Here is a 288,358-nt window from a genome sequence, read left to right on the forward strand (position 1 = left end):
TATCGCATTATTTAATTTATTAATTATTATTTAAATAAATTATTAATTAAATATTTTAAGTTAATTTTTTGTCGGTTTACTAATATGATTTAAAAAATCTTATGTGGACATCATATGACTTCCTTGTACACCTCCTATTAAACTGCATATACACATTTTTAAAATTACATAAAATGCTATTTCACTCGCTAATAACTTCTGATTTTTTTTCAACTTTTTTTTACTGTTATTATTGAATTATATTTATTGTAAATTATTTTTACGTTCAAAGTTAATAATTATTAATAAATCGATATATTAAAATAAAAATAGTTAAAAAAAGGAAAATGAAAAAGAAAAAAGGAAGAAAATGTTGCAAACAAAGAAAGAATAGAAAGATTATGAGAAGATGATAAATATAAAGAGGAAGAAAACGTTAAGACCAAGAAAAGAATAAAAAGATTAAGAGAGGATGATGAATATAAAGAGAGAGAAAATTTGAAAACTAGAGAACATGTACACAAATTAAGATCAGAAGAATTATATCAAACCAAAGAGCGATTAAATGATTGGCAACAATAACAAATTAACGAAATGATGATCAACTCCGACTTGGGTAGAACATTGTCCGGTAATGATCTAGAAGATAAGAATTTTTTGCAATTTATTAAAGATCGGGCTTGTATGCCTCAGTGTATTTGTTGTTCTTGGGAGGGTCTATTTTTCAGTCACTCCATAGTTAACTTTAAAGTAGATAAAATTAACCAGAAATTCCAGAATAATAAAATAAAACAGAAATTAATCTAGAAAATCCAAATATAATATGATACTAAGTTATAATTTTCAATTAATATTAAATAATCTGATTTTTCACCAAATCTATTACATATACAAATACGTAATGCCTATTAAATTACATATAAACATATTTAAATGTATATAAAATTTTATTTCTCTAACAATTTCTGATTTTTTTTAAATTGTTTTTATTGAATAATTATTCTTTGTAAAAAAAATTTGCAATGATGGGTTAATAATTATTAATAAATCAATTAAATTAAAAAAAAAAATTAGAAAAAAGAAAGGAGATGATTCGAACCGACGTGCCTTCACTTGTAAGATCCAAATATTTCATTAATTAAAATTTTATTTGGCTATAACTCTGGAACCGATGAAAATAAGTACCACTTTGATATATCGTTGAAAAGCTCCAAGGAGAGATTATTACTTCAGTTAAGAAAAAGTCCAAAATCCAATTTTTTTGAATTTTGGGCTTTTTTGGACACTTTTGTTCAGTCGATTGCAATCAAAAGGGGAGGTGCACAATTAGATGTTACAACAGTCCTAAAACCGAAATTTCAACGTATTATGGCTAATTGTTTTTGAGTTATACGAGATACATACGTACAGACTTCACGCTGAAACTAGTCACAATGGATTCAGGGATGGTCAAAATGGATATTTCCGTTGAAATCTGAAAACCGAAATTTTTTGCGATCGCAATACTTCATTTACTTCGTAAAAGGAAGTAAAAAGAATCAAATAGACTGTTTTATATCGTTTAATTTATTTTTCTATTTGATTTATAAATGTAGGGATAGATAAAAAAGAAAAATATTGTAATGTATTCAGTGATATAATAAATTGTATTAACTGATCGAATATAAATTAATTTTCTATAATACAATAAAAAGAAGATATGTTTAATTAAAATTCATTTAATAGTATATTTTAGTTAATGTTTCAACAGTAAATACATAAAACCTATTCTAAACGTGTAATATTTAATATGTTAAATTTAATTCAGGAGTCAAAAAATAATATAATCCCTTCTATCCTTCCATTAAGTTCCAAACCTCATAAAAATTTACTTCGATTAAGAGTGCCGCTTTCTTACAAGATTTTTTGGGTCGTTTGTTATAAAGAAGTATTAAGGAGATACCGATGATTTTCAAATAATATTTCCGAACAAATATTTCAGAATGTGAGTATTATATACGAGTTCCATATATTATTTTACCGAAAAAAATTGAAATACAAGACATTAATTAGCTACCGAGATGATGCTTTTATATTTACAATGTTTTACCATGTCCCGGTTATATGGTTATACTGTTCAGCAATAGAATACTATATAGAGTACTCGAATCTGTTCAAATTTTTCCATTTCGGGGTTTTTTCAATCTTGATGTTTTATGACTCCTCTTATCAAAAAATATAATTTTACCATTGAAAAAATCAGAAAGGATGTACATTAGTCCGTGTTTTTTTTTCCAGACAGGATGGACCAACCCACCGGATTGGTCTAGTGGTGAACGCGTCTTCGCAAATCAGCTAATTTCGAAGTCGATCGTTCCATCGTTCAAGTCCTAGTAAAGGCAGTTAGTTACTTTTATACGGATTTGAATACTAGATCGAAATATACCGGTGTTCTTTGGTGATCGGGTTTCAATTAACCATACATCTCAGAAATGATCGACCTGAGACTGTACAAAACTACACTTCATTTACACTCATTCATAACATCCTCATTCATCCTCTAAATTAATACCTGACGGTGATTTCCGGAGGCTAAACAGGAAAAAAGACAGGATGGACAGATTTAGATGAAGTTTGGCACGATGTTTTTTTTATATGCAGTATTGATGGCGTTGAAGTTTTGTCACAATTGGAGCAGGGAGATACTGATCTTTCACGTCCCTTAACTCCTAATTTTAATAAAAGGGTGCGTAAATTTTTTTACATAATTTAATGCCTTTTAGGTAGCTAAGATACTTTCTGATGGGGTTCGGTCTTATTCGGATTCCTATGAAAGGGTCGGGGTAAAAAACATTTTTTTTTCTCTTTTTTTGTCACGTCTGGTCTCAATTTCTCACGGTCTTGTACTAATTAGACGAATCCGTTACAGTATTATAGAATTTCGTTTTTTTTCGTTAGTTATCGTTACGGTCGATATCTTTTGATTCGATTAACCGATCTTCGTGAAATTTGTACGATGAATTCTGAATACTTGATGATTGAGTTGATGATATTTAATTTTGGTTGTAATAGAGTTGAGGCAGCGGTAGATACAGTCACCTCTCAAATTTAAGTCGCGTTGAATAATTTTGTTTGATAATTCTTTGCTTGATCGTTTACAAACGTTAATGTTCCACCTAATTTTCCTTTTAAGCAGGATTCAGTTGAGAGTGAAATCCTCGGTAGCTACAAAACTTTTCTGCCTTTTTTAAATATGTTAGCTATACTTTAAATAATACCACGATATAATAAGTTTTTCCGTTGTTTGGCGGCTTCTTTTTCCCTATTATCTGTTTGTTAGTTATTGCAAATCTTCCTTTTTTTTCAATATAACGCAATGAAAACTCATATGTTATGAGATGAAATGATTATAATAGACGTCGTCAATTTCAAACCAAGAAATCTCTTTAAAGAGATTTTTGTACTTATTAACTGTAATTTGGAGGACCTACAATTACTAGCAAATGATTTCTTGTTTTTATACAGAGCTTTCTTATTTTGAAGCCTAAACCGGGTTTTTAAACGTGATTCAGCCACTTTTCTATTTATTTGTCAAAAAGAACCTTCCTACAGATACCAGGATGTTACATCTCAATTTAACTGAGATTCGGCTTCTTTTTCTTTCAAATTCGACGATACCAGTCGCTAAAAAGGTTTAATTGTTGCAGAATAATTAGTTTTTAAGGAAGCATTTTATTATTACTTAAATGACATATTTTTCTTTAAACAAGTTAAAAAGAATTTATTATCTTATAATAGGAACACTTTTATTTTTTACGTTTCGATTAAAAAAGTTAATCGTAAGTCGTAGTTAACTTCTGAAGGTATCTGTTAAGTTAATCTGTTATAAGAGCTTCCGTAATTTGTTTTAAAAAATCAGATTTTTCTTCTTTCTAAATCCATGTTAGTAAAATCCATTCAGTTTTGCAGATTTTAAATCGGCACAGAAATACTATAAAACGTACCTTATTGAATGCATCTAAGAGACAACACTTTTTTTTTTGTAAATCAGTTTACAGGCCAGTATAGCTTGTTCCGGTGACATCTTTTTCCCCAGTCGACCAAAGTCGTTTCTTCCTCTCGTTGCATAATAAGTCTGTAACGGTAGACCGTGCGGAGACGTTCGAAAAACGTAATAACATTCTTAAAAATTGCCATTTCCGGTTTAAGATAATTTTAAGAAAGTCTGCCGTAAATTTTACACATCTTTTGACTGTTCTAGATCAGGGAATCGATTAAAAAAGAGCCCTTTGTTAAGTTTGACGGTCGAACTTACCAAATTGGTTAATTTTTAGTTTTCGAAAACCTACCTAATTCCTTAGAATCAGATTGTGTTTTTTTTTTAAGAAAACGGAACTTTAAGAATTTCTGAAAACTGTGTTTAAGGAGCGGTTTCTAATAACATAAAATCGACCCTGGTAGAACTCTAAAAATAAGTTTGTTTAATAAAAATTTTAGCTTTTGGTGAAACAAAAATTCGATTATTTTATAAGATATTTATTTAATTTTAACATATATTCTATTTACCAAATACTCTGTACATAAAAAAAAGTTTTAGATTTTGGATACGTTGTTCAGAATATTCTTTTCTGTATTGCGTTTCGTATAAAACTAATTCCGATTAGCTCATCTCATTTTTCGGATTCTCCGGGAAACACTAAAATATGACTGAACCGATTTTAAAAAAACTTGTTGATTTGAATTTGATAATCAAGATTGAAGTCTAAATTAAAATATTCACACTAAGGTTTACATCTCTTATAGAATGCACTTTTTTAAATGAAAAGAAAATTATACTGAAGGACAGCAAACTTTTTTTGAAAGCTTAATAACTGAAAAATTTGTATAAATCCTTTAAATAAATATTAATAAAGGTAGATCTGATCCTCTGCTGGAAAAAACTGTTTTGTGTAGTAGGATGGATTTTACACAAATTTCTCAATATAATCAATTTTTGAAATATCTTTTATTTATTTTGGTCTGAGGGTAGATTCTGTTTTAGTAAGTGACCGTACATAGTAAATAGTATTTGAAATTAATAATTTGTTTATATGATCTAAAACTTTGTGTGCCGTAGTGATAATTGATTCTGTCAATTTAGTTGAAATTCACATATACAAGGATAACTTAGAGATACAACCTCCATACACACATACATGAGAAATAAGTTTGTCGGTTTGAACTCGCATAGTATAAACAGTATCTGAACTCACCCTTTCATTTGTTCGCTTTGTAAGGGATGATCTCTGTTTAATTGAGTGAATAACCCTCTTTATTTCACTCCAGTAAATATAATCTTAAAAAAGAGGTAATTTTGTATGTTTTGTGAGTATTCACCGGTACATAAGCGCGCTTATGTTCGTAATCATGTGGAAAAATATAAAGAAAAATCTGTTAGAATATTATATTTATACATTTTACTTCCGTAGGCTTTTTCCATTTACTTAAATTTATCGTTAATTTATTTACAGTAATAATTTCATTTTTTGTTTTAAAATTCAACTTGTAAAAGCATTTAAATTAAAATAAGTCTTTTGGTAAACCCTGAAGAAATGATGAACAATTTTGTTAATATTTAGTAATTCAGGCAACCGATAATAAGAATTATCTTCTTTCAATCTCTATATTTGGCGTTTCTCCGGTTGTGATTTTTTGCTTAGAAGATAAATTCAAAAGAGAAAAGAGAATTCGCATAAATTATTTTTAAGCTAAATTTAATTTTTACTTTCCCGTCTAGATAGCGCTGTAGCAGAGCAGTTGTTCTAGAAGGGAAAGTGTTGTAATCGGTCTGATTTGGGCATAAGCGGTCTTATCCGGATTTTGACGTTTTAACACCTAAAAAACGGAAGGAAATTTTCCGGCTGTTAATGTTCGTATGTACGTGTATATTCGGTGTCGCCCTCTAAATCGCCTTATATCTCAAGAACTACTACACCGACTTTGACCAAACTTGGTCACATTACTTCTATATATGGGGTATTAAATTTTCCACTTAAAAGGTCAAGAGGGGTTGAGGCTGTAGAGTAAGGTCACCCTCAGTATCTCGAGATTTCGCCTAATTAAGGTCATATTTTTGTTAGTCTCGTTTGTTAACGACTGAAACATAACAATATTTACAAAAAAAGGTTTTACAAAATCGCACCCCCCCAAAAAAAAAAAATGCTGCTGTATTCGTCTAATATGTTTGACGTCATAGGTGAGTGGTAGAATTAAATAAATTAATAATATTTAAAGCGTTAAAAAGTAAATCGGTCTGGCCGGGTCTCAAAGTCAATTGCCCGGTCGACTCCATACCTGGTGCGTTAAGCCTCGCGGCTACACCAGTCTGCCTACTGTGCAAGCGAAATTTGTTTTATGTAAGTTATGAAATTACATTACTTTAGTTGGTGCCGATAGTCACCGCTAGTACCGATACACCCGGGCGAATTAAATACGGCACGCGCGGGCGCTTTAATTAGAATCATTGAATTAAATAAGCGAAAAAAAATTATGTTTAAATAAAATGATAAATATTTTAAATTAAGTTATGTGTGTAAACCGTGTATCAGAAATATTCCACAGTTGTAGTTGTGTTGTCAGCTTTTTTGTTTTTTTATGTTTTTATTTGTTTGCCTATATTCTTGCTAAGGTAAATCATTTTTAATTTTAGAAGAGGTCGAACGACTGCTAAAATTTTAAAATGTAGTTCTCTTGAAAGTTGTCGATATGTTTGTTTTGTATAAAATTGTTCATCTTCTTTTACTGCGTTATCTTTCTTACGTGTTCTTTCCGGTGTCAGGATCTTCCTAAAACCTTTCTGTTCAAAGCCAGCCTCCTTAAATTCGATAGTGTCTCTTACAGTGGATCATGGTTTTATTATCCCCTTTCCACTTGTCGGTCTACTCTTTAATCTTCTAAAATCCTTTGTTTCTAAAGTCCTTTTGTATAATTACTACAATATACTATCATTTATTTTATCGCATAAGGTATGTACTACCACCATATATCATATCATTTTCTTTTTTTTTGCTTTATCCTTGCCGCTTCAATATACTCTTTGATGTGCCCTGCGTTATACTAATATTTTACGCTTAATTATTTTTTGTTTTCCTACTCGTTGCACTAGGTTACTGTTTCAAAATTAGTACTCGGTACAGACATTTCATTTTTGTAACGGTTACGCGGTTTTCATTGTTGCTTGTTCACGATCCGCCTTCCACAAAGAGCTCTGACTCTCGTGCACTAAACGGCTAGCAAAACGATAGATGATGTACTTTGAATACTAGATCGTGAATACCGGTGTTCTTTGGTGGTTGGGTTACAGTTAAGCACACATTTCAGGAACGGTCGACCTGAGACTGTACAAGACTACACTTCATTTACTCAAATATGTCATCCTCTGCAGTAATACCTGATGATGATTCACGGAGGCTAAACAGGAAAAAAACTATAGATGACGTAACGGATGACGTTAACCGTCGCTGTTCATATGGAACGTAACATTTCTCGATTCCTTGACAACAATGAATTTCAAGTAGACAAGAACTAAGCGCATTATTTTACGAAAAAGATATACGATGCTTGTACGAAATGAAGTGAAATGAAAAGTAGAAAATGAAGCGTACGAGGAGAAGGAGAAGTGGTTATTTTTGATGGAATAAAGACATCTAAGATTATCATCATCTTCGCTAGATATCTAATTTAGTTTGTAATCCGTATGGAAATAATTTGCGTGTTTATGTTTTATTATTTTGACGTTTGATCTGAATACTTCCTATCTGTTTATTGGAACATTAATAAAGACTAATCACCATCACTGGAAATTTACTCCTAAACTATCAAGTGATTTTACTTCTCGCATTTTGCTCTTCCGTTTTGTTCTAAAATTTTCTTTTTCGGGTATTATAAAGATCGCCCTAACATTTAATTATACCACTCTTTCTTTGAGTATATTTGCCTGCTGTATTCACTAAACGCAGATCTTTGTCGCTGAACCGTTATCATTTCATATATCATTGATAGTATTAAGATAAACCTCAAATGCCGTTACCTTATTCTTAGCTTTCTCTTACATTATCTTGAGTATAATCCATGATGCGGAGGAGGCTTAGATTTTATTGATTCCATTCAAGATTCGTTGTAATAAAAAAAGGTAAAAAAATCACATCGTTTATTTTTATTACACATTTATATCACTTCTTGTGCATATTTCAAATGATTTTAACAATATTATTTCATTTTTTTCACGATTTTATACTACTCCGTATTCGTTTGTTTGATACCGTATCGAATACAGATTCGAATACGAAATTTAAAAAAAAATTATTCCCCATAAAATATTCTCTTTTTTAATTTCTTTGAGCAGTAAATTATAAGGGAAAACGAACTACACACCCCGACATTGTGGATCCTCGTTTGAAATTCGCAAAAAGAGTTTGGTACAAAATTTAATATTTATAAATTTACGGTAATAATTTGATTTTCTCTTCCTTCTTTACATCCGTTAAATTTTAAAGACGATTCTAATAAAACATGTTTTACATGATTAACTATAGGAAAGAATAATTCTTTTAAATAAGCCATCTACCAATTTTTATTTTTGGTTGGATTTGATAATAAAACCGGGTTTGATTATTTTTTTTTTACGTATCATACGCATCAGAAGTTTGAGTTTAGACAGATATGAGGATGTTTGCTGCCGCTCTTAACATTCAAATGGTATGTAAATGTAGTAAAAAAGTACAATTTATAAAACGGGTGAAAAATTAAAACTTTTCAAATGTAAATGTAATAAACTTTTTAAATTGTAAAAATGTATAAACATTTTTGTAATTAGAAATTACAAAATAAACCTTTTGAGTGCTCTGTAATCCTGCTAAGGAACTCTGGTTGGGGCTATTTGACAAACTGCGCGTAATTGTCAGGATACAAAATTACAACGGCCGCTGTCATTAGCCGTTATACAAAGCTCAAGCAGCATTATAAAGTTACACTGACGTCTACAGTTTCTAACTGGATTAGTCACCTTTCTACACATTTTTCTGGATAAGAAACTGTGTATGTGATAAAATTAATTAAACAAAAAACATTAACTTATTAGAATTCTTTATAAATATCACCGATTACCCCGTTTTATATTTATTTCAATAAATAAAACGTGTATTATTGTTTATATTTGTATCGATTCGGTCGGTGAATTCTGAAACCGAGATCGATTCGTGGCATAAATTGTGGCGTTATTTTCTAAAATATAAACTAGAATACGGTTTCATTTATCAGTTCGTGTAAAAATGTTTTTATTCGACTTTTTTTTTAAGCCTTGTATTTACAAATTTATTCCTTTATGCTGATAAATAATTATTTAAATTTTACCTTTGTTTTAATAAACAGAATATAATAAAAAAGATATTATCCTTGGTAATTTTATAATTAAAATTTTATAGCATAAAGCGGTTAGTAATTTTACCCTACGAGTAAAAACAAATAGTACAAATTTTAGTAATCGTAAAGGGCGAACTATTTTAAAAGGAATATTAAAAACGAAGAAAAAAATATAAACGAGTGTCCTTGAGCGATTTGTCACGAAACAACAGAAAATTAATGTTTTGAATAAATGAATAATTTAACGCAATAGCCTTGGTTGTAACCAAATTTTATTATTTCTCAGAATTGACTGCCCTTGTTTTGTATTTGTGATGAATTCAGATTATTCTTGCCTTTCATCTAATAATCCACTTATCACGCTACTTATTTAAGTCATAAAGTTATTGTTTTCCCAGTTTAAGTATAATACATAATTATTTAATTTTGAGTGTATCGTTTTATACAGAGATTAGGGAATATTTTGGAAAAGCATTTAAAAAAATCCTTTATATCCTTTTATTTCTGAAAGAAACTTTTATTTGATTTTATTAGTTTTTAGGATTAAAAATATCTAAAAAAACAATTTTTCCTTCCCATTTCAATTCTATTTACTCAATCGATAAAATATAAGAAACCATTAAGATAAGATAGATTTGTTTTCTAATCGTCGTAGGTTTAAACCAGGCAGAACTTCCAAATCGCCTGAATTTTACATTTTTTCGGTAAATGAAAACAGATTTCTGGGGTTTCGGAGATTATGTTTAATAATAAAATTATTTCGCGGTAATAATTAGAAATTAGAAATATTTTACAATGCTTTCTAATTAATTATTGAAAATTGGGAAAAATTTTATAACAATGTAAAAACCTTATACCTGCATTTTCTGGAAAATAGATTTTCTTTCGTAAATTTTGCTGAGACCTTTTATAAACTGCCGATAGAATAATAATTTATCATTGATATGCAATTACAAAATAAAATAACTTGGACCACCCGATCGGCGAAATCAAATTAGAAAATATTTCAACTTAGGTTTCTTCAATATAATCGCCGAATAGCTTCGACGGCGCGTGGTAATTAATAACCTTATGGTCGCCATGAGAAGGACTGTTGTCGTCGAATGGCTTCGACGGCTCGTAATTCATAACCTTGTGGTGGGCCTGAAAAGGGTCGTTTTTTCCGTTAGCTCTGAGAAGAACTGTTGGGTCTGGAAGCTGGTCTCCAGCGAAGTCGGGGAGTTATGGCTCGTCATTGAACACAAACCGGGCTTTTCCTCAGCGGCAGTTGGGTCCCCAGTACAGCGTGGCAGTGGTAGCACACAGAGCCTCGCAGTGTCGGGTCGGCGTCGGTCGTCCTTCGCCGGCGCGGCCAAAATGGCCCTCCCCGAGGGATCACAGGCTGGGCCGGTTCCTGGCGGTTGAGGCGGCCAGGGAACTTTGTCTTCTTCCATCTTCTTCTTGGTCTTCTTCAGGTGGTGGTCGACGATGAATTGAAAATTCACTCTCGTTCACGCTCTTTCATTGGAGCCTGACAGTGGTGGGGCCGCAGCGCCGCTATGGTGGGAGAACTGCGCGGTCATCTGCACGGCGGGAATGATGCTTGTACCAGCGCGAACGTATACTGTGTGCCAGTTCACATCTGAGTTGCTACCGTGTTCGTCCGCCGACATTAAATTAGGCATATATGTGGTATATATTTTTTTGGAAATTTAGATCTTTTTTAAATGGCGAAAAATTTAATTAAATTGTACGTAAGAATTTTTCTTTGTTACGAAAGAGCGGGCATCAACAGCTACGATCATTAGCCTGAAGAAAATCGTTAGCGTTTTAAGAAATGCCGTGCCTGACCGGGATTCGAACCCTGGATCTTCACACGAAATGCTGAGACGCTCCCTTCTCGGCCAAGGAGGTCGGCACTTACTATTGTTTCCATTAAATAAGAGGAAAAAGTAAATGCATTTTATAGGCTCTAAAATAAAAAGGTGATAAATGATTGATTTCATCGTGATTTTATAAATAATATGAAAGCGCATTCCTATTGGAAAACAGAATTAAAAAACAAAAAAAAAATTTCAATTAAGTTTGTCTTTTCTTAAATCTCATGTCAATTTTAATGAAACATTTTTTTATTAAAAAAAAAAAATATAGAATACAACTAATCAGAATAGATTTTCAACGATTTTACATTGTTTATTGTTTACAGCTAGAAAAAGAATCTTTTTCAAGACGTACACATTTCTTCTCCCACACCAACCGATGCAGAAATCGAATGTTAACCCTTTTTTTAAATAGGTATTAAAAAAATTAACAGATGAAGATTGCCTATATAGAAAATAAACCGATCGACGAAATTCAGGAAATTATAAAGCATGATGTTTGACATATTTATGAGATCACGCCAACCAGCCATTCAATGATAAAAACCTAAAGGACAGATACGTCGATTCAGATTTATTTTCTCAGGAGTTTCATAGGAACTTACATTAATAATAATGCAGTTGTTTTTAAATCTGTTTGAAGGAATCAAAATTGATGTTGAAAAAGTAATCGTGCAGTGTTTAGAAAGGTTTTATTAAAAATCCGAAAAAATTAATACGCAAAAAAAATCGCGAACATGCAATTTTCTTTATTCAGAGTTGTTTGATTTTGCTTTGCAAACAATTTTTTTAAAAATAAAATATTATATAATATTTTGATAAATATCTTATTCAAAAGTAATTTTTATGCGTGATTTTATTGCAATCAAAATTTTATGTTTACCTTTTACCAGGTGATCGGATTGAAAATTCAAATAACTCGATTTCAAGATGCAATTGTTTATTTAATCCCTTTTAAAATATTTCCATAGTATATGTTTTATTATACTAAAAATTAGAGAAGCCACCTTAATAGAATAAGCTTTCGATTGTTTTTTGGTAAGTACCGAGAACGAAGGAAAGTATTTTTACGATCTTATTACGGAATTACAGTCGCATTTTGCGAAATAGAGAATTATAACAGATTTTTTTGTTGAAAAGTAGTGATTTGTTGAAATTAAATAATCAAAGGATTTAGGAAATTTTCATTCTGGAAATTATTATTTTTATGAGATAAAACGAATCGGCAATCAGAACCGCAAAGCCAGGTATCACGATTTAGATTTGTGCTTTCAGATTGCAGATAAATACGCGTGGCATCAATGCTTTCTTAATTTTTTAGAATGAATTTTATAGGGCAGGCAGAAATAAATTCCATATTTGAAAAATATTCCTGTGTAATCTGTGATAAGGATATCGAGACGGGTTCGCTATCTTTACTTCGCTGCGATCCTGCCATTTTTAGTTATCATCATGGGTCGAATGGGTGAGCATCGTTGCTTCGTTGCTGAAGCATTTTTTTTTATAATCAATGAATCTGTTATCGTGACGCAGAGAGCATACCGCATACGCTTCGGTCTCGGTAAACATATCGCTGTTCCGGATAAAAATAGATTTTTCGACCGATTGGTAATCTTCGTGCAACCGGATCGACATTGAAAAGGAGATCACCCGATAGACTTCGAAATGTTACATCGAAAAATGTGCAATCGGAATTTCTAATGAGAGTGCAAGAAGAATTTTTCATAGAGACCTTCAAATGCACACCTATAAAATGGTGGTGATACAAAAATTAATCGAGCGAAATGGATAGATCGTAAAACGTTGTATGAAAATTTTCAGCAGATCCCCAGCTGCTGTTCTGTTTAGTGAGGAAGCATATTTTTATTTCTCTGCTAGCGTCAACAAACAAAGTGTTCATTATTGGGCCGAGAGTAATCCTCCGAAACCGCACCGAAAACCAGAGCACATTCTTCGCATAAGTGAGCAGTAGGTCAAAATGGCATTTTAGGGCCGTATTTGTTTTTTTAGGAAAACGGTGTTGCAACTACTGTAAACTCAAACCGATATAGAGAAGACCTTTTTACGGCCTACGGAAATCCAGAAGATGCGTGGTTTCAGCAGGATGAAGCCACAAATCACATCTATCGGTGTCCGCTCGCAAAAAAATTACATACCAAATTGAAGAGTTTGCAGGTGTTTTTTTAGTAATTCGCGGACTAATTACCTAAAAAGTTCAGACAATACTCTAAACTCACAGTTGTACGGTAAGCAGTGTTCGGTTTTCTTAGTTGTGTGTATTAGTATTACCGTTAAAAAATGAGTAATAATGCATTTAAAGTTATAAAACTATGTAATAAATACAAAGAAGTTCACGGACTATTAAAATTTTTCTGCGGACCACCCTTGAGAAACAGTGATCTAAAGGACGTTATACAGCTAGAAATCGCTGGGATATTTTTAGCGATGTACGAAGAGAAGACGAGTACTGTATAACTTCCAAGAAGGTTTTCCAAGGCGCTACGGTGTAGCGCCGATGACGGTCGAGATTTAAGAGACAAAATTTTTAAAACGATTATATGCGCTTCTCAATAACAGAATGATTTCCGTTTACCTATTAATTTTTTAATTTTTTTAATCATCAAAATATGGGATTTACTTCTGCCCCACTCTCTATTACAGGACGGTTAGGAAAGATTTTTAAATGCTTGTCACAAAGATGAAATGCATCAATGAATATGCCCACATCGCGACCGCGTTATTACATTTGCGTATATTGTTTTCGCGTTACAACAAACGTTAATATTTTAAAATTGATAACTATTAAAAATTTCAATAACTAGTATAATTTTTGTTAATAACTGATTTTAAACAAACTGTTATGCATAATTTTTTCAATCTAAAAAAAGCTATTCACATTTAAAAACAACATCCGAGTGTTTTCAATGTCGGAACATTTATTATTTTATTGTTTTTCTTTTCCATCGAATTAATTTTAGAAATTAACTTTCATCAGTGGCGACGAATTCTAATACAGTTCAATGAAATCCCGTGTTAACTATTAGTGCTGGTTTTATTTGTTTGTTTCGGTTTTTTTTTTAAGTGAAACTGTTTGCTCAGTTAAGCATCACCCTTCGTTAACGTATCATTTCACATACCTTAAGCTAATCCCTCTTTCAATGTACAGTGACAAAGAAACACATTTGTAGTTAATAACCGTTGCTCGTAATATGCGTACCAAGTATGCTACAACATATTTTAGGGTTAAAAAGTCAATTATATCTCATATTACTGATCATCAATGCCAAACGTTTAACTCGATAAAAGTAAATACTTTTACAAAGAAGATGATGGAATTAAAATAAATATAAAAGTAATTTTTAATGCGGTCTGTAAGTATATATCATGCTTACAAAATGATTCTAATCTAAATACAAGATGAAGATCTGTAAATTTGTATTGTAATTAAAAAGAAGAAGCATAGCAGTCCAACGATTTTAAAGTAGTACCACACCCATTTTACAGTGACCATTTGATAATTGATTTCAAGTTCTGCAACTTCCATTCTTCAACTTTCATTCTTTTTTTATACTTTTGCCCCGTTTTTGTTATTTTCTTCAGCTTTTCAATATACTTTTACATTTTCTGAACGATGTACAAAAAATATTCTAGCCGATTTTTTACTTTTTTCAATTCATGATGCATCTTAATTTAATGTCTTAAGACGTCTTAGAGAGGGAACTTTGTAAATCGATTCGAAAGATTGTACAACTACTTCGGTTTACATTTCCAACCACCATTTTTCCAAAGCTGCGGTCTCTTGCGGCGAACAGCATCTCTTACCCGATGAAGAATAGTTATGCAGTAATTTTAACGGCAGTCAGCCGTTAAGGAAAATACTCGTGATGAACCGTACCTTGATAATCAAAAACGACTGAAAGCATGACCTTCATGCCGTCGTGAAAAATCATCACAACAGTGCTACAGCTCATATGTCACAACTTTCCCGGAGATTCTTGGCAAATCACACGATCGAACTACTTGAGCGGATTTCTTATTCGCTAAACATGGCTCGCTGTGATTTTTGGGTCTTTCTTTAGCTTAAAATTTCACTTAATCGAAAGAGATTAGAAGACGGAGAAGAGATCTAACGAAATTCGAAAAAAGGACTTACGATGCTCGCTAAGAATGACCGAAAAATGCTTCCAACAATGGAAACATCCTGGGAAAAGTATGTTACATCAGAAGGGCCGACTTCGATGGGAACGAGTCGCTAAATTAAATAAGTTAAGTATTTTTTTGTTTTATGAGCCAACGCCGAACATATTTTTTTATCACATTTCGTTTACGAGTGTTTTTCTTTTACCGATTTCATTTTAGCTTACATAAAAGCATCCCTTCTTGTTTCAAATTAATCTACAATTATTTTCTCGTTATGATATCAATTTAATGTAGAATAATACCGTAATTTAATCTGTTTAAAATTTTGAACGCATTAAAAAAACAATTTATTATTTTTTCTCATTACCGTTTTCATTTTACTTGTGGTGCTTGCATAACGTTTTCTACCGATCGCGAAAGGGTATATATGATTTGTGATTGTTGCCAAATTATTATTCCTATTTTAGCATTGATGTTCCAACATATTTATTCTATTAATAGATATGCCTTGATGATTTATTAAAAATATTCATCCACGCTTATCTGACGAATTTTAACTCAAGAGATCATCTGTGCTGTTAAAATCGACTATCTATAGGTTTAAGAAATAATATTTGTTTACGCATTAAATTTGTAATAGTTTAATCTGTTTAACCTTCTTTCGTATAAAATCTAAACAGCTTATAATTTTTTAATGAAATTTTCTGAATTAAATTTCTCGTTAGCAATAATCGGTGGAGTTACGAGCTCCTCTTTTATAGGTTTAGAGTTAATCCTCCGGACGATTTTCAGGATATGGCTAATGTTATATTTTACATGAAAATTATACTCGCACGCTTACTAATACTACGACGATACGACAGTCTATTTATATGTCCATCCACAACTATCGGTATACGACAAACAGAATGTTTAGCAAGGATGTATACCGTTAGATACATTACAGTATGTATCTAATATTCTAGTTTCATCCTGTAGCCCGACCCTTATTCAGCGTCAACACACCTGCCCCCTCCGTGCCCGACCCTGTAGTCCACGTGACGCGGGTGCACATGATTGCGGCATTGTCTGCTCATCAGCACACATTGAGCCCTCTGCCGACCGCGGATAAATTAATTTGCTCACACAACTCGGTTGCATCCTCTGTCCTTTAGCCTAGTGTACGACCGAGGCCGCAATTCCACATCGAGTTACCTGTAACATGTGCAACTGTAATCCTGTAACACTTCTCTTACCGAGTTTAGTTCCGATTTATATATAAGTTACGTTATCGCTGAAATTTCCTGGAATTTAGATAAAGTTCATATCAGGCTTCTTCGAGTAATAAAGTTGAAAGTTATAATTAGCCCTTACCACCGACTTACTTAATTTTTCGATAAAAATATCGTAGGTTTTTTCTAACTGGTAAATATTAAAATGATCACGTAAATTTAATACAGTAGTAAGAAAATATACTTTTAAGTTACCGTGGAACGTCGATTATCCGAATCGACTTGAAAGTCCGAATCCGGATAGTTGGGAAATTAGAAAAGGTGTATCACACGTACTGGACATACCACTTTAATGTTTAAGGGGTATCGTACTTACTAAAAAGACAAAAATATAAAAAAATTAACGTATTAACGTAAAATTAATAAGATAATCAGAACGTAGTAGAACGTAATAAAAAAGCAAATACAGTAATAAGTTATAAAAAATCTAGCGAAAAGAAGTTTACTCTTAAAAGAATCAGAATTTACAAAAATAATGTGAAAGAAATTAAAATTTACTATCCTGCTGTTTTATAAAAGAAAGAGTTCTTTAAAAATCCTTATTTAAAAAAACGTATATGAAAAACATTGAAAAAATGTATTGAAGAGAAACTGAGTTAAGTTACTGTGCGTTATAAAAATGATAATTTCTTAAAAATTATGAAAGATAGAAAAATTACAATACTTTTAACAGAATAAAACAGTCTTACCTTTTAAAACTTACCTTTTGAAAACTATTTCTTCTAGTATATACTCGCTCTAATGTTGATCTTCGTAATCGTTTTAAAAAAAACATTTGTGTAGAATCGCATTCTTTTTGTCGCTCCAACCAGTCCGTTGCGATAAACAGCGTTTTAGTATTATGATCCTGAATGCAAGCCATTCCATTACATCATTATATTGTTCGTGCTTGAAAATTAATGTATTTCCATCAACCTTTTCACAGGTTAATTTTATAATTAGTATAACAAACGCCTAAATTTTAGGTATGTTTTTTTGATATACGAGTCGTATATATTTTTTAATAAAATAATGCAAATGTAAGCAGTCCGGATAGTTGGGCATCCAGAAAATCGGCGTCCCACTGCATCATAAAAGATTTCTCACCCCTCTAATAAATTTAGCATGAGATTCTTGTTTTGAGATTATTTCCCCTATTATTGGAGCGACTGTTTTACGTCAATTTGTCTACGGTCACTACCGTTATGGTATCTAGCAAACATAAGAAAGTAATTAAAAGTATCTAAATTACAGTATACAATATATATGTATATTAAAACGGTTTAAGTAGTGCAAATGATAATGAATAACATGTAATATTAAAATTAATGCAGTTATAAAATTAAAGGGGAAGAGAAAAGGAGAATAATCGGTTAGATTTTCCTGACTACTCTCTATCCCCTTATTGGAGAATTTCATTATACTTTACTTTGCTTCGTTTTATTTTACTTTGTCTCACGAAGAAACAAAGAAACTTTCAGGACACGTTCAACCGGTGAAATTAATTTAAACCTTCATATAAACATAGATCTGGAAACGATTTGTTTTCGAGTTACGGCTAGCGAAAGATTTCGGATTTCAACTCTTCTAATAAAAAGAAGCCCTACTGTAATTTTTGGGACCCAAGTTAAGTAGTAAAGTAGGTAGGGGGTTTCTTATGCAATTTGAGCTGGGAATAAAATAGCTGGGAGCTGAGGATAAAATAGGTCTCAGGACTGTAACTCTGGTACTTTTTAAAATATCTAACTTTAAACACAAAATTCGGTGTCGAAAAACAAGTTTTCTTTAGGTTTGTAATACAATAGCTCTTTAAATGACTAATAAATGCGGTAGATTTAATAAAAAAATTTGTAGTGAATCTAGTTCTGAGAAAATTAATCTAAACACAGCTAATAAAAAATAATTAAAAACTTTTATAGATCGGTTTTTTTTATAAGCAAAATAGATAGAAAATCGTGTTATTCTTTCTGTAATTTCAAATCTATCTTCAGCTAATTCATTTTGAAAAATTACCTTTTATTACTTCAAGAACGTCATCCGCAACTTTACTTAACACACAGTCTTTTCTTTTCTTTCTTTTTTCCTGTTTAGCCTCCGGTAACTACCGTTTAGATAATTCTTCAGAGGATGAATGAGGACGATATGTATGAGTGTAAATGAAGTGCAGTCTTGTACATTCTCAGTTCGACCATTCCTGAGATGTGTGGTTGATTGAAACCCAACCATCAAAGAACACCGGTATCCACGTTCTAGTATTCAAATCCATGTAAAAATATCTGGCTTTACTAGGACTTGAACGCTGTAACGTTCGACTTCCAAATCAGCTGATTTGGGAAGACGCGTTAACCACTAGACCAACCCGGTGGGTTACTTAACACACAGTCTAGATTGAAATTAGGTTTGCAGTAAAATCGCAATTTAATTTTATTTTAATCAACAGTTCAGAGGTCGAGGTAATTTCCTTTAGTTTCTTGTTAAAAGATAAGATATCGTGAAAAGAAATGTATGTACTCTTAGCGATATTTTTCTGTTATTATGTATTTATTTAAGGTTGTAGTTGTGCTGACATAAGTCGGTAATAACACCCCAAAAATTACATAGCCATGTTAAAAAATTACAAGTATTATATACCAATCTTACTAAGAAAAATTAAGAATGAAGCGATTTCCCGTTGGTCTCTTAACCGACCCTTTCGCGCCAGTATTTAAAGCCTAGCAACAGTCGATCGATATTCAGCGAATAAGTAAGAACCTTTTACTCTATTCATTATAAATAGTTACCGTATACGGAATGCCAATACTCTCGGAGGAAGTAATTATAACCGGTGCCGATTTATACGAGTGTCACAGCCGGAAAAATAGATAGTGTAAACAACAAATGAATTCTTACCTTTCTGTTGCAGCTTCTTAATCTGCTGACAAAACTTTGATAAATAAATTTGCACAATAAGTATGTAATATTAAGCTGGATTTATACACGCAGTACTTTGTGCGAACTGTACCGCTACAGAGTCGTGACTGTTTCAAATGAAAAATGGTCTAACGATATAACCCATTTGAAATCCTTAGATAGGCTGTTTCAATTTACATGTAGGACTGTACGTATACTGGGCTCAGATCGTACGCTCTTTGACTGCTTCGAAGAGGATTTATCAAGATCATGACAGACGACGTCCGACACAATCGGCGCAAAAAAAGAAAAATTTATATAATAAATTGGGAAGTTTATTTTTAAATGAAAGGGAAACTAATGAAGATTTAAACAAATTAATAATAAGAAAATTAAAATACAATTGATCATTTTCAGATTTGTAACGCTTCCTTTGCTTGCACTAGAACCTATTTTTAGCGCATCAACTTGCCGTGGAACCTTTCCTGGTCCTTCAAAATAATCTCTGAATTTTCTACGAACTTTCACGGCTTCTGTGGTACCGCGGCCTCGGACATTTGGAACGGAAGTAATGGAAGAAGGTCAGATTCGAATAATCGTATTCGTGAAGGAAATTATGTAGAACCCAAGCAGCAGCGAGTGTAAGTTTTTCCGCGTTTTCATGCTTCATCTGAAAACGCCCGTAGAATACTCGGAATCTTTGCACCGATCGGCCAAAAACATTTTCTAAGGTACGCCGGGCTCTTGATAGGCGATTATTAAATATTTTTTGATTTTCATTATTCTGTGAAGTAGCTATTGAGCAAGGTCGCAGTAAATATTTCTTAAGAGAGAAACGTTTGATTCCCACCGGCACAATAGGCAATGGATCTGAAGTTCTCGGTGGTGGTTTTGGTGGAGGTATAGGCAACGGCTCTTGTTAGAGATGCTGAACTAGATTCGGGGTTCTCAGAATACCGCAATTGCTAGATTTCCCGTACCCTTCTACATCCACCACTAGAAACTTCTAATTCGCACCAACTGTAGCCAACAATACTATTGAAAATGAACCTTTGTAATTAAAATACAGGGAACCGCTATTTGGAGGTATTTGTAAACTTTTTTGTATTAAATTTAAAAAATCGACAAAGCTCAATAATAAGCCTAATCTCACTTCTAGTGAAATGCACCGCCGCCATTTAGCGTTTTATTTCGTAAGCTCAGGTCTTAATAATTCCACTAAAAATTCAAATTTATGAACACTCATTCGAAAATAGTTTATGAATCGAATCAATTTATTAAATATTGTATGGGACTCTCCTTACTCTTTTCTAGCCTTGTATAAATTACGAACCCGATAGTTTATCCTTTTTTTTTTGTTTTCTTGCGTTGTTCTTCTTGTACGAGCTCATACGAGCAGTAGGCAATAATTACGTCCTGTTCGTCTCGATCCGTGACAATACGTTTTTGTCTACAAACGAGAGACTAATAATGAGCTAAAAGAAAATCAGGATGGAAGGAATATGCACACCGTTTTAACAATAGTAATAGGAGTTTGGTACGAGCACTGTACCATATGTGTAACACCGTCGAAGTGCTGTTACGACACGTTAGCTGTACAGTACGCACAGTACTACATGTGTAAATCTATCTACCTTTACTATTTACCGAGCTTAATTATAAAATTAAAACAAATATCATTTCCGCTATCTTTTCAGTATTTAGTGCTCTTTTTAATTGTTTTATTATAATTCTACCTACCGTTTTATGAGAAATATGAATATAGTTAAAAACGATAAATCAGGGTGACTAAAATGTATATAACAATGCCGGATGAAACAAAGTAAAGTATAATGAAATTCTCCAATAAGGGGATAGAGAGTAGTCAGGAAAATCTAACCGATGATTCTCCTTTTCTCTTCCCCTTTAACTTTATAACTGTATTAATTTTAATATTACTTGTTATTCATTATCATTTGTACTACTTAAACCGTTTTAATTATCTCTCTGTAGCTTTTCTTACATTAGAATAGCGTCCGAAATTAATTACTAAACCGAATGAATATAAATCACATTTTGCGGTTTTAAGGAATCTTTCTCTTTTCTCCCTTTTCCCGGTGCGGATGAGAAAGGGACATAAGAAGGGAATATTTTGTCCCTACTTTGTTCATTTTACCCTCTTCTCTCGGCTATACCGTTTTACTTTACTTTTCACCCTTCTCTTTGGTAAATGAGACTTATTATATCTCAAAGCTGCTTACGTCGCATCCATATTCTTATTTCTCCTCTTGACATGTCTATTAATTACAAAATATTATTCTTAAAGTCGATTTAAAAAAGAAAAATATACATATAAATAATGTCTATTCTTTTTTTCTTGTTTGCTTATTAATTTTCATGTTTTATTATAGCAGCATGTTACAAAATTAGGTAATTATACGTTATCGAGGAGTCACTCCGTTTTTTCGTTCAGTATGTCATTTAAATGCTTCCATAAATTGCATTAAATTGTTTTCAGACCCTTATTTTGTCATTCGATCGATGGCGGATCCGTCGATAAAATTTACGGACGATCAGAATACGATGAAAAATCATCTGGAAGGATAAATGTTTGTGAAAAATAACACGAAAATAAGGCGAAGCACTATTTAGTTCCTTATTCAGCGGATCTCCAACGGCGGAAGAATTTCACGGACCTTTCAGAATTTTTTCGCGCGTTTCTTTAAAATAATCTTCAACAGAATGAAACTAGATAAAGGGATTTCGTTTCCACTTAATATTCAAAAAATAACCGATAAACAGTATATTGTAATTTTGTAGCGTATGAAAAATACTATGTCTAACTGGGATTCAAATCCGGGTCACCGGATGAAAGACCGAGACGCTACCACTCCTCTGCGAAGATTGCCACTATTAATATACATTTGTTCGTTCATCATTAATATTTCCATTTTCCGAAGAGTTAGAAAGCTAAGATTCGGTATTTTTATTTCTAAAAGGACTTAGGAGAAATAAGAAAAAAAATCTGTTTAATAAATACTCTTTTAAATATAAAAAAGGAACTCCTAAGCTTAAAAATTCATTATTTGGCCGTGCGAAGAGCGGACACTTCAGCCTATTTACTATAACTTTCACCAATTTCTCGGTTCTTTTCTTACATTTTGTTAAGCTTGCTTTGTTTCTACAGAATTATGAAAAAAATTATTCTGCTGATCTCATTGTAGCCTAAAGATGCTTTCCACAGTGCAGTACGAAAGGGTACGCGTAAATGAAAATCACAGCGTGTGAATTCTTAGAATAGGTGGTTAGTGAAGAGACGAGGAACCTTACTAGTAACAAATTGGGACTTAGTCGCCGTAAATTTTCACTATCGATTTCTCTATCGTACAGATGAACTTCTTATACTTTTATACTTTTATAATTTAATATTATTCTTAAATTTATGAAATAAATTAATACCGAACATAATTTTTGATTTTTGGGTTCGATTTTTGATTTTTTTTCTGCGAAAAAAAATTATTTACGATAAAAAATAAACGACGAGGATGGGATTCGAACCCACGCGTGCAGAGCACATTGGATTAGCAGTCCAACGCCTTAACCACTCGGCCACCTCGTCCTTACATCTTTGCATGAAAACTGTAAAATTTGTTTATGGAGACTAGTTTATTTTCTACTTATCAGGATGGATATTTGGGTTATTTATCAAGAAAAAATTTATTAAATAAACAAAAAATATGTTTCTGTATACTATATTATATATTTTTATATGTAATATATTTTATATATAGATTTTTACGTCATATAAATAAAAATATTTGTTTAATATAGAAACTATTACAATAAAAATACTGTATTTTTTAATCTTTTTTTTTTGTTTTATTCTGATATCTTAATTACGCTATGCAATTAAAGGGAAAGATGATATTAGCAAAAAAAGGTTAAGTCGAAATCACATTTGTTAGTTATTTATTCATTATGCTGCTTAGTTATTATTCCATAGGACTTATTTTATACTATTATGAACGAACTTTATTTCAAGATTCGATTAAAAAAATAATATCAAAAAATAATTTTTCTTAAATAATAAGCAAAACATTTTTAAAAAGTTGACGAGAATGTTAATGAACTTTCATTAACTTACATTTACGTAGAACTAAATACTTAATCCGACGAGTAATAAAAATAAGATATCTTTGAAGGTAAAATTATGTTTACCGGTAAAATAAGTTCAAGTCCTAGTAAAGGCTTGAATACTATGGATTTTACTACTAGATCGTGGATACCGGTGTTCTTTGACGGTTGGGTTTCAATTAACCGCCATATCAGGAGTGATCGACGTGAGACTGTACAAGGCTACACTCATACATATCATCCTCAATCGTCATCTGAAGAAATACCTGAACGGTGGTTCCAGGAGGCTAAAAAGGAAAAAGAAAGAAAAAGTATCGCCACACCCACGCGATTGAAATACGGTATCCCGCACGGTTTAGTTAGAATCATTGAATTAAATAAACAAAAATATTATATTTAAATAAAATTATAAATATCATAAATATCTTAAATTAAGTTGTGTGTGTGTGTGTGCCGTACATTAGAAAATACCGCGTGACGGGAAATTCCTACAATTGTGTTGTCAGCTTTTTTTTTAATTTAAATAAATCTGGTTACTTTAAAAAAATTACAGATTTTTTTTTAAAGTGTATATTAACAATTAAAACCTGCATTGTTACGTTAAAAAAGAAAGATAAGTTAAAATAAATAAAATAATAAAAAAATATTAAGCGGTAATGCAGTAAGATAATAAACGGTGATCTTTTTTTAACATTTTAATTATAAATTATTAAATTAATCTAAATAAAACAAAAAGTAAAGAAAATGAAGATAAATTGTAAGGAAATAATAATTAAAGAACCGAACTAAGACGACGGGTTTTATGTAGAACTTTAAGCAGTAGATTTTAATTAAGAATCTTGAAATGTATATGCTATTTAGAGATTTTTAATAGGGTTCGTTCGGTCGAGTAAACGAACTCTTTTTAAGGGTGGTTGAATACATCTCAAGAAAAAGGGGTGAACCGTTCCTAATAAGAAAGAACGGGCTGCAAACGCCCCATCGAATTTAAACACGAGGGTACAGCGGCCAAAGTCGTCGTAATCATTACTGTTACCGCCGTCGCGTCGATTATGCAGGCTGCAAACAGTGAGACGCTGTTAGAAACCAATACTTTCAACACAGTGTGCACGATAACACTACGGCCGCTGACTTGGCAACTTACTTTTCACTCTTCTTCCAGTCTTTATAGCACTCTCAGTCTCTCTCCCTTTTATGCTTACTTCCGAATGTGTAAAATTAAATAAATAATTCTAGAATAAAACGGGGAACTCTTGAGTGTTTCTGAAAATATTATATTATTTTTCTCTTAAATATAAACATTTATTATGGGTATCGTAAAAATTCTTTATAAATTTTAAATAGAGCTATTGAATATTAATGAACCTTTTTTTTTACTATAACAGAGGTTCAATAAAAAAAATCTAAGCGGTACTATTCATTTTTTACGTAAAAATAAATTACCTGGAGATACACTGGGAATAATTCTTAACTGTTACTGAAAGAGAAGGCTTGTTCGCTTATAATTTTTGTTTCTTTATTTCTATTCTCTAGAATATTTATTAAATCACTGCCAGTAAATAATCCGAAAAGAAACACTTCTAGAATACTTATTAAAAATGTTAAATAAAAAACATTTCTTCTAAAGAAAGATCGAGCCAGTATCTAAAATTTAATAATTTGTTCCTGATCAAAGTTGACTCAAAACGGTGAAAAGCCCTTTCATTGCTGTCAATGTTTTTTTGTTTTTTCTTTTTTATAAAATTACCTTTAAAAACAGAATAACAAAACCGAATTTTAAAACCGCACAAAAAAAAAGGGTAAAAAGTAGATAAAAAATAAAAAATCACGTGCCGAGTTTTTGACAAACACCTAAGCAGTCTAAAAAGAAAAAAACATTTTCGGATGGATGAATGTATTTACACATTGTTTTTACTATCTGTATATCCACTGGGTTTCTCTAAATATCTTCAGACCGGTTGAACTGACTTTTTTAAAACTTTTCAAAAGAAAGCTTAAATTTTAAATCCTAGGCCATTTAACTCGTTAAAATTTTATACAAATTTTGATGGTGAACATTTTTGAACTTTTCATTATCGGCCGGTAACTTAACCGGTTTAGAAAAAAACTTTCATAGCAAAAAATGTAGCGATTATGTAATAAATATTTAATTTTTTTTTATTTTAATAACAGCTTTTTTTTTGCCCACCGGGCTGGTCTATTTGTTTACTCGTTGTGGCGAATCGATTGTTTTACAGCTGATTTTCGAAGTCGAAGGATCTGAAGTTCAAATCTTAGTAAATTTTGTCGCTTATATACGGATTTGAATGGTAGACAGTGAATACCGGTGTACTTCGGTGGTCGGGGCTGGATTAACCGCGTGCCTCAGGAACGGTCGGCCCGACTCTATATAATACACCTTATTTACACGTCATACATAACATCCTCATCTCGTTGGGTCGTGGTGGGGGGGGGGGACGGTTGCTAATTGTTCGCTAGTTAAACGGATCGAGACTTACGCATTAGGAAAAAATAATAATTTTAAATAAACAGCCGCAAGGGAAACTCTAGAAATCATCGGAGAAAACCGTTTTCGAAATTAATTTTTAAACCTGAATGTTTTTTTCTACATTGGATGTAATAGAGTTTAAACGCCTTAACATTTTTATGCGTATTTTTAAAATAAATATCAGAAAAGGACTTTTTTTTTTAAATTGCCATCAGGATCTAAATGAAAATAATTTAATCGCAATTAAGGTAAGTTAATCGTAATCACGACCAAGTTTCATTAAAATCGTTACATCATTTTGTTTTTGTATGTCTACAGACAACAGTTGTCTTTATAATTTACTTTATGATCTCTATAGACTTAAACAACGAATTGAAAAGTAATTGGCAAAAGTAATTGAATTCAAAAAAGTGAAAAGTAAGCGGCCGCTTAATTTTTTTTTAATGCAGAAGTATGAAATAAACATATTCTTGAAAAAATGTTAAAAAAATGTAATTTTTACATATTCATAGATTTTAATATTATTATGCAAATATAATACCGCATTGAAATATTATAATAGTATTTCATTTTCATCCCTTTTTACATAAATATATTCTTAACTCGTATAACTGCAAGTAATTTTTAATAATTATTCTACTAGACCGTACAGAACAATCTGTTACTATTTTTATTTTTTTAAACGTTTTGTTTTATTGTTTATTTAAAATATGACAAGATTTTAAATTAGAAGAAGGGATTAAAAAGCAACAACAGTAATTTACGTAGTACGTAGTTACTAACAGTAAGGGCAGTCTATTTCTCTTGAGGCTATAAACATGACAGAACAGTAGCCAGACCAATTAAGCAATGTTCATAAGCTAGAATATCTAGACTAATAATTATTACTGCTGAAATTTATCATTCCTCATGCTGAAATTTTAGAAAATAGCATATTTTATTATTTAAAAAAAAGAAAAAGTTTATAATATTCTGTTTGATTTTGTTATTATTTTTATTATTATTATTTTATTTAGAAATATCCAATGTAATTGTTTATCGTAAACGGTTAAAATTTATTATCATATGTTTTTTTATTGAGAATCTCCTCTCTTTTTCTTTCTCTGTCTTTTACCATTATATCATTCTCCCTAATTATAATTATAGCATATAATTATAATTGCAATGTATTCTAATAATCTGAACCGATTAAGCGTACTGATTTACATAAAAATAAAACAAATTGTATTACAGTTTTCAATATTGAGATTTTCCAGTGATTTGCTCATCGCTTATTTTGTACTGAATTTGACAAATTTAGTTTTACAAGGATTAAATCTAATTACAGAACGGATTTACAATTGTAGACGGTTTAGCCATCGAAAAAAGTAATTTTACACGTTATTAGCGCAATATAATGAACTACGTTTTCAGAGACATTTGAATATTTTTAATTGAAAACTGTCGTAAAGGTAAAATAAAATTTACCAAAAAAGTTTAATCTTCTTAGAAAGAAGTTATACCCGCTTTTCTAACTATTTGTTTCGGTAATTGTGCGGCTCTTGATTTTTTTACTCCGAGCCGGGACACGGACTAACAGTTTTTATCCGGCTCTGTTAAGGAGATACTAATTAAAGTATTGAGCAGGGTACAATTACTATTTCCGATACCTGGCAGCCGTCAACTGTATTTTCCGATTGCCTAATATGAATCTAAGACATATGGCGATAAACCAATCGGAAAACTTCGTAAAGCCACAAACGAGTTCAAACAACCGTTCGGTAGAACCGATGTAGAGGACTGCAAAACTTAAGTACAGAATGCAGTGTAGGAATAGAAAGAGACTGTTTAGGATCGGCACCCGCAGGCAAATAAGTAGAGTGACGTATTCTAAATGCAGTGATGTAAATGCTGCGGAGTCATCTGCAATGTGGCATCCTGAGAGAGGCCAAACCGATGACTGTTACGGTATCAAGTTAAATGATTTAAAAGACGACCTCCGGTAAAACCTATCAGGACTAGGAACGAAGGTGGTGGTGAGGCGAATGGGATCGTCAAAAGGCGAGTGTCTTTTCCTACAAGATCAGAATGTCGGGGAAGTTTTACTTCTTGTATATTAGAAAAACGAGCGAATATGTTTATAAAAGAAGTTGAAATGGAATATATCCGTTTTGATGACAGAAAAAGGGTTTCTGAGGATTTAGTGTCTAAAAAATTAAAATTATATGAAAAAAGTTTAAATTATTCTACCGATTAAAATAATGAAAATTCCATATTTTAATTCAAAACTTACTTCCTGAAATCAGTAAAAAGGATATAAATTAGAAACTTTCCGAAACTACAGAAGTATTCTAATAACATTAAGATAATTTTGCAAATAAAAAGAAAACGAGAGTCTTGTTCCCGAAAGATTATATAATAAAGTGAAATACGTGATCTCAAAATGACAAAAATAAAACATGCAATCCAATGGTGATTGTGTGTGTTGCTGTGGTACTCTTTAGCCGTTACAACGCTTTTATTGACGGTATTCCATTATTATTATTATTGTTATTATTATTATTATTCACTGTTATTACTAAGCTAAGTAACACCGCGCCTCTGTCACTTAATTTCTACGGGCGTCCTACCTTAGATTCTTATCTATGCGAATACTTGTGGCGCCATCGAAATGAAACCCAAATAGCCACTTATTTGATACGGTATTAGAAGATATAAAGCGGTTCTGGCCATTAGATTAAGTAAATTTACGGGTGTTTTGTGTTTGTAGAAAATTTTTATTTTTTTTTGTTTTATAAATCTGTGTTGAAAATTCAACACATCACGTTGAAAATTCAACATCAGGAAATCATGTTGTTTGTGGCGTATTTAAATTATATAATCTACAAAATAGATTTAACAACTAATTTTGGAACATGTTTATTTCATCGCTTCTTCTTCTTCTCGAATCGGCCACCTGAGAATTACAATATATATCACTTTATTTGACTTCCTTTCTTTCCGATATTTCTTCATGCTTTTGCTTTCTCTCTTCGCTCCATCTGTAATCGTATTTCTTTTTCGGATTTTCCTGGAAACTCTTGTTTTCTCTAAAATAATATTTCTAAATTTATTTCTAGCCAGGTATTTTTATTTTTCTCATTATAGACGAAGTTGAAAACTCTTTTAGTCGCTTTTTGCTTCCTTTCTGAAAATATGTCCAAACATCAGTCTTCTTTTTCTCATAACATCTGAAATTCTGTCATTAAATTTATAAATCTCTTCATTTTTTCTAATCATCTATACGACCCTAACATTTTTCGAAATATCTTTCTCTCTTTCTTGTCTTTTTTTTCCTGTTTAGCCACCGGTAACTACCATTTAGATAAGACTTCAGAGGATGAATGAGGATGATATGTATGAGTGTAAATGAAGTGTAGTCTTGTACATTCTCAGTTCGACCATTCTTGAGATGTGTGGTTAATTGAAACCTAACCACCACCAAAGAACACCGGTATCCACGATCTAGTATTCAAATTCGTATAAAAATAACTGGCTTCACTAGGACTTGAACGCTGGAACTCTCGCCTTCCAAATCAGCTGATTTGGGAAGACGCGTTCACCACTAGACCAACCCGGTGGGTTCTTTCTTTCTTGTCTGGCTCTATCTTATTCGTACGTAAGCATTCAGGTCTAATAACCGTATTGTAATGCCTAATTTTTGTTTTTCTGGGAATTAATTTTTTTTGTGTAAATGCTTTGTTAAGCGATACGCAAGATCCGTTTTACTGGCGCTAACTTTATTCGATTCTTTATCTAAAAAGTTAAGTTTAATTATTTCACCAAGATGTTTAAATTTATTCGCTTTATTAATTTTTCCGCATTCGGTATTTAAAATCTTCGTAGTATTTTTAATATTTGTCGTAATTCAGTTTTTTTGAATAGAAATTTGTAAACCTGTTTGTTTTCTAACATTTGTAAAAGGTTAATTAGAATCTGCAGTTTTAACATCGGAGGATAAATCTGCCCGATAATCTGCAAAAGTCGAACAATTTATTTTGAGATTCTTACCCTTATTTCCTAGTTTCAAATTTCCTAACTAAAATTTCCATCTGTTTGTTCCATTCCCTAGTTACTTTTCCAAAATTATATGAAACAGTAACTGCGATAGACTATCACCTTGCCTCGCACCTGTTTTGATTTCAGAAAATTCTTAGCTCAGTCCTTTAAATTTTATTTTTGAGAAAGTATTTGTAAGAACTTCTTTTACTAAATTCAACTTTTTATTGTCTAGTCAAAATTCTTGTAAGGTGTTGAATAATGTTTTTCTATCTATTGAATCGTAAGCTTTTTTAAAATCCGCAAAAGTTATTATAATATTTTTACTCCTTTTGCAGTAATTTCGAAAAATTGTTTTTAAACTAAAGATTTGCTCCGAAAAGACCTTCTCTTTCTGAAACCTCCTTCGGATTCTCCGATTTGGGATTCCATAATAGTTAAAAGTTTGCTTGAGAAAATCTGTATGAGTTACAGGTAATAATGAGATGCATCTGTAGTTACTTACGTCTTTTTTATATCAGAAGGTGTATGAGAGCACTTTTCCAATCATCAGGAACACTTTTATAAGCTTTTAATGGTTGTTTCATCTGACATTTCAGCGACGATTGAATCTTTACCGGACGATTTATTATTTGTTAAACTTTTAATTAATTTAAATCTGGTGGATTTGAATCTGAGAATTTTTTGATGTTTATTTCAGTTTCAGTTTATTTCAGTTAATCCCACCCTACTAAACGTGTGTCCCGTGCGTGCGTCCCCCTTAGCTTAGCACCGAAATGTATCGTTACTACCGAAAAATCCCGATTCAGTAGCACATGCCTAGCGGTGGTCAGGTGTGTATATTTTTTTTATACTTATTCTCTTCATCGCAAATCAGCTGATTTAGAAGTCGAGAGTTCTAAGATTCAAATCCTAGCGATAGATAAATTCGTTTATTAGTAATATGAAACCGAAAACTTCTGGCGGAAGGCTTAACGCAAAAGCCCCGATTTTTCTTGAAAAATTTCATTACTAATATGTTTCAAACGAACACGCGATGTTTATATTATTTTAAAGCGTACATATTTGTTTCTCATATAAATTTATCTTATAAATTCTACGTCACGCCTAATCGTATTTGTAATTTATTAAATCATTTTTTTTTTTTATTTTACTACGGAAGCGAGTTACGGATTACGCAAGGTCGTGCGTAGTATTTACCGAATATAAATGTATATATACGGCTAATGTCTTTTTTGATATCTGGTCAGTTATATCGGCCAAAGCTCTATATATATATATATATATATATATATATATATATATACACAGACGTAATACGGTTTATATATCATCAATATTCACCGGTCGTATGAACTCTGTCGTACACGGTAGTATATATTATATACATTACCCATAAACGTCAGGTATAAGCTCCTTAATACCGTCTCATCTGTTGTCTATATATTAATTTTAAGCAATTAACCTTGTTTAATAGGCTTAGATGAAACTTTCATTATTATGTTGCTTTATGTATGTATGTACTATATAGTGTAAGCATACATAAAACAGTTATTGCGGTTTATTACAATTTTACCATAGACATAACTTAAAATTTATCATGTTACTGGAACTATGTTACAATATGTATGTATATTTTACACTTAGAGGTGTATATTTATGTTGGCAAATGTGTTAGTACAATATTAGTACGCGTAACAAAATTAGTTTAAACGTTACTTGTCATACGTATTATAAACGATATTGTTCTTTGACTTTAATCGTTGTAGTGACATCTATCTTCTATACAATTATGACATCGTCGAATAATTATTCCCCTTTTTTCCTATTCAACTAAATACAAAGCTAAAATATAAAACCCTAAAGCTTTTATAAAACAATATAAAAATATTTTATATAAAATATCCGACGTAAAATTACCTTTTGAATTTGCATCGTGGATTATATTAACGGGATAGCTAAAGGTCAATTTTCCCGATTAAACAAAAAGACGATTTTTATTTATTAGACGAGTACGTTTAATATACTTTAGAGGAATCATCGTTCTAAGCGTCCTCCTGTCTGTGTAAATTTGTTGCAGCGTTCAATCAGTCATCTTGTCCGTAAACGTTCTATCCCGTTTTATAAAAAAATAACCTTATGAGCTTTTAATAGAGAGCTTGAGGCGGTTCAGATTGTTTATATTTGAAGAAAAATATTATACCTTTGAAGATTCCCGGTTACGAAAAATCGCCGGGTATGTGCGTAAGCGTTAATTTATTTATTCGTCGGAAAATTTTTGATCGATGAGGAGGGGTTCTATCTTGCTGCTAAATAAACGTCCGACGTCAAATACAGGATATTTTAACTCTTGGAAGTAACATTTTATAAAAATTGAAGATAGGAAATGTTAGTTTAGTTAAGACATCCGTCAAAGAATTAAGGTACCGAATACTATGATTTGTTTCCGTAACATTTTTCCATAATTACCGGAAAACTTGCTTCGATTAATTAACACAAGTACGGTGCTTTACTGGAAGATTAAATTTTGCCGCAACTTAAGAAATGAGGATCTGCTTCACAACGTATAATAAATTCCTTAAAAAATTTCATCGCTCAGTTAAAATCATCTTCGTGAAACGCACGAGGTAATCTCGGCTGATAATATTTAAACTTCGATTCCATTAGAATTTAAAAATTTTTTTCTAACTGCTTCCAGCCGAAGTTTGTGGGCTCGTTACTAATGTCTTACGAGAAATTCTTTTGCGTTCTAAAATACAACTAGTTCTAAGCCTATGCGATCACGGAAGAAACCTCCAACGCTTCTATATTTTTTAATTTTACGTTCGGTTTAAGCAAATTATGACGGAATAAAGAAGAATATTAGGAAATCACGCGCGGAATTCTTCACGAACGCCGGCAGTATCCTATTATTATTTTCTCCCAAGCAGTGAAGTGTATAAGCTCGTAAACTCTTTTTATATTTTTACTCCATTATTTTCTGTTTTTGTAGATTAAAAAAAAAACCGATAACCAAGTTGTTATACTTTGTTGGTATTTATTCTTTTACACTGGAAAAATAATGATAATAAAAAAAATTCTTAATTTAAAAAATCGATAATCTCTTTTTTAAAATCGATTTTTGGGAAAGCAGGAGAATTTTGAGGAAATTTCTTTTAAATGGTAAGATAATCATGTTCGTATGAGCTTAATACAAAGCGTTTGCAGAATTTTCAGAAAATTGACTCCAAAGAAACTATCTACCCCATCCCTTTCAGTTACGTATTTAAAACTTTTACCAACGAATCGCCACATATACACCAGACTTTGTACCAAATATATCAACATCGGTTTATCCAGTCAAAAGGTATTCAGCTTCAAACACGCCAACATACGTACGTACGAATATTACCCCCTACGGTTTTTTTTCATTTTTGGGGTCCTTGGGTCATAAAACGTTGGGAAATGCAAAAAAACCGTACTCCATTTTTTGACCGATTACCATAGTTTCCCTCTTGCAGTACAGCTCTATAGCTATGATGCCAGGAAAGTAAAATGAACTGAACAACGGTTTAATAGTAATTATATCAGTTTATTACTACAAACTAAAAAACTCAGAATTAACCACCTGTTACAGGATGTTAGAGAATTTAAATCTGATGCAGGAGAAATTATCTTTTAAATTACTATATATATAAATATAGTACTTGTTAATAATATATTAGCGTCTTTTATAATATTTTACTTAAAGAAAATAATTGAATCCTACTTTCAAGAGTAATGCGATTCCGTTATACGTAACTTAATAAAAATTTGACAATAGATCGTTTTAGATATTAGTTTTTCTTTCTAAATTTACTTCGTATATTTTTTATAAAAGTTATTTTGACACTTTATAGCTGTAAAATAAGAATTTACTTAATTCAGACCGGCAATAAATAACATCATATGTAGAGTAATTCATAATGATATACTCAACTTCGAAACTGTATTCCAAATTAAAAACTAATGACAATAATGTGAAGTAAATTACATCTGATAAAACAGCAGTTTACAGATACAATTCATAAACGTTCGATACGGCCCCCGCGTACGGTTTGTATATGGTTTGATATATACGGTTTGGAAATGTGCCGCTGCACGGCACATATCTAAATTGTAGCTGAACTCATCCTGGATAGCTTACGATACTGAGTTCACTACATCTGCGATACGGTTTTGTAAGTCGGCCAGATTTGTCGGTAGAGGCGGTATATAAATTTCATCTTTCACACAACCCCCGCAAGAAAAAGGTTACATGGCGTGAGACTGGGTGATCTTGGAAGCTAGGTCTTAACTCCCGACGCGTCCTATCCGACGTTGAGGTAGAGATAAATTCAGATAGCGTCAAGTTGCCTACGGGGCCGAGCTCCTATCGAAAAATGAAGTCCTGTAATTTTTCATTTATTTGAGAAAAAGCCAGTTTTCCGGCACGTCTCGATACATTATCCCGGTAACCGTGTGTTTCGTAAAATAAAATGGTGCGTAAACCTTTGTTTGCGATAGACCGCAAAACACGTTAACCTTGGGAGTCTCTCTCATGATGCGGTGTCGTGGGGATTTTGCAGATCTCGTATGCGAATATCGTGTCCGTTCGCTTTTCAACCGAGATGAAACGTCGTTGCGTCGCTAAAAATTAAACGCGGAAGAAAAGTGTCATCCTCCATGCCTTCACGCACGTCCTACGGCGATGATATTCAAAACTTTCGGACCTACTTTTTCGACTGCTACGTAGATCGGTCGGTACAATGTATAGTTGATGAAACTATAGAGTTACTAAATTGAGTCCGTCGTTTAGAATCGCCCCTGCACTGTTGATAACGCGAGTAAGCGATAAAATCCGTTTCTCTTATATTTGGAGTAGGTGTAAACAAACGCTCTATACGGTTGTTGATGTACTGTACCCTTAAGATCACTAAAAATTATTAATAATGCGATACAGTCAACATTATTAAGTTACACATATAACATTAATATTGTTTATGCTAATAACATATTGTAGCAAATGGTAATCGTGAAATTCGTTGTTACGGCAGTCTGCGTATACTATTCAATTAAAAACCATGATTTTTTTTTAATTGACTTATAATATGCTTATGTATTACTCGCTTATATATTATAGTAAATAATATGCATTACGTATACTATTTACATAATACTCGTAATATACTATATACACATTATTATTTTACCCTAAATTTTCGATTTAAAATAAAGACGCTCCATTGTACGAAGTATAATGAATCTACCTGGCTCTTAAAACAGAAAGAAAAAATCGTAAAAACTATAAACTCGCCGTGATGAAAATGAAAAATAAAACAATACAGACTTACTGAATTACTCGCTAAATTAATAAGTTTAATAACACTAAATATGTTTATTTATTCAATTAGCTTTTTTATTGGGAAACTCAATAAAAAAAAAATTAGGTTCACTCATATTTTTTAGGCAGAAATTACATCTTATTTTACTCTGCTTAACATTTGTTAAGTTTGAAATAATATCGCCAAACACTTATTATGTTCTTATGGCTGAACAAATAATCCTACAGTATTTAAAACACGTTATTAATTATCTTTTCGATTTCGTGGGGATTAATTACACTTCTCAGGAGTGGTTGACCTGAGAGTGTACAAGACCACACTTCATTCACATTCGTACATATCATCGTCATTTATCCGCTTAAGTAATACCTTACGGCGATTCCGCAGGCTAAACAGAAAAAGAGAGTTCCTGGAGAGAGTTATTCATCGAGCACAAAAATAAAGCGGTCTGGATTTTACGAATAAGATATTATTAGTTTCTTCTAAGTTCACCCCGTACATCGTACGGATAAGAGTGGATATATACAAATCAAAAGAATTTGAGAACCCTTTAGAACCACTTTCGGTGTAGAAAATCCTGGTATAAGAATTAATTTAGTTTTTTCTTTCATTAAAAAAAAATCCGTCGATAAAGGTTTACGGTCATCCCCAGCAGTGGGCTAGATAATTTCTTTGGGGTCAATTTTATCAAAATTTTGCTCACATAACCTCACTTTATATTAAGTTCAGTATTTAGGTACGTGCTTATTTTGCCGTTAAAAAAATGTTTTCTCCCTTATTCTCTCCTTCCCCAAAAGTCGACAAAGCTATCTTTTTATTTATCGCGTATATTTTTAACCGATTTTTTTTTAATGTCTTCCTAAGCATAGTAGTGCAAGCGGCTCCAAAATAAATATTTTGGGGGCAATATTGAGAATGGAGAAGCAGAAAGAAGTAAAAAAAGTTGATTTTTTTTGATTTTATAACTTTGTTCACGCTTAATTATTTTTCCTTACATATAAGAATAAATAATCGATGACAGGTTCTTGTTACCTTTTATTAGTTATGCGCAAATGTCTTTTTATCCTTGACCCACCAACGCTAAAAGGAACATTCATTTAAAAGACTGTTCCGTTAAACAGAACAGTCGATTCCATTTAACGGAATTCGTTAAATGATTATTAACGTTTAACGGAACGACGTGGTCGGTTAAAAGACAACTTTACTTTTATTAGTAAATGTATAAAATCTATTAAGGTTTTTGCGTCTTTTTCTTTCATTTTAGGCAGTAAAGTAAAACTTGTAATTATTCCTTTATGAAAAATTAATGAAAACCTTTTTCTATTCCCTCACAAACTTGAAGTTACTCGAGAACCGATCATAAATTTAGCGTAATTCTTACCTGACATTTACGCTGGATTTTTTTTACTTTTACTAACGCGGGTAAAATTATTTAGCTATGAATCAACAGTTCTCCTCAACTTGAATTTCTTCATCGATTCCTTCTCAAATATCATTTTCACTTTATCGATTGTCCTTCTTACATCCTTTGATCTGATTGACCGTCTGTCCCGCATCTACGTGTTAGTCCTCTTCTCTTTACTTTCTACTTCAACAATTTTCTCGCCGTTCATGTTTTAATTCATCTTTCTTTATGACCTCAAAGATTGATGAAAAAGAAATATATATCAAGTAATTTTACGTAATCCACATATATTTTCTATACCGTCAATCCTATAATCTTTAAAAAATTCACGCTGTTTTTTCTTACCTTTGTTTTTTTTTAATATTTGATCCCGTTTTAATGTAATACTTTCTTGTATCTTGAATACAAATAATGTAAATTTAATTCGGCTTACTCTGGCCCATTGTACGTTATTGTTTTACTTTTAAGTAATAATTAAGAGCAGTTGATGGTTGTAAAAGGATTTTCTACCTATCGACATCGAGTAAGATTCCATTATTGGATTCCATTATTACCTATCGTCATAATTTAGAAAAGACTGGATTTGAATCCCGGTCAAACTATAACAATAACAATTTACAATAACGTTATCGCTATTACAATTTTACACATCATATTACCTCGTGTAAATTTAATTTTTTAAATATAAGTATAAAGATACTAGCATCCTCATCGCGCTACATGATTACTTGCGTTTCCCGTCGCAACATCAAAGAGGATATTTAGCCAATCAAAGCTCGCTTCGCTTGCTCTTCCAGTTTAGCCAGAGGATGTACCCGTTAGACCCCGCTGTGTATATTAAACTCCCGCTCGTGAAAATAATAATGATAAATAAAAATTAAAGCCTCTTCAATTAATAAAAATTATCGGTGTATTGTAATTTCTTCAAAGAACCAGATTGATCCGTACAGTACTCAATGACTAGATTTTAGACTTCCCGTCGCAGCTTCGCTAGCGAAATATATAATCAAAATTGCAAACGTAAGTTACCATCCAATGTTATCAAATTTCATAAATATTGATTCGATAGCGGCAGCGTAAATCGGTAAAATTTTATTAAAGAATTTAGTTTTTTAACTCTTACAATATTGAAATACAAAAAACCCGAAAATTGATTTTAGTTATTTATCTGAAGAGTATTTCTAACCTCAAATCTACTGAATATCTCGTTTAGTATTATTGGAAATTGGAAAGATTTGCAATCATTTTTCAAAGATTTTTTTAATTTTCTTCACCCCCGTTCAAGGTCGAATTTCGAAAAATCGAGAAATTTATCTTTATATATCCACATGAAGATTACATACGCTGAAAATCAAGCTGACATCTTATTTGTTACCGTTTACTGTCTCTCCATTTTAACCCTTTAAACTAGGAATTTCAAAAAAATCCTTTCTTAGTGCGGCACTTAAACTGTAAGAATGAAAGTGTACGCAAATCTTCATCGATTTACCTTCATTAGTTTTAGCAGGACGTTGCTTATGAATCACTCACGACATGGTTCGCCCGACGCGGATTCGCCCGTGCTATATGATAACTTGCGATTCCCGACGCGGTCAATTTTTTTATTTTATTTTATGTTTTTCACTCAAATAACTGGAAGCAGGTGCAGCCACTCGTGTCGTATACACAGAAACAGTGGCTGTGTCGATTGATCCGCCGAGCCGTATGCCATTGCACTACTTAAAATTTCGAAATTCAAAAACGACGAAAATTATTTTAAAATATTTACCATTTGCAAGTCATATGTCGTTTAGTATAGTCGCAAACGGGAAAAATTTTCAATCGGCGTTCAAGATCCAATTTCGAAAAAATTAAAAATTTAGTTTTTAGATATTTACATGAAAATTACGCACACCAAAAATTAAATCTATATATTCATTTCTTACCGATAAACTAAAAAGAAAACAGCGTTTAAAAAAAAAATCAAAATCCATTTTAACCCTTTAAATTCGGAATTTCAAAAAATCCTTCCTTAGTGCGCATTAAAACCGTGCGAAGAACATGTTTACAAATTTTTATCAGTTTATCTTCAGTAGTTTCTGCTGGGCGTTGATGAATCAGTCAGTCAGTCAGGACAAGTTGCTTTACATCAATAAAGCAACTTGGGGTTTATAGCTTTATATATATATTTCTTCTGTGCGTGTGTATGTCACTGAATTCCTCCTAAACGGCTGGACTGATTTTGATGAAATTTTTTGTGTGATTAAGTTGATTCGAGAATGATTCACAATTTGATCCGATCGAAAATGTTCATTTAATTAATTTATTTATTTATGTGTTGTTGTTGATCTTGCGTTGGTTAAGATTCACAATTAAATCCAGTAGACAGCGCTGCGATCGCGTTTTAGATTTGTTTTTAAATTTTTGGCATATCAGTCAGAACCGGTAGTTGTTGGTGCGATCGGGTTCTAGGAAATTTTTTTTATTTTGTTGCTTTTTCGCATATCAGTTACTTGCGTCGCAGCTTAATGTTGTTATTACATTAAAATTCGTATTTTTATTCTGTGTTTAGAGAGTAGTTTGAATTAAATCCGACAGGTAGTGCTGTTCTGATAATTGGATTCTGACTTTTATAAAGTGAAAGGTTAAATTTAGTGAAGTTCCTAATGTTCATTGTTATTAAGGTTTTATGAAAATTTCAGTTATGTTCATTTAATTTGTATGTATACTCAAATCTAGCAATAGCGAAGCATTACCGAGTCTGCTAGAATTGCGCGCTTATTGAAAATATTATTTATTTAAATAACGTTTTAAAGTGTAATTAAAAAATATACATTGTGCAAATTTGTAAGATGCTATATTAACGTGAGTATTTTACATGATTTTTCATGAATTTTAATGATGTATACACCTGCATTCAATAACAATCTACTTAACCTACAAATTTAAATTGTCAGTTCTCATTTAATTCTATGCAACTTATGAAGTATTGAACGGCTCTTTGAAAATAAAAATTTCAGTTTGTAAAATAAATTATAACATTTATTAAAATAAAATATAATTTACGTATAATGATTATAGTTTAAAGTATATTTAAAAAATTGAAGTTTTAATTTTTGTAGCTGATTAATTTTATAAAAGATTTTTCTAAAATTGTTTTTAATTTAAAATTATCTAAAATTCGGTAAAATAGATGTTAAAATAAAGAATGAGAAAAATGAGAAAAATTTATACTAAAATTTTAACAGCGTTGCTTTTTTTTACAGTTCTTTAATTTTTTATTAATTGATTAATTAAGCTATCACATGGTTATGAAACTTCAAAATTATTAAATTTTTAAAAAAATGCAGGAGATACTTTTTTAAAATGATCTTAAGAGAAAATTAGAAGTAACGTGGATGAAAATTAAGGCACTTACATATTAACGCCACCGCAGCTACAGCTTTATTTAAAAACAAAGTTGTCAATCGGATTTCGGTGGAAAATGAACAGTCTCTTTATTAATTTTAATAAATGGTTATTTATATTTATTTATTTTATAAATATAATTTAACCAAACTTAACCTACGCTCGCTAACCTTGACTAATTAATATCGTAATTTTTTGAGTATTTATTTAATCAATTCAGTAATTATTGCAATTATTTATTATTTAAATAATCAAAACACTCCTGTTAATTAGTCAAGGTTAGCGAGTGAAGCGAGCGTAGGTAAAGTTTGGTTAAATTATATTTATAAAATAATAATAATGAGACTGTTTTCAATCTATGTTAAACTCTATATCGGCCCATTTTCCACTGAAATCCGATTAACTACTTTGTAATAAAGCTGTAGCTGCGGTGGCGTTAATACGTAAGTACCAAAATTTATTAATTACACTAATTATTAATTTTACGACGTATCGATTTTCGTCAGATATCTCAATATTTAGTGAAAATAAATATTAACCATATTACTCATAATTAATCAATAAACCCATTACAATAATACAACAATCACAAACTGATAATAGTCATACTAATAATCATATTAATGAAATTTCGTCCACATTCCTTCTAATTTTAACTTAAATAGTTACTTATATTTATGTGTTGTGCATTTATTACAGAACAATGCCAGGTCAGGACAACGTCTGTCGGGTCCGCTAGTATATATATAAAATTAGATATTATAACTTTGTCGGTTTTAATAATCTTAGGAGACAATATAAATTTAATCATTAAACGAAACGTGTCGCATTATATCTTTTTTATTTTGACATACTAATTTACTATTACTTTCTTTAAAAAAGTATGCAACCGATTCTAATTGTATCCCGCCTAGAAATCTTCATCACAGAAATATCTTTGAAGTTAAACGAAAATTAAAAACAACATCGCTTCATAATTATGGAGATTACATACGGTAAAGTTATTGTCTAGTGCGTAGTATATATGTGAATAAAACCGTGTGATGAAAGCTAAATAAAAAGAACAAATATAATAATAAAGATAATCTAAGCGTTTCTTTTATGTTACCGTACTAGTGATGATATTCATGCAGAAATACCGGATGAAAAGGGTTGAATGAAAATCCGGACATATGGTTGATAGTAGGGAAACGGTGATGAGATGGATGTACAGTAAGTGGAAGGGCGGAGGATAATACGGTCGTCTTATGAATAGATAATACATAAATGGTAAATGCTCCCTACTCCTTCTTCAAAGTCCACTTACCTTGCTATTCATCTGAAAATATAACCACTTCAACCGACGCGACGTGAACTGTTCATAAAAGTAAGTGTTTTTTTTTCATTCGTTTGTTTATACATAAATAAATAAAAACTAGGTTTTTTCCTTTTATGATAATTCAGTTATTTACTTGATGTACCTTTTTATATAAATAGAGTTACAGTTCTACTGAATGTTGTATATAAATATGAAATGTTTGTGTGTGTGTGTGTGTGTGTGTGTGTGTGTGTGTGTGTGTGTGTGTGTGTGTGTTTTCTTCTTAAGCTTATTACGATAGTTTAGTGTTACAAGATGTTTTTAATGTTTTTAACTTTTGGATACATAACATAAATTGACATTTTTTTATGACGTCTTCAACAGAATTTTGTTTAATCAAATGTTTATTAAGCGCACGTTTAATATACATTGAAAATGAAGTCTTCGACGATAGTAATGAAAAAACACGTAAAATAAATTCTTTTATACTAAATACGGTTAAAATTTCCTGCGGTGGATAATAATAATATTTATAAAAATACGGCAAAGAATCGCATAACTTTTCCTAGCGAAGCCGGAAAAACTATGCGACTACCGTGGTCTTCGCCCTGGACAGACCAGTACTTAATACTACATCGTGGATACCGGTGTTCTTTGGTGGTTGGGTTTTAATTAACCACACATCTCAGGAATGGTCAAACTGAGAATGTACAAGACTACACTTCATTCACACTCATACATATCATCCTCATTCATCCTCTGAAGAATTATCTAAAACGGTAGTTACCGAAGGCTAAACAGGAAAAAGAAAGAAAAGAAAAGACCAGTACTTAGGAGGAAAATTAAGTGGAACGTTATAGTATGCGAATACACAAGTGAAGAATTAAGTAAAAATAAAATTATTACGCAAAATAACTTTTTGAGCGAAATTGTTACGGAACCCACGGTGACCGTATCTCTCTACCCGCTTGATAAATCGTAATAATACTTAAAGGCATCGTATTTGGAGGTCTTCGAATCGAATTTTATAAATATCGATTTATTCAGTCTGAAGACACAAAACGAAATGAAAAATAACGAAAACAAAAAAAAAATTAGGCTTATTATCAGTTAATCCTGAATGAAAACGCCCAAACGTGTGTAATGAAGTCATTACGTACGTTTATGTAATCGCTAATACAAAGTAATTAGCAAAAGAACTTTCAATATAGGAACGACAATAAAATAACATGTTTTGACCCTACCTCTTTATAGGGGTTTGAATAACTCTAAATATCATTAGAAGTATCTTACCTACCTAACGGGTATTAAATTATGTAAAAAAATAAAACTTTACCTTCTGTGTAAAACTTTGAGTTGAGAGACCCATAATATCTATCTACCGCCCTCCTTGAATGACAGTGACCAAATTTTTTTTTTTGTTTAACCTCCAGGACCACCATTAGATATTGCTTCAGAGGAGGATGAGATGAACGATTTGTAGCGTGTGTGAAAATGCCACGCCTGACCGGGATTCAAACCCGAAAGAATGAATGGCGCTACCACTCGCGCCGCGGATGCCGACCAAAATTAAACGGAATAAATGTTCCATATGCAACAAAAATTTCGTCCAAATCTGTCCGTCCAGTTTCGAAAAAAATAGGCCACTACACATACATACAGTGATCGGTACAGTACGTTCATGCATCCTGAAATTTTTCAATGCTAAAAAATGTTTTTTTTATTTTTTTTTTACTTTTTTTTTGTTAGCGAGGGTCAAGAAACATCAAGATCTGGAAAAAACGCGATGCGCAAAATTTGACCTTATTAGTTTTTTTTTTTTTTTTGTATTTCTTTACTATTAAAGTATTTTTATATTAATATTAAAATTATCAACACTTTTGACGTTAACTATTTTTGCGTGTAAGCTAGCTTGAATACATAAGTGGAAAACAGTCTATTCTGTTTGTAAGTATTAGGATTATGTTTTAAATTATGAACATTTCCGATGGTCGGTAAGTTTCCAAAAGGTTTAGAGATCCGTTGAAAAATTTCATTTGAAATTTTATTTTTATTTTTATCGAGGAATGGTATTTCCTTCTCCTGGGTAAAAAGAACGCTCATTAGATTTTACTTGAACGAAACAAATAAAATGTTTAACAGTTGAATTTTCTATTATTGTTGTACTTTGGTCATTAGGGTTCAATTAACGGCAGTATCTTACTGATGGTAAACTTGAGATTTAATAGCGAATCGTTATATTCTAAACTGTAATTCGAGGTTATTTTATATAAAAAAATATAAAATACTAAATTATATTAATATTATTATATTTCGTTGGTCGATATAAAAACGATATTTTAATCTTTTAATAAATATATATATCTCGAATAATCAGAGGTTCTACTGTTTGTAAGTTAATTAACATATATTTATCCTAAACTTTATTATATGTGTAAGACAAACGGAACACCTAATTTGCTACGGCTGGATTAGATAATCGAAATCGGTTATTTAGCGTGACATAGCGTGAATAATTCAATGAGAGACACTTAGTGGTCGCTTGTCTTTGTTGTTAGTGACAGCGGCAGGCTACAGCCTGTCACCACCACTGTGACAGGTAATATATACATATAACACACACCACTCACACACACGCGCGCACGCACAAAGAAATTTCACGCGCGCGATAGAAAGAGAGAAAGAGGTGAGAGAGAGAGAGAGAGAGAGAGAGAGAGAGTGTGAATATATACACATATCCAGGGTATTTGGTCTAACAATATCCGTAATATCGAAAATACGGAAAATCTTTTCTACATACAATAATTAATTGGTAGTAAAGAAATTTAGTTGCTAAATTTGTTCTTAATTATCCAATGTTTTACGACTTTTTCTTGTTTAGCTCGGTATTTACTTTAGATATCACGATTCGAGTTAAAAATATGAATTGTAAATATAGGTGTGAGTAAATATATAGCTATGGTCATATTGTTAAAAATATTTGAACGATTATTTACTTTGGTTAATGGATACATGTGAATAAGACATTTAACCGCTGTAGCTTTCATGTATGGTGCGCTTGTGTTTGTAAATAAAACAGGATGTGATGTAATTATTTGTATTCATCGATTGACTGACTGATTGGTGTCTGCATTTCCTGGAATAGATTAAATATTTTTTTTTATAGTTTAAATATGAATATTTGTAGAAAAGAAAAAACTTATTAAGATATTCAAGTATTGAAGGCGTTACAAGCAGTACGCTTGGCACGCTATGTCTTTGCCGATGAATTCGAACGGGAATCAATATTCCAGGAAGAGTATTTTATATTTCAACCGGTTTTCTACTTACCAGTCCAATTTTCTATTTTATTATTTTTAATTGTAAAAAACTGTAGATCAGCTATAAGAAAATTATCCTTATTGACTGTTTTATAATTTAACTTCTCTTTAAGATTGTGTGAAATGCAAAAAAAATCTAAAAATTTCCTAAATATATTCCTAAATTTTAAGTTATGCGTTTGTGTTTAAGAAATGTGAAACTTTGCTAAAATGAATAGTCACTTATTCTTAAAAAATAACAGATCACACAACGGAACTAGTTTCGTATAATTCAACACGATACTTCACTTTACGAAATAGGAGCTTTATATTCTTTAGTTGCCATTTTTAAAAATTACTGAACCGTCCGAAACATTTACTCTAAACACAATTAAAAGATTTTATTTGACTGAATTATATTATTCTGTTGATGCATGTATTCCCTTTGCATGTATTAGGGATCTTTCTGGATATATACGGAGTGTTTTATAACTTATGATGGCCTACCCTATCTCTTGGACAGAAATCGAGCACTTATTCAAAATTTAAGGTGTGCCCAACACAGAGCCTTAATTGTATGCACTAGTGTTTTAAAACAACCTCCTACGAGGCTACCACCGTATTGGGAAAGGCTCTCCCAATCGATTTAGTGATGAAAGTTCGGGCAGTCATGTGGAAATTGCGAAGAGGCCGGGAGGCCGAGGTATTTGGGATGCGGTTTCGAGCCCGGCCAGTACCGAAGTGGAACGGTGACCGCAATGCACCGGTTCTAAATTTCGAACAGTTGCCCATCTCCCGTCTGCAGAAGAGGCTGCAGAGCCTCGCGATGGAAGCATGGCAGCTGGAATGGGACACCACGACTAAGGGAAGATCCTTGTTTTAGTTTATACAGGATCTGGGGGATGGTATGCCTCGAGCTCGTTTTTAAGGACAACGAGTGCCCGGGTGCTCACAAATCACGCTAACTTGAACCAATATCTGTTTTGGTTCCGCCTGACAGCTGATGAGCTGTGCATCTCCGGGGAGGTCCAGTCAAATGAACACCTGATGTTTGACTGCCCTGCTCTTGGGGTGGCCAGATACCGGACCATCCAGGAACTTAGAGGTCAAGGGAAAAATTGGCTACTTACAAGCGGCGAGTCAATGTGGGAAGAGTTGCATTGTCGGACCGTGTGGGAATTCCTAAATGCGGTTGCTTTGTTCATCCGGCATCCGTAGTTTGCTTAAGGGAATGACTCTTACCGCATTACCATTGGAAGCTAACCCTGAGTATGGCTGAGAACCAACCAGTTATTATGGCTCCAAGGGCTATAAAATGGTGGACAGGTACTTGGTGGCGTTCAGCGACCTAGGTGTGGCAGCGAATTGCTGCCTAGACGAAATATATTTTATTATGGATGTCATATATATTTTTAGTAATTGACGGGATGCGCCTACCCATTTTACCAAATATGACAAGTAAGCGGTTGGGACACGTAAGCCGATGGTGTATGGCAAATCGACTAATTTAGGTCATCTAACAAGAGGATCGCAACCTCATTAGTTGGCGACCAGTGTCCTAAGTAGCTCCTAGAGCTTACTTAACAGCGTAAGCGGACTAAGCGCGGTGCCACACACCGAGTTGGCTTCCTTGATGTAGGTGCCATGTTAAAATAATTCGACTTCGTCACCTACTTGTATATATATATATATATATATATATACACAGAAATATAATATATAGCCAAAATAACGGCTACCCGTGACTTCGCACACGTTCTTGACGTGTAACTTGAGCCCTTCAATTCTTGTTTGTTTGATATTCAATTTTACAGCTCGGGATGCTGCATGAAGTTCAGATTGATGATTGTTTTGTAGCTTATATGTTTGTCTGTAAAAAAAAGAGAAAAGTAAAAAAAAGATTAATCAAAATCGGTGCAGACGTATTTGAGTAATTGAGTAACAAACTTACCGATTTTATACCAAACGTTTAGTACGATGTAGTATTTGTACCAAATTTCAACATTTTTGGCGACTGACTACTTTTCAAGATTTGAGACAAAAACATTTTAGAAATAATGTTGAATTCCCTATCCTTAATCTGGTTAAATTTGGATTAACTTAATAAAGTAATTTCTTCATACTTAAGCCTGGTTTTCTACAACTATGTAAAAAAATAAATATTCAAAATGACTCCTCCCGCTTTAGTAATCTGACCAAACTTTCATGCCATCAGTGTCTAGTATATAGACATTTTTTGAGATATTTTCGAAGAATTTATGTCGAGCTAGTGGGGAGATATTAATCAAAATACATTCCAACAAACGTACGTACGTACATACACATCTTTTGAAAATTTCTATACGCATTTTTATGTTTCTACTTTTACAAAAGAGATTTTGAAATTTAACATTTGCAAAAAAGAAATATTTTTATTAAATTAATTTCTTAGGTAAACTGTAAAAAAAATCCAAATTTCATATTAAAACGATCCTAAATTTAGAAACAATTAAATTTCGACATCCAAAACTTTGGCCGATTATTATACTTTCCTTTTACAGCTACGCTGCCGTAGAAACAATAAAACTATATATCCGGGAAAATAAAAATAAACAAAAACTTGAGGTTTCTGCCTCCAGTTTAATGTGTCCATATAATTTTCATTAATACCTTCTGAATTGTGAATTAGTTTTATTTTTTATTTTTGATATTTAGTACCTAAATATAGTGTTTATATTTAAGTAATTGATTGTGTATTTCATGATTTAACTCCGATCGAGGTTTTACCGTGGTTTTTCTTAATCAATCCACGCAAATGCTGAAGCAATTTTTTTTTTTGATCTGTGGAGTATTGCGCTTACTCATTCCTGAGGTCATCTATATAATGTATACTAGCCGGTCCGTGTAGCCAGAACCTGGATTTTCGGACCTCAGGTCAGCCCAGGCAAACCCGGAGCCAACTCAGGGGCTCTTTGGGGCTTCCCGGGGTGAAGGGACTTACCCCATGGCTGCAGAGCTTGCCATTCCCAATTTTCCAGGGGGGACCGGCGCCTTGGACACCCGAAGACCGGCGCCCTGAACCTGCTTCGGTCGCTATTTCTATCTATCCAGAGTGTTCCACCCCCTGCTCACCCGCACCGTACGATAATCTCATGGTTATGAGAATAATACTGATAAATAATAATTATAGTATTCAGGCTTTATAGAAATCTGGAAAAGAAACTAAAATTGCAAAAAGTAGAATTGTAGTAACTACGGTAACTAAAGTACCCGCACCTTTGACGACGAAAAATTCATAACTTATTTCTTTGCCGTGGTGGCTCAAATATATTGAAGTAAAGGTATTAATATATTTTTCCTCGATGAATATCTTTAAATTCAAAACTTATTGAGAGATTTCGCTCCTCCTTGGGAGCGAAGAAATAATAAATATTTTTAATATCTTAAACTTCAAAGGAGCTAGGGCCTCGGTCGATGGCTTAACACAAACGTATCCTGCAAATTTGAATGTAATCGGTTAGCTCTCGCATGATGCGATAACAAATAAACAGATCAACTCTCTATGTATATACTTCTGTGAATAACCGTGATCTCTTAGATCGAGAGTGTATCTGATATATGCAGGAGTTCCTTCAATCGACTTGCAAATACTCCATTTGAATTTTGAAAATCGGACGATTATTTGCAGAGTTATTATAAGAGCACCCCATTCCACCTCCCAAAATAGCACCCCAGGGGCACTCCATTTGTTACCGGTTGATCATAATGATCGGTCAAGCCTCCCGTGAGGTAATCGCATACCTCACTAATTTAGCCTCACATGCTCCCACGGGAAGATCATTATTGTTAAAAAGAAGTTTTTAAATTTATTTAATATTATTTTATTTAACGCAAATTTTGTTGTATTATTTTTTTGTAATATTATTAATTCCATCGATTCGAATCGTTTAGTTCAAACCCAGCTCACACGGTGATAGAGACTCACAGTTCAGTCATTGAAGTTTGTGCTTCAACAGGAAAATTTCCAGTACTTCATATACATATGTATGTGTACATTACAAATATTTTTTTTTTCGAGATGAAACATACCTTCTCAGTTATGGCAAGAAACACGGGTAAAAAATTTGGTTGCGGTTGATAAAAATTTTTTTTTTTTTTTTTGTTTATCCCGAATAAACCAAAATCGATATGGATATATCGATTTTTAGAATTAAAAAAAAAAATTGTTCTTGTTTATAACTGCTATAAATATCGATTATCATAGTCCAGTAGGGGTAATTTTTTTCTTAAAACAGTTCTGGTTATTGACCGTTAGAAAAAAAATTAATTTTTAGCATTCTTTTAAAGTAAAAATGTACCTGTTATAGAACTGCTGAAAATGCAGTGAAAGTAATACTTTTATTTTTCCTTTATTATTAATTTACTAATTTCTTTTAGTTATTCTGATATTCGACCTTATTAACTTATATATTTCTGAGCGTATTTTCATTACGACGATAAGAATTTTTTGAATATAGAGTAACGCGTGAACGTTTATATAGACCGTTATGCAAATATGCCGGCGCAAGAATAAAATATGCTACGGTGTATTGTATTAAATTTCATTTCCTTCGAACGATTACGTCAGAAATGCGAATCGATAAAAAGAATTTAAGGGCCGGTAATAAAAATCGATTGTACCGGTATGAATGGTTCAGGACACTCCATAGCACATATTTCGAGAATGATGTTTCAATATGACCGTAAAAATAAAGGTGGAAAGGGAGCCCGACATCGGTAGTATGAGTTAATACGGAAAAGGGGAACGGTAGGAGGGGAAAAAATGCCATCGGACGCGGTACCGTGATGTAGTTTACGCCAGGAAATTGTAGTTGTGGGTATGCGATATGGCTGCTGCTTCCTGAACGTTATCGCCCGAGCGAGTTGGATGGACAATGTCCGCCTTTAACATTAACACATACTACCCCTCATTTTATCATTGTACCACCACTTCCCACTTAAATTTCACTATTCAACCCCCTCCCCTCTTTTCCCTTATCGTAATACATGAATTTCATTTATTTATACCTTCATATTGCTCAGTTATTACTCTTTCAGTTTAGTTCTTTTAATAGATCGTAAAACTATTGGAAACATCCATTGCAAGAATCGTGTCTACGTACTAAAAGTATTTAATATATCGTGACGGGGGGTGAGAGGGAATTTAATGTTACTTGTCGTAAATAACATAAATTGATGAAACAACGAAGCGTTCATCTTTTTTTTACCGTCAGATACTATTTAACAAAAAAATATGATGATTGAATGTATTATAAATTATTTCGTTTTTGTTTTATTCCTGATTTTTCTTTTACTTCCGTAGAGAAAAAAATTACTGTTTTATTCATTATTATTTTAATTTGAAACTGAATTTATTATACATCTTACTAAGTTTTTAGATTTTCACATTTTTTAGTCAAAGGCAACATAACGTAAAAAAAATTTGAATAATAAATAAATAAAAATTGCCCAAATAGAAATGGTATAACCGATTTAAAATTACTCCTACAAAGGTTGTTGCAACTTAAAATAGTAACTACCAAAAGCTGTTTATTTTTTATTATTTTTTTTTTTAATAGGTCATAAATGCTAAGAAGAATTATTGAATTATGCGATAATAAAATTATTAAATTTAGTTTAAAACTTTTTTTTAAATATTTAAAAAGATATTTAAAACAAATTATTTTATACTAGCGTCCCCGTCACGACTTCACCCGCTCTGTATGGTTATTTGTATTTCCGGTCAATTTTTTTTTATGTTTTACGTCGCTCGTATCGAACATCAGTAACAAATCCAGCGGCTCTGCTGGTTGAGCCACCGTCGCACCCTTAAAAATCAAAATTAAAAAAAAAACTGAAAATGGATTTTAGATATTTATCTGAAGAATATTTCTAAGCCAAAATTTACCGAATACCTCGTTTAGCATAGTCGAAAATGGTGAAAATTAGCAATCGATATTCAAATGGTATTTATCTTTCTTCACACCCTTTCTAGTGCGAATTTCGAAAAGACTAGAAATTGGTTTTTAAATATTGCATGAAGATTATACGCATCAAAAATTGTCTATATCTTCATTTGATACAGAGAAATTAAAAAAATAGTAAATTTCATTGAATTTCAAAAAATCTTTTCTTAGTGTGCACTTACACCGTAAGAAGAACCCGTATACAAATTTTTATCGATTTATCTTCAATAGTATATGGTAGCAGTTGATTACGATTGACTCCCCGCATGTTATTTTATATATTTATATATAAATATTTATTTATTTATTAAGAAATTTAAAAGAATTTTCAAAGATTTTTGGAAATGATTAAATCGCTAACGTTGACTGAATTGTTATCATTACATATTATTACTAAAATTTAAATCGTTTCATTACGTTCATCTAAGATAGAGATGAGAAATGACGGGTAATTACACTGCCGATTTGCTTTTTTAAAATAAAAAGTATTAATATATGTTTTCGTTTATACGTTTATTCATGAAGAAATGGAAAAAAATTTCACGGGTTGTTCTAAGAGTGAAATAAAGAAAATTTTCGTGTAAATATAGGCCAAAAAGAAACATTTCTTTTTCGAGTTATATCTTGCGAAAAATTTCATTGTGCTATCTTGCGCTAAAATGAAGCCGTACTGAAATTCTTGAAACTAAAATTAATAAGTAAATATGCCGAATAGCACAAGCTAAACGAGCCTGCAGTAAGAAATATAATTTGTTTACATCAGAAATTAATTTAAATGTCAGGAAAAGATTTTTGAAAGTGTATGTTTGGAGTGTCGCTTTATATGGAAGTGAAACTTGGACGATCGGAGTATCTGAGAAGAAAAGATTAGAAGCTTTTGAAATGCGGTGCTATAGGAGAATGTTAAAAATCAGATGGGTGGATAAAGTGACAAATGAAGAGGTATTGCGGCAAATAGATGAAGAAAGAAGCATTTGGAAAAATATAGTTAAAAGAAGAGACAGACTTATAGGCCACATACTAAGGCATGGAATAGTCCCTTTAATATTGGAAGGACAGGTAGAAGGGAAAATTTGTGTTGGCAGGCCACGTTTGGAATATGTAAAACAAATTGTTAGGGATGTAGGATGTAGAGGGTATACTGAAATGAAACGACTAGCACTAGATAGGGAATCTTGGAGAGCTGCATCAAACCAGTCAAATGACTGAAGACAAAAAAAAAAGGAAATATGACGATTTCATACGGTTTTTGACCTTAAAAATTGAATAACAGGTCCCGTAACTGTAACCCGGAATTATTGGAAAAACGTTTGTAAAACAAAAAAAAACCTTTTTTATGTAAGTTCATATATATTAACTTCGTAAAAATTGTCAATAAAACAAATTAAATTTTGTACAGAATTTAATTCTGAGAATATGTATATTATTAAGATTAATTGAATATGACGAAAAGTTTAGAAATTCGATTTTTATTAAAAACAAAACAAGTCGAAACGCGGCAGAAATAATTAAACCGAAAAGAGTAATTTCTGTATTGGAAAATTCTAGAAATAAAATCAATTATTAAAAATACACAATAAGAAAAATTAAATAAAATGATATTTTGAAATCATTATTTAAATTTCATTATTACTTTAAAAATATTAAGAAATAGGGTTTTTTAATATAAAGATTCCGTAACTTGTACCTCCTGAAGTTTTTGAGAAAATTTCTGTGAAACCGAAGTACTGTAGTCCGGAATAATTCGGATATTATGTTTAAGTACAACGGAACAGGGAAAGCAGACCGATTAGTTGACCTCTTAAGTCACCTATGGACCGGAATGTGTGAGCCATTTCTTTTGTAAAGGAACAAAAATTATTAAAAAAAAAGAATTAGTGACAAGAATTTTCAACGCAGTTGAAATTGTATGAAACAACTTTCATACGTTAAGAAATTCCAAGGGATTTTAAATTGAGAGAAATATTGCATAATCGGTGAAGGAAATTTTGAACGATTTTTATAATTCTTTGTAATATGTTTTTTTTTTTTTGCCTTTATTAAAAATTATATATCTTAACTCTTCTTCACGTTCGATAAAAAAGATTACGAAAAATTAAATTTTCTACAAATTTTTTTGCAAAATTTTATTCGTTTATCGGGAATTAATCGATAAATTTGTGTTTTTCGATACGAATTTTTTTACGGTTTAAAATAATTTTCTCAGAAATTACAATAAATACAATTTTGAGACCCTTTTTATTCAATTTTTCAGGTCAAAAACCAAATAAATGCTTCCATTTACCTTTAAATTTATATTTCAAGAATTCCAATATAATGTGATACTCCCTTACGGAAGAAATAAAGGGGATTTTTTTCCAAATTTGTAAGTTGAAAGGAAGATTTTACAGATTTGTGTTTATATAGATTTTTTTTTAATATTACATTAATAACATACGGAAAATTTTCAGTTTCTTTTAACAGTAGTAAAAGAGAAACATTTTACAGTATATTATAATTATCTTAATCCCCCCCCCCCTTTTTGACTTCCTTTGAATATTTTTATAAATTCTTTGGAAAGAACTGTTTTTAATAAATTAATTAGTCATAGTTAGAATTTTAAAACTGTAGAAATATTTGCTCTCTATTTTATCGAAATAAAATGAAAGAACTGTTTTTAATAAATTAATTAGTCATAGTTAGAATTTTAAAACTGTAGAAATATTTGCTCTCTATTTTATCGAAATAAAATGAATTATTCTGCCACTATTACAATCTGTTGATAAATAATGGAACTATTATGGATTTGTATTAAAACGTGATTTCGGTTCAATTCTCTCCAATCTGCTTCATGTCAAAATTCAAAACACCTCCTATTGCCTTTACTTCATCTCTTTTTTATTATCGACCGTATTTTACATAATCGACCGTATAATAAATTATCGACCGTACTGTAGCGTTCTCCAGACATAATACATTCAAGACGCTTCTTTATTTATTAATCGCATTTTACTTCCTAATAACTGTTCCTTTCTATTTTTTCTCCTTTTTTCCTCCGCCCCCCGAAGCCGGATCCGCAACTAAACATAAACTGGGCTCCGAGGGGTGCCAAAGCCTCTAACTACCTTGTTGGGAACAAAGTTCCCGCCAGTTAGCCGGGACTCGGTCTTTTAGGCGCCATGGCCCTAATGAAGGGACCCTAAAGGATTCCCCCACCGGGACTAGGTCTTACTTACCTCCCAACGGTACTGCAAGGGAGTCCCCACCCGATTATCGTAAGCGGCAGACCAAAGCCTCTCGCCCCCTCACGGATGGAGCTGTCCCTCAGACATCATGATTTTCCTACGAAGAAGCAGTTCCAGATGCCGATGGAGCCATCTTACATCCCCGACACTCGGGCGCATGACCATGTGACTTGCAGGATAAGCACCTAGGGTCCTACTGGCAGTCCTTGCGTAAATGGCCAGCCATACCACATGTAATACAGTGGTCGCTTCTATCTGACCGAGAACAGAACTTGGCCCCGTGGCTTTGATTCCAACATCTGAAGCAAAGATCGTCTGATGCACGCCGCACCGCTCGACAGGCCACCCATCCAATCCGAACTCGCCCATCAGACAGTAGTTTGTCCGCCAGAATTAGTGGCACAACCAGTGTAACCCGCCGCATTGACAGGACGTCAATGTGCCCGACTCACCTATTGCCTTGCGAAGCTGCCGAAGAAACTCGTCCTGTGACGCTAGGACATCCTCGTCCTTAACCAGGACGTTCTTCTGCCGCCCCTACCACCTAGGGCCGTAGTAGCTCCCTCCACCTTTTCGGCCATATCCTTGATGAGTTGGTCCGCCTTGCCGCTGTCCGCCCGAACCCGAGGTGGAGGTCCTCCCCTTGGTCCTGCCGGACGGAGAGGACTTCGATTTCGGCTGGTGAAACTGCCCCTTTCACCGAGCGGAGAAGATCTGGAAAGGTCCGCCCTCCGCCTTGACCACAAATGTAGTAGTCGGAGAACCCGCAGATCGTTTCTTACCTGCCAGCATCGATGATGGTGATGCCCGTACGTGTCAGATGAACGAGAAGGTGTTTCTCCATCCTTCTCCCTGCGTACTCCACGGACCGCCGTAAGAGTTGTCTGACCCGCCCTTGTGGACCAAAGAAGCACACTCGCTGATCTTATCCTTTCCCTAACACCCGTGGAGGCCTTTTCCGCCGAATATAGGGAACTCCAACTGGCCCGAGACTTCTTCTTTCCCTCAGAGGCCGGAGGAGAACCACACAGTCGACGCTTCCCTCCATGCTTAATCTACCCCTGTCCATCATCTTGGTCGTCACCCGACTCTGTCGGGAGAGATGGAAAATCTATTCCGTAGTCCCTAGCGACAAACCAGACGAGCTTACAACTCCTCTTCTAGCGTCGCACCGGAGCCTCTCCAATTTTCTTCGACTTACTTCTAGAAAGCAAGCGATCGGCACGCCGAATCTCCGCTATAACTATCTGTTTAATACTCTCACTACCACTACTGTCAGAACCTGCTTCCCGGTGACCCCAGACCCTTCCTGCCTGCAGGATCTACGATCCGTAACAAAATAAAGTCCCTCCTCATCGATCGGGACGTCGCCCTGAACCTGCCATATCAATTAATTATTATTCAAATATATATCAAGTAATATATACAGGTTATAAAAAAAAATAATTTAAGTAAAATTATACTCATAAAATTCGACTTAACAGACCACATAAGCCGAAAATAAACAAAGATTTAAACTGTTTTTGATAAAATAAATATTAACGAAGCAAACAGTACTTGGTTGTAAATAAAAACCAATAAAAACAAAACAAGAAAAAAACTGTAACAAACAACAGAAAAACGAAAAACAACTAAGTAACTACACAAAACCCTAATAAAAACTTCAAAATACGGAGCGCAAGAAAACACGTGCGAACGTATTCACAGCTGATCTGCCACCTGTTCCTTTCTATTAAATGTTTCTTTCTTAACCGCTGCAGTTCTTGTTTTTATTTCGGTTCATGTTGATGTCTATTTTTAATACGGTACCTTTATTTGTTTTACTTTTTCGATTCTTCCTTCTTTTTAATAAACGTTCAATAACTTATAGTTCATAAATATTATTTATTTCAGTTGGCAATTTCTTCTCGAATCCATAAACTCTTTTGTTTTTGTTATAAAATAGAATTTTACTTTTTTATAAGTCTATTGTATAAAAAAACATAATATTTCTTAATAACATAAATATTTCTTAAAATTTAGTGATACTGACTTAACTGGAGTTTTCTTGTACGCGTATGCATATCCTACGAAACATTCGGGCTTAACTCTTCTCTGGTATGTACTTTTTGATTTAAAGTACCTATCGTTATCGTAAAAAAAAATTTTAATATAATTAATATAAATTGTATTATTATTGATATATGTCCATAAATTTAAACGTCGAAGTACATAACTGAATTATACCGAAAGTAACTTTGTTTTATGAACATTAACGATTTTATTTATTAATTTAATAAGCAATTAAAATACAATTAGTCGGATTTATTAGTATATTAATCACAGTGTATAGAATATATAAGGATAATTTCAAAATTTAACGTAAGAGGGGTGAATTGTGATACACGTTGAGTAAGGAGTAACTAGGGTGGAAAGGGGTGTTTTACGGTTGTTTTGTGTAGTATGTGTAATCCATACATATACATATATATATATATGTGTGTGTGTGTACGCGCGCGCGCTTCGGAGAGCCTAAAGACTTAAATCCTAGCTATTAGGACAGTTGGCATTATGCAGGGTTATGTATCGCCATCCTGAACCGCGTCTGCAGTAGCATCTACCCATCCGATCTCCATCCCCACCCTCCACAAGCCAACAAAGCGTTCGACCAAACCTTGCTCACTACTCGTAGCAAATCTCTTGTACGAGCTCGACCCTCTCTATTCTATATCAGAGGTCCCTTATTACAGTGGTTTGCACCTGGGTCGTACAATAAGGGGTTGTACGTTATCCTCTACGTAATATCTATACGTAGTCTACTACAAGAAGGTTATTATTATCCACATTTCCCACCTCCCGCATAATAAAACTTTAAAAAAAGGATATTTCCATTTTTTTTTTTTTTTGTTTAATAAGCAATATCAACTAAAATGAATAAAAGAACTCTTATTTAATTTCAAAAACAATTTTTTTTATTTCTTCAAAATTCTTCCGTTTAAATGCTAATTAGTTTGCAGTAGCGTGAAATTATGATAACAATATTATATAACCTCTTTATTTTCTGTTATCTTGAATTCGCAGTTTCTTTTCTGTTAACTTTGACTCGACTGCCTTCTATGAATCGATCTTATCTTAAATAAAACAAACGAACTTTCAAAATTGTTTTTATGGACTGGCTTTACTGATGTAGTCTTATTTTACAAATATTATTAATATAAAATTAAATAATATTTACAAATAGTTTTTTTTTATATTCTCTTAAGAAGTCTCTTTATTTAAATACAATTTAATGAATATCTATTATTTTTACTTCTTTGTACGTACACGGAAGATTTGTAATCGTGAAAAAATGTCGGATTTCAGAATTACACGGAAATATCCATTTTGACCATACCTGAATCCATTTTGACTAGTTTCGGCGTGATGTCTGTACATGCAGTATGTATCTCGTGTAACTCAAAAACGTTTAGTCGTAGAATATTGAAATTTTGAATTTAGGACTGTAACACCTAGTTGTGCATCTTTCCTTTTAATGCAATCAACTGGCCAAAAGTGTCCAAAAAAGCCCAAAATCCAAAAAATTAGATTTTTGATTTTTTTTTTTAGCCCTCATTGAGAGCATTTCCACATTATATCATAACTGGAACTTATTTTTATAAAGAAAATAAAGAAAAAATATTTATAAAGAAAAGTTGGGGGTTTCAGAGTTATACCCCAATAACATTTTAATTAATAAAATATTTTGATCTTGCAAAGGGGAGGCACATCGATTTGAATGGGACTTCTTATTCTTTTCTTTTTTTTTATCTTTTTTTTAAATTTAAATATATTGATTTTTTAATAATTATTAACCTCTTAATGTAAAAAAAATTACAATAAATAATAATTCAATAAAAACAAGAAAAAAAATGTAATAAAAAATATATGTAATTTAATAGGACTGCAAGGAAGTTATGTGGTTGTCCACATCAGATTTTTAAGTTAATGATTACTACATCAAAAAATTTAAAAAGGACGGATTAACTGTTCAGTGAATTATATAAAACGTATTTGTTTTTTAAAATATAAAAAAAGCTTTAATTATTAAATTTCAAACAACTCTAAAAAATAATTTTTCTGTTATCTTCATCGCTTTATGAATAGACTCGATTGAGGTTCGCTTTCCTGCTTCTCCTGCGTCGGCTTGTGCTTTCCCTACGAACCACCTATAAAAACAAATACAATAATGTAAGGAGAAAAAATTTATCCAAAAATATTACAATGAAATTGTAAACCGTACGGTATCAGTCTCGTAGATATCATTTCTTCCGCTCAAAAAACAAAACTCTCTATAATATAAATAAAAGTGTTTTTAACAAAATGACACTATATTTCTATCATCAAAATCTGTTATTAATTTAGAATATTGTTTAAGTAAAATACATGTTAAATATATGAAATAGACAGTAGGTGTACAATAAAAGATAATAAACAATGTTTAACCGTTCCATATAATGAGCAAAAAGTAGAAAAATCTATTACAAAACTCTTCTTACCGGCGGATTTCGTTTATTAAACAACGAATAATTGTAAGAATTGTATTATTTCTGTAAGTGTGATACGTATTACATATAAATAAAATCGGGCCGGTAAGAGTTTTGTAACAAATTTTTCTGCTTATTACACAAAGTTCTAAATTAATAACAAATTTTGATAATAGAAATGTAGCGTCTTACCTTTTTTGATATCAGTATCATTTTGTTTTTTTTTCTTCTACTCTCCCCGACCGGATATCCAATTAAGTATACTCAGTCGGGGAGAGTGTCCTTTTACTCAAAGGAGGCGTCCCCCACCCGCCGGCTGTACGTCCGGCACGGCAGATTGGCCTCCCCGGTCTCGGATCTTTTGTTTTACATTTCCTGCCTCTAATTCCCCACTTTAGAGCCAAGGTCCGGCTATGCCGTCCCCCAGCCCCTCAGCAGGGAACCGGGACTCGGTCTTTACGCCTTTGGCCTCTAATCGACAGCGCCGACCCCACGAAGAGCCTAGGCTCCCGCAGGGACGACCCCGCCGACAGGGACTTGGTCTTTTATTTTAACCCAAACTCAAACTCCCCTGGAGTTCACCCCCTTCTCAGGTACCCGCACACCAAGGCATACGGGCCCTCCATGGAGTGACTGTCCGCCCTACCCTACTGTTTATACTCCCATTCTTCTGTCTTCATCCTCTTTGTTATCTTTCATTTTGTTATCTGCGAAACTCTTACCGTACGGTTTACAATTTCATTGTAATTTTTTCTGGATATCACTGCGTTTTGTTAGATTATTCATTTATTTATTTTTTTATGAATTACTGATTATCTTATGGATTTACTATTAAAATTTATTGCCTTTCTAGAACAAACAAATATACTTTTTTTAATTTTTTGGCCAATTTTTTTGTTGATAGTCATTTACATTCACTTCATACCATATTTTTACTTTTTTAATAAAACTCGTATAATAATGACCTTCAGGAATCGAAGATCCGTGATGTAATATTTTACTTATTACTTTGTAAGTGTAACCCTCGATTTTTATTGTATCCGTGGACACACTTTTTATATATTATTAAATTAACTTTTATTTATTTCTCCATCAATTAGTTCAAATAGTTCTAATTGTTCAAAATCATTCTAGTTGCATGTTATTACAAATTTATTTACTTTAAAATTTAAAGGTCTTTCGATCAGTTGACACAGCTCCTTTCGGATGCACCCGGCTCCTGGCGGCTGCCCTCAACTCCGGACGCTCACACAGCTCCTGACGGTTCCTCGGCTCCGCACTACATTCATTCAGTCTTCTTCCAGTAGCCTTCATGGACTCAACGTAACATTACATATACGGTTCGATCAAATTGCATATAAAGTTACAAAAAGTAATACTAACTGTAGAATAAAAATTTTACCAATCGAATTTATTTCTATTTTATGTAACAAATCTTTCTTTGTTGCCGCATTTGCAAAACTTTCCTACTATTCGTGTTTTATTAGCAGCTATAATCTCTTGTAAACTAATAATTTTATTTTTATTTTTAATGAAGTGATGGGAATTAAAAAAAATTGTTTCATCTGAAGATGAAACAATACTATAGATGAAACAATATTGTTTCAATAGATGAAACAATACAATAAGTACTGAAGTACTTTCATTTACATAAGAGCATTTACTATTAAAACAAGTTTAAGCATATTTTCTTACACTATCTTTCTTACAAGTTTTTTTACACTATCTAGTAGTATCGAATATTTCTACCTAGCGGCGCGATTCGTAAGCTGACCTTTTTGAGGAAAAAGAGATATATTCGAGTCCCGCGGTTCATCAAATGGAAAAAGAAAACGTTGTCTAACAAAATTCGAGGTGTTCTTTAAAAGTATTCTTTATTAAAAATCTAATTGGACTGAAATATAATGTTTTCATGATTATGTTTTTATTTTCTTTCCAATTTTCATTTTCACACGTTTAGAACTGTAAACATAATTCATTGACTACGCCGTGCCGTCCAGTTCTGTGGATACTTACCGGCGAAGTTCTAACGAACTTCGTGATTAGTAAAGTTTATTTTTAATTATGCTCTTTCCAGATATTAAATTTTGATTTCTCAGGAATCGTTCGCGCTACAACTCGATCTTTGAGAAAGCGGAATATGAAAGAAACCTTTTGTTTTAGTCTCGTCTGTAAACAGATGTTATTGCAAAACAAATCGGTAAAACGTCGGATAAACAAATGTTATGTAACGCTAACTACCGAAGCCTTCGTCCTCTACAGATTACGACTTAAAAGTAACATTTTGGAACATTAAAGTATGTAAATATGCAAGTAAAGAATCGTGTAAAAACGTTATTCTACCGTTTCAGCAATATCCTAACTTCCAGAAACCGTACTAATTAATTGACTTTCCACATCCTTGACCTTGTAACCGACATTAATCGGCATTAAAGACGCGTGTTCAGAAGTGATTGTTGAAAATTTCGTATAAAAATCGGTAAATCCGATTGAAGATATGAAGCAAAACGTTAACTGACGAAAATAGTGCAAAGGTTAGGCTTATTTCCTCGTACCAAAATGAAATCGATTAAATATATAACGGAATTATTTGATTAATACAAGAATGTGATCGAATCGAGAGACGACAAAAAATAAGAAAGAAATTTTCCCCTACTCTTTTGTGGGTGTATAAACGAGGTCAAGCACCGTCAGTAAGTATCTTTGGGTATCTAGGTGGCATTAAATTATCTGAAAACTACGGGAACCGTAAGGTTCCCGGGAGATTACAGACTCTCTATCTCCCCGATCGTGACCGAAATTAAATGACACCGATCGCTCCTATACAGAAATCATCGTGCCAAATATCATCCAAATCGTTCCATCCAGTCTGGAAATACCGAGCAAAAATATTCCAGAAGAATGCATCCTTCTGGAATTTTTCGATCCTAAATTTTTTTAGTTACAGGAGATCATGAGACGTCACGATCTGCAAAAACCCTGACTTGCAAATTTTCACTCGATCAGTATACTTTCTGTTAGATTATGATGAATACAGCTGTGCAGTATAATTTTATAACCAGGAAGTAAAAAGGTATTTCATTCTGAACAAGTAATAAATAAATTTTTCATTTAAATAGTTATTTTGGAAAACATCGTAAGAATAAAAAAAAAATCGTTTTAAATAACAGACAAGCCTAAATAAGATAAAAATTTGTACCCGATTTGGTAAAATATGATTTTGTAAAAAGGGAAAAAATAGAATGAAACTTGCCTGTTCTTTACCTGGACAGCGCCAAAATTGCATACGTAACAAAATTATTAAACGTTTGTTTATTAATAATAATAAATTAAAAATCTAAAATAAATAGTATTTAAGTAGGTGATTTTGTCGATCTCAATGCGGATTGGTAGCGTCTCGGTCTTTCATCCGGAAGTCTTGAGTTCGAATCCCAGTCAAGCAAAGCGTTTTTCTACGCTACAAAGTTCCATTTCCGTATACTTATGAATCACGGCATGACTGCCACATAAGGCGATATCTCAGGCCAAAAAAGTGCTTTGTTCTTTTTTTTAAATATTACATACAAACTTAATTTTTTTGAGTGAAATTTTTACGAATGTAACAATTTAAATCGTTTATAGACACGTAAATTTTTTTATTCTACTCGATACATAATAATATATTGTACAAGATTATGTCGATAGGAGTAGAAATGCTAATACGTGGGTAAAACATAGGAACTCCCGGCGTTAACCTACATCAATTTAGGAAAACCGTAATAAAACCTTGAGCAGAGTATCATCGCAAACTACAGAATTAATTATATATAAAAATTTGATTTATTAAACATCAAATAACGTTGAGGTAAAGTAAGATTTAGAGTAATTCACGATTAAGAAAGCATTAATAAAGATTATTGTAGCGGTCATTTCAGCAAAAAAACTATTATAAAAAAATAAAATGAATACTTCTGTACGGTTTGTTGATGACTTTTTCACGGGAGTTAAAGAGGCCCCGTAGTTACACGCGGTGAGTTAATGCATACGGATTATTTTATTACGTAATATCGGCACGTATTTGTAAGTAAAAGATCATATTCTTTACAGATTAAATATGGTTTTATAAGATTTATTTATTTAAAAAGATTTTTCTTTTATCTTCATTTATCTTTAAAGTTTTCATTTATTTTTGAAAATTTTTTAATCGAGGATAAATTTGACCTAAGCAAAATCGTTAGAATGAAGGATAGATTAAACTTGCTTTGAAGGATAAAATCGTTGAAATTTAAAAATAATAATTTAAACTGAGATCCTTATCTCATTCAAATAAAAAAGGAATAAATAAATAAGGAGCGATAAAAACCCCTCTAAAATTAATTTCTTTCTATTAAAGCTTGAGGAAATTTTGTTTCGTCAAAATCAGTGGTATTTTTTTATTAAAATTATTCAAAATCGATAGTTTACAGAAATTAAATAATTTACTTCATGCTTAAATTAAATAATATTTTCAATTCATTGATAATCACGTCAGCACCTAACGGCTATTATGTGAAACTTACCGTTTTTTACGTCCTCATCGACGAGAAAAGAATATGTAATAAATACGTTTCCTTGAAGAATCATTAATTAAATTAAAGTTTTCAAACTATATGGAAATTTGAATCTCCAGTTTTTGGTTTAAAAAGTAAACGCTTAAAAAGCGTTTACTTTTAAAGCGTTTCAAAGCGGTGTGTTTTTCTTACTTACCCTTTTCATTGTTATTTACAGCAAAATTTTGGTGCTTAGTGATTTTAAAATCGTTCTAACTGATATTCTACACAAAAGATAGAAAGAAAAAACGTAGATCACGACGTGAATTAAACTCGATTTAAAATGGTAACAGATTTCTCTTAATTCTCAGGTTCACTTATTTCTACGTATTTATTGAAGATAAAGATATAACGCTAAAATCCATCCAGAACGCAAAATATTGCTAGGATTTTTTTAAATCTTCTCACAAAACTATTAGAGATTTTAACTGTTACGGTTTAGAATGATTTTTGAGTTTTATGTTTTCCGCAGACGTTTTATGGCTGTACACTAAATTGAATTTATTTATCGATCGATCAAATCCATTGATTATAATGGATCATTGAAAACCTTTTCATCGAAATAAGAACTATGCGATTTTAAAATCTCTTCTTACTTTTTAATATTCCAACCTACGAACTGTTAAATTATTTTAATTATATATTTTTTTAACCCTTAAGGTGAAAATAATTTCTTCAGGCTAGAAACTATATCGTTCAGATAGGGAGTACATTTTTAAATGTTAAGAAACTTATTTTAAATACTGTTTGTTTGTTTTCTCCAACCGATTTTCCAGTTGATGCCGTGTAAGTGTGTGTGTTAATAAGCAAATGCAATTACCGCTACTGGCTTTGCCAGGCCTGAAGTAGTTTCAGACGTAGGTTTATTATATTTTATTTAGCAGCATTTTAAAATATATTAAATCTGATTATTTTAACACGGAATTAAGCTTTAGTTAATTTACGAAATAAATATATATAAAGCGTTGTTTTTAAAACATTTTCTTACGTAATCTTCTACTTTTTCATTGAGGATGAATTAAATTTTACGTTCTATTTGATGCAAGAAAAGTTAACTAACATCGTCGCTAGGTTTTTTCAGTATTTTTTCTATTTCCGTTAAAGAAATATAAGAATCAAAATTCACCTAAAGACTTCAAATATCGACACTTAGATATTAGAAATAAAGAGCGCGAACTTTTTAATTAACAGGTTTTTTAAATTTCTGTGTTTTTAACTTTAGATGAATTTTTTATTATAGATTATCGATTCTTAATAAAGTAAATGCGCAAAGTATTTATTTATGTACATTTGAAGTTATTATAATTTGTATGTTTTAAGATTTAAAACATACAAATTATATGAACCCTTTGATGAATATGAACCAACCCTCCTTCTTATACTGTCTGTACATTTTTCCATTCTTTAAGAAAAAAATATTGGTGACTGATGTTATTGCCGCCCGCTGGGCTTCTCTGAAAATTAGAGATGGCAGTGTGGCGGTAGCGGTGAAGTGCTGCCGCTGCAGATACGTGCTTTAAAATATTCATCGATTCTTCTTCTCCACCGCCCTTCATTCTTCATCTATAACCGTTCATACTCGTATTTTTACTGCTAATCTTATCCAGTCCTACTTTATCGCTTTTCTTCCCCTCTTTAATTGATTTGCTTTAGCGTTTTTTTTCTGTATGTTTATTTCGAAGAAGCTCGATTCAAACGGATTTATTTTTTAAATTTATATGCATAGTAATGGCTTAGATTGACAAAATACAGGGAAAATATATAGAGTAGAATTATTTCTAAATAATTGTTAATAAAACCGCTTCTTTATACTTCTTTTAACGTATTCTGTCGTCTCTTGTTGGAAATTATAATTTAATTTTGCTGACACTGGATTAAATTGACAACATAAAAGCACGCACTAACAGATTAAAAACTCCGCGAAATTTTTTTGCCTTGAGTGTTTCTATATGTGCGTATCGGGTGACAGAAATGTAATTTATATCCCCTCTAACATTTTTTATAATTTAGATAACCGGATACCGTTTGCGGCATTCTTCCTTGACAGACAGGCTACTTCAACGATTTTTTACTCTATGATTTTCGGGCAGCAGAAGGTGAAAGGCTACTCAAAAATATCAAAGAGACCGATAGTCATTTCTTATATCAAGAGCTCGGTAAGGGGAGAAAAATGATATAGTTAAAACAAAATTCTGGCCCGATCCAAACTGGCGGCCATTAATGTGTTTGTTTCAGATAGTTATTGCGGTTGTATGTTCCCATTTAATTTTTTTGTTATTTGAGGTGCTCTGATTCTCTCTTTGGAAATCTTAACCGATAAGAGATGCTAACTCAGTAAGCCGCGATTTAGAGAATTAGCCCATGATGGGGTGGCAGGAGCTCAAAGATTTTAAATGGGACATATGAACATGCTATAGATTTGCCAGACAATTAAATCGATATAAAAAAGATAAAATTCTGCGTATTTAAACCAAAATGGTAACAAAAAATGACATGTAAATTAGAAATTGAAAAAATCAGTTATTAAAAATTTTCAAATACTTGTTTTTTTTTTCAAAAATCAGTCGTGAATTTAAATATAATTGAATACAAGTGAGAAACGCAGGGAGCCAAATTAATGAGTACGGGGGGTTTGGAATAGGTTCAAATTTCAACCTCGAAAGATCTTCGGGGGTTGCACGCGTCAAGAGGAACAATGCGAAGAGAAATTTTTTCAGAGGATTGACTTTTGAATCTTTTTTATTGTGGAAATTGAATTATCGGCTCCGTAGATTGTCGAACACGATACACATATCTCCTAAGGTGTTTTATCGTCTTTAAGAATCTCATAGAATTTACTGTCAGTCACTTACATGCGTTTAGAATTCTAAAAAAATTACAGTGAATTTTTTCAGACGATTGTGTTTGTTTCGAATTTTTTATTGCCGATTTGCTCTGCTGTTTTTCTTTTGGGACATAATGACACATCCGGTTTCGTCTACCGTCACCGAATTGAAAAGGTAGTTATTTCCCTTGTCACTAAAACTTTTAGAAGCTGTTCGCAACATTCTTTCGTTGTGGTGTTCCTTTCTGTGAGCTTGCGTGGCATCGACCTCGAACAAATCTTACGATGGACCGATTATAAAATAAAGTGTTTTACTATTTCTTTATAGTAAAATCTATCTATATAGGTGTCATTGCGTTGTTACGCGATGCGATGGTCGTTTTGAATCTATTCATCGACCTCCTTTTTGTGGTTCTCATCGATCACAGAAGCCGGTCGACCACTGCGAGTTTCATCCTCAGTAATCTCTTTACCGGCTTCTAATGCAGAAAGTTTTATTCCGTGCCCACTCAAAATACTTCGATCAGCAGCTAATGAACGTTACTTTTTCCGCCGAAAAAAATCAATCGCTACTCTTTGTTTTAGATGCGTTGACACGGTACACTCGACTCTATAAGAATGGTGACAGACAAAAACGGATGGAAGTGATTCAACAAGTGCGAAATGTTTGTAGCAGGAGAATGCGACTACAAGATGTCAGTTTTGTGTCTCTTTGCGTGACATTTTGTTCTTCCGTTACGTTCCAGTATGTGTCGCCTCTCGTTTATTAAACACTTAGATACATAGTTACATTTAAGCCTCCCCTCATACTAGTTATAGCATTCCTTTCTGTTTTATTTTCACATAAACTTTTATGTTTTTGATAACAACCATTACTTTTTTTCTTAGCGTATATAATTTTTAATCTTTTCCGAACTCTACTCGTTCATCCTACTATTAAGCCCTCTAAAATTATTTTCATTAATCCTTTCTCTTCTCTTCATCTGTCCCATCCAGTAGCTTACCTATTCTGAATTGTTTTAATTAATATTCTATTATTTCATTCTATTCATTCTTCTCATTAGTAATTTATTTTCAGTTTTTTGTCTATTTAATCTTCTCCACTAACCCTTCATTTCATACATTTCTAGCTATTATTTGTTCCTTTTTCTAGCATCCACGTTTTTTATCCGTTCAGATGTTTATTCCAAGCCTCATACTTCACAAGAAGAACTCTTTAACTTCATCTTACTGTATCTATGACTGTATTATTTCTCGTAATAATAACTGAAACACTTTGTTAGAGCTTGTTATTTTTGTTTTTGCTTTCTGAATCCTCTGTTAACACGAAACAAAGTAACATTTTCCTTCTTTTGTGTTTTGTGACATTTTTTGGCTTATTGTCTTCATTATCCTCATTACTTTTATTTTCTTAACATCCATTTTTGTTCTTTATTTTTTCGTAATATTTTCTAATTTTGAAATATATGTTGAATATCCTTTACTTCAACTCTTCAAAATGCCGATCATCTATGAACTTTGTATAGTCTGTTTTCCTCCTTCCTATACTGATTATTTCCTTCTTCTTCTTCTTGAGCCTTTTTTAAAACTTTAAAATACGCGTGAAAAACAAGTCGATAGCAAGCAGCACTCTTGGATTTACTCACATTCCTAGGTCAAATCGTTCAGTTTGTGCTTCATTTATTTTCATTATCGTTTTAGGTTTATTAACTGAAATTCTTGGAGCTTAAATTGAAACGGTTAATTAATTAAGTACTTTATTAAATTTTACGGTTACGATTTTGAGGTGAATAATTGAATAAAACTGATTTCAGATAAGATTAATGTAAAACACAAAAAAAAAACGATGTCCAAGAACAATTTTATCCATGTTTTTTCCCGTAGTATATATTTCTAAATTAGGCTTGAGATAAGTGGACTATAATAGTATTTTTTTTTTTCTGCGCTTATATTTTAAATTAGTATTAAAGGGACTGCAAAAAAAAATTATTTTATTCTATGAGAAATACTTACGAACGTAATGTATATCTAGTCTATGACATTAGTTATAAAAATATTGTAGTATCGCACGCCCATTCACCCTCCACTCACGTTGATAAGAGAAGAGTATAGAGGATGATATAATAGGAGTTACCTTGTATAATACAGTAGGAGAAAATTTATGGGCGCAGATAAAGTTACTCCATTCTAGTCTGTCATCAGTTGTCACTAAAAATTGATATATGCTAAAGCGGGAACTATATGCTGGTTGCTGGTTTATATTTGAAAATCTCTTTTATTTTTATAATATAAGATAATTATATAAAATATTATATATATATATATATATATATATATATATCGAATAATTTTTATAAATGGTTATTGTTAATTTAAATATAACGTTTAAGAAAAAGTTAGGAATTTCTGTTTATTTATCTTATAAATGAGTCGTCATTTAATAGCTGATTTTGATCATTTAATTTTAAATAAATATAATGTAAATCAAAGCAATCTGTAATAAGAACTTTCGTAACGATCGTATGATATATCTAGAGTGTACGTTGTTATTATTTAAAGGGTGAGATATGAAAACGGTATAAATTCATGCACGGGTAGTAACACTGCGGTCACGGTTAAGGACAGCTAAGGGCGGGTCAGTTAATAATTGAGAAAATGTTATTCGGCAACAGCTGCCAGCAACTTGACCGCTTGATTTCCATCTTGGTCGGTATACCGATGCTTCTTCCCGCACGTTTCAACCGCTTCGCTTACAAATTTCACCGTTTCCCCTCTTTTACCTTTACGCGTTAGTTACATCGTTTCTCTTCAATTTCAGTAATAATTCCGTTTACGTTTCGTTTTAAGGTGTTTACACTATGACCTGACCTTAGTTAATATAGCGTACCGTTTTAATTAGAGGCCCTTTAAATAGATTATGTTTTCCGGGAAATTACGAGAAATTTTTAATATTTTATCCGCTGTACAGTCGATAATAATTTTAAAATTGTAAATATTATGAAACCTTCCGATAGCTGAAACCTTAATGATTTATCTGTTTAAGTTCCCGCTGCTGAAAAATGTCAGCTCTAATGAGGTTTTGATGTAATATAGATGAATTCAAAAAAAGTACGTTAAACATAAAAAACTACAGCTGTAAGAAAATTATTCGATATGAAGAGATCTCTGTTGTCATCGTTTATATTACGTAATATTTATTTTATTTTAATTTTAAAAGATATCGACTTCAGTTTGATAAAAATACATTTAAAAAGAAAAGAGTTGAAGATGAGTAGATTAGAAACAATTTAAATTCAGATTACTTTTGTGTTGCTTTTAAAGGGACCTCTTTTTTCAAGTAAAGAAAGTTGATTTTTAGTTTAATGATTTTTATCTTTCTCTGGAGATTTTAAAAATATTCTATTCAACTATATTTTAAAAAAGAAATTTTTTAAAACGGATTTTAATTTTTTTAAATTCCTTTAATGAATATAGGCTACCATCTGTAGGAAATTTTTGTACTAGATTATTAATATTTTTGTGGAAAGGGGAAGGTATGTAACGTCTATTATCTTTATATAATCAGTTTTATTTTCGATTAAAACATGTCAGTAAATTACATCAAAATATTCTTAATTAGATTAAAAGGAATACGTAGCTTATATCTCGTACAGTACTTATATACTTTTCATTAGTTTACGTCATTTCAAGAAAATGCGAAAAATACCACCTTTGTTATGACTGTTGTCATATATGATATGTTTTCACCGTTAGATAACGGTTTAATTAACAATTTGAGACTTCACCTTCAAATATATACAGATTGTCCCAGGAAGAAACAGAAATATCACAGGATATGATCTACAGGTGAAAATAAATAGAAAGGTTCATATAAAATTATCTGAAAACGCTTCGTTTTCGAGTTAAAGCTGGCGAAAAATTTCGCCCTGATCTTTGCTCCAGTGCTCTAATATTAAACTGAATATTGATATTGAATATTGAATTGGTTTTATACTGAAGTTATTGGAGCTTAAATTGATAACGATTAATGAGCTTATCAAATTTTACGGTTACATACGATTTTGAACTTAATTATTAAACAAGACCGGTTTCAGAACTTTATCTCTATTAATCTTACAGAAGATTATTGTAAAACGCAAAAGATTGATATCCAAAAAACAATTTTTTAGGTTTTATATACGATAACTTTGTTAAATACCAGTAAATAGTAAAATATTTAAAGAATTTTATAGGGAATTTAATTTGAGGAAATCTATGTAACGCCAACAGAAAACAGAGTTTCTTTTTTTGTGAACCGTAGGGAGAGGAAAAAGCTCTGCCAGCTGCCGTCAGCCCCGCACTGACGGCAGTGCGGGGCTCCCACCCGCTAAAAGTCCTTCCCCTCTTGTCATGCAGTGGCTGGATTTAAACCGTATGGTATGTATACAGCCCCTGCATGAACACCCACGCACTCTACTCTCCGAATCTAGATGACCGGAAGGCATCCCTAGGGGGCGATCGACGAGCGACGACTCCGAAGAGCCCCCGCCGCTAGCCCCAGAAACTGGCGCCCCTTGATCACCCGTCATCAAACTCCAAGTCTCTATCGATCCGCATCTCCTCTGCCTGTCGTCGCCTCTCCTCATTGGCCTTCTCTTCTATCACTGTTGCGATTGTAGTCGAGACGCATTCCCATTTATCGATACTGCTGAGCATCACCTCGATTATATTGTCGGCTCCCTCCACATCCTGATCCTCGAGCGCTACTCTTAATTCGCGCCATCTAGGGGAAAAGAACATCACATGCTCTGCTGTATCCAGCCCGCCGCAATCATTACAGCGGCTTGTATTGAACCTGCCCATCCTGTACAAATAGTCTCCCGGAAACAACCGTGTCGAGACAGGAACCGGGTGAATTCGTAGCTTGTAATACCATATTTTCGCTCCACCCAGTTCCTTACATCGCTTATGAGCCTGTAGATCCATCTTACTTTGTCCGAATCCTGCCATCTGTCACGCCAAGCTATGTAGAGACCGTCTGTTTCTGTGCCGTCCGGCCACAATTCAAGCTCTCATTTGCTCTTGTAAGTCTATCGGCGGCACCCCAGCAATAACCGATGCGGCTTCGGCGCTGATCGTTCAATACCCCGCGATGATACGTATATTTAACCTACGTTGTTGAATAACCAAATGCCTGAGAGCGTTGTTCTCGACAACGCTCTCATCCGTACAGGAACTCCATATAACACTACCGAAGAGAGAACACTGGCTGACTGTCCTCTTCCCCGTCTGAGGATCGTCCTTATTCCCCCTGATTTTGCTGAGCGCCTGCACCACATTTTCGCCCTTCCTCGTCGCCTTCTCAATATGTATAGTAAAGAACCGGTAGAAGATTTTGAGAAATTTGGCTTTTATTAAAACAAAACAGATCGAAACGTATAATACAACTGTAAACAAAAAGAATCATTTTGATTTTGAATTATATCTAGTAACAAAATCGATTATTAAAAATAAATAAAAAGATAATTTAACAGCATTTATTAATTTAACAAAGTAATTTAATTGTGCACTTGTTAATAAAATATTAAGAAACGAAAATTCTTTTACTAGCGTTTCTGGATATCTTCGTTCATACGTAATTTTTCTTTATTTTCACATGTAGATTATGTCTTGAAATTCTTTCCGTTTTTTTCATGAGATACCTGTATTTTACATAAGTATACTTATATATATATATATATATATATATATATATATATACATATGCAAATTATGAAAAATCGGAAAGAATAATATAAGAATGCTTTAAATAATCGCACTGCATGTAGGGAAAGAAGTAAATGAACAAGTTTAAAAAAGAATGTATATACAGAGTGTTTCTAAAATTGTCTGTACTGCTCCACGATAAGTAAAACCCGATTCGTCGGAAAATAGAACATTAAGAAAAACATTTTGATCTATCGGTACATTTTCCACCGCCCATCGACAAAATAATACTCTTAATTAAGTGAAGTACGGATGGAATTTTAGGCGTTTTAATATTCTCAGAATATTGGTTTTTGATATTCCGGAATGGCGCGAAATTCTTCATGAACTAGTATTAGGATCTACAATGACCGCCGCAGCCGCCGCTATTTCATTGTTTTCTGCTGTCACAGTACTTTGACGGTTCTTATTTTTGGCCCCCGGCACTTCCAGTATCACTAAACAGTTTTACAGTTTTGCACACAGAAGAACGACTTGAAGTATATCTACCGGGGAATCGTAGAGCATACATTTCGGTGATATTCCCCATAAAGCAAAATTACCTCGGTTTTTTCTCTAATTGTAAATCGTTCCATAATTTCCAATGAATAAAAATTTAATATTTATTAATAGTTTGCGAGTAACAAAGTAATAAAAAATTTGATTGAAGACACTGATAATACGTAGATAATACTTAGACAAATGTCATTTGCAACTTGAACTTCACTATTAGGCTATTTTAAAAAGTTCGCTGGTGTTTACACGATTAACCTCTTTTTATTTTTCTTCTTTTTCTTCATTATTGTAAGCGCTGATTATTTTTTTATTTAAAACTTAATTTTTTTAATTGAAAATTTCATATCAGTTGGATGTAACTCGTCAGCTGGGCCATACTTAATGAAACTAAAAATAGAAATTTATAGACCTACAGCATTTTTGAACATGAATAACTAAAAAACTATCAATTTTAATAAAAACGGTCTTAAATAATTTTTTTTTGCAAAAAATTCGATTCTGCAATAAAAATATAGGTTCCTATTTAAAAAAAATTAAGTTGATCTTAACGTGACTTTTATTTGACCTTACAACCTTAGGACAACATAGGTTGTGAACGTATTTCCTTCTTGAAATGGAAAAACTTTAATAGGAAACATTTTTTCTAAAATGTGTATTTTTTGAGATATAGATGTGTCTCAATTTAAATGGATCAGCTGGTATACATACATATATATATATATATTGTGTGTGCGCGCGCGAGAGAGAGAGAGCGCGCGATGCGTGCGTTCTCCTGCGTGTGTACACAACACGAATGAAAAAAAATGAAATTTGGGAAATGTTATTGTAGGGTTGCCGTATTTTGTTAAAATTCTCTTTGTGAATGTTATAAACACACGTATACATTTATATATTTTCTGAAAATTCAAATATTTTGTTATCGTAGTTAATACCGCTGTTAACTAATCTTAATACGATACAGTAAAGAAAAACACCACACACAGTTATACGAGTATAAATATTTAATAAACTGAGTTTATCAAATATTTACATAAACGTGTTTGGTGTTTTTTTTACTATATCATATATATATATATATATATATATATATATATGTATATCGTTAAATGAGAGAATTAAAACACGACAATATTGTGATATATTGCTGAGTTTTAATTGTCTCGAAACTGAGATAAATCTATATAATAATAATATATGGAGAACGTTTCCCGCCTTAACTCCTAGGGGCTTTATCAAGTGCAACGTATATATACGGTGCTTCTCCATATACAAATTCCTTTTCCTATATTGGAATTGTTAAAGCTCCAATAATTACAGCTGTTAGAATAATCAAATCAGATATCCCACCCCCTCTTTATTGTTCTGACAATTTCAATTTATAAAAAAATATTTTAGTGTGACCATTGAATCCATCCATGTATGTATTGAATTCCATACTTCTAGAACTTTCTACAATTTTAAGGAAAACCTTGAGCATCATTTTTCAATTATATCCTTTTTATTTATTTATTTTTTTTTTTGGTTAGTCATTTTCGAAATAAACAAAGATATATTTAAAAGTATCGTCGAGTTTTACTTGTATTCTTTATCCAACCGAGGAGGTTTTTATAATTTTTACATATTTGCGCGTGCGCGTGCACGCACACACACGACTTGTATGTGTGTGATGTGTTAAATAAATTATACGTATTTATCTTTTATATATTTTTTAAGAACGGAGTACAAAAAAATAACAGAAATAACAATTTCCCACAACTCATACTTGAACATAACTCTGTTATACTAAGATATTGTAATTTTTACATAATATAAAACTAAATAAGCAGAAAAAACCCCGCTTACAAAACAACTCATTAAAATATCATTAAGAATAATATTTATGAAGACAAAGAAAAAGAAAACGAAAACAAATAAACATAGCGTTTTATGCATTCTTACTATTATACGAAAGTGGGCGTACTTTCAGTCTTCTTGTTACAAAGTTGACGTTGTTTTAAAAGACAGTAATGAGATGCTGACAGTTAAAAAACATCCCTGTCTTAAGTACAACGACCACCTCGGTCGCATTTAGTGTAGGCCTTTAGTAAGTACTTAGTAGACTGTGTTAAAGCACAACAAGTGGTATAAGTTTATTGCTAATGAGAAAAGGAATCTAATTAATGTAACGTAGGTGTAATTTAAGTAACAATAAACAGAATTATACCAGGTGTCACAAATAGTATGCAGCTCATTATAATTTTTTTTTTGCATAAATTTGCAAAAAGTTAAAAACAACGTTAGTTAGTTAGTTAAAAACAGATAAATATAAATGTTTCTAATACTAAAAAAAAGATATAGGCTATTAAATAATAAATATATTATTCTGATCGGTACATAATAATGCATCGATCACTCCTAGTCGTAAATTATATATACGTATAGTAATACATAGGATTACGTTTAAAATCCTAGGATTACAGACGAGGATTGTACACGTCAGGAATAAGTATACATGTTTATGATAATGATGAAATAAAAAGGAACTTTCCCCTGCACGTACGTAAATAAATCAAGAGAAACTATAATACAGCCTACATCACAAAAAAAAATACAATTACTCATTTAAATATATAAGCATGTAAAATAATGTTAAAATAAAAACATGTGCTTAGTATCTATTAAATATAAAATAATAACTACAAAACAATTCATAAATCAAAAGTCGTTAATGAAAATTATTGATTTTTTTCGATTAGAAGAAAGATTAAATTTTTTTAGAATTAGATTAGAAATTCTTTAGAATTTAACTTACTTAGAATTAAATTAATTCTTCATTTTATGTCTGGTCTTTTGCTTTCTCTAGGAGTCTACCGTTTTTTATAAATTTTCTTAATTGAACTCGATCTTGTACTGTGTTTTTGTTTATGTTTAATTTTTTATTTTTTATCGACTCCGAGAACCATATATAAGTTTAGTTTTTGCTGCATTAAATCTTTCAAAGATTTGTTTTGTAAGTCTTTGTGGATCCATTCAGTACAAGCGGCCGTAAAACTGTAACCTTCTTTTTCTTATTTTGTTGTAGATTTTATCTACGTTTCTGAAAATTTAGTTTTCGCTTTTGACTTTGCGGATTCCTTTTTTAAAGTTTATGCCATAAATGTTTCTTAATATTATGTTTTTAAAAATTTCTTTATCTGAAAATATTTGGAGGCATTCGGCTGCACGTAGGGGTTCGGGTAAAACCAGTGTGCTGTACTGTTATAAAATAGTGATTTATTTTTATTGTACATGTTTCTTGTTAACTTAAACGCGAGATTAATTTTCTTGACCCTTTCCCTCATCGCTTCTTTTTTTTTAAACTTTAGGGGTTATGATTTCACCGAGGTATTAAATTTTGGAACATTTTTGATTAATTGATTTTTGTCTATTTTGATTTTGGTTTTTTAATTTTCTTTATCGTTTGTGAGCCGTTGCGTTTTTTCAAAGATCTGTAATCCTATTTTATTTGCGCGTTCGTTTAATTTGTTTTATTGTAGTTTGTGCTTCTTGATTATTTTTATCGAAGATGGCAATATTATCTCCAAATGCTGGCAGTAATTTGTTTATTTTAGGTCCTTTGTTTGTAATAAATAGGGTATTTGCGATGTCTAGTTTCTCAAGTTCTTTGGTCCATTCTCTGATCACTTTTCCAGTGCACAATTGAACAAGTTCGAGGACAGTCCATCTTCCTGACTCGCTCCTGTTTTGATTTAAAAAGGGACGGAAAGTTCGCCCAAGAACTGAACTTTGGATCTTGTGTTCGTTAGAGTTTGTTGGATTATGCTTATTGTTTTCGCGTCTATTTTGAATTCTTCGAACGGTTTAAAGAGGGACTCGCGGTGTATGGAGTCGTATAATTTTCTAAAGTCGACGAAAACAGTTACTGTTTTGGGGTTTCCTATTTTCTGATATTGATATTAAATTTCGGATCTATCTTAGATAGTGATTTCGGATCTATTTTATCTCAGATAGTTTCGAAAGTGGCCTGCAGTATATAACCTACTTATTGGTCTTATACAGAAATCAGATCGTTCAAGGATAGAATTATTCTTAAATTTCATTTTTCTACGTATAACTATTGAAAACTTATGTAAAAGTATCCGTTCTTTGTTAGCACTCTCTACATTTATAAATTAATAAATAAATAAATATATATATATATATATACACACACGTAAAATCATCATCAATTATAAAATATTATATTAGATAATGATCTAACCATATTATCGCTTATATTACCTAATAGTCTGGTCGTCCTTTAAATGGAAACACGAAAACGCATCGATTTTTACAAAATTCTTTGTAGCAACTACATAAAATGTAGTTGCTACAAAGAATTTTGGATGTTTGAAATAATGGATTTTGTCACCTTATGGTTTTAGTTTTTGTTTAAAAATATAGATCTATTATGTTCCAAAAATAAAACACCCCTCAAATTACACAACATGGTACTCTTTCATCTAAAAATACAATTTTTTACAATTATTTCATTATTTTTATTTCTTTTAGATCACGAGAATTACATTTTTCTGTATTAAAGAACAAGAAAAAAAATTGAATAGCTTACTAGAATTTTATATTAGTTATGCCTACACGTTTTATATAAAATTGTGCGTGCGAGAGAGAGGGAGAGAATAGAGCGCATTTGTTCGTATTGTATAAAGAGATAGGACAGTTAGATTGAGTGAGAAGAAATGAGAAGGAAAATACTGAAGTGTGAGCTCTATGGAAAAGGGTTTCAAACATACTCCGCCCATTCGACTATGCCACCGCAGATCTCATGGTACCCGTATGTAAAACGGGTTTCATATTTGCATTGTGGATGTTGTCTCTACTCTCTCGTAATCTCTCTCTTACTCCTCTGATGTCCCTGATGCATTCACTTCAGTTTACATTTCTCTCCCCCCCCCCCGCATTTCCTATTACATTTCCAATACCCGATTCCAAATGACCCTTTACCTCCATTTATTTTCATAAACTATGTATCCGTGTTTTAAATATTTACTGGTATCATATCGCTGCTAAATGTTGAAGCGCATCAGAAGAAGTAACGAACGGTACTGTTTTACTGCCGGGGGAGGAATTCAGTTTAAAAATAAATAAGATATAACATAGGTAATGGAGCAAAACAGTAAGAATAGCGATTATCGGTAAATATTTTTATCAAAAGATGTAAATGATTACATAAGGCCGACTAGATAGTAATAAAAATAAAAGCTTTTTTATTTCAGAATTATTTATCCATTTTGACGCTGATAAACAGATCGATAGATATTTTATGTATAAAATAATTCTGCTAGAATAAAACATATACGAGTACTTTATTTAAATTAAAAAAAAAAAAAAATACTCTAGTAGAATAATATTCTACATAGTGTAGAATTTATATACGAGACAAAATAGTTTTTTAAAATATTAAGTACACTCACCGATCGACATATCATCAATAATAATGTATATTCATATATCGTGATTTATCATCAAAATTCATTTAATCTTCTGAAACAAAAAACGAGATGAATTTTTTAAATGCTTTGGTTTACATGGCAAACACATTGCTATTTAGCGTGGAATTTTATCAAAGAGATACGATTTTTATTAAAGATATATTTTAAAACTTTTATCGTTTTTACAAAAGGATCAATAATACAAATAATTTTTTTGTTCTGTTTTGTACGTACGAGTAATAATACATTATATAATTAATTGCATTATATAGATCGGGTCAATATAAGATAAATTTTATACTTAAAAACATAAATTATAAAATAAAAAATAGATATAATTAAAGTTCATATTAATTTTTTAAACGTAAACGCATAAATTAATGTTAATATATGAAGACATTAAATATAATTCGCAAATTAGTAAACAACTAATTCATAATTCGGAAGACGTTAGTAAAAATTATATTGAACACATTAAACGAATTTATATACTATTGAACGTGATTCAAAAAAAAAAAAGTTTATTAGTACAGAGTGATTCAAAGAAACGGGAAATTAAATAACGTTAATGAAAAAAACTTTTTTTTTTTTTAGAAAATTAATTTTATTTCATGTAAGTGTACAAATGTTGCCATTTTAGGATACATACATTTTAATTTATTTTTTAAAGATGACATTTTCCAGGTGAGCTCCTCTTCTACGTAAACATTCACGAAGTCTCTTCGTTAAATTGTTCGTGGTTTGATATAACATCTCAACTGGAATTTCCGCAATTGCTTCTCGGATCTTTGCCTTCAGTTCTTCCGTTGTAGCAGGTCTACTGTGGAACACTTTGCTTGTAAGGTGACCCCACAAAAAGTAATCGCAAGCTGAGAGATCAGGCGATCTTGGAGGCCATCTAATGTTACCGTTTCGTGAAATGACACGTTGTCCAAACAATCGGCGTACAGCTGTGTACAGTATGTGACGTTGCTCCGTCTTGTTGAAACCAGGCTGCATTAAGAATCGGTGGAAACCACTTTTGTTGTTCCACAAAAAAGGTTTCAAGCTCGGCTACGTAACGAGCCGACGTCACTGTAATCGCAAGACCGTTGTCATCCTCAAAAAAATAAGGGCCTATAACGCCGTAAGATGACATAGCATACCACACGATCACTTTCTGGCTGTGCAACGGACGCTGGTGTAGCTGCGTAGGATTTTATTGTGCCCAGTATCTGAAATTTTGCTTGTTAACAAATCCACTGAGGTGGAAATGCGCTTCGTCTGACATCCACAATTCGTGAACAAACTCTTCGTTATCATTTATCTTCTGAAACATTACATTACAGAATTGTGCTCGCACAACTGCATCGTTCGATTTCAGTTCCTGGACGATCTGCAACTTGTACGGATGGAATTGAATTGTTAGTGATCCTTCACTAACATTCTTCAAACACTTGAACTATGCGATTGTAAAGATGCTGAGAGACGACGGATTGACCGATGTGGACTTCGTGTGACAGCATTTTGTAAAGCTTGAACATTCTGTGGTGTACGGACGGTTCGCTCACGGCCTGGAGGTTTCTTTTTCATTGCCGACCCGGTTTCCTCAAAATTAGATATCCATGTTTTAATTGCATGTGCTGATGGAACACGGTCGTGCCGTCCCAGATTAAAATGACGGCGAAATTCTCTACGCGCTCCCTCCACACTGTCATTGTCTTTGTAAAACACTTTGATAGCAAATGCACGTTGCGCACCACTCCAAGGATCCATGACAACTAAATGGCAGGTTAGGTTAGAGAGGCTAAGCCACCGGGTTGGTCTAGTGGTGAACGCGTCTTCCCAAATCAGCTGATTTGGAAGTCGAGAGTTCCAGCGTTCCAGTCCTAGTAAAGCCAGCTATTTTTACACGGGTTTGAATACTGGATCGTGGATACCGGTGTTCTTTGGTGGTTGGGTTTCAATTAACCACACATCTCAGGTATGGTCGAACTGAGAATGTACAAGACTACACTTCATTTACACTCGTACACATCATCCTCATTCATCCTCTGAAGTATTATCTAAACGGTAGTTACCGGAGGCTAAACAGGAAAAAGAAAGAAAGAAAGGTTAGAGAGGCTGGCGCCACTTATCAAGTGGTACCAATCGCCCACGGCTACCAACACAACTTTCAAAATTTCCCGTTTCTTTGAATCACTCTGTATTACTTAAATTCATCGGTAAAGTAATAGTGCTTCTCGAAAAGAAAACCGTTTAACTATACTGTAAATAAATCGACGGGAAGATTTTTCAAACGGTTCCGTAATTTATTAAAAATGGCAACGAAAGTTTTTGAATACGCGCATTTATAAATATAAACGCGAGGATAAGACGTCATAATTAACTTTCTAAATGGCGGTCTACACGATTCTACGTATGAACGCCGGATAATGACCTAACAATTCGTTTTTGTATCTCAAAAATTCGTTCTAATTTTTTTGAGGGAGCTTCAAGACCGGACATACACTTTTTTTCACCTTACCCCCCACAATAATCCACAAAAAAGCAAAGCACAGCTCATGGGTTGTCTGCTCAAACGGGCCTCCCCGTCCGCCGGCCATAAGTCAAGCGGACATTATACTTTACACGGGGATATAAGTTAAGTAATAAATATTTTTAAATGAAAATAAACTAAGCGTTTTAATTTCAAAGCGAAGCAGTACGGTTTGATTCTATTACAGACGAAATCGATTCGATCATCCCGTTGGAGCTTTTCATCTGATAAAACATCCAGAAATTTTGGTTTACGGGCGACTTAAATTCTAAAATTACCGATAATGAGAAATCTATTCACGATATCAATGATGTTAATCGACGTATTAAAAGCGTAAAAAAGGAACTGATAAAAAAAGGTTTATTAAGAATACGCGTATCTCATTTTGGAGTAATAGACAAGAAGGATCCGATGAAGCAAAACCGAACGCTTCTTGAATAGCAGTAACGTAAAAATATTTTTAAAAATCACAACTAATCGCTATCGTAATTACATCTAGGAATACGGCTTCGGCTTCTATCCTCAAAAATCCTAAAGATAAAATTAAACCGATAAAAAGCATCTCCAAGCGAGCATATATAAATTAATTTGTGGTAACAATTTCAATTTTAAATGCTAACAAAATAATAAAAGCAATTGAAATTATAAAGTACGTGTATTTGAAGAATGTTAAGTACAATAGACCATATAAAGCAACCGTAGGCCGCATTCCTTCGTCGTAAAATATGCTTATTACAAACCAAAATTTAAAAGAAAATATTTTAAAACTCTACGAAAGGACTTACTCGACATAAATTCTTTGAAAACGGCTAAATATATCCAAATTAAATACGGAATTAATGGCACTAGACTGTGGATAAAATTAAAAACGGGGAAAAGGTAGTTTAGCCGTTTTGAATTTTTGTATAATGATGGCATAAAATTGAATTTCAGTACGACGAACGTACTCGTTAAGTTATTTAAATTTCCCAAACTTTAGTCGATCGGATTTAGGGTGGAGAATTATTCAACATTATTTCTAAACAATTTTTACCTTATCTCGAAAACCCATCGGACAAACAGTTGAAATTTTGCCCAAACATTTAGCTATACATATCCCAGCTTCGGTTTCGACTGATTTTCGACTGCATCGGATGCGGGGGCATCTACCCATCCGTTTTTTTTTTTTGTTTAACAGTAAACTTGAATATTATTGCCCCAAATCGGGGTAATTTATTGAAGTAAATAATTATTCCGATAAATAAACATTTAAACACCAATATATAAGCGGGCCGAACGTGTACTGTACTTAAAATATCAATTCTTTAAACTTTAATCTTCAAGATTGAAATTCTTCTATATCTGGTATTACTTTAGAGGTTACGGGAACATTTTCGAAAAATGAGATCCCGTGGGATCGAAATTAAGAATTTAACATTCTTATTACAATTTCCGATAATGTTTTACAATTCAAGACTTATTAAAAGCGTTATGAGTTAGCTATCAAAGAAGGAGAAGTCAATAGGATTCGATATATTTTTTTCTGAATAAAATTTATTTTTTAATTATACTATAAATTTTGATATAAAAACGTCATACGGTTAAGGGCATCAACCAAAAATTTTTTACGAATAATTTCAATTTTTTTTTCTCAACTATACTTTTATTAGTGTATAATTTTCAAGGTAAAAATTTTATTTTTCAAGGGGGTTAGATGAAACTCAAACAAATTGTTTTACTGAAACAACGTTGTTTTACTCAAACAAATTGTTTTTCCACACGTTTGTGGAAAAATTTTGATTTTTCCACAAACGAACTATAAATATTGCGTAATTAAGTCATTTTATTTAAAAACCAAATAGTGTATTTGAAATAAAAATCTGTCTAGGAAAAAGCCAGGAAAGTTTCGCTACCCTTAGCCAGGTGTTGTTTTTTTAATATTACAAACTTGGAAATGTATTTAAGCAAGTAAATTTTAAGTAAGAAAATGAAAAGAAAAAAAATTAATTTTTTGAAAATGTAACGCGACTTAATCCCGGTACTCGCTAATTTAAAAGCTAATATGATGATGAAGCTCTACATCAACACGGAGGTTAATTTTTAAAATATTCTCACACGTTAGATCCTTTCATGATGTTACATATTTTAAGGTACTTTTAAATCCCTGCCTATAACAAGTTAATAAAAGATATTACAATTTTCTTAGTTCGATATAAATTTGATCAATGTACAACAATCTTTTGCTACAGATATTAAAAAAACTTTAAACATAAATAAATAATTTTTTCTTATAATAAAAATGTAAAACATCACCGATTAAATACGACTGAATAATAAATAAAAAGATTTTTCTTTGCTGTTTTATTGCCCGATAACAAAAACTCCTTCGATTAAATCATTATTTTACAGAATGAATGTATTCAAATATTGCGTTTTTCACGTCATTTAGATTCATGAAAAAAAAGAATCCGAATTAAATAGCCCATCATCAAATTCTGTGCGCTCGACTGTACTTAATGCATACGATTTAATATTTTTACATACACACGTACGTATTTGAAAATTAAATGCACATAGAGGTTAAATTAGCAACTATTCAAATACGCACGTTATAATGTTACATTGAAACATAATAATAGCAGTTACAGGTTAAATGATACGAGTAAATGACATGTTAATTATTTCATTCTCCATACATACAGGTAATATTTCGATAGCCGTTCACTATTAACATTGACTTCACAAAATCATGTGTTTTCTGTCGTCTAAATAATATAATTAACCTAATTTAACGGATATGTTTTTGAAAAGATTTATAAAGTTTTTTTTTTAATTAAATCGAAAAAAATTATGATTTTTTTTTTTAAAGAGCCGATAAAATATAATTATTTTCTGGATACATTTATTTTTAGAGAACGCTTTCTTCAGAAGGTTTGGAAAAAAAAGGATACATACTGTCTGAAATTATTCTGAAGAAATGACTTCCTCAAGGGGACCACCCTGGTCGCCTTGGTCAAAGAGGTCAAAAGGAAAATTGGCCACTCACAAGCGGCGAGTCAATGTGACGAGAGCTGCATTGTCGGACTGTGTGGGACTTCCTTGATGCGGTTGCTTTGTTCAACCGATATCAGTAGTTTACCTAAGGGAAAAGACTCCTACCGCGCTGCTGTAGGAAGCTAACCGAGAGATTTGGCTGGCTACCAGCCAGATTAAGGCTCCAAGCGCTTTAATGGTGGACAGTACTTGCTGGCATTCAGCGGCCTAGGCCTGGCAGCGAATTGCTTTCTTTGACGAGATAAATTTAATTATTGATAATCATAAGTTTTAATAGTGAATCCATCAGTTGTATGCACTGCTGTTTTTAAAATAACCTCCTACGGGGTTACCACTGTATTGGGAAAGGCTCTTCCGATGGATTTAGTGGTGAAAGTTCGGGCGGCCATGAGGAAATTGTGAATAGGCAGGGAAGCCGAGGTATTTGGAATGCGGTTTTAAGCCGGGCCTGTACCGGAGCGTACCGGATTGTACTTGATCTCAATGCACCGGTTCTAAATTTCGAACAGTTGCCCATCTCTCTCCTGTGGAGGAGGGTTTACAACCTCTCGATGGAAGCAGGGGAGCAAGAATGACACGCCACGACTAAGGGAAGGTACTTGTATAGATTTATACAGGATCTGGGGGGATGGTATGCCTCTCCTTCGTTTTTAAGGGTAACGGAACCCCGAGTGCTCTCCAACCGTGTAAATTTAAACCAATATTTGTGTGGTTAATTTAATTGAGCGTCGGTGAAATAAAACCCTAATTTTTTGTAGTTTTTAGACTGCATTTATTGATTTCTTCTGAAATTTTGCACGGTAACTATTGATTACGGGTCGCTTCATTTAATTTCGGTTACAACTGATCAAGGTGCTGGAAGACACGATCATGGGTCCCGATCTCAAAATGTTACGAATAGGGTAAAACAATTTTTAACCGCATACTTTAAATAATTCTTTAATCGCATACTTATATACTTAAAGTTCTACTTAATTATCTTCCTGTTGAGGGTGAAACCTTCAGTAGCCGGTCAGTTATTTTTTATTAATGTTTTGGAAGTAAATTCCGTTGAAAATTTGTCATCGATGAGGAAATAACTTTCAAATTACAACTAAACTCGCAGGTTAACTTAAAATTTATATTAAGTTAAAAAGAGACTGTCACAAATGGAGAACAGAATCCCCTCGAGTCAAAACTACATTTACGTTTGTTTGCAATCTGATGGAGATATCATTATTTTTGTCGATGATTAATTCATAACATATGCTCGAAACTTGTCCACGGGATTGCGGAATTTGGAATTTTGTAGCGTATCAAAAATTCAACGCCTGACCAGGATTCGAATCGGGGACTGTCCAGGTGAAAGGCTGAGAAGCCACTGTCCGCCAGTGGTCAAACCTCTGCTGACCTAAATAAATAATATTATTATTTATCAAGAATGTTTTTCTGTAAGTTATTATATTAAATATATACATAATAAATATACTTTAAATGGAATTATTTTAAATAAAAAAAATATATTTTCTATATAAAGCTGTTATAATAATACTTAAATTAACCTGTTCTTCTAATTAGCAATAAAAGATAATAAAGAAAGGAAAAAGTTTCAAAAAAGAACGAGTACTACACAAAAATAATTAAGTAATTTGAAACTTCTTTTAGCCCAAAGGTATTTCCTTATTCAATATTTTACGGTATATATTTTTTAAATACGTTAATTTAAAATAAATTACATAAAAATCTTACCAAATTCTTTATTTTTAGTTTTTAATTTTTAATTTAAAACTGTTACAACGTGGTGTACAAAAAAGAAATTAGTTTAAAATTAAAAAAGAGATTATTATATATTTTTTAAAAACTCATAAATACATACATATATCGCGCGCGCGCGCACACACACACACACACACACACACGGACACACAACAATACCAGCGACAAAGAAATTTCAATTGCGGATACGAATTTCCATTAGAGATCACGCATTTAAGATGAGAACATATGATCCGCATTCTTGTGGTTTTAACAAAATTTTATAAAGACTAACAAGTTTTAAATCTGTTAAAAATTAAAAAAAACACGACTGCCAGAGATAAAACTTAAAAAAAAATTAGGACGTCTGGCCACTGTAGATCATTACACTAGAGTGTAATGTAGAAGTGCGGAGCCCACAAATTTCGTACTATTGTCATTAGATCCGTGAAGGCTTTATGCCAATACGAGTTAAAATATTTAACTTGATTAAAATGCACACGTACTATAAACATCCCGTTGCCTATAGCTTGGAAATGAAATGTTCGACGTATTGACTTAACTGCGTTATTTGTATATAGCATAATTTTTTTTCTAATTTATTTATACACATATATATTTATATAGCCTACGAAACTCCCGGTAACATAAGGATTCCAACACAAGAAGATAATTTTAAATAGGTTCAGCCTTTCAGCTGCTGCGGTGGAACAAATATACATACACCCTAAATATATTACACTCCTGATTTTTATTATTACACTCAAATTATAACATTCACACACTTAACATTAAAACTGACATTACACTCCTTCTTTTGAACAGTCGCGTAAAAAGTGTAAATGATTGTGAATAAAAATGTCTCAAAAGAAAATTTTCTATCCAAAAATGAAAAAAAAAAAACACGAGGTTTCCGTTTGAAATAATGAAGTTAGGAGTCAATCAGGAAAAAGGGCGAAGATTTCAAAAATGGAAATACTGTATTTTTAAGTAAGGAAAATCATGGAAAAATTCTCCACTTAAATTTCTCACAAAACGTTTTAGTTTTGAGACCCCAACGGTCTTGAGTTGATCGCTCTGTATATACAAATTATACAAACATTCACATACCTATATACGTAAGGAATTTTTTATCGCGTTGTTTATTTTTGGATAAAGAAGAGTCCAAAATTTCAACAAAAAAAATATACAAAAAAAATTAGTAAATGTAATTTTAAAGTTAAAATTACTTGCCCTGTTTTATTTACTTACGTTGCAAAATGTAACAGACGGAAAAATAATATACTTATACTTGATGTTGGCGTAATTTGATGATGTTTCGTCGTAAAATTAATGAGGATTGTTTAATTCACGTAGAATCAAAACAAATAAATAAATAATACAAAATAAAATGACAGGTTATTTTATTATTTCGATGATCGGTATAATAAATGTAAAAGTACGATAAGATCAGAAAACAATTGTAAAAGAAAAGAAGTGCGGATAAGAATAAATAATATTATAGTACGAGAAGAATATTTCATCTTATAATTCTTTTTCCTCTTCGTCTTGTTCTCTATCTTACAGCTTCCATTCCTTTTCTTCTGATTAATATTTATAGAAGCGGTAAAAACCTGCGAGGTCGAATAATGCTAATCTGTAGCTAATAACAGAGGTTTTCGTTTTATTCATCTATTTTCTCTCTCTAGCTTTTACCCTTTCGTTTATCCTTTTATTCTATTCTTAAAAAAACGAGCTTCAATTCAGAAATCAAACCTTTTTTATCCGCCTTCGACTAACACCCTCGCACTGTTTCGTTTTCTTTTGCTTCTATTCTTTTGTAATTTCTATTATTATTATCATTATTATTGTCGCCTCTTTAAATTGTTTATTTACTTTATGTTTAGCCTTAAGGTATTAAAATCGTAATAATGTAATAATTTAGTTTGTCATCGTTATTTATTCAAATAATATGTCCTACCTAAAATTTATTCGTTGTGAATCGTTAAGTCGTTTATGAATATAATCGATAAATTATACTGATTTATCGTATTTTATTTATTATGTAATTAATATTACACAATAATCACATTATTTTTTTTCTCTTTTAAATCTTGATTTATTTTTATCTTTATATTGAATATTTAATGGTGCGTTAAAATAATAAATTTTTTATGAGTTTAAACAAACGTAGGTTATTGAAAATATTTATAATAATGTAATATACATGTTATAAATATTTACCAGCCACACATAATAACAGTCCATTTAATTACTTACAACAAATAATAATTAATCTTACTGCAAACTCTAAAAAAAAAAAACAGGAAATTATAATTACACTGCCCAACAATGCCCACCTGAAACTCATAAAATTTTCACGAAAAAAATTGTTTAAATGCAAAGATAATAATTTTCGAATTCCTCTGAGCTCAATAGGTCTCCCATCGACAGGCTTTATCAAAATATTTAATCAAAAATTTAAAACTGGAACAAATAGAGTTCAAATGATTGCACTTAACGGTAGTCAGCCGATTTCAGTTAAAATCGAGCAGATAGAATACGGTCAGAAAATGTTTTTCTAATTAACAACGGGTAAATTGTCATTTCCTACATAGCACTGTATCTGCATCGAGGAACCCGTTTGGGTGTGATTATGCTACTGGTATTCTTTTTGGTTACTTAGATACTTACTTATTTGGATACTGATTGAAAATCGTTGAATTATGGATAAATCGTCTAATAAAGGATTTACCGAGCAATAACACTGCCCAACAATGAAAATGTTTCAAGCTCAAAAATAGCTTATTCTTATGTATTTCTACCTGCTGAATTTAAAAATTACCATTAGAATGACCGATTAGTTTTTGGTTTGGTGATACAATGACATGTCATATTTACCTGATCTACACTTTAGTTCGGGAATAATTTTGTTTTTTGAGTTGTCACACCTGTTAAATGACAAAATACAACGTTCTCCAGCTGTTTTTAGGTTATAAACATTAATACTGTTGCTGTGACTGTGAGGTTCATGTTGTTTGTGTAGAATTTGTGGTTTTCGAGTGCTTTTGAAGTGAAAAATTTGTTAAATCAAAATGCCACGAAAATGTGTAAATTCAGTGAATAAATTGCGTTACATTTGTGTTGAAATAATAATCTCGTCACAGAAATGCAATCTGACACCTCTTGTGAAGACTTTGCATTATTTTGGTATGAAGGTAGAGGACCAGAGTAGTACGAAAATATGGATACTACGTCATCAGCCAATCAGAGAGTAGTATCTGATCACGTGACACCTACCACGCTCACGTCCGGTCCCCATCCTGTTGGCCACATCCACTTCCAACCCCCACCCATGGCCACGACCACTTCCGACCCTCACCAGCAGCGAAACCCGCTTCCGCAAAGATGGCGAATTTTTGCCCCACCAATTACAGCCCCCAAACACTCCTACCAAGATGGAAGCGGCTGCGCCCTAATCCCCACCACGATGGCGGCGGCTGCGGCAAGATGGCGGCAGTCGGACGAAGCTGGCCGTTAATGGTACAGCAAACTGGTTCTCAATACTTCATATAAATTTCCAATTTCAAGAGGTGATAAATATATTAAAATTACGCTATTGACACAACGTAGATTGTGATGGAATAACCTTTCCATCCTGTAACACTTCTGCTAAAGAGACTTCTATATATATACAAATACACTTTTCAACTGAATGTAATATATGATAAGAATAATTGATTTTATCTAAAACCGCAACATCTTGTCGATAAAAATTTGGTAATATCTATATTATTAATATTTAGTAATATCTGTAGCTTATCTTTTAGTCTGATACATATCTTTTACAATCTATCAAGTCCCAGTCAATAAAATGCAGAAGATTTTATAAAAATTTGTTGCTCAGTTCGTGAGATAAATAAGAAATATTGAATCATTCTTGATCTGTCATTGATACTTGATTCTAAACGATTATAAAAGATCGGTTCTCAAAACATCATATGAAGTCGCATTGTTGAGAGGTGTTAAATATCTTAAAATTATTCTATTGACGCAACGTAGATTATGATAAAAAAATTCTCCATTCTGAAGGCTTCTTCTGCTAAAGAGACTTCTACATATACATATATATATACTTTTTAGCTTAACGTACTATATTATAAAAACGCAACATCCTGTCGGTAAAAATTAATTAACGTTCGTTAAAACCACAACGTCTTGTCAATAAAAATTAAATAACAATCATTAAAATAAACACAAGAAAAAACAATCAGCTGATACTGACGTATAAATAAAATTAAAATAGAACTAATACCCACTACACTTTGGTCAGTGGATTTAAACGCTAATGACGTATTTATTTTGTACGAGGTAGAGTGTGACAATAAAGAGAATATAAAACCTAATATATTTCAAACCTAATGAAATCACTTTCTATATTGAAACATTAAAACAAATAACAATCTTCAACAACCATCACGTCGACGTCCGCGTTGTCATCAGATTTTTATAATAAATTACAATTTAACTATAATAAATCTGGGCAACGATATAAAAATTTTGAGCCGGGTTTTTGTTTCTTAGAAGTATTAGTATGTTAGATACCTTTTAATAGTGTTACGAATTTTGTTAAAATTTTTATTTTTTTTGTTATCCGAGAAGGAGCCTTTTACACTCCGAGAGGAGTGTAAAATTTTTTATTTTTATTTTTGTGTTATATGTACATATAATTGTTATTTTTAAATATTATTTATTTTAAATTCTTTTAACTGTCATAGTAGGTTTAATTAATTTTTTAGTATGTTAGCTGTGATAGTCGTATATTTGTGTTTAATATTTTAGTTAAAGTTTTATTTTTGTTTTTAATAATTTAATTTAAATTTTAGTTTTGCTTTTAAATTTCTAGCTTGTTTTTTTAAATTTGTTATTGTTAGATTTTATTTTTTTTTTTTTTGTTGTAATTTTTTTGTTTTCCGGGCGATGATAACTTATAAATGTGTTTCATCCCAAAAAAAATTTCCTACTCCACCCCAAAATTATGAGCTTAAAGTAGAAAATAAAAACAGTGTGCAAGAAGAAGAACCCAACAAGCCTTCCACATCCCATGACTCTGATTTTGACGAAAAAGATGATAAACCGCACACTGGCTGATTCAGACGGAATTGAGTGATCTCATTCCAAACCTAGATTTGTCGAAGGAAAAGGCAGAACTTCTAGGGTCAAGCAATGAAATCTTCTCCAAAGTGATACAGACTTCTCTTACAATACAGACATCATCATAGGAATCTGCTTTCATTTTTTGAGAAGAAAAACAATGTTGTTGTTTGCTGCGACGTTAACGGCTTGATGAAATGTTTGAATTTGAATCATGATCCAACTGATTGGAGGCTATTCATATACTCCTCCATGCTTAATTTGAAAGCTGTATTTCTGCACAATAGCAACCGTCTGTCTTCCTTCTATTCCTGTTGGTCGTGCAGTTTACATGAAGGAGACTTAAGCAAACATGGCAATACTCCTAGACTGACATCAAATATGTCAATCAAATATGCTGAACACAACTAGAAAATCTGTGGCGATCTAAAGGTCATCGCTGTATCTTAAGGGTACACTAAATACTGCTGCAAAAATACCATCAATTCAGATGCAACATGGCACTTAAAATCCATTTTCTCCACCCACACCTACACTTTTTCACTCCTAGTTGTAGAGTTATTAATGATGAACACAAAGAAAGATTCCATCAGGATATTTCTGTAATGGAACAAAGACATCAGAGCTGTTGGAATGATGCAATCCTTGCGGATTACTGCAGGTCTGTGTGTAGGGATGCTCCAGAACTCACTTACAAGAGGAAAGCCAAAAGGCAAAAACAACGATCTCATGAAGCCACCAGATGATTCTCTTTAGTCCCAACCAACTGCCAGGTATTCTGCCATGAATTAAGAACTCTTAGAATGTAACTGTCATTAAAAAAGGTCAAATGAACTTTCTATGTTATTGTATATGTAATTAAAATGTATCGTTTTCTCTTAATCTGTTAAAATAAATTACTTCCACCTATTGTGTCACAGAAACTAGAGCTAATAAAAATGTCTCTTTGTCATATTTATTTTTCTTTTTTAAAATTAGTAAGATTTGACTTAAAAAAAAATCTTAATTGTGCAGTGTTTTTTGTTAAGAAGAAAAGCTTGATAATGAGTCAAAAAATTTGCTATGAATACCCAATTTTTCACAGCGTACGTGTTTTGTCGTATTTGAAGCTTAACTTTTGACTGGATAAACCGATTTTGATGAAATCTGACACAGAGTCTCTTGTATACGGGACAATTTTTTGATAAAGCTTTACTGGTTTTGTTGGTATGAGGATAGTATTTCTGGTGTTTCAAAACTCAGTAAAGTAGCAATCCGAGTGCACAGTCTAATTGAAGTTAGATACAGGAAGAGTTTTTATGTTAAACCTTCGGTGTTAGTGGATGACACGGGATCGCAATTCCGCGAATCTGTTAATTTGATAGTTAAGAGTTGTAAGTTATAGTAAGTGGTTTGCTTGGCATTTCTCCCGCCACCACCCCATTCGGTCACCCTAAAGCAATAAGACCAAATGTCTGTGCCAGAAACTGCTACTAAGCCTCGAAACAGTTTAGCGACCAGTCCCCTTAATAGCTCCTAGAGCTTACCTAACAGCGTAAACGGACTAAGCGCGGTGCCATACACCACCGGCTCACGTGTCCCAATCGTTCACTTGTCATATATTAACTAAAATGGGTAGGCGCACGCCGTCAATTACTAAAAATATATATGACATCCATAATAGAATTTATTTCATCTAGGCAGAAATTCGCTGCCACCCCTAGGTCGCTGAATGGCAGCAAGTACCTGTCCACCATTTTATAGCCCTGGAGCCATAATAATTTATAGTAGGTTGTGGTGGTCAGAAGAGTTCATACGAAGACAATAGTTGGTCATGTAAATACTTTGATGGGGATGTCTACGAGTCATTTCCATCGGTAGCATTCTGAGACAGGCCAAATTGATGACCGTATTGTGTTAAGAAGTTTAGAGGGTATAAAAGACGACCTCCAGTAAAGCCTATCAGGGCTAGGACCATCCGGTCCTAGCCCTGATACCCGCCCGGTATGGGACCGGGATCTTCACAAGGCGGGTATCTTTCCCTACGGTGGTCAGGATGGTAAATGGTTGGGGGTCAATATCTTAGGGAGTGTGGAATAGATACTTTCTTTGGGATCAATCTTCTCAAAATTTTACAAACATAACTCAATTTTATATTAAGCTCAGTACTTTTTTTGTGTTTGTTTTGTGTCTTGATGAGTCTGAGGAACCCCATTTACGAGCGGAGTGGAGTGTTGGACTCGCTAACAGGTTTTTGCTACACGCCTATCTTACCGTTTAAAAAAATTCCCCCGAATTTTCCTCTTTCCCAAAAATGGAAAAAATCTTTTTATTTGGTATCTATTTTTAACCGACTTTTTTATCTCGTAGTGGTGCAAACCACCAAAAAAAACACTTTGGGGGGGAAATATTGGGGGTTCGGGAGCCAATCAAATTTTTAAAAATATATATTTTTTTTAATTTTTAAAACTTTTAATTTAAACTTTTAATATTAATAACATGTAATAAAATTTTGTAAATTCACCTTCACCCCCAAAAAGACATATCGGTACCTTTTTTTGATTGTTCCTTTCTGAGTAGAATTTTGTTCAGTTCATTTAACATAGTAAACGTAACCCAGCGGATTGGTCTATTGGTGAACGCGTCTTCCCAAATCAACTGATTTGGAAGTCGAGAGTTCCAGCGTTCAAATCCTAGTAAAGTCAGTTATTCTTACACGGATTTGAATACTAAATCGTGGATACCGGTGCTCTTTGGTGGTTGGGTTTCAATTAACCACACATCTCAGGAATGGTCGAACTGAGACTGTACAAGACTACACTGCATTTACACTCACACATATCATCCTCATTCATCCTCTGAAGTATTTTCTTAACGGTAACTACCGAAGGCTAAACAGGAAAGAGAAAGAAACATAATAAACTTAGACAAATCAAAAGGTTTCTTGGGAGTCTGTTTTGGGGGTAGGTGGAGCAGTAAAACGAAAAAAATTGTAAATTTTCAATTTTTAAACTTTTTTAATGTATAATTATTTTTTCACTAAATAAAAATAAATAATCGATACCAGGAAAGTATAACAACTTTTTTTGAGGTTTTTTTTTGTATAATCTGACATTAAGGATATATCCATAAAGACTAAAGATTGTTAAAGGAGTTTGCATATCGACCTTAGATTTAAATGTTAGGGATTGTATGCTAATATGAGCTAAAGTTTGTATGTACGTTGCAAGAAAAATATATCTTTTTAAAAATAATTCAACTTTGCATCACTTTTTTCTTTTCTTCTGAGGATTATACTTTAAATCAATATTTTATATAGGTTGAAATTTGTAACGGTTTTATGGTATATATTGTCCAAAAGTTCGGTTTATTTATTTGTTTACCCAATATACTATTTAATTTTTTTAGGTGTTTATTATTATTATTATTACTATAAGCTAAGAATTTTATATATTTATAGGTTAAAATTCAGAAAAAAATTTTTAATTGACCTGAAGATTTTTTTAAATTCTTCAATTTCGGTCATTATAAAAAAAAAATAATAATTCTGCATGTTATTTAAACTAATCTTCACAATAACGTATATAATCAAATAGAATCTGGCGCTTAGTTGCTGTTACGGTTCTTAATACTAAAGCTGCCCATAGGCAGCGCTGAGTGTCTGATTTTAAACCAAACAGTTGCACAACGAAAAAGCAAATAAAACAAGTTATAGCTCTTTTAAGTGTATGTTTATTAAGTCTTTTTGAAGCGCTTTAAAAAACGGTAAGCTTGTTATCCTTAAATATAAGAAATCACCGTTTTTTACGTATAAAAAAAGTTGCAGGCCCGATAACAAAACAACATTCTTCTGGGTACGCTTTTATTTATTTTTCAACACAGTTACCATTAAGGTTTATATACTTAGCCCATCGATCTACAAGCTCGCTTATGCCGGTTCGGTAAGTCGATTTATCTAACTCCTTAAAATAATCATCTACGGCGGCAATAACTTCATTATTGGTCGAAAATCTCTTCCTTCGAAGCCATTTTTTAGATTAGGAAACAAGCGATAACCACTGGGACCGAAGGTGAATGTGGAGGGTTTTGGATCAATTTTAACTTTATTTCGTTGATTTTTGCTATAGCAATGACTGAAGTGCAAGTTGGAGCATTGTCTTGATGAAAAACCACTTTTTTCAATTGCGGTCGGTTTTCCTTAATTTCATCGCTTGAGATTCTACAATAGGGTTGCATAATATTCGCCATCTATTGTTTCACCCTTTTAAAAATAATCGATGAAAATTATTCTTGTACATCCCAAAAGACAGTCTCTGTAACTTTGTTAAAGGATAAAATCGTTTTGGCTTTTTTTGGCGTAGGTTGACCTTTTTTTGCTCGGGAGTGACGAACCGAAGTTTCATAAACCGTAAAAAATAAACGTAAAAATTCCCCGCATTGCGCCGAAAGAGCTCGTGGCAATCGCTTGAAATGATTTTTTTCACCACTGTTTTTTGTTGGGCGGGAGCAAATGCGGCATCCCCCTAGGGCACAGTTTGTTTGTTCACAAATATTCGTGCAAAATATTGCATACGCATTCTGTTGACGTGCCTACAGAGTCTGCTAACTCGTTCAAAGTTACTCGTCGATCTGCCGATGCGATTATGCGCATTTTCTGTCATTTCTGGCGTAGTCACTTCAGAAGGGATTCCACTGTATGGTCATCGCTCTTCGACCCGTTTTAAACCGTGGAACCCAACTTTTAACTGTTATATTTGATGGAGAAGAGTCTCCCGACGTCGTATCAAGCTCTTCTTTAATTTTCTTCTCTCTTAGATCTTTCAGAAAGTATTTCATCGCTGTAAGGATTTCCAGTTTTCCCGTTTTCCAAAAAGCGCCTGACGGACTAAAAATACTATGTTAAGTGGTACGGCGATTCCGTCGTCGAGAAGTTAAGCGCACTAACGCCATCTCTGTGGGAGGCCCGGGACTTTTCAACCCACCCTATCACTGGGAGCATCCTCAAAAAGTCAGAATGAATTTTCAAGATTTGTATTTTTCAGATCGTTGTTTGGCGCCTCTAAGTAAGTATTGTGTAGGCTGATATTTAGAAAGTTAAAAATGTTAACTTATCCTTGTGTTTATGAACGCGTAATCTTTCTTAAAAAGGACAGTTACTCATTCTTAAAAAAAAGAAAAATTAATATCCGCCTCTATCAAACTAGAAAATAGAATTGTTTTCGTATAACTCAACATCGTACTTAGGTTTATAAGAAAGGGCCGAATTATACTTAAATAAGTTACCGAACCGTTTAAAAAATCTTCCCTTAAATTTATTTAAAATACAAATTAAAATATTTAAAAAATTCCTGAACTTTTTGCATCCCATTAAACGTATATATATGTATATATATATACAGTAAATATGACCTCAAAAAATGTTTATTAACGGCTTCTGAATTTTGTGTTTATATTTACTACGGTCAGTATTTACTTTAACGTTATTTCGTGTGCAGATATTTCATATAATACGGACTTAACGTATATTTTTTTATTTTATAATTAATTTTTTTTTTTTAAATATTTTACCACTATCTCCCTGGTTTCATCCAGAGAAATGCCTGAGAACTTAGTTTAATTTATCCATGTAGTCTCGTATCTATCCGTTTTAGACGTGATCTATATAAAGCATTATTATGTACAGATCAGAATAAAAAATTTATTTATTTCTTTTATAATCGCTCCGGTGTTTGTAGGACCAAAATGAATAGTCTCACTTATTGGCATCTTGTTACTTTTGTTTCCAATATCTTCTCATTTTGCTCGAGTGTACTCGCCCTTTGCCAGATCCATTCTGTTCTTATTCTTTTCTTCTGGAATCCTTAACGTGTTTTGACTTTTTTCTCGACGTTTTCTATGTGTTTTTTTTTGTGTTTGTATCGTCACTTACTTTAGATTTTCTTTGACTGTTTGAACCTTACTGTTGTTTCCTTCGTCAAAAATGACCTCGGTTAGGTTGTTTTCGTGTATTCTCGTCTAGCGCCTGTAAAAGGTAAACCTGTGTCCCCTAAGCGCACCGATAATTTGTCTATATTCGATAAAGTTCATCGTTTTTTCAAAGTTTTCTATCGTTTTCTGCTTTTCTTAATCCCAGTATTTTCCTTACACCTTTCCTTCTATATTTGTAAGTTTCTTTATTTTTTCCCGGTTCAAGGTTGTGCATTCGGCCGCGTGATACATCGAGTTTTACGCCGTTGCTTAACGCTTCAGTTTCCCCATTCTTGAAATTCGTTTCACGTTATTCTCTTATATACGAGTATATATATTTACTTCCGTACGCTCTTTTTGTGTTTTTTGTGTTTTGCTTTTATCGGCTTATCATCTAGCCGATCGGGCTTCTTCGAAGTAGTTGTCAGGCTGTATATTAGAAAGTAGGTGTTTTACCGTATATTATGCTAAGGTGTTTAGGTGTATTTTATTTATTTTTTAAACTAAATTTGAACACGGCTTCTTCAGTACTCCGGGTGAGTTGGAACGACCGATGTGACAATAGAATTATTCCTAAATAATGAATTATTTTACTAGACGAATGATTATTTTTATAATTCTATCTAAAAAATTTCTGTTGACATTTAATTTCCTTTTAATTTAATTTCCATTTAAGTATATTCTAGCCGTTTAATTTTTTTTAGACAGCCTGTAATAATTGTGTTTTCACGTTATTCGGATAATATTATAAAATAAATTTATTTTGTTTTGTCACATAGAATAATATAAAATGATTTATGATTATATCGAATTAGCATTATAATGTTCAATATTTCTGCTAAGTTAAATCGCATGTTATTTATTACAATGACAATCTGGTTTATCTACTTTTAATACTTCTTGAACATTGCATAATTTTATAATAAGTTAAAATATATGGATATAATTTAATACGGTCGATTTATCGGTTATATTACAGTACTGCGTAATATTTATTCGTACTTTTAAAATAAAATATATTACGGGAAACCTCTTACTTCTTCTATCTTTATGGTGGTCGCGTGATTAATAAATCTAAACCGTGTCATATCTTATTCCATACAATATAACAGTTTGTTTGCCATTTATTTACTTTAGTTATATATATATTAGAACGGAAATATTGTGGGCATACCACAGTGCAGTTTTTATGTATTATTCTGAAGTTATTTTAAATGTAAAAAATAAAATATAGAAATTCTTTCTCTGGTTGCATGCATTGACTATTGGCTACTAAGAGAAATTTTCTGTCTGTGTGTGCTCTTATGCTTGCAATAGGATTAATTTTTTATAATAATAATAATAATAATAATGTCCGCAAATACTTTCTTAATAAAAAGTCGTATAAGATTTAACTTAACGAGTCGAATCGTGTATACAGTACAGAGAACACACAAACAATATAGTATTTCAGAGGATCTCTTAAACGACGTATAACTTAATTCATTTCCTAAGATACCCCGGTTAAGAAAAGATACACGTTTAATAGATAAGAAGAGTGTTTTTTAAAATACCCGGTTCAAACCCCGGTTTTGGCTAATAACGTCTATATCGCGTAAAATAACTCGGCTAAAAGAGTTCTTTTTGTTTTTCTCGCTTCGACTCCAGCACTTACTGGAAAGAGATGCCCCTGCTAAGACGACCGACACGACGGACGTGTAACCGATCCCAGAGGGATATCGATGAACGTATTTGTATCGAAGAGGAGACCGAAGATTTATTTTTAGTTTGTTATGAGCCCTGACTCGTACTGATAGCCCCGTTATTAAATTAGGTGTTTATTTTTGGTTTTCCACGTAAGCCTGAAATCATTGAAGAACTAACGGAGGACATAGAAAAAAGTCAAATACATATTTCCCGTACTTAATGGTATAAGAAAAGCGAATCAATTAATAAGGAGTATTTTTATGTAAAAAAATTGAAATAGGTCGGTTTAAAAAATAAAAGAGAAAAATTAATTTCGGATGACATCTTATAGATTGTTGATGTCCACTTCTGTAAATGATGTGCTCTCATTATTTTTCACCGATTTTGTTGAATTTTCTTTTGTATGGATTATAAGGGTGAAAACTAAACGTTGAACAAATATGAAGTACCTCTCTTTATTAAACAGCTTCTTACAATTTGAAACCTTTTAACTAAAAAAAAGGTAAATTTTTTTTTTATTAAAAAAGATTACTGACAAGTTTAGAGATATATCTTTATATGATAAAATTTAAATAAAGTACTAAAAGTGTAATTTATAAAAATTCACATTCTGGCAGGATACATTTTAAGCGACAACTCTGACGATTATATTTACAGTTCATTACAAGTGAACGGCTTTCTTTTTACCATGCGGAATTTTCTTAAGTAAATTTTCTCTTATTAAAAGTATTTCTCGTGGAATTTTTTTCTGAATATTTTAGGTCCGGCTAAAGTAATTTCCTCGATATATTAAGGAAGAGTGAATTAAAATTTCACTTCATTTAAATAATCATTCCTTCAACTTTAATTAAATGAAGATTTGATTTGTTTAAAAACGCCATTAAATTTCTTTAACGTTGGTAAGAATGATTTCTGTTTTATGTAGTTTTTCTTTGTTGTGTATACGTATTTGTTAATGATAAAGAAAAATATTTCTATTGTTAAAAAATTAATGAATGTATGAAAAAATTAAAAATGTACGGTTAAAATTTCAAATAAATCGAGTGAAAAGGGGGTGAATTTGTACGAAGAGATTTGATGTACTAAAAAGTACTGAAATGCGATATATACGTATGTAAGCTTGTACGATTAAAGGTAAACTGTATTTGTATTCTTCATTCAGTGTGTATTTATATATTACATACTTTATAAAACGATCTCTTTAACGTTGAAAACACTATTATCTCTTTGAAACGAAACTGTTATTATATTCTTTCCCCTTTTTTCTTAAAAAAAAGTGTACTTCGTCTACGTAGAATATAAATTTAAAATAATGAAAATAGTAATATTTTTACATCAAAATAGCAAAAAGAAAGAACAGTAATATAAGATGTAAAAAATTTACTACCTTTAATAAAATTATTATTAAAGAAATAATTTATCCTCCTTAATGTTTTGTATAAAGTTTTCAGTTATACGCTGTTTTCTAGATTCAAATAACATCTATTTAAAAAAACGATATAATAAACACATTATTGCATATGAAACATAATAAACACAATCGTATGACTTTTTTTCTTTTTTGTTTAACCTCCGAGACCACCGTTTGGTATTGCTTCAGAGGATGAGATGAATGATTTGTAGCGTGTGTGAAAATGACATGTCTGACCGGGATTCAAACGGGGGACCTCCGGATGAAAGGCCGAGACGCTACCAGTTGCGCCACGGAGGCCGGCACAATCGTATGACTTTTCTTTTTTTTTTTTTTTATCTTATTAAACACCCCAAGTCAACCAGCCTCCGACCGTTAGGACATAGCATGGTCACCTTGCAGTGTCGTGGCAGCAGTCTCTGCCTCCTGCCGGAGGATCTCCCGCCGGGGTCCCCAAAGCCTCTTCGGGGTGAGCCAACCACCTCAATCGGGCAGCTAACACCCCCTCCTCAATGGGGCTACCCTCCCCGTCCCTATCCTACCTGTAGCCGGCACGCCTTCCGCGTTCCGCTACCTTTACATTCTGGTTGTGTTAACCATAACCATCAGCCTATTTCAATTGGCTGGTCCGACCACCCTTCAATCGTGCCCGGACCAGAACACAAAGACATATTTAAATACACAATATACAATTTATAAATACACTATAACAGTATGACATGTACCTGAGTTCCCAAAAGTGGAACCCTATCCCTTCCGCTAGTCAGTGGCAAAAATACACACAAACACAATATAAATCAATATTCACAATAATTAAGCACATACATTTCACACGATTCACTATAGCATTCACACTGATGTTACGGGGCTTAGCCCCGTATCCGGACGACTCCATACCACTAACTTGGCGCCGTTCAACTCCATGTGGTACTGCTATCCCCAATCCTTCTTACCATACATAACATTCACGCAGATAAAATAAATCAAAATAAATAAAAAAAAACAAAAAAAACTTAAAACTATCATCCTTGCGACGCCGACCATTTCTCCTCAGAGGCGTGCACGCAGCCGAGGGGGCTCCTCCTTGGCCTTTGTATCCATTATGGCGTGAGCCAGGTCCGCCATCTCTTGCCACTCCTGCCGGCTCTTGATCATCCGCCTGACCGCGTCGTCGGGTGAGAACGCCGCCACCCTTCTCCTTGCGGCGTCCCACCGGACACAGTCGAGCCAGGTGTGCTCGACCGTGTCCACTTCGTCGCAGTACCTGCACGCCGCTGATGTTCTGCGTTTAAACCTGTGCAGGTAACTGCCGAAATCTCCGTGACCCGTGAACAGCTGGGTGAGGGTGTAGTTCACCTCGCCATGCCGTCGCCCCACCCAAGCTCTCACGTCCGGGATCAGGCGTCTGGTCCATTGGCCTACCTGACTCGCCGCCCATCTCTCTTGCCAATGCTCCAAGATCTGTGCCCTCGCCTCTTCCTTGGACCCCACCGAACCGCATACACCGTTTTTCTACCAATAAGTCGATTGGTGGGGACCCCGCGACGACACAGATCGCGTCGTAGGAGACCGTTCTGTACGCACAGGTCGTGCGCAAGAGCAGCCTCCTATGAATTGACTCAAGCTTTGTCCGATACTTAGCCACCTTCATGGCCCTGCTCCACACCGGGGCGGTATAGAGCAGTACCGAGGTCACCGTCGTCGCGATGACCTTCCTCTTCTTCTCCGTCGGCCCTGCCGTATTCGTCATGAGACGGGAGATCGCTGCCAAGAGGCGTTCACCCTTCGCCACCGCTTCTTCCACATGGGGCCCGAATGAACAATCGTATGACTTATATTAAGATTACCGAACTATTTTAAAAATCACATTATGGAAAAATACAAAGAGTAAAACTCTTTAAATACCTCGGAGAAACTAAAGGATGAAACGGCCGAGGTAAAATAGCTCTAAGACATCGAACCGACAAAAGAATCGCCTCTCTTGATACAAAATTTACGAAAAAAACAATTTATCTCTATAAATCCAAAATTAAGGCATTTCAACAGGGTGATTCTAGAACATCTAGAAGGGACATCTAGAAGTTACGTTGTACGTATCAGAATATTAGATAATAATCAATACGGGCCTTTAAAAAAGAATTAAACAGATTTTTAAGAAAAATATTTGGTCCTATATAAAATAGGACTACACACTTAAAATACTTAAACTCCGTCTCCATAAAATGCTACTCTTTGACAGAAATCTAAAAAAATAATGCGTGGGAGTGATAATAGAATTTCTCCTTTTGTAGAAAAGAAACTAAAAATTTATAATATGATAAAGTTAACAAAGATTTAAACTAAGAGGAACAAAAATTCCTGACTTACAAGATCTGGAATTAATTAAGAAAAAGTTAAAAGAAATCTCGGATAGAAGGATATTGTACCAAGACGTTCCAAAATAAAAAATCGGTTTTAGACACCACATAAACTTCCTTGTGCGACTATTCAATTGCATATACACATTTTTTTTGTTTAAATGAAAAGTACGTAAGACTTTATTTCATTAATAACTTCTGATATTTTTTTACTTCCTTGCACAAAGTAAAGGAAATATTGCGATCACAAAAAATTCGGTTTTCAGATTTAAACTGAAATATCCATTTTGACCACCCTGAATCCATTTTGACTAGTTTTTATTTAATTTAAATGTTTTTATTTATTAATAATTATAAACCTCTGATTGTAAAAAAAAATTACGATAAATAATAATTCAATAATAACAATAAAAAAGATGAAATATTGTGTATATGTAATTTAATAGGCGTACAAGGAAGTCATGTGGGCTCACATGAGATTTTTTTTTATTGTTATTATTGAATTATTTATTGTAAACATATTTTTACAATCAGAGGTTAATAAGAACGGTCGACCTGAGACTGTACAAGACTACATTCATACATATCGTCCTCTGAAGTAATACCTTACGTTGGTTCCGGAGACTAGACAGAAAAAGATATTAAAATACCGTATCATGTTCCTTTCTTCTTTTTGATTTTCACGAGATAAACTATGTTTGTGCTTATGAACTACAGAACCGTGCATCAGTCAATAGAACTATTTTCTTGTAACTCAGCTGAATTATGCAGTACTGAATTATGCTTACACACCTAAATTATGTCTACGTTCTCATTTTTAATAAATTACTAACCGTTTCAAAATCTTCACACCAGTTTATTTTAAAAAACAATTATAAGATTTATTTTACGGAAATAATATTATTTCTTTATTAATGAATTTCTAATAACACTAAGTAAACCGATTTAAGAAACCTTGAATTTTTTGCTTCCCGTTCAACGTGAAATATAAAAAAACATGTGCACAAATAATTTCCAATCTAATCTCATCTAGGTTTTGCCACTATTTATAAAATACATATTATTATGTACCGACCAGAATAAATGATTTATCTATTAAATCGAAAAAACTATTTCTACCGTTAAAAATTATATCGTTCAGATTTTTGACATCCTTGAGATCACAAAAATAAAAATATCGGTTGAAAATAAATTTTTATGGATTTAAGCATTAAGTTATCGTCTTTTCTTTATTGTAATCTGGGTGACGGAAAGCCGGATATCGATTTTGATAGGGGTTTTCGATATTTGTATATATATATATGAAGTAATAGCGAGTTGGATGAGATACTTGAACGTATAATTTGCTTATCGTGAAACAATAAAATTGTTACAATTAAAAAAAAAAAGCAATCTAATTTCTACAAATTTTACTTCCACCGATCTTCGTGGAGGAGTGGTAGAGTCTCGTCCTTTCATCACGAGGTCCCGGGTTCGAAACCCGGTTAGGCGTGCCATTTATCGCACTCTACAAAATTCCACTTCCATATCCAACGCACAAACTTCAAGCTTATGCGGGGATGTCATTGAGCGATAAAATAACAGAAAATGTATTTATTCATTTATTGGTACCGATGACTATAGATAGTGTAACGCCTATAGTCATTCTAGTATTTTTTTTTTATGACGTTCAGAATTGTGCTGCTTATAAAAAATTGTAAATCTCACCCGGATTTGAATCCAAAATCTTCCCGATAAACCTCGTAGTGCTTCATTTACCGATTACAGTTATCTTTTTTTAAAGGAAGTTTAATAAGTTATAATATGCTTTTCAACTTTTATCATTTAGGTAGAAAATTAATTATATAACTATATATATACTGTATATTCTTACACGATGGTTATTCGATAATTAGACACAAAGTGGAGGTAAAACTGTCGCTAAGAATGTTATGACCGGAAAGCCGGTAACCCTCTGATGACTTTGATCAGCTCTTGGATTAAACTTTTTTTCTATAACTCAAAATTTCACTTGACGACGTCGAGTCCTATTAAAGTCAGCGAATTACTTGAAAGGCGCACAACGATCCGTTTTTTGCTTTCCGAAAGTGAACATTCACTTTTTAACGCGTAGAATTACCGTTAATGTTTATTCTCATACGATCAAACGATACGGATAAAGTTGTGTTAACCGCATAAAGTTTTACAAGCGGGTAGAAAAATTTAAAGGCGGTCGATCTTTAAATCTGCAGCCTGTAGGTCCAATTGAAAGGCGGTTGAAACTCGCATAGACTCTATCATCCGAGCAGACCGCGGATAACGGTTGATATTATAGCTGAAAAATTACAAGTAGTCGGTACAATTCTTAAACTTATCGCCGACAACCTTAAGTACCGGAAAACAAGCGTAAGATGGGTTCCAAGAGAGTCGACGGATTGCAGTAAGGAGATGAAACTTAGCGTATGCGCTGAGCTTAGGAAACGGTACTTAAAGAAAGGCGATGCTTTTTTGCGAAGAATTCCAACCTGTAATGAGACATAGTTTCATCGCTACAAACCAGAATCAAAAAGACAGAGCGTGGACCGCAAGCGCACGGGTTCATCTGTTAAGGAAATATTCCAAATCCGACTTTCAGCGAGAAAAATCTTGATGATAATCTTTTAGGATCTTTTAGGATGCAAAAGAGCCAGTTTTTGTCGATTTTCTAGAAATTCTACGAACGATAAACAACCAATACGACCAACTTATCGATAAAATGAGGCCGACAGTGTTGAAAACAAACGCCCTGGATCTCAGCGCGTTCTGTTTCACTAAACATCCGGCCTCGCACAGCTCTGATAATTCGAAAAACCGTCGAAAAATTGCATCGAATTGCAGCTCGCCTCACATACAGTCCTGACTTAGTCCCGTCGGATTTCCACTTGTACGGTTCATTTAAGGAGGCGCTACACGTTAAGAAGTTTAATATCGGTGACGACATCAAAGGAAATGTACTAAATCTGCTCCGACATAAAGATAAAAGATTTCTTCGCAACAGGCATAAATACTCTGATTTAGAGGTGGTACAATTGTATTAATATTGCTGGAGATAATGTTGAAAAGTGAAAAAATGACACATCGATTAAATAAACCGTTTTAGCTCGCTAGCAATCTGTGTCCTTAATTATTGAATAATCCTCGTGTAATATATATATATATATATATATATATATATATATATATATATATATACGCATACATAAAAAGGTTGAAATTTTATATATTGCGATTCGGTATGTTTTCATCAAAATTCCTTTATACCTCTTGGTAAAGCCTTTTGACAAACCGTTCAATTTTTAATTTTTTTTCTGATTTAAGAAGTCCGTCTTTAATCGTTTTATTATTTTTACTTTCCCGTCTATATAGCAGCTATAGCGAAGCTATAACTATACAGAAAAGAAATTACGGTGCTCGGTGAAAAAATTGGGCACATCCGGTTTTTACCGAATCTTGACGAATTGACCCCTAAGGATCACAGAAAACCGAAAAATGATATCGAGATTTTCGCGACAAAATGTGCGTACGTATATGTTGACGTGTAAATCGCCATATATCTCCAGAACTACTTGATCGGGTTTCACTAAAGTCTGTTAAAATGTATAGTAGGAGCATTGATGCTATTAAATTCTTTAAAAATAAAATAATACGGTCAAGATAATTTTTGAAATTTATTACTGGAGAAAATTAAAATATCAATAATACGTACGGAAATTCGAGAAAGTTCAGCCACATATGTGCCAGTTTTTCCTCTTTATTCACTAGAAGGGATTACGATGACAGTAGTAATAGTAACTAATAAATACTGAATTCAGCTTATCTTTAAATTTTTACTATTTGATTATAATAATATAATTTTAGTAATATTTCGTATAACACACTTACAATAAATTCGTCGGACTAATATTACATTTGTAGCTTCTAGATAAGCATATTAAGTTAGCTATTATATAAGTATTTATGTGAAAATAATTATAGCTTAAAACTTTTTTACAAAGTAGATTTATTTATTACATTATTTACATTCAAATTACAAAAAAATATATCAACGTTCTCGTTGATCTTTTAACTGTTAATTAACAATAATACATTATAGCAGTAAGATTTTTCTCTTCAGTCTACCCATATAATTACATTATTATACCGTTAAATCACACGTAATTACTCTTAACTTCGTTACAACACCTGATTATAATCTTTCTTATTCTACTGATTTCTACATTAATTTAGTGTATCGTCTATATTTTATTTTTATCTTTTCTATATTTATCATTTATTACTTCGATTTAACTATATTAGTAAAAACCTGTTATTTATGAACATTTTTTTTTCAAGCGCTGTCGATTAATGATTCGTATACATTGTATGTTTCCTTTAAAGCTACAATATTTATTATAAAATTAAAAAAAGGCGAATAAGAAAAACGAATAAAATATAATTTAATTTGTAACTTCTATTCGTATAATCATTGTTAAATTAATTTCTTCTTACTGTTATTATAACAGCTATTAATAATTTATAGTCAACGGAACGTACGTAGCAATGATCGTTTAATGTCGAATTAAAAAAAAAATCTAATTTATAATAATTAATTAAAAGTTATATTTCATTATTCGAACGTTCATCTGTCTTTTTTTGTAACTGCCCTCTTGTAAATTATTTGTTTGACCGCAAAATTTATAAAAATATAAAAATTACAAATTTAAAAAATAATAGGTTCTTTTTAATCGAATTCAAGAAGGAGGTGTTTCTCAATTCGACCCGTATTACTTAATTTTGTTTGTTTATCCGGGTGTAATTTTTCACAAAGCGTACCATATTTTCTAAACTATATAGAACGATCATGCGGCAGTCCTACATCATTAACGTGGAATTTGACCGTTAAAAAAAGTATTAATTTCGTAATCTGTACTAGTGTACTTATAATTCAACTATAATTTGGCGCCAAGATTCAAGGAAATTTCGAAGATTGCATCGAGGACGCGGTGATAAATGATTTTTCATTTTCAGTGCAATTTTTTAAAAAGCTTTTTAATTTTATTTTTTGGAGTCGGTACAATTTAAAAAAAAAATTAGTTTAGTTATTAAATTTTAGATGTTAAAAATTATTTTAATAGCCCTTTAAGTTATGAAGAAAAATAGTGTTCTATTTTTTTATAATAAAGTGGATTCAGAAATAACACGTCTCGTTCGGAGCACATATTTTTAACCAAAAATCAATAATCGACATAAAATGCCGAACTCTAAAAATATAGTTATAATATTTGACGATTTTAAAACCGTTTAGCTCTGTCGATAGAGAAACTTTAGACATAATAATTCGAGAATTTTGTATTTAATCAAAATAAATTAACCTAATACGTGAAATTCTCACAAACGTAATGCCGAAATTTAAATTCTTGGGAGAAAATTCTAAGCTCTTTGAAATAAAAACAGGCGTTAGGCAGGGTGATGGCTTACACCGCTTCACTTTAATTGTGTATTGGAAAAAATAATAAGAATTTGGAACGAGAAACTAAAAACAATATAAAATTTACTCGTAAAATTAGGAGAAGGAATTAATCTATCGAAGTAAATTGTCTGACATTTGCAGAAAATCTAACAGACGGGGCGACACAAATTAATATTTTAGAAGAAATGGATAGTAAAACAGGTTTAAGAATTTCTGTACAAAAAACTAAATTCACGTGCAGTATTAAGAGTGCACCAAGATTTTCGTTAACAAATATGAGTCGCAAGGAAAAGTTTAAAAAATTTAAATATGTAGGACAGACAATGTAAGAAAACGGATTAGAGACATCCTCTATAGACGATAAGATCCATAACATGCAAAGAGTGTACGGTATAAGTATATCTACCACAAAAAATTCAAAAAATAACGCATTATAACAGTGAGATTAAAACAGATGTTTATGTGCATCTTAATACTCATCAATTATAAATTAGATAAATCGTTAGAAGAATTATTAGGAAATTATTGTGTCTACTAAAAACCAGTGAATGCTGGAAATACGCGTATATTAAAAAGTAAAAAACATTTCTGTAACGATGAGATAAGGAAGATTAATTTTCATAGGGCTCTTATATAGATTGAATAACAATAGGTTACCGAAGATTTTTAAGTACCTTTGGGAAAAGAAGTTGACAAGCGGATGCAAAAATCAAAGAAAAAAAATTAGAAAGAAATAACGTAAAAGAGAACGAAATAATAATGCGAAGAAATGTGTGAAAAATAGAAGGATTCAAAGTCAGGAAAGATAAGAAAACTGGAATAAAGTGGTCCGAGGAAAAACCCATAACGAAAAGATGAAAGAATACTGAAAAAAAAGGAAACAAAGGAAAAGAAAATGAAATCCTTAGGCGGTCATAATAAGCAAAGAAAAAAAAAAGTTAAGCCAAAAAAGATAATATGTTTTTTAGAAGCGAGGAATAAATTTTGAAAAATAAGCTTAAAAAAATTTCCTTATGTAAAGTTTTCTTTAAATCTAACACCTCCCTTCAATAAAGGCTAAAACAAGAACGTAAAAATTTTCAAAAATCCTTTTTGGGGTTAAGGTCTGGGGTTTATAATTGTGGAAAACTGTAGACATATCTTGTTATATATGATGTATAAAACACCAAAAAAGAAATTTTTTAATTTTAAAATCGAAAAGAGATTGAGAAAAGGATAAAAAAACATATATATCGATTTTAAGAAGTGCGAATTGTTTCATCGAAAAAAGTTTTTTTTGGATTACTTATAAATGCAATGTTGGTAATAAATTTACCCAAGTAAAGTTTTCCTAAAGACTTCTGAAGAAAATCGAAATTGATTTTTTCGCAATATCTCCCACACCCTGAAGAATTCTGTAAAAAAATTAATATGATCAAATGCCTTATATATAGAAATAATTGAGCCAAATTTGAAGAGTCGGTTCGGTGAATTCTGAGATATAATGTCAAAAGCGGTGCGATATACATACAATACGTACGTGTTTTTTTTTGTCAAGATGAACTAGTTGAACCTTAGGACGTAAAGATTTGTCATAAACCCGATACCCCATTTTTGACACGATCTCTTACTCTCCCTTTATTGTAGCTATTCTAGCTACATTCGCAAGGGAAGTAAAAAGAGTAAGTTTATTTATATATATATATATTGTATATAATATACAATATATAATTGAACATGTTTTACTTTTGAAAAGGTATAAATTGCTCCTGGGTTTAAAACCTATCTATTTTTTTAACAATTGCTTGCTACACTAATCGCTTCCACATGTTAAAAAATAAAAAATAATACTGCTATTGTGATTTAATTAAAACAAATTAATATAACCAATATATTTTTTTATTACATTAATATATCGACTTAATTATCAACTGTTTTATCAGTTTATTAATAAATATGTAAAACTGAAATATAACGTAAATTGTAAACAATGATGTAATTGGTACTTTGTTGTGGTACTGTTATTCAATATAGTGATTGCATGTTCATGTAAAACAATATATAATAGTAGTATTGAATCAAGAACAACTATTAGTAGCTGAAGCAGTAATAGTTTACTATTGCTACTACTACTACTACTACTAATAATAATAATAATAATACTATTGCTGCTGCTGAATAATAACAGTTTCTACTGAAGCTGAAGCAAAGGGTTTAGCATTAACACAATAGACCACAGCCAGTATGTTGACTCAGCCACAATTAACCTACTAATTGTCGTATGACACAGGTACCCGATGAAATAGTCTAGTAATTGTACGCTATTGATGTATATTAAATCTACTTTACGTACACAGTTACCGTACCATCTATTTCTATAATATTTTTATTTTATTCGATTTCAATTACAAAAAATAAAAATAAATTCCTCAAAAGATATCGCGATTGAAAGTAAAACAAGTAAATATTAAATAGAAGAAAGATCTGATGTTCTAATGAAATTGGCGTTGCTGGATAACAGATGGGCTTTGTTTAGGGAGAGAATTGAACCCTCTATATCGTACCTATTCCACGTTACCGTTCAACCCTAAAATATATAAGGGTTGAATGTCCTCAAACAACAAATAAGGAGGATGTTATTTTAAAAAAAAAGAAAAGAAAAGAAACTCCCTCAATTAAATAAACAAGCCATCTGAATCATTATTTTTGTTATATTATTCCAATTCGTACTTTTATTATTATTATTGTCATCGTTTAAGAATCAATAATATTATAACAAAAGATAGATAAGTGTTTCGCTTATTGTTAGCCAATTCATTTAGGTTAGTTAATTTTGACGATAGGGTGTAGTGTGTTAGTTATAACATTTGTTAGACACTTGACAGGACTACACTAGCATTTCAAACGCTCAGTGCGTCACCTCTTTTTGTTCTTTTATGAATTATTAAATGTTCATTTATTAATAAGTGTGTCTGGTAAAATAGAAAAATGTTTTGATGGAAAATCTTTATCAGAGTTTACTTTGATAGTAATGCAATTTAATTTAATTTCTTTTTCGTTTCTAACGACTACGGATCGTGTTTGTGACCTTTCTTAGCATCCATCTTATTCATTTCCTCTGTGTACTTTTATATTCTCTTTAGCCTTTTACCTGAATTCTTCTGCCGGTACTCGTTTTTGTTTTGTTACAAAATTTTAAAGGGGAAACTGACTTATAGCCTATCTTGAACATAAATATAATATAAGGATATACATATATATATATATATATATTATCGTCATCATCTTCTGACGCCAAGGATTAAGTTACTGACCTGTTCCGCTCATCGTAATCTTGGCCTTCCGATGTTTTGCCTTCCTTTTGGAATGTAGTCCAATGCACGTTTAGGTAACCTTACATTCATATGCACTCTAATTTCCCATTTTCTGGAGATGATCTCTGTGCTGTTTAATTGTTTCGTTGACAGGGACGAAATCTCCCGGATTTCGTCCCTAATTCTGTGATTCCCGTATATGTCCGACCTAGTCATTTCTTTCACTATACTTAAAAATCTCATTTTAGCTGTCTGAACACGTTTTTCGTTTTTTGACTCCACGTTTCACTCCCGTAAAATAGAGCAGGCGATGCTAATGTTTTATAAAACGTCATAATGGCATCGATTCGAGTCGTTTTTTTAAAATCTCTTATAACTGTTCCACAAACTTGTTGAAATCTACGAATCTTATTATCAATATCATTAGTTTTTAAATAAATAATATCGCATCTAAGTAATTAAAATTTGTCACTTGTTCCAAAATCGTCGCCAAAAAAAAAACGACTTTAGTTTTCGTGTTGGAAACTTTACAGTTGTATTTTCCAGCTATCTTAGTAAATTTATAAATTAGCAACTGGAATTCGTCTTCTGATCCACCTAACGTAACCGAATCATAAGCAATCAAAAAGAAACTTATAAAACAATTATTACTAACATGCACACCCATTCTGTTGTTAACAAAGTTAATATACAAATTAAAAAGTATCGGCGACAAACTGCAGCCTATATATATATATATATATATATATATATATATATATATATATATATCTGTGTATGCGTTCCCACGCGCGCGCGCGTGTGTACTTGAAGACATTTTTTGTAACATTTTGAAATAGAAAAATTAAGAGAAAATAACCTTTTATCGATAAATTTTTGGTCGACACTATCCGCCATTACGTAACATAATCAAGAAAAATAAAACGTACCGTTATTTTCAAAATATCAAAATATTAATTTTTCATTTTAATAAAATTAATAAGGATTTTTTTCCGTTTAATCTAAGTTCGAATCCTGGCCCTCTCCCTCCTTTCCTCCTAGTATTTTTTAGTTCTCTCATTGGACTTCTAAGTAGATTTCATAAGAAGATTCCCATTTACCTGTAATGAGTACCGTGATTTGACTTCCGGATAATTTCAAAATATCATCGCGTTTTCCAGACCCCAAAACCACCGTCAGTTCAAAAGTTTATATCATACGTTTGCATATATCTATATACATATAGATTATGCACTTCTGTCACTTTCTTGAGAACAGGATAACTGCCGTAATTTTGCGCCAATCGCTTTCAAATTGATACATAAAATATAACGACCCAAAACTCGGTCGATTTTGTTAATGGGCAAGATCGGACCATGAGGGTGGAAATCGATTTTTTTTCGAAAAAACAAAATATCGCTACAACTTTCTTATTAAGAAAATATCGAATTCATTTAAAGTTCCTACTATTCTTTCAATAATAGCCTAAAACTTAGGTAAGTAAAGTTTTTTGATATCACCAACCGTTAGCCCAACGGATGGAAAAAATGGGGTTTCGAAAACAGAAAACTCGTTCCTCCCTTAGTAGGCACAGTATCGAATCACTTTAAGTGGTCGTTAGTCCTCCAAACATTACCTAAAACTTTTGTCTGAAACGATTATTGATATGACCAACCCTTAGGGCAAGGGATGACCAAACCTTTACTGGAATTATAAGAAGATCGGGCTTATCGTATGCTAATCATGTGAAACTTGCAACCGTTGTCGTATTGAGTAAATTTGAAGTTTTCGTTAAATTCAAGGTGGAAATCTTTTTTATCCCCTACTTAGCACCGGTGAAATCTACCTCCACCTTCCGGCGTGCCGAAAGAGATTTTTTTTACAATTTTCGGTTTTGAAGCTTCTTCTTCATACAAAACCCTCTTTACGGAGATTTCTTTTATTTTTTTATCGCTTAATCCTCGATTTTTTAAGTCCGGAATTTATATTCTATGTTTATTTGTCTTTTTTAACTTTATAATAATATACGCTTTTAGTTTTGTTTTTAGATAAAAAAGAAAGATTTCTATACCACTCAACCTTAAAGCATGACCCGTGAAAGTCGATCTCTTCTCATACATTATATTTGTTGTTTTTTTTGATAGTGCATTTTATGGGGCCGATTTCATTAAGGATGTCTATAAAAACTGTTTCAAGAATTCAGGGGATAATTCCCCCCCATCGAAATAAAGAAAAAACGTTTTATCAGTTTACGTATGAAAACGCTCAGTTTACTTGTTATACGCCGTTTTGCACTTTTAACATAAAAATGTTTTGTTAGGAACGGTTAATCGGATCGAACATAAATTTCGGATACTGCTAGTGAATTTAGAGGTTTACTTGTATAAAAATAATGAATCTGATCTCCGGTTCGATTTGAAAATGGCGTCAAAAATAAATGTTTTAATCGTTAATAGCTTGGCAGTCGCTGATCTATTTAAATGTTGTGTTATAGAAAAAATGTTAACAATTTTATGACAAACAAAATGACACCTTATTTGTCAAAATATGTTCCTAAATAAAAAATGTATGGCAAAACTTCTTGAAGTGAGCCGATGTAGAAGAAAAAACCGGTTTTCATTTCCTCCCGAATGAATTTGAATAACTGGAAATAAAAATAACTCTATCGTATGATAAATTATAATAATTTAATACGAAAATATAAAGTCTTTTCTTTATTTCGATGCGGGGAACCGTCTTCTGAATTTTTAAAACGGTTTTTATGAACACTCCGTATATGAAGTGTGTCGTCCTTTAACCAGGACTTTTTTAACCGAATATTTTCCTTAAAACCTGTTTTCTTTCTTTTGGATTTCTTTTTAAAACACCCGTATCGACCGTTATCAAACACCGTACAGAGCACAATCTTTCTGGACTAATCACTTTATCCGAATGCCATAACATTGCATTTATGGAAATAAATTTTTTGTCGCGTATGTTTTTCTTTGACGATAAGCCGATTCCGTTTTGTCCGCCTGATTGTTTTAAGGTTATTTTTTATCGGTCATCCTGTTCTTTTGTAGTTTCTCCTAGGAATTTAAACCGTTTTAATTTTCCTATTTTTCCATTTAAAATGTTTGGAACATCGCTAACCAATATATATTTTTTTTTAAATATATTTGTAGGCTTGTTCTATCTGTTCTTTCTTGTAATAGATTTATTTTTTATCATAATAGATCGGTCGGTTTTAGTCTGGTGTTCATACCTTGCTGGTTCTATGTAATGTTTTTTTTGTTTTTATTTATTTTCCCATTTACAATTTGATTTTAGTAGCAAAAACTATGTAAGTAAATGTATTAAAAAAAAAAAAAAAAATTATTTTATAAATTATACTAATGTAAAAATTATGATGAATTTACAAAAACAGTTAAAACTTAAAGTTTCATGCTATAAAAAATCAAAAAGCATGTGATTGCTCGCAAAAGTCGGTTTAACAGCAAAAATTTTAGAATTAACAAAAAAATCCGGTAAAGTCTTTCAACTCTTACTAAGAATTCTCCCTCTTCGAAGTACTGGTTAGGAGACGAATTAAGCGGAACAATAAAATATATAGGTATAAAAGTAAAGAATTATCTAAAAAAAATATTCTTTTAATAAGATTTTGAGAAGCTCACAGTGATCTTATATTCCCACCCTATCGTAATTTTTAACCAAAGTTAAATGTCATCGATGACATCCATATTGTAACGTCGTCGTACAGCATTTTATAAAAATCGGTTTATTCAATCTGAAGCTATCACGTAAAACGATAAATGAAGAATAAAGGCCAAATATTTAGCCCCGCTCTTATTGTACCCCGCTTATTTATCCACATGTACCCTGTATTTATATTTTACCGTTGTATTTACTCAGCTGGTAGCCGTTTATTGTACCACACTCTGGAATGAAACCTCCCGCATATGTAACAAGTTACATAGTAATGTAATGGAATCGTCTGATTAGTAAAAGAATTAACTTGAGTTAATAAACAAAAAAAAAAAAACATTTTTTTGCCCGCGCTACTTTACGAGGGTTTTAATAAGACGGAACGCCATCAGAAAGTATATCTGCGCTACCTAAGGTTTATTAAAATTATGTAAAAAAATTCAATTATGTAACATTTTGAGAAGGGGATTTATATGGGTATCTCCCTGCCCGTTATAGCCGACTAATCGCTTTCTATCAAAATTAAATACCATTAATACCTCGTATACAGAAATAATCAATGCCAAATTTCATCCGGATCGGTCCGTGCGGTCTGGAGATGTCGAGAAAGAAAACAGACGCACTAAGTAGATATTTATGTACGTACATTCTTCCGAAATTTTTAAATGCTAAAATTGTGTGTTTTCTTTATTAACGTGTGTCACGAAACGTCAAGATCTGAAAAACCTGACGTGCAAAATTTCATTCGATTAGCATACGTTTGCTTATGTAGTTTACTATAGTTAATAAACAGCCGGAAAAGTAAAAAAAAACCACTTAATTTCAACTACTCGTAATTAATTTTGCCAAATAATAGATTCAAGATCTAATTAAATTATTTTATTAAAAATATTTATTTAAATAAAATACTGACAATTAATATTACGTTTAATTAATATTCCGTTTGAAATAATAAATTAATGTTTCCGCAAAATTTTTATTCTGAATGACGAAATAGTAGCATTACAAAAGAAAAGAAACAAATACGTTGTTTCAGAAAATTATTTAAAAAATCACAACAGCTATTTCGGTATGCAAGTACCTTCCTCAGGTGTTATAAACAGAATAGTAAAGCTAAAAATACGTAAAATGAAAAAGTAAAACAAAACCTCTAAAGAGGTAAAATACACAAATATAAAGAGCAACAATAACAAGTACACACATGTATCGGTAAAACAAATTTAATTTTAAATATTATTAGTCGACTCAGAAAAAAGGGCGGTACATACAAAAAGATAAGAAGCCCATCTCACATCCATATGTTCAACAACGGCGAGCAATGCGAGTCTAATTAATTATTTAAAAGTAAATTACAGTTTTAACTTTTATTAATTTCCAATGAATATCGAAGGTTCGATTTCAAACCTTTGTTCTCAACATGAAGTACTTTGAATTTACCGATAGTATTTACTGTTAAATTTATTTTAACGATACATGTGTACACTTCCTATCGTACCTCTTAATCTTTGTATACCTTATATCTATGTTTAGGTTTTTGTATTTACTTTTTTCGTTGTACATACTTTTATTTTACTGTTCTGTTTGTAACACCTGTGGAAGGTACTGTGTAGGTGTGATTTTTTAAATAATTTTGAGAAAATAAAATATATATTTGTTAATTTTCTGTGGTTATGATGGATTTTCATCAAGTAACGGATTCATCCATCGATTAAATAGTAACATTTTTTGTATGACGTCTTCTGGTTGTAATAATTAAAAAAAAAAGTAATAAAGGATTTATTTAATCTAAAATATAACCTAAAATCAATAATTTTCCTTTTAGACAAATCGAATTCGGTATACCAAAATTATTATACAAATTTTTGGAAGAGTACCGTCTAGATTTATTACTCACAGTCTTGTAATAAAAATCAGTAAAATAATTTTAATGGACTATACAGAATTATATAGATATGAATAGTTACAGAATACAGCAAAAAGTCTTTGATATTATTTTTATTCAGAAAAAGTTTCAACGTATTAAAATTTTGAAAAAAAATTACGAACATTAAATTTCTTAATTTGTAAATCAAACTTTAAATTTCTATCGGGTGTAAATTCACGATTATGAGATATAAAGGTAGATTACGTATCGATTTGAAATTAAAAATCGATACGTAATCTGGCTTTTTACCTTCTTCATCACATATACTAAATTATCATAACGTGATAATGATGTAATGGGATCGGTCGACGAAGGGTAGAAGGACCTACAGATTGATCCCGGACTTCCAGAGATGGCCGCCAAACACGGGGAACTGAGATACGTGTTGACGCAGTTCCTTACCGGTCACGGGTGTTTTAAGGCATACGTTTGTAAAAACTGAGACTCCACGCACGGATCGGATTAATGCGAGAAGGAGGAATACGAAAAACACACGGTGTTCTTTTCAGAACGGTTTCTGCAGCATAGGGAAGTATGCCGGAGAGAATTCGGCACGCTTACCCCGTGGAGTATCATTAGACTACGCTGCGGACCATAAAAAGCACGTGAAAGAAATCCAGGTGGTCAGTCCCGTATGTTCTCCTTTCCTCTTTATTTTTAATATTAAGATGTTTATTAGTCTTTTCTATAAATACAAACAAGTTTATTATTATGTTCCTGGCACGGTTACCAGCTTTTTATATTTAGCTGTGTTTAATATATATTATTGCATTCGGTTATTCTTTAGATATGAAACTACACAGACACAAACAGTAACAGCTACAAACATTACACATAAAACCGGTAATCGTTAATAACGAATATACTCGAAATATCACTAATTGTCTTCTTAATTGACATCTGTGAATCAGTGTTACGATCTAATAAAAAGTTTAATTATGTGATTCAACACCAAGATTGCGGAATCCTCCTGAATTTCCCTTGAAGGCTGAACACAGCCTTGGGGCTGTGTTCATATCAAAGGAGGCCCGGAGAAATTAAGTGTAGGACTATCTGTTCATTTACGTGTAATATTAAAAATCTACCAAACTTTAACTATTATTTTAAGCTAATTCTGTCCGTTACTTTTCTGACGATCTGAATTCTATTTCTTTGATTTTTTTTTAGGGCGAAAAACGCTTGCGCGTTATCATCGCCCGGAATCTTTTTTTTTTTTTATATATAAAAAATAAAAGGATTTAAAACTATTCTAAAAGATGAATAAAACTTACGACTAATATCACAGATAAAAACTAATATAAAATCAAGAGTAAATAGAATTTTACAAAGTCCAAGATGGGTGTAAAGGGCCCATTCTTGGATAACTAAAAACCATAAAGGGTCTAATATAAAACTTAAAACTAGGTTAAAAACTAAAATAACAAAATTAAGTAAAACTTAAAACTAACACTAATTATATAATTAAAACTAGGTTAAAAATAAAAATTAAAAAGGAGAAATAAAACATAAAACTAACATTACTAAAATCTTACAACTAACATCACAGAGAGTCTTTAAAATATAAAAAAAATAACTATATAAAATTTAACAAATTCCGATAAGAAGTGTAAAAGGCTCCTAATCGGATAAAAAAATCAAAAACTCTGAAAAAAAGAAACTTATTTAAAAACTCTTCTAGCATTAAAAAATATACGCAACGATATTAAATTTTTTGCATTAACCCAGCACTTCGAAGAAATAAAAACAACCGGGTTAAAATTTCATTATCATTGCACAAGACACCACGGATGTTTCTGGGTAGATTAAATTTACGACGCAACGCCGCATAACATATGCAATCCACGAGTATATGGTGCACAGTCATGGGGCAGTTGCATCGTGCGCATAGGGGTGCTTGTCCTCTTATCATCAGGTAATCGTGTGTGATCCTCGTGTGTCCTATCCGCAATCGACAAAGGACTACTTCCTCACGCCGAGTTTTTCTGTATGAGGTGTCCCATGGTAGCACAGAATCTTTAATCTGTCTGAGTTTATTATCAGCGGTAGCCGTCCAGTCACCTTGCCACCTCGCTCTCAGTGATTGTTTTACACAATTAATAAAATCAGAGGTAGCAATTCGGTTGGTGAAAGGAGGCTGATTACATGCTTCTTTGGCAGCAGAATCTGCATGTTCATTACCTGGAATCCCTACGTGGCTAGGGACCCGGCAAAAACTTAATTCTGTGTTGCGATTATTCAACTCGGCGATTGCGTTATAAATTTCAATGACGATAGGATGTTTAGAATAAAAATTTTTTAAGGCATGGAGAGCACTACACGAGTCACTGCAAATAAGAATTTTTCTATATTTAGGGTTAATGATGTTTAGAGCCTTATTTATAGCGTATAGTTCAGCGGTAAACACACTCGTAATACCGGGGAGACCAAACATATAAGTTCTCTCATTGACAACAAAAGCACACCCAACTGTATCGTTTTGTTTCGATCCATCAGTGTATACAACCGCGTCTGGTTTCGTCTTGGAGAGAACACACTGAAACATCTGCTGAAAGACGATAGATGGTGTTGATTGTTTATTATATGTAGTCAGGTCAAAATTAAAATTTATGAGGTTTATTCTCCATGGAGGATATGAGCAAGGGTACATAGGAAAGAATGACATTTCTTTGATGTGAATGGAGGTAACAGAGTACATTAATTTGTCGCTTTTTATTACTTATCGAAATTCTTCTTATGAATTTGATGCAGATGAAACGTACGAGGTATAAACGAATGTACTCAGCGTTGCTTTCTTTAAGAGTAATAATGTACACTGTACAACTAGTCCTTTATGAAGAAGTATATCGCTTATAAGTCTGTATATTGATTCCACTGCGGTAGGCTTGGTACACTGATGCACAATAGAGTAGTGTTTCCGCTCAGGAAAGAAAAAAATTGGAAACGGCTGCATTTTTCCTCAATATAAGACTGGGAGGGTATTATTATTCTTGAAAATGGCTACGATTGTTGTTTTAGTTATGACTGATGACTCGTGTCAGGTTCCTGTTATCGTTACGGTTACGTCACTAAAATATATCCCTCCGAATTAAGTTTTTAGTTTTACTCTAATTTTTCTCTATTTATTTTATAAGTTTTATCTGTTATACTTACTTTTAGTTTTAAATTAAGTAACGATTCTCTTTTAAATAATTCTTCATTAACCTTTATAATTTATATTTTATCTATCCATTTAATATTTCAATCGATCGACACGAATTGAAAACTCGAATTATAAGACACTACTGTTAACATACAGCACGAATAGAAACGAGGAAATTTTTGGGCCGGTGAAAGAAAATAAGAATCGATAAATTATAGATGAAACAAAGAATTATTTAACGAACAGGATACTGTAGCTGCAGTAAACAGTAGAAGAATAGGATAGTTGTAGAATATCTTAAGAACAGAAGAATATGTATAAGTTAAATCTGTACTAACAAATCGGTTTGATTCGTCTACATTATTGTAAAGACGTAAAAAGAGGTTGTTTGATAAATTCAAAAAGTACATATATATATATATATGTGTACAGCTTTTTTTTTGAGGTTGAGGAATTCCATTTACGGGTGCCGAAGCAGTGTCGGATTCCCTAACAGGTTCCGTAAGGTGTTACAGAGAATGCGTATGTATTCCTGCGCACTACCGACTAGAAACACCACCCCTGGCGACCCCAACTCCTGGGAAACCGCTAATAAAGCATTACTTCAGGAGGGGGAGTAAGCGCCCCCACACACACATTCGGTCTTCACTAGCAAACATCATCCATACCAGACCACTAACGCACACACTGCAAACCACAACATCCAGAAAAATAGTCCACCTTACAGGTACACATATACATTCATACAATCAAGCCAACACAAGACAAGCGCATAACAATCACGAAGACACGGCCACAAGACATAACTTATCCAGCAAAGCACACTCAACAGATAATTAAATTTCCACAATCTCACCCAGAGTACACAAACATACACCCACCATCTAACACACACACAACTCAACTACTTATCAACTTATTACTTACCCACGACAGCTATAATTATTAAAAAAGTGAGCAACGCCCTCAGGCACCGGCAGCGGAGTGTCCACTATACTGGCCACGATTTGCTAGTCTAAGGAAGTAGATCTAATTTTGAAACATTTTTCATTTCAGATTTAAAATGTTTCTATTTTTTGTCCTTTCATTATTTAAGTTTGGTTGCCGCATAGTAAACTGTAGGAATGTTTTAAACAATTTAGTATTAATTTCTAAACCTTTATTTAGTTATAGGAAAATTATTTTTTCCCTAAAATCCCTTATTACTTATGTCAATCTTTTTTATTAAAAAAAAACCGGTCATTATATGTATTTTTTTTATTTTTGTTTTGTTTATGTATAACAGAAATGAAAGAGTTATGATAAATTTCTATCGAAGTAAACTGGAATCGCTTTCACAAAAATTTATTTAAAATCTAAAACCGCATAACCATTTCAATAAATAATCATCATCAATAGTTGATGATTGCGGAAAAAATATGTGCATCAAAGTATGTAAAAGAGTTAATAAAAAAATAAATTATTTTTAAAAAATAATAAATTTAAATAATTAAAGATTATAATCATATCAAATATAATAATAAAATAATATTATAATCATATCAATATCAAATAAATAATTCTTAAGAAACATTATAGAACGAGTATTTTTAGCAGGAATGTTAGATTAAGAGGGAAAGATAATAGAGCAACCAATAAAAAACAAGTGTTACCGTTTCAGGCTATTCAAATAGAAAGTATAAATTTACCTTAACAACATCTGAATTACTGGGACCCCCCCCCCCCCTAATCGCTTACTACAACTTAATACACGTCTCTTATATTGGTTGTAGATTAAAAAGAACATGAAGCTTAAACCAATCAAAGAGATATCTCCTTCCATGAACGAATTTTACGGGAGGGTACAACCGTTTAATGTTCTTACAATTAAAACATTCGCAGAAGTATTTTTAATAAATTTAAAATTCAAAACGGTTACTAGAAATTTACCAAGTAACACTGTTCAACAATAATGTTTCCGCTTCGCAATCGATAAAGTAAATATCATAACTGTGTAATTCCTGATTATTAGGTGCTTTTTTTTTAAATTATTGTTTTTAATAAACGAACTTTATGATCATTACAAGTTAATCATATTTATTCGTGGTTTTTTCGGAAGTAGAAATTCGTTAAAAAAAATTTATTTAAAAATTATTTCAAAAGAGTTCATTTACGAACGAATCGTATAAATAATAATTTGTTTCAATTTTTTTATTTAAAATTGTTTATTCTGTTCTGATATCGGCATTTCTGGATCCATTATCTTAAAAATTGAATAGTTACGTTTTTTTTAGCGATTTGTAATCCAGGTATAATTTATCAATAGATAATTATTTTGCACAAATCTCGGAAACAAATAAACGCACAATCAGAAGTAAGGATTTTTACGAATTAAATAATAAATTCGCTACACAAAAAAAAACTGTAATCTGTAATTAAAATAACCTATTATATAGTTTTTTTTCATATGTACATATCGCAGAAATATTTTTTAAAATACAGATTTAGGGATTGAAACAAGGAAAGGCAATTTTTTTTTAACATGGATTAATTAGTTTTTTGTTGACGTGATTTTACAATAAACTGTTGCTTTACTATAAACTGATAAAATGAAACTTTGAATGTTAATTTATAAAACGGGAAAAATTCGGTACTTTTTAAATGTATTGTTTTACCAAAGAGCTATATATGAGAAGCTGAACTGTATTAATAAATTTAGTTCATATTAAAGTTGATGTTAAGTAACACTGGCCCTAATCTATCCGTGGACGGTACCATTATTTAAATAATATTCTATTGACATCCTTTGCTAGATTAAATTCAAATAAGGGTATCCATTCCATAAAAAAACAATTAATTCTTCCTCTTTATGCCCAGAAAAAACTAGGAAAAATTATTAAAAAGATTAAAAGTTAAAGGTAATGTATTATTTTAAACAATTTCCGGGTCGGTTAATTTTTTTTTTTTTTTTTTGTTAAATATAAATCTTAAGTTATCGTAAATCTGCCTGGTATACACAGGCTGATAATTTTCTGCCTGTTCTATTGTTTATAATGATAGAAATTATCCTTAATACAGTTAGTATAAAAAATGAAACAGGCACATGCATAATTTTTGAGATCTACTTTAACAATCTCAGCTTTTTAGCTACCGATTTGGACAAATGAACTGTTATTTTGTTTAAAATAAAGACTTACTATGTTTTCTTATACAACGATTTTTTTTCGGACCTATTAACGATTAAAAAAATGAAATGTCCATCATTTTGGATTTTGGAAAAGTAAATTTGTCAAGATTATTTATTTTGTAGAGGATGTGTTTTGGTAAATTTACACCGGATTTTATTAAAGTATTTCAATGTTTTATTAGGAAATAAATTTTTATTTAAAAAACATCTCGGACAGAGGGAAAATTAAGCGAGATTAAGGCTTTGTTCGCAAGAACCTTTTTTATTTATTTTAGTGTCCTGTTTAGCCAACACCTCTGGATATGTATAAAATGTCCTGGATGTCCTGTATGAGGGTGTCTCGAAAAAAAATTTAAGACACGATATACAATTGAAAATAAAAAAAACCGTTCATATACACATCGGTCTGGAAAGGAATCCTTTTCCATTTATAGCTTACCAAACATTTCCCCCTGATTTCTCCTCCAAGCGAACAAGTAAAATAAAACTGTACTGAAATTCTTCGAACTTCAACTAAAACTAAACGATTAATAAATCTAAAAAATAAAGAAAAAGAAAAAGATTATAAGACTACCTTTTTTTAAAAAAGATGGAGGAACCCCATTTACGGGCGCCGAAGCAGTATCGGACTCGCTAACAGGTTCCGCAAGATGTTATTAATTGCGTATGTATTCCTACTACCGACTAAACCTCCACCCTTGGCAACACACCCCTCCTTTTATTTTTTAAACACCCCTAAGGCAACCGGTACTCGCCGTTAAACAGAACACAGTTACCTCGGAGTGTCTTGGCAGCAGTCTCTGCTCACCCTAGCTAGCCTCCTTCTGGGGCTTTCCCACTGGGGTCTCCTCAGCTTCATCGAGACACTCCGACTCCCTCATATCGGCTCCCAGCCGATATGCTCCCAGCATATCGGCTGGTGAGCCGATATGCCCCTCCGCTGAGGAGCTACCCTTCCTGTCACTACTGCACCGGCTCCAGATGTGCATTTCGAACTTCGCCTCGCGACTCATTCTTATCTTGAGAGTTCTCTATGCCATCATCGGCGAGTTCCGACCCATACACTCTTGAAAGTCAGTAGGCCAAAACACCCTAAGCTTAGAAACTGCCGCCCTGGCCCTAAACGTCACCACGTTTCGTCCCCCATTTTTTTAAATTTATTTATTTTTTTTAACAACACTCAGACTCCCGTTCGTACAATCCCCACGTCAGAGTACCCTCACCGAAGCACACACTGTTACTCCGCCCGCATTGCACCACGGGACCATCGTCATCCTTACCATTCACCAGGCTGCACGTCCACTCCTTCCCGGAAACCGAAACACAATCCAGTATCAATTACTCACACTAACCTTTATGCCAATCGCACTCGGCCCGACATTAAAGATTTGTTCTGCACAACTTCTTCCAGGTCTAATCCGCCTTGATATTCTCCGATTACTTTTTCTATTGTCGATTGTATTTTATTTAACAATATTTTGAACAAAACTTTATATGAGACTGACAACGGTGAAATTCCTCTGTAGTTGATGTTTGTTTTACTTCCTTTTTTGTGGAAGGGATGTATTCTACCATTTTTCCAATCTTCAAGAATGCTTTCTCTTTCTCAGATTTTTTTAATATTCTTTCCGGTTTTCCCTCAGTTCATCGCTTGTATATTTCAGCATTTCTGCAGCTACACTATCTTCTCCACACGTTTTATTAATTTTAAGTGATTTTATTATTTCATTTATTTTCTCTGCGAGAAGTTTGGGAGTTTCGATTATTTTTCTGGAAGTTAAAAGTTTACTTAGGGTCGGGGCAGATCATCAAATTTCAAAATATTAGATAATTGTATTAGATATTCTTCATTTTTCATTATTAGGTCCCCTTTCATTCTTAATGTAAGTACAAATCGGATTAAAGCTTGATAATTAAGATTTAAAAATTTGGTAAAAATCTCTTGTATTATCTTTAGCAAAATTTCTTCTAAAATTTTACATTGTTTTTATAATTTATTTTTTGATTTCTAGTGATTCTTCTCCTAGAATCATTTATTAGAGTCCGATGGATTTTAGGTAAACAATGCGGTTTTTTTTTTAATTCTTAATTATTAATTTTTTTTTTTTTTCTTTTTGGCTAGCGCTGCAAAAGTAGGGATGTTTAAATTATATTAATTATTCGACATGTTGTTTATCATTAATATTTTATAGTAACTATATATTGATTAATAACGTAATAAATTTACAAGGGATGTTGGCAAAGTTTATAAGTTTGTAAACAAATACTTTGTTGTTAATATGTTGTATATTATTTGGAAAAAAACGAACTGTATTAAGGTAGTATTTTACAATGGAAGTGCATTAAAATATATGTGTACACGGGTTACAATTATTTATCTCGCACTTCTTTAAGGTTATTCGCCAGTGTCTCAATATCAACCGACCATACTTCATGCCAACATGCGTGCCACGTTTGTATTTTACTCTTATGTCACGTGAATAAGAACAGAAACAGCCGTAACTGGTTGTGACTCGATGTTCGGATATTTAATATTCCCTCCTCCTCTCCTTTTTCCGGAACGTTGTGAAAGGTATTGATTTCAAACTTCCCCTCCCGGTCATCTCTTTCTTTATCTCTTTCACTCGTTCACTGCATTTTCCTCTTTATTTTTACTCGCCCTCTCTTTTAACCTCTACCTTCTTCCTCGTTCTCCATCACATTTTTACCTCGTTTTACTTCATTCTTACTTGTTACTAGTTACGACTTCAATCGTAAAACGATATAAATTTGCAGCTATTAGTTTACCCCAGCTGTAGCTCTTTAACGCCGTGAAAATGGATTTATCAGTTAATTATAGTATTACATTAATTGCAGAAGTAGTAATAGTAATAATAATAATAATAATGTAGTAACACAGATGTAGTGTAATATTTTTCAAGTCCCATAATACTTTGCTTTTACAATCCCTAAAGGGGACATCAAATTTGACAATGCTAATTAAAAACGTAATAGAAAAAATATATGTAGTCTGCAATTGTTAAACTTTAAACGATTTATAATCCGCGTAGTTCTACATTAATTAACAGGACTATACATTTATTACTAGTTTATATATATATCCCAATTGTTCACCTAGTAATAAATTCGTATTTTTTTTTTTTAAAGAAAAATTCCACGGTAAAAATACTCCGAACAAAATCTTTTAGGTGAAGTGATATATTTTAGGTGTTTTTTATCTGGAAGGTTTAGGATTCAAATCCCAGTTAGGCTTGATATATTTTTTTTATACCCTAAAAAGTAGTTCATTTCTTAACATAAACGTTTCGTTAATTCTGTAATGTTTCCCTTTACCCTGATATAATTGCCGGAATAAATAAATAAACAACATTTAATTTCTTGCACACGCGCGCGCACGTACAGAGAGAGAGAGGAAGAAGACGTAGAGAGAGAAAAATCCATGATTTGACCGTAGCGAAAACAGTTTCACAAGCTTATTTTTACGAGAAAAGTTTTATATAATCGATGTATAAAGTCGTATTTTGATCAAATCCTGACCAACATTTGAAAAACTAATCTTGTCGATGTTTTTTGTAAGTACTTCAAAGCAGCCGATTTATTTTTACAGATCCAGCCTTTTATTTGTATAGATATTGTATGTTTACGGGCAGAGATGTTTTACATGATGCCTTAGAAGTTTTATTCTACGCTTATCGAAAGAAAGGAAATTAAGTAACCGTAGTAATAAAAAAATAACTATCCGTTTTGTTGTAGCGCATCTATTTACTACTTTTTTATGTTTTTCTTTTTCATTGTGATTCTTATATACGCGTATTTATTTTCTGCGTGGATAAAACAATCATCGGGCTGACCTATCGTTACTATCATATACCGGTTGTTATCTCGGCTACATTGACTAACCTATGAGTAGTGATACTATACTCGTGTGTACAAGAGCAGGAAATTTCAATTATTTTTTCGTGTAATTAAGTCGATATGCTTAAATCGATTCAAATTTTTCATTGAAAGTTTTTTTCAAATCGTAATATTTGCCTACACAAACACCAATGTAAATATTGTACTCTGTTGTTCACAACTTCACGTTATACAGTTTTTTCTTATAAAACATAATATTTTCAGGGTGCATTCATTTTTTTAATTTAATTTAGATGTTTAAGATTATAACTGAAACTTTTAATGCCAGATTCTTAAATTAAAAAAAAAAAAAATCAAAAAAATGTATTTCTATTTTAATTGCTTTTCTTGAATAAAGCACGCACGCACACAGTAACGGAGTTAAAGAACGATGTTCAAAACTCACCCGTTATTTGTTTAGACTATAAAGTCGCATATAATAGTAATAATAATATGGAGTGATTAATTATATTGTAATAATAATAATAATGCCGATCTCCCCTGGCGGAATGAAAGCTTCTCAGACTTCCATCCGAAGGACCTGGGTTCGAATCCCGGTCAGGCACGGTACAAATTTCCATTCTCTCTCACAGGGCAAAATGATCACATTAGTGGATGCCCGTCACGTCAAAAAAAGATAAAAGTAATAAATGAGCTGTTATCACAATATAGGCTTCAGTTCTTTTTTTTTCTTGAATTTTTACGGGCATCGACTACTAAGGTCCTTAGCCCTCGTCACGTTCTTAGAAAGAAATTAGTATCACCATCAGGATCGTCATATGTAAGGGTGTAACGGGCCCTTACATTTTATTTAAAAGCACAAACTACACAGAACATTAAAACACAAATAACAAAGACAAGCACAACACTTACACTGTAAAGGGCCCCGATATTAAAATTTGAGGTAAGGTTCTCAAAAAACCATGAAATTAAAAATACAAGTTATCAATACCATTATCTTCTTCTACCAGTCTCGATTATTTGTTAATTTTAGCACCCCCGGGGCGACCAGAACCGCCGTTAAGCAGAATATCAGTCGCGCCAGGATGCCGTGGCAGTTGACTCTCCATATAAACAGGCTACAGGCATGCATTGCGCGCACCCATAGCCTCGCGCCCTCAGTCCACCCTTGAGGGTCCCCCATACCATCATTGGAAACACCCCGACTCACTGCTCTTGAATGCAGACAAGCCAGGGTAGCCTAGACAAGAGGGCTACCTCCCGTCACTATACGTGCCACGCTTCGAGACTCCCATATATGGATGAAACTACCTCTTAGAGACTCTTTAACACCGCTTTAAAATTTCCATTTTTATAGACTTTTAAGAAGTCCACTGGCGTGTAAATATGCAACTATTGTTCTTTCATTTCCATTAGCTAAATCATCAGCAATAATATCATTTCTTAGACGGAACCTCTTTCTGAGGTCCTCATATATTGTACACTCTTCTATTAGATGCTTAATTGTAAGTGTTTTATTGCAAACACCGCACATTGGTCTCTCATCGCCGGTTAACAAATACGAATTTGTTAATCACGTGTGACCGATTCTAAGTCTGGTCACAGCTACTTGTTCTCGGCGAGTCAACTTCACGTCGCTTTTCCATTTATATGGAGAAGTTTTTACTGATTTTAATTTTGTATTTAAACTCTTCCATTCAGTATTCCACTTGTTTTTTACGACGTTAGTTAGACAATTTTTAACATCTGCCACTCTTACAGGAAATGGATCCAAATCATCGCAGATTGTTGCCTTTCTGGCAGCTTCGTCTGCGCTCTCATTACCTGTAATACCAGCATACCCTTGAGTCCATACAAATATGCATCGCTGTCCTCGTTGATTTAAAACGTATAAAATGGATAGGATGTTTGAAATTAAGACATCCTTAATGTTTTTGTTCCGAATTGCAACAAGTGCACTTAGAGAATCGGAACAAATTAGCACTCTCTCTTCTCAATAATGTTCTGTGAAGCGAAGAGCTTGCTGAATGGCAGTAAGTTCCGCCGTATAAACACTGGCCATATTTGGCAGTTTCCAACAATGGGCTTCTCCATTTACATATATGGAGCATCCAACACCATGTTCGGTTTTAGAGCCGTCAGTATAAATTCTGATATGTTCTTCATAGTTACTGACGGTGGCTAAAAATTCCTGTTGGATGATCATTGCTGGCTTCTTTTTTATTTCTCCCTGAGAGAGATCCAACCTTGTATTTACCACCGGCAAGAGCCATGGCGGTATTTCTCTCGTGGAAATTGCTAGTGTCTCAGGAATAGCAATTTCGTGTTTTCTTCTTAATTAGTTCAGTTCTTATCCTTATTAATTGTTATTATTCTTCTTAATTCTTCAATTCTTCAGTTCTTATCGTAAAATAATGTTTATTATTTTAAAATTCTTTTAATCGTTTCTATAAAATAATTGAAAACTTTTAACGACAGTGTTAAAATAACAATGCAGTACTAGTAATAACAAAAATGGATGACGGATAATTTTGTTGCGGTCGTAATTTTGTTTATTAAATTTAATATACGCATAAACGTTTTGCGTATCTCACCCTGCAAAAAGTTATGATACCGTTTAAATGCATTTCAATCAACCGTGTAAGATCGATCAGACTCTCATGCCACGTCCACAGTACATTTATTTTCGTAATTCAGATTTTTAAATGGTTAATTTTTACGTTTTTTTTAACATGTATTTTGGGCATTTTTATTATCTTTTCAAAGTTTTAGTTCCCTTATTTTTACATCATTACATTCAATTACTTCAAATTTTGTAACATATTTTACTTTCCCGGTTACAGCAACTATAGCTATTACGGGAAATTATTACGGCGAAAAAAATTGGCTTTTTTAAGTTTTGTGCCTTAAAGAGACATGTTTTTTTTAAAGAATTTAAGATATAGATTTAAGTAAGTTGTAAATAATCTGCGAAAAAAAATTTTTCTCCAACGCTTTCGAGTCCAAAAAATCTATTTTTGTTACACGGACGTTTGTGCATATTTACGTGTGTATGTTAGCCTATATTTGTTCTTATAAACTCAGGACCCCGTTGATCGATTTTCTACAAAATTGATAGACAGGTAGTGAGTGCCTTCGGGATGGAAAGAATATACAAATTTTTTTGCAAAAAATTGAAAAAAGGGGTGGGACGTTATTTCCCCGAAATAAAATTTTAAATCTTACTGCGGTATGTTAGCAGAAAATATTCCTAAAAGTTGAAACTTTTTTATCAAGATCATAAATAACCGTAAGGTTTTATTTAGTATTCATCCCCCTCCACAAAAAATGATTTTACGTAATTTTTAGTAATTTCAAATTTTTAATGAACAAAATATATTTTTTTAAATACTAAAATCACTTAAGTAATTTAATACCACTCTCCAGATGGGGGAAATCCAAAATTAAAAAAGAAAATCAAAATATTTTTAATGTACTTAAAATAAATTTTAGTGAATATTTTAATCATTAAATATCCCCCTGATGCATGTCGCATGAGTCCAGAATTTTTAAAAGTCTAAAAATATATTTTTGGAAATTGTGATAGTAAAATACTAATATTAAAAAATTTTGATTATTGCTTTATTTTGTTGAGCGTTTTCATTTCCAAAATGAATAGGACACCTTGACCGGTGTAGCCGGGAAAGTTGTGCAATTCATTGCCGGTTTTTTTTTTTTTTGTTATTTACCCCTTCTTTTTTTTGTACGTTAAACTAAATAAAATATAAACTTGTGAAGCATTGTTTCTTTATCTGTGTTCAAGGAATTATAATCTTTCAGATAGAATGCGATTATAAGTTTTTTTTTTTTTTTAAATTGAAAACGGTGTTACTAAACTTGCTCGGTGTTTGCATAGAGCCTAAAATGTCCTTCTAGTGTCAATGTCAAGAATAATTATTTCCCTTAGAACTGTATTTATTATTATTATTTTTTTTTTTAAATATATTTACTAACATAAATTAAAAATCGTGATGTATTACAAAAAAAAAAAAAGAAAGAAAAATGTAATTACTTCAAAAAACCAGATTCCATCGTCAGGCTTACGACTAAAAGGGACAAATAACTCGGTTTCCTACAGTCTTCTTCCTCGTATCAAAATTTTTCAGCGTATTTGCCCGCCAACTTACTCCTCTGAAATGCAGTAATATACAACCCTATAAGTAATACCTTAACGCTGTTCCCAATCGGTATCGCCTGTATAACAACATTACTCTCACAGAAAACAACTATTGCCGCTTCTATTAATCCATGTCTCTGAACGGGAGATTTTGGATTATAAAGTTATTTTTTTATCAAAAGAAAATAATTTTAAAAACAGTTCTCTAATGTTTCTTTAAACCGGTAAATTATTACAAATTATCATATAACCGATTCTCGGTAAGGTAATTTGTACTAAGACTTGATGAAATGTATATAATACATATTTACGACAAACGGTTAATTTGTTTTCTAACCGACTGGGAAATTTCAGAACAGTTCCCACACCGATATTTCAATTAGAGAAAATTTGTAAGAAAAAATTGCATACGCTTAGGTTACTACAAATAAAAATTATTGCTGTTTTACAGGCATGTATACCATTCTCGAGGAGAAACTTTTTTAAAATTATTTTCATTATATTTTTCGGGTTGTCAACTAATGTAATTAAATGCTATCATTGGTATTTAGATTTTTGAGTCTGGGTAGGTGTTGCGGAGTGGGTAGGTTCCACCCCTTTAAAAATAATTTTTAAAAGGTTTCCTCCGAAAATGGTGTACGTGGCTGGAAACAAAAAGGTATGACGGGACTGATAACTGTTGAATAATAAACGTGGTAATAATCTAAGATCCGGTAGCTGATTTCTGCAGGCATCTGTTTTTTAATGAAACTCTAATTGAATGATTAATGATAATTTAATTCATTACTGCCAGGTTGCGTAACAAAAATTAGGCGCAATTACCTTTATATTGTAATTAATTTATTTTAACGAATTGCAGCTATATTTTTTTTAAGTGAATAAACGTCATTTGAAAGAAAATGATATGAAGAAAGTTAAAAAAAAAATGGTTGCCAGCTCTCAGTTAGCCGCAACTTCCAAGTTGCCAGGTGTAAACAGGTACGTTATTGTTAATTATTTGCGTTCATCGTGTTATTCAAAAAAATTATATACTAAATTGAAGTTTAATTTTTTCTGTACACGTTTACACATGGTTACCTGTCAAAAAATCTCCAAAATAGTGATTGCCATAATTTGAACTAATTACTAATTACATGATAAATAATGGAAACGGCAAAAAAGATGAGAAGTCTAAAATCGATTGTCTACGTCTTTATTCGAAATGAAACGACGCGCGCATTCTTTCTCTCTCGTTCACTCTCATCCAGACTGAAAATAATTAGTTCAAATAATGGCACCGCTAATTGCGACTAATTTTTTACAGGTAACAATGTGTTATCGTGTTCAGAAAAAATTAAACTTCAATTTAATATAATATTATTGAAAGTCAGCAACATTTTATTTTTACATTCATCACATCATTTTCTTTCAAATGCACATTAAAAAAATATAGTTGCAATTCGTTAAAATAAATTAATAACAATATATTTAATTAAAGGTAATTGCGGCTAATTTTTGCTAATGTAATGAATTAAATTATCATTAATCGTTCAATTAGAATTTCATTAAAAAAACAGATACCTGCAGAAATCTGTTGCCGATCTTGTACTATAACTTTTCAAATTATCACCCGTTATATCGTGTTTTTATAAAATACTTTCAGTGAGGTATGAATGGCGGCGATTTTATTTCTTATAAATTTTTTTTCTTCTTAAAATGGCACGTGAAAAATTTTCATAAAGTTTTACCGCTTTAAGATACAGGAAACTCTCGACATCTCCTAGCATAATATAGCCTAACCTAACATCTCCCAATTTTATGAAAAAAAATTGATAAAGTTCATAAAATGTTTTTAAAATTTATAAGATTTGATCCTTCTAATACATAAATATCACAGAAAATAGTACGGTTTTCAGTTAAAACGTTCTCGAGATAAAAACTTAAGTAAAACTAAGTGCGTATTCGTAAATACAAAATCTTCTAATCGTGATTTTAATTTTATTAGTTTCAGCTTACCTAAAAAATGTAAAGAAAATCGGGAGATATTTTACTTTTTGATCTGTTGTCTATCATAAAAGAATCCTCAAAAACATATGAAAGTATTCGTAAAATTTGGTTTTCATTTTTGATTAAACATTTATGTTATTTTCCGATTCGGTAAAAATTCGCGTCGATTCGAAAAATTATCTGAAAATATTATTAGCTGAAAATGTGTTATTACTGATGGAGAATGAAAAAAAATACTATTCGTTATTACGTATTTAATATTTTCTTTTTACGGTTTACAGTATTAAGTTTAAATGAATTACGTATTTGAGTATTCCACAAAATTCATTATTTTAAGTAATATGAGATGTCCACTTCGTTATTACACCTGGATATTAATGGAGTGTTATTAACATCATCCTATTTAGAGAGCTTACATTTAAATAATTAATTATAATATAATTTTGAATTCAATTGCTCATTTGGAGATTATGTTGGCAGTGCGTGTAGGCATACGCTCATGTGCCTCCTGCACGTACACGCACGTTTGAACATTTAAAATCAATACGGGTGACGTAAATGTTTTTGTTTAATATTATTTATTTTTACTATTCAGAAGTATATTAAAAAAATGTGAAACAAAATTTTTTTTTTAAACCGGTCTCTTTTCGATATTATATTTTACTTTCCTGTCTAGATAGCGCTATAGCCTTTGCTAACAATATTTGCAAAAGAAATTTTTCAGAATTGCATCCCACCCCAAAAAATGTTGTTGTAGCCGACTGCTATGTTGTGACGTCACAGGAGAGCGGTAGAATTAAATAAATGAACAATATTTAAAGTGTAAAATAGTAACTCGATCTGGCCGGATCTCGAACACTATCGCCCGGTTAACTCAGTACCTCGTTCGATAATCCTCGCGGCTACACCGGCCTGCCTACCGCTCAAGCGAAATTTGTTCTACATAAGTTGAAGTGAAAATTATATTAGTTTTTTAGTTAGTGCCGACCGTCGCCGCTAGTACCGCCACATCCGCGTGAATTATATACGGTATGCGCGCGCGCTTTAGTAGACTCGTTGAATTAAATTTTCGATTTTTCTTTAATTGTTTATCTTGTAACGTTTACGATTAGTTGATTAAAGCAAATTGTAGCGTAGATCTATTTATTTCAATCCTGAACAAGTAATTATTATTTTTAAATAGTCTTAATAATCCCGTTCACGTCTTCATGAACTAATTTTTTTTTTTTTTTAGTTTGCAATTATGAATTTTACTATAAAAGATAATAATAATAATAATATTACCATGAGAATTAAAATTTATGAAACTTTAAAAAATGTTTTACGTCATATTTATGAAATTTTGAATAGGGCTGTCACCCTTCCCCTCGTTATGGAGATTGAAGTAATACCTGTTGGTACTTAGTCATTATACGAAGATTACGTTGAATTTTTTTTGTACCTGTAAGTAATAAACCGATTTACAAATTTATTCGTATTTACACTTATACTGTAGTTTATAATCGGATAGCACGTAGATGAGAGAAAAATTCTATTTGCAGGAGCGCTGAAGCAAGAGACGACCTACCCGTAGCGAATGAAAAGCTAATTTACTTTTTTATGCTGAATTAAAAGATACAAATCAACGAGAATTTTTAAGAAACGTTTAAGTCCGAGGTTTAGTCGGAATTATCAGAATTATGTGTCATAAAGAATCGAACATTGTATTTGCTTATTTTTTTATTCTTAATTTAATTTTTTTTTTATTCAATTAATGTAATTTTATTTATATTTATTTTAATTCTTTTTTTTTATCACTTTTATTAACATTTACTTTTAGGTTTATTACAACGTTCAGTCTTTCATCGTACAATTTTTATTTTAATATTTTATTATTTACAGTTACTTTATTTAACACCTGTTATAGTACTAACTTATTACGTAATCTGTTATTTAAAATCATATCGCTGCATCTTTTTACAATAATGTGTATAATTTGTTGTAAAAATAAAATAAGCATTATTGTACGGTTGTGTTAATGTATCGGTATTACTGGACGTTTACGTAATTTCATTAAAGCAGGAATCTGTCGTTTGTTGATATTACCTCATTTCATTGTACGACAAAAAGTTGGAAAAAAAAATTATAATTAAAGTGCAAGAGTAAAATTAATTTTTCCGGAAAATGGGAGTATTGATTGTGAATTACATCGCTCGCAATCGAGTTACCGAGCAGTTATATTTATTCTTTTTACATAAAAAAGAGTAATTATAACCGCTTGTAAATCTGTTATTTGTATTTTTAAATACTTTCATCTAAGATATCGCTTTAAGCATTCTTTTTAGTGAGGTTATTTATCCGTTATCGTGATACGTTCGCGAGTAGATGGTTTCTTACCGATTATCCAATCCGTTCTCTCTTTCCTCATAGTTTCTTCGCAAGAGATAATCCATGGATTTTTTTATAACTGCTCACTCGAGTTACGTCAAAGTTATGGGAATTGTTTCTTTTTTTGCGCTTCATGATGCCGCCACATAAGTTTGAAACTTGCGGGTGGGAGATGGAAATGAACTTTTGTAACGCGTAAAAATGCCATGCCTAACCGGGATTCAAACCCCGAACCTCAGGATGAATGACCACTCCGCGAAGGAGATCGGAGTTTTCGTTTAATATGTCTCTGGTATTTCCTAGTTTGAAGGAAACAATGCTACCTATAGTTGAGCTCAATAGCTGTACAAAAAGTTCTAAGTGGGGCTTATCGGACTCTGATATATGTCGGATAAATTCAGGATTCTGATCATTCTTATGTATAAATATATATATATATATATATATATACACATCTTATCAGAATTATTTTTTTGTAATGTTTCGGTACATTTTTTAAATTCATATTTATTTTCAAATAAATTATTCGGTTTATTTCATATAAAATTCGTTACAAAAGAAAAATATGGTCTTTGAAGAATTATATGTTAGAAACTATGTAGGCTATAAGAAACAATGTATACATCATTGAAGTCTATATGATGTATGAGTGTCTACATGATGTAAAAACTATGTAGGTTAATAAACTAACCACCGGTCGGGTGTAAGAAACAACACGGTTTCCATCGCAACAAACGCATGCCCCGTAAACATCAACTAAACTTAAATATTATCGTACGTACAGTCGATCACCGTTTCTCTCTTTACTGCTCGACCAGTACGTGGCAAAATGTAGAGACGGTTGTCGCGAGGTACGTAGAAGTGTGTTGCAAGCGGAAGGAACGTCTGCAGCTGAGATATAATTGGCTGCGTTGTTTAGGGTAAAAATGTATCGAGCGATGGTTCTGGGAAAGACTGGTGCACGGAATAGCGAAGGAAGAGTGTGAAATTCCATTGTGAGTGATGAACTTGAAAATTTTGAACACGCTGTTTGTTATAAACGTCGCTTCATAATTACCAAACGTAATGAAACTTTCCTTATATTTCAAGTTCCAGTCTTTACGCAGTGGTTACAGGCACATTGGATTTTCGAAATACTCTCCACGGTGGGTACCGATACGACTTACAGATGTCCGGATAACAAAAAGAACGGGAGCAGCATCGACTTTACTTTTGCGATACCAGAATAAAGGAAATGAATTTCTTGATATTAGAGATGAGACGTAAAATCGATTCATCAGTATTAGGATAAAAATGATTAACCCACCGAGTCGGTTTAGTGGTGAACTCGTCATCGCAAATCGGCCGATTTCGAAGTCAAGAGTTCTAACATTCAAATCCTAGTAAAGGCAGTTTTTTATACGGATTTGAATACTCTATCGTGGATACCGGTGTTCTTTGGCGGTTGGGTTTCAATTAACCACACGTCTCAGGAATTGTCGACCCGAGACTGTACAAGACTACGCTTCATTTACATTCAAACGTATCATCCTCATTCGTCCTCTACAGAAATAGCTTACGGTGGTTCTGGAGGCTAAACAGAAAAAGAGATAATAAAAATAGCAGTCCAAACAATAGATGAACACATGCTCACCAAAAACATTCAAAGAAATTTAAAGAAAAAAAAGATTGCTACCGTATTTTGGGACTGTAGAAGAGGATCAGTTTTATTTCACGACAATGCACGGTCGTTAGCACTAAAAATGTACTTTTCTTTTCTGTTCAGTCTCCTGAACCACCGTAAGGTATTACTTCACAGGATGAATGAGGATGATATGTATGAATGTAAATGAAGTGTAGTCTTGTGTTAACATATCCCTGAGACGTGTGGTTAATTGAACCCTAACCACCAAAGAAAAGGCGAAAGATTTATGCGGAATGAAAAGGATCAGTCCTTGGGCCTATACTGTGGAATATTTTTTATGACAAAATTTTTAGATTAGATTATCCCGAGGGGGTTTTTGTTGTTGGATATGCTGATGACATTGCTATCCTAGTAGAAGACAGAGAAGTTAATAACCTAGAGGATAAAGCAAATCAGGCGTTACGAATAATTGATGAATGGCTGGTAGGAAGCATGCTACAGATATCCCCTAACAAATCCTGTTGTTTGGTGTTTTCAGGTAGAAGACCTATTAGAAACCTCAATATAAACATTAAAGGGGAGAGAATTAAGGAGGTCAAAGAAGCAAAGTATTTAGGGGTTCTTTTGGATAAAAGCCTAAGATTTAGCAAACACGTAGAGATGATTTGTAACAAGGTCACCCCTTTGATTAAGGCATTGAAGACTCTTTTCCAGAACCATGGTACACCGAAAATGGTAATAAGGAGACTGATAACTGCGGCTACCACGTCAGCAATTTTATATGCGGCCCCGATATGGGGAGATACAATGAATATTCAGAGAAACAAAACAAAATTAAAAAGAGTACACAGGCTTGCTTTACTGCGTGTAGCCGCGGGATACAGAACAGTGTCATACGACGCGCTGTGTATACTAACGAAGGTTCTACCCATTGATTTACAAATTAAACAAAGAACATTTAGATATAGGGGTATGTCCAAAGATGAGATTGAACGGCTAATTGATCAAGAGTGGCAGGATACATGGACACACTCTAGAGTAAGGGATTGGACCAGGCGACTAATCCCCAACATAAATATGTGGACTAGTAATAGAATAGGTAATGTAGATTTTTATACGACACAACTGTTGACGGGGCATGGCTCGTTCGGCCATTATCTGTTTAGAATTGGAAAAAGACCTACCCCACAATGTGTGTACTGCCCAGAGACTGATGATGCGGAACACACTGTGTTTGTATGCCCAAGATGGGCTCCAAATAGAAGAGAAATTTCGGACAACGGACTTACACCTGAAAACCTCTTAAATTGGATGGTCTATAGTGACGATAACTGGGATTGGTTCCGTAGGTTTGCCGGGGAAATCTTACGCACCAAGGAAGAAGAGGACAGAAGAAGGGGTTTATGAAATTAGGGTAGGGAGGACAGTCCCTCCGTGGAGGGCCCGTACGCCGTGGTGTGCGGGTTCCTGAGAAGGGGGGGGAACTCCTGGGGAGTGTGGGACAAATAAAAGACCGAGTCCCGGTTGGCGGTGCCGCTCCTGCGGGTGCCTCGGCGCTTAGTGGGGGCGGTACCGCTGATTAGAGGCAAAGACATAATGACCGAGACCCGGTTCCCTGCTGAGGGGATGGGAGGTGGCGTAGCCATACCCCGTCTCCGAGGCGGGGGATTAGAGGCAGGCGAATAAAATAAAATTAAAGATCCGAGACCGGGGGAGCTAACCTGCCGTGCCGGGTGTACAACCGGTGGGCGGGGGACACTCCCTTAGAGTAAAAGGACACTCTCCCCGACTGAGTATACTTAAATGGATATCCGGTCGGGGAGAGTAGGGGAAGAAAAAAAAAACCACCAAAGAAGAGCGATATCTACGATCTAGCATTCAAATGCGTATAAAAGTGACTGGCTTTACTAGGATTTGAACCTTAGAACTCTTGACTTCGAAATGAGCTGTTTTTCGATGACTAAGAGTGTACTAAACTGGCACTTCAAGCGGCAGAATTTTCACCATCCCCTTAATACTTGATTTCGCATCTTCTAATTTTCAGCTTTTACAAAATTTAAGAATCGGGTGGCTGCTCGGTATTTCAAAAGTAATGATGAACGCGTGGGTGGGTATTTTGGCTCCCCCATTGTTTAAAGAGGGAATAGACAAGGTGGTGTTACGATGCGCAAGTGCTCGATTTAGTGCGGGGACTATGTCGAGAAGTAATATACTAAGTATGTATGTAACCCTTTGTGTATAGTAAACTTTTTTAAATTTATTTTTTGTTTTATTTTAGTTCTCGATCCGTGGTTAATCTATAAATAGCCTCGAAGAATAATTAGTTTTGTTATACTAAAATCTAGTTCAGCTCTTAAAGCCGTGTTACCGTAGTGTATATTTGGAATTCCGCTGGCACTTGCACGACCACGGTGCACGGAAACGGTAGATCCGCATCGGCTTTGAACAGTTTATACGTTTTTATAAGTTTTGGTAAATTCTAAAATATTAAAGGCTCTGGTTCCGTTGATTCTTCTATACGGGTTGGTCTGTTATTTTAAAATAAAATACGGTTTAATACATTAAATTTACTTTATCAAAAATCGTTTTTCTGAAGAAGTGGATCCGAGTTCGACCACAGTTTAACGCCTGACAATTTAATCGTTATTATATTCAAAAAAAGGGAATATCGTGTGATTTATCATGAAAACAACTAGTTTACATATGAGTCTTAAACGAACTGTTTTTTTGTTTTGTTAAATACGCCGGCCAAAGCTAGGCGTATTTATTTCAACATCTTATTGATCCAAGTGTTATTTTCAGTTTTGTTAATTGATAATGTCCTGCCACACACACCACAATAGTATGTTTCATACTATTGGATATCCAATTTCAGCAAGCTGTATTCCCGATCAGAAGATGACGAACCGAGGAAGAAATAAAGGCTCGTTAATAAACAGAAACTATTCGCTCGCGTTTTATTTTCTTCAGTAAACAAGTTTCTCGCGTTAAAGCTAACTATTTACATCGTGCGAACGGGATAGACGTACACGTACGCAAGCCGCTTGTGTACGTGGGACTTGCCATAATCTGTCAAAACAAGTGCCGTGGAAATACGAATTAAGTATGAAATATCGTAAAATTTTCTTGTAGTCTGTACGTCTGTATTTTAATGGGGGATTTTTAATAGAAGTTTTTATTCCTGTTTTGATAGCGGTTTTAATGAGAATTCGTCTTTCTTTCCTTTCACCTTTTGTAAATTAAAATTATGAAATTATACAAGTAACAGTACCGGTAAAATGTATTTTCGGGCAAATAAAAAAATTCCCTATACTTCCGAAAGCCAAAATAGCTTTTTTTTTTTAAATAAAAATTATGTAGAATCTGACACTTGAAATATTTGCTTAAAAATGTTTCACGACAGGAAAACCCTCACTTTATATGTACCCTAACTTTATATGTACTACTCGCTATGAAGGTTTCTGTACCTAGAATATATTACTATTATTGTAAGCGTAAAAAATAAACAACTATAACGGATATCGAACACCGCAGTAGCATATAATTATACTCATCCTCCGCAAAAGTCAAAATAGTTCTCGAATATTTTTCTGTGACTGAAACGCAAGACCATCTAGTATTCCTATCTCCCTCCTGAACCTCGAGAACTAATCATAATCCGGTGTTGACTTTAAATATTAATATACGACAACGATGCATGAGAGCCGAACCCTCTTATTATCTCTATTCCTACGTGACTTTTTACTTTTTTTTTAACCTCCTGGACCACCGTTAGGTGTTGCTTCAGAGGATGAGATGAATTACGATTAGATTTGTAGCGTGCGAAAATGCCATGCCTGACCGGGATTTGAATTCGGGACCGCCGGATGAAAGGCCGAGACGCTACCACTCGCACCACGTGACTTAACTTGTACTAGGCTCCTATGCGACTTAACTTGTACTAGGCGCACTCACTAACATGCTCTTTAACCGATTGAAAAGCGTATTGTTGAGTGCATTTACGCGTCCCAAGTTACTGGTTTATAGGATATTCAACAACACTGGTTTTCACCGGTTCATCTTATACGGTTAATATTATTATATTTATTTTCCTAAATCTCGAAATTTTTATTTCGTTTAACCTAAATTAGGCTGAGATTTTGTCAAGTTTGATAATACATAAATGATTTCTGGATATATTTAATATAATTTAAAAATGTAAATGTAGTAAGCCGATTCTCTCATTAAAAGATCGCTTTTAATTCGTGAAAATCGATTATAAGATGATGAAAATATTCGAGGTCGCGTGAAACATGTTTTCTGCTTCTGAATATATAGGTACATTGCTATCTGTATCTTTAATACAGATTCTTGAAATCGGTGTACTACAAAAAAGCGAATATCGGAGTATATTTATGCATAAGTTTTCTTTAATTCCGACCGTTTCGGTTAAATAAATCGAAACGCTTACAAATTTCGTAGATAAAAACACGATTCGATACCATATAAAAGGCAATTTTTTTTGTTCTCGTGGTTCATAAAATTTAGATTTTCAAATACCAGCTCTTTCTTCATAATCGCTACCGTACATCGATTAGTTATTACTTACTACAAATTTGTTTTTTGTTTAGTTTATATTTTTCTTGACGAACAATGTTATTAGTAAATTTTAACATCAGAATCTGTTAATAATAATTTAACTATAGTGTTTTTACGGTATAATTTTTTTAAATTTATTACAAAATTTTAAACCGTATTATTAACGATACGTTTATGTAAAATATATCGTTGGTTATTAATGAATTTTATATTATTAAATAATAAACTTTCGTACAGTGCATTATTACCCGATTTCCATTTTTTAATTAGGAAAATCTATTTATTAAATTAATTGCATGTTTAATAGATTAATAATCGATAATACAATTAATTAATTTCTGTCAATAAAATTAATTACCGGTTTAGAAAATAGCTTACCGGGATATTAATTTTAATGATAAATTTAGCGTATGTAATTCATTATTGTTTTTATTATTTTATAATTCATCCTATAATATGTATTTTTAATATCGTTTTGTAATATCTTTTTTTTTCTTTAAACAAATTAAAAACATTAAAAAAAAAAAAATAGGATTTTGCAAAGATGTTGCCAGATACATTCAATAAGCGTATACAATAGGTATTATGTAACAATTTTATTCTTTCTTCGTCATAAAAACATGGAAGAATAGCGAGCAGAACTTAGTTTCTAAAGATCTCACTTTTTAGAAGGGTTAAATCGGTAGTCGGGAAGGTTAGTACAATGTCTTTAGTTATACTCGATGGCAGTACTTCGGTAGGGTTGCACTAAACGCACACTTAGCTGTCTATATACGCTTTCCTTTCCCTTAAAATAGGGAGTAAACCTTTTTTACCTCCTTTCGTTCCTTCTTTTACCGCTAGCATATTATAACAACAAGCAAGCCGAGCTGTATACATTCGGATGCTTAGACTATATACTCGAAGATAAAGTGTTAAAACTTTCGAGTATAAGAAAGGTTAAAATAACCCTTTACACATCGACTTGAATATAAAGTTAAAATAATAACGTATAGTAATCTCATTTAACATCTTGTAACCGAGCTGCTATGTGTATTATAAGAAATTTGGTTTCCTTTTTTGTAAAGAAATAAGTTTCTCGTTTAAAGTTATTTATTATAATTTATAAAAGCGTAAAATATCAAGACAATTTATTGAGTTTTTATTTAATTATTTTAACCGACTTCAAAAGTTGGAAGTTTTCCATCTTTTTTTCTATACTCACAATTCGTACATTATTTAATCGGTTATTAAACATACATATTAGTGCCAAAATTTTTCTTATCTACATTTATTTTATTTAAAAAAAAGGTTTATTCGATACGGCCGACTCCTCTTCTCCATCGCGACATAAATGCAAATAAACATGACGCGTTTTATATATGGCTATAAAAATATTATTCGGTGCTCTTCGCAGCTTCGCCCGTGCTTATGGTTACTTGTGTTTCCCGTAGCGGTCAATCTTTTTAATTTATATTTTTTAGTCAAGATACCGGAGGCAGGTGCAGCCAGTCACACGTACAATAACGGTGGCAATGGCTGTTTTGGTTGAGCCACAGCGCCGCATAACTTTGCACCTGTTAAAAAAAACCGGAATTAAAAAAATCCGAAAACGGTTTTTAAATATCGATCTGAAGAGTATTTACAAGCCCAAGTCTACTAAATACCTCATTTACTATAACCGGGATTGGTAAAATTTACAATCACTGTTCAATTTTTTTTTACTTTTCTTCATCCCGTTTCAAGGTCGAATTAAAAAAATCTAGAAATCGGTTTATCGATATGATTATTACACGCACCAAAAGTCAGGTTTATTTTTTTCATTTGTTACTGAGAGATTAAAAAAATAACAGGATTTCAAAAAAAGATTCAAAAACTTATTTTAACCCTTGAAACTCGGAATTTCAAAAATTTAGAAATTGTTTTTTAGATATTCATAAGCATTCAGTTCAAACCCAGCTCACCCAGCGATAGACACTTACAGTTCATTAATTCAATTCATTAAAAGTTGCGCTTCAACCGGCCAATCTCCACTACTACATACATATATATTTATTTATTTTAGAGATGAAGTGTATCGAGAAACCTTCTCAGTTATGCCAAGAAACACGGGTAGAAATTTGGTTGCAACTGATCGAGTAGTTTTTTCTTTATCTTGAACAAACAAAAACCCTCTTCCACTTTAGTATCGATAGATTATTTTATTTAATGTAAATTTAATTCTATTATTACGCAATATTTTTCATTCGATTGTTCGAATAAATAGGTTCAAACCCTGTTCGCAGTTCATTAATTTAATTCATTAAAGTTTGTGCTTTTTATATTTTTTCGAAATGTTTCGAGATGAAATATATGCAAGAACCTTCACAGTTACGCCACAAAACCTGGGTAAATATTTAGTTGCCGTTGATCGGTTAGTTTTTTGTTTATCCTGAACAAAGAAAAACCCTCTTCCTCTTTATATAATTATAAGTATAATTATTTTACTATTAACAAATAAATCAATTTTTTATTGTGATGGGTACATAATTATATATCATACAGATAATGTCATTATAAAATAAATTATAAAGATAAAAAATTTTAAGATTTGATTAACAAATTCCAATTAATTATTTAAATAAAAAGCATATGAAATAATGTTAAAATAATTGCGTTAAATATAAACGATTACTACATTTCACAATCAAATAGGCCCTTTTTGAAAATTAACTTTGAGCAGATATTTACGTGAACGATTTTAATAAGAATTTTTAAAATTCTAGTCTTATTTAAAAATTCATTATGACCCCTTGGGGGAAGACACCCGCCTTGGGACAAACCCGGTCGCCACACCAACCCCTCCGTTCCAAGCCCTGATGGGCTTTACCGGGGGTCGTCTTTTACACTTTCTAAATTTGATAAAACAACACGGTCATCGGTTTGGCCTCTGTCAGAATGTACCGATGCAAATGCCTCGGCAGACATTTCCATCAGCGTATTTACTCCACTTACGATAGTAAGTAGGCCTTCTTATGGCCTCTTCTGAACGCGACCACCTACCGTAACTTACGACCCTCGACTATCAAAATATCCGATTTGCGGATGCTCGATCCCAGCGTCTTCCTCTATCAACGATGGTTTTACAGAAAACCTTTTCGTATATCTAACTTCGATTAGACTATGCACTCAGATCAATACTGGAGTCTTTAAACATCAAAAACGCTATGCTCACACCAATAAAACAAGTATTGATCGCTAACACGACAATTTTGAAAGTCAGTGACATAATAATACTTTTTATGTAAAAAGTAATCTTTTAATTATGTTTGAAATAAATCGGTGGGAAAATTTTTAAATAATCTGGAAATTTATTTAAAATAGCAAGAAAGCATAAGTTCTTTTCTTAACCCGGAAGTATTGTGCTGAGTTTTACGAAAACAGTTCCTTTGTCCGGTTTGATACGGGTGGATATTTTTATTTTGTAAAATTAGTGACCGTTCTTTTTAGAAAAGTTTGTACATACATAAATATAAATGCTAAAAATGTAATATGAATATTAAATTACTTTAATTTTTCATTATTAAATTAATGAAACTTTATAAATCAGACCAACGAGAGTAGTGCTGACGAATACGCATACTTGACAGGGAGAGGTAAAAGCATGCGTATATATACGGGCGTCTACGTCATTAGTAAAATATTATTACCTATAAAGGAAATTTGAAGAAGGGCACAAAAGTTCAGATCTGTATTCTTATTTTAAGTATTACTCGTCCAAATTTTGAAGCGTAAGGAGAAGATAGATTTCTGAACCGGCGTCTGGCTTCTTGCTACCGATGATGTTGTGGTATTACATCTCCTCTATTAGTGCTGGCAATGCCAATACAACTTCATACATCCCAGGTAGAATCATGTTAATCTGGGATGCGCAAAGTTCAAAATCGTCCACGATTTCTGAACATAGACGACTTATTGATGTAAGAGAATTTTCTAAATTTTTTGCTGTTTCACTGTTGAGCAGTTATTTAATATGTACGAAAATCAATCACTATTGCAACTTTGAAAAACATTAAATAACACCTGTTTGGTTTAGGGTTAACGAAAAAATGTTTATTTCATCGGTTTTTAAAACCAGCCTCACAATCATACCCTATTAGTTTATCATTTTTGAGTTTTCCCCTCGTGGTCACCCTGAGTGCTTAGGATTATATATACATCGTACGGTTTCAGAAGTACACGAAAATATCCTCAATCAGATGGAAGTGTCCAAATTTGACAACCGTTCCAGAGCACTCGAAGTCATTTGATGTAGAGTCTCCAGATCACCGTCAAATCCTCAAAGTGCGCACTCCGTAACAATACATTCTATTGTCTGCTCCTCCGCTCCGCAGTTGCAGTCAGCAGATGGGCGGAAACTCCACCTCTTCAAGATATAATCATACCTCTCATGACCCGTCCTAATGCGGATCAGCCTTGACCAGGTTTGGCGCGGTAATTGGAATCCCTCAACCTTCTTTGTTGGATCGTGAACCAGGTGAGCATCGGTTGGGTGGACGTTGATTCCAGCGTTGCCTCCACTTAGAGGCCACGTCAACAGAATTGATACTTTCTAGATCAGTCCAGGGCGGTTCGCGTGACCTCAGCCGAGTTGCTGGCAGATCTTGTAGGGCATCGTTTAAAGGAGAGTTCTTATGAGAACTGATCCTCGTGAGCAAGTCTACCTTAGCCGCTTTCCTCCTCAGATCTTGCGGAGCAATATTAACCGGGATAGGCAACCGGAATGGAATGGAATGCAAAGTTGGCAGGGGTTTATTACTCCCTACTCCATCGCAGAACCTGGACAGAGTCCCTTGCTGCTGGATCATTCTAATCGGGCTTGTTTTTTTAAAAGGGTTATTTTTAATCTCGGATCTAGTTTTTCAAGTTTTGTCTATTATTAATTTAGTGAATTTAAGACGGATTTAATTGCATTCCAATCCGTTGTTAAACCAGCGTTATCGAACCCATTTCATGGGCCGACCGCGGAAGGTTAGGCTTATAAAGCCTGTCCTCCCGACGTAATTCCCCTTCAGACCGTCCACTGAAGTCCTTTCGGTGCTAACTCTTAATAGGCTAGCAGGAATACGCCACAACGGGGCACTACCTGTAAGGAGGGAGCAATGCGTCCCCATTTCCGGAGGAGTCGCAATTGCTGGGTTATTTTATCTTACTGTAAGTTTTGAAATAGGAGAGGTTGTGTAGAAGCTCTTCATCCGCTTCTGGTATGGCTGCCCTTCAGGACGCATCTCTGCTGGGCTCTGTTCCGGACTCCAGTCCGTGATGTTGAGGCGAGTGGTTGGTCTTCCTTCTTCTTCTCCCTCTTCTTCTTCCGAAGACCTCTTCGTTCTGATAGGCAACCTCTGAGTGGGAGAAGATCTAACAGTACTAGTGATAACCTTCATGCTTTCATTGAGCTGCACATCAGTCTTTGTTGTGCAGACACTGTTTTTCCACACAGAGGCACAATATTTACCAACCGAATACACAAGAGCGATAGCAGTAGAGACTAAAGTATTGGCGTCCGCACCCCAACTGCTTCCGGCATCTTGCAAAGTAGATTCACTTAGATAGTAGATTCTTAGATAGCCTGATGCATTGTTGTACTTAGGATATGATAGTCTCATTCCAAAAATAGATGGCTTCGTGGTACAAACTTTTAATGAATTTCATATTTCTACGTTAATCAGTCAAACCCAATTTCCGGACGAAAGAGATCGGACTTGGCCGAAGTGATCCTAGCTCTTTTTTAAATTCAGCCAAGTCGCTTTTAATTTGTCCTGACATCTTCGCATAGATTGAAGGATAAACTAGTTTGACGCATAGCGATACATTTTATTCCAGGTTGTTGAAAATTCAACAGGCTGTTATCGATTTGGCCTAATCAGAAACTGATTTTTCAAATGTGATGGTTAGAATGAAAAAAAGAACACGTAAATTATCTCTCGACCGATATTATTTATTTCGAAAAATTGCTATTGTTGTTTATTATTACACGAAGAACTGTAACATTTGCGATTACTAAGAATGGATTTTTTTTATTTGCAGATATATTATTTTGTGATATACTTTGTCTTGCATCTGCAGCGAAACATCCACGTCATATCCCAAAAATTATAAAACCGCTGCCGCGGTTTCCAAAAATATTTCTGTCTTTATTTAAGGGACCTTTAGGTTTATTTTCCTTCTATAATCCTTTTGAATGGTTATTTCTATATATCTTTTGAAAAAAAATAATAATAAAATGTTTTAATCATCTGTACTGGGAAAAATAGTTTCTTTATTTTGGTAATGTGCGGTGAAATAATTGAAAGGTAAAAAAACCACTCGACATAAAAAAATGCATCAACACGATTTTGGAAAGAAGTAATTTCTTCGTAACATGAAATAGTGCATTTTTTTATAAAGTTCGGCATAACTAAAAATACATTTTTTCACTCGTCTGTTTTTTCCTCATTAGCGACGATATACTGTACAGGAGGAAATTTGAAATAAAGTTAAAAATTGCGGTTGGTATTATTATAACCAAAAACGTTAGTAACGGTTAAAAAACCAGAAAATATACCTGCAATATAGTTTTTGTGAAACACCATGTTTAATTCCGATTTTGTACAACCCGTTTACATCTATTATGTGTAGAACAACTAATAATATTTCAAAGATATCCTTCTGCACTATTCTCATCGGCGATGGAAAAGTAACAGTATTTAATTGCAGCCGTTGGATGTGGCTTAGACATCTTTTTCATCTCTTACCATGTATCTTAAGATTTTTCTTGAACCGCTTTCCTTTCCCTCTACTCCAATGTTTTTCCTACGCCGCGCCGTCCTGTATCGATAAGGGGACATGATCAACGATTAAAATATTTTCTGATTTTTCGTCCTCATTCTCATCGACATCCGGAACGATTCTACGAAGGTACTTCGTCTCCGGATCTTCTACGTCTTGCAGTAGTTCTAAAGAACTCAGCAGTAATTCAGTAGGATTTCAACAGTAGGATTCAGTAGTTCTATGGATATTCAACGAGTCCCTGTTCGATACCAGACTCGCATTTTAAATAAATTGTTTACGTCCAAATGAAAAACTCTGTCTCTCAGAGACCGGATACAGCGCAAACTTTCTGCGATTAACTAAAATTTATCGGCCAAAGTCATATTTATTACCTTTGATTCAGGAATTAAGCGTGTTTTCAAGATTTCAGTTACACTGTGGATGTGTCTCATATTACGATGGACTGTTTCTATCTCAGGCCATTTAGTTGTAACCCACCGGGTTGGTCTAGTGGTGAACGTTTCTTCCCAAATCAGCTGATTTGGAAGTCGAGAGTTCCAGCGTTCAAGTCGTAGTAAAGTCACTTATTTTTACACGAATTTGAATACCAGATCGTGGATACCGGTGTTCTTTGGCGGTCGGGTTTTTAATTAACCACACATCTCAGGAACGGTCAAACTGAGACTGTACAAGACTACACTCATACATATCATCCTCATTCATCCTCTGAATTATTATCTGAAAAGTAATTACCGGAGGCTAAACAGGAAAAAGAAAGAAGAAAGGCCATTTAGTTGTGAGTTCTGATTTACGTGATTCACTAACTCCCGCCTGTTATCATATTGTAACAGTCAAGGGACTTTAATAGTTAAAAATAGATAGATGATAGACCGCTTCATTAGTTCTCTTTGATTTTAATGCGGCGGCAAAAATCACATTAAAAAACATCGCCGACAACTCGAAATAACACATTAAAATACACTAGGCTGAAGCGTCACGTTCCACGGCCAGTTAGTGCGGGATGTTAGCAGTATCTGGGAGCACAAACCGGTTACATCAATTTACATCAGGATATAACATTTATTCTATTAATTTAATCCTAGGTTGAATCTGATTATTCAAAAAGAATTACGATGTATTAGCATTGTTTAGTCTTATTTAGGACAAATTGGGATGGTATAGGTCGGGTTTGGCCGATTACACTTACGAACGCACGCGCATGTACGTATGTACATATTTTTTTTGTTGTAATCAATCATTTTACTGGTTTGATGAATTATATATAACTTTCTTTTATGTACTAATCTTTTAACCTTAATTTAATAATTGCTCGTACTATATCGTAAATCCTTTATTGTCCCTTTCATATAATCTTTTCTTTATCTCCCTCTATAGTTTTTACTTTCTACATTCTCTCCATCTCCATTAAAAACAACTTAAGTCCTAATATATGAACCGTCGACTAAATTCCTCAGTTTAAAAACTTTTGCCAAAATGTTTCTCCCCCTCATTACGACTTAAATCTTTATTTTATATTTTATAAGTTTGCCTAATTTTCATCATTCTCCTGTCACACCGTATTCAAATGAATCTGTTATTTTCCTGTCTTTTTTTACGTTACCATTTGCAACAACAGAAAGTCCTGTAATCAACAAAAATATTTTCCAATATTTTTTTCCAACTTTTAGCATTATATTAGACTTGCAAATTATTTTTTTAAAATAGGCTTTAGATATTTTTTTATGTCGGTGTACTTTAAGACGATATAAAAATAAAGGATATTAGTTAAAATTAGTAATTGAGGCCTGATTTTGTGCTTCTACGAAAAATTCCTTCTTTTTTAGACAAATATATGTATATATATATATATATATATATATGTCATGCGCGTGTGTTAGATAAACAACTGATTTGAGAAGATGCCTGATGTTTTTGTTTCTTTTCTAACCCAACATTCTCCTTAAAAGTGATAGTCTCTAGACATAAATAACTCGGTATGCCTAACTTCACATGTAATTTTTTTTTCACGAATTTCCATTTCTTCTTTTAAGATTATATCTATAATGCAGTCGTTCGCATCAATCTATAATATAATTTCAACGAAAGAAAATAAAAAAAATATATATATTTTATTAAAAGAAAAATTTATTCAATTAATTTAGAAAATAAAAAAATCAATTATTAACAAAAAAAATAACATTTTAATTTTTTTTATTTTTATTTAGTTGTTAAGTTTAAATTTGAATGTACTTAAAATAAGCATTAAGATGACGAGCTATATTATTTGGCAATACAGAACTGTAAGTAGATATTATAATTTCAAATAGTCACGCGGCTAAAGCCGCGTTCCTGGAGTTCTACAACTGTGGGTTGTTTCTGATGCACGGCGAACGCATACATATACGCACAACTTAATTAAAAATATTTATAGTTTTATTAAAATATAATATTTTATCGTTTATTTAATTCATTGATTCTAACTAAACCCCGCGCGCAAACCGTTTTAATTCACTCGGCTGTGGCGGTAGTGGTGACGGTCGGTCGGCAGGCCGGTGTAACCGCGAGCCTTAAAGCACCAGGTACCGAGTCGACCAGGCGATTTACTTCGAGACCGAGTTACTTTTTTACTCTTTAACAGTCCTACCATTAACTGAATTAAATAAAATAAATAATTCGTATTTAAAGTGTAAAAAATAATTTGGCCGGCAACTCTGCGGAATTTCAAATTTCCCGGTCCAAAATGACGAGGAAAAGGAAATTTCACACTGGGAAAAACGGAAATTCCAAGATGGCTGACTGTGACACGCGCTTCTTGTAGTGACAGGGGATACTTGTGTGGACGCATATGCCCACGTAACCACCGTAATATCTCGGCAACCGCTCGTCCCATTTTCACGATTCAAATAGCGTGTGTATCAGAAGGTCGGGCGCTAACCGTTTAACGCATTCGGTACACTCTTGATCGACGGATCTTGGTTATCCGGAAATTAAATCGTTTAGCTCTCTATTTTTGTTGCACTCACCCACCGTAAAACGTACCGATCCGATCTTTCACTAAATGCGCTCAAACCTCTGCGCTAGCGCAGCTGTAAAGTATGAACTTATGAAGACTAAAAAGTAGAAAATAAAAAATATGTAAAAGAAACTTTTTAAAAACCACTCGTTATAAACTCATTAAAAAGTAGAAAATAAAAAAATATGTAAAAAAAATGTTTATAACACCACTCTTAAATTAAACGGGCTAAAAGGTAAAAAATAATTTTAGGACGGTATCTGAGAATGGATTTTACAGACAAGCTTTGACGGTGATATGTACGATTAAGTGGAAGTCATAGGTTCAAATTAAAAATTTGATATTTTTGCCGATTTTTTCATATGCGCGATGAATGGCCTAAAGTGCGTGGCATCCCACTCTTTAGGCCATTCATTTATTTATTTATGCGATTGTTTTTCTTCATAAAATAATGAAGTATAAGCAAAAAGTAGGCGCCGGAATGTACCGATCGCTAGCGGAAATCCCTAGTCGTTAATATCAATTTCTAGAGTTAAATTTCTAATTTAACTTTCCTTATATCGATTTTCATCGTTCAAAAAAAAAAAAATACTTTTACACAAGACGTAATCAAATTTAAACGCCTAATAATCCCATTCCGAAATGCCGCCCGCCAGGGCAACCCGCCTGGAGGGCCTAGCTGCGGAGGCGTGCCATAGGCATGCCTGCAGTTAGTATTTATAAATCCATATTTTCCCCGTATTTTCAAAAATTTAATCGTATAATGAGCTGTAAGTGATCTAAAATATTTTTTTAAACAAAAGGACTTCTTGATTTTTGTGTTTTTCGGACAAAAGGGGATTTGAAATGTCGACTAGGAGGATATGAAAAATCTCATAATGGGGATAAAAATCTCGACTAAGGGGATATGAAAAAAACCTCGATTCCAACAATTTTTTCCGATCGCTAAAACCAACTTTCCCTTTATAAATACCGTTAAAATTAAAAATTACGTTACATAACGATGAAATTACAGCGGTAAATTCCCTGTCGTATATTTACGTCGGACTAAGGTTATAGGCGACCTAGCAAAAGATAAATTAGTCTTAAGAAAACGACACATTATTCCGGTAAAAGGGCAAAGGGACTACCAGGAAAAGGGAGGAATAAGCGATTTCCCGCTCTTATCTTCACTGATCCGAGAAAAATGCTGCAAATCAACATAGGAAGCGCACCAAAAATTTAGGTATATTCAGCCTTACATATGACACCTTCATTCGCTTAACCGTAGTGATCGGCTACAATATTACTATCATTACTTTCAGAGAAATCGAAACACATCGATGTTCTTGTATTTCACCAGAAAGAATGGAGATAATAGATTATAACGATCGGATGAACTCCCTTCTCTTGGAAGAAACAGAACATTTATTTTAAAATTTTACAGCATCGGGAATAAAGTAAACATTTTTCTATCGTTTTCCGAGTAGAAAAGCGACCGGTTTTACATAAAACGTAATAAAAGTAACAACAAAAAATTAGTCGCTTTCTTTTCATGTTTATTAATTTATTTCCTAGTATTTCATTTATGCCGTTTCTTTTCGAATTAATCAAATTCTGTGTATCGAAACAAAAGTATTTAGTTGAAAAAAACGTTATATTGACAAAAAGTCAATCGTATAACTACAATGAAAAGTATTAATAACGAGACTGCCAAATACTTCCTCGAGCAAAATTGAATTACGTTTAATTGGTGTTGTTTACTTTTTTACAGGTTGGAATCTAACGTAATTATTATTACATTAAATTAAATTTAATAATAAATTATTTAAGAAAAAAACGTAAAACAAATAAGTGCACTACTGCTAATACACAAACCGCTTAATTCTTTCTACTGTTTTTATGTAACACAGCCGAAAGGGTAAATACATTTTTGTTATTCTATTCCACTGCAAAAGAATATTTCCGATTATTACCGCAAGGAGCGCTAGTAATATTCCCTCTCAGCTGACGGACGCGTGCTCTTCTCACCGACTCTATACTAGTCAGTTGTGTCTTGCCTGCCCTCGTGTGTAATCGTTACGGTTTATAAACGAGAGATGTGTGTTGAAGTCGTACGCCGCGTAGTTCTTTATACACGTTTTTGTTTATAAACGAGTGTCTATTCAATTATTAACATTACATATTTTGTGTTGTTTTACAGCAAATTTTTTTTATGTTAAATCTATTATAATTATATTTGTGTTGTTTAAACTTTTTTTGAAAACAATTTATTAAAATTATTATCAGTGTTTGTTGAAACATCAGTTTAACATAAAAGTTACAAACTTCATTACGAACTGTAAGTAATTTTATTTTTCTAGGTTACGCGTAACTTCTAATAATATTTGAAGTAGTTTTAATTCGTTAAAGAAAATAAAATTCAGTACCTGGTTATGTAATTAATTTGTATATACGATTGGGGCTGTTTTATTTATTAGTATTATTATTCGTAAGTAGATAATATAATATTTTTATTTAACTGCCGTTCTGTTTTAATTTAGGTTTTACTTTACCTACTGCAATACGTAAATAGTGTATTTTGAAACAACAGTCTACGAATATGTTATTAATGCATGTAATTTAGTTATTACCCCTTTTCAACTATAACACGCGAGTGGATTTTATAACTTTTTTAAAATTTATGTAAAAGCTTTAAAAGTTACATAAGCTAGGTACCGTCATGCCGACTAATAATTAATTATTGTATTATCGATATAAAAGTTGTGCGCGAACGTTTAATACGGCAACATTTCGTCTGTTTCATAATTTATTCCCTGTCGGCAAAATTATCGAACAGATTATTTTAAATTGTTTACATTAATTTAAAAAAGCTTTGCGGCAGTGTATATTGTAAAAATACAACTATTGATACTAAGCGGTAACAGAATACGTCGGCTAACGAACTCTAGTTTTATTTTTGCGTGTTTTCATATTAGATTTATTTTTTCAAAAAGATTTTTTATTGTTAAATTTTAAATCTTTACAAAAACCCTTACACGAAATAAATGTATCCTTTGAATTATTTATTGGACTTGACAAAATTATCGTTTGTTTTTAACGGTTCAAATGAAATTTATTTTTTTCTCTCTGCATCTAAGATTAATGACTGCCGTAATAGCAGATAAAGAAAAATATTTTCTTCTTTTAACTTCCGGTAGTTTCGTTCTTAGCGGTTTTTTTTTGTTTTCTTACAGTTTTGTTTTTATTGTAAAAATATATTCTTTGTAAATGAAGAATTTTTTTATTTTACATTTACATTTTATAGTAGGTTTCTTATTTTATCCGTATTAAAATGAAATTTTTTTACGTTTTTACATCTTTTATAAACCCGTTTATTATTAATTTTAGCGTATTCTTTTAATTAACAGGTGTATTAGGTTGTTAAGCAGTTTAAATTTAAAAATAAAGTAATGTATGTGCTAGGTACAAATATTTTTAAATCCAGAATAAGTTGATTTTTAAAAAATATTTACCGATAATATATTATTTTCTTCTACATTTTAGTTGTTTTTTTGAACATTGCTTATGGAGTGAATAATTAAACAAATGTTACGTCGAAACAAACATTAGAGTTTTGTTATTGTTACAAGGTTTACGTGTTTGACATTTCAAATGTTACTATTTAAAAAAAAGATAATTATTTTTGCTTTTACTTAAAATTATTATAAACCAGTTGAGGTGTATTGTAGCTGTAAAATAAAAAAAAACTTCATAATTTGCTAAAATTAGCTAAACGGATAGGAAATTTTGTATCTCCATAAGAATTAAATAAACTCGATTTATGCAACCCGGCAGTGCAATAATACAACTTATCTTGAAAATAAAAATTCCATTATCTCCTTTTTAATTCAAACATTTATTTGTATTTTTTATTGAATAATTATAAATTTAAATTTATAGAATATATACCTAATTACTTATGTAGTTATTTATTTCAATTCTACTTAATTTATTTAATTTCCAATATGTAACATGACATTTTATTCCGAGTAGCTTCCAACAAATCTTTAAAAGTTTTCACGAACAAAAATCGACTGTTACATCATCGGTTGGCACCCGTAAATATCTGTTCTGTTATAAATTAAAAATTCTAATTTCTTCACGTTTTTATACTTACGAATGTACTATAAATTTTGTAGTACTTTTGTTGTTTAAAAACAATTACCCATTTATTTATAAAAAACATAATAAATAAGTATCTTTCAAACTAGATAAAATATCTTATACAGTACAATAATTCGCCTGACGTTAAGGCCCGTAATAAGTTTCCGTTGATGTATTTAATGGATTAAAAAGAGATATTTCAACCTTTTTTCCATTAATTGTTTAAAATTAAAATAATTAATCTTTTTTACAACAAAAAAAAAATCTTTCTGATAATCAATAGGCAAAATAAAAAAAAGATAAAATTTTTATAATCTCGTTTAACGTGTACAAATAATTAATATGAGTTACTTAATTCCAGTTAGCGCCTTATAAATTGTATTTTATTCTGTTTATTAATCTCACATACGCTGATTCTTATTTTTTTTGTTAATATGATTTTAAACCCATTTTCCTCCCACCGACATCATCATTGCTTATGTACATGATTTTTTTTAAATTTTTGTATTCTACAATACTGGTCTGATTTTATCGCGGTTTTGCCTTTTTTTCCCAGAAAATATTCTGGAATCCTTTTTTTATCAATAAATTACAAGTAGCACATTTGTCCATATTGATGTGTTCTACGCAGTATACCAATATAAATATAATATTTGTTTAATCTAGTAATTTTGTAGAAATAAATTTTACCTATATATTTTTTTATTTCGCTGTGTACAACACGTTAAAGTTATTTATTTGAAACTTTTAAATATTTATCATTTTTATTCTCTAAATAATTATTATTATTATTAACTATTATGGTCAGGTTCGCCTAATTTTATTTTAGATTATAGAGTATTATTTAAATTATTATTAGAATCATTTATTAGGGGAATTTTTTAGTTTTTACTTCCTCCTCTGTGTGTAATCGGTTACAATTGTATTTCCCTTCTGTAAAGCGGGAGAGTTCGAAGTTTATTCTTCTTTCCATTACTTTTGATAGAACGAAAACTTCATAATTGGAATTAGGATGCAGTTAAACTTTTATAACTCGATATTTTACGCTAATATTAACAGATATCTGTAACTCGAACTGAATTATATTCTTTAAAACGAAAGAAAGGTATTATAACAAATAACATACATCCGTTAGGTCATCCATCAGTTTGAAAGTTATTAACGATGTTTCTGCCACATAAAACCTAGGTAATACTCTCAACACGAGTTGTTTTCATCTTCGTGTTATAATGTTGATTTTCATGCTATTTTCTTTTAAGAATTATACAGTTTTAAATATTTTTATATTGAGCAGATAAATATGCATATATAATACAGAATTAATAAAGTATGTCGATAATGTTTTTTTAAATTTCAAAGTTTATGACCTAAAGGAACGTTTTTTAAGTATAAAATAGTTCTAGTAATAAATTAGATTTCTCCTTGTTAAACAGAATCATTTTTATTTTCTGCCGTAACGTATTGAATAGAATTACTAAACATTTACTACAATATATATATATACACGTATGTGTGTGTGTGTGTTTGTTAAACGGTAGTGTATATTCAATAGTAATTTCAGTTAGTATATATATTTTTTCGTCAACAGCGTTCCGAAGTTGAGTTTCTGTTATGTCCTGTTTGAGCTACTGCGACTCTGTAAAAGACTGATCAGTTTAGATACCGTTTTTACTAAATGATTAATGCTTTCTTGGAAATAATTTTTGACGTTTCTATAATAAAATGTATTATTTTACGACAAAAAAGGAATTGTTCAAATATATTAATAGTTAGTCATTTTTGAATCTATTTGTGGTCATAATAATATATAATTATCTTTTTCTGTTATGCTTTTTTATTACAATTAATTTGCAACTAGTTGTACTTCCTTTTTAAATAACTGCCTTTGAGTTTTCTTTAATCCGTGTATCTCTGGATTTTTAAATTATTAATAATATTTTTATTAAGATTTATAACTTATAAAAGGTGTTTTATAAGTTTTAAAAAATATTTCTTAACCTTAATAATTTTAATGAAATCTTTTACTTTGCGTTGGCTTACTGTTTATAAAAAAAAAAAACCTTTTTCCATAGTATGATAAAAACGTTTATTAGTACAATTCTGTACCGTATGAAAAAGTATAAGTTTTATGTCCGGCAGCACACAAGCGGGTTATGTGAATAGTAACCAATTCTGTTACCTGTAATATTTTGTATCATAGACGATGATAATTGCGTTAGAAATGTGAGACTATTCATTATAATATAAATCACAGACGATTTAAGCCGTAATCGAACCGGCTAATCTTGAATTCAATTTCGAAAGATAGTTTTCTGTAACTGAGCTATCATCGCTTCGCTTATGCTGTTAAATTAATTAATCGATCTAGCGTAAAAATGTATCTTCCGATTGAATTAACGGTATAATTTTTTTTAATGTTCGTCAATTTTTGATAAATTTGGAAATTATTAATAAAATAGTAAATTTCGTATAATTCTTAATAGCTCGATTAATTTGCGGGAATTGTTTTTTAGTCGATAATTTGAGCTTCAGCCTAAAGTTGTGTCGTGTCGGTTAATTTCTAAAATAAAAAAAAAATTATTTCATTTTACTCCGATAGTTTATTTCTTTTTACTTCAATTTGGGTGATGGTCTTCATCCGCTTATGTTTTGAATTTATTTGCTCGTCGACTTTTCTTTACTTATTTTTGAGAAACATTTCCTAATATTTAACCCGCAACGTAACCGACTTCTTATCGGAGATAGAAATGAATTTTTCGAAGGAGTTAAGAGATTTTCAGTTATAAACCGCTTTAGCATTTTTATAAAAAATATTATCACCCGTACTGTTACCTTATGATAATTTCATCGTTACCTTTGGCTGTATTATAAAACGGATTTTATTTAAATAATGTTCATTTATTTCCACAAATTTTCTTCTTCTGTTTCTTGTTTCATTATGTGTGATTTATTTTTGTTTTTCAAAAATTAATTCTTGCTTCGTAAACTTTTATTTTTAATGAACTTCCCTATTTATTTTCTCCCTCTGTCTTTTTTCTTGTTCATCGTGTTCTTATGAATATTTTTTTCAAATTAATTACTGTAATAATGTAATGAAAAAAATAAGTACCGATTTCTAGAAACTAAGTAATTTTAAAATATCTTACTAATACGTTTAAAATAATCGATTATATTAACATAACATAATATTTAAATTTTGAATTTCAGTCGTTTTTATATTTACAGAAGTTCTCTAATTACTATATTATTTTTGTTACTAATTATATATCAAAGGAACAATTTTAGATTTGTCGCTCCTAAGTTATTGTGTTCTTAATAAATAAATAACTCGTGACGCGAAACGTTATTAATTTTTAAAAAGATCATGTAAAGGTTTACGTTATCTTATTCCCTCCGTGTTTCTGATTGTTTTCTTCTATAAGAAAAGTCTTTCTTAATTTTTCTCTGTTTACGATCTCTAAAACAATATTGAGTATCGTATAAGAGAAATTATTATGATAAAATGCTCTTTTTAACGGTGATATAGAAGTGATACTTTAAAGTAAATTAATATTTTTATGTAATATTTATTATTTAACGTACAATCTTAAGGATCTGTTTGTGATCGACGATAATAAAAAAAAAATGTATTATTAAAAACAGGGTTAGTGTAGAGCAAAATATTTGATATTATTGTTTTCAGATATAATCTACACGACCGTTTAAAAAAGATGAAACCAAGAACTTTATTAATGTAATAACTATCGTGATGCTAACATTGTTTTTTCTGGGTGGTATAATATTGTTTTGGTTTATATTTCGTTGTTTAGTATCTAATAAAATTTAAATCTTTTTAATTTTTTTAACATCAGTCGGTGGTATTTAACAGATTATTTCAAAATTAAATTTTCCACGAATACTGTTGCAAAGTTTAAGATTTTTACTGCTGATTTAACGAAGTTATTGTTGGTCAAACCTAAAAAATTTATTTTAAAAACAGATTTTTTTTTACAATAATGCCGAACCGTTTCGGGACCCGTGCTTACATGATTTTTTAAAAACTTATTATCACTTTTAGAACGATCCCGAAATTTATCTCATTTCTTCACGAGATACTCTGTACGATAAATAAAAATTTATTATAATAATCTTACTATTTTTCACTTTTTTTACTTTCTTGGCATCATAGCTGTAGAGCGATGCTTGAAGAAGAACTGTAGGTATCGTTCAAAAAATGGGGTACAGAGGCTTTTTTTGCTTTTCTTGAAGTTTTATAGCCTAGGGACCACAAAAAACAAACAAAAAGAGGGGGGGGGGATAGTTCGTTTGTACTTACGTACTATTGTTGGTGTTCGAAGTTTTGAATACGCCAAAAAGTTAAAAGTTATTAAACTTTTGAGTGGATGAACTGATTTTGATGAAATGCGATGCAGAGGCTGGAGTATCCGGGGCGATTTGTTGCAAAACGTTTGGGGTTAATATCTCCAGGGCGCGGGTTAGATAATTTCTTCGGGATAAATTTTCTCAAAATTTTTGAAACGTAAACCTACTTTATATTAAGCTTAATATAAAGCATGTACTGTCCTTATCTTAAGGACAGTACATGCGTACGTCTTTATTTAAAAAAAATTCTGCTCCCGAATTCGCCCTTTCCCCAAAAATCGAAAGATCTTTTTATTTATTTCATTTAACAGAAATTTTTTAATGTCTTGTTAGTATTTCTACGCGCTTCTTTGACTTCCTTGCCGCTGAAACAAATAATTTCGGGTTAATATTGGAGGAGGGAACATCAATAAGATTTTTAAAATATCGGTTTTTTTAATTTTTTAACCTTTTTTTTTATTTTATTTAATGTTTTAATTATAACATTGCATAAAGTTTCATCAAATTCACCCCGTCTCCAAAAAAAACATCTTGGATAAGTTTTTATCGATTGAACATTTTTAGTGGATATGTTTCTTTCATTTAATGTAATAAATGTAGACAAATCTAATAATTTTCTTGGTTGGTGATTTCGGGGGTGAAGGAGCAGAAAAAAAAGAAAAAGTGATTTTTAAAATTTTGTATACTTTTTCTTGTATCATTTTTTTCCACCGCCGATTCCACAAAAACTATTACAGCTCTGCGGTCAGCTTTTTGTAATTTTGATTGAGTATTTTTCCCGAGATTGTTACTTCTTCAGAACAGAGATTATTTTTAAAATAAATTTCTTTTATCTATTACAAATCGGTTATCTTACGCCGAGTGAAGTAAAGAATTTTAGCGTTTGATCTCTTAGTGATCATAAAAATAAAGAAAAAAGTTCTTGTAAACATGAGTTCGGAAACGCTTGGTTTTTAAGTTATACTTTGCAAAAGATTTCGCCCCGATTTTTTTCTCCAAGGGTAAACGAAATCGTTTTGATATTATTGAAATTAAAAAATAAATTTGATTTGAAAGATAGAATAATAAAACCGGTTCCAGAACTACTTTTAGCAATTTTTCTGTAAGATTTGATTTGTGTACTGATAATTTAACAAAGGTATTGTATGTCAAGCCTAAAAAATTGTGTTTTGCGACCAAGTTTTTGTGTGTTCTACAGTAATTATATCTTAATATTATTAGGGATACAGTCCAGTTACCTATTTTATTCAATATTTCAGCTCGAAAACCATACAAAAAAATCAAATTTAATCCTAAATTTAAGTTTCAAATTATAATTTAAACGATTTCCGGATCATTTATATATATATATATTTTATTTGTAGAACGATTTTAATGCGCTCTGTGTGATAAAACACCTAGTATTGATCTTGAGCTACCCCGGTTAATGTATGAATAAACAGGGACCAATAATTTTCAACTGATCGTTCTATCTCTATAAATTGTTTTTCATTTATAAGACGTGATGTAACTTATGACCTTATCACTATATAAGCATACGATACAAAGCTTTTCTAACTTATTTGTTTTAAAAAGAAGGGATCCAGAATTATTATTTGTAAGTAATAATAATAGTAGTTTTATTATTTTAATACGCTTCATACAAAATAAAAAGAGTTTACTTGAATATTTAATTATAATTCAGAAGTTTTAGATGTTGTTTATTACCTTTTACAATTCATTTTCGGTTTTATTTATATATTTAATTGAAGTTTATTAAATTCCTTGTTTTCAATTTTACAATATATTTGTATACTCTTTTGGTTACTTGTGATACTGTTTTGAAACATATTTAATTAACATTAATTAAATTTATTTTGCATTATTAAATAGTAATATCAGAGTAACAGAAAAAATGTATATATCCTGAAAATTATTTACCTCAGTTTTTTTTTTAGAAAACCGTATTTATTATTTTATCTTTATTAAAAATTAATTTTTTTTTAAATTCAATATAATGTATTTTTATTTATTTACATATATTCATTTTTAAACTGTAATTTGTTTGTAAATCTTTTAAAAAAAAAGTAAAACGGATGGATTTTTACTGGAATTTATTTCATTGAAATATCAGAAGGTTTGTCGTGTTTATAATTCAATATAGTATCACGTTTTTTTGTTATTCAGATAAAAGTTAATTTAGTACTGAAAATTTTCCGGAAAATTATTTGATTATCTACTTTGTTCAATTAGTTTTACGTATGTTAGTTTAACTTTCGTTAAAATTATAAGTCAACGCATTATGTTTTGAAAATAATATTTAATAACTGCAGATAATAATTATTGAAATAGTATATATTTTTTTCATTTTCATTAATTTTCTTGAATTTCTTCGTTATAAAATCAAATTACAAATGTTATAAATTTATTTTTTTAGTATTACGTACTCTTCATTACTTTTTCTAATCTTTTATTTCTTTATTTTTTGAGCCACGGGTTATTTGATGTTCCTTTCTTTCTATTGTATACGTATCTTTAAAGATCGAGATATTCGATCCGTATCACCCGCCTCTATTTGATAAATTTCGATCTTTTTTCTTCGACTACACTTTTAATTTTCTACACATTCCTCTCTTACCAAATTAACTAAAATTAGTTTAGTTAATTTAACTAAACTAACGTATAATTATTAAATTTATATACATAATTTATTAAACAGGTTTTTCACAATAACCGTTTGATAAATACCGTAGTATTTTCTGAACCCTCAATAGCATGCGTCATCTGACTAAATGAAAACTACGCCTGCTTCTAGTCGGATAAAAATAAAAATAGCGTTTCATTATACTTGATGAGAAAAGAATAAAAAGAAGTGTCAGTTAATGAATATTTAATAGTGAAAATAGCTTTTATATAAAGCACGTAAAAAAGCGATATTACCGGTTACCGTATGTTTTATTATGAATGAAAAGCCGCGATCTTTCATAAGAATCTTTATCACTACTGTAAATAACTCCCGGTTGTCGTTTTATTGCTTATTTTTCACTCTTATTTTTAAGTTTTTGGCGGAGATTGACTCGACTCTCAAACGGGAAGTCTTGATTTTGCGTTAAAAAATCCAAGATGCCTTTTATTCATCGGCATTTAAAAACAGTTAATTATACGTTTAATATATTACGGTTTACTTTTTTAAAGTTTAATATTTTTTTATTTTATTTTCTTAACGACTACGTTGCAATCTGCCCAACTATTGAACGATAAGCAAGTCCCCTTCACGGCCCGACGAAATGAAGTTACGTATGACCTATAAATGAGGTTTAGTCTTGCACAGGCTCCGGCCGACCATTCCTGAGACGTGTAATTAATTGAACTCCGAGCACCAAAGTACATCTTATTGTAATTATATACGATGTACTTTTTTAAACACTTATGTACTAAAGAAACATTTTATATTCAGATAGGTAATGGATTATAAAAAAATGTATACCGCATCAGAAACGGGATCTGGTTTAAATCCATCCGTTAAAGAAAGAAAATAGCTTTAGCATTTGTTTAGAAGGATAAAGAGTACCCGTGGGAAAATTGATCGAAATGATTTCACAAAATATGAAATTAATAATAATAATCCAAAAAACGCGATTAAAGTCTAGTGTGATATGTAATACTAATAATTATTTTAAATAATAGTATAGCTAATAATTAAAGATAATTAATAAAATAATCTAGTCGGAGATAATTAAAATTATCTCTGTTAATTTTATTTGTACGCGCTAAAAGAGAATAAAGAAATCTCAAAGGTTTTATTTTTTTTTTAAATAATTTTATTTAAAACATCTATCGACAGGGTAAGCCTTAAGTATTGGTTTTGTTCAAGAAAATATTTTAGCTTAATTTAAAAAAATGACTAGTCGGTTAGTAAGCGGATAAAAATGCGACGGAAACCGCGTTTAATTATAATCTTTAGTTATAATAATAATTGAAGATTATATCAACGGCCAAACTATACAACTACGTTAAGAAAACATTTTTTGATCTTATAGATGGATATTGAATACTTTTTTTTTTGAATATTAAAACTTTGTTTTACAGAAAAATTGCAGTATGTAAAAAGTTTCCGATAATTTAAAAAGTTTTATATAATTTTCTTAAAAAAATTGTTTATTTTTTTGGTCAGCTCTGGACCACGTTTAGTACTTATTTCCCCCAACACCACTGAGGATGGTCCAGCAGTTACGCATTGCGCATCTTCAGTGGTTGCCCGTCCTCTAACCTCCCGGGACCCCACAGGATCCGGCGATGCCGTGCCCTGCGGGGGTCGATCACCCAGTAGGTCGGGACTTTGTCTTTCTGTGTGCCATGCCTCCAGTTCTCCTCCAAGGAGGGGATCTAGCCGGGTCTTTCCATTTCCCCCCCGAACTTAAGGGGTCCCCGGTCACTAATCGAGAGCGACCCACCTCAGCAAACCGCCCTCTCATGAGCGAGGCTACCCTTGTATTTTCCTACCTTCAGTATCAGTCCCACTCCCTAGCGTCTATCTCCTTGATTTGTATTATTCTGATTACCAAAGAGGCTACGTTATCCCATTCATGTTTCCTTTTTAGCATGTACTGCAACATGTTTTCCTTTACGTCATTTCCTTTAACTTTATTTTTAAATTTAAATGTATTGATTTATTAATAATTATCATAAGTTATTGGTGAAATAAAATTTTATGTACTTTTAAAAATGTGTGTATGTGTAATCTAGTAGGTATTATTTCATATGTGTATATGTAATAGATTTGATGAAACATCTGATTATTTAATATTAATTGAAAATTATAATGTAGAATTTTATTATTTTTGGAATTTCTAGTTTAATTTCTGTTTAATGTAATTTAATTATTCTGGAATCTCTCTTTAATTTTATTTACATTGACGTTAACTACAGAGTGACTAAAAAACAGACCCTGCTGGCCTCCGCGCGGGTGGTAGCGTCTCGGCCTTTCATCCAGAGGTCCCGGGTTCGAATACCGGTCAGGCATGACAATTTCATACACGCTACAGATCATTTATCTCATTCTCTGAAGGATTACCTAACGGTGGACCCGGAGGTTAAAAAAAAAAATAAACCCTCACAAGAATAACACATACACGCCTGATCTTTACTAAATTGCAAAAAATCCTCTGTATTTTCGGACAATATTCTCCCCAAGCCGGAATAGATCATTAATTTATTTGTTTTTTGATGCCAATCATTTAATCGCTCTTTGGTTTGATATAACTCTTCTGATCTTAATTTTCTCTTTATATTCATCATCCTCTCTTAATCTTTTTATTCTTTCCTTGGTTTTAACATTTTCTTCCTCTAGGAAGATGATATTTATCATCTTCCTAATTATTTTATTCATCCGTTGTTGTTAACAGTTTTTTCCTTTTCATATTCATCTTCTTGTTTTTTTTAGATATATTTCTTCGTGTTATCTTTCTTTTTCTGTATGATTGTTTATTTTTAATTTTTGATTATTCACCAAATAATCCAATAATAAAAATCGAATATTTTATACCGTAAGTTCGAAATTAACATTTGTAACCAGCATAGAGGAGTTCACTAAACGGAATAGTTTAATTATTATTAACTTTTATTTATACAACACTCTAGAAATCTGAAACTTCTCTTAATCAGTAACTCACGAAGATACTAATAATACTGATGTAATAATACGAGTAATAAAGGGACTTTTACTCTCTCCTAATATTTCATGTAAGATTGTTGAATTAATAACTGTATATTTATTAAATGTTAATAAAAACTAATACAGTAGTAATTGTGTAACTCTCTACTTTATTAAAGAATTGGAGGATCGTATCTCACTTTCAAATGAAATAAGTTTAAATGAAGTGCAGAAAAAAATGTGTATATGTAATTTAATAGGCGTACAAAGAAGTCATGTGGTGTCTACATCAAATTTTTTTCTATTTAGTTTTATATGATTTTTTTTATCCTTATGGATTTAATATAATGTAGGTATCAGAACAAAATGTTCTCCGAGTGTCTATCTTAGTGCAGACAACGACTAGAGGACGTTAAGATAAATAAATTATAAACGATTGTTTTTTATTACCGTAATTTGTAAATTATTATTTCATTGTAATTTTTTTTAAAAACTGGATACAAGCTAGCGATTCCACGAAAAATTATAGACCGTTGCGGATTTTTTTTTACGACTGCAATTTCTGTCGGGTTAAATGTTTTAATTGCTTTTGGGGTTCAGTTTATTCAGATTTCAATCGATGGAGGTAGTTTCGAATGAAAAATATTTTAAGAATTATAAAATAAATTAACAAGAAACGATAAATGTAATTATTTATTGTATATCTATTCTTATCAAGTGATTTTATTTGAATCATTTGATTTCTTTAACATTAGGAATCTTAGTTAAACTTCTTAATGTTAACGAAACATCTCCTTAATCCTTGGAAACATCCTAATGGTGATACATCTCTTCAAAAGACAGAAAGTAACATCGTTATCCTTGTTTACGGTTATAAAATCCATATATAAAAGTATACGTCATTAAACTACAGTCTCATTTTATTATTACATAGTATCATCGATGGCCTATTCAGCCACCAGACTGGAGAAAAAAATCGTGAATTACGTATTGCGTCAATAATTAATATATTTCAGTAATAATTTTGATATGTCATTCCGTGACATTTCTGAAGAGTTTAATGAGTTCTGATAGGAATTTTGTACTTTGCAGATGTTTAATATCTGCTTCGTCGATTTGGTCTCCCGGGTACATTATGTGCTTAACACCACATCACTTGGCGAACCGATATTACGTTGTCATTTCATAAATGAGGTACAGATGCCTTCCACCCGTAAGGCCTATTAATTGGTCTTGAAGGAGATGAATCAAATAAAATGCGATATATAAATGTATAATTATAACGATACATATATACAAACACACTAACACGCACGCTGGCGCCGGTTTTGTACAAAGGAATGGAAATAATTTCACGGTATATTCCGTTGATGAAAGTAAAGGAAAACGTTCATAAATATACATGGCAAAAAAATTGTTTCGGAACTACGGCTACCGAAAAATTTCGCCTTCATTTCTGCTCCTACGGTAACTTTTTTTTTTTTTTGTGAAAAGTAAAAGACCAACCAAACTAAAATACAAGTAAACTAAAATTAATTATCACCCAAAAGATATATTTCACACGTTTTAGTCGTTAAAAATGCGAAATCAGTCCCAAATTCCAACTTTTAACCTAATTATTCTTTTGTAAAAAAAACCTTAAGGACTAACTTAATACCTCATAAAAAATGCAGTTCTGACTTTCTTGGGACAACATTGCAGGTTTAATAAAGTTTTGGATATGAAAAATATAAAGAAAAAATTATTCCCAGAACTCTATCACTAACTCTGAGGATACTAGTTTAAAGCTAAAAAATTTGAGATTGAAAATCGCAATTTTCTATGTTTGAGATTATTTGTGTTTTTTTTAGGTAAAACTTTTTTACAAAATTTTTGACTATTTAATTATTAGAATTTTTTTGTAAATAAAATAAAATTGACGCGATAAAATTTAAGAAGTCAGACTTAAATTTGTGACAAAATATAGGAGAAAATAGGTTTTCATTTTATACAATGTCGTACGATGTACGACATTGTACATATTTAACTCGATATTAAATAATGTACAAAGTTCTGTTTGGGCTTCATTTAAAGACATTTGCAAAACAAAAACCCGACAATTACCGCGATATTTTTAAACTAATTCTTACTTCATATAGAGCTATAGGATTTAATATGTCTTTGAAAATATATTTCCTTCACATCTGGATTTTTTCCCGGACAACCTCGAAGACGTAAGTGAAGAACACGGTGAACGTATCCACCAAGACATTTCGGTGATGGAAAGCCGCTATAAAGGGAAATGAAATACTAACATGCTAGCCTATTACTGTTGGACAGTAATTCCGAATGTGCCTGAGGCTATTTATAAAAGAAAAGCATCAGTGAAATCATTCTAACACAGGTATGGCCATGCAAATTATAAATTTTACAGATTTTAACTATATTCTCCCTTAATTTTTTTTTGAAGCGTAATTTATTGAAAACTAAGGGTGACAGAAAAATTTTATTTACTGATCTGTAATGTACGCAAAAAAAGTAATTCAAAAAATGGTATAACATTAAAAGTTTATTTTGTCAATCAGTGTAATCGACCAAATCGATTTTCTTCAAATTTAGCTCAAATATTTCTATATGTGGGGCATTGTTTATATTTATTTATCCAAATTCGTCAAGGGGCGGATGATATCGTGATAAAGCCAATTTTATTTTCTTATTTTAGCCTCTGTTGAAGTGGGCGTTAGATTTAGAGAAAACTTTACTTAAGAAAATTTGTTAAGTTTACCCTATATTTTAAGAAAAAAAATTTCTTAAAATTTATTCCCCGCCTCTAAAAAATATATATCTTTAATTTAATGTTATGAAAAAAAAGTTTTTTTGTATATTTTTTTTTTATGACTAAAAGGGTAATTAAAATTAAAGTAGCTTTACGCCTATATTATATTCCGGGCCGTAACTGAGGAGCGATCTTTTTTATTAGTATCGTAAAAGTTATTCTTTACTTTTTCAATATTTTTAAACGGTTTTCTTTTAAATTTTATTCAGTAGGGATCACTCTTTTTTAATTAAAATTTTCCCACAGAATAAGGAAGCCCCTATTACCAAAGATTCTTTTTATTTGAAATTTGGGAATTCTTTTTGTCCGACTCAAATTTTACCTGTTAAGTATATAAAGAATTTTATATCTAGAAGTACAGGTCTTAATCGCTTTCCATGAACGTAATGATGGCCGATATTCACCTATTTCCTGTGAGATACGTAATTACGCTGTAAAGGTTTAGTATATATAGACGGTTTTTTTGTTTGGCGAGCGAATAGCATAAGTTTTTTAACCGGAAGCCACGTTTAACAAATTATTGTAATATATATATGAACTCGGGACGATTCGGCTAGGTAAAGAAAAACACGAAACCGCTTGATCGTCATATGTTTACTGGTTAATGTAGTGCTAGTTATTTTGTAAAATTCCAGTGTTATTGTTTAAATTAATCTTTGTTTCTGACATATTTTACACTTTATATTAATCTATACGTATCGTTCAAATAAACTTTAAGATATTTTGCTTCGATCGAAATAAAAGAATAAAAAATAGGTTTTTTGGAATCAATATTTTAATTCACGATAAATTAGAAATACAAATTTTTCGATTATTTTTGTTTCTTCGCTGAAGAAAAAATTAATAAATCGTAAGGGTATTGAAAGAACGGGTTAAATACTTTACGGTTTTTTAAACTTTAAATGGAAAAGTTATTTTCAATGCTTCCTAAAGGTAATTTCAATAATTTTGAATTGGAATATTTAGAAGTTATAGTTAGGTAATATTTATAAACCTATAATTTTCCGAATTTCCAATAAAGGATTATATAAACAGTTCGGTTTGTTTGTTCGAATAGGTACCTACTTTATGTGAGAACTTAAAAGTTGAAAGATTTTCCTGGATTTCAACTATACTGTTATAAATTTTTAAATAGAATTTGGATTTTATATGATTTCTTTTCAAATTTATCCTCTGTTTTTTAACTGTTAAAAATTACAGTTTGTTTTTAGGTAATGAATATTTTTTTTTAACAAGAAAATATTAAATTTGAATAAATAAAGGTATTTTGTGTCATTTTTGGTAAATAGTAAAACTAAATTGATTTAACAAAAATAAAGTTTTTGATCGCATATTACTGGAATGCGGTTGCTTACTGTTATCGTAAAACAGTAACATAATTAAATTCCAGCGAGCAAAGTTTGGAAACATTTATAACAAGAACATTCAAAATCAAATTAAAAGTAAACATCCCTTTAATTGGATTTGAACCTAGGTCTTGCTACAATTTAAGATACTAAGATTTAAGATAATCGTTATAACATTATAACGATTACATTAAAGTTAATTTAGTTACCGATAGCGTAAAATAGTTGATCATAAAAATAAAATTATATATAAAGTAAAATTTGTAATTAATATAAAAATTTTAAATAAATATTAAAATTCAGAAATGTAACAGACATCGCCTATAATTTAAAATTGATTAAATTTATGCGTTTATTTGTTTAAACCTGAAATCACTTATTGTTTGTACAACACAAACATTTTTTTTTTTAAATCTTAAAAAAATATTGGGCTAAATAGTTTCAATATTTAACGATGGACTATTTATATCAGAAATACAACGTGGATCGGTAGCGATCCTTTAACAAGCAGGCTTATCGGATTGTAAATGATAGGTTATAGTCCAGTTTCATAAAATAATAAATTATATATTTAGGTTTATATTATAGAAATTCATTCATTTTAGTAAACAATTGTGTAAAGTCCAAAACTACGTGATTTCTTGTTTTTATCGGTTTGGTATATAGCTTTTATTTTATCTTTTTTAAATATGATATTCTCTTGTATTGTTCGTTTGGATGTATTTTTAAGTTCACTTTTTCTCAACTATTGCAATAAATAATGAAATAAATTATCTGTCAAAAATGACCCATCGATGTGCTGTATATGTATTTATATACACATTTTTTTTCTCACTCGGGAGCCGTGAAACCTCGAGTTTCGGCAGAAAACCAGTTAAAGATGTGTGTGTGTGTGTGTGTGTCGACATTGCTTAGTATCTGAGGAACGAGTTCATGTAGAAATTTTTAATTTGTTAGGATGACTCTGCGCATGGATCACTGATTCCATTAATTGTTTTTTAAATCCGTTGTTAAGGGTTGGTGATGCGGTTAAGGAGTGTTGTATCTCGATAAAATGCTGGAAGATTAAATCTTTTTTTTTAAAAAAACACCTCTTCTCTGTAATATTTCAAATATATAAATTTCAGTTAATTTTAGATTTAAATAATTCTATAGTAATTTAATAATTAATCATTCTATAATACGTTTTACGAGGTGAAAGCCTTAGCAAATAATGTACTGGCAGATTTAATGCGGTGGCTGCGGACGCGAGGTCTTTGAAGTATCTACGCGTAAAACCGAAATTTTTATTCCAAGGTTTTCGGTTAAACTGGATGGCACGATGACACCTTGGTGTTTGGCTCGATAGCACGAGGGGGTTTACAACACACGTAACGAATATATGCCAAAAGGCCTAGAGATTGACTTCAGCTGTTGCCAAACTCATGGGGAATGTTAGGGGTACTAGAGCCTCCAAAAGAAGGATTATTGCGGCTACGGTTACCTCCGTAATCATTTATGCAGCACCGGTGTGGTGTGAAACCCTTAAAATTAAGCGTAATAAACGTAGGATTAATAGTGTCTATCGAAGGCTTGCACCCAGGGTGGCGCAGGCGTACAGATCAGTGTAGCTGGAGGCGGTGCTGGTGATAACGGAAATTCCACCGGTGGACTGCTGACGGTTGAACGTCTGGAAATATATGAGGGTAGAGACGCCGCGGTTGCCAGGAGAAAGTTCATCGAAAAATCGCGAGGAGATGGGGCGACGCGGTTACCGGTAGGTGGACCTTCAGGTTGATACCGCGGATCAAGACCTGGATCTAGAGGAGACATGTGGAGGTGGACTTTTGGACGGCCTAATGGCTTACGGGTCATGGATCTTTCGAGGTCTACCTCCATGCCAAGGGCAGGCGTAGCTCACCTCTATGTTGCTACGTGACGACGAGGATGACGTAGAACATACTTTTCTCAGATGTTCAAGATGGGCTTCGGAGCAACCCTTTGATAGGGCGGTTTCACATGAGGAGGTGATTGAGAGTATGATCGGCTCGGATGTAGGTTGGGACAAGTGCTCGAGTTGGTTCAAAAGAGTTTTCTCCGTGAAATTACAAGAAGAAAGAGAATAGGGTAGTGCGGAGCCCCGAAGAAAAGACGCCTTTTCTTCAGGTTTTTAAATCCCAATCTACATTTCATTATCACTAAATTATGGTCGCTACCAATGTCTGCTCCTGGATATGATTTGCAGTCGACGAGTTGATTTCTAAATCTTTGTTTAATCGTGATATAATTTATCTGATATCTTGCAGCATCCCCCTGCTTTTTCCACGAGCATATTCTTCTTTTTTTATGATTTCTTAACTGGATGTTTGCGATTACTAAATTCGTGCAAAACTCAATAAGCCGGTCCCCTCTTTCATTTCTTTGCCCAGCCCGTATTTACCGACAATATTTTCTTCCTTGCTTTTTCCTATGCTTGCATTCCAATCTCAAACTATTATTAAATTTTCACCCCCTTTTATGTGTTTAATTGCTTCATCAATTTCTTCGTATACACCTCAACCTCATCATCATCGTGGGCACTTGTAAGCATATATTTAAAAAATCATAACCTTTTTGAAATACTCTTCCCTATCAGCTTGTTCATTACGAATCCTACTCCTGCTTGCCCTTTATTTGACGGTGAGTTAATTACCCTAAAATCATCTGACTTCAAGTCGTTTTTCTCTTCCCTCCGAACATCGCTAATTCCTACTAACATCTACATTTAACTTACCCATTTCCTTCTTTAAATTCACTGACCTTTTTTAGACATCTAACATTCTACGCTCCGACTCATAGAATGTTATTTTTTTATTATCTGGTGACCCTTCCTTAGTAGTCCCCACTCACAGATCCGAACGGGGGACTAGTTTACCTCCGAATTATTTTACCATCTTTGTTACATGAAAAAGCAGAGAGCTGCATTTTCTTGGAAAAAAAACAGCCGTAGTTTTGAATGGCGTTCAGCTGCTCAGTACTCAGAAGATTGAGTGATGTTGATATGGCCGTTTAAGACCTCCTGACCTACGCCCTCAACTACTGAACAAACAGCTATTGAAAGATCTGCTCCTCTTTCAGGAATCAATCGTAGTCTTGCTGTCAACAGATACCTCTCCGATATGGTTGCACTTCGGTCCAGCTACTCTGTATCACTGAGCACTCAAGCCCCTCACCATCGGCAAGGTCTTAAGATTCATAGAGAGAGTATAATTTATATTTATTGTAATTAATCGTCTCTGAACTAACGATGGTATTATTTTAGATTCATTTGTGTAGCTTCATTTTGTTTTGTTTTTCACAAATTCTTTTTTAAATACAGTAATACCGTGTTTACATTTTTACCGTTATAAAATATCAGAAAAAATAATGAAAACATGAAGAAAAAATGTCAGTATGCCGAATACTATGTCAACAGATCGGCTAGTTCTATGAATAACTAAATAACCTAATAATGTTAAGTTATTTTATATCAACGTTTTGTATTTTAGTATTATGATTTAAATCTCATAATATATTACAATTTCTTGATTATTGATTTTTATTTTATTTTAATTACGTATTATAGACATAACTTATACATGTAAATAAATATATATTTTATCAAAATTAGCATATTTGGCGATAAATACAAATTTTTTTTTGAAAAAGTTCGAATATCTTTCCATTAAACCGCTGTCCTTGTATAACTGGTTTTATTTCAATGCAAATTATATTAAAATATATATATATTTCTTTTATATTCATATTATTTACTCAAATATTTCCTTTTATTGTATAAATTGTGAAAACAGTTGATGTGTTATAAAAATATAAATTTATATAAAAATTTTGTTCATTAAATGATCGGCTGTTTAATTTAGTAGTAATACATTACCTTTTGGAAATACGAGGTCTGTAAATAAAGTAATGAGACTGATTTAGAAAAACTTTTATTTAAAATCCAGTTATACATGGACTCAACCACCTTTTCAATAGCCTTCACTCAATCACCTTCTTAATAGTTCTTTATGGAAAACCACGCAACGCTTCAAACGGTTTTCCCAGTCTTCATAAGAGTGTTGGAACTTAGAAACCGGAATATCCTTCAGATTACATTTTTCAGGTTACATTTTTTTAATGTTTTATACTGTTCCAAAATGGTGGTCTTTACGGTGTTTTTTTTAAAGTCAGGAACAGGAAAAAGTCGGAGGGACTCAAATCAAGTGATTAAGGTGGTTGAGGAACTACAGGAATGTTTTTCTTTGCCAAAAACTCATTAATTGAGAGTGCAGTTTGACAAAGTGCATGGTCACGATGCTGCATCCTGTTGCCGTTGATGGCTCTTCTAGCGCCGGCCACTGTTTTCCGCAGTCTTTCAATAATTTCTCGGTAAACATTTGATTTACAGTCTGTCCTGTAGGCAAAAATTCCTTTTAGACAATGCAATTACTCTCGAAGAAACAAATCAGCGTGGTTTTGATTTTTGATTTGCCCATTTTTACTTTTTTGGGACGTGGTGAGTTTGAAGTGTGCCACTCCTTGCTCTGGCGTTTTGTTTCTGGGTCGTACTCAAATATCCAAAATTCATACCAGTAATAACATTTTTTAGAAAATCAGGATCGGTTTCAATTCGCCGTAGAAGATCGCGGCACACTTCTTTCATGTTGTTTTTCTGTTCAATAGTGAGGTTTTTTGGGACCAATTTTGCACAAATTTTTTCATGTCCAATTCGTTTGTCAAAATTTGATGGACTGTGGTACGATTTAAATTCAATTGTTCTACAATCATTCTGACAGTTATTCGCCGGTCGTACCGTATCATGTCTCTGATTTGCTCAATATTATTGTCACTTTTTGAAGTTAACGGTCTTCCAGATCGTGGATCATCTGCAACTGATTCCCGGCCATCTGAAAATGATTTAAACCACCTAAAATCTTGGGCTCGTGATAGAGCGTTATTTCCATACGCCTTTTTCAATTGTGAAAATGTTTCAGTAGTATTCTCACTGAGTTTACCACAAAACTTTATTGTATAACGTTGCTCATAATTAGTATCACTCATTTTTGTAACGCACAATAAAAACTCGTTTCACAAAAAGTTTGTTTACGTCTCACACAACTATAGACTAAAAATATTAATATCCAATATAAATCAGCTGTTCATATAACCGTATGTTTACCAGTAACTTTACAGTGTTGTTACTATGGCTGCCAAAAAAAAAACAAACTAGTCCCATTACTTTATTTATAAATTTTGATATTTTTAATTTTAAAAATTTTGAAAATTATAAATTTTCTTCACCCTCTCTAAATGATTAATCTTTTTTTTGTTTACTTGCCTGTGCGGTTCTGTACTAGATTTAAATAAATAATTCTCTGGAAGAAGAAATTTAACCAAATAAAAGTAGATACTATTTATTTATTAAAACAACTTTTTTTTTGAGTATGTTCTGGATGTTATATAAATACATTTTTTTGAGTTAATATCATTAGAAGCTAAGTTTAACGTGGTATTATAGAATAATGGATTGTTACAGCGTAACAGGAAGTCCTTTTGATATTCAAAGTATTTTCTCACAAATATTTATGAAAATTTGAAAAACTTGTGGAAAAGGACAATACATATTCCTCATTTCGTATAGCCTTTGCTCATGATCGGTAGTAGTCAACGTCTTCGTTTTTCTACCCTCATTTTTTTATATTTATTAAGACGCATTTCTTTATCGGTTTTTCTTTGTTTTACAAACCGGTCTTTTTTCATTCTAGCAGTATATTTTGTCGGCTTAATCCTTTTTTAAATATTTACCTGCTCCGTTGAAACTACGTTTGCAAATTAGCTCCGTAAAAGATAAGTTATAGTAATTTATTTCTTTACAATATTTTTCCTACGCTTTACTATCGTTGTTGCGCTTATATAACCCTTAAATTAAAAGAAGTACGCGCTAATAGTTTTCTTTCAGAGTAATGATGTTTGATATACGGCAAACTATCACTCTCGTTGCGCTTTGCAAGCCGACATAAGATTGTGCGTTCGACTAAGTAAATAAGATAACGGGGTTCCATTTCGGTTCTGATTTTCTGTGTTAAACCTGGTATTAAATAATTGTTATTCCTGAAAACAGTTTGTCATTTTTAGGAGGGTTCTGATTTAAGTAAGATCGCTTAAAACATTACGAGGTTATAAAGTGCATAAGAAAACCGGTTTAAAAACACACAGACCGGTAAAAAACAACAATATTTGAAAATTAGATTTTCGAGTCGTTCTTCAGTTAGGCGTAATTTAAGATCGAAAAGATTTGAGCCGAGCAAGTTAGAAGCGCGGTTTTTATGATACTGCAAATTAGATCGTTGAGGTTTCATTATGTGCGGTATCTTCGTAAATAACAACCGACTTAAAAAAATATTAAAATGCTAAAACCCAGATTAAATTAACAAAAAATCTGTTTTCTTGCGCACAACTCCGCAAGATTTTATTTCTTTTAATGCGTTTTGTTTAGATTTTTTTTGTTTGCTGCAAAATAAAATAAAAAGCGAGTTAATGAGAAAAGACAGGAATATGAATGATACAGGGGATTTATATGTTGAAGGAATTGGACATGTTATTGTTAATTTTACTGTACGATTTTTCAGCGTACCGTAAAAAAAAATCCACATCTGTAAAAATTAAATTTTATTTCTGTTTGCTGTTCTATATCAATTTCAAGTTATTTTATACTTTAAATAATTTATTTTCAGGGAAGAAATAGCTATCAACCCTTATTACTCTGATAGGAGGGGGGGGAGTAATATTTTAGATACTTAAAAATCAAATAGTTAATCGTTATAATATCTCAAAATAATACCACTGGAAGTTTTTTTTTTAATTTTTAATGATTTTATAAATTTTAATTTGAAATTTTAATGAGTGCATAAAAATTTGAATTTTTGAATAGTTGAATTACGTTTAAAAGGGTTCGATTTTAATAACAAATCGTTAACGATAAAAGTAATTTTCAATTTTGTTTCTGTATGCATTGTTACGTTTTAAGATCTGCACAAAGGAGAGAAATTTCAACAATAACATTAACATTTTTACTGCATTTTTAAGATATGTTTCAGAGTTCATTTCACGCTTTCATAGTCAATATATAAGAAATAAAATATGTAACGTATTGATTTATTTTTTTTGTTGGTTTTTCTTTTTTTGAAATACGCCGCTCTACATTATGACCGCTACAATTGTATCTATATACCTGAATACGCCCCCTTTACTGTAATCTGCATTAGAATTCGTTACAGTTGGTAACAAAAATCTGTTGCAAAACACCCATGGGTGCTAGAATTGTATAATTATAATATTTTGTATCGAGGCGATACAAAACATAAAATAGTACATATACGGAACAGCTTAAGGGTTTTATTTTCTTTTTTGGCAAACAGTTTTCAGTCGAAGCGTTCATTAATTTATTATTTTCTGTTACGGTTTTCAGTTTTAAAATAATTTTGTTGTTGGCGCGACTTAAAAATGCTGTACAGTGTTACATTTTCTATGAAGTATGATCTGTTTCATAATGTATTTGAAATTATTAATTTTCTAGTTAAATTTAAAGAACTTTTAAAAACTCATTTTTTTACAGTAAATAAAAATTTATTATTAAATAATTTACACTCTTTTATACTTATTTTATACACATCTTTATCGTTATTTAACCTAAAACTGGTTTTTAAATACGACCCCGTCGTCTTTCTTTGTTGTTTTACAACGTTTCGTTAAAAAAAATAAAACGCTTATAAAGAAGAAAAAAGTAAAATACTAGTCCGTTTACTATCTTCTAAAAAAATTATCATCTAAAAAAATTATATATATTAGTAATAAAAGATATTTGCATTTAATATTCCTTTTATATTTTATAAAAACTGGGTAATTTTTTTTCTTTTGTTGTCGGATTTTAAGAGTATATTTAATGACGCGGTTTTTCTTTTCATAATATAATTTGTTACACATCGTAAAATTTTAGATACTCGAAGACTTAATTAAAATCAAAATTTACTTATTTTTCTACATCAAGTTTTAGTGCGCTTTAAAGATCTTTTTTTAAATTAAGTTACAGTTTTAAATATAAATATGAAGAATGAACTTTTAAAATAAAATATTTTATTTTCCTTACTGTTTTTATAAAAAAACTTACTAAGTAATCGACGATCTTCTAAAGCTTATTGTTATAAATTTGTCATTTTACACTTACGTATACGTACGTGCATGTTTCGTTAAGAAAACGTTTGATTTCTACAGATAAATTTTAAAACGTACAACTATTAAAAAACAAAAAGGAAACTTGTTTCTATAATTTTTTCTTATAATAAAATAATATAAGGTTACAAAATATATTGTCAGTAACATTAACTGTTAAAAAAGAGCTAAAAAGAAAAAAATAACAAATTTTTATTAAAGTTTTTTACATTTCGGCTCATTGAAATTTGAGCCGAATTACAAAATAAATGATGAATGCACGTTTTCAAAAAGTGTAAATATATAAAATTAAAAAAAATGTTGATTTTGTTATATTTAACGTTTTTTTTTTCATTTGAGTTTTTTTATATTATCGGCGAATTTTTTGAATTTTCGTAATTTTTTGTACGAAAATCTTTTCTCGGCATACAGCTAGCTATTAGGATTAAAATTAAATTGAATATTAATATGTAAAATTTATTATTATCCTATAAAGAAGAATTATATAAAAAAAAATTCTACTCTTTTAAGTAAATCTTTGAGATAAGGAACATTTATTGACCGTATAACCCCACCCCTTTCCGATTCGAACCAAAATTGAATGAAATGAGTGTTCGGTATTCAGAATTTGTTGTATAAAATTTCATAAAAATCGATTAATCGATTTAAAAGATTTGAAACAAAATTACAAATGAAAAATGCAAAAAAACAAAATAGGCTAATTATCCCGAACCCTGAATAAGATACTTCTAAAGTTAGTAAAACGCGATTATTATATTAAAAACTTTGTCTTGATTACAATTTTAGTCGTTTTAAGAGACAATCTGTAAGCAAAAAATTACATCATAAGCAGGAGGGCAAAAAGGGTCAGAGTTTTTCATTTTAACTATATTTTATTTTAAGGCTCCGGTGGGAGAAAGCATGAACCGAACTCGCATAAGCCTCCTGAGGATTATTGAATTATGTAAAAAAGTTATTCTACGCTTTGAATGAAGTACTGACGTACAGGACGCACGGTGACCGTATTTCCTCATACCCTTTATTAATTTTTAACAAATTTAAACGGCGTTAATTACCGTTATTCAGAAGTCATCTTAAAGGTTTCATAAAAATTGTTTTTCCGGCCTGAAGATGTCAGTTAGATAGTCATTCCTTTACGAAAACATCTCGTATAGTTCCGTATACTTATATAATATGCAGTACATTGTCAGGACCCACCTGGTTGGTCTAGTGGTGAACGCGTCTTCCCAAATCAGTTGATTTGGAAGTTGAGAGTTCCAGCGTTCAAGTCCTAGTAAAGTAATTTATTTTTACACGGATTTGAATTAGATCGATAATTGGTGGTTTCAATTAACCACACATCTCAGGAACGGTCGACCCGAGACTGTACTAGACTACACTTCATTTACATTCATACATATCATCCTCATTCAGCCTCTGAAGTAATACCTGACGGTGCTTCCGGAGGCTAGAAAGAAAAAAATTATGAAAAGTTACATTAATAAATAAATACAAAAATTTTACAGAAAACGCAATGTAATCCAAATATGTACAATACGTTAGCTAACCAGTTTGCCCCTGGTCGACTGCTGTGTCTAGTTATAGCGGGCGATCTAGTTATAGTATTCAAATCCGTGTAAAAGTAACTGCCTTTACTAGGACTTGAACGTTGGAACTCTCGACTTCGAAATCAGCTGATTTGCGAAGACGCGTTCATCACTAGACCAACCCGGCGGGTTAACTTTTCATTCTTAAATTCTTTTTAGATAACTAAGCAAGGTTTCGCCTTTTTATGTCGCAATTATAAAAGGATGTAAAGAATGTTATAAAATTTGCCTTTGTGTTTATTAATGAACATATAAAACTAATAATTTGAAACTATAATAAACTTAAAATTAACTTTAATTTAACTTAAAATTAATTTAAGTTTAAATTTAACTTAAATTTAAACTTTAATAATATAAAACTAATAATCCGTAATTATTTAGTAGTCACTGAAAATTGGCGTTCTCATAAAGCGTTTTTCTTCTAAACTTTTTTTTTCTTTTCGTATTAACAGTATAATTAATCGACCCTGTTAAATAGAAAAATATTTATTTCGAACCGAAATAATTAATTGAAGAGTACAGTGACTTTTTTCTTTATTATTCGTGAAATTGTAACGTATACGAGTAGGATCGGCTTAACGCACTAGTTTAAACCTGTACAGCTGCTATTGCAGACCGACATTCCGTCGTAATATGTACAGTGAAAAGAACAAGTGGTAAATTAGTATCATTTCATATACTTTAATCGATCTTTATTTTTGTTTTAGAGTTTTTGAATTTTATAGTCTTTATCTATTTTTTTTTTTTTTGTCTTCAGTCATTTGACTGGTTTGATGCAGCTCTCCAAGATTCCCTATCTAGTGCTAGTCGTTTCATTTCAGTATACCCTCTACATCCTACATCCCTAACAATTTGTTTTACATATTCCAAACGTGGCCTGCCTACACAATTTTTTCCTTCTACCTGTCCTTCCAATATTAAAGCGACTATTCCAGGATGCCTTAGTATGTGGCCTATAAGTCTGTCTCTTCTTTTAACTACATTTTTCCAAATGCTTCTTTCTTCATCTATTTGCCACAATACCTCTTCATTTGTCACTTTATCCACACATCTGATTTTTAACATTCTCCTATAGCACCACATTTCAAAAGCTTCTAATCTTTTCTTCTCAAATACTCTTTATCTAAACGACCTGATAAGTTTTAATGTATGATTTAACAATTTGTTCTTCTCATTTTCACCGAAGATTAAATTTAGGAACAACGACTTTATTTCAAAATATTTTATCCGAGAGAAAATAACATCGTATTTTAAGGGAATGGAATTTAAAACTTTATTTACAAAGCAAAACGACAATAATATTATGTTGATTTTTCGCTGTTTATATCTCAAAGATTTAATAATAGAAATGTTTTATTATAGTTAGTGATTTGTTATAGATTTTCAATATAATTATACCTGCCCATTTTTTAATGTATTTTATACTCGTGTAACCTTGGGTGATGTTTTACAGATACGCAGTGTAATTATTTTAATTTTGATGTAAATATTCTGTAGGTTATTTCTTCGACGATTTTATATCGTAGCTATTATTTATTTTGGTAACGTTAACTCAAAATTAGTAACGGCCTGGTTAATGGAATCGAGAATATATGAAACGAAAGGGAAAGAAATACGTTAAAGATACGTACACTAAGTATAATATTTGAGTCGTATTGTAAACTTTTATAATGAAAATGAAAAGCATACACATGAATCGCGTCTCTAATTGGTGTAAGGTCAGCAGGTCAAGTGATTTTAACAAACCGGTTTTTTCCTAGTTATGTACTAAGCACGTCTTCTTCTACAGTATACTATGTTATTTTAGTTTGGTTTTTATAGATTACGATAGAGAATATATAAAAATATAAATATATATATGTAGTATCTATATAAGATACATTTACGTGACGGAGTCATGTTATATAATGTTTTTCGTTTAAATCTTGTTTTTCTAGCACTGACTTTTTTTTTGTACGTGCTGTATATCTATCGCAGCCTATCTGTGCGACATGCCGTCGACCAAAAGTGGAAAACCGAGGTCTATGTCAGCGTTACTTGTACCTTATTTATCTTATTATTTTCTTTACCGTTATTTATACAAATTCGCATTCGTCTCGTTGTTTTTATGTTTATTACAAATCCTTATTCACCTAAGTTTCCCGCTAGATTCGATTTACCTTATCTGTTATAAAACCGTTTTTGTGTACTATCCAAAATCGCAAAATATAAGTAAAAGACTTACATATATCTTTTATGCTTTTTTCCTTTTTTTATCCATTTTTTTTTTTCATTCTATCATTACTATAATAATACAGGTTAAACATTTTTATAATATTATCTTTTTATTTCGCTTTATGATTTGCGGCAGTATTAAATATTATTATAAGAATCTTGTAATATGATACTTATAAAATAAAAATAATGATATATCTTGAACAAAAATTTTCTACTTCTAAGGAATAATAAACTGGAAAAGATTTTGTTGCCGTCTTCACTTAAATTATAATGTTTAAAATCGTGAAATTTGATAAAAGCGACTTTTTTTCTTCCAAATTTACACTTTAAATCATAAATAGAAGTTTTTATGATATGAAAATCTACGATTATTGTTAAATGCCGTCGTTCTTTTATTTTTTTAAACAGTTCATGTTGAATAAAAAATAACAATAAAAGTAAGGAAACGGTCGTAAAATGTTACTTTTTATCTGTTCAAGGTTTTATTAAAAAAATGAAGATGATTTATTTATAATTATTAAGTCGTCTTGATAGACGGGTCAATGTCGGAGTTTGTGCAGCAGTTAAAATCTTAACCCCGATCGTTTAGATTGATAAAATAATAAGGCTTTTTTCAAACCGTGTAATACTCCAATCTTACATTTAAAGGTTGACTATAAACCTGGTGATGGAAATAGAACAACGGGGTTTTAAGAACGAATATAGTTTCTGTTTTGCAGTACTCGATAGTATTTTACGTGTAATCTTGGCAAAACACAATTAATTTTAGTTCACGCATTCTCCGTCAGATAGCAGTTGTGTTGCACAGCCTAAGTTGCTATGGACCTGGGCTTCAGTTCTGCGGCGTTGTCACAAGAGAAATTATTCGTGTTTGGGTTCGTAGAAACAAAATCAGACTGTCGTACAAAGAAATTAATTACGCAAACACGTAATTTTTCTGTTTCTACACGATACATCGGAGTCTATCGTAGAAATTCTCAATTGTGACCAAAACATACGTAAGCGGTGTGAACAATTTTTGAAACCGGAAGCGTTTTGAAAGGGCGCTTCTCGTCTAAGCCTGAAAAAACTACCGAAAAACAGAAAGAATTCGAACGTCTTTGCAACGATGTCCAAAACATCAGTTCGAGGTGTTAGTAGTTAATTAAACATTTCTAAAAGTATAGTCCACGATGTTGTTCACAAGCGATTGAAACTTATAAATTGCAGCTACTCAATGAAATTAAACATAACGATAAGCCACAGAGTTCGATTAGTAATCGCCGTGTTAAATTTCTTTTCTCTTGATGAAAGCTACTTATGCGCATTCTCTTTTCTAATGAAGCTATATTTTTTGGTCATGAAGTCGTGAATCTCCAAAATTGTCGGGTGTAGGGTTCAGAAAATCTACACAAATCGAACGAATTCTTCTGCAGCTGTCAGAAAGTGAGTGTCTGGTGTGGTAACATGCGTAACGGAATTTTAGGCCATTTTTTCCACAAATATTAGGGCATAGAATAACGGACATGTTAGAGAAAACTTTGTGTTTCTGCAGATTGAAAATACGGAGGGCCTAATTTCCGAACAGGATGAAGGATGAAGCCCCCCCCCCTGGTATCGTACGAAGTGTATGGATTGCACTCGACGACAGATTCCCAGAAGGCCGGATTGGCAGAGAAGTTCCTACTGCTTGACCACTGCGAAGTTCCAGTTTGACGCCTATGGTTGTCTTCTTTTGAAGCTGTATAAAAGGCATCGTATACCAAAAAAATAGATAGTAAAGAATATATACAAGGTGTTATAATATACTTTTATATATAATATTGTAATGTAATGTATGAAATAATGTAATATATTAAATATAAGGGCTGTGTAATCAGCTGAGTTAAAGTTCAAGTTCCTAGGTGTTTTGATTGATGAAAAGTTACTCTATAGCAACCACATCAGGCAAGTAGCGGCGGACGCATCTTAGTGATGCACAAGTTTAGGAGAATTGCTCGGAAAGATTACGGACTGTCGGGCCGTCATTTGTACGTGGTGTAGCAGGGTGTCTTCGAAAGTATGACCTCTTATGCTGCGTCCGTTTGGGCGCATAGGTTGGACAGAAATCGAGAACGTATTCAAAATTTTAGGAGTACGCAGCGCAGAGCCTTAATTATATGCACTGGTATTTTTAAAACAATCTCCTACGAGATTACCACCGTATTGGGAAAAAATTTCCCAATCGATTTAGTGGTGACCTTGCAACTTAGAGGTCAGGGGAAAATTGGCCACTCACAAGCGGCGAGCCAATGCGGCGAGAGCCACACTGTCGGACCGTGTGGCCGTCCGTTGCTTTGTTCAGCCGGCATCAATAGTTTATCTAAGGAAAAACTCCTACCTCGCTGCTATGGGAAGCTATCCGAGAATTACGGCTAGCCATCAGCCAACTAAACTCCAAGCGTTTTAAAATGATGGACAGGTACTTGCTGGTATTCAGTGACCTACGCGTGGCAGCGAATTGCTGTCTTGACAATATAAATTTATTTATTGAAGTTATATTTATATTTAGTAGTTGACTGGGTGTACCTACCTATTTTAGTAAATACATGACAAGTGAGCGGACGGAACACGTAAGATTGTGGTGTATGGCACCGCGCTTAGTCCGCTCACGCTGTTAGGTAAGCTCTAGGAGCTATGTTAGCATACTGGTCGCTGAACTGTTCGAGGCTCAGTAGTCGTTTGTGGCACAGACAATCGGTCTTATGCTTTAGGGCGACCGAATGTGGTGGTGGCTGCGGCGGCGGGAGAAATGTTAAGCAAACCAATATAATAATATTCAAAGAATAGTAGCAGCCGGGAAGCAATTCCTGCAGACATGTTTGCAGATTGTGGAATGAGGTGGATTTTTGGTCTCATATCTGTAAGGCGTCTAAGAGTTTGTACTTTCATGTAATACAGCGTATACTTTTGTAATTGTAAAAGTAGTCTACTTAATTGTAAATCTACTTTTGATCTTGTTATGTACGTGGTTTGATGGGAGGGACAATTACCACCACCAGTAATTTGTGATGTAATTCGATTTAAGAAGAATTAAAATTGTAGTTCGATGGGATAAATTCACCGGCTTCACCTTCTCGCTTGAGAAAACAAAATGCGTAGTTTGTCTCGCCTGCAAGACCCTTTTATTACAAAAGTCTTTCTTTTTTATCACATTGCAATCTCTTCTGTTGTTAAAATTTTATGATTTCTTTTTGATAGCCGTCTTACACGGGTCAAATACATAGAATAATTTAAAATGAAATTTTTCAAAATTCTGAATATGCTGCGAGTCCTTAGCAACGCCAAGTGGAGAGCCGATCGATCATATATGATTCGATTTTATTATTTTTTAGTTCGGTCCCGTTTGGATTACGGTTGCATCATCGACTTTTCAGCAAGTCATTCCGTGCTTATGATACTGGATGCTGCTGTCCTTCATATCACGCTTTCCTTCGTCTTGCTACAGGCGCCTTTAGATCAAGCCTTGTCACAAGCGCACTTGTTGAATGCGGAGAGCCATTACTTTGGGATAGAGGACTAGCATCTTACTCTTCCTGTCTTAAAGGACAACCGAATCGCATGGTTTTTAAAGCAGTCCTCGTGAACCCTCATTTACGACTATTCGAAGACAATCCGTGTTATACAGCACCGATGGGTGTCCGTATCTGGCGTTTACGCTACCTTTCAAATTTTGACACACCTATTTTCCCAACTTATTTCTGTGCATATCCTCGTGGAAATTCGCCCCACAAATTCTAATTTCGATCTTATCATACATAAAAAAAAATTAACAACTTCTATCGCCTTTCAGCAAATGTTTTACGAATTTCTCTCCAAGACAAACTCAGACGCACTAGTACACACAGATGGGTCAAAACAGTATGTTACCGTTGGATGCGCATTTATCGTTAGCGACAGAACCTATTTGTTTGATGTACCTAGAGTTATTAGTGTTTTCACTGCTGAACTGTACCTCATCAAAAAGGCTTTGAATATCATTAACCCAAAATATTGTCATACCCTCATTTGTATAGCATTCCAAGCTTTAGAGGATTTGTATTCTAGACGTCTTATCGTGACCAAAATATATAATGTAATCGCTGAGTCGAACCACCTCTACACACAAGTGAGCTTCTGCTAGATCCCTAGTCGCTTGGGAATTCCGGGTAACGAACGTACAGATTCCGCTGCTAAAGGCACACGTAGTTAACCGTCTTTCATCACTCGTGTTAGTTCTGTCGATTTTATTAATTCTGAAAAACACGCTCTTCGAGCAAAGCGGCAAGGTGACTGGACCGCTACAGAAGGTAATAAACTCCGATACATCAAGGGTACTATGCTGCCACGGGACTCCTCAAGTAGAAAAATTAGAAAGGACCGCCAAGAAGAAGCGGTCCTCTGCCACTTTCTTAGTGTTTCCGCTGAAGTCTTTCCACTTCTTGGAATAATATGGTGTGATAAAATGTCAAACCGAACTACAGTTGTGTTTTGGTAACTCGGAGGATCAGTATTGTCAAAAAACAAAAATCTTCTTTTACATTTTAACAAAAACGTAAAGATATTCCATTACTGACGCATTGCTTCCATTCTGGATGAAAATGGTTCGAGATCTTTCGAGGAATCGCCACTGGAATGGGCATATACTGCCTGGAGAGAGGCTGAAATATCACCCAAGTGGGTTTATTTATCTCATAATTCGGTTTTTTCATACGTAGATCGTTCTTTCTTGTCATTAACTCTTTTTCTTTTTTCCTCGCCTGATACCTTTACGGTATATAATTATCCGTTTTCTATTATCTATTATTTTATACTCTTGCGTTTCTTTTCTTCTATCTGATTATTTTATTATTCCATAATTTTCCGTCGGAAATTTCTTACTTTTCTTATCATTTTTCCCTGATTACTAATTTTTTGGTTATGAAATTTAGATTGACAATACATTGATTTTTTTTTTGCTTCAACATTTTTTTTTCTTTTTTAATTGAAAAAATACAATATCATTAGAAGTCTAAAATTTCAATTAGAACTTTTTTTTTTATAAAGATATAATCTGGGGGGGGGGGGAAATAAATATCTGGAAAAAGAGAAACGCTCTCCAATTTTTTTTCCAAAAATTGGAAAAAATGTAGAAAAGTTTTATTCTAACAATATAAAAAAAAAATTCACTTCTTTTGTTAATATATTAGCTAGTGGCCTAAAATAAGTGTTGGCTGTATGTTTTTAACTATTTTTTGTAATAGGTAGTAATTATTTTAGATGAACATTTAAGCCGAACGTCTGCGCATTTAATGGAACATGTTCTCTTACTATCTGGATGTTACTATAGAAATTGCTATTTTTAGGTTGTTATAACGGTATTGCTACTATTCTATCAGTATGATTTATAGAAATAATGGAATAAAGTTGTAAATTTTACGTATTAGATAAAAAAAACCGAAAAATAAAACATTACTACACGAAATCAATGAAGTATGTTATATGATCATTAGAGAACTCACATTTTATTATTTTAAAAGACTACACATTAGTAGAAACGAGTGAGATGGAGAAAGGGAGTATTGTTTAATACTACAGAGAAATGCTTCTGAAAAATAAATGTAATTTTTATGGAATCAAATTGAAATAAATCGTACTAACGAGAAAAGTGCGTGTGTAGTTTTTATCCCTACGTCAGTTTTGAAGGCGGCAGGAAATGGACGAATGTATTGTACTCTACCGTACTAACGTATTGTAGCGCATAGTGCACGACGCGTACCGTATAAGTATGTCGCTTTTTATAACTAACTGCCTATATTCGATAGGCAGTTACATTATAGCAGTTCACGTACGTACAATCGTTATGTTGCTTTTATATTTTGAATGGACAGTACAATACTGCTACTATTAGTACTATTACTAATAGTAATAATAATAATAGTTTTTGAAAATACGTGTACATGGTACAGTCAGGTATGATAACAAAAGAACCTTATGCGACACGAACACCTAATTCTCCACTTTTTCCCCCATAATCATCAACTTCTTCTTTTTCATATTCTCTCTCGCTCTTTCTCTCTTCAGTTCTACTTTTACTTTCCAACCCCGTTTATAATGTGCGCGTTGTACATTACTACACGCAATCTCTTTTTGTTATTCAGTGGTATATTGCTATACTGTACGTGTAAGACGTCTCATTGCTTTTCGTTATCTTGATTTACATCATTCAAACTAATTTACTCGCTGCATAGTTATCAATGAAATAATGTTTCCTTTAAGAGTTTATGTTTATCGTAATATATGTATATATATATATATATATATATAAAATGAATATATTTTAATTATGTTAACATACGTTTCGTTTATTTATCAGTTATAGCTTAAGATAATATTATTGAAAGGCTACACTATTCTAACATTTTAATAAAGAAGGAAACGTTAAAAACTGTTTATATTTATAGAATTAAATTATTAAACATTATTCTTACCATCAAAATAATTATCCTAAAAGAAAGCTGGCAACAAAGTTGTTATATTTTCTTGGTATTGGTTCTTTATTCTTATTTGGTGGGAAAATACTAATGCACGAAAAAAGTTAATTAAAAAATCTAATTATTTTTTCTCTCCCACCCCCAAAACTACTTCTCAAGAATTTTTTTTTATTTTCCTATGTTTACTATATTACATTGAAGAAATTGATAAAATATTTCACTGAAAAATGTGAAATTATTTATTTTTTGGGAGTGGGAATAAATTATGACGCGTCTTTTTTGTATTATTGTTATTATAAATTTAAAAAAAAATAACCAGTTTTAAAAAATTAAAAAATATTATATTTTTTGAATTTAATCGGTTCCCCCACCCATAATTTTATCCCCAAATTATTTTTTTGCCACTTGCTTCTTTCTACGCTTAGAAAGACGTAAAAGAAATTTGGTTAAAACATTCAATAAATAAAGAGATAGGTTTTCGATTTTTGGGAAAGGGGAGAATTTGGAGACAACAATTTTTAAAATAAGGATGTGCACATGTACTGAGCTTAATATAAAGTGATATTATGTTTGCAACATTTTGAGAAAATGTATCCAAAAAACTATCTACCCCGGCCTCTGGAAATATTGACCCCAAACTTTCATTAAAAAATTGCTTTATATACACGAGTCTGTGCCAGATTTCATCAAAATTGGTCCTGTCAAAAGTTATTAAGCTTCAAACACACTTACGTACGTACAAACATAACCCCTCCACGTTTTTTAGGTGGTCCCTGGGTCACGAAACGTCAAGAAATGCAACAAACTTATAACTTATTTTTGACGATTACCGTACTTTTCTTCTTGCAGCATATCTCTAGAGCTATGATGCCAGGAAAATAAAAGACATCATTTTTAAAAAACCGGAAAATCGTTTGCTTAACTGTTGCCACAATCTTTTTACATACTATCCGGCTCACCGTGAAAGATTTTCAAACCTGGGTATTGAAAACTTCATCCTCGATGGATGAAGTCTTCATTCAATACCTGGTTATTTGCCCAGAGTCATGTGCCCACAGTAAGTCGTGGACCAGCCTGCTCCTGTTGGCGTTTAACTGTAGCCACTCTATTATCTTTTAATCCTTTTACATATCAGGCCACCGAACCTGTGTTCCAGCACGCCGCCTACGATGCAACGCTCGTAGGCGGCGTTGCATCTGCACTGCAGAACTCAGTGTAGTGGCATCGGTGATGCCACTACACTGAGTTCTATGGTGGCCCTGCCCTCCACAGATAACAGTCCCGTCGGGGCCCTTGCACACCGCTGCCTTGTGACCTCGATCTCAGCATCGAAAGCTCCCATTCTCTTGATACCTCCTCTCTACTCGTCAGAAGTGCCACCCACCGGATCAAGATTCTTTTCTTGTTCTCCATCTTCCTAGCACTTCCTCGGGGGACGAACACTGTAGCATTCCTCATCCCCCGTAAGCAGGTCTTAATCGGTTACCTTGACTGTTACGTCGTCACCCACCTCTTTTTTAGTAGCTACTATCACTTCATATATGGTTATATTTACATAGAGGTCTGTAATGTGTTACGCCTCTTCTCGGCCTTCAAGACTCCTCATTACCATCTTAGCTCCTTCCAGCTTTGCCACTTTTTCGTGAAGTACTTGTGTTCGTTCTGAATCCTTCTTCATCTTTACCTCCGCTGCGTCTCCTCATCCCCTTCGTACTGAGAGGATTTGGTCGGCAAGTTTCTCCCCAACCGAGTTCTTAACTTCCTGTAGTAATTGGTGCCCTCCTTATGGATGACCCTTGTTGTCTTGACCACCTTCTGTTGCTTAACCGCTGGTTTCAACTGCTCTTTGGACAGACATATCTTCATGTTTATGTTACCCCTCGTTGCCCAGTACTCGACTACCTTATGTGCCACTACTCCAGCTGTCCCTCCTTCGGCGGATAGTAGGAAGTCATTACCCTGAAGAAGGCTTATTTTACGTAAACGTACCAGTATATGGTCAATCATCTTATTTTCGCCCAGATCCACGGCTAGAACATAAGTCTTCCTTGGTACCTGGTCTTCGTCGTGTTCTCCCTGGATGGGACCTACAGAGGTCGTTCCTCAGACTTGCTTCTAAAGATACTGCTACCTTCAGCAATTGTTGCCTGCCTAGTTTCAATGATTCTCCTCTTGAGACTAGACGCCTGCACCTCCACTGGCTGGTCTGTTAGTTGCACTCCCTCTATTTTTTTTCCGAGGTACTTTGTTTGTCTCCCAACTTACTCAACGTGGCCTGAGGGAACTGTGGTTCCATTTGTTTCTGCCCTTCAGCAGATCCAACTTGCTTTCTCGCTAATCTCGGGTCTTTCTTTGCCTCCAACTTAAAAAGGACGTCAGCACTGTCTTTTACGTCGAAAAACGCTTCTTTTGATCCCCACTCGAAAAAATGAGGTGCTCAAATTTGGGGGGAGTCTAATTTATTTTTTCGATGAAAAACGAAAAAACTGGGTTTTGGGGCTGTAGGATGATTTTTGGGGGGTCAGATGAGCGTCAAACTCCATCTGACCTCCCCTTTGATTTGCAACGATTGAAAAAATTTTGGGGGGGTTTGCGGTGAGGGGCCGGATTGGGTGCGAACCCAAAACGGATACAATACCAAACAGATCCGGGATTGGTAAAACCGTTCCCGAGATATAGTACATTCCTAAAAAAAAAAAATAATGTTAATAAATACCAAACCCGATTGATTTTCTAAATTTTCCATTTTCATGTTTACGATAATTTCTTCTAATAAATAAACCAATTATAGCCTACGTGTAAAATCTTCTAAAAGAAATCCATTTCCCTTGAAAAATGGTTATTTATAAAAAATCTTCCTAGTTTTAACTGATTGTCAAAAAGTCGATAAAATTAATCTGTTATACACACAAATTATCTCGACAAATTTTAGGCAAAATCTTTTTTAAGATGTTCTTGTATATAATAAAATAATACCGATACTAAAATCAACAAAACTTTAAAATTAAGAAAAATATGATATTTCGGATCGTATATTAACAACATTTGGTGGTCGTCGGGAAGTCCACCCGACGACCACCTAACGAACACTCCTATTTCCTTATCGGGTGATTTTTTTTTTGCAGCCGCATGATATAAAACCAATGTATACGAAAAGTTGTGTAGGTAGAGTTATCTTCATAAAATTACAAAAATACCAAGGAGGTAATCTTTAGATATCTACATCTTGAGCACGAATTTATTGAACCTTTTACAAAATCTCACAGTACACCACTACCTAGGAAGAATTAATCGAGGTTAAAAGGAATAAATAGTGATTTAGGAATGAATTACCCAAAGAGGAACTGTAAGATAAGACAAACCCTATCTAAAAAAAAAGCCGGCAATAATTTTAATTTCTATTTATATCTTTACGATAAAATAATTTATTTTTATTGAAAAATTACGAATTCTTATTTTCCACACTTATACATAAAAAAAAATGTATTTCTAATTTTATATTAAATAAATAAATACAAGAAAAAAGTGATTATTTCTGTACTTGTAGAGGACTTAATAAACGGACTTAAGTACTTGTAGAGGACTTGTTAAACGGTGGGACTATTGTTTTGTGCTCCTGAAATATTAAAAAAATCCGTTTTTTCATTTTGGAGATCCCATACCCAAGGGGAAGCATTCGGGTAAAATTAATTTTCAAAGAAAATAATTCCTAAGCGGTGCTAACAAATTTAAAAAGAAAACTTATTAAAATCGTTTAAAAAATATAGATGCGTAACCGTAATTCTAAATATACAAAGTTGTAATTTTCTAGAGAGCGGGTGAAAATTTTTGACCAATTTTTTTCAAAAAATAATAAAGAATAAGGGCTGTCAAAAATTATGATTTTACGTTTTAAATGCAACCGGTAACAATCGAGAGGGATTTAAATTTAAAATTAATTTTAAAAAGTTTTTTAAAAATTAAATAAATATTGGACCTGTATGGGCAACAAAATTTTTTTGCGGTTTCAAGGCCTATCGATTAAGAAAATATAGGTGCTAAATCAAGATGTAGCTAAACATATATACGAATATATTTTTAAAAAAATGGCTTTATAATATATATATATATATATATATATAAAGCCATTTTTTGTGAGGGGATGAATATTATTATATAAAAATTTTTGGTAATTTGTAATTTCGTAATTTTATCTCGACAAAAAAATTTCTACTTTTCTAAGAAATTATTTTGCTAAGCGCCCCAGTAAAGATTTTAAATTTTATTTCGGCTCACACACCCACCCCTTTTTCCAGTGTTTACAAGAATTTAATACATTTTTTGCCTATGAAAATAGTACCTGTCTACCGAGTTTGAAGAAAATCTTTCGACGGGATCCAGAGTTACGAGACTAAATACAGGCCGACGTACAATACATAGGTACATATGCACCAAAGTCCGTCTGACAAAAATAGATATTTGGACTTGAGAGCAACGTAATAAAAAAAGTTTCTACACATTATATACAATTTATTTATTTTTTGTAAAAAAAAAATTAACATCTCCTTAAGGCACAATACTTAAAAGCCAAATCTTTTTTAATTCTTTCTTTTTACCGATCTCTATACTTTTCCGTTTAGCTACTGTAACAGCGTATATCGCTATAGGCGGCAAAGTAAAAACGTTCTTTACGTTCGGATAATGGACATCCGTTTCGCCAACAGTCGTACGAATGATTATCGATCAGTTACGATAATTATTTTGCGTAGACCGCCTTAAATGATTTCTGCTCCGGATACTAAAAAAAACATCTACGACAGTCCAAAATAATGAGAACCTTATTCGTACCTAGAATCGCGTGCTTATGAGATTATCCGATCGAACTATATTAAAATGTTCAAAGACATTCTTGATACAACAAACGTTACGTCGTTATATATATATATATATATATATATATATATATAAGGCGTAAAAATAAACTTATTTAGACATTTGGTCCTTACATAAGCTAATAAACACCCGATATACCCGGTCTAATTTTTTGAAATCAGGATATTTCTAGGGTTTTGCATCGATTTTACCCGCACTTCTCAAGAAATTGAAATTTCTTTACTCGAGATAGAAACAATACATTACCGACATAAAAATTTTCATCGTCTAACTCAAATATGTTACTGTATAAGTAAGCGTATATTACTTTTCCTCTTGAAAAAGGTGTGGATATATTAAGAATTCTTACGATGAGCCCAAGCTTTGATAGATCCCAAGAGACAACCTCGCTCATCTTCAGAATTTTTGACGTATTAAAACATATACCTGACCTAAATAAAAATATTTGAAATCTTAAGTAGTATTTATTATTTTTATTTATTGTAATTTCTTTTTCTTCTATAAGATACATACTTATACGATTAAACATTACATCATGTATACTGAAACATTATTAAATTAAATAAATAAATCAAACTTAAGTGTATTCACGGGTTAAATACACGCGTGTGTACACACGATTATTTAAATGTAATAATATAAAATGTATTTTTTTTATAACTTACATTTTTACGTTTACATGACGAGTTTATGACTTGAAAAAAATAAAGATTAATTTATTACGTGCACGCAAATCGTTCGGTGTATGGACATACACATTCACAAACAAAAATATATATATAATATAAACTAATCGTGTTAAGCGCAAGCTTTATATTCGCACGGAAGTGACACGAGTACGTGAGTCTGTATACTTTACTGTGACCTATATCTTTGCATTATCTTATGTTACATTTAAATTATGTTCAGCTGTATGACGTAGGCAACTAAGAATTTGTATTCTCATCTTACATTGATAATGGTTTATATTATATTATATTTATATTATGCGGGTTATAAACTGCAGGCTAAAGGTTAACTTACGGTGTAACATTTACTATAATTTGTAATTAATTTACTGCTGTAAACTATATTATTTATTTTTATTTATATTATATTGTAATGCCGTACGTTTATTTTTATTACGTTTAGTTCATCTATTTATTTATTTAGTCCATAACTGAAGATAATAATCTACAGTAAGTGGTTTTTATTATATATACTAAAACTCATCTTTCAAATTATTTATTTATTGCAAAGTTACGTTCCTACTTTAATTTAATTTAATACTACACTTGCAAGTCTGTTTATATATACCATATATACAGATAAATTACCTTATTCATTTTAATTTAGTCAATTTATTTTTGTTTCTAACGTTCTAAAATTTTATGCGATAAAAATGACTCCAGTATATCTGAACGTGATTACTCGTGCACTCTGTTAAGAACCGTCTTCCACCGACTCGACAATATATTCTATTAAAAAAATGCACTGTTTAGATGTTAATCGTAGATGCGACTAATCCTTATGTGAATTGTTAAAATATTAAAATAATATAAGTTAAAACCACTGAAATATAGAAATACTGGAATGGGCACTGCCTATTTCCAACGTGAGCGGAAAACGAACGTCAGACAGATAGATTTAGAGGTATAGTTTTCATTGTCGCACAGTGCAGCGCATGCGCATTGTACCTAACGTACCGTCCCTTCAGAAAGTGATTCCATAAAACTTAATTGTAGTTGATATTAAGTGATAAAATCTCATAATTCGATTTAATTAATAGAAAGATTTCAACGAATATTAAATAAATGTTGAGTTAATCATTGTATCATATAAATGTTTTTATAAAAACTTTCTACAATAACTTGAATTATGAAAGATAACTTTTTGAACGGACTGTAGATAAAGAGAGGTGTACATCTAAATCAGCTATCTTTGTTGGCACGGATTTCTAACGCTAGTGCCATTCCAGTATTTCTATATTTCAGTGGTTAAAACAGGTCCGGAAACGGTTCGTTTTCGAGTTATAGCTTGCGAAAAATTTCACCCCTATTTTTATATAACGTATCGTACGTACTAGAGATACGGTATTTATATACCGTATCTCTAGTAATATTTGAAACATTTAAGTAATAGAAAAATTGTGTTTTGCGACACGAAATTTTTTTTGTCTTTAATACGCTTTAAATTGAAGCCATGTTTTTGGAACGTAAATTAAGGAGTAAATTTGATGGTTTTTTTTATATTAAATATTGTATAAAAGCAAGTCCTACTAGTGTATCTCTAAGATTTTTGTCGCGAAATTCTGCCTATTTATCGGCAATTTAACGTAGTTACTGTACGTCAAACGTTAAAAAAATCGTGTTTCTGACACCAATTTTTTCTTTTACTCTAAATTTCTTAAATATAACTAGATCTCTTTTATTATACACTTCCGGTCAAAAATTATATAAAACAATTAAATTTACCCTTTAATTTAAGTTCCATAATTTCAGTACTGGTTGATTTTAAAAAATAACGGTGAATTTTTCGGCAAGCTGTAACTGGAAAAAAGGCGTTTTCTGACTTATATGGACTTCAATCTTTATTTTCACTTGTAGAAAATATCCTGAAATGTTCCCTTTTCTTCATGAGACTCCGTTTATTGCTGTTATAACCAAATTTCAGTCTTTTCAGTGTGTCATTAATTAATTTGATTAATTTAAACGATACAATAAAATATGAAATATTTGTTTTTATTGGGCACAACTACTATTGATCTAACCTTTACTATTTTCACTTCTATTTTCTGCATCTTCAGTTTTGATAATTTCCTTTTCCCAATCTCCTTAACTTCTTTAAACCAGTTTGTTATCGTTTTCTGTTTTTCAAAGTAGTCCACTAGCTTCTTTGTTAATCTATCTTTATTCATTCTTTTAATTTGTCCTTTTTTTTAACCTTCTCTTCTTAAATGTTATCGAAATTCTTTCAATTTTATTGCTTCTTAATTTACATTCTCCATTTTATTTTATCGCTTCTAGAATCTTCATAATTTTCTTTCCTTTCTTTTCAGTTATCTTCATGGCCAATTTTATTTATTTATTTTTTTTATGGTATTTACGTAGAAATAATATTCTATTGAAATTTCAAGAAATCCTTTATAACATAGAACTGTGATTTTTTTTAGCGGATTTCCAAAGGATTAGTAGAAATCGCTACTGCATCCGGTCAGATTTTCTAAGGGAGTGTCGGGAGGAGAAGGGACCGACTTTTCTTTACGTTTTGAATATATGCATACATATGTATTTATCAAATTTTTTATAAACCTTAACCGATTTTGCCAAAAATTGATGGGGTGATGTAAACTTATTGGGAGTAGAACAGTATTGATTTCAAGTAAATTGCTTTAAGAAACCAGAGTTAAAGTAAAAAAAATGAGGTTTTGGGAACACTCTCAGCTTTTCTTCGTTCTACTGGGCACAGCTTTTAACCGATTTTGATAAAACTTGATAGAATGATGTAAACCTTGTATAAATAAAACCCTATTGAGTTTAAAGCGAAAGGTTTACAGGAACTGAAGTCAGAGGTAAAAAACTGGGTTTTCGGGTATATTTTCAAGATTTTCACGTTGTAACTTCAAGGGTGATTTCTTAGAAAGCCAAAATGAGATTTTTTTGAGCACCAGCAGGTGAGAGCTTGTTTCCTAATGGTTCCAGGACAATAAGTTTATAGCCCAAATCAAACTTTTGTGAGCAACGCCAGGCGGGAGCTGGTTTTGCAAGATTTAAATTAAAAATATCATTTTTGAAGTCAAAATCAGATTTTGCGAGCTAGTTTCGCTATAGTACTTTAGTTTCGCATTACTTGAAAACGCGATCTGATATAAAGGAATGGGGTCGGTTGGAATGGGAATGGGATCAGTTTTAAAGTTTTAATCGTTTGTTGCCGGTTTGAACCTTTACTTTCTTTTGTGAGCCCGGCTCCAAAAACACGCAGATTACGGGTAACAGTACTGAAGCGGGTCGTCGGTAAGTAGCAGTGTTAACTGATCGATGCAGTCGCAACTGAACTATTTGAAAAGGAGGAAGAAAAAATCGAAATATACATATATAATATATTTATTAGAATAATACACACTACTTTATTTATATTATAATTTTAATGATACAGTCATTTTAGCAGTGCAACATTCTTTCTTTCTAAACTAAAACCGGAAATCCGTCCTTCTGACGCACTGCAACAAAGGTTTTTTATTATGCTCCTTTTAGTTTATGCGCTCTAAAATTGTTTTTCATAAATTCATCGGAAACGAACAAAAAAAATTAATTAATTAGAAAATTAATAAAATTTATTAATTAAATTAATAAAATAAAATTAATTTTTAATTCTATCAATAATAAAAAATAAAAATTATTAAGTATTTGATTGAATTGTGATCGCTGATAAATCGGATTACAAAATTATGTTACATTATATTATAATACTCTGTAGTCTGTTGTCTTTAAAAAGAGGTATTTGTATTGTTCCCGTTTGAAAATACCCGATATAATTTGAATAAAATTATTGCACTTTTTTTTAATTATTTTTTTTTGGAGCTATCTGTGGCACCGCTAAATTATATACCGTAACTTAACAACAAATAGGTGTAGTAGGAAAAATAAGCAATAATTTCATACGAAAAATAGTTTATTAATTTATATAAAATATAAAAATAAATAACGCGTGAATGTCGTACATATATACTGAACCCGTTGAAATAAACTAAGTTAATTCCTGATAATACAGTTGAAGATAGATTATTTGAAATATAGGTTAAAACTAGATGTAAATATATTAGTTCTCTAGTTTTTATAGTCGTCCACCTTACAATGATGTGTTGAACGTCAACTGATATGAGAGAGGTTTGACCTTTCTCTGTCATTCAAATACTATGTAAATGTACTGTTAATAATGTGATATTATTATTAATCTATTTAAATAAATAAAAGAAAACAATTATAATCAAAACTAAAAAATAAACTTTGGTAATTAAGTACTATGTATTCTGCTGTGAACCTCGGTTAGATCTACTAGACTTGTGTTGAATCGACTCGGTTAACAAACATCAAGATACCGGTTACTTACAATTAAATATAGGATGATTAAAAGTTGAACTTAATCAAATTCCTAAAAAAAAAATTACTAGTTATTAAGGGGGAGATAGAAATTGGTAAGTAGAATGGTAACATATTGCATTTAAAAAATTGCTTTAGCCTCTTTTAAAAAAAAAAAAAATTATTTTCACATATAATTTATACATAGTAACCACTCCGAGATGGAGTGCTAGCTTTTCATCGTAATTTGATCAAAATATATATTGTTACTTAAAGAATGAACTTCATTAAAATCGTTGTTCTATCTATTTTATTTACTCCGATGCTGTTACTTAACTGTTTGTTTTGTATTCGGGTAGCATTACGATATTACGTATATATATTTTAATTTTTTTCCGTTTTACTTCCGGTTTATGTATTATATATTTGTTTTTGTCTTTAGTCATTTGACTGGTTTGATGCAGCTCTCCAAGATTCCCTATCTAGTCCTAGTCGTTTCATTTCGGTATATCCCCTACATCCTACATCCCTAACAATTTGTTTTACATATTCAAAACGTTCCCTGCCTACACAATTTTTTCCTTCTACCTGTCCCTCCAATATTAAAGCGACTATTCCTAATATGTGGCCTATAAGTCTGTCTCTTCTTTAAGCTATATTTTTCCAAAAGCTTCTTTCTTCATCTATTTGCCGCAACACCTCTTCATTTGTCACTTTATCCACCCATCTCATTTTTAAAATTCTCCTATAGCACCGCATTTCAAAAGCTTTTCTCAGGTACTCCGATCGTCCAAGTTTCACATCCATATAAAGCGACGCTCCAAACATATACTTTCAAAAATCTTTTCCTGACTTTTAAATTAATTTTTGATGTAAAAAAATTATATTTCTTACTGAAGGCTCGTTTTCCCTGTGCTATTCGGCATTTTATATTCTCCTGCTTCGTCCATCTTTAGTAATTCTACTTCCCAAATAACAAAATTCTTCTACCTCCATAATCTTTTCTCCTCCATTTTCATATTCAGTGATCCATTTTTTTGTTATTTCTACTACATCTCATTACTTTCATTTTGTTCTTGTTTATTTTCATGAGATAGTTCTTGCGTAGCACTTCATCCATGTCATTGATTGTTTCTTCTAAATCGTTTTTACTCTCGGCTAGAATTACTATATCATCAGCAAATCGTAGCATCTTTATCTTTTCATCTTGTACTGTTACTCCGAATCTAAATTGTTCTTTAACATCATTAACTGCTAGTTATATGTAAAGATTAAAAAGTAACGGGGATAGGGAACATCCTTGTCGGACTCTCTTTCTTATTACGGCTTCTTTCTTATGTTCTTCGAGTAATACTACTGTAGTTTGGTTCCTATAAATGTTAGAAATTATTCTTCTATCTCTGTACTTGAGCCCTACATTTTTTTAAATTCTGAATACTTTATTCGAAATCTACGTTATCAAATGCCTTTTTTAAGTTTATAAATACTAGTATTTGGGTTTGTTTTTCTTTGATCTTCCTTCTCCTATTAATCTGAGTGCCAAAATTGTGCCCTTGTCCCTAAATTTGGTTCCTGAAACCAAATTGGTCTTCTCCTAACACTTCTTCCACTCTCCTCTCAATTCTTCTGTACAGAATTCTAGTTAAGATTTTTGATGCATGAGTAGTTAAACTAATTGTTCTGTATTCTTCAAATTTATTTGTTCCTGCTTTCTTTGGTACAATAACACTCTTTTTGAAGTCTGACGGGCTTCCTCTTTTTCATAAAATTACACAGCAGTTTGTATAATCTATTGCTCTCTCATTTATACTGCGCAGTAAGTTTCTGCAGGTACTACCACAGGAGCCTTTCTGCTAGTCAAATCTTTTAATGCTCTATTAAATTCAGATCTGAGTATTTTATCTTCCTTTTCAACCTCTTCGACTTCCTCTTCTTCCTCCTTTAGAAAACACCAGTTTCTAATTCATATCCTCCGTATAATTCTTCAATATGTTCTACCCACCTATCGACCTTTTCTTTCGTATTACAAATCGGTTTACCATCTTTGTTTAACACAATATTAGATTTCAATTTATGTTCCACAAAATTCTTTTTAACCTTCCTGTACGCTCCGTCTACTTTACCAATGATCATTTCTCTTTCCACTTCTCAACACTTTTCATTAATCCACTCTTCTTTCGCTAATTCAAAGTTCTTAATTTCTTCTATTTCTTAATTTCCGATAGTTCCTTTTTACCTTCTTCATCACTAGCATTCTTATACTTTCTACGTTCATCCATCAGCCCAATATACCGTCCGATATCCAAGGTTTTCTACCAGTTCTATTTTTTCCGCCTAAGTTCGCTTCTGCTGATTTAAGAATATCCTTTTTAACATTCTCCCATTCTTCTTCTACATTTTCTGCCTTATCATTTTTACTCAGACCTCTTGCGATGTCCTCCTCAAAAATCTTCTTTACCTCCTCTTCCTCAAGCTTCTCTAAATTCCACCGATTCATCTGACACTTTTCTTCAGGTTTTTAAATCCAATCTACATTTCATTATCACTAAATTATGGTCGCTATCAATGTCTGCTCCGGGGTAAGTTTTGGAGTCAACGAGTTGATTTCTAAATCTTTGCTTAACCATGATATAATCTATCTGATACCTTGCAGTATCACCTGGCTTTTTCCAAGTGTATATTCTTCTATTATGATTTTTAAACTGGATGTTGGCAATTACTTTATTATACTGTGTGCAAAACTCAATAAGTCGGTCCCCTCTTTCATACATTTTACCACCCCGTATTCACCCACAATATTTCCTTCCTTGCCTTTTCCAATGCTTGCATTTCAATCTCCAACTATTATTAAATTTAAATTTTAATTCCCTTTTATGTGTTACTTCATCAATTTCTTTGTATACACACTCCACCTCATCATCATCATCATGGGCGCTTGTAAGCATATAGACGTTAACAATCGTTGTCGGTTTAGGTTTTGATTTTATCCTTATTACAATGACGCTATCGCTATGCATTTTGAAATACTCTACTCTCTTCCCTATCTTCTTGTTCATTACGAAACCTACTCCTACCTGCCCATTATTTGAAGCTGAGTTAATTATTCTAAAATCATCTGACCAAAAGTCGTTTTCCTCTTCCCACCGAACCTCACTAATTCCTACCACATCTACATTTATCCTATCCATTTCCCTCTTTAAATTTTCTAACCTACCAACCTTTTTTGAACTTCTAACATTCCACGCTTAGACTCGTAGAATGCTATTTTTTAATTTTCTGGTGACCCTTCCGTAGTAGTCCCCACCCGGAGATCCAAACGGGGGACTAGTTTACCAATATTATATTTATGCAATATTTTACCAAGAAAGGCGCCTCCATCATTGCTGTATGAAAATGCAGCGCTACATTTTCTTGGAAAAAAAGCAGCTGTAGTTTTCTATTGCTTTCAGCTGCGCAGTACTCAGAGGACTGAGTAATGTTGATATGGCCGTTTAAGTCGTCCTGACTTACGCCCTTAACAACTACTGAAAGAGCTGCTGCCTCTTTCAGGAATCTTTCCTTAGTCTGGCTATCAAAAGATGCCTCTCCGATATGCTTGTACCTTCTGTCCAGCTACTCTACATCACTGAGCACTCAAGCCCCCTCACCAACGGCAAGGTCTCATGATTTATAGAGGGAGATGTATTATATATTCGACTTTAATTCTTGTTTAACTAAAATGAGGCTGTGCATTTAATACTTTGGTGAACAAAAGAAAGGGTTGTATTAATTCTTTTCATTGCAAATTTATTCTTTTTATTTCTTTTTAACTGATTGTAATCCATGTAAGCCGGGGTATATGAGGATTCTTTGGAAAGTTCTCGGTCGGTAAGAGTTTTCTGAAATTTTTATATTTTTCAACGTATCACCTTATATTTCGATACATTTAGACCAACGTCTTTCGAACTTTTAATATCCTCAGTATAATGCGATTTGTCCAACTCTGCAAGATAAACGTTCGTCTCAGCTTTGACCTCGTTATTTAAAGTGAATCTTTATCCGGTAAGCGATTTCTTCAGATTTGGGAAGAGGAATAATCGTTAGAAACTAAATCCGGCGAATCTAGCGGATGAAGATTCACTTGTATATTTGTATAGTCTCTTCGAAACGTAGGTCATGCGGTTTTGCAGCGACAACCTGAGGACGGTGTGCAAGTGCATTACCGTTTTGAAGAGCATTTTCTTTTCGACGAGATGTGAACGTTTAGCCAGAATAGCAAACTTCAGTCGATCTATTAGAGAATCGTAATACTTCCCGAAGATGTTCCTACATTTTTCCAGGAAGTTATGAACCGCTACGCAAGAATCCTACCAAAAAAAAACTGAAGTTATGACGTTTCCTGCAGATGGAACGGTTTTCGCTTTCTTTGGCGCACTTTCACTTGCCCGCCCCGTGTTTGGTCTCTCTGGCTTGAAATAGTGAATCCGTGTTTCATCTACTGTTTTAAAACGTCGAAGAAACATAACGGAATCGCGTTTAAATACCCTCGAGAGGTGTTTAGTTGAACGCGTTTTCGATCGACTGTTAATAATCGCGGCAACCGTCGAGCGGAAAGCTTTTTCATATCCAAACAATTGTGTACAATATTTCGGATACGGTGTACAGAGATGTTTTTAAATGTCGGTAAGATCGCGGACCATCAGTCGGCCTACATTTAATAGGGCATTGTGGATTTTTGACGATTTCGCTGGTCTTTGGACGTCCCAAGTGTTATTCATCTTGAATCGATGTACGACCGCGTATAAATTCAACAATTTACTTTTTACCGATGAAACTGAAGAGGAAAGATTATTTTAAGCGAAATATAACTTTTTGTATGTCCGTCTTTTAAAACTGTACAAAACCGGATAACTTTGTAACAGCTCGAACTTCAAATTTATTCATTTTCTAGAACACGTCTAAACTCGTTTGCTTTATACAATCTCCCTAAACAAACGACTAAACGTAGGCGTCTGAAACTTCTCAACAATTCACCTTAAGGTTCATACTTGACAAACTTCGTAGTCATTTGCATACCCGCTCCATTTCTGCGTCAGGCCGAGAACTTTTCGAACAATGTAAGAGTTACCGGTCAGAGTCGTTTCCCTTCTGAATAATAATGTTCGTGATACCGGCTAGTCTCTGTGATGGATAGAGTTCGTGTTTCAAATGTAAGGCTGAATATCAACCGCATTTCAATTCGATTTTTATGCTGTTGTAATATTCGGCTCGATGAAAAAGGTAACCGGAAACAATTTAATACTTCATCTTCCCTAGTCGGCCTGGTATCGGATGCTTTGTTAGTCTCGGAGAATTTTTAAACCGTTTTCGAGAAAGGCTTTTGAAGTATATCAGGTCGTCTAGGAACTTAACGGTTGCGGCTTCTAACACTAAAATTAACCGATTTAATTAATTTTCACAGACGTATGATTCTGCATTCAGAACTAATTTGTTATATGTAAATAGCCGTATAAAAGATTAAAGGTAAAAGCTAGGCGCATTCCTTTTATGAGTTTATATGTAGAATAGAATAGAAGATATTTCGGTACAGAAGACACCGGGGAAGGGTAGAAGGTTATACGTATAACTTGGTAAATGTTAATTGTTTTCCAAGTTACCGGGACGGTGGAATTGTAACATCGTGTTATATTACGCAAGAAGGAATGATATTCTGTTAATGAGGATTGTTTAGAAGTTATGTTCTCCGGAGTTAAACTGCATGTTCCTCACTTTCTCACCCTTTCTTTTTCCAGTGCGAGAAACGGTATAGGCCAAGAGATGTCAAGATGAACGTTCGCAGTCGTATTAGTATTGCAGTATGTAAAGCTGAGAATAGTTGATCTAGATCTGTTGTGTGAGTCGAGTACATACAAACGTACAGCAGGCGTTCCATTTCTTGTTCTCCCCGTGTATTGTGAAGCCGGTTGCCTTCTTGATGCCCGGATGTTACTTTCCTTCCTTCTACCCTATTAAAATCCCTTTATCATTGCTTTTCAACCCTCCCTGTTTCTCTTTATCTGTTTCCATCCGTTCATTCTTATCTCCGTGTCGTTCTTCTTCCTCCCTCAAAATTACACTAATCATATTTCGGAATTTGTATTTAACTGAATATATTCTAGTAATTAATCTCTTACGTATATGAACATTTTACGCCTTCTTATTTTATTTACCGATATACTTTTTGTTATATCTTTTGATATTAGTTATCGTTTAGAAAGCTTACAACATTTTTAACTCGATTGTGGTGAATTAACACTATACGGTTTTGGTATTGTAATATTAAATACCTGTTTAATTTATCCATCACCAGACTTCGTTTGTACATTGATTATTCTTACGCTATGAAAGTATGGATTCAACATCAGACGTGGATCGCTTGATGAAAGTAGTGGAAATATTGATATTGATAGTTCTTATTTTTGTACATAATTGTTAATAATAATAATATTTTCATACGTTTCTATATACATTCCTACACGGGTTTTTAGGTACGTATTGATTTATATCCGATCAAATACTTTTGAAAAATTCATATTGAATCGATTGTGTTTGTCAACGGGACTATATGCTGAGAGTTATTGATTTAACAAACTTTTCATAGTGACTTTAATTTCATATGATGATTTTTTTTTTAATATAAACTTTAGAATTACAGAGACTACATCCCCTCTCAGTGAGTAATCGTTTAAAACTAATTGATTATTTTGCTGCTATTGATCCTACAATCTATCACTAGAATTAAGAATTATTTATTCAGGAAAGATTTCGAACCGGCTTCGTAAAAAAAAAGAGATACACATTTCGACCCGTATGTTTTTGTTTTTTATTTCTATGAACGTTCAAACGTTTAATTAAATCAAATAATCCAACATTTTTGTTGGAGTATTTGAGTTTTTTCCCAATTTAATAGAATTATTTAAATGATTATTTTAACGAAAAATTATAGTTATATTGACAGTTTTTTATTTTTTATTGTCGTCATCGATTAGTTGCATCGGGGTGGTATAGTGGAATGATAAATAGCATGAAATAATGCTAATATTAATAGTATTGTCGCGTGAAAATAAAAAACCGCTGCAGGATTAAAGGCCTCTTCAGCAAGTTTCCAACCAATACGGTCTTGTGCTATCTTCTGCCAATCGGGTTTAATGTATTTGATGATATCACCGATCCGATGAGCCTTTGGTCTTTTTCGTGGACATTTAACATCTACTGGTATCCGTTCGAGTGTTAATTTAGTCCGTCTGCCATCAGCTCTTCTTGCTGCGTGACCTGCCTACCGCCATTCTAATTCTTTAACTTTCATGATGATATCGTGTACTTACATCAGTACTCTGATCCATTTACAGATTTTCTATCCCGTGTGATAACTCAGGCGTGCATCGTTCCTTATTTATATGTGCTACCTGCAACTTCTGTAACGATTAAACGGTTAATGTCCAAGTTTCGCTTTCAAAGGTAAGGACCGGCAAGATGCATTGATCGAAAACTTTCTTTTTAAGGCAAAAGAGGGATTTGTTCTTGAAAACGCCGTTAAGTCTCCCGAATTCCTGGCATCCAAGCTTAACTTGTCGTTCGACTTCTTTGATCGTATCTCTTTCAATTGATATATATGTAACGATCTACCCGTTCGAGTTCTTCAGAGACAAAGATCTTTCTTTCCTCGACAGACTTGTTGAACATGACCTGGCTCTTTTTAAGGCTCATCCTTAAACCTTAAGGTTCGCCAGTTACATGCAGTTCCTGTAAGCGTCTTTCTAGTTATTCTGGTTCTTGTGAAGAAATCTATATAATTTGTGAATCTCAGGTAGTTTAGATACGCGCCGTTTATTCGTATGCCTTGTTCTTTCTATTCCAGCTTTCTAAATATCTTCTTCAGGCAGTTTAAAAGGAGCACAGATGGTATAGTGTCGCCTTTTCATATAAATTTTTGTACATTTATTTCTATATTATATTCATTGACCCAGATGGTAGCTTTTGCTTTTTCGTATATCTATTGTAACAAATTTACGTATACTGTGCTTACACCCTAGTTATGTAATGCAGCTATTACGGCCTGCTTTTTTACCTAATAAAATGCCTTTTCGTAGTCAATAAAAGCCATATATATATATATATATATATATAAATAAAATTATTATTATTACTAGCCGCGTCGGAGGTCTAGCCAGACCCTCACAGTTGGTCGCATCCTCATTGTTGCGAAAATATTAAATATTTTATAGATAGTTATTAAAGAAAAAAGAACTAGTCATTTTATTTCACATTATATTTCTGTTGCCGTGATGATATAATGGTGTAAAAGGATTCGATTTCTTTCTTTAATAATTTAACCCAAGCGAGCTAGGACCTCGATCTGTAGCTTAAAACCTTTCTTGGGATAACGAGAATGTGTCCTGAAAATTTGAAAGCAATCGAGTCGGTTGATTCTCGCATGATGCTGTTGCAAACAAACAGACAAATCCACAAACATTCGGATTTATATCTGTTTGCTTGGCATTTCTCCCGCCACCATCCCATTCGGTCGCCCTAAAGCATAAGACCGAATGTCTGTGCCAAAAACGGCTACTGATCCACGAAACAATTTAGCGACCAGTATCCTAACTAGCTCCTAGATCTAACCTAAAAGCGTGAGCGGAATAAGCCTGGTACCACCGCCCACTTGTCATATATCACTAAAATGGGTAGGCGCACCCCGTCAACTACTAAAACATATATGACTATCAATTCGCATATATATATATAAAATTTGGTGAATGTATGACCAAATGATTCTGATACTTCTCAAGTGTGATTCTTTAGGTGACGTGCTACGAAGTTTATGACACGCTTATTTAATTGCTTGTTTGTGACGCTCGAGTAAAACGGATAAGTTTTAACATTTTCTGAAAAATAAATAAAAACTGAATTTCGAACTTTTATAAAGTCTTTTGTTTTAAAAGTTCTAATCCCGACGAACATACAAAAAGAGTTAGATTCCATTTTAAAGGTAACTGGACTATCCGTCCAATTACATCCGCTGATGATGAATTTCTGCGACGTGTGTAAAATATCAAGCACCTGGATTGAATCTTTGGAGGATAAATAGGAAGAGACTTTACCCCTCTGTTAAGGTGATTGCAATTAATGATATATAATTTATTTATTCTAAAAGTAGCAATAGATTTACGTCAAATTGCATTTTACAATAAAATTTTATTAATTGATAGTCAGCTATAAAATAGTATGTTAGGTAATGTGTCTATTGTTACGTGCAAAAATTGATAGTTTTCGCGATCAAACAAATTAAATAAAAGTTAAAATACTTGCTATTAACAGGTGTGGAAATTAAAAGAATTCAAAATTTACCTGTTCATTAATAAATGTATGTTTTTATCGTCAGTATTGTTTACAATCAGAAAGCCGACAACTGATTGTTATCGTTCTCTCTTTCATAAAAAAATTTAATCGTATAAGCTTTTCTGACTGAAAGTACGTTTTCGTAAATGAAAAAATATTATTTAAGATACTGATGGAATGAAAATTGTGTTCGGCTACCTAATTTGTATTAATCTTCATTATTATAATTTTTTATAACGTATATAAATTATGCATGCAAAAAGTGACAGAACCTGCAGCTTTAATTTAATAGCTTAATTTATGTGTGATTCCGAATCAACCGGTTTGTTTGTTTTTTAATTTTAAAACACTCCCTCCCCAATATTGTAACGTAGAGAGTTTAACGGATTTAAAATGTAGGAATGAATAATTTTGGTCGAACGTAATTAAGATCGGTCCCGTGGTTTTAAAATTAAAATTTTATTTTTTTACTTTCCTGTCATCGTAGTTCTAGAGCTATGTTGCAAAACGCAAAGTATTGTAATCGGTCAAAAAAGTGGAATATGGGGTTTTTTGCATTTATTGACCTTTCATGACCCAGGGACCCCAAAAAACAAAAACAAAAAAATGGAGGTAATATTCGTTCATGTGTTGGCATGTTTGAAATATAACTTTTGACTGGATAAACCGATTTTTTAATGAAATTTGTTACAGAGACTCGTATGTATGGGGCAATTTGTAAAGGTTTGAGGTCAATATTTCCAAGGAGGGAGGATAGATAGTTTCTTTGGGGTCAATTTTCTAAAACTTTTTCCAACATAACCCCATTTTATATTAAGCTCAGCACATGCAAACATGCGTATCTTAACATTAAAAAAAAAATTGCCCCCAAATTCTTCCCCAATTCCCCAAAATCTAAACAAAACTTTTTATTCATGGCATATTCTTAACCGAATTTTTTTTTATGTCTTCCCAGGTGTAGTATAAGTACAAACCCAAAAAAAGTTTTGGGACGATGTTGTGGATAGGAGATACGATCAAAGTTAAAAATTCAAACTTTTTGATGATTTTTCCTTGACATAAGAATAAATAACCGATGCCAGGAAAGTACAACTTTGTTGTCAGCTTTTTTTTTAGAGTTTAATTGGGATATTTTCGAGATTTTGAATGGTCTCAAACTCATCCATTCATCAAATTTGGTCGGGCAGTTCAAAGGTTAGTCTAACTGCAGACTTTCTTTGTTATCAATACAGATTTCTATCTTTGTAGATTATTTTCTATATTTGTTACTCTGTAGCCACGGACCATGAAGTGATTTATAATATTGGAAATTAATTCTTTTATTTTTGTACATTCTTAAACGTTCTAAAAATCCTTCTTTATGGACAGATTAATTTTGGGTTTAATATATATTAAGTTTAAAATCATTACAAATATTTCTAAAACTTTGTTAATTTATCTTGTGTGTCTGGGTTTTTTCAGGGCAATTCAGACCACGTCAATATATCTACTTTTTTCAATTTTCTTTAATCCTTTTGTGAAATCCTTTCGTTCTCTCGAAAGAAGATTTTTTTTCTGTTCTGACTATTTAGTTCCAGTACGTTTTGTCTTAACTTTATCTTCCTGAAAACCTTTGAATTTGTTGACTTCTACTCTGAATTTATTACTGTTGTGTTGAATCTCTAATTTATCTAATTTGCATTTCTTTTATTTCAGTTTTCCTGTCTGATAGTTTTCCTGCTGTCTGTTTTTATACCTTGGAAAAAAGTGTGTGTATCTCTTTTTTTTTTGTTAATCTATCTCCACTAATTCTATCTAGATATCCGTAAAAGTAATTAGTTTTTTTAATATGTTTATTGGTTATTTTAGGGCAAAATTAATTAAATTATTTTTCTTACCTCAAAATATAATTTGTTTTTTCATTTTAAATAAGAATTAAGATTTTTTTAGAATTTATCTCTTTCTTTTTTTCAAGATTTCCTAATGTTAGTTTACATTTAAATACAAGTAAGCTTATGCCGATTTCAGAACTGCACTAATCTCACATCTTTAACATTTATTTTTTTTTTTGTTTTTTTGTAAATTTCATGTAGGTTTTTTCAGTTCTGATTCTGATTGATTTTTAAAACTAATTAATTTTTTGGTGTTTATATTTTCACCTAGGTATTTAATGTTGTTTGTTTTTTTATCTCTTTTTTACCGTTGAAATTATTTATTGATTTATAGTATTTTTTCATTATTCTAGATATTTACGTTTAAAAAAATACATTTAAATGGAATAAACCTCTTATTTAAAAAAAAAAAATTAAGCAAATATGTTATTAGTTATATCAACTTTAATAATAATAATTAAAAAAAGTTAACGTTGTTATAAGTAATACATTTCCTAGTTTAAAAAAAAAATATATTTGTTATTTTTCTGTAAAAATAATATATATATATAATACGTTGTGGCTAGCGTAACCAGTATATATAACGCTGGATGCCAGAATTGAAGCCTCCTCTAGGGTCGTTGTACAGGGGCGGATCACTTATTTCCTTAATATAAATTATAATCAAGGCATTTATAATTATTACGTCACAAAATATTGTTTATTAATAATAACTAATTACATTAGTAATAGTTATCACTAATTATAAAGCAGTTGAAAAATATTATTTGCTTTTAAGTTGCATGCGATACGCGTTTCTGTAAGCATGTTGGTAAATATGAGCCAGCGTTAATTTATGTTCTTGTTTTAAGCTCTGTATGTGGGTAATTTTAATATAATTTCTTAAATTAACTTGTTTTAAATTCATCTAACTTACGTTATCTGTTGTTAATAACGAATAATTAACTTAACGAGTATAATTAATTCTTTTTTTTATTTTGTATTTTATATTTAATGTATGGTTAATAATAACAATAACACGGAGTAGGATTATTATTTTAATATTGTATGACAAACAAACCTACAATAATTATTGTGAATGCGTCGAGGTTATTTAAAGTGTAGATTATAAATAGAATTGATTAGTTTTATGCAAATTATTATTTTTATTTCTTATAAAAGATTCCGATCTATTTATACATAATGATGTTATAAAGATGTAAGAATTTGTAACAAATTTTTATTTTTTGTGTTTATTATTAGTTAATTTGGTATTTTTTTATTAATAACGATTATTATTTAGGTGATTGTTTTTTATGAATTATAATTTAATTTTTAATTTATTGTTAATAATATTATAGTACGTGATTTGTATAAATTTAAATATTAAAGGGACTAAATTAGATGTAACATATATATTTATCTGTGTGCTTGTTATTTTTAAAATAGTTGTTTATTTAGATATTTTAATATGATTTTTAACACCGAGTCGAATTTGATTTCTTCTAATCAGACGTTGCATTAGTGTTCCGTTCGGTAGAGGTTTTCAATTAAATTTTCAGAAAAAGAAGATTCTCTCTTTGACTTCTCATTGTTCTTTCGCACAGTCTCTTACGGATGTAAATTTATTTATTATTAGGTAAAATTAAAATAAGTTCTTTTTGTTTGGTTTTTTATTTTTTTTTTCGTTAATTCTTTCTTAGTTTTCCTTTTTTTATATCGAAATATTGTCGAAAAAACAACGTAATTTTGTTTTTTTAATCGATAGATCTGTTTATTCGTTATCGATTAAAACCGCTATCCGGCGACTAAACAAGGTGATGTTTTAAATTCAAAAGATCGAATTTGAATTTATTCTACTTTGAATTTCCCGGTTTTTCTTCTGAAATTTAACTCTCTCTTTAATTTTTAAACGATTAGTTTTTAATGTTGAAAACATCATCTTGTATACGGAAACTGAGTTACCGTCAATAAAATTCAAATTATTTAAGTCGCATCAGAACTTCAGCCGAGTAAAAGTTTTCCTTATTTTCCCGTAATTTAACTGTAGAATAATTATTTTTTATTACTGTATTGAATCGGTGTGTTTAATAAATTGTTTTACTATATAAAAAAACACATCGGTGTGTCGTTTTACACAATTTGTTCCGATGTTACTGATGTCTAAAACACAAAGCACCTGAAATACTAATCCGACTGGCTTTTTCTGACGTTAATAGTATTAATTGTACAGACAGTCTCTGCGGTGTACAGAATACGTCACTTGTTAGGCTGAATTTTTGAAGGCTTGGAATGCCGATATACAACTATATTTGGGTCAGTAAAGAAGCCGACGAGTAACCGTTTCACTTCTCATTTTCTTTAGTAAGCTTGGCGTGAAATATTATTTATTCTTAATGATGGTTAGGCCATTTTTGGGAATTACTTGTGACTGATGTCAGATCACCTACAACAGTTACTGTTACGACAATTGACACACGCACAATTGTTTACCGTTAATTATTTTCCATAAAAGAAAATGAAACGTTATTTGAAATTTACAGAAATTATCAGACGATCTTTTACAATATTCACGTAATTTAAGTCGTAAGGAAATCTAAACCGGTTGAAAAGATTTTTGCAACAAATTGTTCTTTCAAATTAAATTAAACGTGTGTTTTCTACGTTTTATTGATTCCACCGCTCGTTATTCTTGAAAATAATTATGCCATTTTTTAGAATTGACATGATTTAAACACCTGAAAGTTAACGAACAAAAATATTATTACGCATACAAAGCGTAAAAATTTCAATTAATTTAAATTCAGTACGACTTTGATTGAATATTACATCTGATAATTTCTTTTAAAAGGATGATCTAAAGCGATCGTTCTTTGTTTTAGTTGGCGAATAACAACACCTTTTTTGTGAAAAATAATTACGATAAAAAAAATTTCCGATAGAGTCACGGGTACGATACGAAAAATTATGCGATAATAAATAAATACGAAATGTTGAACTTCATCTGCAGATAAATTTATATTATTTTTATTTGTAATCGTAATCGGTACGTTTGTAAGCATTCTAACGTAAGTAGTTGCACACTATTAAAAATGATACAACAGTTCTTAAGAGTAATTATCATCTTACGTTAGGAATTTTAGGACGGTTCCCTTTGCCGGCTTCGTCTCCATTGTAAAGTTTGTATTCTCTTACCGATCAGATTTTTTCTAATTCTTTATATTTAAATTAAAAATAATAACATTGTAAATCTTTTTTATTAAATAAAAATTACGTAACGGTTTCTCTTTTTGTTTTATTGCATAAAAATAAACGTGCTTATGCAATTTTTTCTTCTATCAAATATTTCCTTTATTTATTTTTTTTACTATTACTTTTTTATAAAAGTTGGGTAATAAAAAGTTTTTTGTTGACGAATTAATTACGTCAGATACCGTATTTGTATCGGTTGTTTCTAATATAATATGACAAAGGTCGCTGCTGAAATATATCATAGCCATTTTCAACAAAGGATCTCATTCTGAGGTTACCGGGGCGAAATGAAGTGTTTACTCGTGTTTAATGCACGAACTGCTGTGTAATGAGCATTATTATTCTACGAGAAAGCAACTTAGATTGGTGGTTCTTGTACCTCGGTTGATTTATATGCGTCATAACCAGAATAAAAATTTGGACGAATATTGTAGAGGTACAAATTTATTTTACTTTTTGTTGTGAAACAGTCAAAACCTCCCCTTAACAGTAGGGAATTTAAAAATAATTAATTAGTTGTTTTAAAATTTAAAGTAGTTTTTATCACTTTTTTTACTTTATCACTTGTTATAGTATAACAAAAAATATAAGTATATCTGAAAATCCTATACTTGAAAATCCACCTTCTTCTTGATTAAAAAAAAAACCGATGACTGTTTTGAACTTCTTTTAATTCGAAATATAAAAATATTGATTATAAAATTTTTTTTTGCCAATTTCTTTTTTAAAAAAAAAACGATCATTAAATATATTTTGGTAATTTTTTTGTTAAGAGGATGATTTTACGAGAACTTATCTCTAAAGTAAAGTTCGGTTCATTGTAAAAAAATTTATTCTGAAAACTTTATCAGTATTTTTTATTTCTCTTAAACTACTACATACCTTATACTACTACTCTATATAATCGCCACATGAATTAAGACATCTATCGTAGTGATGATACATCACTACGATCAATATACTCTCGTCGTATTGTACTGCCGCCAGTCCGTTTAGCCACTGATTAATAGCATTTTATGTTTATCATCGCCCACTAATCGCTTACTGCTCAAAAATTCTTTCAACTTCCCAAGCAAATGGTAATCAGCAGATGCTAAGTCCGGACTATATGGTGGGTGATCGTAAATTTCCCGTCCAAATGTTCAAGTAAACCACGTCTCAGACCCACAACATATGTGGACATGCATTATCGTGCAGCCGGACAACGCCGTCGGTCAGCCGTCTACGTCGCAGATTTTGAATAGCGTGCCGTAATTTACGTAGTGTTTTGCAGTAGGCATCTGCATTTATAGTTGTTCTATGCGGCATAAAATCAATCAACAGTATGCCAAACCGGTCCCGAAAGACTGTGGCCAGTTTGCGTCCAAATGGCTGTGGTTTGATCTTTATTGGTCTGTTTGGTGATTGAGGATGACGCCATTCACTTGACTGCCGTTTTTTCTCTGCGTGTAATACGAAATCCATGTTTCATCGCCGGTAACAATTGAATTAAGGAACTCATTACATTTTTCTGCGCAGCGCATCAAAAATTTTATATCAGATCCCGTTTGGACGTGTGGCAACCAACGTGCACAAATCTTTTTGAAGGCTAAACGGTCGTGAATAATGCGACTGATAACAGCTCTTGAAACATCAGGACAAAGAAGGGCCAGGTCGGAAATCGTTGAGCGACGATCTTTTCTGATCATTTCATCATCGACGCGTTTCAAAAGGTACTCGGTGATTATCGAAGGCCTCCCCGAACGCTCTTCATCGTGCACATTAATTCTGTTATTTCTAAACCTTTCAAACTATTTTCAGACGTTTCTTTCATTCATTAGATTGTCACCGTACACAGCAACCAACTGCCTATGAATTTCAGCCGGCTAACGTTCTGATGGTTTAAAAAAAGGTATGACTCCACATATTTCGGCGGCAACATCGATTTTCCTATTCCTTTTATAACGTAATAACTCACACGTAATCAAAAATACTACAACACGACAAGTTACAGACAACAATGCGGTGTGTACATTACTAGCGTGGCCTTGAACGACACTGGTTCGTCAAGCTTAAGGAGAGAAATTTCCCAGCGGTCTTTACTATAGAGATATCCCTCGTGATTCAGTTATTCATATATTTTAATTTCTTGTACTACAATCGGGTTTGGTGCCGAGTATAAATAAATAATAATCTAGTAAATATAATAAAGTTGTAACTAGTCGGCGAAAAACAACACAAAAAATAATTCGCTAAGTTATTACATTTCGAAATTTTTGAAGGCGACGTTTTAAAAATTGTTTATTTTGTAGAACAAGACACTAGTTTTAGTTTTGCAAAATTTAATTAATGTAGATTTACCCGTTTCTGAGAAATAATTTTTGGTTGAAAATGACAAAATGGCGTCCATTATTAAAATAAAGTAAAATAGAGCTTATGTCGATTTAAACTTTTTTGCTCATTTTGGTGTCCTGAATCAGTACTTGAAGTTCGAAGAATTCGTCCCAGAACACTTTGTGGTCTCAGATCGACCATTTTTGAGATGTGTGGTTAATTAAAACCCAACCACCAAAGAACACCGGTATCCAAGATCTAGTATTCAGATCCGTATAAAAGTAACTGCCTTTACTAGGACTTGAACGCTGAACATTCGACTTCGAAATCAGCTGATTTGCGGAGACGCGTTCACCATTAGACCATCCTGGTGGGTTACAAGACTATTAGTAAGCACCGTAGGCCACTTGTAAAAAAATATTAAATTACCGCTTTTTGTGTAGGATTATCATAACCAGAAACATTTTACATCTAATTTTTTTGTTTTCCAATGCCAGTATTTAAAATAATATATCACAATCAGCAGGAAGTGAACACAGGTTTTCTCGAATGTTTTGGGGAGCAATCTACACGGATAAGCTAATCGAGCCTTTCTTTTTGCCACATAGATTGACAGGTGACTCGTATTTGGAATTCATAAGAAATGACCTACCTGAAATGCTAGAAGACGTTTCATTGCAAAGCACAATAAACACGTGGATCACGCATGATAGTGCGCCCACCCACTTTGTAGTCGGCATCAGAGAAAAATTAACTTATCGTATTCAAGGAAGGTGGATCGGTCAGGGCAGTCCCATTCGCTGGCCTGCACGCTCCCCAGATCTGAACCTGTTAAATTATTATATATGGGGATATGTAAAGTCTCTTGTTTATTCAACACGAATTGTCGATGTTCATCAGGTGGAAAATAGAATTGTCCTTTCTCATCGTACAATCAGGAAGCAGTCAGGAATTTTTAAGCGTGTACGTCAGTCACTAAATGTTTGGATTGTTGTGTTAGTATGAATGGAGGTCACGTTGAACGTTTGTGTGATTCTCATCCGAAAACAAACCAAATTTCTCATGCTTTTATAATAATTATTATTAATTATCCATAATGTTCAATTTTTAGCAATTTTAATCAGAAAACTTTATTTAGTTGTCGAGTGAGTAACGATAATTAAAAAAACAAGATGGCCGCCATATAGTTCAGGCTTATTTTTTGCAATAACTCTGTTGTTTGTCGTCAGAATTTTACGACTAAGATGTCGTTTTGTTCACAAAAAAATGCTTCATAGATTTTATAATAGAACACAATTTGATATATCTAATAATTCCTAAGATACTCAAGATTGAAAAATTGAAACGACCGCCATTTTGAAATTTTTTGACGGAAAGTATCGTTATTTTTTCTCTTATTAAAAAATGTTAGTTTAAAATAAAGTTCAAAATTTTATTGCGTTATCTCAACCGTTCTTGAAAAATAATTTATTTCTTAAAAAACACGAAATGGTGGTCAGACAGAAAAATATGCGTTTTCGGACCTTTTATTTTCTTTTTCCTATTTAGCCTCCAAGAATTACCGTTCAGATATTACTTCTGAAGATGAATGACGATCATATGTATGAGTGTAAATGAAGTGTATTCTTGTACAGTCTCAGGACCACTCCTGAGGTGTGTGGTTAATTAACCCAATCACCAAAGAACACCGGTATCTACGATGTAGTATTCAAATCCGTATAAAAGTATCTGCCTTTACTAGGACTTGAACGCTGGAACTTTCGACTTCCAAATCATTTGATTTGGAAAGATGCGCTCACCACTAGACCAATCCTATGCTCACTGGATATTTTTTCTTCAGTATGTTAAGTAGAATCACTTCCTAGAATTTGGCCTCACCTTTTAAGGACACTCTGTACATATATATATATATATATATGTGTACATCAGGCATTAGCTAGGATTTTTTTTCGGGGGAGGGCTAAGAGGGCTGATGATGATAATAATAATAAAAATCATTTTATATTGTAATGGATTTTTATACTTTATTGCGTTTGAAAAAAACAAAATATATGCTTAGATTTAATATATCATTTATTACGAAAATAAGAATCATAATGAAAGTCTATAATTTTTTCATAATCCACATTTATACTTCTCACTCGCACATTTATGCTCCAATAAAAGTTATGAATTATTAGAAAGCTAGTCGTCGATTTTTCTTTCTCGCCATAATATCTAAAACCTCATCATAATTAATAGTAACATCTCTATGCACTGACAAAGAAACTAACGAATTTAATCTTCCATTCCCCGACTTATTACGAGCAAATGTTTTGACTCTCTTCTTTGTGGAGAACAAGCGTTCATTAGTACATATTATTACCGGAAGAGTCGCGAAAACTTGCTAGAGATAATGGATATTCACCAAATATTCTTTATTGCATCGACCAATACTTCGATCACTTCTAGATCGCATTTAAAATTTAACGACCTTATCTCCTCGCACCAAATAAGGTACTCCGCTTGGAGGACAGATTTAGAACATTTATCGTCATAAAACATCGCAAAAATTTTTAGTTCATTCACTTATCCAGGACTAGCTGAACCTGGCAAAAGAACCTGAAATTTTTTAAGAAGATTGCATCGTCATTGAATTTACTTTCCAAATGTTCCTTCAATGTATCGATGCAGGGGATAAAACAAGATACTCGGTAGTATCCTTCTGTTATCGTAGTATTGTGATTTTCTCTATATCCTTGTTTATTGTTTATCGGCGGAGTTTTTATTTCAGCGACAATTGTTCGGCAGTTACAAAAATATTTTCTGCATCATCTCTTATTCCTTGCAATAATGATAATGTTGATTTAAAAAGTTAAATAGCGTAATTCAAGTCGGTAGTCTTGTTTTGAAGTAGTATTGACAGCGGTAGTGTAACATTAAGAAGTTTTTCACAAACCGATGAAATAATAAATTCACTTTTTTCTACTGCTGCGAGAAAAGCATAAGCTTTAGTCGATGCAATTGCTTTTGATTCTTGCGAGATTTTATCTAGACTCACTGAAATACATTCAAATAATTCAACGAACACATCAATACTCGTATGACACTCGATAAATCTAGGTTCACACAAGCCTGTAAGTCGTTTTTTTGATTTCTCATCTGGTCCATACACACTCACTGCTTTTTTTAGCATATCAATTGCATGTGAATTACTGAGAAAAAAACAGTTATTTCATCAACAATATTCGAGGGAGGGCTATTGTCGACCTGAAGCGGTCAGAGCGGGGGGGGCCCCATAAGCTCCCCGCTCGCTACGTGCGTGTATATATATCGTCGTAAAAAATATTCTAAATTTATTTTTATGATACCATGAATCATAAAATGAATCACAAAATTCTACTACCTTAGCATAAGAATTCAAGTTGTGCAAATTTTTATAAGTTACAAATAATTTAACAATAAAATTATGTTAAAACTTTTTATTAATTGAAATTAATTTATTAAGGGTAAACGTAATTTTTATCGTTATTAGATAGGAAAAGTTAAGTTATAATTCTAGCAAATACCAGAAAATTAAAAACATTGTCTGTGTTTTTTTAAACATTTCAACTTACGATAAAATTTATCTTATTTTAAATTTGTAAGTAAATATCTCTAATTATTTATTATATAATGTATAAATAGTGTATAAAGATCAATTACTAATTTGATTTCGTTTCATTGTATGATTTAAAATTTACGATAAAACCGTAATAAAAGTAAAGTTTAAAATTACTGGAGTGTTAATAAAATATTATAATATTTATAAAACTAGTATGGCCTGCAAGAAATGAGAGAGACATTGATTTTTCTAGAGAACTATGCCATATACAGTGAAAAAAGGGCATAGTAAAAAGACTACACAATGAAGGTACTGAAGCTCTACCTGGTCGCAGAGCAAAATCGATGTATAGTTTCGAGAGGGGTGGTCTCGTGTCTTCTTCGCTAAGCCGACAGTGTTCCTGTCGTTGACTAACTCTCCCTTTTGTTCCGTAATTGGTTGCAGTTTTAAAATTTAAAGTTTTCTTCTTCAACCCGTCTATATTTTGGTATTATTCCTTACAATAATGACTTAATATGTATAACGTTACAATTCCGACCGATAAGGTTCTTTATTCTAAAGTAAATTCCTTTTTTGTTAATTTTTTATTTCAATTCACCCCGTCAGTTAAAATTTTTTTATACTTATGTTTACCATAATTTGTCTTCCGTTTTAGGTTTACAGAAAAAAAAGGAATTATGTAAATTCACGTCACGCAGCTACAATTACTCTGAAGAAAAAAAGCTGCTAAACTAATGATCTCTCGTTATCTATCCTTAGTTTTATTTGGGCGCTTAAGAATGTTTATTTTATAACTGAAATTTAATTTTTTTCTAATTCTTTGAATCAAAAGGACGCTTATCTTTTTGTAGTAGTGCGATAACGTCTTTTCATCTGTAAAATTCCGATTTCTAAATCCGATTCATTTTTCACCCGTAGCATTATTTTTGGTACCATATACTCACATAAAATAGTTTGTTAAATTAATGATAAAAAAAAGCAAAAAATTCTTCCCCATTAACGCGTACCTCAATTTACAGCCAGTAGTACAGGAACGTATAATGGATAACTGGAAAACATTTATAAATTACGTAATAAACTGTTTGATAAATTCAAACTAGCAACTTTTTTTTTGAAACTACGCTGCCTACTACGAACCTTACACGGATTTCTCTCTCTCTTTCTTTCTTTCACTGTCACTCGCTCTCTCTCCCTGTCTCTCTCTCTCTCTCTCTCTCTCTCTATATATATATATATATATATATATATATATATATTTTTTTTTTTTTTCTTATTATTAATTTATTCAATTATTGTATCCAACAATAATAAACTGTTAATAGATTATATATTTTACTAGATTCGTTTAACTTCCACTTAAATTGTGAGTGTGATGGATCATAACTTTTTTTAATATACATCCAGAAAAAGAAGGGGGAAGGTGCTAATATGCTGCAATTTCAAAATTACTACATTATTAGTTTATTAAAATAAATTTTTAAAATGCTTTCGGTTCGATTTTTATTTTTTTATTTTTTCTTTGAGTACTTTTTCGAAGATGTCTGTTTCGTCAGAACGATAGTTCTCGTTCACATAAATCAATTAAAAAATGACATATCTAAATATGAAAATTGTAGAAATAGTTTTTATTTTTCATTCGTTGAAGTAAAATGGAAAAAAATAAAAATATTATTACTGAAAAGATAGATTGAACAATCCAGTGGTGCTGTTAGCTGGTATACTGCATTTCGCCAGTACTCTACCGGTGTGATAATGATGACTGTGTGCTTGACTTAATAATCCAAAATAACTGACCGCTTTATTTCTTTCTCAGAAATACATAATACTAACTATAATGATCGGTGAATTAGTCAGACCAGAAACGTGTATGCTATTTGAATTTATTTGTTATTACTCGTAAATGGAAGATGCTTTTTTTTCTTCATTTTATTTCAGCGATGGAGAATGTTAATATCTTTTTTTATAATTTTATAGTTTACTTTTGGTTTTAAGTAATATTTAATATAAGAAAAAATATATTGAAAAAGTGCACATTTCTGCGGGATTCAAAAACAAGAGGATCCAGTGGGAGGAACAGAAAAGAAAGAAGAATGTAGTTAAAAAAAAATTTTAGTGATTTTAATAAATTAATATACAGTGTGCCTAAAAAGGTGGATTCTACGGTCACAATTAACAAAAAATGTCCTACGAATAAACTAGATTTCCCCTTCGTTTTCCTTCTGTCTGCCATTTTGTGTTTATTAATGAAAAATTTATATTTCAAGATCGGATTAACGAATCGCAATAATATTTAATACACGCATTTTTATAAAAACATTTTCTAATAAATAAAAAAATTATCGTGTGAACACATTCAAAAATTTCAAAATTGCGGCCATATCAGTTTTTCAATTTTTTATGTCTCGGTAATCCTTAGTTTTATAATATTATCTGTATAACAGAAATGTAAAGTATTATCTTGTTAACAAAATAACACTTTAATTTTCAATATGGGTTGTCAAATAACCAACTTACGACTGAAAATGTACGACATAATTTTCTGCCGGTTATAACGTTCTCTTCTAAAACTGCCTGTAACCGGTTTCAAAGAAAGATTATCGAAGAACCCTTCTTCTCTACCATCTATTCATAGATGAAGCGTATTTTATAAGCAATGGTGTTGTAAATCTTCACATCCATAGTGTTTGGAGCGAGTAAAATACCCAAAGAGCCATCAACAATGAGTTTCCCAAAACATATGGACAGGAATTATTAACGATTATTTGTTAGGTCTTGTGGTTGTACCAAACCGTCTAAATCGAAGAAAATTACCTCGACTACTTGATAGAAAATCTTCCACATTTGTTGGAAACCCCTATATTTTAAGAAAAGAGTAAATATGTGGTTCCATCGTGATCTGTTATATTTCACTCGGTCGGTAACAAACTACCTGCGTGAAACTTTTTCTGAAAAATGGATAGGTCCCGGTGTGCCAGAATCGTGGCCTGCCAGATCACCTGAATTAAATCTTTTTTATTTTTGCTTTGGGTTCAATTGAAAAATATTGATTATTCTACTCTCGTCCCGGTATTGAAGACCTAAATCTAAGAATTCACAATGGATTTAATAATACAAGGAATATTCCAGAAATTTTTGAGCGGTAAAACTATCTCGCAGAAGAACAGTAGAGACTTGTGTAAGTTCTAATGGCTTTGAACTTTAGTTTCGATTGTTTTTACAACAATCGTAATAATCATTGCTATTAAAAAAAATAAAAGTTAAAACGATCTTAATTTTTGTTATTTTGAAAACAGAATTGTTGGAATATCCCAGGTAATTGTTTTTTATTTTTATCCCAAAACAATTATTGCGTACTTTGAATCGGTATTAATAATAGATCAAAATATTTAATAGTAAATCAATTATTAGCATAAGAGATCAACATCCTCATTTAATAGAATAGGAGGTGAGATCTGGCAGAAAATTATGTCGCACATTTTCTGATGTAAGTTGGTTATTTGACAACCCATATTGAAAATTAAAGTGTTATTTTGTTAACAATAGAACGCTTTATATTTTTTTGTGAATATGATAAACTAAGGGTTAGCGAGATGTAATGGATTGAAAAACTGCCGTGGCCGCCATTTTAAAAATTTGTGAACGTGTTTACAAGGTAATTTCTTTTTATTAGAAAACTGTATAAATGTGTGTACGAAATATTATGCGATCCTCAATCCGATATAAATTTTTCATTAATAAACACAAAATGGCGGATAGAAGGAAAACGGAAATTGACATTTATTCATAGGAAATGTTTTGTTCATTTTGACATACAGAATCCGAAAAAGTATTCCGGCTCACCGTTTTAAGTACATATGTATATTCTGGAGATAAATGCACTTTTACAATTTAATATATTGTTCTGTAGACGGTCACTGCCAGATCTACAGTGTTAAAAAATTGACGCAACCTTATAGGAAAAGGAGTAAGTTATAATTGTAGTTGAAAGTGGCCTCCGTTATGCGATTCATATAACTGAATACGACAATGCATGCTCTTAAAGACATGTAACATTTGTTGAGGAATTGCAACGAGACATCGTTCGATTTCGCTCTGCAATTCGGGAACGGTGTGAGGATGAGTTTTGTAAGCGGCATCCTTAAGGTATCCCACAAGAAAGAGTCAGGAGGGGATAATTTAGGAGACCGAGGGAGCCACAACCTCTTCGAAATATCACTTTTCCGTGAAAACACTGATCCAAGAAAGTCGTAGTATTGTCGGCTGTTTGAGCCGTAGCATTGTCCTGGTGAAACCGCGTGTACTCTAGCCGGTCTGCAGATATACCTTTTACAAATTCTTGCACCGTTTGTATGTAGTGCTCACTCTTCACTGGGCTGTGAGAGAATGTCATGAAGATTCACCTACGCGACATCGCACACCAAACACTTTTTGTCTGGTATTTGTACACCATCTGTGAAAGTACACCGCCGATGTGTACTTTCCGTACACCAAATCATGAATTCTGTGCATTCACGTATCCATCAAGGCGGAACCGTGCCTCGTCAGACCGAAACCGATCATCGAGTTCCTCCCCATCTGGCGTTACAGGTGGCGTAAACCGCTGACGGAAAGCTAAACGTTTTACAATGTCTGCTCGTTACAACTCATAAACAACACGAATTCTGTGCAGGTGGACATTTAAACGCTTGCGCGATGCCGTGCGGGCACTACCGACGGAGAAACCAGACTGACTTGATAGGCGTCGTACAGACTTCTTGGGACTAACAGCATGTGCAGCTTGTACGTCGATCAACTTTTCTGGTGTTAGCACTTTCGGTCATCCCTTTTGATGTATCTGCCATATTCCCTGCCTATTGGAACTTGTCGAACAGCCGCTTGAAAGAGGACTTGTTTGGTGCATCCACACCGTACTTTTCTGTGAACGCATTCTGGGTTTGGTCATAATTGGCACATCTAATGTACGGGAAGAAAATAAATATTCTCTTCTGCATTGTGTAACCTATTTTTCCTTAATTTTTGCTCAATTAAACGTGCAACAAAAAAAGGCAAACATACTTCAATAAGGTTTCGTCACTTTTTTAACGCTACGTTAAAACGATTTGGAATAACAATAATTAATGAATATACAGAGTGTATCACAAAATTTTTGGGACTTTCTTAACCTATTTTACTCATGAAAATAATGAAAAAAGTTTATATAAACGTATGTCCTAAAGTGCTTCGTCTGCAATTTACGGCTAGTAAAGGTTTTCTCTCGGATTTCAGCAACCCCGGTGAAATTAGCTCGTACTGACATTTTTAGAACTTTAATTAAGCGGCTTATTTATTGATCTCCTATAGTTTTTGACCCGAAAAATTAAATAAAATATATTCGTCTCAGAGACGTATCTGCAATAGGTTTTGAGAAATCTGGGGTGAAAACCAATAAATGAGGTAAAACACCCTCTCGCTCTTTTTCCTGTTTAGCCTCCGGTAACTACCGTTCAGATAATACTTCAGAGGATGAATGAGGATGATTTGTATGAGTGTAAATGAAGTGTAGTCTTGTACATTCTCAGTTCGACCATTTCTGAGATGTGTGGTTAATTGAAACCCAACCACCATAGAACACCGATATCCACGATCTAGTATTCAAGTCCGCGTAAAAATAACTGGCTTTACTAGGACTTGAACACTGGAACTCTCGACTTCCAAATCAGCTGATTTGGGAAGACGCGTTCACCACTAGACCAACCCGGTGGGTTGAGGTAAAACACCCTGTTTTTTTTTTATCACTGACGTAAAATAACGTTGTTAAATTGGTAATAAATACGTAAAAAATTTTAAAAAACTTGTAGGGAATTTAATTCTGAACAAAATGGTGTAAGAAATCGTCAATAAAACAAAGAAAAGTTAGAAAAATTTAAATTTTATTTAGAAACAACATATTACTACATTTGTCAGAAAATTATTTGTTTAATGTAAAAACGAAATTCTTTTTTTGTGAAAAATTTGTAAAAACAAAATTTACTTTTAAAAGTTGTTGTTAAAAAATTAATAAACTGGAAATTACACAATTATAAATTAAATATAAATGGTACTTACGTATTAACGGCACCGCAGCTACAGATTTATTTAAAAACAAAGTAGTCAATCGGATTTCGGTGGAAAATGTACAGTCTCTTTATTGGTTTTAATAAATGGTTATTTATATTTATTTATTTTATAAATATAATTTAACCAAACTTAACCTACGCTCGCTAACCTTGACTAATTAACACCGTAATTTTTTGTGTATTTATTTAATAAATTCAGTAATTATTGCAATTATTTATTATTTAAATAATCAAAATACTCCTGTTAATATTAGTCAAGGTTAGCGAGCGTAGGTTAAGTTTGATTAAATTATATTTATAAAATAATCGAATATTTATAAAATAATAATAAAGAGACTGTTTTCAATCTATGTTAAACTCTAAATCGTCCCATTTTCCACCGAAATCCGATTGACTATTTTGTTTTAAATAAAGCTGTAGTTGCGGTGGCGTTAATACGTAAATACCATATAAATAAATAAATAAACAAAGATTACTTAGGTAATAATTTTTTTTTATTAATGACAGAAATACAATAAATTATTTGAAAAATTATTATTTCAAAGTTAGCAATAAAATAACGGCGCTGATCAAAAATTCACAGTACTGTATTAGTCTTAAATCATTCTGTAAGATATATTAATTATATCTGGTATTGTGAACGGTGCTGTCGTTAACGATAAAAAACGTTTTGCTTTGTTTTATTCAACTTATCTTACACCATTTTTTTCAAATTAAATCTCTAAAAGTTTTACGAGTTTACTGCCAGTTTAACAAAGCCATTATACGTCAAATATAAAAAAACCAGGGGTTTTTAACCCCAATTTATTGGTTTTCAAACCAGATCTCTCAAAAGCTACTGCAGATACTGTTCTGAGACCTATTTTATTCGATTTTTCAGGTCAAAAACCATACGAAATCACTAATTCTATTCTTTAATTAACAATCTACAATTAAGTACGACCTCATTTCACCGGGGTAGCTGAAATCAGAGCGAAATCTTTCACTAGTCGTGAGTCGCAAACGAGACATTTTAGGACCTATGTTTATATGAAATTTTTCCATTATTTTCAAGACTAGAATAGGTTCTGAAAGTCCCGAGAGAACTTCGTAAGATATTATGTATATGTATCCCTTTAGAGAAGGAAAAAAAATTCAGGTTTAATTTTTAAGCTACTTAAATCCGTTAAAATATTTCTGTAAAAGTAAATTTCTTAATTTAATTGGTCGAAAAAAAAATTTAGATCTTTAAAAAATTTATTAAAAATACAACTGATGCGTAATAAGATTCTTTCTCATGGACCTACTATTACTTGCCTAAAAAAAAGAACATCTGACAAACAATTTTTATGTTTTGTCACGATAGCTTCAAGGTGTAATATTGTATTTTACATGAAAGTATGCGTAGGCATAATAAACATTTAATAATAACGAACAGTTTGATTAAGATTTTTAAAAGGAACATTTGATCGTTTTGCAAACGCGATTAATTTGGTAATCCTATAAAAATTCATCAGACGCACATAAAATTTTACATTAAGGAGAAAAAAATTAATGCCATTATTATTATTATTAATACGAAAAGTATATTGAGTTAAGCAATAGAAATCCGTTATTTTTTTTAAAAATCTTCAATAATTCTATAGAAAAATTTAAAATAAATTTTTGCGGTGTAATTTGTGTAAAGTTCTTTTGTATCGATTTAAAAATTTAAAATACTAGAATAGTAATTTAAATAAAATAAAAATATAATCAATTTAAAATACTTAATTAGAATATCATGTTTGTTTTTTAAATTGTTGTCGGATTGTCGTGTAAATTTCGTTTGACCTAAGTAGCTTGATTACTTCGTTTCGTACAAAATTTATTGAATATTTTTTATCGTTTCAATTATTGTAAATGGCATAACTCTTAAAAGTAGCAATACTGCAGTTTGAAAATCTTTTTAATAAAATGTTACTGTTTTCTATGAGCTCATTTTTTCTTTTATTCTTTTTTTATTAATTTATCGAGTTATAAATATTTATCTGTATGTTAATATTTTATTATCGTATTTTATTTTACTTTTTAATCGTTATTCAATTATTTAAATCCCAATTCTGTTTTTTAAGTGACGCGATTTGTTGCGGATTATGTTACATGCATGGCTGTGATTATTTTGCAATTTTCTATCTTAATTGCTTTTTCCAATACTTTTTTTTTAATTATACCCTTTTATATCCTTCATTTTTTTTTTTTTTGTTTCATTCATTATGTAAATATGTGTATACGAACTTGAGCATGCAGCTTTATTATTTCTTTTTAAATGCAATGTATAATTATAATGTAACGATTTGCTTAGGAGTCCCCCAATATAAACAGCTTGGCCAATATAAACAATAATTTTATTTTTATACTCGCCTGTCGCCAGAAGCCTCCATTCGCTGGAGCTCCTCTGTGTTCATTATTCTCATGTTTGTGAGAATACTGATAAATAACGATTAAAGGCTGTTCGATTTATAAAAACCTGTAATTGTAATTTCTTCAGTGTAACAGTTCGATCGATACAGTCTTCAAAACTTTCTGAAGTATGCGGGTTTCAGAACAGTCGGTTCTCATCTTAAAAATAGTAGTTATAAGCCGGTCGCCCGTCCTTCGTACGGGTACAAAAATATTTTACACTGTTCTTAACGTTTGCCGACAAACACCGCGAGGAAGCGACCGTACTTCGTTTTTTACATTTTATTTTATTTTTTTACGTATTTTTTTGGAAATTTACTTAATTTTGGGATTTACTGCTAAGTTCATTAGTCATATATATTTTGTACATTTTTCTGTTTTAACTGTTTTTTGCGGAACAGTTTGCGAACAAGATAATCTAAATATTCGACTTGTATACGTTATTTACATCTTTTCTCTCTTGAATGTATATATACAGGTTATTCCCGCAGGATACTTTTGAGCGAGCCACATATATTGGCCCGACTGAGAATGGTTCAGAGCGGAGACCGTTCGCTTGAGGAGGCTGCCCTTGTGACTTATTTACTGTCATCGAAAAAGCAACTTTAAGTGGAAACCGGAGGTTTTGGAAAATGAAGGGTAAGTGTAAAGAAATGTACGCCGAACACCGTCACAGATTTAAAGCTACTTTTCTCGACGACCGAAAAAGATTTGGAAAGATACAAAGCACTTTTTTTGTAAAAAATTTAATTTCAAATACCGCAAGCGATATGTGAATTCGATTTGAACAACGGTTTGGTCATAGTAAAATTGAATATCGGCAAGGAAGAGAAGAATCATTAACTGAATAGATAATATTCCTGCGTCATTAAATTTCGGTTTTATAGAGGATAGGATAGCGTATCCATCTTCAAATCTCATTGCGACTTTATAGTTAAAACTGCAGTATTATATGAGCATTGTTTACAGAAAACAAGTCGAAAACCGGGTGATTTCCACTTTGAAACAAATTGCAAGTTCTATTTTATCTTTTAAAGATTGAATAGTGAGCGACTAGTTCTCTAGTCTGTAAGAAATTCGCGGTAGAGTATTTCTTGTAAATCTCCCAAATGGTTGCTATTATTTTTCCGACCGAAATAGTCGCTGTTTCATTCCGTACTGGAAGTAAGCTTTAATGTTTCGTATAGTGATGTATTTTTTACATTTAATTTTGATTATTTTACGATTTTTATCTAAATAAATCGATTAGAAAAGAAAGAATGAAAGGAATAACAGTTTAGAATAATAGTATAAAATACAAACACGGTTGTTTAAGGTTATCCCAATCGAAAACGAAAATTTAGCTTAAAAACAAACATCAAAAGTACTGTATAACCACAGCACGACCTCTTGTATAGATTAGAAGATTTTAGATTTTTTAAAGTTTTATCCTGTAAGAAAATTCATCGAAGTTCTGTAACATCGTTATTAGTTTAAAAAAAATAATTATTCATCTGTTTATTAACCAAATAAACAGTCGATTATTTTTTACTTATTTTATCCTCTGATTTTCCCACTTGGTTTTTCTTCTTTATATCTGTATACGAGTGTGTTGCATGCGGTATTAGATCTGTTGAAGGCTCCACTTGAATCTCACACGTATATATAATAAACAAGATTTTTATACCGAGATGCTTCGTTTTTGCGTCTTGATGATACGAGTAACTAGTTGATTTTCATTTTTTCTCACTTGTATGTAACAGGTTGTACTTATATCGATCGATCTCCAGATGAATTAAAATCGTGTATATAATACATCGTTTCTTAATAGAAAGAACTTAAATCCTTTTATCTGATTAATACTTTTTTTTTTTTTTAACTGAATTTTTACGGGCATCGACTGCTAAGGTCATTAGCCCTCGTCACATTCTTTAAAAGAAATTATTATCTCCATCAGGATCGTCATATGTAAGGATGTAAAGGGCCCTTACATTTTATTTAAAAACACAAACTTCACAATAAACATTAAAACATGAAAGACAAGGACAATCACAAACACTTACGGGGTGTAAAGGGCCCCAACATTAAAATTTGAGATAGGTTCTCAAAAGACCATGAAATTAAAATTAAAATTAATCTTATCAATACCATATCTTTCTTTCTATCTTTCTTCTACGAAGTCTCATTTATAGTTTGTTTAAGCACCCTCGGGGCGACCAGAACCGCCGTTGATTAATACTTTAATCTGTTGTTCTGCATTATCTGTTCCAATATTTTTAATAGTTGTTAAGCTCGTAAAGCGCCTCAGTTGCGGATCGGTTTTCTCCGATATTAATGATATTTATTGTACACCCGATCCAGGAGATGAACGTAGTCAAGGTGTCTGTTATGAGATTGTATATCATCTCCGTTTCATTAGGCTTGGCATGCTGATATCCATCGGCTTATCGAAGAGGGCAACAGGTAACGGCTCCACTTGTCGCTTTACTCGGTAAGTTTAGCGTGAAATACTTGTTATTCTTTAGGTCGGATTTGTTATTTTCAAAACTGGCTTACATACATCGAATCGCCTGCGACCATTTTGTTTACGGCACTAATACACATAACACAACATAGATTATTTACGACGATATATCTTTTTGTGATTGTATGTAAATATCTGATAAAATTAATCCAATTTTGTTTACAATTTTTTTTTTTTGTTATTGAATGAATTCATTTTGTATTATTTTGTCCGACAGTATGATTCGTATTAGAAAAATTAAATAAGACCACCCTATTAGTTAACAATAAAATTACTTAAACCTACTTATAGTGATCCTATTTTTTATTGTTATGAAAATTTTGCATTTTACATATGTTACTTTATATACTAATTAATAATAAACATTGCAATTTTTTACTTACACACACGTATATATTTTGTGAGGTGATCTTTGGTTTTTAAAACCCTTTCAAATTCTAATTTTTCACCATCAGTTTATATAATAGTTAAGTGTATAAAAATACCGTTATTAAAAAAAAAAAACTTCCTATACATATCAACAATAATAGTAGAATTATTTGAATTACAGGTATATAGTTAATTTATATAGATAATTAAAAATTGTATCGTAGTTATTATTATGTATTTTAGCTCTAAAAACAATTTGTTACTTAAAAAAAAAAAAAAAAAAAATTGTATAACTATGTGAATCGATTAAATTATATTTAATTTTCAATTTTCCAAGTTTTCTAATGTTTTTTTAAACGATAACAATTACGGAATCTAAATTATTTTGTATATCTTTCTAATGGTATGTTGTTTTTAATTTATTTTTTTTTTTCTTTCTGATTATATTTCTTTTTATTTTATTGTTATTAAAAATTTTGGTTTTAAAGATCGTTTGTTTCACGTATTTGTAATTTGTTACGTACATAATGTTTTATCTTGTATGTACCTTTACGGCTGTTTTTTCCTGAATTATTTGTATTATTTATTAATAATTTTACTACTTGATACTTGTATATTAAATTAACAACAAGTCTGTATTAAATAGAATTTAACGAATTTTACAAAGTAAATGTTAAAATATTTAAAAAAACAGTATTTATTAATAGTAATTATTTTATTTTTAGGAATTGAACTCGTAACAATTTCGTTTTACTTTTATTTGTGTTAATGCCACACTACATACTAGAACATGCCCGTTTACGAATTGAACGAATTGCAATAATTGACACCACCGCTTTTCATTAACGCAAATTTGAATAGAACTGCAATTTATTTGTTACAACTGTACTTGTGTACGTATATAAATAAATAAATAACAAAAATTCACAAATTTAAATACTTTTACGTGTTTTAACATTTGAATAAATTAAATTAACACGAGCTTCATAATTAGTGTGCAACTTTTTTTATAATTAAAATTGGTTTGCCTTGTTTTATCCAGTTTTATTCCTATAAAAATAAAAAAATATTCCTTTTTTTATTTTAAATTAATCGAAGCGCTTTGTAAAGCATATAAATTATATTTTTTACTTTATAATATATATATATGTATGTATTATATATGTGCGATTTCTGTTGTTGTAGCTGTTGACTGAAATATTTAAAAAAATATTTACTCAAGGCTATCAAACGTTAAAAACTTTATTTGACACAAGTATTGTAATTTATCTATAAACATTTTTTAAAATCTTTTTTACAAAGATAACATTATATTTTTTTATTATTATTTTTATTTGTTTTGATATTAAAAAGCAACTGTATTATTTTAAACCAATATAAACTTATTTTTTGAAAGCTTCCTTGTTTTACGTAATATTATTCTTTCTGGAAAATTAAAAAAATATATACATAAAATTGAAAAATTGAACCGATGCGAGGTATTTATGTGGAAGAATGAAAGCCATGCATTTGGCTTTTAAATTGAAACATATAAAATGATCCTATTTTATAGAAATAAACGAGCATTGTAATGTTGATTATTCTCTCATTTTGGATTTTATAATTCTTAGTTTTTTTTTGTTTTTTTTTTTTTGTCTTCAGTCATTTGACTGGTTTGATGCAGCTCTCCAAGATTCCCTATCTAGTGCTAGTCGTTTCATTTCAGTATACCCTCTACATCCTACATCCCCAACAATTTGTTTTACATACTCCAAACGTGTCCTGCCTACACAATTTTTCCCTTCTACCTGTCCTTCCAATATTAAAGCGACTATTCCAGGATGCCTTAGTATGTGGCCTATAAGTCTGTCTCTTCTTTTAACTATATTTTTCCAAATGCTTCTTTCTTCATCTATTTGCCGCAATACCTCTTCATTTGTCACTTTATCCACCCATCTGATTTTTAACATTCTCCTATAGCACCACATTTCAAAAGCTTCTAATCTTTTCTTCTCAGATACTCCGATCGTCCAAGTTTCACTTCCATATAAAGCGACACTCCAAACATACACTTTCAAAAATCTTTTCCTGAGATTTAAATTAATTTTTGATGTAAACAAATTATATTTCTTACTGAAGGCTCGTTTAGCTTGTGCTATTCGGAATTTTATATCGCTCCTGCTTCGTCCATCTTTAGTAATTTTACTTCCCAAATAACAAAATTCTTCTACCTCCATAATCTTTTCTCCTCCTATTTTCACATTCAGCGGTCCATCTTTGTTATTTCTACTACATTTCATTACTTTTGTTTTGTTCTTGTTTATTTTCATGCGATAGTTCTTGCGTAGGACTTCATCTATGCCGTTCATTGTTTCTTCTAAATCCTTTTTACTCTCGGCTAGAATTACTATATCATCAGCAAATCGTAGCATGATATAATATACAAATAAAATTAATAAATTATTGGAAAATCGTTGAAATCTGCAATAAATTTTCATTACTTTGAATATCCTTTTGTGTACCGTAACACAAACGTTTCACTAACTACCTTATTTTTAATCAAGTATGCTGAGCAGGTTTTGCACCGTTTACATACGTGTATGTTACTTTACCTCGGCGAAGGAGAGTTAGTTACAAGGGAGTATTTCATAATAGACATACAATTTATAACCGTAATAATGTGTAACGATATAATTTTTTGTGATAATACAAATATATATTAGTAACGGTTTACTCGATATAGCTTTCCAGCGGATCGATTTATTATTGTTTGCAAAACGAGTATAACGATTTAAAAAAAAGCTAAGTTGGTAGTTGACGATAGATGAACCTTTTTCTGTGAATCGAAAATCGTCATTTATATCCGATGACCTCAACGCTTCGGATATAAATTCTCATCTCCCACTTGCGGAAGAGGCTTCAGAGCCTCGCGATGAAAGCACGGCAGCGTGAATGGAATACCACGACTTAAAGAAGGTCTTTGTATAATTTTATACAACACTTGGGGGGATAGTACGCCTCAAGATCATTTTTAATGGCAACGGGAACCCAAGTGCTCACCAACTACGTAAATTTGAAATAATACCTGTTCAGGTTTCGCCTGGTAACTGATGACATTTGTGTCTGCGGGGAAGTCCAGTCGAATGTACATATGATGTACGACTGCCCCGCTCTTGGGGGGACCAAAACTCGGGCCACCCTGGAAGTTAGAGGTCAAGGGGAAAATTGGCCACTCTTAAGCGGCGGATCAGTGTGGCGTGGGAATTCCTTGTTGCAGTCGCATTGTTCAACCGGCAACAATAGTTTGCTTAAGGGATGACTCTAACCGCATTGCTGGAAGAAGCTACCCTTCAGTTAATCCAGTATATTCAAAATCCAGTACGAATCGAAGAAGTACAAAATTATTTTAACTGATCGAGTGTCTGGTCGAATAGAAAATATTGCGGATTTATTTATTTTGAAGTATGTAAGCTTGTATATTATAGTAACTGTAACGTTATATACATAAAATATTAATAGAAATAATTATAATAAGTTTAAAGATGTTTTAATAAATAAATAATGTTCGTAATGTTTGTAGAAAGGTAAGTATGTTATTAGAGAAGTTATGTAAAATGTAGTGTTTCATTTTTAACTTCAAGAAGGAAGAGGTTCTCAATTCAATCCATAACTTTTTTGGTCCGGCCATTACTTCTCACCCAGTGCGTCAGTTTGGTGGAACGTTTTTTAAACATACAGGGTGATCTCAATTATTACCGAATGATACTTACAAAAAAATTGTCGGGCAAAATCTCGACAATTGATTTAGGCTGTAGAACGTATCTAGAACTGATCTAGGCAGTAGAACGTATTTATTGCTTTTCGAAAAGTTTCTTAATCTTGAATAAGTACCTTAGATCAGTAGGTAGTTGATAAATTCTCTGTAAACTAGCTTTTTTTTTCGTCGCTCTATCGTTTGTTCAATTTTTCACGTTGACGCTCATTATTAACAGTCAGTCTATTGAACGTTCGTCAGCGTTTCATTAAAAATACGATTACAATCGAAAAAATCTATGTGGTATTTGTTGAAAGGCGTTTGCGGATCAAATCACGTCAACGTTCCCTTTCAGAATGCGTTTCTTTCGAAATCATATATTTTATGTATTCTCGCATTTTAAATAGCCTCCTCTATTCACGTACGATTTCAGATTTCTGACTTTGAATCCTACTGGTTCTTTTCCTCAGATCTTTAAATCGTTTTGATTTGAGTCTGTTTTATTTCAAGAGAACCTTATTTTTTCTTACAAGTAGTTTTTTTTTATAGATCTGCCGTACTTCAAATTCGACGAAGTTATAGAACAAACAGAATAAAATAAAAATTATTTGAAAAAAAAATCACACAAAAAAAAATAAAAAATATTTTTTTCACTACGCCTTCAAAATAATTTTTTATATTTATCCTTTTTAAGTTTTAAATTTTAGAATTATCCTTAAGCCTAAATTCAAATAAATTTGAAATCCGTATCTCGTGCGCCTCAATTCATTAAAAATTTGGCGCAGACTTCAAGAAATAATATTTGACGATTATGTAGAGAGCGTATGGAAAAAGTGTATGTTCCTTTTCCGTGCGATTTTTTTTTGTTCTTTCTGGGTTCGAGTCAATCTTTTGTTCAAATGATTTTGCTTTTGTCTTTATAAGAACCGCTACTGCTTTGAATTTATTACCGTACTGTACATTATAATTTTTGAAAGCACCGTTAAATATTTTTGTTACCTTTTATTTTTATAAATGTTTAACTAAAAAACGTAAAACCTGATTATTAACATTGTAAGCATCCTATATCAGACTTATTAAGAAACGTTAAACGTGAAGCGGTTTCTTATTACCTTCTTCACTCAGACAAATATTGTATACATTTGAAAAGTCATTCCAAGCCCAGTAAAAGATAAATTTTCAGTTCTACTAGTGAAATCTTTACTCAGATCGCATTGAAACTAATTTTCATTAATCTCAGAGTAAGCGACTCTGAATAGTGCTTTTTTATCTGACGTTTCACACGCGTAACAGCAATAAAAAAATTATTGTAATACATTAATGTAACACTTTCATCGAGATAATTGTTTTTTTTTTCTTTAAATAAAATTAATTTGTTTACTCTTTTTATTTTTTAATTTTTAATATTCTCCAGCCTTTCCAAATGTGCTGGATTCAAATCCAGTTCTCTATCTCTCTCTCCCTAATAAAATAAATTTGTAATTTCATGAGTAGTTACAGTTTATAAAAAATACAGTGTTTTTATATGTACTCGTATATATAAATAGTTAAGAGTTACGTGATATTGATTAACTGATAAAAATGAAAAAATATTCTGGTATAAAATTCATAAAATATATATTTTGTTTTATTTGTGTATGCAAGTGTGTGTGTACGTTAATATGTTTTAAATAAACACGGAAGTAAATACGATAAGTCTGTGTAATATTGTTATTGTTTACGACACACAATAGCATACTTACATATTCTGTATTAGGCAACAATTTTTATTGTGAAATCACATTAAAAAAATATGTCTCCTCTTATAAAGAATCGATATGATATGATTATTTTTTATTTTTACAGCTTTGATAATGTTAGTATTTTAATCTTCCCATATAAAAGTTTATAAAACATAAGTAGATTAATGTAAGATAAACAGATAATCGTAAAAAGAAAATGTCTGTTATATTAGGTTTTCCATTTTTCTTTTATTCGTTAGTCATTTCCTTGGTTTGATGATGGGTTTTTTATTCCATTCTATTTCTCCGCAGTTTATATATATATTTTAAATATCTACATAACCTATTTTGTTTTAAATTTGTGTCATTTTATACCAGTTACTCTCTTTTAAAAACCAAATTAACCGTCTATTAATTTTGTGATCCGTTAACCTTATTTTTCATTGTAATATTATTTTAAACAAAAATTGTTTTTTCCTATTCGTCTTAAAACCTTTGATTTCGTATTTTATAATTTATAAATTCAATCCGTCTTTATAGGTTCATTTGTAGTATGTCGGATCAAAATATTTATCTACAACCCAGATCGTAGATAAGCTTAAGGGATAGTTCCAGCTGCACCTCAGCCTTTCCTACTAATTTTAAATTATTTATCGTACCATTTTTCTTCTTGCAACATCTTTTTTCTTACCTTGTTGTCGTGTAAGCTCGTAGGTGGAAACACTAGGCCTGTAATCGGATACAAATCAAATCGTATTACTAGACTATTGATATTTTAATTTCTAAAATTATATTTCTACGGATTACTAGTCAACGTTTTGAAGGATTATACACATAGATGCGGAGTATTTCTCCTTGGAGTAACTGTAGTAATTTTTATCACTACTAATATATAATGGAGGAAAAGTGTACCGTCACTGTTAAGAATGTCGTAGGTAGCCGGTAGCTGATCCGAAAATATGTCATCACACGCTTCCGCATAAAGCGAGTTTTCTAAACTCTGACGAGTGTACAGAAATAAGCAACTTGCTAAAGAATTGTGTAATGATGTAAACTATATCCGTAACATTTCGGTTGCCTTTTTGCAAAATGGTGACCTTAACATATTGCTTTTTTTTTTTGTAATCTAATCATTAAAAACTTATGAATTTTTTTAACTACAGAATTATTAAATTTAAAAAGACAAACATTCTCTATACTATAAACAATAAAATTCATTATTTTTATTATTATTATCACAATTATTGTTTTATATATATATATATATATATATATAATAAAATTATTTTATACTCATGACATGTTATTTGATAGGTACCTACAAAACAACATGTCGTGAGTGATTCAAAAAACAACGCCTGGCAAATACTACTAAAGATAAATTGATGAAAATTTGTAAATACGTTCTTCTACGTAAGTGAATTCTAAGAAAGGATTTTGAAATTTCGAGTTTAAAGGTTTAAAATGAGATAACATAAATTAATTTTTTTTTAATTCTCGATGGCATATGAAGATATAAACTTGATTTTGGTTTTTTTTAATTTTTTAATTGTGTACATTTATTTTTATATAATTATGGATTAGCTAACAGATAAAAGAGCCGACTATTTATAAAGACGTTTGTAAACTAAAATGTGATAACTAAACGTCTTAATGAAGGTAAAAAAATGGAAAGGAGAAAAACGACGAATAGTATTTAGTAAATACTATTGAGCGTAAGCTAAGGCTGTCTGGATTGCGGGAATTACACACACTTAAGATTTAGTCGAAAGTCTAAATTTGTGATTTCTAGAAAATCACAGTTTGATGTTTTAGAGACTATCTCAGTTGTTAAAAAAACTGTCGAATGTAACTAGTTTAGTCTATTTCGTTATTTCGTCCGCTGCTACTACTAAAATAGTTCCACAGATAATTTCGCGCTTTATTTTAGTGTACAGCAATATCAGATATTACTGGAATAAAATTATAAATTAATTGAAGTTGTTTTTTTTTAATTTCAAGATACGACAATACTTTACTAGAAAAGAACAAATTTCTGAATCGCTTTATATAAATCGCATTTTCTGAAAATTGATTTACGTCACTTTTTTATTGCGGATGGGATGATATTTGTTTTTTTTTTTTTTTTTTTTTTAATTAAGTCTTTTGAACTTTTACATAAAAATATTTTAAATATTTCTTCAAGCTATTTATATTATTACACTATAATAACGGTAATAATAGGCAAAAAATATTTTAATAATCATATTTTCATTAAAAATAAATTTATTTTACTAATATCATCTACTAAAAAAAAATGTAATAATAGAACAAAATCATTGTCGCAATTTGTGCATTTGGTAGAAATAAAGAATAATAAAAAAATGTATAGATTGAGTGAGGACAGACTCTTTTTATTTTTTAAATTGGTTGAAATAAATGTAGTCTTGTTCAAAAAAAAAATGTTTTTTGAGGGAATAAAGGTGTCAGATAATAGATAAGTTATACTCTAAAAAGAATTACTGTACCATTCGATTATTAACAAATATATCTAAATAGTACTGTAGTTTAATGTTTCTGATCGAACGTTATACATCGATAACGGTCGAGAAATATACCCACTTTGTTAGGGTTGAGTGCCAAAAACGTGGTGTCCGCTATCTTGTTATACTTAGCCAACTTTAGTTTTATGAATTGTATTTTTTTTAGTTAATAATTCTTAACAAATAATTAACCTATTTTGAATCGCATAAATTGCCAAAATTTGTAGATAAAAATAAAAACAAAAGCGGAAAAAATGATTGGCTTTTAAATATTTTACATGTTTATTATTTTAAAAAAACCTTTTCTTTTTTATTTAAAAATAATTTGAACTATAAAACATTAATGCACTTTTGTTAAATGCTATTCTATAGTTAGCTCACAATTTTATTGACAGCAGCTTTTACTGAATTTATTGTGATGTAGTATCGGATGTTTTCTGTATAACGCTTAGTACTTTTGTGATATTCCTTCCTTTCCTCGCTTCTACTAAAGGATTAGTTGTCGCGGTCTTACAATATTAAGCCTCCTTTAATACTAAACTGTAATAAATTATTTAATCTTTTCAGTCGCTAAATCGGAGCAGAGCCGCTTTACAAGCGCAGTGAACATTCTGCTTCCATAATACAACATCGTTAAAAATTAATCCTAGATTGTAACCCGATTAAACAAAGTCGATGTAATATCCTCGATGTAACTGTTTTCTTTTTCTGTTTAGCCTCCGGAACCACCATGAAGATGATATGTATGAATGTAAATGTAGTGTACTCTTGTACGGTCTCAAGTCGTCCATTCCTGAGATGTGTGGTAATTGAAACTGAACTGCCAAAGAACACCGGACCACGATATAATATTCAGATCCGTATAAAAACTAACTGCCTTTATTAGCATTTAAATGTTAGAGCTCTCGACTTCGAAATCAGCTGATTTGCGATGACAAGTTCACCACTAGACCGATCCGGTGAGTTGATCGATACACCTATAAGGGTTAATTGTCGATCTACATAGATTAAATTAATTTTCTGTATTCGGTAGTGGTGAACGGTTACGTTTCATCATTAAACAAAATTTGTTAACAATTTTTATTAACAATAAATTTTATTTATTTTACAGCTGATATCAAGTACTCATTAGGACATTAATCTTTATTTATTACCCGCACGGCAACCTTGGAGTAAATTAAAAAAAAAAGTTTAATAAAAAAATTTGACGTTCGCTACATTTATTTATTTTAATTCTTTTTACGTGAAATTGTTTTCTTAAACGCATTAACAAAAATAAATTAAAAAAGAAAATAAAAATTTTTTATCAGTGGATATAGGAGTACACGTATTTAAAAATTTTTAAATGCTGTAAACTAATCCTTCCAAACCTTTTTATTAAATATTTTTTTTATATGATTAAATCATTAAAATGAAAAATCTGCTTATCCAGAATGAAAGACCTGTATTAAGAATTTATAAAAAAAATTTTCAAGACGTTTTTATGTAAAATTAAATTATGTTTATTATTTCTTGTGTGAAACGGTCGTTATAATGTGTAAATGACAAAACATTGATATATTTAGGTGTTTGGAATCGTGTTTGAAAAAAAAATTCGCATCAAGGATGTTGTAAATTTTTTGGATCTAATAAAAATGAGGAGGAACTAACCCTCTTAGCAAATACCGATCCGATAGTTTTGGTTACCACTTAATTACCGGCAGTCTCTGGCTTTCTGGAGCCGAAGACATTCGGTTAATAATTTTTATAAACTAGGTGTTTTGTGTGTGTGTGTGTGTGTGTGTGTGTGTGTGTGTGTGTGTTTTTGTTTGTTTAAAAAATTTGTCTTAATTTTTACACAACTTAAAATTGTTTCTCTCAACATTATATGTTCTTTCGACTTTTATTTTTTTTATTCTATTTTCACTTAATGAGATTGAAAGCTGATGATTGAAAGCTACATTCAGTTCAAGAAATTTAGGAAAGTTTTAATAAGCATTAAAAAATGTTTTCCAGTCTTCAATAATGCTTGTGATAGGAGCCTCCATTAATTTATGATGTACTGTATTTGCAACATTATCTGTCATATGATTTCTTATAAGTTTGACACATGTGAAACATCTGATCTATAAGCGGAAGCAATCAGAATTTTATTTTTTTGAATCGATTCATAGCCAATATCTGCTGAAAGTATCAGTTGTAAGTGCTAAATATCACCTGTATTTCCTTATAACTGGCGTATTGATATATATGCCGACTGTATATTTGGCTCGGTGAAGAAACTAACGAGAAATTACATCATCTTATTTCTCAAAAGGTTAAGTTGGCGCATTATGCTTACTACTCTCGGGAATGGGGTCGCATTATTTTTGGGGAGTGCATTATCAGATTACTAACATTATCGGATTGCTAACACAAAGCATCAAACGTAATGCAACAAATTATAAATTTCATTTCCAATGTTTTTCTTTTTATTTACGCTCGTAGCAATGTGAAAACTTTGTCCAATGTATGTAATTAATAAACTCCCAAACAATATTTATATGAAGGCTGTCTGGCTTACGTGATATTTTTATCACTGTTCGCGCGTCTGATGTATTATATATATATACATTTGAATGAAGCTGTATTAAAGTTTTGTAAAGATTTACTCAAATTAATTAACTGCATAATACAGTTTAAAATGAGGAGAAAATTTGCTCTTTACTGGGTTTTAGTTCGGTAAAATATGGGAGGGGGCTATGAAGGTTGTGTTTTAATTGAGGATTCGCACGCAGCAACCGCTTTTTATCTAACGGCCGTTGAGTCATTATACTCTTGGTAGTAACTGCGTAGACATTATTTTACATCGGTCGCATTTTCGCTTGTGTACATTTTTTTTCCATGTTGTAGTTGTTTTTATTTTATTCTAGAACGTTAGATTACGTTTTGCGTTGTAAATTTAAAATTATCTTTTACTCGACCCTGATTACGTTATTTAGGAATGTTATTCGGCAACATGTTCTCTCTCCCGCAAGAAAATAACGCCGCATAAAATTTAATAATACTCTATATTTAAGTATAGGGCTGCACTGTTAATATTTCATTTTAAGTGTGAATTACAATTTAAATCGTTTTTCTCCAGTAACAAAGAGATTTTCTCTTATTCTCTACTAACGGAATACATTTCTAATAAAATTTAAAAGTGCCGTTTTCATAAATTTGCAATTTTTGTTAATCGTTTGTGTTGCCAAGCATATATTTGTAAATGCATTTTTATTTTTCCGCTGTTTACATAAAATTGTTCTCTCTTAGTTAGCATTATCGGATATTATTTTGAAACAATTTATTTAACCTCTGTACAAATAGACGTTGCGGTATGTACTATGCTTCATGTGTAGGGCTTACGGATCGTTTCCAATACGCTACTGATAGTTTAAAATCGTTGTTAAAAAAGCAATTAAAAAATTTTGGATCAGAAGCCTTCGTTTTATACACTTTTATTGTTAATATTTTTCCGTGTAGAATTTCTTTATGCCATTAATCGATTCTAAAGTTTATTCTCTAATAATATAAAACCTATTTTAATTTACGTTATCAATCGATAGCATTTATATTATTTTATTAAACAATTTTTTTTAAATGTTTAAGTTATCGAAATTTTAATATGTGATATTATCAGCTATGAAACTGGAAAAAAACTAGTATAGATTTACTGATTACGTTATAGTAATTTATTGGAAGTCTGAAATAAAAATATTGTTTCCATTAATAGTCTAAGTGGAAAGGTTGACGTATATATATATATATTAGACCTCTTTTACAGTTCACCAATAAAAGGAGTAGAGAGAGATGGAGGAGAGTTATCCCGTTTAGTTCATACTTAAAAATCATAACTGATGATCGGCTGTTAATCATGAAGCAGTCAGGTTAAAATACGAGTAAAAGTGTAACTGAATGTGAACATTTTAGAAACGATTAGAAAGTTCTGCTTAACTCGACAGGTATTTAAACCGTCATGCAGTTTTTGAACAGAGAATAGAATATCCGAAGCGTCACTCGACAGATCGTATCTCGAAGGCACGAGTTAAACTGTCACATCTCTACGTACAACAGATGAGAACTTACCAGATGAGGGAAAAGGTTCAAGTTTTTGTAAAAAATAAAATTTGGATGGTGAGAAAACATCTATCTAGCCTTGGAGGAATTATAGCGTGAGATGAAAACGATTCCCGAATCTTAGCTTTTAAGTTCCTCCCTTAAATAAAAACGCCTATCTGCTCATATCGGTCGATAAATTGATCGTAAAGAAGGTGGTATTTTAAAAAGATTCATCGTCCGCAAACGTTAAACATCGCCGATCAACAAAATCTGCAGTTTACCGGGATAAAGCCAACCCGTATAAACAATCTGACGAAACCAAAATCCTTGGTAAAGCGAATAGACTTATTTGTCAATAAGCCTGCTAAATCATCAACTTTTTAATTATAGTAAAATTTTGAACAAACATCGTTTTTTTTGAAAACTTATTCTAGGCGCAAATCCAAAATCCACGCGAGCGAACTGCGGTCCACTTTCTCTATCGTTTTATCGTTAAAATTCGATACGAACTAAATGTTGTTCGTTTGTCGCTCGATTTATTTTTGCGTACACGCGAGTTGTAGTTTATTATAGAACTACAAGAGAAACTTGTTTTCTGCCCGATAGCAACACCTTCTCAATTCCTCCTAAAATACGCGTAAATATAATTACTAAAATAGAATCATAATTTTACATTAATGAAGTTTTGCCGTTTCGTTTATAAAAAAATTATATAGTTTTTCCAGATCTATGTAATTCATATATTCATGACACATAGTTTCTGTTCGTTATAAAAAAATGTGATATTCTTATCAATTACTTATGTCGAATTGAATTATAAAATAAATAACGGTTTTTGAGAATTTATTATATTGTTATCGTGTACATGATTACATGTTTATACAGTATTATGTAAACAGCGATTGAAAAATAAAATGTAAATATTTATTTTTCTATGTTGATTGTTAATAAACAAAAAAAAAGTAAAAAATAAAAAGTTGAATTGTAGATCGTTCAGAATTGTTTAATTATTAAATTAATATCACGGCATTTAACACGATAAAGGTATTGCCTTAAGCAATAAGCGTTTATAATTTAATGATAATTTCAACCTTCAATTTTTTTTCTTTTTAGCAGTTTAGTTTTAAACCGATGAAAATGTTGTAATAAAATTTGCATGTGTCTTTTAAATCGATATTAAATATTTAACTATAATTTATCGTAACAGTTATCTCTTTGGACTCCATTTGCCCGAGATGAAACTTGTTAATTTTCTCGTTAAGTATAAATTAAATTTTACTCTTTTTATAATTTATTAGATGTAATAATTTTAAAAAAGAAACATTTTAAAATTAAACTTATTACCGTATAATAATCATCGAGAACAATTTTTTTCCTGAAACTCCATTTCAAAAGTATTTTAAGTCCTTGTATTAAAACATTTAGTATGAAGAAAAACAACGTTTGGTAACGTATATTTTGGAAGTTAAGATTTTATCCTGCGAATAAAGTTTTAAAATAGTCAACTAATATTCTGTGATGTTTCGTTATGAAAAAAAAAAAAATTAACATTTTAATTCAACAGTAAAACCTCATAGAATTCGTATTATTAAAGTGGAGCCCTACTTCAGGGAATAACCTACCTGGTAAACCTGTACTTGTTAAAATGTAAATAACATTTTCAAATCAAAGGCAGATATTTAAAAAAAAAAAAAACAATTATAAAATCGTATTTGTAGGGTTTGAGATTTTCTGTTAATTTTTTCAAAAGATATTGTTCAGTTTTATTATTTTTTCCTGGTAGTTCCGATAATTATATTTTTGATAATATAAAACGGTGCACCAGAAAAAATGGTTAGGAAGGTAATAATCCAACCCCCTTTGAAATACAGCACTAGAGAATTCCATACCGTCATCTCATTTTTTCTTTGCGTGTAGAATAGTTTTCCTAATAGAAATATGATTACACCAAATTTTATTATTTTACGATCTGTGCATCGATGTATATTTAAAATTAACGAAGAGCTGGTGCCGATGGATATTTTTGAAGTGAAAGGTTCTTTAGGCGTGCCGCGCACTTTTGGATGGTCATTGAAAAAGCCTGATACGACAGGCTGTTAAATGAAACGCTCGTTTGTGTAAACTCGGGCGACCCGTGTTTAGCCGAGAGCGGGTGACGTGAGAGAGAATTAGTATGATCCGTAAGGCATTTTTGTGATACTCTTCGGGTAAACACGGGGGAACCGAGTTTGTCCGAGCGAGAGAGAAACGGTCAGTTGTTCGTGGCTTCTGTGCTCGGTCGTGTTTCGTTTTACATTAAATATATTTATAATTGTTGTTCGATGTAAGGATAATTATTCTAAATATATATATATATATAATTATGCTAAAATATACTGCATATATTTTAGCAGATTTCAATCAAAAGTATTTATCTCGCGTTTTAGTTATCACAAATTCGTTATTACATTCGTAGATTATGATACCACTGAAAATATATTGATTTAAAAAATCAACCTCAGTAATATTCAGAATAATTGATACATAAGTGAACTCTAGATGAATTCTAGATCTAACGATTATCCGAATAAAAATAAATAACTTTATATATATATATATATTGATATATATATAAATGCGAAAATTTGTCTGTCTGTTTGTAACAGCATCACGCGAGAACTAACGTACCGATTGCTTTCAAATTTTCAGGACACATACGTGTTATCTCAGGGAAGGTTTTAAGCCTTAGCTCCCTTGGGGGTGAAGTTATGAATTAACTAAAGGTGTTCATTAAAAAAAAAAGAAAAAGATTAATCCTTTATTATATTTCTATCGCTTTGGCAATAGAAATATAATGAAGTGAAGTGATTAATTATTTTTACTTTAATGAATATCTGTAAAATATTTAATATCACGCTACTATAGTTACTACTATTCTGTCATTGTAACTTTGCAAGTATTTGTAGTTGGTATATCTTCTTCATAGTTTCCTTTTCTCGTTTTTTTGTACATAACGCCCCTTTCATTATTCATTTTTCTTCTTCCTTCCATGTAGTTTTCTTTCCTCTGAGGATATCAAACGCGTCAGAGATCCATGTAGATCTTGGCTGGTTAGTACGTATATAATATTAATTTATGCCTTGTTCGCGATTTGTCCGAGTAATGTCATCCATAATCTTAAGATCATTAATACGAGTATAATATAATATATATATAATTTTGAAACTATTACGATAGCCGTAGAAGTTTTCGCTTCGGCCTGAAAACCCCCCCCCGCCCAAAAAAAAATACGCTCAAAAAAAAAACGTACAGCCCGTTGCTTCAATTTGCACCCAATTTCATGTTAGTTGATTGTCTGGTTTTCTCCATTCTCTCTCACTCTCTCTCTCTCTCTGCGTGTGTGCGCGCATGCTTGCGTGTATGCGTTTTTGTATGGGTGAGTGTGGGTGTGTGCGCTTGTGTGTAAATAGCTAAAATGCTCTCACGTTAAAATTACCTTTCATACAAAACTGAAGAAAAGGACTTTTCCTTCAATTACCTTGAATTTGAGGTTCAAATTCAAGTAAAAGTTAGCTAATTTTATACGGATTTCAATACTAGACAGTGGATTGCGGTATACTTCGGCGGTCGAGGTTCTATTAACCTCGCTTATCAGGAGCGGTCGGCCTGAGTCTGTACAAGACTCATTTAAATGCCATTGGGCCTCGGGAGGAGTTTGCTTATTGTTCATTAGTCGAACAGATTGCAAAGTACACGTTAGAATGAAAGAATGAATAGCAGTTACTAATCGATAAAATTGGGAAATGTTGAGTAAATAAAGACGAAGTCAAGTATTATAAAATAGAGATGGGTAATACAGATATAATATGAAGTATATATTTTTAATACAGACTTAACTAAATTGTTAGGTTGGAAAATTATCAGATATAAAAATAACTGTAAAAATTATGTTTTAATGCAAAATAAATAATGTCCTTACTTTATAACAATATAATAATATAGCTTGAGGCAATTTTAAACATCGCAGTTTGTTTACTTATCTAATATATGTATATATATATTCTTGTTTTTGTATTTCATTTTATTAGTGCGTGAACTAGTTTTTATTATTATCTAAACATATTCCATTTTAAAAGCATAACCTGATATTATTTTCAAGTTACATTGACTAATTAATTAATTAATAACACATTTTTGAAAGTATTTGTGCCACAGTCATTTTAGATGACAATAATTTGGATGGTCCCTTCTAACATATTTTTCCAGTTATTTCTGGTTTATTTTATCGTATTTTTACAACTATTTTGTTTATTTGGAAAAAAATAATACTTTTATACTACTTTTTTACATTTTTATGTTTTGTTTAATAAAATGTTCTCAGTGATTTCAATAATGAGTTATGAATATAAATTTAAATAATTAAAAAAAAAAGACAAAAATGTTGATCCCAGTTTATAACGCAAGCTGGAATGTATTATGGAATGTAATGTATTATGAATGATAATAAATCGATGGATTTTTACTTCAACCTTATTTAATTGAGGAGGTGGTTAAAGCTTTATTTGGAAAAGAGGGAGGACTTCCATTCAAAAGATATTTGTTGAGTATTTTGATTAAATATTTCATTTATTTTAATTTCTTTCTATTTAATTTGTTTGCTGAAAATCATCCTTAGATTTTTAAGTCAAAATATTTTTCGCCTAAAGAGTAGTAAGTTAATCTTTTTCTTTTATGATAAACTCATCCTATGTTAAATTAGGTAAGGGTTTGTTCCAAGATCACGAACAAAACAAGATTGGTGGAAAGAATTTTCTAATAAATAAAATTTTACTTTACATTTTTTAAAATACAATGTAAATTATTATTTTTTAACCGTTGATGAATGCTGCTTTTGCAATCGTATTCTCAGTTTTGTTTCTTCTTAAAATTTTAAATCTTAATCGTCAGAAATTGTTCGTATAATATTTTTTATAAAATTTAATGCGTTTCTTTCTCGTAGAATACTAGTTTTTACTCGTAGTTTCGGTTGCAGAATTAGGTTTTATTTTTAATATTTATTTTCACTTATTAAAAAATTACAAATTTTTAATTAAAATACTTTTAAATAATTTTATAGGCTATAATTTTAATAATAATTAAACGTTTATTTATATTTGTTTGGTATAATAAATTCTTTCACATATATTACTTTTCTGGTACCATAGCTTGCTATGCTATGCTGCAAGAAGGGAAGTATAGTAATGTCAAAAACTGGAGTATGGGTATTGCATACAAATAAGTATGCATTTCTCGATGTTTTATGACCCAGGGATCCCAAAAAAGATAGCTTTTTTGTATTTCTTTTATTATTTACCAAATAATCCAATAATAAAAACTTAATATTTTACACGGTAAGGTCGAAATTAACATTTGTAACCAGTATGCTGGAGTTCATCAAACGGAATAGTTTAATTATTATTAATTTTTATTTATACGACACACCAGAAATCTGAAACTTTTGTTAATCAGCAATTCACGAAGATACGAATAATACTGATCTAGTATTGCGAGTAATAAAGGGACTTTTACTGTATCCTAATATTTTATGAATTAATAATCGTATAAATATTTGATGTTAATAAAAACTAATATTTCAGCAATCGTGTAACTGACCACTTTATTAAAGAATTGGAGGATCGTATCTCACTTTCAAATGAAATAAGTTTAAATGAAGTGCAGCAAAAAATGTGTATTTGTAATTTATGAGGCGTACAGGGAAATCTGGTGTCCGCATCAGATTTTTATACCGTAGACATCAGACACTTTTCACAAACTTATTGAGTAAAAACGTTTTTTCTTTTCATTTTAGAGCGGTTTATATTTTTTTGGTCTACAGTGACTTAATATATTGTTATTATCTCAATTTTTTTCTTACAAAAAGTTCAAAAGAGTTGTTATCGGAGTGGTTACACATTGGCTGCCACTCAGACTTATATACGCACCATCTGTACAATACGTTAGTTTCTGAACCACGCAAAGCTATTTTTTTATTGAAGAAAAAAAACTGATATTTCCAGATTGGACGAAAAATTAGTTGGTATTCGCAGAAATATGGGGAAGAGTTTTGTAGAAATGAATTTTATTATCATTTTTGGTATTGCAGAATTGTCCATATATATGTCATTTATTTTTTTGTTTTTATTTAAGTTGAGCGTTTTCATAGAGATTTCTGCTTTTTCAAAATATATGAATTTGTAAATTTCGGATTAAAAATGTAGTCATATATTATCCCATGTATCTCAGACATTCATATATATATATATAGGGGGGGAGAGAGAGAGAGAGTGAGTGAGTCAGAGAGAATTTTAAAATCAATAAGAGAGGGTAATTTTTTTTATTTCAAGCCAAAAATCAAAGGTTTTAAAATTCACGCAATCTGTGTCAAATAAAAGTGCTTTAAACAGGATTTCAAATGTACATTAAAAGTTTGCATATCAATATTGTACTTAGAGAAATATTTATAAAAGTTCAAAATATACATCGTTTTAGTAAAATATTAAAATTTAATAATTGAATAACGTGTGAGTGGAATTTAAAGAAGATTGCACTCGTACATTAAAACAAGGAAGTGCTTTTCTAGTTGGGTCGAAATTTAAATCTTCGTACACGACCTGACATGAAATAAAAGTTACTTCTAAAATTGACAAAAATCTGTTTCAGAAAAATAATTACACCATGTTTGATTATGTCCAGTCACGTGTCTGGATTTACAGTAACTTACTATGGTTAGTGAGGAGTGAAGTGGTATTCGAGTTTCTTCTTCAAAAAGATGAACATAATCGGCATACCAGCTCACCCCATCTCTATTCATCACAGTTTTAAATTGTTGTAATAGTGATTGTCGGTACTTTTCGGTAAAGGAATTATTTTGTTCTTTATGAACAATTTATTTTTATTTAACTCAAATTACGGTTTTAATGAGAAACGAATCGAAATTTTTATTTCTCAGATTTTTTTTTACACTCATTGCATTGCAGGGATATATTGAAAATAGAATTGGAATTGTTAGTGCCTGCCGGGTTGTAAAACTTTAGTTTTTTTTATAGTACATAGGAGAGTGAAGTTCTTTCCTATAAGTTCTTTGTTATAAGCTCGTTATTACCGGAACCGTTTTGGAAATTAATCGGATTTATTAAATGTTTATATTTTAAACTTTATATTTCAAGAACATTAGCACACGGGGCTGGTCTCGTCATCGCAAATCAGTTGTTTAACAGCTGTTTTTCGAATTCGAAGATTCTGAGGCTCAAATCGTAGTAAAGGTTAGTTGCTTTTACACGGATTTGAATACCAGGCAGTGGATACCGGTGCCCTTTGGTGGTTGGGGCTCAATTAACCACACGTCTCAGGAACGGTCACCCTAGGTCTGTACAAGACTGCATCTCATTTACACGTCATACATATCATCCTCACCTCACTGGTCCTTGTGGGGGGGGGGGGGGTTCTTATTACTCATTAGTTGAACAGCTTGCAAAGTACTCGTTAGGGAAAAATATATATATAAATTTTAATCTGTTTTGTAATATTGTTACTGAATCCTCTAGGAATTGTTCCATATTCTCGGATCGCCAGTAAGCTGTTTTTCCATAATATATTCATTATGATAAAATACATAAAACAGTATCGCGTTTCTTTAAGATCTCCCCAAATTCTAGTCGTAATTTAAATATGTAGCTGTATACATTATTTTTTACTAAAATACAAGCTAGTGCATTTTAAATTGGGTATCGATCGTACAAGATTATTATTTATGAAGCGAACATAGAATGTAATCGGTAAACAAGTGTGCGTTTTAAATCAAGTCTTTTTTTCATTCTTTTCAAAGCGTTGTTGATAATTGAGCATGTGGGTGGAAATGGGCGTGAGCAGAAGTGTTGTTACAGTATGTGAATTAAAGAGCGAGTGAGAATTTCTGTGTCGGTTGTCGGGAAGTATAATAATAGCATATTTTAGCCTATCTATCTCGGTTTGCTTATACTCTTATTCTAATAAAAATCTTATATACGTATTCTTTACTCAAACTCTCCCTAAGGCAATAAGATCATCCAGAAATTCTTTTATTAACCTTTTCCTTATCTTTCGTTTCTAACTTTTGATAGGTTATACTTAATGTAAATATATATACGTTTCGATCTTTTAAAATACGTTTATCGATTTTATAACTCCGTATGTTTATTTTTGTTTACATCTTTATCGGTTGTAAATTATTAATTGTTCATAGATAGTGAGACGCTTGAACTGTGTGATTAATTTAACGTTTAATTTATACTTCCTTTAACTGAAAATTTCAGTAGTTTTTGTCTGATTATTCCCTGATAGTTAAAAGAAAATAATTGTATTTTTTTCTTGTGGTAGAAAAGCACAATTTTCCAAGTAGGACCGCCGTATTGAAAACTAATGACGCTATTGTACTCTTACGTTGATATCTATCGTGGAATAGATATAAACTGTGGTGTAACGCTGGATATGATATAAGAAAACTTAGTCGATTTAATAATATACGTCACGAAAGAAAAAGATTCTTTTTGAAGAGTTACGATGTTTCTTCTATATTATACTGGAAGAAATAAATTTTTATTCCGGGCGAAAAAATTGTTACGCTACCGATTTTAAATGTAGGCATTTCAATTAAATCAAATGAAGGAATAACCTTCATCGGGTGAAAATTTATAGGGCTGGAGCAAACATTTATTAAAAAAAACGGATGATTATATATATGTTCTAATTTACCGTGGGCTATTGAGTGAAAGTACTTTGTGTTTTCTTAGAACAATAGTAATAAAATGAACATAGCTCTATAACTTCTGAAATATTCAAGTTTATACTTGTTTAGATTTTTCAGTTTAAATTTCAATAAGTCAGATCGGTATTACTGATAAATAATTTACTATAATTAAAGAAAATTTTGAAAATTCCTCAGCCAGCTAGATATTTTATAATTTATACTGTCAGACATATTTCGTAAAAATGAACAATAAAATAAATTACTTTTTTGCGATTTTAAACATTCAACGTAGTTAAAAAAAGATATAAAACTTATGTTTTAAATACTTTCAGGAATATTGCTAACGATCGTTTAAGTATTTTAAAATATTTTTTACCGTTGATTTCACAATTCGAAATAAAACGTGAAAAAATTTTAAATCACTGTAATGGATGAATGCGATGATTTGAATGTACAATATATTTCAAAACTGCGTGGTAAACTAGTACCGTTTCAGAATTTCATTCGTAAGGTCCCTGGATTCTAATCCCGGTCAGAAATGACATTTTTCCATACGCAAAAAAATTTCATTTTATATTCCTACATATAAGATTTAAACTTATGCGGTAGATTAGGCATCTATAAAAAAAACTCTTGCGCAGTCCTGCGTAAGTCCTGCGTAAGACCGACCTTTCGTTTACGACACCTTATTATTTCGCAGTCAGAAACTTACTGATTTTCAGAGTACACACGATCACTACATACGTTCGATTAACGAGTCGACCCTACATGTAAGTATCAAGTTTCAACTCGCTCACGACTGTGACGCGCTGCATAAGCGCATATGAAATATACACCTCTACACGGTCAATAAAACTTCAAATTGAGGGTTATGTTGTCGACCTTAAATTGAATGTAACGACTCGACCGATTCTTATGCACAACTTCAGATACACTACTACGGTATATCTAAATTTTAATGAAATTGATGCGTTACTTTTGGAGATTTTTCAGCCACAAATTTTACAAAAAGACATATATATATATATATATATATATATATATATACGTAAAATTGAAATACATTTTAAGTGATTAGTAATTCGTACTCCTCATATCACTAAACATAAAGAAAACTCAATTTCACCCCCAATCCTAGCGTTCGATCGAAAATAATGTCGTACTTTTTATCTTTTTTTTTTTTCCGTCTTCAGTCATTTGACTGGTTTGATGCAGCTCTCCAAGATTCCCTATCTAGTGCTAGTCGTTTCATTTCAGCATACCCTCTACATCCTGCATCCCTAACAATTTGTTTTACATATTCCAAACGTGGCCTGCCTACACAATTTTTCCCTTCTACCTGACCTTCCAATATTAAAGCGACTCCTCCAGGATGCCTTAGAATGTGGCCTATAAGACTGTCTGTTCTTTTAACTATATTTTTCCAAATGCTTCTTTCTTCATCTATTTTATTATCCACCCATCTGATTTTTAACATTCTTCTATAGCACCACATTTCAAAAGCTTCTAATCTTTTCTTCTCAGATACTCCGATCGTCCAAGTTTCACTTCCATATAAAGCGACACTCCAAACATATACTTTCAAAAATCTTTTCCTGACATTTAAATTAATTTTTGATGTAAACAAATTATATTTCTTACTGAAGGCTCGTTTCGCTTGTGCTATTCAGCATTTTATATCGCTCCTGCTTCGTCCATCTTTAGTAATTCTACTTCCCAAATAACAAAATTCTTCTACCTCCATAATCTTTTCTCCTCCTATTTTCACATTCAGCGGTCCATCTTTGTTATTTCTACTACATTTCATTACTTTTGTTTTGTTCTTGTTTATTTTCATGCGATAGTTCTTGCGTAGGACTTCATCTATGCCGTTCATTGTTTCTTCTAAATCCTTCTTACTCTCGGCTAGAATTACTATATCATCAGCAAATCGTAGCATCTTTATCTTTTCACCTTTTACTGTTACTCCGAATCTAAATTGTTCTTTAACATCATTAACTGCTAGTTCCATGTAAAGATTAAAAAGTAACGGGGATAGGGAACATCCTTGTCGGACTTCCTTTCTTATTAGGGCTTCTTTCTTATGTTCTTCAATTATTACTGTTGCTGTTTGGTTCCTGTACATGTTAGCAATTGTTCTTCTATCTCTGTATTTGAACCCTAATTTTTTTTTAAATTCTGAACATTTTATTCCAGTCTACGTTATCGAATGCCTTTTCTACGTCTATAAACACCAAGTATGTTGGTTTCTTTTTCTTTAATTTATTCGGAAACGGTAAAAAAAAGAAAAACAAACAAACATACTGGTTGCATGAACTGAAACTCCATCTTTTTATGTCAGTTAAAAATGAAGTTTTTTTAACTGAATGAAGGTTTTAAAAAATTACTGTTAATTTAAAAAAATATTGTTTATTTAATTGTCTGGGTTGAAATCTTTAAATTTTGTGTAAATTTTAAACACAACTAGGTTGAAATTAGTCATTTACTCTTATTCTTAATTGCAGTCGGTATTTCTTTTATGTTTAAAATATCTTTTGAATGTAATCTTTATTAATTAAAAAGTATGATAATTAAAAATAAATTAATTTTTTTTAAATAAATATTTTTAATGAATGTTCATTTAAATAATCGTTTCTGCGTGTTTTTGAGTGGTTGAAGAAATATTTAAAATTATATCGAGCGGTTATAAATAATATTAAGTTAAATGTAATTTTCGTATAGGCTTAACTTTCACGGAAAATGCTAAAAATATGAATTTACTTCTTTTTTTTAGTATTCTTTCCTTTGACAGCCTCTTCGTTTTAAACAATAAAAATGAAAATTATTTCGGTTCCAGTAATTATCTTGTGCATCCGTGGAGAAACCTTTCTTAAATATATTTTTCTGCTTTTAGGCATTTTTAAATTCACAATTCTTTTTGAAATAAAATTCTTATTAAAAGAATTATGATTTTTGAAAATATTTTAATACTTAAAAAAAAAATTAGACTCTAAATTTTTTATTTTTACCACAGTTTTATGTAGTTTTTTTTGCTCGATCTATTATTACTTTTATATATTTTTTTTGTACATTTTAAAAATTGAATTTTGTAAATACATTCTAGTTAGAGAAGAAAATGGATTATTACCGTGGAAATTCTGGACGTTGATTCTACTAATCTAACCATAAATTCTCATATTGCTCATCACCCAATTTCGTTATAAGTGTGCTTCTTTCTCTCTCAATAATCGCTCACTCTTTTTCACGAAATAGACAATAAACCTGATTTTTTCTTTCCCACTTGTCGTATTATGTAACATAAGAAAACTTTAAATGGTGTTGTAAATACAACTCCTTGGATTTTTGTATTTCCCAACGTTTTGAGATCTCCTGAGTAAAACATTATTAAAATGTAGTTTTAGTAGGTTACAGTAGTACGTATGCTTAGATGAACAAATGTTTGCTTATATCTAAAAAAGGATTTGATTTGCAATCGTAGAATTTTTAGCACAATCTTCCACGTTTTTTGGAAGCCCTACCTATACAATTAAGAGGAAATATTTGGTTTCACCTCGATGGAGCTCCAGCACATTTCAGTCAGTTGGTATCAGATTTCCTGCATGAAACTTTCCATGAAAAAATGGATAGGCCGCGTGATCAGTGCTCTGGCCTGCCCGATCACCTGACTTAAACCTTCTTGACTTGTACCAGCGGGGTCATTTGAAACGTATTGGTTATTCAAATTCAATAATCAGGATCTTAAGCAAAGCATTCAAAATGGATTTCAAGAAATTAGGAGTAGTCTCGGAAGTTTTGAACGGTTAAGACAACCTCTCAGAAAAAGACTGGAGACTTCTGTAATTTCTAATGGTGGTCTAAAACAACTAATGTTCTAAAACAATTTACATAAGATTGTTACAGGTATTTGTTTTATTTTTTAAAATTATTATGTGTATTATTGTGAAAAAATTATTACTTAATTTGTGACTAATTTAAAATACTAGAATTAACAATAAATAAAAACAATTAATATTTAATCGAATTGAAGTAAAGTGAAGGACGTGAAAACAGACACAAAATTACATCAATTTTCTGCCATAACTCGACTATTTGTTAACCGATTTAAAAAAATAAAATTTCATTTTTTCAATATAAAAGACTTAATATTTTAGCATATAACATATATTTTGATAAAAGTAATATTTATGTAGATATAACGGATTGAAAAATATACATGTTCGCCATTTTGTAATTTGCGAAGGTATTTTAGTCCTGATTTTTTGATAATTTTAAAACCTTATTACCAGGACGCTAATTAAATATTAAAGTGATTCCTATATCCGAACTTGAGATATACATTTTTATATTAAAATAACAAAATGGCTGACAGGGGAGAACGAAGAAGAAATTGCCATTTTTCCAAAGTTACTTTATGTTTAATTTTACAAGTAGAAACCGAAAAAGTGTGGCTAGCCCACCATTTTAGAAACACTATATATATATTTGTATTAAAGAACCTAAAATAATTATTTCATGAAAATTGTTTTAGAAATTCCTGGTAGCGTCTCGGTTTTTTATCTGGAGGTACCGGGTTAGAATCCTGGTCAGGGATGGCATTTTTAATACGCTACAAAATTCCATTTTTCTATCTCACGAACAAACTTCAAGCTTATGTGGCGATATCATCAAGCAAAAAAAAAACTGTTAAGTCAGTTCCTTAAAAGAGTCTGTAAGGTTACAATTCAGATGGTTACTTGATATTTTTATTTAATATTCTCAAATTTTTGGGTTAAAATCTGCGTTAATGATATCCCTTTTTTTAATTTGACTTGAGATATCATAATTAGTATAATTTTTGACCGTAAAAAAAGAACTGTTCACAATTTTTAAGCTTTTTTTTTGTTAATATATATTTTTTTTCTCTAGTTCGTTCTTCCTAGGCACAGAATGTCTTTTGTAGGACTATTGGTTCTCTTTCCTCCATTATTTGTGATCACGATGTTCATTACTTTTTTCTACTTTACTCGTATTTTGCCTGATTTTAGTTTGTATTTTGATTTATATATAAATATATGCGTTTATGTTTTATGTTCGTGGTAATGTAACGTTGTCTTTTTGTATTATTTTAAGTGTATAACTGAATTTATAGACGAAACTATTTTTCTCCATAATTAAATTAATTTTTTACTATATAACGGAGTGATAGCAACTCTCCCTTTTATCCCGAGCCCTTTCGGGTTTGTGTCCTTGAACAGGGATGACATTTTTCTCGCTATAAAATTCCAGTCAAGGATATTCCAGTTGTTAATATACCAGTCAAGGATAAAATAGTAAGAAAATTAATTATAATATTAATTATAAATATTTTATTTTATTATTACATTAATAAAATATTTTTAACACGTTTTATTAATTTTATTTATTTTTTATTTTTTTTTTGAGTTCATATTTGGTAATGAATATTGTACAGTGTTTGATTTGTAGCTGCAAATCTGATTTTCCCAATCACGAGTTGTCTTTTTAACAAATGCAAAAAGTTTACGCTAGAACATATTTAAAATAAAATACTCTCGACCAGGACAAGGATGAAATTTTGCAATATATGACTAGAAATAGCAAAATTAATGGTATTTTATTAAGACCACAAATAATAGTTGAACATCGATTTCCTACAAAGAAAATCAGTCTCACAGAGGATGTTTCATGAGAAGAAGGGACTGAATTCTCAATGACATTTTAAATAACTCGACCGAGTAAAGCAGTTGTTAATTTATTATTACTTGTGTTTACGTGAAAACAGATTATAATATGAACAAATACTTCATTTGAGTACGAATTATTAAGATTTAATTTATTATTGTACTTTAGTTACTTTTTAATTCGAGGCTAACCATCATCGACTGGACGACGATACTGAAAAATGCATGAAATGACCGTTCGGTTTTTTTTTCAACGAACAGTTCGTTATTAAATTCAGTATGCATATGTATAGACACTTTTTTCAGAATTTTGATTTCGGATTCAGATTAAGCATCGTTAGAGAATTACAAAATTACACGAATTGCCGTGATTGGCCTTCGGGTTCACCTCAAATAGCCGCCAAAATAAAAATTTTGTAATAGTTACGCGATAACGGTGTAACCTATCAATAATACAAGGTTTGCACATTTTTTTTTTTGTTATTCGTTGTTTCGTTTGTTAATTTGTGATGTTTTCTTTAGTTATTTCACGTTCTTGTGTATTTTTTTTGTTTCGTTACTTCGTGTTAGTGCCGTACTGGTAACTTTTCTTTACGGGCTAATTAGTGACCTGTATCGTTTGGTTGGTCTGTAATTTCTTACTAACTGTCGTTTTGGAGGTATTTGCCGTTTCGTGGTTTAATTTTGTTTTATTTTTGTGATATTAAACTTTATTTGAATACTTTAGCCTAGGGTAATTAAAGCTTGTGGATTAGTTATCCAGCTGGTTATATTATTTTTTCGGTTTGTTTACGTTCGAGTTATGGAGTTACCTAACTCGAACTTTACATGTTTGTAGACTCTCAGCTGTTTCAAGCAGGGAAATTTTGAGAAAAAAATTCCCTCACGCAGTGTTGTTTTATTAATGTATTGAACTTGAAATTTTCTTTATACTTAAAGACCTCTCTTTATTTTGTGTTTTCCGGATATTCTTGTTAATCGAACACTTGGTTGATTGAATTAATTTGAATCATTGACTGATTTAAATTAACTGATTTCGTTTATATATTTTTTTTTTGGACTATGGTTAAACAAGATCAGCCCGGGGATGTCCCCCTGGAGGTTTTCACTCCGGTTGGGGGATGGAGATCCGGTAGGGGTATGCCCTCCCGAGTTATCGTCAATGAGGTTGGGTCACAGAGATGTGAAAGTGACAGTCTTGTGGAAGTGGTCGAGGAGATCAGGCATGCGGAGCGGCTATTGAGTAAACCTCCTGGAAAGAAGAAGGGAGAGACATCGATCCGGTTTTAGTCTCTGGAGGCGATGTTGGTGCCAAGCCGCTTGAGAAGAATGCTCAGCCTCCTGCAGTGGACTCGGGTGATGTTATGGGTGTTGAAACGAAATTTTTAAAGCCGACCTGGAAACGACGACTGCGTCTTTCTCCCCCAGCTACGGAGGATAAAAAGAAATCAAAGACGGGCAGTAGGAGGTGCGGATGACGAGTGATATGACTTCTGTTCCTGGCAAGCGGAGGTGGTGTCTAGCTAATAATACAACTGTTATTCTCCGTTATGTTAGGCAGCTTTGTTCTCTAGTTAGCAAACATGTAGATACGAATGCAGAGATTAGGGAGTGTTCCCATATATGCATGGTATTGCTCGGATGGGGGAACTGTTCCGAGACGTGTAAGAGAATACATCTGAGGAGCCAAAAAGGGCACAGTAAACTCAGTTAGATCAAGTGGATGATGAATCTACGCAAACTTATTTCATTGTTTCTGATGTGGCCACTCAAACGACGGATGGAGGTACTCCTGGGATAGATGTGCGGAAGGCACTGGAGAGTGGGGTTGTTGATAGCTAATTGCCCTCCGGCTGATCCTTCAGAGGTGGCCCGAGGAAGTATTTACGTCCACTGTGGTACTGGAGAATTTCAGTGAGGCTGATGGCCTTGTGTGGGTGTTCGACCTGGCACGGGGAGCAGATTATTGGGCCACATCGGCATTATTGGAGGAGATGTCCTGGGCTCACTGCGGGCGGTTAGGTTGTTGCTAGCGATACCCGTGTGATGGATTTAGCCGGTGGTTGAGTAGACGTAGGCGGACTGAATTATTTGGTGTTAATGTACTCATTGGAGGGTGAGGAACGTTTATTCAATCGCTTGGTGAAATCAGCTCGATTGGTGTTGGGTAAGAATGTCAGTGCCTGATTTTGTGATCTTCACGGGAAGGTCGGACCTCTTTTGTATTGAGTGACTGAGTATGTAGCTTGGAGGCGCTTCGGGCGCACACAGATATGTCATCGCTGGGTACCACAGTGGGTAGGGTCTCTGTGAAGAGGCCGGCAGGACCCCCAACCGTGACAGTGGTGGTGACGGCGGCAAGTCGCACATATGCGGATCTCCTTCGCACTTTAAAGGACTCCGTGTCGCCTGGAGAAGCAGGTATACTCTCTGCGTGTTGAGATCAGTGAGAGGACCTTCACATCAGTGTTATGGACACTGGAGATTTCGCTGAGCAGTTACGCCAGCAAAATTTGGACAAGGTGGAGGGCACAACAGTTACGGCCAGTAAGGGCGTTCGACGTGTTTACTCGCTCGTAAAGGACGTAGACGCTCTTACCTCTGAGGTGGAGTTAACACGTGATATCCGCCAGACGACTGGAGACTCAGTAACGATAGATGTCCTCTCCCTGCGGCCTTCACTTGGGGATACAAAAGTGGAGATGGTGGCGGTTCCGCCTCTGCTCGCAGATAAATTGCTGAAGGATTCGCATTCGCATTGAGTGGGTGTCTTGCCAGGTTTCAAGGAGGTCAGCTGAGAAGTGTTGCTTTAGATGTTGGGGGATTGGCCACCGACCTGGGTCCTGCGGCGGTCCCAGTAGGCGAGGACATTGCTTCAATTGTGTGATCCCGGGAAATCTACGAAAGGTTTGCCCAACGGAAACTAAATGTACTCTTTGTAATTCTCGAGGGCATTCTCTCGGGGGACGCGGTTGTAAGACCTAGACCAAATAATGAGGTACTTTTCCCGTGTTTTGGAGAAGACCTGGGTTCGGACAGCCCTGTCCAGAAGGGGTGGGTCGCTGTCGGTGATTGGACATGGGTCTGACTCCCTTAGTGTTCCGGACGAATGGGAGTGGCAAAGAAATACCGTTGTCCTGGTGAGCGATCCCTTTGGGGTTCCTCATTTGAGTCGTGACGTGTCAAGACCGGAGTTCCTGTGGGGGAATCTCTACGAGGTCCCCTCATTAGAGGGATGGCGATTAATTAAGGATCGAGTCCCAGCTTTGTGGGGGGAGCGTCAGTTCTTGACTAGACAGTTCGAGGCGTTGGCACCCCCGGGAGCTGTGTTCATGCTTGGTTTCGGGTCTGGCTCCAGGGGATGGGATAAAAACTGATGAACAAAAAAAAAAAATTACTAAAACGCATAAAATACATAAGCATAAGACCCCCAAAATGGCGGAAAAACTAACTTTTATACAATTTAAAAAAAATTGAATATGCCATAACATGGCCAAAGAAGGAGATAGATAAATTATATTAATTTAGCTTACACAGAACTCCGATAAATATTTATTAAAACCATATACTCATTTGCACCACCTGGAGATTTTTAAAAAGAATTATAAACTTAAAATTACAAAAATGTGTATCTTTTTAATCGTAACAGTTACGGAAAAGGAAAGACGAAACACAGCGCAATCATTTTATCATGCACATCATCTGTCTTGAGCGCACTGACATTGAGTAACCGCGATTTAGCCTGATGAACGCTATTGTTACGTTCAACAAGACGAGTCAACGCGCCATTCATCCAAAAACACCGTGGAACTTTTGGAAGAAATGTTTGATGTTATTAATTTTTTAAATAACGTGTATATCGAGCAAAGCCGCCTACTCTACAAGACCTGGAACGAACCATTACTGCAGAGGTGAATTCCATTTGCCCGGATTTGAAGGGTTCGGGCCTTTTTTTATTTTTCCGTTTAGTCTCTGGAACCACCTAAGGTATTACTTAAGAGGATGAATGAGGATGATATGTATGAATGTAAATGAAGTGTAGTCTTGTACGGTCTCAGTTCAACCATTCCAGAGATGTGTAGTTAATTAAAAACTCAACCAGCAAAGAACACCGGTATTCACGATCTAGTATTCAAATCCGTATAAAAGTAAAGCCTTTACTGGGATTTGAACCTTTGAACTCTCGACTTCGAAATCGGCTGATTTGCGATGATCTCACCACTAGACCAGAGAAGTTCTCCATTAGACCAACCCGTTGGGTTGAAGGGTTCGGACCTGCGGACAAGGAAGGAAAAGGCGGACATTTGTAACACTTGTTATAAGACATTACCGGTCTTGCATAACTGAATTCAACGAATCAAATCAAATGCGAGTATCTCTGTATTATGATCCATATTGTATAGAATCTTGTTGTGCACGATAGAAGGATCAATAAAATGTTCTGTATAAGACTATAAATATAATTTGTGATTTACTAATTTGATCGGCCACCAAATAAAGGTCGCGTGACCTAAGGGAACTTAAACATAAAAATAATTCCTTAAAGACGTATGTAATCTTAATATACAATAATTCGTTTCTAAAATATTGTTAAATCCTCTTCAGAGTTATTTATATCGTGATAGTCCTGTTCAGATATATTTAATCGCGTAGGAAATATAATTAAAATTAAATTACAACCAAGTTCGCCTCCCCTCTACTGGTCCCAATCCTATCATTTAGTTTAGAAAGTATAAAATGAAATTTCAAAAGAGGATAAAATCAATGCTCAAATATTCATTCCGGAAGGTCTTACTAGACTTTTCATTGATAACTGGTTTATTATATATTTTAACTTTGATAAAATCATTCTGACGATGAGTTGTTGGAAGCGCTAAATATTAGATTATTAAGGAAAAAATCCCTGTATTTATCGTAAATTTAAAAAAAAAAAAGTGCTAGGGATATTCACAAATAACGTAACACACTTTCAACCTCTTTTAAACGTTCTCTTTTCTTCCTTTCTGTAACAATTTCACATTTCTTTCTATCCATGTTTCCGTAAATACAATGTAAAAATGGTATAAAATTTTAAAACAGTCGTTATAAATTTCTTTAATAATTTTACAATCTGAATAATAACGATGCAAAAAATAATTCTTATTAGAAAATTTAATATTTGTATACTCGTAGATATTAAATCAAAGTATTTTAGTAATGGCTTAATGTTGTCTGAATTTTAAACATCGAATTTGTTAATTATTTACCTCAACCGTTTTTGTAAAAGTTTTGTGCTACATGCATTTATTACTACCGTAAAATTTGAAAAGTTTTAAGTCAGTCGGTTACATCGTTTCACGATTTTTAATAGAACTCTTGCAATATCAGAAAAGACGTAACGAATACTCCTCAACCGGAAGTGTTATTTACACAAATAAATTCATTTGTCGGTTTGATACACATTTATGAAGTAAAGTAAAGGATAGATTGTATAAAATTACGTATTTTATGATGTAGAAATTTTAATTTTATATTAGTGTTTTTTTTCCATACAATTAACGTGAAAACTTTTTATGTACGAACTTGTAGAATTCATAAATTTTAGTTAACAACAGAGGTAGAGATTTTCCTTAATTATTCTTTAACGGTGCTAGGGATATTCACAAATAACGTAACACACTTTCAACCTCTTTTAAACGTTCTCTTTTCTTCCTTTCTGTAACAATTTCACATTTCTTTCTATCCATGTTTCCGTAAATACAATGTAAAAATGGTATAAAATTTTAAAACAGTCGTTATAAATTTCTTTAATAATTTTACAATAGCGATAAAACATTGTAGTTGCTGCGATGTCCTGAATTTTATGCAGTTTTTTCTTTCTGTTGTTGATCGACCTCTTCATTTTACTGTACTGTTCTTAACTCTTATCAGTCGTTGATTATGTCCATTTATTCTTTTATGTTATTGTCTTTCTACTAACATATACTATACTTAGATAAGATTTCCTTCTCGCATTATGCCCCATCTGTATTGTTAAAATCTCATATCGTAATCGTAATAGTAATAGTCATTATATCTCTGCATTTCATTATCTCTATCTTATGTCCATAACGTAGTAACTTTTTCCTTTATTCCGCTTTATCAAGCCTTCTAATTTTCGGTATCTTCTTTTGCGATCGCATTTCTAAATTTTAAGCTTTCTAGTATTGTTCTTCGATATCATGTATGTACTTTATCCATATCTCACGCGATGCAATTATTCTGGGCTTACAACTTTTTCTCGCATAACATTTTTTACAGTTCTTCCCCGCGTAAAGTTTTCTTCGTCTTTAACTCCTTCCTTACCTTACCGACTATCGTACATTTATTCTTTTGATATTTGTACCCTTTGAAGTGAAATTCAATTTGCTCACAAATCTCTGATATTCATTGGTTTTCTTTTGTGTTTTCATTTACTCTTATTACACATTTCTTGTCTTTTCTTTGTAAGCGATAGATCTTATCTTTGTTTAATACAGACTACCGTTTCACATGAAATTAAGAAATAATATTTTTAACTGTTCCCAAAAAGTTTTACAATCTTAAATTAAAATGCAGGCGACCGAGTTCGCTATATTTTCCCGGCACCGAGTAAACGAAGTTGTATTTCGAAGACCAGTTTCTCGAACAATTTCAAAATTCTTCTCTTTTTATAAATTTTCTTCATTTAAACACTTATTTAAAGAAAATAAATTAAAAATTTATTTTATTTTGAAAAAATTATGAGTTGCATTAAAATATGAACCGGTACAAGTAGAGTAGGTAGTGACTGAACTTGTTTCCCAAAGAATACGATAAGTTACGCTAATAGTTTTGGGATCTGGAATCCTGCGATTCGAAAAACGTACTTCATATACTACAGCAGTTGTAGCGCTACCATTACACACATCAAAATTAATCCCATATTAGCATAATTCTCTGTTGTAAATAAGTACGGCATTACTTCAATTAAAACCGATCGCGTTCAAACTAAAATTCACAAAAAACCTTTGCTAACGACAGAGTTCAAATTCCCGGTATACTTAATCTACCTTAGAGAATATTTTAAACACCGGTACAGTATGCGCATTGTTGATCAACTGTTATTTTATTGCCAGTAATGAAATAATAATTCTTCAAATAAAATTTATTGCATTTCTGTCATTAATAAAAAAATTATTATCCAAGTAATTTTTATTAGTTTATTTTAATTTTACAATTGTTGTGTTATTTCTAGTTTTTAAATTTTTTAACAGCAGTTTTTAGCGGTAAATTTTGTGTCTACAAATGTTGCACATCACCAAAAATTTGGTTTTCGTTTACGTAAAAATAAAGTAATTTTATGACAAATATAGTTTCTAAATAAAATTCAATTTTTTCTAATTTTTCTTTGTTTTATACAACTAATCTTAAACCATTTTGTTCAGAATTGAATTCCCTACAAGTTTTGTTTATAAGTTTTATTATGTGTTTATTATCCATTTAACAATGATATATATATTTTTTGGTATATGCCAAAGATAAGAACCGGCTTACACCGATTTATTGGTTTTCACCAGCTATTTCTCAATAACTGTTGCAAAACCCGATCTTAGACTTATTTTATTCGATTTTTTCAGGTCATAAACCATAAGAAATCACTAATTTTGTCCTTTAATTAACGTCCTAAAAATTTCAGTACCTCATTTCACCGGGGTAGCTAAAATCTGAGCGAAACCTTTGCCTAACCCGCAAACGAAGCATTTTAGGACATATGTTTTTTATGAACTTTTTCCATTATTTGCACGAATAGAATAGGATATGAAAATTTCGGCAGAACTTCGTGATACACCTGTAGAGTTTTTTTTTTTTTTTTACTTTGGAGTTATCTAAAAGTCGAAATTAAAATGTATGTTTTTTTTATTCCAGAATATTTTGTTGTCGTTTTTTACTTTTTAATTTAATATTATTATTTCCATAAATATAGCTTAATAAAAAAAAAAAATAGCTATAATCTAAAAAGGATTTCAAAGACGAGAGTTATCGAGTTCAAATCCTAATAAAGGTAGTTGCTTTTATTCGGATTTGAATACTAGATCTTGGATATCTATGTTCTTTTGGTGGTTGGGTTTCGATTAATCGTACGTCTCAGGAATGATCACCCTGAGTTTGTCCAAGACTAAACGTTTACCGGTACAATTACATTACATTGATAAGTTGCTAATGACTTTAATTGCTGATACAGCTGTAAATAAAAATATTTAAAAAAAAGAAAAAAATTATTTAAATTTCTTTTAGTTTGAATTTTCCTGTAAAAAGAATTATTTCTTTTCGTTTTGAAATTGATGTTGAAGGAATTCGACGTTGAATAATATATAAGCAAAAATATTGTTGGTTAAAAATACATAGTACAGTTAATTACTTTATAGGATAGTAAACAAGTAATGAAACACATACATCGTAAAACTGTAAAATTAAACGTAATTATACAATCAAGATATATCTTGATTTAAATTGGTAGTCTATATACTATTTATTTGGTTTTACTCTGGTTCTTATTCTTTTTTTTCTGATATAGTTATTGCCACAAATTGAACGTATCCAGTTGTTTCAGCGTTAAATAACAGTTATTCTATATTTCTCCAGTAGCTTTTTATACTTATGTACATTTTAAATTATGCTTTATTTAAAGATATTTTACTTTGGTTTATTTTTCTTTCTTTCTAACGTAATTTATATTTTGCTCACTGTAGTAGTCTTGTTTGGATTATTTTTTCTCTCTTTACATTATTATTATCATCGTCATCTTTTTAGATAGATATTGCTGAAAGATGTCTGTTGTTCTTGGTTTGCTTGTTTGTTAGTTAATACCTTTATCTACACATAAGCACGCACGCACGCTTACATATACTTGAATTTTATCCTTTAAATACAGAACGTTCGGAAAGTTGCTGTGCGCTGGAATTATGGAAGTGTAATCACAAAACTTTCTAAATTATTACGTTGTATTTTTATTTCGTTATTTTATAGAAATGGTTATTACAATAACCGGAATAGTCTATAAAAGGTGTTGAAAATGACTTCCTCCAACATCCAGTACAACACCGCACACGTTTCAATTTGTTTTCAAACCGGCTGACGTACTGAAATCTCATACGTATGCCGTTATTGCTGGTCATTAGTTCCTCAGTCGTGCGAGGTCTGTTGCGATACTTGTTTCGCTGCCTCTCATAGAAAGTAATCTGAGGGAAACAGATCGGGCTATCTTCCAGGCCACAATCCCCTCGAAATGATTCGTTCGCCAAAGACATTTCGTAAAAATGTCATCGACCTGTTAGCTGTATGCTCTGTAGCGCCATCTTGTTGGAACCAACCGTGATTGATTTTAAACTTCCGTTAACCGACTAATGAAGTTTGTAAAAACAGCACTATAACGACCACTATTAACGGTATTTTCAAAAAAGTTTGAACCCACAACGCGCGTTCTACTCGCACCGACCCAGACTCGTGTTAGGATTGTTCGTGTAATTCAGCGATTAGTTGTCGATCGTAGTCGTGCGTTTTGCGAGTTAATATATCTTCCCAGATGAAACCACGTTTCATCTTTGCAAAACGTAATATCGAGTTTACCTACGGAACTTCGGTCGATAAAACGTTTAAACCGTTGACAACAGTTTAGTGTTTCGGAATGATTTGTAGGTTTCAGTTCTTGAACACGCATTACTTTTTTTATTTTTTCTGTTTAGCCTCCGGTAACTACCGTTTAGATAATTCTTCAGAATATGAATGAGGATGATATGTATGAGTGTAAATGAAGAGTAGTCTTGTACATTCTCAGTTCGACCATTCCTGAGATGTGAGGTTAATTGAAACCCAACCACCAAAAAACACCGCTATTCACGATCTAGTATTCAAATCCGTGTAAAAATAACTGGCTTTACTAGGACTTGAACGCTGTAACTCTCTAGTTCTAAATCAGTTGATTTGGGAAGACGCGTTAACCACTAGACCAACCCGGTGGGTATAAGTGAACACGCATTACTTAGCAGCTGGAAAGTATCACTTCTTTTCTTACAGCTTTCTGTGCGGTAGCATGTCCGATATCTTGCTGCTGCGCTAACTTACGCGTTGACGTCGATGGATCTTATGGCCGTAACATACGAAATGTTAAACAGCAGTCTGTTCGACGAGTTTAGGTGGTCTTCCGCTTCGATGAGCGCCTCAACAGAGCCTGTTGCCCGAAATTTTTCGATAACATTTCAAACTGCATCGCGTTGAGGAACAGGAGTATTTGGAAACTTTTCTGAAAAGTTACGCTTCACTAAATCAGTATACTTGTTACCTTCCCGAATGACGGGCTGAACGAGAAAAATTCGTTCCTCTACCGAAAAAACCGTTACGTTTCTAGAAAATATGAATTCCGATAAACAGAACAACACGAAACGAAACGAATCACGTTCATTCACAACTTCACATCTGACGTCTTGGTTTATTACTGAACGACGCCTAACGAACCCACAGGGCAATAGACCTAACGCCGAAACAACAAAATGCATCGGATAATTCTAAAGCATACTGCACAGCAACTTTCTGAACGCTCGGTATGTCTGATTGATTAATTTATATAGTATTAAATAAATTGCATTTAACTATTTTAATATTTGGGGGAAAGACGTATATTTTAAACGTCGACGCAAAATCGTTGAAGAACCGTATAAAACAGGCTTCTTTATGAGAAAAGAGAGCATTATTTAGGTTATTGGAGATCTGTTGTAACGTTATACTTTATAATAAAACATCGACAAAATAAATTTAATAATTTTTTAGAATAATTTGTTGTGACGCAGTTGAACGTATCGTTTCCTTTATTTCAACTTGTGTGTAAAATTTTTTCGATAAATTTTTTTCTGTTATATTCTTATTGTTTCGTTTTTTAAAACGACACGTAAAATATTTCAATTATTTTTCTTTTTTATTGATAACTATAATATTTTTTCAATTTTATTTATTTAATTTTCAGTCGACGTAATCGATATTGCATATTCAATAATATTAGTGAATAATGATATAAATAATTATACTCTTTTTGTGTTTTTTTTTTTCCACTAAAATTCGATCAAATAAGATCATTCTATTTGTTACTGCCATTGTCCTAATTTTGAATTCCTATTAATTAGTACACATATTAGTATTTGTGCACTAGAAATATTTGTAGAATTAGTGTACTAGTATTAGTACACCAGAGTTAGTTTTAGTTAGTCAGAACTCTTGAGGAAAAACCTTTCATCTCCGTAATTTTAAGGCGAGTAAGACGTAACTAACTGAAATATAAATCAGCTCGGTTAGATGCATATCAGAATAGAGCCATTTTTTTTTTGTAAATGCCTGTATTTAAAGTAAGAATTAAATGTACATTTTGTTAAACTAGTGACAGTTTCATAAGTTAGCTTTGTTATATAAATATTCGAAAAATAATTTTTGTAATAAAAAAATAATAAAACTTAATTTATTACTTAAAAATCGATAAAAGACGCCAGATTTATTTATTTATTTTATTAAGCTACGAAGAATGAACAAATTTTAAATAAATAAAGAACTATACGTTACACCTCCGAAAATCAATGATTTATGCCGATTAGCGAGTATAATTAAATCCTACCTGAAATAAGAAACAATAAACACCTGTTATACGAAATAAATAATCGAAAAAATTTAATTAAACGGTAAAAGTTCGAAAAATCAGCCGATACAACAGTTTCCGAAAAGTTTAATAAAAAACATGTCACGGGTGTATCAAATGAAACTGTGCACAAATGTAACATTTAATTAATACATTAAATGTACAATTATAGAAACAGGAATAATACTTGCTACAATGAATTTTTATTTACAGCTGATCAATGTCGCCATTATTTGCCTCCAGATATGCTTGAATATGTTTGCAAACGAATGCTCAGAATATGAGGATCACTCTTATAAACAGAATGAAATACTTTCATTGTTACCCATTAATAAAAATCTGTACGTCTAAAATCTGGGGATCTTGAAGGCCAGATACGCTTTCAAATGATAATATTCCTGAAAACTGCAAGCAGTGAAGTAAGCTAAGTGAAATATCGGCTATGTGCACCGTTGTTCCATTTGTTGGCTGTAGACTCCAAAAATGTTTCTTCATTTAGTCGACCGATGAAAGGATAAGTGATTCCATTTGCAGTGACGTTTTGAGTTTACTGTATTCTGGAAAACCTCAGTGCCTATCGTTTTAGAATATAGCTCACCAAACATGCAACACACCAATTTACTTGTAGCAACCAATTTTTTTTATCATGTATCAGCTGTTCCAAGATTTCACGAGTATAATTCACATGCGATGTGATAAATGAAACTATGATTAATCTGACAAAAATATTACATCGATAATGTTTTCTTCATTTTACTTCCTTCTATGAAGTAAGGGAAGTATTGTGGTCGCAAAAAATTACGGTTTCAGATTTCAACGGAATTATCCATTTTGACCATACCTGAATCCATTTTGATTAGTTTCGGTGTGACATCTGTACGTAAATCTAAAAAATTTGGATTTTAGACTTTTTCTTAACTGCAGTAATAAGCCCTCATCGAGAGCTTTTCAACGCTATATCATAAGTGCTGTATATTTTTATCGGTTCCACAGTTATAGCCAAGTAAAACTTTAATTAATGAAATATTTGGATCTTACAAGGGGAAGGCACATCGGTTCTAATCCGACTTTATCTTCTTTTTTTATTAACTTTTTTTTAATTTAAACATATTGATTTATTAATTATTATTAACCTCTAATTGTAAAAACAGTTTTACAATAAATAATAATCCAATAATAACAATAAAAAAAAAAGAAAAAGTATCAGAAATTATTAATGGAATAAAATTTTATGTATTTTTCATTTTAAAAATATGTGTATATGTAATTTAATAGGCGTACAAGGACGTCATGAGGAAATTTGGCGTGCAGAATAAATAAATTGAATTTACAAAATATAAGATTAAAATATAAAATAGTAAAAAGACAAAGATAATTTTTTAAATTTAGGAAAGACAAAACCGTAAAATTTTTAACAAAACAAAATAAGAAATGCATAAACACTCAAATTTATGATTTTAAATTCTTCATTACATCTTCATTTAGACTTTAATATTTACCAGCACAAAATTTAACTTTTGACATAATAATATTAAATCCAATATATATTAGATATTAAAATTCTTCGATACATTTTACTTACAATCTTTTATACTTAGTTACCTAAAATAGAATATCGAAGGTTTAAAATTGATAGCATGAATCAAAACACACCCACACACACAAAGACAGAGAATGGAGAGTACTAATATTAATTTATGGTAAGCAGGCCATATAATAATGAACAAAATTTGTCCCGTAAGAATAACCCTTGTTATTCCTATTATTGTACTATAATTTAATTTAAACCAGAAGCAGATCGTTTAAATCTTTCATTATTGTATTAAGTTAACACGAATGTTTCTTTATAAGTGATGTAAATTTAGGAATCTGTACATGACAGCTATTAGTAACTTTTATAATAATAGTAAATAAAATTTCATTAATTTAAATCAGAAACATTTTTGGGTATTTTTACTAAGGGGGGTTTTCCTTTCCGACAGCTGATAAAAAGGAAGCATGGAGCAACGCCGGATAATTCTGTTAATTTTAGATCCAGAATATGAAACAGTATCGATTAAACAAAGCGAGCGTGCTCATAAAAATTAGCTATAATTTAGCTTAGCTCAAATTCCCTGTGCGTTTGTGGCCGAATAATATGTACATCACATAATACATTTTCATCGCCTCATTTCTTAGGAGGGTTGATGATTTTCCTTAAAAAATCTTGAGACTATTCTTAGATAGTTTTATAGTACCTTTCTTTTTCCTGTTTAGCCTCCGGTAACTACCGTTTAGATAATACTTCAGAGGATGAATGAGGATGATATGTATGAGTGTGAATGAAGTGTAGTCTTGTACATTCTCAGTTCGACCATTCCTGAGATGTGTGGTTAATTGAAACCCAACCACCAAAGAATACCGGTATCCATGATCTAGTAAGCTTTATAGTACCTAGATAATTGCATATGTTGATATAAGATTTGGTGTTTAAAAATTTATGAGTTTAGGAAAAATTAAATAATTAAATTTTTTTTGTTTTTTTAAATAGTATTATTTATTATTATTATTCAACAAGCTGTGGTGCTATGGTGTAATATTATGTATAAAAATTAGGTTTTGAGAAAAATGTTATTTTTTTAATTTTTAAGTAGCCAATATTTTAGTTATTAAACCTTAAATAACTGATGAAATTAAGCAAAAAAAAATTTAGAACTTAACACCAATTTATTATATGTTATCACCAAGTAAAGCTTTGTAGCGATATATTTTTTAACGTGTTTTTTTGTTATATTTGTTTGTAATAAAGTCTGTTTGTATCGTATTCGTTTGATGTAGATGTATTTATATTTGTACATTTACATGATATTGCTTTTGAAATACGAAGCGTGTTTCAGTTTCTTTATAAAAGTCTCCCATCAGCAAAGAATAATAAACTTGTTACCTCTTTTACTAATTGGTATCAGTTTACTTCTGTTTTAAAATCAGTAATAACACAACCAATTTATACAGACTAGTGAATCTTCATTTAACTTAGCGTTCTATTTATAAAGATAATAGAAGTATGAACTATATTTAAAATATATATTTTTTTTTATAATAACAGCATCATAATATTTTGTCACTTGGAATGTTAAAATACTTCCCCCCACCTAAATCCTACAACTCCCCACCTCATTGAATCATCAGTTATTCGATTTACGAATCGATTTTTTTGTAGCTTCGAGCCGGCTCAAAGTTTTGTTGTTAATTTTATGGGATAAAGATGAAAAAAATACTTGGTCGGAAATAATCATCGATTACAGTAACATATTCTACGTTAATCGTATTTACTGCATACTATTTTTGAACTAATCGAATCCTACATCCTATATTATTTCAATTATATAAACTTTTAGCTTTATACAATAAGGATCGTTGACTTTTTTTATTGTTTGATGACGTCATATTTACTTGGACATTCAACGGAGTGATTATTTTAATTAATGTATATTTTACTCTTGCGTAAATTATTAATATGTATATATATATTAATACATATTAATATGTTATATTGTTATATGTTAATATATATTATATATATATTAACATTTATATATATAAATGTTAAATTCGTTTGTGTACGGCTTCAAAAACTCAAAATGTTCTGCACCGATTGAGCTCAAATTTTAGCACGATATATAACCCGCATCAAAGATTTTGAATAAATATATCTATCTATTTTTAATTTGTACAGTTTTTTAATAAATAAAAGGCTAATAAACCAGATGGAAATGTAAACAAAGGAAAACCAATCAGATCAATGCAAGCTGGCCGCTGTCGAACACAACGACAAATCACAAAGAGCCCGAATGGCTGTTGCCAATGTAAACAAAATCACAACTGATTAAGTAACAAATTTCTTTGAATTATATTTAACAGCTAAAACATCTGTATTTTATTAAAAAAGAACACCAAAACAGAAAGAAAAGCCACCAAGAAGGATGACTTACAGTAAATAAATTAAAACACCCAACTTTCTTATAGCCCAAAAAGACTTAAGACTATGCAAACAAAAAAAGTCGAAATAACCAAATACACAGAAATAATATCCCTACATAATGACCAAAAATCCTTTGTTAGGTTATTTTTTTACATATATATGACCAAACAATCGTTTTTTGGTCATTTAGCGTTCTTTGCTATGCAAAAGCAAAGAACAAAATTCACAAATAGTAACACTGAAACCACACAACTAAGTATTCGTTTTTTTTTTGTTTTTTTTCAAACCTCCGAAAGCACCGTTATGCATTGCTTCAGATGATTATATGAATGATTTATAGCGTATATGAAAATGCCATGCCTGACCGGGATTCCAACCCGGAACCACCGGATTAAAGTACGAGACGTTACCACTCGCGCCACGGATGCCGGCAAACATATTCGGTAGGAGCCGAATAAAACCACGACTTACCAATATGGCGTTGTGTGACAAACCAATTTTATACGGACTATAATTACTTTTAATACGCAAAACCCTTTGCAATGATTGAACATTAACTTAAACCTCTTCAAAAATTATTCCTTTTGAACTAAGCCGCATTTTGATATCATTGTTTTTCTATAACACGGCTGGAATTCTTTCCGTTTATTATAAGAAGCGTTGTCGAAGACAATAACCGAATTCTCTTCCAAAGGTCATAATTCACCGCTAATCTATTTCTAAATAATTCAAATTCGTGTATTGTTTTTACGAATCGTGTTTTTATCAAAATCTCACCTTTTTCTCAATTGACCTGCGGGGTTTTGTTTTCTTTGGAGACCGTAATTCATTAGTAGATTCATACTCAAGAATCACGTTGTACACTGAAGCAGCACAACTTCTACTTACGTTAGCAGTTTATTAACAGCTGAAATCAACGCCGTTTGATTATTCTGTAATTTGTAAGCATTACTCTGCTTTTGTAAGCATCGACTTTTTCTTTGTTTGCATAGTCTTAAGTCTATCTGGGCTATAACAAAGTTGGGTGTTTTAATTTATTTACTGTAAGTCATCCTTCTTGGTGGCTCATTTGTTTTGGTGTTTTTTTTTTTTTGTTAATAAAATACAGATGTTTTAGCTGTTAAATATAATTCAAAGTAATTTGTTACTTAATCAGTTGTGATTTTGTTTACATTGGCAACGGCCATACGGGCTTTTGTGATTGGTCGTTGTGTTTGACAGCGGCCATCTTGCATTTATCTGATTGGTTTTCCTTTGTTTACATTTCCATCTGATTTATTAGCCTCTTATTTATTAAACAATTGTACAAATTAAAAATAGGTAGATAGATTTATTAAAAATAGATGAAAACAATCTTTGATGCCGGTTATATATCGTGCTAAAATTTGTGCTCAATCGGTGCAGAACATTTTGAGTTTTTGAAGCCGAACACAAACGAACTTAATATTTTTATATATATAGATTATTAAGAATGAGGAAAACAAAACGATTTTCTCAGCGATCGTAATCTATATTTAATTATTTTTATGTCGTTTGATCTGAACAAGGATGAAGGAAAGGATGGCAAGCACTACGACACAAGACAACTCCTCCGAAGTAGTACCTCAAGCCCTTTTAATCGCTTTTGAAGCGATTTCATCGGTCCTAAAGTGCCAATAGTCTCAAATGCGAATCAAATGCTGTCATCCATCACAGTTGCCCTTGAACGCTTATTGCGACTCATTTTCTACAGCTTCATATTCCTTTAAATTTGCTGACCTAGTCGTACAATATACGTGAGCTGAAAGTTTGACCCTCGCCAACTACTGTGTCTAGAGTTCTAGTCATTATATTGTAATAGTCTGTTGTGTTTGCAATTTATATACAAATTTTCATATTATTAATAATCGAATGATGTCATCCGGTTAGAGAATACAACAAACTCCGCTCGCCCGACCTACCTAAGCAAGCCGACAATTCGGTTGACAAAGACCGAATTGTGTTGACCTTTAGCTCACTTAATGTGCCCTAGTTAAAAGTTAGCATATTAATGATCATCACTCATACTGACCGATCTGATACATTTTTGTAACAGACGTTTTACTTTAGAACCGTTACTCTCTATTTGAACAACGAACAGCAATCCAAACAACTTTGTTATTCAAAAATATTCATATATATAACTAACGAGTAGGCTCTTTTTTACTTTTTTATTATCCCTGTCGTATCTTTTTTGATTTAATTTGAAGCTTAACATCTTGTTACATACTAAATAAATACAATCGAAGTTAGTTCTTATTTATGTTTTTTTACGATTTCTTATTTATGGTTTTGCCGGGAGTACCTCTTATTCGGTTGATGGCCCTGCATAGAAAACAAAGATATGAAGGAATGTCCAAGACGGATGCCGAGAAACTATGAGCCGCAGGAGTGGATCTGGAGTGGCAGGAGGCGTGGGAAGAGGCACGCTCGGGCAGATGGCCGAAACGGATGATACCTAGGCTGGAGAGGGGTCATGGTGACGAGGGTTATTATATTCTCAGCTTCTCTCTGGCCATGGGGAATATGGCGACTACCTTCATCGTTTTAGGTGAAGGGAGCTGCCCAACTGTGTATATTACGGCCTGATTGACTCGCCTGAACATACATATTATGAGTGCCAAAAAACCGGCGTGGATTGGAGTGGATTACACCGGATTCAATAGTAAAGTATATGCTTCATGGCATCACGGAACGGCATAAGATTGAATCGTTGGTGACAGAAATTATAAAGACGAAAGAAGCCGAATACAGCCGATGGAGAATGGTCTAAAAAGAAAAAAAATATATATGTCAAGACCGAGTCCTGGTGATGGGTCGGGAATCGAGAACGGTAATAGCCAGGCCCGGACCTCCCGTCCCAAAGCTTGAGGGAAGCAAAACAATTAATCAAGATCGAGTTCCGGCTTGCGAGGCGGGAACCCTTGGAACGGCATAGCCAGGCCTGGGTTAACCCCCGCTTCGTCAGTTAAAGACAGGCACATGAAGAAAGAAAAGATCCAGAACTAGCCGGGTGACCTGCCGTGCCGGACATCTGCCGGCAGGTAGGATGATCCGTTAGAGTCGGAGGATACTCTTCTGGGTTGAGTTATCCCACATGCTTGACTGTAGGACCAACCCGGAGAGCTGGGAAAATAAAACTTATTTATACTATTGTTAATTTTAAGCAATTTCAATTATATACTGAAATTTGTCTTCAGAAAAACGAAGAGAAATGTAAAACAATTCTAAAAATTTACCCCGTGAACTTTTTAATATTTTTTCTTTGTCCACGTCCAATTTGTTTGTTTTTGAAGTAATTTTTTTTCGATTTTCAGCCACTTCTTAAATTATTTCGCTGAGGAATGATTATTTGTAAAAATAATAATATAAAAAATAATGTATTCATTATGATAAGCGTAAGAAAATGTGAACAATGGTTTGTAATACCATTTATAAATATGAATAATTTTATAAAATTCTGATTTATATATATTATTGCATAATTTATGCTGTAATTAATTAATATTACTTTTTTTTTTGTTTTAGGTAAGTGTTGCATTACATATTTTGTCCGGTTAATAAAAGGTTTCATCGTGTAAGTATTTTAAACATCATATTTACTTTGATCAAAATATAAGTTCTGTAATAGTTTGTAAAAGCAAAATCATAAAATTATAAATTTATAAAAATATAGATAAATTCTAGTAAATTTTTTTAAAACGGTTTTAAATAACATCTTAGTTTTCAGCTTATTTAAATTAACCGTTAAATTAACTATTAATTTGAATTAATTTTAGCAGAAAAACGATTTGTTAAGGTATAGTTAAATTTTCTGGGGGTTTTGTTATCATTTTTCAATTTTTTCCAGACTGGAAACACTTCGAAAAAAGGGTTAAAATTCCGAAATTTTCTTTCGAAATTTATTTATTTTAATTTTCAGTGTGTGCCACTTCATTATTATTACTCATGTTTTGTAATAGGTAATCTTCAGGTAATCAATTATTAGAAAACGTTTTTGACAAGATGGTGTGAAGCCTTCGTTTAAAATTTTAAACGTGTTACTAGGAATTTATATTTTTGTTTATTTCCCTTCATATTCATCGCATAGTTTCCTTTATCGCATAGTAATTTCCATATTTAATAATATTTCCATATTCATCGCATAGTAATTTCCTTCGTATTTTTGTTTTTGTACTTTTCTTTTTATTACAATTTATTTTCCGATAAATTCAGTCTACTTCTATAAAAAAAAATATTGTTAGTATATAAACGTATAGACTAAATATCTTAACACTGAACCCGATTTGCTAATCTAAAGTCTCTTATCTCATAGTACGTTGTGGGGAAATGCTGCACACTACACAAACAAACCTGTGCATATATTTAAATGATTTTCGTGAAAGCAGAGCCTAAAATATATGATAATGGTTGAATGTTAAATTTTTATACAGCAAATTGTCTATGAAAAAATATTGTACTACGCACAGTAATACAGGCGCGCGCGCAAGTGTGTGAATGTTTGTGTTAATCAGTGTCCTCCAATGATGGTGCTATCATTGGGGGGTGGGCAAGTCAACAATTTCAAATGGAAAGGATAAATTATGATATGTATTTTAAACGGCATTGAAAAAAAAAGATTTTGATGTAGAAAATATCTGCCACAATTGCTGTAACCAAATTAGCGGGCATTTAATTTATTTTATAGCTAGTTTCAACAAAAGCTTATTACACCCCGAGTAATGGTCTCATACTGAAAAATAAATCGTTTCGAGGTGTGAGCATTTGATAAATTTCATTTTTCCATGTTAAACGGTTAAAAAAATATTTAAGAGTTGTCATACTTTTGTTATATTCTGTATATTAATTAATTTTCCGATGCGATATAAACAATCGCAAGTCTACCGTACATATAACTCAAGGTAATTGGCTGATTCGCTTCAGTCGTATGAAACAGAGCACGATGCAAATGCAAAGTCTTTATCTTGTATTATTTCAAAAAGCGAAAATGGACATTCGTTTTTAATTAAACAAAAACCGAACGTTTATAACAAAAGATAAAATAATTGATTATTTTTAATTATTCGACTTGAATATTTCATAAAAATATTCTGATAAAAATTTATTTTTCAAGTTCTAAGAAAAAATATATTACTCGGTGGCGTTAAATTATATGAATATTTTCATCATTAGTCATTAGTATGAATTAGAGTAATTTTTGTTACTAGTACATTTTATCATAGCGATTTTATTGTTTTTAGTAATCGATGTATTAAATTTTATTCCAGAAATTTCTATTTTTTCGGTTTATCTTCGTAACCCGGTCAAGATAATATCGTGTAAAAAATGCTTTGAAATATTTAAGTTGTATTGAGGAATTATTATGCAAATAGGCTGATAAAGTAAAGATTACGAATCCATTTTTCAACCGCAACCTGTAAGAACCCTTTTTACTAATGCGGTTTTAAAACAATATAATTATAAAATTTGGCTTTTAGAAAAAAGAAGTTTCGGGTTGTTAGGAATTGCAGTCGGCATTACTGTATTGGATTTGCAGTAGTACGACCAGTGTTACTAAAATAGCAACCGATGAAGTAAAACACTGACCTAAAAAAAAAATAATGTTTTACTTGTTTAATGAAAATTCTTTGCAGTTACTTAACTTATTCAAGTGTCCTGGAAGTACTTATTTTAGTTAATCTGTGAATTTGTAATAATCGTCTAATTCCAGAACGGTTTCGTTTTTTTTTCATGAAATAAGTATTAAATGATTTGTCTCAAAAAACTAGTGATAGCGTATAAATGTTCGATGAAAACAAATTGGCAGATGAAGATGCCGCTTTTTAATAGTAAACAAAAGCAATTGAAACTTTCAGCATATTTGATAAATAAAGTTCTTTTAAAATTTTTTGGTTCATAAACTAGACGACCTCATCAAATTTACCCCTTGTAGTAACAAGATTATCGATATTTACTTACTGGGAATTTAATGTACTACGTCAAACCTACAAAATTGTTTTGCGGTACCAACTTTACATATTTTACAATAATATTTTCAAAAATTATTAGAGATACAAAGTTCTAGAACCTGTTTTATTAAATTTTTCAAATCAAACCCATATGAAATCATCAAAATTACTCCTTAATCTAAATTCCGAGAATTTCAGTCCGACTTCACTAAATCTTGGCGGAGAAATCAGAGCGAAATTTTTCGCAATCTATAACTCGAAAACAAAGCGTTTACTGACCGATATTTATATGAATTTTTCTCTTTATTTTTATTTGCAGAACGATTCGATGTATATCCGATATATTTATATCCTGGAAATATACGGTATACATCCCGGATTGTATCAACACAATTATAGAGAAAGATCGAATAAAACATATTTACTACACTTAAATGTTTAAAATAAAGGAAACTATTTTTATTCTACCGATTTCGAAGTTTTCATCTAAACTAAATAGCGTACAAATTTCTGCACATAATTTACATAAGAATATTTTTAACTCTTCGTTTCAGATTTTGCTAACCGTCTCCTCTTAATCCATCGGTAATTTAATACGCAACTCTATATTTTGATAGCTGCAAAACGTTAGTGGTTTTTGTTTAAATCATTACCTTAAAAATTTATCGAATTTTTATGAACGTTTTATGTAAATTCTATTTAGTTTTTCCAAACTAATTGTCGGTCCTAACATTGAAAACATTTTGTTTCACGGATATATCTGTTGAAAAACATCTCATGACTTCCTTGTACGCCTATTAAATTACATATGCACACATTTTTTTTTTTTTAAATGAAAAGTACATAAACTTTTATTCCGCTAATAACGTCTTATTTTTCTTCGATTTTTTTTTTATTGTTATTGAATTATTATTTATTGTAAACTTTTTTTACAATCGCAGGTTAATAATTATTAATAAATCGATATATTTAGATTAAATTAAAAAAAAGGAAAGGAAGTCGAATTTGAACCGATGTGCTTTCCCCTTGCAACATCAAAATATTTCATTAATTAAAATGTTATTTGGCTATAATCTGCAACCGATGAAAATAAGTACCGCTTATGATATATCGTTGAAAAGCTTTCGATGAGAGCTTATTACTGCAGTTAAGAAAAAGTCAGAAAGCCAAATTTTTTGGATTTTGGGCTTTTTTGGACATTTTTGTTCAAGACGATTGCAATCAAAAGAGTAGGAGCACAACTAGATGTTACGAGAGTCCTAAATCCAAAATTTCAACATCCTACGGTTAATTGTTTTTGAGTTATGCGCGATACATACGTACGTATGAAAACCGAAAAATTTCGGTTTTCAGATTTCAACGGAAATATTCATTTTGACCATCCGTGAATCCATTTTGACTAGTTTCTGTGTGACGTCTGTACGTACGTAAATCTAAAAAAAAATTTTGTTTGGAATTTTTAAAACTGCAGTAATAAGCCCTCATCGAGAGCTTTTCAACAATATATCATCATAAATGGTACTTATTTTCATCGATTCAAAAGTTATATCCGAATAAAATTTTAATTAATGAAATATTGGGATGCTACAAGAGGCAAGAGGAAGACACAAAGGCACATCGGATCAAATCCGACATCATCTTCTTGTTTTTTCAACTTTATTTTTTATTTAAATATATTGATTTATTAATAATTATTATCCTTTGATTACAAAAACGTTTTACGATAAATAATTAAATAATATCAATAAAAAACAAATAAAGATAACAAAAGTTGTTAATGAAATAATATTTTACGTACTAATCATTTAAAAAAAAGAATCTGCGTATGAAATAGGCATACAAGGAAGTTACGTGGTGTCCACATCAGATATTTTACTTTCTTGTACAAAGTAAAGGAAGTATTGTGTCGCGAAAAATTTCGGTTTTCAAATTTCAACGGAAATATCCATTTTGACCGGTTTCGGCGTGACGTCTGTACGTACTTACTTATCTATGCATCTCGGATAACTCAAAACGATTAGTTGTAGGATATTGAAATTTTGGATTTAGGACTGTTGTACCATCTAGTTGTGCACCTTCCATTTTGATTGCAATCGAATGGGCTAAATCCAAAAAAAATTGTATTTTGGAATTTTTCTTAACTGCAGTAAAATAAGTCCTCATTGACAGCTTTTCAACGATATATCATAAATGGCACTTATTTAGATCGGTTCTAGTTATAGCCAAATAAAAGTTTAATTAATGAAATATTTGAATTTTACAAGGGACGGCACATCGGTTCTAATCAGATTTCATCGTCTTTTTTTAACTTTTTTTTAATTTAAATATATTGATTTATTTATTATTATAAACCTCTGATTGTAAAAAAATTCACCGTTATTAACAATTCAATAATAATAAAAAAAATATGAAAAAATATTAGAAGTTATTAATAAAATAAAATTTTATGTACTTTTCATTTAAAAAAAATGTGTATATGTAATTTAATAGGCGTAAAAGGAAGTCATATGGTGTTTACATCAGATTTTTAATTTATACTTCAGAAGATTCTGTTTAAAGTTTTTTCGATCTTTTCATATGATCTTACGATGAACATTTTTTTATGCATATTATTTTTATTACGCGTTTTAAATATTTAAAAAATAAAAATTTTATGTTAAATTAATGTGAAACAAATCGATTTGGACGTTTCAGTATGTATTTTATATATATTATTATTATAATTATAATATTTAAATACTCATGTGGTTATTTTAAGATTTTTTTCATTTCATTCATTAGCTATTACTAAAAGAAGAAAGGAGGGTTTTTAAATTTTATAATCTGTTACTGCCTTCCCACGCTTTTTAAACGTATAGGAAACGAATTATCCTTTTTTTAATGTGTGTGAGCGTTCGCGTCGTTGTATAATAATTTGTGAACTGATCGCTAATGTTTTATCGCGATTTAATTCATTTATAATGTGGCAGGTAGGTCAGCAGAAGAAATTCAAACTAAAATAAAATAGAAAAAAAAACCTGTACAATTGTTACTTAGTATCGGAATAGGAGTAGGCGCTTTAAATCGGAACTAATCAGATGTAACTTAAACTGAAACAAAACTAAATTGATAGCTTTTTAAATGAAATGCATGAACACACCGACACGCTCGATTTCTTTAAAGTGAATAATACTTCACACGTCATTGTCTAATTTATTTAATTTTATTTATTACATATTATATTACGGTATATTTTACATATCGTTATTTATTTATTCGTTCGTTCATTTAAGGTTACTGCAGGTACTTAAACCAAATTGCAGTCGCTTACGATGACGGATGGATAAATTTTTTTAGCGTGTAAAGTGTCAAACCTAATCGGAGTTGTATTTCCTTTTTGTTTAAGTTATATACTAAGTTCTTTGTACGTAGCCGAATAAACTGATTAAGGCGATCGTTACTATTATTACCGTACCGCAACATTTACATTTTGTGCACACCGTATTTCCAAAACCGCATTACCTAGAAAGCGGAAATTTATCATACTCAACTAAATAATGAATAGAGCTTGTGAATCACCTTATAAGAAGGAAATAAAAAAAGGTAAAATTATGTACAGTCTACTTATATGAAACAATGCAAATGTAAATTCCTTATAAATGGAATTCCTTTATATTCTTTTAATTGCAAATATAAATCTTCTTATACAAATATAAATTCTTGTACCGGTTAGCTGTGTTAAGGTCAAAAAAAATGTTTAAACACCATTTCCAAGCCGACTCATTAACTCTACTTAATTATGAATAATTTTTAATAAAATTCTTATTATAATATATATATATATATATATATATATATATATTAACTATTGAAGGATTTTTTAACAAAAAAAAAAAACTATTTTTAAGTTGATAAATCAACTTATTAAAAGTTTATGTATTTTCATCACAAAATCGTGAGAAGGAAATGAAATTAGGCGCAATTTTTATATTTGAATCTTTATATTCAAAATAAAAAATTAAATATTCTTGTAAAAGTTACTGTTGTATACGGTTTAAAGATCGGTTAAACGAGAGGTGGATAAATTACAATCCATAGTCGCTCAAAACTCGCAAATGAAAAAGATAATCGATTGAAAAATATATGTCATAAAGCTAAATTTGTTTATTTGCTACTTCTTTACAGTTACTTATCAATAAACAATTTTTTTCTTCCGTCGATGAAGAATGGCGGTGGTCTTTCTTGATCAATGATTTCACTGTGTCCTTCAGTTCATCACCTACGATGAAACGAAAACTCTTAATATCCCTCTTTAATCGCTGGGCTCAAATTTGATGAGCGTAGAGGGAGCGGAACGGGTTTTAATTTTAATACGAGTCTTGGCGGTCGCTCGCGAAACGTGCGGTGAAGCATTATTATGTTGCAGAATTATCGGCTCCGCGATCTGTCGAACAAGACACATCTCCTAAGATATCTTAGTAAGAGCGTAAGATGTATCCGACTCCATTCGGCGCTTCTGTCGTTTCTTCCTCGATATTCACTTGAGCAGCTTCTGACGGACGTAACTTTATTGCCCGCAGCCCGAGCATAGGACTTCGATCTATAGTTTCATCTCCAGAGACGGCTTTTAAACGACGATGAATGTCACTAGCGTTCACTTTTGTTAAAAATTCAATCGCTGCACGTTGTTTTTAACGCGTTGACATAGCAAGCGTAGTCGACTATAACAATGGCAGCTGACAGAAAGGAGAGGGAGTGGGTCAACGAGTTCTGGAATGTTACTAGTAGGGGAATGAAACTACAAGATAGCAGCAGCACCTATCTCTTTGTGCGAAAATTTGTTTTCCCGTTACGTTGTCGTGTGCATTACACAATTATTAATGTTTTAGTAATCGATTGTCGTAATTAACGATCAAAATGAATTTATACGAAATATTTAACTTTTAAATGAATGTTTGCTACATTAAAATTTTTATTTTATTGTTTTATATTAATTTTTATATCAATTTTTGATCGGTATAAAAGAAACTACAGTCCATTACAGAGTAATACACTGGAGAGTAATACACTAAGACTGCAGACCTTCGGCGGATAGTAAGATGAAGTATTTTTTTTTGTCTACAGTCATTTGACTGGTTTGATGCATCTCTCCAGGATTCCCTATCTAGTGCTAATCGTTACATTTCGGTATACCTCCTAGATCCTACATACCTAACAATTTGTTTTACATATTCCAAACGTTGCCTGCCTGCACAATGTTTTCCTTTTACCTCCAATATTAAATCGACTATTCCAGGATGCCATCTATGTCTCTTCTTTTAACTTTATTTTTCCAAATGCTTCTTTCTTCATCTATTTGCCGTAACACCTCTTCATTTGTCACTTTATCCATCCATCTGATTTTTAACATTCTCCTATAGCACCGCATTTCAAAAGCTTCTAATCTTTTCTTCTCAGATACTCCGATCGTCCAAGTTTCACTTCCATATAAAGCGACACTCCAAACATACACTTTCAAAAATCTTTTCCTGACATTTAAATTAATTTTTGATGTAAACAAATTATATTTCTTACTGAAGGCTCGTTTAGCTTGTGCTATTCGGCATTTTATATCGCTCCTGCTTCGTCCATCTTTAGTAATTCTACTTCCCAAATAACAAAATTCTTCAACTTCCATAATCTTTTTCATCCTATTTTCACATTCAGTGGTCCATCTTCGTTATTTCTACTACATTTCATTACTTTTGTTTTGTTCTTGTTTATTTTCATGCGGTAGTTCTTGCGTAGGACTTCATCCATGCCGTTCATTGTTCCTTCTAAATCCTTTTTACTCTCGGCTAGAATACTATATCATCAACAAATCGTAGCATCTTTATCTTTTCACCTTGTACTGTTACTCCGAATCTAAATTGTTCTTTAACATCATTAACTGCTAGTTCCATGTAAAGATCAAAAAGTAACGGAGATAGAGAACATACTTGTACTCCCTTTCTTATTACGGCTTCTTTCTTATGTTCTTCAATTATTACCGTTGCTGTTTGGTTTCTGTAAATGTTAGCAATTGTTCTTCTATCTCTGTATTTGAACCCTAATTTTTTTTTTTAAATGCTGAACATTTTATTCCAGTCTACGTTATCGAATGCCTTTTCTAGGTCTATAAATACCAATTAATAAAAAGTAGTAAATTATTTTTGTTTATAATACTACAGTAATAGTGTGACTTTGAATTTTGGTTGCATTCTGGTTGTTTCACGAGTACATCCTTCACATATAGCTTTGTTAACATTCTGTACGACTAGGAAAAATATGTGTTATTAAGTAGATTCTAATGGTGGTTTGTTTGCAGAACAAAAATACCTGTTACTCTAAATTAATACGGTTAGACATCGATCTGACAACTTTCAAAGTAATAAACTAAGAACTTACCGCTGCTTTGCCCCACCATAATGCGTGATAAAAAAATAGTAATAATACTAAATAAAGACCAATAATATGAACGGTAATAAGAATAAACCGTGTATTTTTTATTATATTGCAAACCTGAAAAAATATTTTCTTTGGGGTAAAAGATTGGATTTCTAGGAAATTCAAGGCAATTTAAGTTCGCGATGTATATATATATATATATATATATATATATATTTTATTATAATAAAAATTGACTCACTCGGTTGAAAAGTAATAATTTAATTAATGTTTAACGTCTCGTAGTCGACGTGCCTAACGTGAATCGTTTTCTTTGTTATCCAGGGGCTACTTCAGTGTTACAGTTGTAGTTAATCTAGCGACATCTGCGATTGTAAAAGAATAACGACGTTGTAAAAGAAAGAACTTAATGGCATTAATGCACGAAGGAGGTGAAGAAGAAAAAAAGAAAAGTCAGCGTAATGAAAATAAAAGGTGACGGGTAAGACTTGTATCGGTTAGAAGTAGGGTTAGAGGTCAGAACGGTCATAGAAAGGGCGTGAATTGGATCGGTACGACCTTGGCAGGACCACTTAAGCTAATTGCTCGGTCCTAACTAAACTGATGGAGACAAAATAGCTTCTGTTGTTACTACTATTGTTATTATTATTATTATTATTATTATCATTATTATTATTATTATTATTATTGCTACTATTTCTCTATTATCGAGCTGTGCCGGCTATCGTTAAAAGAAGCTGAATGAAGGGGGAGACGTTTATCATAACATTCGTTGGTTATACCCTCCTTTCTTGTCCTCTCATCATTAAATAAAATGGAATTATAACCAAGTAAAAACAGCTGTACCTCATAAAAAAAAAAAACAAACAGTTATCTTTCTTTAAGAAAAGATTATTGAAAATCGATATAATAAATAATTCCATTTTTTGTAATTAGTAACTGTCTTAATACTGTTTATATTGTCTCCAATGTAACATATTACATTCAAAAATCGTAATACATATAAAATTATAAAAAAGTTATCGATTGTTTGAAAGATTACTTTTTTTTAGATAAATGACGAACAGCGGTGAAAATGCCATGCCTGACCGGGATTTGAACCGGGCAGGCATGGCATTATAACATGAAAGAAAACGTAATTATCCTTATGCGCACCCAACACGTTAATTGATTGTACGTGGTGGGCGGGAAGTCCCTTTACTCTAGTTATGAGATTATTAGGAAAGCTGCAGCTTACCTTCTATTGATCAAAATGATCTGATTCTATTGATCTGTATGGGTTCCACCGTGTTCAAAGCGCAGCTTTATGCGCCTCCATGTTCTTTTGTTCATCCGCAATAGCATATCACGGGTGTTCAAGTGCTAAACGAATTGCGTCTCGGAGCCGCTCGTTGTTGACGTATCAGGGCAAGATGCCTTGAAGCACCGCCTTACGGAAATGTAATGATGTCAGCGATCCCTTTTGCCGTTAATTCTGGAAACGACCGCTCCTCGATCGTTCTCAGATAACTGTGTCGATTTACTGCGCCATTGAAAAAATCAGCTTTTCAGCAGCAGTGAGCGCTATCAGCGGTAATAATTGGTAGCAGTTGAGCCCGATTAAGCCGGTATGATAAACCGGTGTAATAGAGTACGTTAGTTATTGCTTTTTACTTAACCTTGGACTCTGACGGGGATAATTCTTTATGGGTTGCTATTTTTTGTACGGTTCTCATAGCAACAAAGTTACATAAAGTTTAATAGATACTAATGCTCTACTCGTAGTTAACTTTCGCAATCATCTTTGATATATTCCAACTAGCTTATATACCCGGCGTTGATCGAGATCATCATTTCTTCATAGGCCCAGCCTATTATTTTTTACAAAAAGTTTTACTAAATTTTTACAACAGGCGTAAATCTCCTTTGCATTCCTCCTTATTAAAATTAATCTTTTAGTTCTTATTTCTTATAAATCTTATTTATTACCCTATAGTCGTACGGCTTGAATAAAAACGCGAGGGGGTTTAAAGAAATAACATGTATTTTAAACTTTCAAACAATATACAGAACAGTAAGTAATGCAACTATACAAATATGTACGAATGTACAATATTCATTCAATTAAACACAGTTTTAAAACTACAATACAACAGAGTTCAAGTCGGCAACGATTTCGACTAAACGGATGCTTGCCTGTAAACATTTTTTGTCTTTTCTTCTTGTTCCAAAATACAATAATGTTCAAAAATATTCCAATAAATAAATTCCTGTTCAAAATATTCTAAATAATCTTAAAAATGTTCTAGAGTGTTTTAAAACGCTCGAAAATATTTTGGAAACTTTTAGGAAGTTCTAAATATTTCCAGAATGTAGTAGCGTTCGAAAATATTCAATAATATTTACAAATGTTCCAGAATTTTAACCTTTATAATGTTTTTAAGTTTCCCCCTCATCAGTCCCGCTGCGGTTGCTGTAGGGATATCTATCTAATTTCCACCATATGTTTATTCAATTTCATTAAATCGGTCGTACGACGTAGGAGGAGATATGGAAGGTACATGCATACGATGACTTTTATCTGTATTAAGATATTGTGAATGTTAGGGATGCTGAAATATTAGAAACGTGTTTATTAAATTTGAAAAATTCGTTCATGAACTGCTCGCCTAGTTACTTTGGGTTTGGTTCTTATATCTATTATCCAAAAGTGTACCATCGCTAAAAATTAAAAAAAAAAAAAAAAACGTTTTCTACCACTATTATTTCATTTCTCGTATTCTTTAATTCTTTTACCTAATTTTAGCAAGATATATTTTTTGTTAAAGGATAAGTTCTGTTTAAAGTTATTAAATAGATTTCCTGTAAAAAATTTGTTCCAGGTATTTTGGATCTTCCTCAAGCAACCAAATCATTAAAAATTATTTTTCCAGATCTTGTATCTTAATGCCAGGTGTTTTCGTTACTTAATCGTTAAGCAGTTATCTAACCGACTAAAATGAACTACTGTACATAAATGTGTCGTTAATCAATGACTGATTAATCTTTATAATTTGGAGATTACTGGTAGTGGCAGTTTGTCACGTACTTGTTTACTTCGTCCGTCCACTTTATTTAGTACCGGTTATTATGGAAAAAAGGTATTTTTTCCGTCACGTTTTTAATAAATTTTATTTTTTCCCGGTTTATTGTTTGCTGAAAAAAATATTTTTATTACATTTTATACGATATTTATTATATTCGGTCGCACGATGGGATCGGGAATGAATTAGAATTCTGTTTACGTTTTCACGTATGAAGAGTACGAAAAAACCATTCACTTTAAATGTAATTTCCTTACATATATTATTATAGGTCTTAGTATATAATTTGTAGCTTGAAAACCTCCAAAACTGCTAGATCAATTTCATTGAATCGTAGATATATTGTAGTAGTATATCCGAAGTTATGCATGTGAAAATTTGATGAAGATGGTTCGAGTCTTTCTTGAGTTACACTCAATTTAAGGTCAACAACAGGCATCGTAACCTCAATTTGAGATTATGTTGACTTTGTATTTCAGTATTTTTCTTACGCGCTATGCGTTGAGCCGTAGTGGTGAGCGAGTTTAAACTTTTTGTTTGCGTGTAGGGCCTACTCGTTAATCGAACGTATGTAGTGCGTTTCTGGCTGAAAACTAGTGTGAGCATCGGAAGGAAAAGTCTGTCTTTTTGCGCAATTGTTTTTCGTTGTTTTTTTTATTTAATCCACCAGACACCCGCGTACAACTTTTCAAAGTTTGTACAAGGGAATATGGAAATTGAATTTCATAGCGCATGAAAAATGTCATGCTGATCATCTCCGGATGAAGATCGAGACGTTATTACTCCGTTACCAACATATATGTAATATACGAAAAAATAGAAAATTTGTTACAAAACTCTTACTGGCTCGATTTCATTTATTGAACAAGAATAATCGTAAGAATTGTATTATTTCTGTAAATGTGATATGTTTTACATATAAATGAAATCGGCCTGTAAGAGTTTTTTAACAGATTTTTCTATTTTTTGCTTATTAAGTAGAACTCTTAAACATTGTTTATTATCTATTATTGTCTATTATATTGTCTATGACATACATTTAACACGAATTTTTTTTTTTTTTTTTTTTTTTATAAAATTGTAAATTAACAGTTTTTGACAATAGAAATTTAGTGTCTTACCTTTTTTGATTGTTAAAATTTGTATTATTTATAGTTTAGAGATTTTTGTTTTTTGAGGAAGAAATGATATCTTTTTTTTTCTTTTTAAGCACCCCTATGGTAACCGGCCCCCGCCGTTAAGCAAACGCAGTTCCCATAGGCATGCCGTGGCAGCAGACTATCAACCCCTAGCTTGGCCCTTCTACTAGGGCTTCTCCCAACGGGGTCCCCACGGTATCGACAGAGACCACAGACATCCCTCTTATGGCATGCCCATGCCCCCTCCCCCGCCGGGCTACCCTCACCATCCTATCCTATAATGGGCAACATGTCCTCTACATGTCCCCATTACCCCTCGAGACCCATCTCGTTACCTCGAGGGTCCCCAGTGCTTCATCGAGTAGCGCCGACCCACCTTCCTGTTACATGTCAGGTGGACCTGCACCCTCTCCACAGTAGGGAACGTCGCCACGCTTCGTCCCCATGCCCTGCCCACTGTTTCTTTTTTTTTCTTTCTTTTTTTTTAGATTAACCTTTCCCTCCCTTTTACGCAGTGGACCGGGCTTTTTCCCCCCCAGGGCGCGACTTGTAACCCCCCGTTACAAGTCAACGTCGATTGGGTGGAAGCAACTCGCTTAAATCTACCTTATATCAAGCTTAATTCTAATCACACATAATAGTGCAGCTCGCAGGCCGCCTAAATTAACTTATACTAACTTAACATAATCTTTGCTTGCCCATTGGTCAGGGTAGTTCACCTGACCAGCACAAGTCCTTTCCTTACACCTATACGAGCTCGCAGGCGCATCACCTAATTTTATTTAACCATGCCGA

The 288,358-nt window shown here is 32.0% G+C and overlaps 1 non-coding gene across 1 annotated transcript; it reads right to left on the bottom strand.

Moving 5' to 3' along the window:
• Positions 1-23,011: 23,011 nt before the first annotated feature.
• On the bottom strand, positions 23,012-23,093 carry TRNAS-GCU (transfer RNA serine (anticodon GCU)). The gene has a single exon. It is a non-coding gene; the product is annotated as a tRNA-Ser (tRNA).
• Between the last annotated feature and the right edge of the window lie 265,265 nt (positions 23,094-288,358).

Source organism: Lycorma delicatula, chromosome 8, assembly GCF_047948215.1.
Source record: "Lycorma delicatula isolate Av1 chromosome 8, ASM4794821v1, whole genome shotgun sequence".
Taxonomy (NCBI): domain Eukaryota; kingdom Metazoa; phylum Arthropoda; class Insecta; order Hemiptera; family Fulgoridae; genus Lycorma; species Lycorma delicatula.